Source organism: Phodopus roborovskii, unplaced genomic scaffold, assembly GCF_943737965.1.
Source record: "Phodopus roborovskii unplaced genomic scaffold, PHOROB, whole genome shotgun sequence".
Taxonomy (NCBI): domain Eukaryota; kingdom Metazoa; phylum Chordata; class Mammalia; order Rodentia; family Cricetidae; genus Phodopus; species Phodopus roborovskii.
The window spans coordinates 14979263-15267620 of NW_026125052.1; the positions used below are offsets into that span (position 1 = coordinate 14979263).

Here is a 288358-nt window from a genome sequence, read left to right on the forward strand (position 1 = left end):
AAGGGGGTGAGCTTAAAGACACACAGGCCTGATCTGAAGTCACACTTACTGCTTCGGATTAGCGTCTGTCACGCTTATGAACACAACTCGGCTTAATTCTCAAACCCTCGGCTTCACCCAAAGCTTCCACGCTTCAGTAGAGCTGGTGATTCATATGTTCCCCTTTCAGACTTTCCCCAAATCGCTTTATGTCCTTGGACTTCTAAAACTAACTTGCCCATGGATGTTTAAAGAGCACCGTGGGATTCAGGCTTCTTCCATTCAAGTTATGGTCCGGGGCATGTCAGGAACCAATAGAGGGTCTTCCCTGATGAGGCACCAGCCTCTCCTGCATAAAACATTCTATAGAAAACATGGAGGTTTCTTAACTACCGAGTACAGTGGTACAGGGAGACTTTCTAGTTTCCAAACTAGATTCAATGTGGTCCAAATGTGACTCTCTAGGCATTCCCTCTAAGGGACACAGACTAGAATGTTCCCCACAATCAGCTATGATGAGCAACCAAAGAGACTGAATGAAAAGTCTGAACAAATAGGAAAATATAAGAGTGGTTAATCAGAAGATGTGAACTACACACACTATTTGAATTGAATTAATTTAATGCAAACAATCTTTCAGCTGTTGGCTAGGTGGTTAAAAGGGCTTAAAGAAACCCCCAAGACGTCATAAATTTAGTACATGCAGGACACGTTCATTTTAAAGGAAAGAAGGAAAAAATGTACAAATTTAGAGAGGGTGTTACCCCAAAAAGTGAAACACCTTTTTAAAGGTGCATGGCTGGCTCGCTGGTGTGATGGACTGAGAAGAACAATGGAGTTGGTTCTCTGAGGATGGAGAAAAGTACAAACTGAAGTTAGGTGTTGCCAGGGCAAGGGTCATTGCCTGCTGAAGTGCAACAGCCATCCCAAGGTGATAATCCTGAAGCCCACTGGCATGGGAGTAAGCCCCAAGTGGTAAAGAGGAAGGGACAGGGCCCTCCTCCACAGACCGTGCAGTTTTCCTCTCTTGCCCCCTAGTGGTCAAATCTAACAGAGACGCTGGCAGAACCATAATGGGGTATGCTGGGCACCAAAACTCTAAGCAGTTCTGACTTAGCTTCCTGAGGACTGAGAGGACAGGCCTGGCTCAGTTGCTTATTTCGTTGTCTCTTCTTGAGGTGGCTTTCATTGTTGTTTGTTTTTCGCTGTTTTGTTTTTACATACATCTGTCAGTGCACACCCACATCTGTGTGGATGCATGTGGAGACCAGAGGCCAATGTCAAGCATTCACCTTCATCTTATTTTCGAGACAGCCCCTCAGTGAACATGGAGTTCAGCCAGACTGACTGGCCAGGAAGCCCTAGGGACCCTTCTGTGTTGGCCTCCCAACGGACATGCCACCCTCAGCTGTTTATGGCAGTGCTGAGGACCAAACTCAGGACCTCATTCTTGTGCAGCAAGGGTGTCCCCCAGGGAACCATCTGCTCAAGCCTCTCTTGAGCATTAAGGTTGCTCCCCCCTTTCACAAGCATGTGAGTGTGAGTGAAATATTTACTCATCTGTAAAACCATGAAGATGTTAAGTAAAGTTACATCCATGGGAAGTTAGTTTAGCCTGTAGCACCACAAAGGGAGCATAGAGGAGAAAAGCGCATGAGGAGGGCAATATTCCAAGCGTATTCTAAACAGTGATTCCTTCAGGGTATCACATCCCAAATGATGCCATAGCAGTCTTCAAGAGGCCGTACTTTCTTCAGCCCTTCACTCTGTAGTTGGTGATGGGATGTAGGTGGTATTTATAACTCTTTTCTCCCAACACTCTCTTCATTTCTTTCTCAGGCTCTCAGCAGGTCGGGGTTCTTCACTCAGGTTCTTAAAGAGTCTGCATCCACAGTGGCCTTACCTTTTTTTTTTTTTTTTGCTGTTAATTTTCCATTGTTATTATTTTTTAATAACTTTGCTTCCTCATCTAGCCCTTTCTCCTCACAATTGAGTGTCAGCAACCCAGACATCATCTTGAGAGTCAGGATCAAGGACAAAAGACAACAGAGTGACCCACTTTCTGTCCCTCTGAGTTCAGTGACAGGAAGAGGCCAAAATAGTGAGATGGACTTAAGTCATTGTTTCGCCCCCTGGCAAAAGTGTTTTGAGTCTGCATTTAACAGTTATGGAGTTATCCTTATTCCTGTTGTTTCAGAAGACATGACCTCACCTGACTCAAGTTACAGGTTCAGACATGTTATAGACCTGTAAGGAATTATCCTTTAGTGTTATCACAAAATGGTGCAACAACAGTCTTCAGGAGGCCATTGAACTTCTTTGTTAGGCTAGCTGGTTTAGGGTAAGAATTTACAGGTGGAGACTAATTTGTCTCATAGGTGTGGTCCTGTCACAATAATTCATTTGTATTTATTATGAAACTTTCATTTTGGCGTGAGATGAATTATTTGATCAGAACCAATGTTGTGCGGGATGACACCATAGAAGAGAAACCATTCTTTAAGCCTGGGCATGGTGAGGCAGGCTATACACACCCATATTTTCTTCCTCCAGGAGCTCTGATCCTATAATGAGGGATCGAATGCAGTAACTTTACCATGAATTATGTAGCTGGTCGGCCCATGCCCAGAGGATGGTGTCAAGCCAGGAGCTTATTGTTAAGGGTGCTTTTGACAGCTTAGGGATTCAGTAATAGAAGGCTCTAGTTTAGCACTGGAGCAGGGAAACCTGCGTTGTAGAGCCTGGTATTCTATCACTACCTGACAACGGGCTCTGTTGTATATGGCGCATCAAACAAACACCGGTACAGCTGAGGGAAAAGGCACATGATGTGTAGAGAACATTCCATCTGTTCACCTGATTATTGAGAGACTTCCCTGCTATGATCATAAACACTTCGGAGTTGGGCCTGGTGGTGCAGGCTTATGATCCCAGTGGGTAGTGGATAGTGGATAGTGGAATCTTAGTCTTCATTGGAAACACAGCGGTCTACTGTTTCCTCAGTTTGTGGATGTGTAACTGAAATAGTCATGTTTGACAGCTGTCAGAATTCCCACCTTTGTACATCAACCTGAAGAATAACAAATGACAATATGCAGAAGGCCTAAGTAGGAGCTGATAGATGCTCCCTTGGGTAGTAGGATAATGAAGCCAGAATTATTCTACTTCCACAGGGGAATCTTGAAAATGAATAACGCCATACCTGGGACTTGGAACTAGCCAGGAGACTGGTACTCTCCCCACTTAGCTCACCTGTTTTCTTCCAAGAAAGCAGACCAATCTTGGAGTATAACAGAATAAGTCAGGTGGTGACCACAATTGGCTCTGACATTCAAAATGTAGTGTATTTAATGGGCAAATTAACAATGCCTAACTTAAAATACTGTTTAAAATACCCCCCCCCCAGGGCCTAGTCCCTACTCCAAATGACTTGACAGATTTAAATGACCCCTCCAGGAAGACAGCACCCTATATGTGGAGTCGGGGGGGATGGGATGGGATGGGAGGGTGGTCGGGGGGCATGGGAGGGAAGGGGGGAGTGACGGAGAGGGAATGGGATCAATGTGTAAAATAAATAAATAAATAAATAAATAAATAAATAAATAAATAAATAAAAATATCCCTTCCCCTCTCATGGACCCCAGACTGATGGGAAACCAGCATAGGACTGACTCAGACCCCCTGAATGTGGGTGTCAATTAGGAGGATTGGGCAGTCTATGGGGCCTCTGGTAGTGGATCACTATTTATCCCTAGTACACAAATGGACTTTGGGAGCCCACTACACATAGAGGGATACTTTCTGAGCCTAGACACATGGGGGAGGGCCTAGGCCCTGCTCCAAATGATACGACAGATTTTGAAGTTCATTCATGAAAGGCCTCAACCTCCCCGGGGAGCAGAAAGGGGGTGGGATAGAGGGTTGGAATGGGGCAGGGGAGGAGTGGAGGGAGAGGGAACCGGGGCTGACATGTAAAACAAGATTGTTTCTAATTTAAATAAAATAATTTAAAATAGCCCTCCCCCATCAGGATATAGTTTGCTTTGACCTAATGTGATCAGCATTAACTTTCTTATTTTTGCCTCGAGACTTTGTCAGCTCTCCTTGCTCTGTCATAATGCACACAGGAGAGGATGCGATCATAATAACTTCCCACACATTATTTCAGTCTGTTAGCTGGATGACATCATGCTAATTACTTCTGAAAAACAGGAAGTAGAAAGCGAAAGAGGCAAATTCTACAAAAACAAGAAAACCATCACTTCAGTGATGTTTCTTAGAGTCCAGTTGTCCACAACATGCTGGCATCTAGATCTTCTCTAACTCTGAATTAAAATAGTTATTCCTTGAACGAACTCTAACTTGAAAAATGAGCAACTCTTCATGGACTTCAGGATGTTATTAAGTCTACGACTTCTATAGTTGAGTGTGATAGTCCACCCATTCAATGATAACTTAAAATGCTGTTGGTGATTGGGAGGACAAGAACAACGGCAGGCATCCATTGTAACAGAGGCTGTTACTTCATTTGACCCCGGCAAACCAGCAGACCCTGTGATGTTGGGAATGTACTGGAGAACATGGTCACCGTATGTAGCCTCTGGCATGCAGCTTCAGAAGGGTTAAGAGCAGGCCCTTGTGGGTTAGTGACAACACATGCCTTCTTCAGAAAATATCTACCTACTGTTAAACTTGTGGTATGCTTTTGAGCAAAACCTTCTCAAAGGCAACAAACAGCTGTACTCGTAATGGAATAGGTGTTATCTTGCCACCCAGCTGTAAGGTCGGGGGTTCCCTGTGTTAAAATGGAGAAGTGGACATGAGGTTTGAGAACATACAAATGACACAAGTTAAATGTAAGTTAAATGAGCAATGGCTCAGACTTTTGATAGCACATTGTTTCCTCTCCTTCAGTCCATATTTAGCCTCATGGATAATTCGTCATGCATAATTCTGTTGAGAAGGAATCATGGTTTATGGGTATTCCCAGGTAACATACTGGTGCCACTGAACACAGATTCCCCTAGCCCCTGAAAGGACAAGCTACACTTTTCACAATTAACAGGTCATCGGGGAGCCCCTAAAGCAGAACATTTTCTCCATCCGAGAGCAGAGAGAAGGTTAGAGAGATGCTGCCGAGACACTGGAGAGGTTCAAAGTACAAAATGGGGCTAGGCCGGCCATTCTCTGGGAAAATGTGAGGAGGAAATGAATCCATACAACAAGCAGAGAGCTATGAAGATGACTCAGGCTCTAGAGGAGACTCATTGACTGACTTCACTTACGCAATAAAATTCCATGTTCAATTTAGAACCATGTCAGCTCTATGGCTACAGGAAATGAATGATGTTTTGTTTTGGAGCTTCTGTTTTCCATCTTTTATGGATATCTGAGAATGACTTGGCTTGGGTATTGTGATCTCAAGTTTGTCACTTTCCTTCTGAGAGCACTGAAGAGCAGTGCCAGAAGACCGTCTCTTCCTCATCCATTATAGTCTCCATCACTGTCCAAGAGTCAAGACCAGCAGCCAAATAGCCCACAAGCCATTAGATCAAAGTAATAATGGTAGGACAGCTCTATCCCACTTCCTATTGACAAGTTTAGCACCAAGTTCAAGTTTAGGAGATTCGTATAAACAGCCACCAAGTCTCATTGTGGAAGGAATTTTTGTTTTGGGATTGTTGGTACCAACTTTTGTATTAGTGAGGATCTAGTAAAGAGGGGGAAAGTACCAGCAACCCCCCCACACAGAGAATTTAATATAAGCCATTATTAACTAGTTATAGAAGCTATTATCTTAGTAATTAAAAAGGGGGACAGAAGAATAGGTCACATAGAAGTAGCAGCTATGGGAAAGGAAGGGTCAGAGAGTAATAAATACATAAATTATGAGGAAGGGTCCTGGGGAGCTGACTCATTGTATGTGTTCTTGTTGTTTTCTAGTGTCCTGAACTTGGAAGATGGCCCACAGGACTCAGAACTCTAAGGGCGGCTGCTGGGTGGCTTGAACAAATCTGTCACGGAAGCAGTGATGTAGTTTGCATAGCAACATAGGCCTCCCCAAGCTGAGTTTGGGGGGAAAGGAGCAGAGTTACAAGGTCATAGTAGGCATCTGGTCTGTGGTCCTGAAACGGCGGCCACACCCCTTTGGGTGTGGCTTCAGGTGGAAGCAGAAAGAGAGGAGCTTGAGGTTGTGGCTTTCCTTTGCACACACCTGGTTGGTCAAGGGATCTGGAAGGAAGAGCATGGAAACACCTCGGGGTGTTGAGGGAGCTTTCTTTGTATTTTTCTGTGTAATTGTTCCCCAATAAACACCCATTTATCATTTATCTTGGATCTAGTGATATAATTACATCCTTGTCTTCAATAACCTATGCTTTAGCTTCTAGCAACCTCTTCAGAAGTTCATTTTTTAATCTTAGGAATTTTGTTTTATTCTATCTGCTATTACTTATTATTTATTATTATTATTACTATTATCATTATTGGTATGGTGTGTGTGGGCATGCATGCTGTTTGATGCACATGTGTAAGTCAGAGTCAGCCTTGGGGACTTCGTTCTCTACTTCCCCCTTCACACGGGTTCTGGAGACTGAACTCAGCTTGTTGGGTGAAAAGTGCTTCGGCAGCTGAGCCATCTTGCTGGCCCAGTCTTTGGAACTTTGGTATGCTGTCCATCTAAATTCTTTAGTTGCCTGTTTATAGATTTTGGAGTCAGATAGAAGTGGATTCAGATTTCAGCGTCTTTCTTATGAGCTGTGTGCATCAGAAAGCAAGGCGTTTTACTTAAAAAAAAAAAAAAAACTTATTTACCTACGTGTAACTACGTGTAAGCCAGGGTACACAAATCTATTTTGTAGGATTGATACAAGGGTTACACAAAATAAACCTAGTGTAAGTATCAGTGCTAAGTGTTAGCATGTAGGACAGCACACAGTACTAAATAGGCCTGGGTTGGCTTCCATCTTTCCCCTTCTTGTGTATCTTCCTGAGGGTTCTTTCTCTATTCTGCCTCTTGTTTCCTATTCTTTCTCACTGTTTTCTTCTGTTTTTCTCCTCTCTCTGGTTCTTTTCTTCATTTTGTAATACTTACCCCATCATTTAATACTCATTTTTTCCCCTCTTCCTTGGTAATTCATCAGCCCTCCAATGCCAAAAAATCCCGCATTAAAGAAACATTCCCACTTCTGCTTTGGAATTTGAACGTGTGTCTTTTTGCCATTACTTGACTATTTAGGATCAGTAGATGTTGTGTGTGGGAAGCTTCCATTCTTGAGAGTTGATTGCAGCCTACTGTATCTTGTAACTGGAATGATCTAGGCTCCTTGCTTTGGCTATCCAACAAGCATTGGCTTGACTGAGTCACACTAGCTCTCCTCACCGGTGGGCTTGCTACTGGCATTGATGCAGACTCTGCCTCTTTCACAGGACTTTGTTCCAAGCATCAGGTGCGTGTTTCAAATGAGAAGGGTTAGCTGCGGCGATGAGGAAGTGAGTATAGCACCTCACATACTTCATTTATCTGGGGAGGAATATTGAGAAACCTAATCTACTGCTTTGTAGGCTTCATAAGATAGTCCTAACTTATTTTCTTTATATCCTGAGATTGCCTTCCAGTGTTAGACTGCAGACAACTGCACAGCACAGTATGTAAGGCACTTGGGTTAACTATTAATTGTTTCCGTGTCTTTGGCAGAATGACCTATACTTGAACTATTTAGCATGTAGCCTTTTTAGACTGGTTTATTTCACTTATTTTGTTATAAGTCAAATAGTACTTAATTGCATAGATGACCCAGAGTGTGTTTATTCTGTTCACCTACTGAAAGATAAATCAGCATCAGTGCAGGTTTTCAATGCAGATGAGTTTTCATCTCATTTGAGTATATATACAGGAGCACAATTTATGGATTCTATGATAACAGTATGCTTAGTTTTGTAATAAGGTACAAGATGACCAAAGGGCTGTAGCATTCTTCATCCTCACCAAGTGAGCTGTACATCCTTTCAGTATTTGGTTGTGTTGTTGCTTTGGATTTAATTGTTCTAATAGGTATGTGGGTTCTTCTTTCTAACCCCTTTCTTTTCATGCAGAAGGACCTTCGCAACTCCCCATAAGGATTCTCTCCTTTATAAAGCCTCTCCTGCTGTTGACACCATCATACAGACCTTACTGGTCCCATGGTGAAGCACTCCCTTACATTTTCCCAACTGGTTGTTTATTCTATATATTCGTTTCAGTAAACAAACCCAAGACATTGTTTCTAATGTGGAGATTATCCAAAGACTCTTGGTCATTTCTGAAAGCTCTGAGGTATTGTTTTCTTCCAGTCCCTTTGTTCTGTCAGCCTCTGGGTGACTTTTCCCTTTTTCTAAATTGAGCCACACAGGAAGCCCAGCCACTTTAGTGCTTTTTACAGAGAGTCTCAAAGTTTATGTGAATTTCTAAACTTAATGGGAGGGATCACATAGCAAGATTGATGAGCTCCCAATAACATAATGTTCCCTCTTCCTTTTTCTCTATTCCGTTTCTAGACAAAAATTTTCTTTAAGTTTTATGTGTTATTATTTTATATCATTTTGGTAGGATTTTGTTACTTCATGGCCTGTAGGGAAATACCTTATTGTACACAGGCCTCTGAAAACATATTGATCACAAACACATCCACCTGCTAAAGGTACGTCTGTGAACTGGGAAGAGATTTTATCTCATCACATTGTAGCTATTTGACCATATGCTTTTGTTGACTCTTCTTCTTTCTAGTATCTAGCATCCCTTCCAATTTCCTGCCTTAAAGTGATCATTAATGCATTTTAATGGAGTGAATAATACATGATGTACCAATGACTTCAGTCTCTCAGAAGAAACAAAAGAATTCATTTAAGTGCATTTTCTAAAATTATAAGCAGGTGAGACACTAGATAAACAAGTAGAAACACAAACCACAGTTTCTTTGCCCAGGACATAACCTTTATTACGAAACATCACAAGACACAATACTACAGATATAATGGAAATAGCCAACAGGCAAGCTCATTATGATCCGAAATATAAGGAAGGTATTCAATGGTCAAATGAGGTCAACATGAAGAACTTCCATTTTCTCTGATGACATCCGAAGAATGTGTCTCAGCTGTAGTCTGGTGCCTTTGATGTTGGAAAGCTTTAAGTAAACAGAAGCTAAAACATGATCACCAAGCAGGGCTGATAGAGTTATTGTCTTTTTTTTTTTTTTTTTTAAAGAAAAGATTCCCCAAGAGTTTGACTTTTTTCACTCCATCAAGAATTTCAGAGGCAGTATATCCAGAACAATTTGGTGATCAGCATACAGGTTTTTTTTTTTCTTTCATTTATGGATCAGCTGTAGAGGTCAAGATTTTGATTATAGCACAGACTCAGACAGGGCCATAATGCACCTGAACTCTGTAGCCTCATATTAGACAATGAAGTCAAGGTTTAAGAACTTGTTACTGGTCCAGGGTTGGCCAAGAAGGTGCACAATTCAAGAACATTGTGGTCTGGGCAATTGAAAATCTGTAACCTGGCTCTTAACAGGTAGGCTCGCAGCAGTAGCAGCAGCAGGCTGGGCGGCAGCAGGACTGTCCACAGTAGGATGGGCGGCAGCAGGAGGCCTGGGCATGGTGCAACTGGCAGCAGGTTGGGGGTGTGGAGCTCACCACGCAGCAGGGGGGCAGGCAGGTGCCCTCCACGCGGCAGTCTGGGCGGCACCATCTAACTCGGTAGCTCACGGCTCCGCAGCCACCCTCCTGGCCACAGCCAATGCCACCCCCGATGCCATAGCCATAGACACCCCCGATGCCAAAGCCATAGCCACCCTCACAGCAGCTGGGCTGGCCGCAGCTGGAGCCACAGGTGCCACCAGTGGAGCATGTGGGAAAGCCACAGAAGCTAGTAGCGCAGCAGGCCATGGTGCTAGAAGTTGGTTGGGTGTTGAGTAGCTGGGATGATTTTCTGAGTTTGGGAGCTGACCAGAACATGGGGCCCTTTATATAGTCAAGCAAGCCACTGTTTATAAAATTCTTAACATACTTTTCTTGTTTTTGTTTAAATTTGTTCCTTAGTGGTCCTCTGATTGGCTTCCATTGAAATACATGTGATGTGATATGGCAATGACTTTGTTTTATAAGGTCGCTGTGACTCGCTCTTGGCCATAAGAGTGTTTGTGGTTTCCATGTTCAAAGAGCCTTCTCACTTTAGGTTAAGGCAACACCCTTATTCTGAATAGTTGTCATTCCACTTGGCTGTCTATGCAAACCTCTAAGACAGTAGAAAATTTGCCCCTTTCAAGTATTATTTTTCCCTCCTGGATACATAGACTCAATTCCAATGTGTTTAGAATATTGGGGTATTTGATCACGTGTTATAGAAGAATCTACCACATCGACACCATCCAGCACCATATTTATAGTTCTTTTCATTTTAGCTGATTGGAAATATGTAAATGTTATTTGTATTTCAGGCCAGAGGGTTGTTGGTACTTTTTTGACTGAGCAACTTGGTTTTTCAGAAAGTATGTAGCCTGATTTTGGTAGAGTCTTATTAAATGTTTATTGAATCTGATTCAGTGGGAATTAACTGAGGGGGTGGAGTATAAGGTATGATTCATGGACGCCTGAACCACTCAAGAATGAGTAAATAGCACTTTCAAGTTTTAGCACCGCCTACAGAGGAGACTTATTTGCTGTGAAGACACTAGGGATGTCAAGTTATTTTTGTCTTAATTTAGTGGTTTAACAAAAGCTTGGGGAAAATGTCTAGGAGTTACGACACCTTGAAAAAATGCACAGCCATTCAATTTTCTGGAGTGTACCATCCTGTTTGTGATCCACCCTTGCTACCAATTTAATGAGAGAGGTAAGAGCTGGGTACTTGTAAATAACCTGGAAGGAATTTTCTCATTTCTTCTTAGATTTATATATTTTATGTATTGTAATCAACTGCTTACACAGAATTAGATGGTAGAATCTATCTCTTTGTGTTCTAGGATTGTGCTAATTTTTTCAAGAAAGACATTTTTCGATTGGCTTGTAAACTATAAATTGTGGCATCTCTGTTTGAGAATTCTAATGCGTTTGTATGACATGATGCTGGAACTCAACAGTGATACCCCAAAGTTATCTGCTCTATTCTCATCTAGTACACTGGTGCCCCTCGCATACTCGGTAAGTGCAGGTGAATATTGAGAGTTGGACCTTACACAGCTGGGGATCAGAGGGAAGGAGATAGGATAAGGCATAGGAATTAAACCCAAGTTCTCTTGGAAGAAGTAGTAGTAGATATTTTCCAATCTATTTAGTAGACAATTCCAGTTTCTTTATTTTGTGCACAGAAGAAGAAAAACATCTACTGTACTAAAAGTGACAAGGTCAGAGCTGATAGAAAAGTCCATCCAGGGTAACTCTATTTGTCTGGATCTAATTTAATAAAACAGCCAAGTATTGAAATAATCACGAGGATTACTTAATGCACAGAATATTTTATTAGCAGATGATTCAAAAATAAGTTAATTTTCAGACAACAATTTTGTTTTAGATTATGTGTCTATGCCTGAAGAATGCAATTGTCTATAGGTGGGCAGCTTAAAATTAGAAGATGGACAGAAATCTATCCACTAGTGCACAAAACACTTTATTTGAGAACAACAGGGACTATTCAAATAGAAAGCATGACTGAAGATGTGTGGGGACCAAAAACTAGGGAAGTAGTCCACATGTCACTGGAATGAAGTACCACCCCATCCCTGTGTGCTGCTTAAGCAGAGCAGAGTCCTTTGAACATGCTGGCTTGCCCCGGCCAGCGGGGTCAGTCGACAGGGACCCTGAGGGAAGGAGTGAGAATGAAGAGACAAGAGACTCGAGAGATGGAGACAAGACAGTATTCTGATCAAGTCTCGTTTAATGAATATAACCACAGGGTTTAAGTAGTGGAGAAATGAGGAAATGGGCCAAAGGGAAGATGTGAGGGAGGCAGAATGTCCTTCCAAGCAGGATGCAGGTGTTCTGCTATAGATAAGTTGCTATAGGATAAGCATGCAGCTGGGACTCTTTCGGGGTCAGGCTGCATCATATGTTTAGCAAGAGAACAATCATAGGAGAATGGAAAAATACCAGTATATTAGTATCTAAGAGAGTAGTAGGAAAGATGGTTGTTAAGATGCTAACTTTGCTCTGGGGTTCCCCACACTGGTTGAGGCATGTTTTCAGTGCATCAGCTTCAGCGCATCTGTAGGGGTCCTGATGAATAGTTATACTATTGATGAGCAGGTTAGCGACATGAAGATACTTAGCATCCACCCACAGAGCATTGCCTTAAAGATCCATGCAATTCTGCACTGCTATCCACTCCATTCTTCACTACTCAGTAACTGGGTTCTTAGCAGGTGGGCTCAGAGCAGCTGGGCTGGCAGCAGGTGGGCTCAGAGCAGCTGGGCTGGCAGCAGCTGGGCTCAGAGCAGCTGGGCTGGCAGCAGCTGGGCTCAGAGCAGCTGGGCTGGCAGCAGTAGCAGCAGCAGGCTGGGCGGCAGCAGGACTGTCCACAGTAGGATGGGCGGCAGCAGGAGGCCTGGGCATGGTGCAGCTGGCAGCAGGTTGGGGGTGTACAGCTCACCACGCAGCAGGGGGGCAGGCAGGTGCCCTCCACGCGGCAATCTGGGCGGCACCATCTAACGCGGCAGCTCACGCCTCCGCTGCCACCCTGCTGGCCACAGCCAGTGCCACAGCAGCTGGTCTGACAGCATGTGGGCTGGCAGCAGCTGGACTGGGAGCAGCTGGGCTGGCAGCAGCTGGACTGGGAGCAGCTGGGCTGACAGCAGCTGGGCTGGCAGCAGCTGGGCTGGGAGCAGCTGGGCTGGCAGCAGCTGGACTGGGAGCAGCTGGGCTGGCAGCAGCTAGAGCCACAGGTGCCACCAGTGGAGCATGTGGGAAAGCCACAGAAGCTGGTAGCGCAGCAGGCCATGTCAGGAGTCAAGTTGGTTGGTTTGTGAAAGGAAGTTTCTGAGTTTGGACTGTGCCTCCCTCACCTGGCCTTTTATATATTCCCTAGATCTGCATATCTAACAGTTAGCATCTCCCCTTGATGCTAGCTGCAAAGTCAGTCTTTGATTGGTCAGTGGTTGAGTAATTGAGAAAATTATAAACAATATTTCCATCATTTACTGTTGTCAGTGATCAATTAAATGTCACAGAGCTTCCTCTTTCCCTTCTGGTCTAAGGGAAGGAGTATTGCCAAGCACAGCAGACCTCTGTGAAAGTCACATGACAGACTGTGGGCCAAACACTTGAGTTGGCTTGCTTTTTCTCAGCTGACCTTTGATAACCTTAGGCACAGTTCATCTAAACTGAACATTTGTTTCCTAAACAGTCACTCAATAACAATCATGATTTCATAAACAGTTTCCTCAGACTCTTTAAGACTAATATTGGTGTCATCAAGACTCGAGCTGTTTAATTGATCCACATCCAAACAAAGTCTGCCTTCCTGGGGCCAGTCTGTGCAGGATAGAAGATCCTTAGAGATCTGTGCCTCTTCCTTTTGGTCACCAATGTACACATTACAAACTGAAGCCTTTGATGACTTAGCCTTTACATTGTTTTCTGTATTTGTCATAATGCACATATGTTGCATGCACATTATATATGATATATATTATTGCATGTTATCAATGGATACTATTTAACAAGGTAATCACCAATGCACACATTACAAACTGAAGATTTTGATGACTTCGCCTTTAAATTGTTTTCTTTGTCATAATATATATATATGTATATATATCTACATAGATATATCATGCATATCATGTATTATATATATATATATATAGTATGCTATCAATTGATGCTATTTAACAAGGTAATCACCAATGCACACATTGCAAACTGAAGCTTTTAATGACTTGACTTTTGCATTGCTTTGTCTTTGTTACATTAAATATAATTTAATGTAAACTAATATATATAGCATTTAACAAGACAAGCAATAATGGAATCATATAAAGAAAAATTGATGTCCCACCTCCCCAGTGTGCATACACATGCACACACAAACACGCATGTACATAACTTTTCCTAAACTTGTGTACCAGATGATCAATATTAGCAGTTTGGTGTTAATTCTTTGACATCTTCATTCCTGTTCTAGAACAAGTGTGTGTGTGTGTGTGTGTGTGTGTGTGTGTGTGTGTACACTTCAATTTCAATAAAGTTTGGGTTTTATACATGTTTAAATTCAAATTTTAATCACAACAAATATTCAATGCATGAAATTTATGGTAACATTTTAAATATTTCTGTCAATCATCTTAACCTTTGGGTCTTATTACCCCTACTGAAAATCTTTTGACTATGTATAAGGATTTAATTCTGGGTATTCTATTCTGTATGCCTGTTTTTGAGTTAATGCCACACTATTTTGATTATTTTAGTTTTTAAAATAAAATTTGAAATTGGGAAGTTCATAAAACTAATCTTGTTCTTTTAAAAATGTGTGTGTATGTATGTTGGTATGTATACGGGGGTGCAGGTGCATGTGGATCCCCTTGGAGATGGAGATGGAGTTGTGAGCCACTCAATGTGCGTCCTGGGAAAAACTACACAAGCAGAATTGAGATTTGGGTAGGGATTGCATTAAATCTGTATATCTATTGGTACTATCATTACTTTCACAGTATAAGTTTATAATCCATGAACATGGGATGTCTTTCCATTTATTTGCATCTTTTAAAAATTGTCTCAGCAATCTTTTGTTATTTTTGGTGTCCAAATATTTTCCCACAGTCAAATTGATCCCTTCAGAGGCCCACTCCCCCAAGGCCACTGTAAATGTAATTTTCTGTAACACTTCCTTTTCATATTGCTTATTGTTAGTGTATAGAAATATTTTTTTTGTGTATATATGTGTGTGTTTCTGTGTGTGTTAAGTTTTTATTGGGAACTTTGCTAAGTTCCTTGATTGGCCTTAACATTCTTTTGTGTGTGAATCTTTAGGTGTATGTGTGTGCAAGATCCTGCTATCTTCAAACAGAGATAGTTTTACTTTTTCTTTTTCCAGTTTGGTTGACATTTTTTTTTTATCTTTGTCCGATTTCTCTAGCTAGTACTTCTAGTAGTATGATAAACATCATAGAAAAAAATTGACATTCTTGTCTTATTTCCAAGCTAATGGGAAAAATCATAAGACTTTGGCTACTGAATATGAGGTTAATTGTATTCTTTAAATCGGTGGCTTTTATTATATTGAAGTAGTTTCATTATTTTCCTAGCTTATTGAATTTTTTAAGATAAAAATTACATTTCTCTATGTGTTTGTGTATGCATAGGTGTGTGTGTGTGTGCATGTGCGTGTGTGTTTGTGTATGTGTGCATGTGTGTGTGTACATGTTTGTGTGTGTGTGTAGGTTCAAAGATGGCATGCAGGGATCTGTTCTCTTCTTCCATCATGTGAGTTCTGGGGATAGAATGCAGGCTGTCTGGCTTGGAAGCAAGAGCTTTTGTTCACTGAGCCATCTCCTTGCCCTATCGAGTGCTTTTTTTTAATGTTCAAAGGGTTTTGAAATTTATCAAAACATTTTTTTGGGAGGCATACTTGAGATAACAATTTATGTTTTCCCTTTCACCCATTAAATAACGATTACACTGATTTTTTTATATGCTGAACAATTCCTGTATAGTAAGATAAATTCTCACTTAGTAATTCTTTTTAATCATTTCATTGTCTCATTGAACTGTTGGATAATATTTGACTGATTACTGTCATATGAATACTTTTCAGGAATATTTTTCTGTGGTTTTCTTGCCTTTGTTATCAAAGGGATGGGGGCCTTATAGATTGAATTTGTGAATATTTTTTTCCAGTTTTCTATATTTTTTCACCAAATTTCTAGAACAATGAATATTTTTTTAGAGATATTTCTTGGGAATTGCCATTAATTTTTCTTTATATATATTTGGTAGAATTTATCTGTGAACATATCTGATACTTGTACTTTCTTTGTTGGGGAATTTTTGATTATGGATTTTGTGTACTTTTTTGGTTATCATTATGGTCAGTTTAAGTTCTTTATGACTGAGTATTGATAGGTTGTATACTTGTGCGATGTTTGCCATGGATATGTTTGTATCTGGATAGTATTTATCTACATTATTCAATTTCTTTGAATGTGTGGAGGCCAGAGTTTGATACTAGATGTTTTCCTCAGTTGCTCTACACTTTGTGCTTTTAAGACAGGTTGAGTAAAGCTGGAGCTTGCCATACTCATGAGACTCAAATTCAGGTCCTTGAGCTTAAGTGGCAAGCGTTTCACCAACCAAACCCAGTTTCTTAGTAGATCCTATAGATAAAGCTCATTTTAAGAGCTATATATAGTGTTTCAGAATATGAGAATAAGCAGAGTTTATTTACTTATTCTTATGAAATATAGATGGTTTCTCTTTTGGAAACTCTCCTGGAACTCCCTCTGTAGACCAGACTGGCCTCAAACCCACAGAGATTTGCCTGCCTCGGCCTCCTGAGTGCTTGTATTAAAGGCATGTGCCACCACTGTCAGACTAATTTTAGTTTTTAAAATGAAAACACATTACACCATTTCCCTCTTCTGCCTCTACTCCCTAGCCCTTCCGTATGTCACCCATCAGTCTTCACTCCCTCTCAAGTTAGTGTCTTCTTGTTCTTTGTTATTGCTACATATAGATGGACGTAAACCTTTAGATAGAATCTTCTGCATCTGTTTAGTGCTTCTTGCATGGGCATGATTTCAGAGCATTTGGTGTTGGATAAACAATCACAAGTCTCATCTTTGAAGAAGACTAATTCTCCAATTCTCAGCATTCCTTAGTCGTCCATAGTTTTCTGTCTAGGGGCAGAGTCCATGAGAGTTCCTCTCTTCCTGTTAGCTTGTTGATTGGTCTTGTCCTTGTTCTGGTCTGGTTTTGACAGCCACACTATTGAGGCATCATGGTTGAGTTCCCTATCATTACAGTCTCACAGCAGATTTCCTGGTTCTTTGGCTCTTACTGCCTTTCCACATCCTCATCCATTATGTCCCCAGAGCCTGAGATGCAGAAGTTGTGGGGCAGATGTATCTATTGGGATGGGGCACAACACGATCAACTGTTTTGTTTTTGTTTTTATAATTTATATTTTTATTTTACATTTTGATCCCAGTTCCCTCTTCCTCCCTTCCTCCCTTTTCCCTCCCTCCCTTCCTCCTTTCCCTTTTCCTTCTCTCCCACCCTCTCATCTCTCATGCCCCCAGACCACCCTTCCCTCCCTCCACTCCACATGTAGGGTAAACATGTGGGTAGAAAAGAAAAGAGATCAGCTGTTTTCTGTATCCTGAGTAGTTACAGTTTTCTGTAATGGTCTCTATCTGTTTTAGAGAAGCTTCTTTGATGAGGGTGAGCACTACACTTACCTGTGGGTAGAGGATACATATTTAGAATGCAGTTAGGAATTATGCTGATTTAATAAAGCGGCTGTAGTAGGTCCTCCTCGAAGATTCATGGCTTCACTAGGGATAAACAAACAAACAATAAACGAATGACTAATAGCATATATTTGGCTGGGGCTGTGGTTCACCTGGGAAGGTGCTTGCCTAGTGTGGATGAAACCCTGGGCCCGGTACCCAGGACTATATGAGACAGATGTAGCTCCATACATCTGTAATCTTGGCACTTAGGAGTGGAAAGTCAGAAGTTCAAGGTTACATATTCATACATGGTTACATGGAAAATTTGAAGCTAGCCAGGGGTGTGTGAGTGAGACACTGTTTCCAAACAAACAAAACCCCAAATGCAAAAAGAGTATGTGATAATGATGAAAGGTTGAATTTACGCTGTACCTTAGTTACTTGTGATCATATTTCGTTTTCTTCAGTAAGGGCTGAGCTGTTTAAGTGGTGAACCTGAGAGTAGTTGGTGGTTAGAATTAAGAGGGCAGAAGGACAGAATGTGCCGCCATTTCTCCCCTGTCCTTGCAAGGCACCTCTGGATTGCAATAGGTTGCTAGACAGTCTGTCAGGAAAGTGAGCTGTTGGCTTTTGTTTTGCCCTTCTAATTTTCTGGCCGTTGTTACTCTTTGAATGTATGAACTATAATTTAAATTGAAGTAAATTCTCATTTGATTCTCCACACTTATTTAGAGGGAGAAAGAGAAAGGGGTGTGTATGTGTGTGTCTGTGTGTGTGTGTGTGTGTGTGTCTGTCTGTCTCTCTGTCTGTCTGTGTGCCACAGGGTTTATGTGGCAGTGAGAGGGCAACTCGAGGAACTAAGTTCTTCTCCTTCCAGCAGTGAAGATTCCAAGAACAGAATTCAGGTGGTCAGTGTTGGTCATAGCACCTTTACAAACTGAGCCATGTTGATGTTGATGATCTAATGACTTTATTTCAGTCTATCTATCTATCTATCTATCTATCTATCTATCTATCTATCTATCAGTCTATCTATTATCTATCTACCTACCTTCCTACCTACCTACCTATCATCTTCTATGCCCTCCAATTCCAAACCCAAGTTCCCCTTATGTTCCTTTGAAAAGTTGCCTGGATTTATGAAGCATTTCCTGATACTTACACTTAATATATAAAAATATATTTCCATGTATATTACATAGAAGCACATTTGTATATAATGAGCACATATATTTCTATTAAGCACACATCTAAAACCAAAGAACATCTGTTAATTATAACTATTGAGTAAAATCTTAGTTTTCTCACTTTCTATTTAGGAACTGGAAAAAAAACAGTTTTAAAATCTTCATCTGCTTGTGAGTGTTTTCTTGGAAGAGGTTGTCCATCCTTGCCCATCTCTTTCTGTCCTACAAGACTGTAAGTAAACGGACAGGAGAAATTTGTTAGCATGTGTTGCCAGTGTTTTAAGATCACCCGAAACAACTTCCTTCTAGTGGATGGGAAAGGAAGTCACATTTAGGTTCTGTGACCCTAGCTTCTATGCCATCTAGTTGTAACAAGCATGGGTGATATTGAGAGACTCTGAGTGTCCTACTTAGTGATAGCTGTCCACCTGACAAGGTCTACAGTAACCTAAAAGGGGTTCTCAACAAAATGAGTATCTTTTTCAGGTCAGTCTGTGATAGACTGTCTTGATGATCAGTTGACTGAGGATGGCTAAGCCCACTGTGGGCAGTCCCATCCCTAGGCAGTGGTCCTGGTCTTATAGGAGAGCCTGCCTATAATGAAAGCCACTAAGGAGCATTCCTCCATGATTCCTGACTCGAGGTTCATATCCTGCCTTCCCTCAGTGATAAACTGTGACCTGGAAGTGTGAGCCAAACGGTCCCATTCCTTTCCATGTTGCTTTTGATCAGGGTGTTTAATAACAGCAACAAACCGAAACAAGAACATGGAAATGCCACAGCTTTCTATGAGGTTTAACCACCGCTCAAACCCAATCCATTTCCTAACAAAGTATAAGAAGAGCAATATAGATTATAAAAGAAACGGGATAGCTCAGTGGATAAAGGCCCTTGCCTCAGTCCTCAGAGCCGTACAGTGGAATGAGAGACTGCCTCTGATCTCTACTTCCATGCCATAGCACGTGCATGCTTCGCTTCCTGTGCAAAACAAAGAAAGGCAATAGAATCAAACTCAAGGATTTTTATGTGGCTCTCTATGAAGTATCTGTTATTTGCACACTAAATAAAAAAGAGACCACTTTTGATATGCCAACAGATATAATTTATTACCTTTACACATTATTTTTTTCCCATAAGAGCAATTTACAGAACAGTGAAAGAAGAACAGAAAACATCTTAGCACATGAGATTCTTCCAGGGCCTTGGCAGCATGAGGGCAATCCTAAGAAAAAAATGATTTTCTCATTTTGGGATCAAATTTGGATATTATTATTTTTTTTACAAGGGATATCAAAGCCTTTCCAGTTTTAGATAAAAAGAAAATGTTCTGCGTGGTAAACTATTTGGTGACTTCTCTCTGACACACACAAAAAGACACAAGCCAAATCCAAGTTGGAGAATGTATTAGTGGCCCAGGCCTTGAAAGTTGAACCCTTGGGAATCAGCATCCTGGGTCTTAACAGCTGGGCTGGCAGCAGCTGGGCTCAGAGCAGCTGGGCTGGCAGCAGTAGCAGCAGCAGGCTGGGCGGCAGCAGGACTGTCCACAGTAGGATGGGCGGCAGCAGGAGGCCTGGGCATGGTGCAGCTGGCAGCAGGTTGGGGGTGTGGAGCTCACCACACAGCAGGGGGGAAGGCAGGTGCCCTCCACGCGGCAGTCTGGGCGGCACCATCTAACTCGGCAGCTCATGCCTCCACTGCCACCCTGCTGGCCACAGCCAGTGCCACAGCAGCTGGACTGACAATAGCTGGGTTGGCAGCAGCTGGACTGGGAGCAGCTGGGCTGGCAGCAGCTGGGCTGGCAGCAGCTGGACTGGGAGCAGCTGGGCTGGCAGCAGCTGGACTGGGAGCAGCTGGGCTGGCAGCAGCTGGGCTGGCAGCAGCTGGACTGGGAGCAGCTGGGCTGGCAGCAGCTGGGCTGGCAGCAGCTGGGCTGGCAGCAGCTGGGCTGGGAGCAGCTGGGTTGGCAGCAGCTGGAGCCACAGGTGCCACCAGTGGAGCATGTGGGAAAGCCACAGAAGCTGGTAGCGCAGCAGGCCATGTTAGATGTTGCTCAGTGCTGAAGATTTCTTAGCTTGAAGAAGTTTTTTTGAGTTTGAGTAGTGACTACCACTCCAGTCCTTTTATAATCCTTGGCTGGGTTATGTTTCCTTAATTCCCAAAGCCTCTTCCCTGTTTATGTTTACGTCATTTTCCTCTAAATGATAATTGTTTGTTTCTGAGTAACTTGTTCAGTTTTCTGAAAGCCTGTAAAAAGTTCATTTTATTTGGTGTTCAATTAGGGTTCTTAACTACTGTGAAGTAGTCACTAGCGTTCACTGGAAACATAAGCATGGATCACCCATATTTGCTATAATTTCCCTATTGCCAAAGGATAATTGGCTAATGCTGCTCCTGCTTAAGAAGGCTCAAAGTTATTCATTGTTGACCCTGGTAATTGGGTCTTTAATCTCACGTGGGTGTTTAATTCCTTTGTTTCCTTTGACTGGGAAACAAAGGTGGGTTCAGGTGAACAGAAAAGATACCTCTTTTTGCACCCAGAAAATGTGAATGGATGGTTCCTAGTAATGTTTTTTGAGCACTCATCGTGTTCCTAGACAACTGATCATACCTGATATCAATCCTAAGAGTGGCTTCTACTGCTGCTCTCATAATACTTGGAGGAAACTGAGGCATTAACTGTTCAGACTGGCGTTTTGTGGGACTCCTAATAGTGGGAACGAGGGTGTTTCTGGCTCTTTTGCTTGCCCTTGGCATCCTTTCCTCCTACTAGGTTGCTTTGATTAGCCCTAATATGAACGTCTGTGCCTTGTCTTACTGTGCCTTGTTTTGCCATCTTTGGTTGGTATCCCTGGGAGACTTGCTCTTTTCTGAAGGGAAAACAAAGGAGGAGTGGATATGGGGTAGATAGGAGGTGGGGTGGGCTCGGAGGAGTGGAGGGAGGGGAAATGGAGGTCAGGATGTATTATCTGAGAGGAGATTAAAATAAATTGAGGAAGAGAGGGAGGGAGGGAAGGAGGAAGGAAGGTTGGCTCTTTAAGGCTACAAAAATCCAAGTGGTGAATCTGAAGTCTGAAATTCCACCATCTGACTGAGTATAAAACTTAGTTTTGTTTTCCGTGTGTGTGTGTGTGTGTGTGTGTGTGTGTGTGTGTGTGTGTGTGTGTGTATGAGTGTGTTGGTGACATGGAGCTCCTGTGGACGTCAGAAGGTAGCCCAGGTGTGGGTGCTCACCTCCCTCTCTTGTCTCCAGGTCCCATTTCTCTCCACAGATGGTCTGAGATTACAGATCCCCTTGGCTTTATGTAGATCCAGGGAGTCAAGCTGAAGCCCTCACACTTGTGCAACAAGCCCTTTACCCACTGGGCCATCTCCCGGCTTCTTTGGTTAGCTAGTTTTTCATCTGAGATGCTTGCAATGTGCAGGTGCCACGATAGCATTCTCAGGGCTGTTGAATTCATGTTGGAATTCAAATTCAGCAGGATTCTTGGTGCTAAAGATAGTGGCCCTGGGCATTTGAGGTATATCAGTACAGTGCTGATAAAAGGCCCTGGAGATAATGGCATTGAGCGTGGCATTATTGTTTCTACCTTTTCTACCTTGGCACTGTTTTCAACAGCTCCCTCAGTACAAGATTTAAGTCAACTTTCATGATTATGGACTCAGGTAATTGCTAACAAGGAAACGCAATGCTCAAGAGCCAGCAAGCTGGCTCAGCAGATAAAAGAGCATGCCTCCGAGCCGGATGACCCGAGTGTGACCCTGGGACCCATGAATTGGGAAGAAGAAGCAACTCCTCCTTCCTGACCTCTGTACATGTGGACTCACACAATAAATCTATCAAGCAATTAAAAATATGTCATCCAAAATTTGAAAATTCTGCCTCTCTGCCATAAAGTGAAGTTGAATCTGAACATTCCCTTATCAACCTCAAATCAAGAACATGGGATATAAGCAGACTTCTCCCAACACTTGAGTCTGTTTCTTCTGTATTGATTTCCATGGAAATCAAAACAGATAAAAACATAAATGATGTTTCTCTTTGTAGATTTTCTATCCCCTTTGAATACCAGGGACTTGTGTCTGTGTCTAAGTGGGAATGCAGGTATCTGGACATAGATGTTATAAAAATGATACCGCTGATTCTCTGAAGTTTCTACTACTTCATTTTGGAGGGCCTATACCAACCTTATATGTCAAGAACAAGGGACTTTTAGGCTGTCATTTTGAACACTTGATCCTCTATTTAAGAACCTGCCTGCCCTCTTCTGAATGGTGATGGAGGAAGAGTGGATGAGGAGGCAGGTAGATGAGGGCAGACAGGAGGGACAGGAGGAGAGGAGGGAGCAAAACTGCACCCAGTATGTAAAATAAATGAAAAGATGTTATTTAAATAAAAAAGAGTGATGCTAATGTTTGAATGGTTTCTGTGTTCTTGGGGGTTCTCCAACATGTTCATCTTCATTTCACGGATGCTCTATGGCAGTCTGTTCTAATTCTCTCTTATATTTCTGAAGGATAAAGTGTGGGTGGTTGATGGCCAGCCAAATGAATGAACCATTCCTACTTATGACATCCATGTTTCTATGCTTTGTGTTCTATCCCAAGGGTCCCAACCAGGGAACAAGTAAACCTCAAGAACTTCCTCTCATCCCCAACTTTCTAGTCTTAACTAAGTAATACAGTCTTTCTTGAGTTTTCTAAATACAAAACCATATCCTTTTGAAGTTTTGAGGTGCCTCAGCTCTTAACCATTTTATGCAGTTGGAGACAAGAAACCTGTATGTTAGGATTTGGGATGTTGACCATGTTGTAAGCCCATTGAGCACAGATGTGCAGGTTGTGCCTGGATGTGTCGCTGTGTTCACACAGAAGAAAGAGCATATCCTTCTTCATACCAATGTACTGTAGGTCTGATAAGCTGTGTTCCCTGAGTATATGTTGACTTCAAGGTGGTGTTTTGCTAATTGTTATGAAGTTGTACTTTCTCCTTAACTTTATATAAATTGAGGTAAAACTCATAAAGAACCATTTTAAAGTGTATAATAAAGTGACATTTAGTGCATTTTGTATAGGTGTGTGTTGTGTGGTACATGTACACAGGAGAGTGTGGGTGCACACTCCTAGGCATGTGCATATGGGGAAGGCCAGAGGAGGGTATGAGGAATCTTCTTCTATTGATCTCAATAATAATAATAATAATAATAATAATAATAATAATAATAATAATATGTTGCACATGCCATTGGGTACATGTAACAGTAAGAGATAAACTTTGCTGAGTCTATTTTTTTCTTTCATCTTTACATGGGTTCTGGGAATATAACTCAGATGGCCAGATTTTCATGACACTGAGCTGACTTGTTGGTTCCTCCATTTTATTATCTGAGACAAGATCTCAGCAAATCTAGAGTGTTCCATGTCAACTAGGTTAGATGGCCAGAGTGCTCCTGGGATCCACCTGTCTCAACCAGCATGCATGGCCACGCCTGGCTTTTCATGTGGGCCCCAGGGATTTGAACTCAGATCCTCTTCCTTTCACAGCAGACACTCTTACTCACTGTGACATTTTTTCAGCCTCACTGTACATTTCAGGCCTATGATGTCGAATCTTTTTAATCACCTCAGAAGGATGCCCTATCACCTTGAAACAATCATTTGCTAAATGCTACTAATTGGAGTCTACCACGTTGATTCTGTGTCCTAAGATTTTATCCCATGGAATGAAATCTCCATTCTGCATCTTTTGTTTCATACTTGCTTCACCTCAGAAACACCTCTCGGAGAAGAGAATAAGGCTGGTGATGAGATGTGGTCAACACTCTGTTCTGCACTCTGCTTCACAGCACTTGAACAAAAATACGGGTTGGTAGACTGACACTTTCTTTCATCGTTTTCCAGAGTACATTTCGAAGATCACTGGTTACAAGACACTAAGAAGTGAGACAACAGCAAAAATCCTGGCTTTATCAGTTTTGATATGATGGATAGAGATGGTCTTACTGTAGAACACCACAGCCTCTTTAATGTTCTAAGGCAACTTATAACATCTTCTAAACAACAGTTGTCCTGGTTTGATTTGCTGCTACTATGATAAAGAGCACTTTGATCAAAGGCAACTAAAGGAAGGGAAGTGTTTATTTCCTTTTATACTTCAAGTCACAGCCTATCACTGGGGGATGTCAGGGCAGGAATTGCTGAAGAGATCATAGAGAAACAGACCAAGTTGCTTACTGGCTTGCTCTTTAGCATATACTCAGCTAGCTCTATTTTCTTTTGGTTCAGGGTTGTTATTTCTTATTTAATTCTTTCTAGCTTTTGAAAATTTCATATATGAGTTTTGGATGTATTAGCATTCAAAGATGTAGTAACATCATTTCTACCCCTCTTCCTTTATCCTCCACTCCCTCTCAAAGTCATACCTCTCCTTTTAAAATTAATGTTCTCTTACTGAGTTGATTTTCTTTAGTGCTGCTGATATGTGCTTGTGTTTAGGGCCGAACTCTTGGGATTAGATGACATATCAGGGAGCTGTCCCCAAAGACAAGCTTTTTTTTTTCTTCTCACTCTCAGGAGCCATTGATTGCCTGTAGCTTTTCATCTAGGAGTATTGATAATTTATCCCTATTGAGAATTAATATTCAGAAAATACAAAGAACTCCCAAAACTAAGAACCAAGAAAACTAATAACCCAATTAAAAAATGGACTGTAGATCTGAACAGAGTTCTCAAAAGTAGAATTTAATTTGGCTAAGAAATATCTTTAAAAGTATTCAGCATCTGTAGTAAATAGGGAAATGCAAATTAAAACTACTTTGATATTTCATCTCACCCCATTCAGAATGGCTAAGATCAAGAAAATAACTGACAAGTGCTGGTAATGATGAAGGGAATCACACACACACACACACACACACACACACACACACACACTAAATATATATATATATATATATATAGTGTGTGTGTGTGTGATCGCAACCTGGTACAGCTTGCTCTCTTACACAACCCAGGACCACATGCCTAGGAATGGTAGTGCCCAGAGTGGGCTGAATTCCCCTATATCAATTAGCAATCAGGAGAATTCCTTACAGGCACACTCATGGGCCAATCTGATCAAGGCATTTCTTCACTTGAGGTTCCCTCTTCCTAGGTGACCCCAGAGTGTGTGAGGCGGACAGTAAACTAACCATGACAATAAAGCACATGGTATTATTGGATCCTTGAGTCCTTTTCCTCTTCAAATATCTGAGGACATTGTCAGCGTGTCACCTGTTTATTAGGTGATCTACACATCTCTCCACGGAAGGGACACAAGTCAGTTTTCAGATGAGAAATTGTTGCTCAGGCGAGTGAAATGACTTACTCAAGGAGTCATGGGTTGTGGCTTACAAGCTGCAAGCAGAAACATCGGATGCTATTATTCTGCTGTTTTGAGTTTATGGTCTTTCATTTTGCGTTACATCTTAGTAACTCTTTGATGTTTGAAAGAATCATATGTGGACTCACATATGAGTGACTGCATGGGTTTGGCAATGCCTGAGATACCTAAGTGACACAAACTTCCTATTTGGAAAACTGACCTTTGGGAACGTTGAAACCACTTTGTGCAGGCAAGGGTCCCAATTGCTGTTGTGTTTTTAAATGATGTATTTCACTTGTGGAAACAGTGAGCCATTTAGTAGGAAACAAAGAAATGGGATTATGAAAAGAACAAGCATAGTTAAAGAAAAGAAAATCTGTAGTGCCATGTTGAGACTTTAACACGTTCCAGTACCCACTGTTATTAATAAATTCCAAAGGAAAGAAAGTATTGACAATAATGTTTTACCATTGAAGAGATCAAATGCTTTTTTATTAAATGCAAATCCCAATAAGCTACTGAAATATTTCTAGTAATACTTATAGTAATATATTATAGGGCGCTCTCCACATTGCAGGGCTTGTGTTGGAGTTCAAGGCACTTTCTCTCCAAATGAGTTAACCTCCTGGGAAATTATGTAGCTGTGACAGTAGCTGATTTATCAATACTGAAATTTAGAGTATCTCTAGGGTTCTAGCTGGTTCATTTTGAAGTGCCATCCTCTTAAGATTCTTCTTAGAAGGTTTTCAACAGCTGGGCTCAGAGCAGCTGGGCTGACAGCAGTAGCAGCAGCAGGCTGGGCGGCAGCAGGACTGTCCACAGTAGGATGGGCGGCAGCAGGAGGCCTGGGCATGGTGCAACTGGCAGCAGGTTGGGGGTGTGGAGCTCACCACACAGCAGGGGGGCAGGCAGGTGCCCTCCACGCGGCAATCTGGGCGGCACCATCTAACGCGGCAGCTCACACCTCCACTGCCAACTTCCTGGCCACAGCCAGTGCCACAGCTGGACTGACAACAGCTGGACTGGCAGCAGCTGGGCTGGCAACAGCTGGGCTGGCAACAGCTGGGCTGGCAGCAGCTGGACTGGGAGCAGCTGGGCTGGAAGCAGCTGGATTGGGAGCAGCTGGGCTGGCAACAGCTGGAGCCACAGGTGCCACCGGTGGAGCATGTGGGAAAGCCACAGAAGCTGGTAGCGCAGCAGGCCATGGTGTCAGAGGTTGGTTTGAGAGTTGTGTAGTTGAGATGAGTTTCTGAATTCTGATGGCTTCTTCCACCTGGAGCCTTTTATATACCTTGGACAGGCGCTCTTCCACAGGTAGCATTTTTATCTTGTTACTCTTAAAACCAGATTTTCTGGGGCCTCTGGGTTACTTTAAACATAGCTTTAAATGGGTGTTTCCTTGTTGCTCAGCTGATGCTCATCATATATGTTCATCAGAGGTTGACATGTTAAATGCTTTGTATCCAAACAGTGATGGTTTCTACTTGAGTCTTGGCCTCAGTTTTGTGTTTGTGGTCACAGCACCTGACAAGGTGACTCTCATCTGTAATTATAATTCTGGGGACATACTCATCAAATCTCAAATATTCAAAAAGGAATCCTTGACCCTGGGTTGTCCTTCAAGAAGACTACCTTTGTGGTTCTGTTTTTATTTTATTGATTAGATTGCAGTTTCTACATCATTGCATAGAAAGTTACACATACAAAGATGTTACACATTAAGAGAAATTCACAGACCTCTCCATATATTTTTCGTATGATTTCGGTGAGCCCTTCTAAACTTAAGACATTAATATTCGAGGGCACGTTTGTCACTCAGGACAGTATATGGCACAAAACCTGTGGCACTCCAATTTAATTTAAAGAAGAGGCTAAAATTTGTAATCAGTAAGCAGGGAAAAGCACCTATAAAACAGTCAAATGAAATTTATGCTTCTTTGGGATAGATAAAAAATAATGCTATGTGAACCATTTGGACAGTTTTATTTCAATTCATGTCATTTTATGTTACTACACCATGTGCCCTGCAAAAAGGCATTGAATCAAAGAGGACAACAGCTTAATTTACAAAGAGGAGCCAAGGAGACAAAAGGAATCAGGAAACACTATTTTTCTGGTTCCTAATATTTGTAAGGGAGATTGAAAGTAGATTATCAGTATGTGTTAGTAGGCACAAAAGCAAAAATTTAGATGTCTTAGCACACAAAAAGTTGAAACCATTTTTGGTAGTTGACAGAAAAGTGATGTGGTTTTTCCACTAAATCTTTAGGGTTACATGAGGGGACACAAAAAAAAAAGTATAGTGACTGATGGGAGATGTCATTCTGTATATATGCTTCTCATACTGGTTAATGAATAAAGCACTGTTGGCCAATAGGAAAGGAAGATAGAAGGGACTAGGAGACAAGGAGGAAAGAGGAAGTAGTAAGGAGGGTCAACATGGAGAGACTGGGGAGATCAGACGCCGGCCCCACTGCCCGGTAAGGAGACCATGTGAAAATACATAGAAATGGGTTAATACTTAAGACAGAGCTAGCCGATAAGAAACTAGTACCTGGACAACAGCATTATATCAAATACAGAGTCTCAGTGTATTAACTGGGGCTGGCGCGGTGGCGGGACAAGACCAGCAGCAGCGGGCAGAAAAACCTTACTCCTTAAAAGTGACAAAAAGTCATTTTTACTTCTTGTGGTAGGCTTATTGATCCTATGCATATTAATACAAGCACAAAGTTATCTTTCATGAGGTGAGGATATTATTTTGGACAGCAGTAAGATTTTGTTGGAATATTATGTGTGCCAGTTTCACTAAAGTTGTATGCTCTCTGGTACCCATGGCGATAGGCATGAAGTTGAAAATGGGTACATGTAATCATTGAGTAATGGAAAGATAAACTAATAACTCATCTTTTTGACCACTTAATATTTTAGGTGTAGAAATCAATACTCAATATAAGTACCACAAACTTGTTTAATTCTACTATTCCCAGAACACTGAAGGGTTATAAAGAAAGAGTCTGATTATCTGCCTCATATTTTCTTCTGGTGCACAAAGCTGAGAGGTATCAATAGGATTAATTAATTAATTAATAGAGTGAGTTAAGTAACAGAGCCATTCATTCATGAAGTGCCAGGCCAGGACATTGGTTGTGTGGTAGGAATGACTTTTCCCTTTCCTTAGCATCAGTTGTTGAAAGAACATCATGGTCTGGAAACAGATAAATTCATAGAAGTTAAGTGAGCATTTGCACTCACGGAGAGAAGAGCTGGACATGTTATTCCCATCTCCCTTCCCTAGACAAGTTCTTTATATTTCACTACATGCTGTTGTCCAGGTTCAGTGAGGATCAGTAAAACTTTTTGTGTACTGCCTTTGTTTTAAATACTTTTTAGCAGTTCAAGAATATAAACATGTGGTGTTGGGTGGAATATACCACAAAATAATAATCTGAAAAGCAAAGCAAAGAAGCATAAGTGTCTTACAATCCATTTAAGCATTTTTAGACTATGAAAGTTTAGCCCAGATTTGAAATAAATCACATTTACTTTCTAGTTGTTTCTTGTCTCCCACTTTAAATTTAATGTACCTTCTGGTTTTCTGTGTTTGTCATTCTCTCTCTCTGTCTCTCTCTCTGTCTCTCTCTCTCTCTGTCTCTCTCTCTCTCTCTCTCTCTCTCTCTCTCTCTCTCTCTCATGGTGACCCAGGGCTTGCTGATTAGCTTACCACCATGTCTGACTTCTCCCTTGGGTGTGAACATTGAACTCCTTTTTCTCAGTCTTGCATGGTGAGCACGTTTACTAACTGAGCTATCTCCTATTTGTCCTCATTATAAAAACTCCTATAGACCATCCCAACACCAACTTCTTTTTAAAAGTTACTTTTTATTTATATTAGAAACAATCTTATTTTTCATATCAATCCCAGTTCCTCCCTCCCATCCCCCCCAGTTTTCCCCCATCCCAGTCTGCACCCACTCCCCAGGGAGAGTGAGGCCTTCCATGGGGGATCATCAAAGTCTGTCACATCATTTGGGAAGGGCCTAGGCCCTCCCTTCTTGTATGTAGGCTGAGAGAGTACCTCTCCCTGGGGGAATGGGTTCCCAAAGCACTAGGGATAAATACTGGTCCCACCACAAGAGGTCCCATAGACTGGCCTCCTAACTGACACCCATGTTCAGGGGGCCTGGTTCAGTCCTATTTTGGTTTCCTAGCTGTCTGTCTGGAGTCCATGAGCTCCCACTTGCTCAGGTCAGCTGTTTTTGTGGGTTTCCCCAGCATGGTCTTGACTCCTTTGCTCATCACTCCTCCCTCTCTATAATTGGATTCCAGGAGTTCAGCTCGGTGCTTAGCTGTGAATCTCTCAGCTACTGAATGAAGGCTCTATGATGATATTTAAGGTAGTCATCAGTCTCATTATAGGGGAAGGGCATTTAAGGTAGCCTCGTCACTATTGCTTAGATTTTTAGTTGGGGGTCATTCTTGTGGATTTCTGGACATTTTCTTAGTGTCAGATTTCTCTTTAAATCTATAATCGCTCCCTCTGTTAAGGTATCTCTTTTCTTGCTTTCCTCTAGTCTTCCCCCGACTCAGTTTTCCTGCTCCCTCATGGTTTCTTCTCCCCTCTTCTTCCCCTCTCTTCTTTCTCCTCCCTCCCTCCTCCTTTGTGCTTCCAATTTGTTCAGGAATTCTTATCCCTTTGCTCTTCTCTGGGGGACCATGTATGTTCTCTTTTAGGGTCCTCTTTGTTTCTTAGCTTCTCTGGACACCAACACCAACTTCTGTCATGCCATGTATGGATCCAAGGCTTTAAATAGTTCCTTAACACTTACTTACTTACCATTAGCCGATTGGCAAAGCACATTAATTCTCTAAATAGTCCTCCTACTGTTGCTCCCCATAGATCCAGTGGTCTAGCCAAATGTTTAGATGACCCTTGACTTCCCGCCATACTTTTGTCTATACTGTTTCCATTGATGAAAAAGCTGCTCTCTTAATCTGGGCAACAATATCTTAACTCATATAAGATACTAGCATTTTTCAAACCTTCTTATTCTTCCCAAACAACAGTAATGTCTTTGTAGTTACTAGATGATATGCACATTTTTTATTTTCCATGTTCTATTCAATTTTGTCAATGTAGATACGACTCAACTCCCCAGAAGCTTTTAGTAAAAGACTAAATTTAAGCTATTTAAGCTGGAGAGATGACTTGGGGGTTAGGAGCACTGGCTGCTCTTCCAGAAGACCTGGTTTCAGTCCATACTGACAGGGCTGCTAATCCCTGTAACTCCAGTTCCTGGGAATCCCATACACTCTTCTGAAAGCACCAGGCACACACATGGTGAACAGACATACATACAGGCAAAACAAACAAACACACGAAATAAAAATTGTAAAAAAATGAAAAAGGACATATTTTAACTTTTTATTTATGATTATTGAACATGTATATACCTACCTACACATACGTAAATGCAACACCATGTGCTGCTCATGTGTATATATTTTAGAAATGAAAACTTGGTATTGGATAACCAATAGAGGGCACGTCTGTGGGGAAGAGTGACTCTCTTTTAGTGGTAGCCACTAATTGTATACAACTTTTCACTTAAGGGTGGGAACTTGTGAGATTGTTGAGGGGAAAAGTTTTTAAAACCTCAGTTAAATGTTTCTCACAGTTCATTCAGTCTGTGGCTTGCAGGTGGTAAGCAGTAAGAATTTCCCGGTTATCTAATTAAAAAAAAAAAAAAAAGAGCATGAGGAAAACAGATTCCCCCCCCCCCTCTGGTTGGTCGGCCATGCTCCAGTGGATGCCCCTATGCCTATGCAAACTACTGCAACACCAATTGGACTGCGTGGGTTAACAAAGAAAGGTCATGAAGTTGTGAGAGGGTCGTGGTTGGGGAGACAGGAGGATGGTCTGGAAGGAGGTGAAGGGGAGTGTGAGAGATAGACGTGATCAATGTAAGTTGTACATGTGGAGTAAAATCTCAAAGAATAAAATAATTTAAAAGGCACACGTAAGAGCAAAGCAATGTTTTGTGAGGCCAAAAAAGAGGAATTTATTAAAAAACAAAATCATGTTCAAAGACCTTAGACCCAAGAAGGAAAGGAGTTCAAAGATGCTTCAAAGAGTTGCACAAGTCTAAATGGAAGGCTCCAGGCCTCCATTCACAAGCTGGTTGGTTGATTTAGGGCATCGGTGGTTCAGGGCAGGAGGAGAGAGAGAGAGAGAGAGAGAGAGAGAGAGAGAGAGAGAGAGAGAGAGAGAGAGAGAGAGAAATAGGAACACGACTAGTTTTCAAAGGTGGCTGCTTGCCACAGGAGCTCAGCAGCAGGTGTTGCAGGGGGAGGTCCTGCAGGTGGTGCGGCAGGGAGCAGGCTGGCAGCAGGGGGGCCTGCAGCAGGGAGCCTGCACAGAGATGGGCTGGCAGCAGGTGGAGGCCCAGCAGCAGGGTCTGCAGACCACAGCTGTGCAGGAGGTGGGGCAGCAGGTGATGGGGCGACAGCAGCCCTGCTGCAGGCTGCAGGGGTCACAGCAGATGGGGCGGCGGCAGGGCTCACAGATGGGCCTAGTGCAGTGTGGCACACAGGTCACAGGGCGGCACACTGTGGTCTGGCAGGACACTGGGCGGCAGCAGCAGGGGTCTCTGCAGCAGCAGGGCTGGCAGCAGCCTCCACAGCTCTGGGAGGAGAAGGATCCACAGCAGGAGCCGGTCATGGTGTTGTCTGGGCTGGAGTGGGGCTGAGGAGTAGAGAGCAGTTGTGTGTTCTCGGGTGTGATGTCCCCTCTGGGCCGGGTCCCTTTATATATCTGGCTGGGAGCTGATGACCTCTCTTGTTTATCTCTTGACTCATTAAGTCAACTTCTGTTTGACTAATGGTTGAGTCATGATCCCATTAAATGATTCTTATTACATCTCTAAATATGAACACCTTACACTCAGTGTTCATTGTGAAAACTTGAAAATCACAGCCATGAGACGACGGAGTGGTATTTGACAGAAAATTTTCATGTTTATGGAGTAGAGTGTGATGTTGTGGTACGCTCACCCAGCAAGCATTGATCAGTTCAGGAGGCAAGTCGCTATCATCCTCTCAGACATTTGCCATTCCAAAAACATTCCTAAGTCTGTCTTCTAGTTTTGATTATACAATATTGTTAACTAGTGTCACCCATTGTGTGATGGGATACCAGGACTTTCTTATTGGACTGCAACTTTACCTGTGAACTAATCGCCTCAGGTTTCTCCTATCATCTCTTGGGCTCAGGCTCATTTCAATCAATAGCATTAAGATAATCATGGAGCAAATGGCCATGGAAGAACTCAGTTTTTAACATAATCAAGTATAGTGAGGTACACAGACCATCGACTGGATTCTAAGACAGACATACCTGTCTGTAAATCAGTCACTATGTAGTGAGATAGTCCTTCTGTGGCACTGACCACGCCCATTGTGGGTGGAGCCATGGGCGGAAGTGACCTGTGGAAGGAGGTCGGAGGGGGCCAGGAAAGGCCCTCTCTTTCTGGCGTGACTTGGACAGGAGAGGATCGGGTTGAATTTCCTGGTGTTCATCTGTCTAGGTTGTAAGTTATTTCTCCCTGAATAAACATCTATTCGGCCTATTTGTTTATCCTGATCCTTATTTACCGCAATAGTCACTAGGCATATTGTTTTAAGAGATTCATTAGGAATGCATTTACTTACCATTAGGTATAAGATACTATAAATCCTTTTGCTAGAGCAGGAGCTCACACACAGGAAAATCAAATGGTATTTTTAGATGTGTTTGATTTCATTTTCTATGCATGAGTGTTTTGTCTATATCGTATATATGTATCATATACATACCTCATCCACTCAGGTCATAAGAGGTCATTGGGTGACCTGGAACTGGAGTTACAGATAGCTGTGAGTCACCACATGGGTGCTGGGAATCGAACCTGGATCTTCTACTCATAGTAAGTGCTCTTAAATGTTGAGCTACCTTTGAAGTCCTCCAAAGTTTATTTTTGTAAATATTATTATTGCATTAATATGTTGTAAACATATTAAAAGAAAGCACCTGAGGTCACTGTGCATCTTTCTTTTCTCCAGTTCAAGATGTGTTCAACTCTGATGTTTCTGGGAACTAATTTTTATCTCTAAACTCAGATTTTGTTTGTTTGAGTTAGGGACTCATTATGTAGCCTAGGCTGGCCTTGAACTCATGATCCTCCTGCCCCAGCTGCCCAAGTGTTGGGATTACAAATGTATACCAACATGCCTAACTGGAAATGTGGCTTTTGCATGTTTGTGTTGGTGTATGTATGAGCCAAATGTCTATGTTCATGCGTTCCTTTTGTGTTTCAACTTACTTTTTGAGACACAATCTCTTACCTGAACTTGAAGATCACTAATTCAGCCAGATTGTCTGGCCAACAAACTCTAGGCTTCCACCTGTCTCTACTTGCCCACAAGGCTGGGGCTACAGGTGCACAGCTTTTACATCCGTCCTGGAGGTCCAAACTCAGACATTAATACTTGTGTGGCAGGCATTTTACTCACGGAATGATCTTCTCTGATCAGATGGCGAGAGGAGGTTCCTCTCCCCTTTTCTTGATATCCTATGGCTATTATCAAGTGAAATGACAGAGGTTTCCTTACTCTACACTGTAAAGGTATTGTCTAATACATCTTCTAGGGAAGGCACACAGGAAGGTTGCCCACATTTGTAATACCATAGTTCTGCTCAAAACACACTGGGTGTATTCACTCCCCCACCACCTCCACACACAAGTGTGCCCCAGGCTCCAGAATCTAAAGCCGCTTCAGGGGTAATGAAAACCTATTTTTACTACTGTAGTACTCACAAAGCCCTGGATTTGATCTCCAGGACCATGTATACTGGCCATAATAGTACACAGCTATATCCCAGTACAAGGGGAGTGGAGACAAGAGGATCTGGAGTACAAAGTAATCTTCGGCTAGGTAGCAAGTTCAAAGTCAGCATGGGCTACATGAGACACTACCTCAATAGGAAAATGTAAGTGGATTAACTGAATATTCTACCACAACTAGGGAGACAGAGAAAGGAGACATGTAGTCGTGTCTCATGGATGATGATGCTTCATGTGCTTCAGGTTGTCTTTTGTTTATAGACATGCTATGGCTTCTCCTCCTTTTTCTTCTTCTCCTCTTCCTTCATCTCCATCTCCTTTTTAAAACCAAATAAACAGCTGTATATTTGGAGTACATCAATAATCAGATTTCATATTGCTGTGGAATCCCATGGTTAATTTGTTTTTTCCTTTTGCAATGAACTCCCTCCCAACGACACTGAATAAGATGAATTTCTCTGCTAAGTATACTCCTCATCAGTTGTCCCATAGGGATTATTTTCTGACTCTTGTATAAAGATCCACAAGGATAGAGTCTGAGAATAGCTCAGTAAACTCTTCAGGTGTTTGTTTACTGTAGTATACTTATCCTGACTCCTTAGCCCTTCCTCATCTTCAGGCAGAGGACGTATGGTTCTTGTTCCCATTATCCATGACACAGGGCTTTGAAGGCTCAACTGATTTCTCTGGCATTGGCAGCAAGGCAGATGCTGTTTTCTGAATCCACTTATCCTGTAACATTCAACACTCATGTGAGCCTCTGCCACCCACTGGCTTTGTGTCCTTGGGTCATATAATTGTGCATATCTGGATTGTCATGGGAATTAAATGAGCTCATACTTGTCCAGGAACTAAAAGCAGAGTCAGACACTCAAGTGTGTTCTTTTTGTTAGATGAATGAATGTATTTTAGCTGGTTTTGCTGGTTTGTAATCCCATTACTCAGGATGCTAAAGTAAGAGCATTTCTAGTTTGAGGCGAGTCTAAAGTGTGTAGTGAGACCCTATCTAAAACAATGCATTTTAAAAGGTTATTTTATTGGGAAGGGAGATGGCTCAATGGGTAAAGTGCTTTGTTTTGTAAACATAAGAACCTCAGTTAAATTCTCAGAATTCATGTTGTTTTTTTCTTTTGTTTTGTTTTTTGTATTTTTTAAGGTGTGGTGGCATATGATCATTATCCTATGTCGGGGGAGGAAGAGACAGGCAGATCCCTGGGCTACTTGGCCAGGTAGCCTACCTTAACCAGTAGTGGCTGGCACTTAAGAAGTGACACCAAAGGTTGATCTCTGGCCTGCAAGTGCATGGGCACACATGTACATGTGCACGCACATGTTCATGCCCCACATGAACATGCATACACACGCACAGCTCATATTACTTTGGTGTGTAATAGACTTTAAAATTTGAACTTAGAAGAACAAAGTCAGGCCAGTTCTCTGCTCAGCTGCCACAGGATGCACATGAAGCACGATGAATATTCTGGGATGGGGTCCTAGGACAAAGCCTTTAAAAAATGTTTATAAAGAATTTAGAAAGCTTCCTACTGGTGATGGGCAATAATTCTTTCTTCTTTGTGTAGAGCATTATAAGATCCCATTTAACACTACTGTTCAACATCAGCTTCGTGAAAACATTTTGTGTTGGAAATAATTTCCTGTGTTCTCAAATTCCGATTGCTCATGCAAATGGCTAAGAACAATTGTATATATAGCATGAATCGCTAACAACTTAAAATATTTAATTTGGAACATATTGATGCAGATTGTTTATACAATTGAGCTGATGATCTTCAACTGTTAAAAGACAAATTCAATGTTTTATAATTTGGTTACATTTTTAAAATATTAGAGAATCCCACCATATCTAGTGTTTCACCTGCCTGTCAAACAAGAGGCTTCTTTAGCAGTACAAAACTGTTTAGGTTCAATTAGACTTTGACTGAAAGGTATGTTTTGAAATCAGAATGTATTGGGAAAAGGGACTTAAGTCTTTTCTCCAGAATAGTAATAGTTTCTCAAAAACTTAATATTTTTAGTTTGTTTTTTGGTTAGCACACACAGAAGTGGGTCTCATTGTGACATATTCATATATATCATTATATTTTGTTATATACTTATTTGCTTTACTACCTTCCCTTTCCCATTTAAATAGTTCCTGCTAGATTTCACTACATATAGATTCTATTCTCTATCTCCTTTACCCCAATAATAAATTTTATATACTGTATTTTATTAATAGTAAAAACATGTGCTTACTTAAAAATTATATAATTAAGAAAACCTAAAGGAAAAACTGAGTGTTATTATCGACCATGAGTAGATTTTTGTATAATAGTATAACTTAGGCATAAACAAGTATAGATTATTTTCAGAATTTTTTCTCACAAAATGCATTTGTAGTAGGTTTATTATCTTCATCCATTTAAATAATTTCTGTCACCACTCTCTCTGACTCTCTGTCTCCATCTCTCTGTCTGTCTCTGTTTGTCTGTCTGTCTGTCTGTCTGTCTGTCTCTCTCTCTCTCTCTCTCTCACACACACACACACACACACTCACACAGTTTTGTCTCTCTGAGCAGAGGTGGAAGAATGACAGCATCTCAGGGTCTCATATAGCCCAGGCAGACCTCAAACTCTGTGGCTAGCCTTGGGTTTAAATCCCCAATCCTCCTGCTTTCATTTCCATAGTGCCAGAACTACAGTATGTACTACCATGCCTGGTTTCTCTTTCTCTCCCTCCCTTTCTTCCTCATGCCCCATAGAATTTCACTATATAGCCCAGGCTATCCTCAAAGCTGTGGTGATCTTCCTGACTTAACCTCCCAAGTTCTGGGACTATAAGCCTGAACCTCCCTGCTCAGCTGATTTTGTTAATTCTTTATGCACTAGTAGTATGTAGTTTGACGGTTTAATTATTTACATGTCATACCCCTATGCATTATATATACTCTTTCAAGAAGGGCTCTTGTTTCTTCCTTTGTATGCCCTTCAGTGTGGTGAACTCAGTGCCTTTTTGTAGTAGCTGTACAGTAAAGACATGCCAAATTAACAGGGTTTGATTTGCATGGGAAAAAAAAGATCAATAACATGCAATTTCTGAGCACAATGGTAAGCAGACTTGGCAGGCAGCTACAGACTTAATATCCATAAGAGCTGGTGCTGCTAACATTATAAATGTCACATAGACATGCATAGGAGATTGCTTAGTGAAAGCATCAGTGACAAAAACAAAACAGAACAACAACAACAACAAAACTTAGTGACTTTGGCAGGAAGAACAGTCTTCTACCATACTGAGGATAGTGTTGACTTCAAGGTTGAAGTTCGGGGAATGTCGAGTCTCTGGGGTGGGTAATTTATTGACATCTCTAATTGCAATTACATTTTATACCTATAAATACTCAACTTATTTCACATCCATTTGCCATATTTTTGTCTTTAAAGCAGAGAATGGATGTTTTTTTCCAGATGTAGCCTAGTCTTTCTCCTACCTCTGCTTTGCAAACTTTCATGCTATCTCAATAGATGTCCACTCAAGAGACAAGAGACAAGACATCAGCCTGGGCATGCAGATGTCGCCTGGACACAGCTTCCTAACAGACTGATCACTGCAAGGAGGGTCTTAGTTGACTGGTAAGAGTAGAATTCGGGTGACTAACTGCCACCATTCTCATCAGCCGACTTGCCCCAGATGCCACTTACAATGGTTCCAAGAGAACAACTCAGACTTTAGTTGTTTTTCAGAACAATTTAAGATTATCCTGTATCTTGTACTGAAAAAAAATAGTCTCTGGTAACTGAGGCAATAGACCAAAGGAAATGATCACAACGCCCATAATTTCTATGCTGAGAATGTTGAGTTTATTAGAAAACAGACAGAATGATGTAAGGATTAGATCACAGTCCTAAGAGGATGCAGTGTTCTTCATCAGAAGAGGGTCCCCAAAGGTATCTTTCATGTATGAGTTGAATTAATTAGAAGAACATATTGTCAAGAAAAAACAACTTTTTTTAATGTCCTGAGTGGCAGCAGCACGAACCTGGCCATCTCCCAGGGACCCTTAGTGTTAAGGTTAATTGGCTCAGCAGCAGGTGTTGCAGGGGGAGGTCCTGCAGGTGGTGCGGCAGGGAGCAGGCTGGCAGCAGGGGGGCCTGCAGCAGGGAGCCTGCACAGAGATGGGCTGGCAGCAGGTGGAGGCCCAGCAGCAGGGTCTGCAGACCACAGCTGTGCAGGAGGTGGGGCAGCAGGTGATGGGGCGACAGCAGCCCTGCTGCAGGCTGCAGGGGTCACAGCAGATGGGGCGGCGGCAGGGCTCACAGATGGGCCTAGTGCAGTGTGGCACACAGGTCACAGGGCGGCACACTGTGGTCTGGCAGGACACTGGGCGGCAGCAGCAGGGGTCTCTGCAGCAGCAGGGCTGGCAGCAGCCTCCACAGCTCTGGGAGGAGAAGGATCCACAGCAGGAGCCGGTCATGGTGTTATCTGGGCTGGAGTGGGGCTGAGGAGTAGAGAGCAGTTGTGTGTTCTCGGGTGTGATGTCCCCTCTGGGTTTGGCTCCCTTTATATACCTGGCCAGTGCTGATGATCCTCAGGGCAGACAGCCATTTCCTTGTTTTGGTTTATTCCTTCGGAAATGGCATTTGTGGGCTAGTAAGTTTTCTTGATGTGTTTTAGGTGCTCAGGCCCTTGTAAGAGATTATTTGTGTTCCTTCTTTAATGGCAACTCATTATATTTTGCTATTTATGGTTGAAATATGAACTTAATAGCCCGAACTTCAAAGTCACTAATTATCTTCATAGTTTGTTGATGCTTTTGCCAGGTGGTGTTTTGAAGGTAGCAAAGAGCTGCCATGCCCTTGGGGTTATGTGCTAACAGTGGGAGTGAATTCAGCAAATCCTTATGCAGTTCCTTCTCCACTGTTCATGACAAAGCAAGGCAAGAATGCTGTAAGAGAACCTCAAAAAGCAGCAATAAGAAAGGAATTTCCCATCTCCTTTGGGAGTTCCAGGAACACATCTTAGAAGGTCTGCATCTCCAGGGGCTTTTGCCTTAGCTACGCATTCCCTGATTTTCAGTGTCTTAACTTTCATATGTCAAAGGGAATTGTATTGTTTTCTATCTTTACTAACACTGAATTGCAACTGTTTTGAAAATCATCCTTAATTAAATAAATGTACTAATTTATTCTTTATAATTCCTACAAGGTAGGGGTTACTATATCCTTCAATATAAGTAAGTGATTTGATTAATGTTGTGTCTTAGGAGGTGCTGCAGCCAATGCTCAGACCCCAGATAAGCGTCACAATATTGTCTATAAGTCCAATGAGCTGCAGAGTGAATGATGAGGACCGCATGACCAGATCTTACAGAATATTTGTTTCTAGGAGTTTTAATGGTGAATTTACTTTTACAACTGTTATATGTGACATTTTCGGGGTCATCTGCACGCATTTTGTCTCTTACCAAATATCCCCAGGAACTGGAAGAATTGAGTCACATATAATTTAGGAATTCTGAAAATCCCCAAATATGTCTCCAAACAAACTGAGCATAATTACATAGTCATTAGACACAATGAACAAAGTCACCTGAAAGGTGAGGAAGTCAAAGAACCTGAGCCCATCCAGGAAGGGTTCCCTCTCCTAGTGTAACAACACTAGGTAGTGGACCTCAGTCCCATCTTGTCTATATCTAGTGTCACCAATACCTCCCTGTGTGTTAGGCTTCACGAAGTTCATTCCCAGAAACACAATCAACCGTGATTCTTCAATGGCTTGAAGCTATCTATCTGGCCTTGTAGAGAAAAACAGCATCACTATTTTATAGCTCTTGAGTCTGCCGTTTCTCTACAATGATGTCTATTTTACATCTGTGGTTGAAGGCTCTGGTTCACTCCTCTTCCTTGGTCATGTGGCTTCCATAGTTCTTTATAAGGGTTACCCAGCACTATAGCAGTCACTATAACTGACCAGGGTGTAGGGTTACCATGGAGACAAACAAGCACCAATAACAATAACATGTTTTGAAGAAACCAAGACGTTATTTACCTGAGAGAATTCAGTAAGATTAAAAAAAAATGTTTCTGGAACACACTTACCTTTAACCCCAGCACTCGGGAGGCAGAGACAGATCTCTGTGAGTTCCAAGCCAGCCTGGTCTACAGAGTGAGTTCCAGGACAGCCAACCCTACACTGAGAAACCCTATCTCAAAACAAACAAACAAACAAAAAAAAAAAAAAAAAAGAAAGGAAAGGAAAGAAAAGGAAAGGAAAAGAAAAGAAAAGAAAGGAGGAAGAAAGAAAAGGAAAGAAAAATGGGATTTGTAATCCCAAGGTCTGATGGCAGACAATCTAATAATGAGAAAACTCCATTGTACTCATACTACAGGTGGACCTCTATCAAACAGTCCCTGGAATTTCCTAGATACAGAACATCCTGTACACATGACTTCCTGTGGAGAGAGACGTCATGAAGCATCTCAGTGTTATATGAGTGCATATATCAAAACTGAGGGGAGCGAGGCTGGGAAGATGATGTCTTCTTTCCTCCCCCATTTAGAGTTTATTATTTTCAATATCATTCTGTTCTATGTGCCAAATGTTGGATCAGAACCCAATCTTAAGCAAAACAAGTCCAGTCCCTCTCCTCACTAAGCTCCCGTGTTTGCCCTCTCTCATCAATCAGTACATATAGCTAAGTGTACAGGCAGCACATTCAAAAGACCCATTTAGGTTCAATTCTGGGGACTCAAGTTTATAGCACTATTTTTAGCCCTTGTTTTGTAATTTGTCTGTCCTTTCTTCATAATGACTTCTGTGGTAGAAGGCTTTATTCAAGGAAACAAAAGCAATAAATAAAGCAAGGCAAAGCAAAACAAACAAATATTACTTAGTCTTCCTAACTGTCCTAACAAGTATCTAGGGGTAATAAAGCCATGGCACAAGGGTTAATGTAATACATCACATCAACCACAGTGACACTGTTTTAAGGACACCATATGTCAGATTCTAAACAAGGCTGTATTTGGCCTTTTCATCATCAGCCACATTGGAAACCTTACTGCCATGGTGGTACTGCTTTCGGGGAATGAGAGAGTGGCTGATCCAGTGAATACAAAGGAATTCAGTGGTGAGAGTGTTCCTGGATACTCTTAGCTAACCCGATCATTGCATAGTTTTCTATGTTGGGAAGTAAGGGGGATACAACCTGGGTTTTCTTCTTTTTCTCCTGTGTATGGATCACTCATGAGTCATAATCACAATCTAAGATCTGCCTCAAATTTTCTGTCCCATCATCACAAAAGTCTGTGTCTTTAAACATGAGAGCCCATCAGCAAAATTGTCTGAGCTATTTGAATTCTTTTGACAATTATAGATGCTGCACCTCAAATGCTCTGAGGGGGGTGGTTCAAAATATATCCCTTAGAAACATTTTCCCTTGACTCTTCTCTTTCTGAACACTATAAGTTATTCTGTAAATGAGGTTGTGACTATCAAGAAAGAACACAGAAAGCATATGTGCTTCATCAGAAATAAAATTTTATTTTTTATCATGCTAAACCACAGGCTAAAATTATCATGACTAAAATATACTCCATCTGAATCCTGAAATAGAAAAGTTGCAGCGACTCAATGGGATCAAGCTTCATTAAAGAACTTCATCTTCGTTTACACATGTTTTTGAACCCAAGAATTCCGCTGATGAGAGCTAGGATGTGTCTAGAGGTATGCAGATGACCAGCTGCATATATGTGGGAAGTTGGATAGGCCTTTGCAGTTGAGTGAATTGTGGAAGAACAGGTGGGTTGCAAAGATGGCACCTCTCATCTGCTCCAGCAGGAGTAGGAAGAGTTCTGTTCATTGACAAAGTCATACATTAGATGGCTCAGCAGCAGGTGTTGCAGGGGGAGGTCCTGCAGGTGGTGCGGCAGGGAGCAGGCTGGCAGCAGGGGGGCCTGCAGCAGGGAGCCTGCACAGAGATGGGCTGGCAGCAGGTGGAGGCCCAGCAGCAGGGTCTGCAGACCACAGCTGTGCAGGAGGTGGGGCAGCAGGTGATGGGGCGACAGCAGCCCTGCTGCAGGCTGCAGGGGTCACAGCAGATGGGGCGGCGGCAGGGCTCACAGATGGGCCTAGTGCAGTGTGGCACACAGGTCACAGGGCGGCACACTGTGGTCTGGCAGGACACTGGGCGGCAGCAGCAGGGGTCTCTGCAGCAGCAGGGCTGGCAGCAGCCTCCACAGCTCTGGGAGGAGAAGGATCCACAGCAGGAGCCGGTCATGGTGTTGTCTGGGCTGGAGTGGGGCTGAGGAGTAGAGAGCAGTTGTGTGTTCTCAGGTGTGATGTCCCCTCTGGGTTTGGCTCCCTTTATATACCTGGCCAGTGCTGAGACATAAAGCTACTTCCTGGACTCATGGTTACCCAATGAAAAGAGAACCCTGGATTCAGTTGCCAGGCAACAATTCCAGTATCTGCAAGGATGCTTTTCTTTCCACCCTTCTACTATTTCCCTTGGAATGAATACCTGATAGTTTGTATCATCAGAACTATTGCTTACCTGTCATTTAATCCTTCTGGGCTAGGCCATGTGACAAACTGAAAGTCTGAAGGGCACACTACTGATGTCACTTTCCCCTTGTTCATAGTCTTTGAGAAGGTATGAGGCTATGATGCACATGAGTCATAAGCCTGGCTTCTGATTGACATTCAGACAAAGTAACAATTCCTGAAGAGCCAACCTGGTTCATAAAAGTAGATTGGTGTCTATTTTATTGTGGAAAGTATGGCCTAAGGCGTCCAAAAAAAAAAAAAAAAAGCTAATTGCCTTGCTTTTGGAGAGATAATTACCAGAGCATCAGAGTGGCTTTAAAGAAAGGAACCTGAATTGTTCTGTAATTCACACCATATCATGAGACACTGTGTGAACCGGGCAATTAGGGGGATGGAGAGAGAAAACTGAGCCCTGACATTTTTTAAATCACATTTTATAGACACACTTTGTAAGCAATTAAAGATAAAGATCTTCTCAAAGGTCAATCAGATTAAGCCAAGTGATTAATTCATTTCTGTCTTTTGAATCTCTTTTATGATTGCTATATTTCTGCTTTCTAAGTATAAGATAAACACTGCATGTTAAATTCTTTAAAATCCTTTGTAGGGCTGGTGAGATGGCTGTCTGGGCAAATACTCCTGCCACCAAGCCTGGCAGCTGGAGTTCAATACCCCAAAACCCACATGATGGGAAGAGAAAACAGATGCCCACAAGTTATCCTCTGACCTCCACCCTTACACCAGAACACACCTCTTCCCACAGACATGAGTGTGTACTTGCACATACACACAAAAATTAAACAGAATCCAGTGAAATGTGTGTGAAGGAATCAATCATCTTTCTGTGGTCAATACTGTAGTTTGTTGGCTGAGAATTTAGATTGCTTATAAAATATGAGATGGGATTATTACAAAATAGATAGAGAACCAGTGAGTAGATAAAGGACTTTGTGCTTCCCCACAATAACTAGGGGGCATAGAAATAAAGGAAGGGTAAGGGAGAAGGTGAATAATGGCACTGGACAAGGATTGCTGAGGATTTTGGGGTCAAATTTTTGTCTGAGTGTGTGTGGTTGCTAGTTTTGATTGTCATCTAGTGACACTATAGAGTCAACTGGGAAGGGAGGCTCAATGAGGGGTTGTTTAGATTAGGTCAGCCTGTGGCTATGCCTACAGGCTGTTTTTTTTTTTCTATTGGGTTGACTGAGATGGGAAGACAGACCTGGGATGTGAGTAGCACCATTTCATGGACTGAACCCTGGAGTGAATGAGAAGAACAGAGCTGAGCCCCACCCTGCTTGTGCTAACTCATTACTGCTCTTGACTATGGATGTAGTATGACCAGTGGCTTCAACTTTCTGTCACCTTGACTTCCCCACAATGATGAACTATCACCTGGAATTGTGCACCAAAATAAACCCTTCTTTCCTCAAATTGCCATAGTCAGAAATGTTGTAACAGCAAGAAGTAACTAATAAAATATCCCAATTTCAGGTAAGGGATATAAAGTGACCATTATGCCATTTCCTGTGGCAGAGGGGTCTTACATCTGTTTGACAGCCCATGCCAAAGACTGTTCTTTTGTAATCAGTCCTGTTTAGCTTATCTAGATGCCATTTCCTGCAGTGTTACCAGAATGCCAACACCAATAAGATCCTTTGATGCCCTCCCCTGTCTCTTTGCTGTTCTGCTGGGTGGGTGCTCTTGCTGACACACATTCAGAGGCAGGCTTGTTGAAAGGGGCTGTTCCCAACTTTATGACATGATCTTTTAAAGCCACATTGTTCCAATTCCAAGCATTCTGCAAGAGCATAATCACCAATGGGAACATGTGCATTTTAAACATAATGATAATTAATTGTGAGATTTTTGTGATTGGATTGGAAAAGAATGTAGTAACAGTGACTGTTGGTCCCGTAGGCCATGTCCTAATCTTGATAGTTTTATGATAAACTAGTTTGGTGGTTTCTAGATATCAGGAGATGTCTAAAATTCTGAAAAAAATATGTTTTGCATAGGGACTCCTTTCTTAGTAGCAATCTTAAAGTTACACTCCAATCATAGAGGTCATAAATAAGGATGAGGTGGGCTGAGGGAAAAGGGAAGCCTTATCTCAGGGCAGATGACATCTCCATAGTTCCAGTTTCCTCATCTGTGAAATGAAGTCTTCAGTATCTGGAGCTCTTCATGGACCACTTTATTATAACACCCATGCAAACAGAGAAAGAGATGCATATAATTAACCAAAAAGAGAAAAATAGTCAAATTGAAAAATACGGAAAAGCAATGGTCAGGGCTTTGATGGAAATTTTGGATTTATTTCAGTAACTAAAGAATATATATATATATATATATATATATATATATATATATATATATATCAGTCTATCATATATTTATCTAATATCTCTTAAGTTTAAATATTCATCTGCCTAAAGTCAGGAAGATTAAGCTACTATCTTGGTATCTCTTTCTGCTTTTAGATCTAAGTTCCCTTGAATGGGTAAGTATAAAAGACTTTCAGATACACATATTACTCTACTGTGGTTTTTTTCCCTCTGTTTATTCAACTCTTCTCAGAAGTTCTAGAGTCTAGAGCTCATGTCTATTGGTTTTAAAACTAAGACTCAGATCAATAGCAGATTTGTTGCCCTGAACTTGCTATCTCCAGGGATCAGATTGGTGACTATCCCAATTGTTATCAGGGAGCCTTTATACAGTAACTGATGGAAAGAGATGTAGAGAAGACCCACAGCCAAACATTAGGTGAACTCAGGGAACCCTGCTGAAGAGAGGGAGGAAAGATTGTAGGAGCCAGAGGGGTCAAGGACATCACAAGAAAACCCACAGAAACAACTCAGAGTCGAAACAGGGAGCCTGCATGGGACTGACCTAGGTCCTCTACATATATGTGACAGTTGTGTAGCTAGACCTATTTGTGGGACTCCTAACAGTGGGATCAGGAGCTGTCCCTAACCCTTTTGCTGTGTCTTGGGAATCTATTCTTCATATTGGATTGCCTTGCCCTGAGTTAATACAAGGGAAGGTGTTTAGTCTTACCACAACTTGATATGTCATGCTTTGATTATACCCATGGGAGACCTGCCCCTTAAGCAGGAGGATTGGATGGGGAGGGGCCAGATGGGATGTGGGGGGGGAATGGGAGAAAAGGTGGAAGGAGAAATTGTGGTCAGTATGTAAAATAAATATAAATTAAAGATTATAATACATTTTAAAGATTCCTTTTCATTCTAAGTTCATATTAATCTGATACCAAGGTATATTGAGACTAATTAGAAAATGCATTTCTGCCAGTGGGTGTAAAGTATTTCAGAAAAAAAAATATTGAAACAAGTGAGTAAGATCTTCCCCTGAATTCTCTCTGACCCTCAGTGATTTGCTTTGAACCAGTAAGCATGTTTTTGTTTTGTTTGTTTGTTGTTGTTTTAAGACACAATATAACTAGTACAAATAGTGACACTGGGCACTGAATGTGTGGTCTGTAGAAGTCATTCACCTTTTCCAGAGATCTTTGTTGAGAATTACTAAATGTCCCATTCTACAGTGTCATCCCTAGGTAGGTGAGCCTGGACGCGGGAAGTAGCTGTGGAAGCCAGAAGGAGCCAGCCGGTAAGTAGTGCTCCTCCTTGTGCTCCCCTGCTTCAGCTCATGCCTGGAGCATCTGCCCTGGCCCCTCTTGACGGTGACTGTAACCTGTAAAATGAAGCAACTCTTGTCCGAGTTGCTTTTGGCCATAGTGTTTATCACACAGCAGCATGAAGCAAACAAAAAGTTAGAGGAGTTAAGAGGAAATCAAGCACCAGCCATTGTACCAAACACCGAGCTCTGTCTGTGCAACCAAGGCCTATCGGCCATCTCAAAGGCAGACACTAGATCATCTCAGTGCAGTGCTTTATGGGCAGTGAGGTAACTCAGGATGCTTCAGAAATACCACGGTGTACCTACTGCCGCCTGGTTTCATGCCAGTGGATGTGCACATGAGCATGTGCGTTTTTGGTGGTTTGAGGTTTAAGACACATCGGCTGAAGAGACTGAGATGATTCTTAGAAATGGAGCAGAGGTAAGTACACAAAAGGAGAGGAAAGAATGTTTGAGAGAAATGACAGAGCTTTGGTTTCCTTGTGCAGAGTCTAGATTCCTGCTCATCTGTATACTCTAATAGCATATACCAATGAATGAATCAGGAGTGTGGCAATTGAAATGCCAGAAAAATCATTTTATTGAAACAGTGAGCAACACATGGCAAGGACATTAGTGGGGATTTGAATTGCTTGGATCATAAGGGCTTGAGATGGGCTTGTCCAGTCCATCCTGGGTACCTCTGAAGGGGATTTATCATCCATGGAAATGCCTGCCGATACAGATGTCTGCCAACTTGGCATAGGACAGGAATGACAATGTCCTTATTTCGCATTGTATTCAGGTTGCAGAATGTTAAATTGTTGTCACCTTTGGGGAAAAGTACTTTCTGTCAATGTGATTAAAAGCCCAAATAGGTGTGTAGGTGATGGGACATCCTTGGTGAGGATGCCAGGAGCTCAGCAGCAGGTGTTGCAGGGGGAGGTCCTGCAGGTGGTGCGGCAGGGAGCAGGCTGGCAGCAGGGGGGCCTGCAGCAGGGAGCCTGCACAGAGATGGGCTGGCAGCAGGTGGAGGCCCAGCAGCAGGGTCTGCAGACCACAGCTGTGCAGGAGGTGGGGCAGCAGGTGATGGGGCGACAGCAGCCCTGCTGCAGGCTGCAGGGGTCACAGCAGATGGGGCGGCGGCAGGGCTCGCAGATGGGCCTAGTGCAGTGTGGCACACAGGTCACAGGGCGGCACACTGTGGTCTGGCAGGACACTGGGCGGCAGCAGCAGGGGTCTCTGCAGCAGCAGGGCTGGCAGCAGCCTCCACAGCTCTGGGAGGAGAAGGATCCACAGCAGGAGCCGGTCATGGTGTTGTCTGGGCTGGAGTGGGGCTGAGGAGTAGAGAGCAGTTGTGTGTTCTCGGGTGTGATGTCCCCTCTGGGCCGGGTCCCTTTATATACCTGGCCAGTGCTGATGACTGCCAGGCACAAGATCATTCTTGTAAATCCTCTGGCCAATTAAGAGAAGAGTTAGTGTTGACTAATGGTATTTCTCCCCCTCCATACATATCATGCATATATATCACAAATATTTCTTCATTTCTTTTGTGGTTTATTCTTACTAAATCTAAACTCTGGATTCAATTATGAGATTGGAATGTTTCTAAGTCATCAAGGAGGAAAGAATTTGTGTCTAATCCAGATATGGTCTAACCACTCTCTCCTGGCTCTGACATCATTTTGTCTTCAAAGACTCTCCAGGTTGCCATCCAAGCAGTGACTTGCTCTCTAATACACACATGACAGCAGTGGATTAATAGTGCCACTGTAAACATACCAATCCTTGCCTGCTTCCCAGAGAACTCCTAGCATATACCTCTGTCAGGCATGTGGTTTTACATGTGAAGATGAAGGCCCACAATGGCATTTTCAGCCTGTCTCACTGGTTTGATCACTCTCTCTTGCTGAGGATCAGGGCTTTCCTGTCCTGGCTGTTGTTTTCTTCTTGACCTGGAATGCCCTGCTTGTCCTTAGAACCTGAACTCAACTTCCATCTTGATCATAAATAAAGATTCCTTGTGATTTTTATCTTTGGGATTTATTTAGGATTAGTCATTGCATCAGTAGAATCCAGGAAAGGACCGTGGAGCATCTATAGGTCAGTCCCTTCCCTCATTTACAGTTGTAGGGTTTACTGAGGTCACACAGTGAAGTTGTAGTGTGAGGTCTGAGCCCCGAGTCCCCTTACTCTTTACTGATGAAATAGTCTCTGCCCTGAGATCTTTACTGTTCTGTAAACTGAGATTTTATCAAAGTAAGTAGGAATTTTCCTTTTATGTATATGTAGGATTGCTAAGTGATCTCATCAGTGGAGTGGGGAAACTTTTGACCACAGAAATAGCTAACTTCTGGGCCACAGAAATAGCTAACTTCTGGGCAAGGACCAAGACCAGAAGGTTCTCTCTGAAGGTCATCAAAACACAACCCCATTATTGATACCCTTGTTTTCCAAGGTGTCATTATTCATCATGATTTAATAGTCTGGAGGCTTTTAATCACTGTACGAGTTTCATATTCCTTGGCTGTAGAGCTGTCCTTATTGAGTTACTTTTATTAACCAACTAATTGCTGATCTCAGTTATGTCCAAATTGTAGTATACTCCCTCTGGGTAGTGTGTTCGGCGTTAAAGTGGTGGACATGACTTCACTGTCTTACCCACATAAAGCCACACAGATGTTATGACAGGTTCTTGGCCCTGCAGGTCCCACCACCCTTGAACCCCAAAATGAACACACAGAGACTTATATTAACAGCTGTTTAGTGGCTAGAGCTTTTTATTGGCCAGCTCTGTCTTAATTATTAATCCATTTCTATCAATCTATGTATTGCCACAAGGCTGTGGCTTACCTGATAATGCCTGGCATGTTGTTAACTCCTTTGGCAGCATGGTGACTCTTTCTGGCCTACTTTTCCCAGAATTCCCCTCTTCTCCTAGTCCCACCTATGTCCTTGCCTCTATTTGCCACAGCGTTTTATTCATCAACCTATAAGAGAAACCTGTATACAGAAGGACAACCCCCATCACACAGATCATATAGGTGGCAATGAAACTGGTGGTTCCCAAGTCTGTGGCTTGGACAGTCCTTAGAGAAATCTCTTTGAGAGTAAATGAACCACCACTAACCCACAGCAGCAGATGGAGTCTGCTTTGGAGGGAGTCATTTGTCTGGTTTCACTAGATGTCAGTCAAATGGATATTCTGGGGTTTCTGTCCTTGTCAGCGTGCCAGCTGTGCTTAAAACCTTTAACTTCCAGACTTATTTCAGTTTCTCTTACAAAATTTCAAATCATTATTCATGGATCAAGGAAGCAGAGAAGATATCGTATTTTTTTTTTTTTTGTTTACTCATGATTATCTCAGTGTCAGATTCTAACTGACAAGAAGTTTCCACCTCCCATGAGCAGCTGGTCTTGGTGTTCAAATCCCTGGGCAATCTGGAGCTCTCATTTCTCCCATCTTATTTCTCTTAAATACAAAAAGCATTTGATACCTGTGATCTCTCCCCTACAAACAGCTGTGGCCACAATTTTCTGATCATAACTCATATAAGTGAGGAGCCCACATGAAGGGTTGCTGTGACTTACTCAAATAAGCAAGACAGCAAGGAAAGGACTCAAAGGGCTGGTGCCAGCTTACCACAAATTTAGTCTGCCTGAGTGCCAGTTGGCCAGAGGGGTCTCATCTTCTGTGGTTTAATGATTTTCTGTGACCAACAGCATGGTGGAAATGATGTTTGTCAAGTACCTAGCTGACAAATGGTTTGTATGTCTGTCCCTCAAAGGCCCATGTGTGAAAAAGACTGCTACCTTTAAAAGGCCCATAAGGTAGTCCCTAGCTAAGATGATATTAAAGGGTAATTGGGCCATGAGAAGGGTAACTGCATCACAGGCTGTATTAGTTATGGTTTCTGTTGCTGTGAAGAGTCACCATAACCACAGCAGCTCTTAGAAAGAAAAATATTTAATTGGGGCTGGCTTACAGTTTAGAGGTTTAGCCCATTATCATCATGGTAGGAGGCATGGCAACATGCAGGCAGACATGGTACTGGAGAAGAAACTGGGAGTTCTACATCTGGATCAGCAGGCATCAGGAAAAGAATGACACTGGGCCTGGCTTGAGCTTCTAAAACCTCAAAGCCCAACTCCAGTGACACACTTCCCCCAACAAGACCACACTTCCTTATAGTGCCACTCCTCTGAGCCTATGGAGACCGCCATTTTCAAACAACCACACTGGACTAACTCATTGGTGAGCTTCAGGCTTAAAGAGCTATTAGAACAGGGCCTGGTTGGATAGCTGTGTACCACCACACATGGCTATGACCAAGTTTTTAAACTCCTCAAAAAGAGGAAATGAACTTGGGAATTCCAGCCTTCAGGGTGTGTGTCTGTTAGAATATACTAAGAGTGAAGATGCTTGAGTTGCAAAGACCCTAGGGACCACATTCTAAATAAAACATTGCTGACTATCCAGGTGAGTCATGTGACCATAATAATACAACAAAATGTGACTCTCTTCATAGCAGAACTCAATGAGTAGTGCAACTTACTTTGTGGTTTATTCTGAAATGTTGCTTTGTTAAATGGAAAACATTGAGGATATTATTTTTACATTAATTAATCAGTTACTTAGTTGAGACATGGCCTTGCTGTGTAGTGATGGCTGACCTAATACTCATTATGTAGCCCAGTTGCCTTAAACTTATTATGAGTCTTCTGCCTCAGCTTCTTTGCATACTGGAATTACAGTCATTCACCACCACACTGCATTACTAAACTCTTAAAAGAAGATTTTTTTTTTTGTATTTCATTGGCATGTACTTTTTTCCCCTCAAAAATTCCATTTTACATTCTTCTACAAAATAGAGCTGATGGCTTAAAAGATATAATGTACCAAGGGTATAAGTATTTTAATTAAGAACAATGATGTAAATTAAAAATTTCCTAAATTTGAATACTAAGAACCACACATATAGACTTTTTTTTTATTGCTGTGAAGAGACCCTATGACCACAGCAACTCTTTTAAATGGAAAAAATTACTTTAATTGGGGTAGCTTGCAGAGGCCAAAGATGGGCAGAGCTGGAGTTGCAGGTGATTAACATGGATGCTGGGAACTAATCTCAGGTACTCTGCAATAGCAGAAATTGCTCTTAAGCAGCCAGACCTAAGTCCCCAATTATTTAGTACAATGGTATGGAAGACACAAAGGACAGGACCAATGAATTCTTACATGTAGAAAGTTTATTAGAAAGAAGAGAAACAATAGGACATAAGAAGTTCATTTTAGAAAAAAAAAATTACAGAATATACCTAAGCCCTCAGTGCTATGGTTGGAGAGTCAATGTTAAGACTGGGGTTGTAGAATAACTGGGAATAACAATTTAGAGCCACAAAGTTAATCAATTTGGAGAACTGGGATTAATTTTTTTGGCCCATGAAGTTCAAATTAATTTCTACATTGTACTAACATTAGAAAGAAATGGTAGCAAAAGGAGAGAATGTAAAGTGAGCCAGGATATTCTGCCTCATCCTGGGGAGGATGGAGGGGCCACGGGAATTGTGCAGACCATCCTGCTAAATGATGTTAAACAGATTCCTTGTGTGCTAAGGGTTCACATGGAAGAATGACATATATCTGCAAGGGGGAAATGAGCCTAGAGCAGGGATCTCAGCAGCAAGGGGTGGCACAGCACATGGGGCGGGGGCAGGTGGAGATGACGCAGGTGGGGCGGTAGCAGGTGCTGTGGCAGCAGACCTGACCACAGACTGGACGCAGGCAGCAGCAGGGGCGGCAGCAGGGGCGGCAGCAAGGACTGCAGCAGCTGGAACCACCACAGGAGGGTTGACAGCAGCTGGAGATGCAGCAGCTGGGGCGGCAGCAGGGGCGGTAGCACACAGACTGGCAGCAGCTGGGTCTGCAACAGCTGGGTCTGCAGCAGCTGGGCCTGCAGCAGCTGGACACACAGCAGCTGGGGCGGCAACAGCTGGGGCGGCAGCAGCTGGGCTGGCAGCAGCCTTGGCCACAGCCCTCCTCAGAGCAGATGGAGCCACAACAGGAGTTGACCATGGTGTGAGAGGTGGAGGTTCTGGGTGGGTTTACAAGAGAGTGAAGGTATTGGGTTTGAAAGTCTCCCCCACACACCTATTTATACCCCATTGAATACCTTATATGACCACGTCATTATTTCCTTGTTAGTATTTTCCTTCTTGGGAAACTTAATCATTTAATTGCATAATTGTAATGTTTCTGGTTAAATACTCCAAAAGAAAGAAAACAAGGCATTTTATTTTCCGGTTGGCTCCCATATTTGCAACTGGAACACTCATTGCATTTTTTCCATAATGGATCGCTTTTTTCCTTTTTTGCAAGTAACTTGTCATGTGACTCTTTGGCATTTTGTTTTCTAAATGTGAAAATCCCTCCTGTGTGTCCACTGTTTCTTGCAAATTCTGGACATTTTTTCCCCCACAAATTCTAGTATGTCTTTCACTGTCAGGGAATGTTCTATCCGGGTGAGATTAAGGGAAGGAATTAGAAAGAAAGACCATTTAGAGGGAGGCTGTCCCATCTCCCATGGGGGTGAGGGTGATCTTGTGTGTCTGCTGGAGGATTGGGGAGATGGTCAGACCTGAGAAAGTTCTGAATTGTCAGGTCTCATTCCAACCTCTTAACCTGAAGGACTTGTAGTTGTTCAACCACTTAGAAATCATAGAAACTCATTTTCTTTTTCTTCTTTTCCTGTATGTCTTCCTGGAAAATGATTATGCCTAAGGAAATTTTATTCATCTTTTAATTGGGAACCTGCACAGTATATTTTTCACTCACAGAGGCATCCAAAATATATACAGAGTAGGGTACTATACTTCATTAGTATTTTACTACATTTATTTATTACTTAGGGTGTTTGTGTGTATGGGTATACTCACCATGTAGGTCCCAGGGATGGAACTCCAGCCACTGAGCGTGGCAGCACCTGCTGAGTCACCTTGATGGTCTGAATTTTTTTATTAAATATGTAAACAACATTTTGAGTTTCTAACTTTGTCAATATATATGCAAGAGTTTTGTCTGGGATATTCTAGGCATACAGCAGGTATATCCTCATGCCTTTCTGTAAGTGGCTGGATAAGACACAGACAGAGGGAAACACTTGGCACAAAATAAAGAATTCCAGTGAGTTTAATGAAACATCTAAAATCAAAGTGTGCAGTATGCGAAGGTGGTCCATGTGTCCTCGGCAGAAATATAGTCTGTAAAATGTCGCTGTGTATCAAGCATTGTGTGAATTGTGTTGTGTTTCTTTTGTTTTTAATGCAGTTCTATGAGGTTCTGTGCCCTCTTCTTTTAATGGAAGAGCTTAAGGAAGCAGAGAGAGGCTAAAACTAAAATGTGTGTCCAAGAGGAAACACAGTGAGCTGAACGTGCCTCTGAGTAGCAAAGGAAGTGTGAAGACTCAAGCTTGCAAGCCTTTGCCGGTCTTGTTTCATCTTCTTGGAATGCTTCTGGTCAGCTCTGCAAACCCTTCTTCATCCGTCAAGGCTCACCAGAGATGTTTCCTCCTGCACGGTGTCTGTCCTCATAAAGGACCCTCTTCAGATGTCATGAAGACCCTGCACTGTGCTTCTAACTCAGCACATTCTACTTTATGATAGATTATGATAGAGGTTTGCTGGGTGGATGGAAGTGTAGACACGCAGATATATATATATATATATATATATATATATATATATATATATATACACACACACACACACACACACACACACACACACACACACACATATATATATATACATGGAAACAATCCCAAAGTGGATCACAATCCTCTTTAAGAAAACTGTATTTATCTAATCCATTTTTTGGTCAAATGTTCATATTGTTTATGAGGCAGCATTTGTGGTGACATGCCACCAAAAAAAAAAAAAAAAAAGAAAGAAAAAAAGAAAAAGGCTAGTAGGAAGTATCAGAAAATTTGATTTGCACAGGGAGATATGTTTTTAGATTTCTATTACTACCGTGCTTAACTCACATGTTTATAGGCATTGGTTGAGGGTAGGACAAAGGCACTACCAAACAGTAACACTGGTTGTTTTTTGCCCTTAGACTTCCCAGTTTTAGTCTTACTGCTAAGAAAACTATTAGCCATAAGTACTTCTGAGCATCCCCTGACTTTGCTTGAGTTTTACATCCTATGGAATCCTAGACGAAGACTCCACCCCAGAAGATACAAGAGAGGAATTGGGGAAAATGAACAGAAGATGAGAAAAAAGTCTAAAACATTTGTGTTAATGATGGGGTCATATCATAGGCTACAGGGTGCAGATCTTGGGAAGTGTCTAAGCCTAGATGCATTCGGCTGCCAAGATAGTCTCCTCAGAATATCTTAGAGGACCAACTGGGTATTAGTATTAACCACGAAGTTAGTATAATATGAATTTGTGAAAGCAGATTGATATCTTACTTCATAGAATATACTCATCATTCTTACTATAAATATTAAAAAAATGCAAATAAACATGCCTACCCACACACTCAGTCTGGATGGGAGTAAGTACCAACATTTCCTGAAGTATATAAAATAATATTTACATAAATGACAACATAAGTAATGTACAACAAAAGCTAGGTGTATGAGTAAATGCTGTCTATTCACTGTGTATATGAATGTGTTTAATAAGTTTGTAATGCATGCCAATGGCTCTTGAATGAGATTAGCAATGACTCATGGTCACAGCATTACTTTTGGTCACAGACTTTTTTTTTTGTGTGTGTGTGTTGTTTTAAATTTTAAAGACTGTGTGTGTGAGAGAGAGAGAAGGGTAGGGTTCCTATATAAACTTTATAATTTTCATCATGGATTATGTACAATGTGTTTCTGTCATTCATTTACTTATATTCTTATTTCTACCAGGCACCAAAAGATTGAACATTCATTTTAATGAATGGTTCCAGATCTCAAGCCATCTGTTATGAGTGGGTTTTGGATACAGGTGGAAATCTTCAGAAAGCTCATGCTGAGACAGAAAGCAGCATGCTGGAGCTTCACAGAGACATGCTGTGAGGATCAACCATCATGGAAGGGAAGGGTCAAGTAGGATTGGATGCTGGGAAAAAAAAAGAAAAACAAGCTGGAAGGCCACCTCATGGGCAGGCTTAGTTGGTCTTCTGGGGAGTTCAGAAAATGGAAAGGCATTCTTTACAGTCTCTAAATGGAGGAGAAGAATGTGGTTCTCTATCATGCCACCCTGGAAAAGGAGGGCAGCCTTGGAGAAAACTTACTACCCCCAGCCTTCACTTACATCCTGTCTGCCTCAGAAGTGGTTCCCTATACAGGGGTAAGAAAGCCCATTGACTCATGAAGCCCTCATGAAGCACACATGTGGAGATAAGATTCACCACACCTGGCTGGAGCAGAAGATATAAAGACTAAGCCATCCACTGGCTGTTTGTAGTCTCCCAAAGAGACTAAAAAGCAGTGTGAATTGTGTTTAGTCTTCCCTGATCTCTCCTGTTTATATTTAGAGCTGCTCTGTCATTGTAATTCCTTTAGAAAACTAGGCAGTGATTAATGCCATTTCAGTTCTGTTGGAAGTTTGACTAACCTGTGTGGTTTGCTTTTAAGTGTACTGAAAATACAATCCACATTTAGGCAGTCATGTTGGTGAGATTTGTGGGTGCAGCTTCTGATGCTTCCAGGAGACACACTGTCACAGTAAACTTCCTGATCCCCTGGCTCTTACAATATTTCCATCCTTTCTTCCACAACATTCCCTGAGCCTTAGGTGAGCGAGTGTTTAATAGATGCATCTATTGGGACTAGACACCACAACTCTGTATATTGATGGGTTACTGTTTTCTGTAGTGGGCTCAACAAGTCAGATCTTGGAATAAACACATACAGTTACTACTGATGAAAAAGAGGAGTGGATTTGAAGGAGAGTGGGTGGGGTATATGGAAGGATTTGGAGGGGGAAATATTGTAACTCAAATACAAACTCAAAGATTAACTAAATGAAGACAAAAAATACATTTACCCAGGAAGCCTTTGTAAAGGTTTCTTTCTCTCTTCTTTTGTAATTTTTAAATATTCACTCTCTCCCTCCCTCTCTCTCTTCCCTCCCTCCCCTGTCCCTACCCCCGTGTGTGTGTGTGTGTGTGTGTGTGTGCGTGCGCGCGTGCGTGCGTGCGTGCATGCATGCACACACATGCGTGCAGTTGCCATAGCATACATGTAGTCAGAGAACAACATGTGGGAATCAGTTCTCTCCTCCCACAATGTGAGGTTTGGAACTCTGATAGTCAGACTTGTTAATTAAGTGCCTTTATCTGCTGAAACATTCCTCTTGCCCCATTTTTTATTTACACATTTACTTTAAAAAAGAAAGAAAGAAAATAACAATCACATTCACTTTTCAGTACCCAGGTGGTGGATGTTTATTTTTATTAGAAATAGCAAAGTATGAACATTTTTGCAAAGACTCCAAAAGATACTTTATTGGCATTTAATGGCAGAAGGGTTAAAATTTGTGGTCCTACAAGTGCCAGGAATAATTTAAATTCCTCTGGCATGATAAACAGATAAAAAGACAAGGTGAGGCACGTGGGGGAGACCTGTTAAGTTCCTGGGAGATTTTTGATAAATTCATTCTATGAGGAAGAACTTGGAACAGAAGTCAGAATGTGCACACGGAACAACTGACTTCTGGGATTCCGGAAACCAAGTCCCTGGAACACTACATGTTTTCCAGAAGGGAAGACATCCCCTGTAGAGAACGAGGAGATGAATGGTGCATTCAAAGCCAAGATTCAGCAGCAAGGGGTGGCACAGCACATGGGGCGGGGGCAGGTGGAGATGACGCAGGTGGGGCGGTAGCAGGTGCTGTGGCAACAGACCTGACCACAGACTGGACGCAGGCAGCAGCAGGGGCGGCAGCAGGGGCGGCAGCAGGGGCGGCAGCAAGGACTGCAGCAGCTGGAACCACCACAGGAGGGTTGACAGCAGCTGGAGATGCAGCAGCTGGGGCGGCAGCACACAGACTGGCAGCAGCTGGGTCTGCAACAGCTGGGTCTGCAGCAGCTGGACACACAGCAGCTGGGGCGGCAGCAGGGGCGGCAGCAAACAGACTGGCAGCAGCTGGGTCTGCAGCAGCTGGACACGCAGCAGCTGGGTCTGCAGCAGCTGGGCTGGCAGCAGCCTTGGCCACAGCCCTCCTCAGAGCAGATGGAGCCACAACAGGAGTTGACCATGGTGTGAGAGGTGGAGGTTCTGGTCGGGTTTACAAGGTGGTTAGAGTTCCTAATCTGGTCTCTCCCCTTGCTGTCTCTTGCTTTTATACCTGGGTGAGGGCTTCAAACCATGTGACTCTTGTTTGTATTACAGAAGAGCAGTTAGTTTTAGTCAATTAGTTGTGTTTATATATAGAAAGGTGCTGCTTCCCTTTCCTGCTGCATTCCGTACTATTTAATTTGGCAATGCTAAGAGAATCAGCTTTCCTTTTCTTCCTTTGATATATCCCCCAAATTGAACACAGTCCATGACTTTTTCTCCTCGGGTTAAGTGTTAATTCTTTATGTGTGGCCTTATCCTGAGGTAATATGTTCAGAACAGACATTGTGGTGCCTACATCTCTGGGAGCAATATGTTAGAAGCAGGCTTTATGGCATACTGGTGAGAAGATAGGATGGACTATTGGTATTTTGGGGGTGTGGAGGAGGTAGCTTGCAATTAGCAAAGAATATTGTATTTTCCACCTGGTCAGTCAGATGTGAGCAAACTTAGTGAAGGTTCTATCAATTTCATTTTATTTAATCTCTCCAAGGTGAAAAAATTTTGTAATGATGATTACTCTTGAATAGCAAAATCGTGTTGGCATGACGAGTCCTTAAAAATTGTTAAATTACTAGTGTTAGGTTTTTCAGAGTAGCATGTCTTATGGGCATGTTTTGGTCAACCTTTTTAAGTCAACAAACCCAATGAGTATGTGCAATACAGTCATCTTAATATATTGTCTATATGCATGAAATTCCCAAAGAATAGATAAATTTTTTAAAAGGTATGTCTTTTTCATATTCTGAGTTATTCTTCTCCTTGACAATGTATATTGGAGAAGTTTTGCTTGAGATAAGATAGAAATAAAGGCAGCCAGGCGTTGATGGCACATGCCTTTAATCCTAGCACTTGGGAGGCAGAGGCAGGTGAATCTCTGTGAGTTCGAGGCCAGCCTGGTCTACATAGCTAGTTCCAGGACAGGCTCCATAACAAAAACAAAAACAAAAACAAACAAACAAACAAACAAAAAAGACATAAAGTTTCACTTGCATCTTAAAAATGATTAAGGGGACAGGATATATCCATGGTAAAGAGCTTGTCAGTTATTTACAAAGTTGTTGGACTAGTCAATAAAATAACAATTAGGTATTTAAATCTCCCCATTCCCAATGAAGATGTGATAATCTTGCTAGTTAAAATTAGTTGAATACCTACTGTGTGCTAGGAATGTTTGGTGTCCTCTGTAATTGTTATCTTATTAACATTTTTCAAGGACTCTGTGAAGTGGGTGAAATTCTTGTTAATTCCTTACACATGAAGGGACTGGGGTCCCAAAAGGATTAAAAGGACACAGCCAGTCTCTCATAGGGTATGAAGAATGATAATCTGGTGTCATTTCTTATACCTAGAATATTCTATTTGCCTAGAATGTTGTTTTCTTCCTTGTCAAGTTAGCAAACTCTTACTCATCCTTCAATACCCAACATAGCTCACTTCTGACCTCTTGATATCTACTACACTCAACTGAACATTTCTTTCACTATTGCTTCAATTCTAGGGTATCACATCATATCAGAACTTTTTTCTTTTCTTTTTGCTTTTCCAGTGTATAGCCTAAAAGGTTTTAGTCTAAAGAAAATGTCTCACTTGCATTTATTAGCATGGTACCCAGTCATAAGTGAGAGATCAGTTGAGTGAATATACTATGTATTAAAAACAAATGCACTTACCAATGACAGAAATAATCTATTTGGGTGGAGAAGAAAGGAAGAAACATTCAGATGATGAACACAGGCCTATGTTTGGGCTTTTGGTGGGCTCAAGACAGTGCTCAGTGAGTAGGATGGAGAGAATTTAAGGATTTTCATGAATTTATATTGAATGTCGTGTCATCGTTCATGGGGAGAAAAGTGCGAGCAACACCCAGGCCTTAAGTATTTGGAGATGTGAGAATGGCAGGAAGCAGGAAGAACCCTGAGGTGGTGGTTGCATGAAAGGGGTAAAATGTTGAATGTCTAGGGTTGTAAGAATGAATATAGAAAGGAGGAAGAACATTGGTTTGATAGACATCTCAATGAAGTTAACTGGAGTTAGTTACAAAGGCAGAGATACAAGGAGCCTCATCATGCGAGAAGTTTCATATGCTTCTGTTTCATGCATGTGAACAGACACACTTTTGCAGTCAAATCTTTCCTGATAGTGTTGGCATGAAAAAAAATACACACTAGTGATCAGGATACATGTTATACATCTATAAAATTGTGAAAGAACAAACACAGCAAAAAAATTAAAAAATACTGCACGATAAGCCATCACAAACAGAATAAAAATAGAAATAGAGAAAGAGAGAGAGAGAGAGAGAAAGAGAGAGAGAGAGAAAGAGAGAGAGAGAGAGAGAATGTAAAGAGCTTCCAAGATAAATGAGAAGGAATCCATGCTTGGTATTATAGTATCAGTTGAAAACTGTCTAGAAATGTATCTATAGACAAGTGGTACTCTCAGCCTTAAACAGAGAAACTTTTCTTTGTAGCCAATAGTAATGAAGGCAGAGATGTACAGCTGCTCCAAATGCCAAGAATACATGCTAGCTGAATGCACAGCTCTAAAAAAGACTCTCACACCATATCCTGTAAGGCTCAGGGGACATCGTCAAAATGTGGACTAGAAGATTGTAAGGAGAATGTAAGATTGGAAAGGTGAGAGAGAACGGTTGTGGACCGCCATTCTCTAAGCAAGGAACAACAGCCTGCTAGTAAGGACTCACAGCATTGTTCTTACCCCCTCCAATCCTGCACAAGACTGGCCTTTTGAGCAATCAGTCATGGACGATGGCAGGACTCTAATCATTCTCGCTGAACTATTGTCTACTGATAGATTCTAGGCGAGTCGTAGTCATTGCCTTTATTTCCTTACTGCTGAGTAGACGAGTCTCCAGTGAGCACCAAACTCATTAGCACACAGATAGGCCCGGTTTAACTCAGTGTGCCAAAAAGACATAAATGAGGGAGAGGGTGGGGTTGAGAATAATCAGAATGTATGAAATTGTCAGAGACCAGATTTAATTAATAAAAATGCAAAAATATTAAAAATTAACTAATTAAAGCATGACACAACTTCAGACACTGAACGTTTGTGATAAGTGGTTTATAATTGTGCTTGACTCCCATTTTCCAGGACGGCTTGAAATGTCCTTAAAAGGCACAGAACAGATAAACAGATTTAGTATTTGATAAGGCACAGAACAGATAAACAGAGAAGCTAGTTATTCATCTAACTGTCGAAAGGAGCACATTTATAGTTATTTTCTGATATTATTAGACAAGAGCTACATTTTTGTGGGCTTTTTGTTCCATTTTCTTTTGTTGTTTTTGGCCTTATTGTTTGTTTTGACTCTCATATTTGTTTTCCTCTTTTTACACAAAGTTTACTGGGAAGGGAGCAGAGGAGGAGAACAAGGGGGAGGGAAAACATCGGTGAAATATTTTGTATGAGAAAAATTTAAAAAAGATGAGACAAGAAATAACATAATAATGATAATAATAATAACCCTGTTGATATTTGAGATGGATGTGATAGCTCTTATTAAATGGAATTGATTATTTAAGGGTTAAAAAATAGATTAGAAAAAAGATCAGCTGCTAAAGGGGGAAAAAGATGTTTCAGACAAAGATGCATGACAGGGAGAAGAAAAGTGAAAACTTTGAGGCCTTGAAAATACTTGCAGATAGGGGAATAAGTCATATGCCTGATGGGAGATGCCATTCCGTAAATATGTTTCTCTTATTAGTTAATGAATAAAGAACTGTTGGCCAATAGGAAGTAAGATAGGTGGGACTAGGAGACAAGGAGCAATGCCCCAGGTGATCCAACATTCAGAACAGCTGGGACAAGGCAGCATTAAAGACTACTACAGCCAGGACTTCTACATCTTAGGATTCCCCAAGACAGTCCCCCCTACCAACAGGAAGCAGTTTGGAAAGAATGATGCCCAAATTCCCAAATATTGTTTATAAATGTTTATTTTCCATTTAAATGGGATTGGTTATAAATGACCACAACCAATCCTTTTAAAGGTAAAAAGGGAATTATGTTATAGATATAAATACTTTGTTTTGGATTATTTTCATTTATTGGTACAATTAAAGGCTAATTTTGTTTTTAAGGATTTACTTGTCTGTTGTTTTGGTGTTGTTTTGCTTCTCTAGACAGGGTTTCTCTGTGGCTTTGGAAACTGTCCTGGAAGTCACTCTGTAGACCACGCTGGCCTTGAACTCACAGAGATCTGCCTGCCTCTGCCTTCCAAGTGCTGGCACTAAAGTTGTGTGCTACCAATGCCTGGGTTAAAGGTCAATTTTGTGATATGTACATTTCTTCTCTTGTTTAAGTATTGTGTTTATATAGCTCACTTTAAAATGTAATGTATAATTTAGTACAGACTATAGATAGTTACCTATAATAGTCAAAACTTATAGTTAAGTTAGTTAGGTTTTCTAGATATACAGAGTTATATTTCAAATGGGTAAGCATTCTTCAAAACTTTCAAAGACCTACAGAATATGGCATTTAGGGATTTTATGGTTTAGGGTTTTTCTTAACAGTGAGACATAACTGCTCCTGGCAACACCACCTGTGTCAGAAAGGAAGATAGACTTTGAAGAAACACATTATGGATTTGTTTTCAGTATGGCAAGACTAGCCATTTGGACAAGATACTGCCCAAATGGACTGTTTGACTTAATGCTGTATAAATTGGACATGTAGGAACCACAGAAAAGTGACTGCTAAAACAAGATGGACAGTGCTATAGGGTTCCTGCTTCATGGAAGAGTCTGCCAGACAGTCTGCAGGACACAGAAAAATGTGACTGACAAACTGCCAATACAGGTGGACAGTTTAAAGTTTCCTGCTTTGCTGAGGAGTCTGCCAGACACACTATGGCCTATAGGCTAAAGATGGAACATTACAGAAAAACTTTGGATGACTGACCAGACAAGTTGTCTCTGTCATTTCTAGAGTTTATATGTTATCCTTCTGTGGTCTTTGAAGGAGTTGAAGACAGATAGTTATGGTTATAGTTTTCCTTAGTTAGGATTAAAGATAAATTACATATAAGACTTTAGACTCACAAAGAATAGGATAGATGATAGAATATTTTTTTTTAAATCTTGCTAAATGTTAATGGATTGAACATTGTTAACTATGGCTCTTATTTGATAACTGTTTTGTTATATATTTTACTATGTTAAAGTTAAAACCCTTCTTTTTATTTTAGACAGAAAAAAGGAGATGATGGGAGATGTCATTCTGTAAATGTTTCTATTATTGGTTAATGAATAAAGCCCTACTGGTCAATAGGGAAAGCAAGATAGGTGGGACTAGGAGAGAAGGAGGATGAGGGGAGAGGTAGGAGAAGATTGAAAATGTAGGACCAAGAGAGCAGAACTCCGGACCTTCTCTCCAGTAAGATAAGACCACATGGAAATACTTAGATGATAGAAATGGGTTAATATTTAAGACAGAGCTAGCCAATAAGAACCACTTATAACAGGCCAACAGCTTTATATCTAATATAATGTCTCTGTGTGTTATTTGGGCCTGATATAGCTGTGGCACCAGGCCGGAGGGAAAACTATTCGTAACATATGCCCTTTCATGCATAATAAAACATAAAATAATTAGAGATATCACTTATACATTATTAGGTTGTCAAAAGCTCAAAATTTGGCAATCTGAAAATAAATGTGCACATGATTTTCTTGTGAAGATTTGCCAATAAATAGCAGCATTATTCTTGTTCATAGCTATTCCAAATCTATAAAGTATCCTCAGGTAAACCCAGAAAAAAATATGAAGATATTTCTACAAGATTGTTTATATCAGTTCTGTTCACAAGGAGGACTAGAGTAACAAAACAGAACTAGACATGGACTGGGCATCCTTCTATGGGATACAGAAATAAATGACAGCGACTTTTTCTGTGAAGCCCTGAAAGTGAACAGGGTGCCTCTCTGTGTGCTTCTATAAAACACATATTGTTAAGCAGTGGCAAAGCAAGTGTAGAAAACATGTATCACATTCAATAGTAAGTCTAAACAGCCATGTTGCCAGTATAAAAGTACATATGGGCTAGAGAGCTGACTCAGAAGGCAAGAGTACTTGTTGCTCATCCAGAGGAAGAGGACCAAGTTTGATCCCAAGCACCCACATGGGCTTACAACTATTGATAACTACAGTTCCAATGGATCTGATGATGTTCTCCATTCATACCAGGGACACATGTGATACATGGACACACATGCAGACAAAACACTTACACACATAATATACAAATCTTAAACTGTGTTACACACACACAACTTTGCTTAAATGTAAAATTTGTAAATAGAGGAAGAGGAAGTGAGGACATAAGAATAAAAGATCTCCACTCATAGTTGAGATAGAGTAGTGAGAAGCAGATAGAGTAGTGGGGTAGGCTTAATTCTTGTCTGGGACAATTGAAAAGCCAAACTGAAAGGGCACACAGGTTTGCAGAGATACTGACTGTCAGGTAGGTTAAGAGACTGGGCTACTGGTGAGTAGCAAAGAGCAGAGGTTGAGAGGAGGGGGAAAGGATCTTGTGTTATGCTTCAAGGCTAGGCATCACATTATCTTTAAACCAAAAGATGACCTGTCCTCCAACAACAACAAAAAGATCTATTTCTGCTCCAGAGGGCTCAGGGACATTTGGGACCTAAGATCTCAGTGTCTTCTTTCTTAGGTAGGGAAACTGTCTTGGTGTGGAAGAACAGTCTGAGAGAAGAAATAGCCTGGAGCTTGGTTGTTTTATATCATAGATTTATCTACAGCTTCATCTTTCCTCTATTTGCTTGCATGCTAACATAAAACCTTCATCTTTCACATTTATCCTCTGATTTCTAAGTTTGCACTTTAAGCTCTAATTGCATTAAAAAAAATCAGTTGCCCTTAGCTACAGACACTGACTCTACTACCCTGGTAGTTACTGTGAGATATTTGAATATCAACAGATGTTGACCCAGAGAACATGATTTACAGTGATATTTCTGATTTATATCCATAAGTTTTATATCCATAAGGGAGACTATTGATGAAAAAAGGCAAATGTAGTTTAAATTTTGTTTCCACCAAAAAAAAAAAAAAAAACAAAAAAAAACAAAAAAAAAAAAACCTTTTCATTCATGCTACAGGTATGGCCAAAACACAAATTCTTCAGGATTAAGAAACACCAAATAACCCTAATAAAAAATGGGGGTACAGAACTGAATAGAGAACTTTCAATAGAGGAAATCAAAAAGGCTGAAAGACACTTAAGAAAGTGCTCAACATCCTTAGCTATCAGGGAAATGCAAATCAAAACAACTCTGAGATACCATCTTACCCCTGCCAGAATGGCTAAAATTAGAAACACCAATGACAACTTATGCTGGAGAGGATGTGAAGAAAGGGGAACACTTCTTCACTCTTCACTTTGGAGATCAGTATGGTGGTTCCTTAGGAAAATGTGAATCACACAGTACCCGGCAATCCCCCTCTTAGGCATATACCCAAATGATCCACGTCCATGCAACAAAGACATGTGTTCAACTATGTTCATAGCAGCATTATTTGTAATAGCAAGAACCTGGAAGCAACCTAGATGCCCCTAAACTGAAGAATGAATAAAAAAGATGTGGCACATTTACACAATGGAATACTACTCTGCGGGGGTGGGGGGGTCAATGGAATCTTGAAATTCGCAGGCAAGTGGATGGAACTTGAAAAACCATCCTGAATGAGGTAACTCAGTCACAAAAAGAGGAACATGGTATGTACTCACTCATATATGGATTTTAGACATAAAGCAAAGGATCACCAGTCTATAATTCACACTGCCAGAGAAACTAGGATACAAAGAGGATTCTAAGAGATTAATATAAGATGCCTCACAGAAGGGGAAAGGGACAAGATCTCCTGAGCATATGGGGAGTGGAGGTGAATGAGTGGAAAGGGACCTAGGAGAAAGAGAAAGGGAGGAGAGAAAAGCACATGGGACTAGGAAAACTGAGTCAGGGGAGGAATAGATGAAAGAGAGAGAGAGAGAGAGAGAGAGAGAGAGAGAGAGAGAGAGAGAGAGAGAGACCATAAAAGAGGGAGCCATTATAGGTTTTAAGAAAAAACTGAACCAGACCTACAAGACTGACTCCAACTAACAAGTTGAGCAACAGTGGAAAGGCTACCATAAATGCCCTTCCCTGATAATGAGATCGACGACTAACTTATCCACCGTTATGGAGCCTTCATCTAGTAGCTGATGGAAACGGTCACAGACACCCACAATTAAACACAGAGCTGAACTGGAATCCAGATGCAGAGAGAGAGGACAAAACCAGGCTACAGAAACACATAGAGACAGCTGACCTGAACAAGGAGGAGCTAACGGGCACCCAGACTGATAGCTGGGAATCCAGCATGGGACTGACTCAGACCCCCTGAACATGGGTCTCAGCTAGAAGGCCTGGGCAGTCTAAGGGACCTCGGAGAGTGGAACCAGGATGTATTCCTCATGCACAAAAGGACCTTGCGGGCACATCCCCCATGGAGGGATATTTCCTTAACCTAGAGAAAGGAGGGATACTCCCTTTCACCTAGAGACAGGAGAGAAAGCCTAGTCCCTACTCCAAATGACTTGACAGATTTAGATGACCCCTCCTGGAAGGCATTACCCTACATGTGGAATGGGGTGTGGATGGGAGGGGAGGGTGGTTGGGGGGCATGAGAGGGTGGGAGAGAGGGAAAGAGGTAAGGAGGAAAAGAGGGAGGGAGGAAAAGAGGGAGAGAGAACTGGGATCGATATGTAAAATAAAAATAAAAAATAAAAGAAGAAAAATAAAACAAACAAAAAAAAGCACATAAAAAAAAAGAAATCTTAGGGACTTACAAAATCACACTGGATTTTCTATATGGGAAAGTGGTCATTTATTTTGACACAGTGACACAACACAGGAAAACTGGAGAAGTAGAGTATCTTTATTAACAATTAACACAGATGCTATAAAGATCAACATGATAGAAATTTTGAAATCAACCTGCGGACCTTTGAACTTTGTGACCTGAACCTAGAAGTTAAGAGGGTTTTATGAAGGGTTGGTCAGGTCAGTTCCACAGCTGGTGAGGTATGAGCAAGTCCACACATAGATAGGAAGGCGAGGTCCGCATGAGGGATTTGGATTGAAGCTAGAATAGCTGTTGTTGGGTCCAATAAAATACAGAGACATGATTCAACAAAACCAACATTAAACTCATTCTATGGGGACAGAGGTGAAATAGATGCTGGATCCAGCCAAGGAGGCTCAGCAGCAAGGGGTGGCACAGCACATGGGGCGGGGGCAGGTGGAGATGACGCAGGTGGGGCGGTAGCAGGTGCTGTGGCAGCAGACCTGACCACAGACTGGACGCAGGCAGCAGCAGGGGCGGCAGCAGGGCCGGCAGCAGGGGCGGCAGCAAGGACTGCAGCAGCTGGGGCGGCAGCAGGTGGGCTGGCAGCAAACAGACTGGCAGCACTGAGGTCTGCAGCAGCTGGGTCTGCAGCAGCTGGGTCTGCAGCAGCTGGGCCTGCAGCAGCTGGACACACAGCAGCTGGGGCGGCAGCAGGTGGGCTGGCAGCACACAGACTGGCAGCAGCTGGGTCTGCAACAGCTGGACACGCAGCAGCTGGGGCGGCAACAGCTGGGGCGGCAGCAGCTGGGCTGGCAGCAGCCTTGGCCACAGCCCTCCTCAGAGCAGACGGAGCCACAACAGGAGTTGACCATGGTGTGAGAGGTGGAGGTTTGCGGTGGGTTTCTGAGGAAGAGTTTTGAGGATCTGAAGGTTTCCTGGTTGGCGTTCCCTTTTATACTCTGCTCAGCAACTGGTGTCACCATGAGCAAAAGCTCTTTTCCGTGTTTTTCTTACCAGGACACTAATTAGTGTTATTAAGGCATAATTAAGTTTGCAAGGTCAAATAATCCAGCGTGTAGGAAAGGCATCCTTTTTCTTTTCCTACGTTGTTATGATTCACTGAACTGAGGCATGTGAAACGGCATTTGTGCTTCTGTTTCTGCCCATGTACCTTCTGAACTGGGGTTAGCACATGACACACATGTCACTCTAGGCTGGCCTGGTAATATTTTGAGAATGGCTCACAAAATGTCTCTTTTTATGGATACACATAGGCAATTGCCTGGTAGAGTGCTGGTAAAGAGGGAGATGGGGGGAAAGATTCGTCAGGGAAGTTATCTGTCCACTGTTGGCGATAGCTGTGTTCATAGCTCAGGGAAGTTATCTGTCCACTGTTGGCGATAGCTGTGTTCATAGCTCAGGGAAGTTATCTGTCCACTGTTGGCGATAGCTGTGTTCATAGCTCATTGAAAAGATTGCACCTGAATGGGTAGCTTTATATGAGTGTTTTTCAATGGCCAAGACTGGTTTGACAAGTCAAACTTATCCCCTTAGGAATCCTCTCTAGGCGTTGTATATGAAAGGTGAATGAGTTTGATCCATAGCCTGATAAGTCAGTGTATGCAGTAGATTCTGCTTTCAATAAAAAGAAAGTCCCATGCGACACTCTTTCAATAATTATGGGTTTGAGACACTGTGCTTGGATAATGAGGACATAGTAGACTTTGCTCTTTGTCCTGTAAGCTCTGAAAGGAGGTTCTGAGGCAAATGGAAAGTTCTGAAGACCAGGATCCAAACAAAGAATTAAACATCTCATGTACTTTTCGGTGAGAACTGAGATCACAGAGATTGTCACTGTTAGTGAGTGCCAGCCACACTCCAGAACTCCTATTCCTGCTTTGTGATTATCATAGTGAGGTTACTTTTCAAAGAACCCACAAGACATGAGGTCACTATAGCTCATACAGAAATGAGTTAAAGTTGTTAGAGACTTTAGTAGTCCCCAGGGTAGAAATGTAAACTTCCACATCTCTTAATGTTTTGTTCCATGTCCTTAGAATATACCTTCTTCAGCTTCTTTCCAGAAAGTTCTTTTACTTCAAGTCAATTGGCAGCCCCACCCATCTTCCTCCTGAGTGTTTTCTTTGGCATTATTTTATTAGTTTATGGAAATTTCATCTGCTCCTTTTGATTACCTTTATACTGGGGAGAGCCCTGCTCAAGGTCAAATGACTTATCTGAATGTGTTCAATTGCCTCATCCTAGACTATAAGCTCCCAAAGTGAGTATTTGCAGCTAAGTATGTATTACCACATCATCACCATGCTTAGTGTGATGGACAATCTTCATGATCAACTTGATGGGCTTTAGTATCTCCATAGAAACTCAAATCTGGAAGTATCAAAGAGAGTGTTTCCAGAAAACTTAACCAAATCAAGGAAGAGCCACCCTGAATATTGATGACACACCCCCTGGGCTGTGGTCCCATACAGAAAAAAAAAAAAAAAAAAAAAAAAAAAAGAGAAAGAGCAGAGTACTAACATTCATTTATCTCTGCTTCCTGACTTCAGATTCAGTGTGACCAGCTACTTCACACCCTCACCTAGGTCTTTCCTATCACAATGGACCATACCCATTGTGTGTAAGCAAAGCAAACTCCTCTTCCTCGAGCTGAATTTTGATCATGGGAAAAAAAAGAGAATATACTTGGAATTAACTATATAGCCCACACTTGTTTCTCATAGTGCTAAAATAACTTTAAATTTTTAATTGTTTTATAATTATGCAAATTATTTTTAGGTTCCAAAATAATTTTTACAAAATGAGGCACATCCAAAGAAGTCTTGCTTTTGTCTTTCTTCTCTGCACATGCTCGCTCTCCTGTAGGGTAGAACTTACCTTTGGTTGACACGTGCTATGTGTATATATTTGGGAGGTACAGTGCAATTTCTTGACTCCTGTGCATATGATTAACCCAGACTAATTAGCGTATCAGCCAACTTAAATGTTTGTCATGTTTTAAATTGAAGGTTGTTCTCACATTATTATCTTAATACAAGTTCATATTTACTGCCAGCTTTTTGATAACTGTTCTTATACTACACACACTTCGTTACAGTTTGCTTTGGTTCGCTGAGTGCACCACAGCAATGGCATGTTACTTTTTATTCTGTAGTAGTGGCCTCAGATAGTTCTCATTGCATTTCAGCTATGTAATACTCAGTTTTGTGGATGTAACATAGCTCATCTGGATAATGTTCTACTGAGAAACATTTGGGTTATTCCAAGCTTTGTATAAAAAATGATACTCTGCATTGAAAGCAAGTTTTACTTTGCTTTGATTTGGAGATCGCTGCCAAGTATAAGCTCTACCTTACAGAGTAATTATTTCAAATTCAGCCAGGACAAACGTTTTACTTTTTGTTTTGTTTTTATCTCATTTTATGTTCTGTATATGGGTGTTTTGCCAGCACTAATGTCTATGTACCATGTGTGTACCTGGTACCCATGGAGGCCCGAAGGAAGTGTTGGATTCCTTGTAATTGGAATTACAGTCAGTTGTAAAGCCACCATGTTGGTGCTGGTAATCAAACACAGGTCCTCTGGAAGATCAGCCAATGCTTTTAACCACTGAGCCATTGCTTCATCCCTTGGGAAATGGGATGCACATCAGATGCTTTATTTAAAAAACTCCACTATGGTGTAGACTCCTAAGTGCAGAGCCTTGTGCATGTTGATTGCCCTGTTGCCTCAGCACTTATAACCGGGGCTGTGTTGGAGCATTCAATGATGCTCTTTGAGTGAATGTATGAAGAGCCTGGAATCTCAGAGGGTCTGGCAGCAGACTTGCTTTTCAGCAGGCCTATATTCCAATAGGACATGGAAACAATCGCCAGGAGCTCTGGGGGTCTTTTCTGATGTAGACATGCCACCTGCAGTTGGCCACAGTTTACAGTCGAACACATTTAGCTTGTTAATTTTCCCTGCTGGATCTATCCTCTCCTCTCAGATATGATTCTGTCCTCCATATGTGAGCTGTAGGTGAAGTCCTACAGTACTTCAAATACATTTCAATCTGATATTGGAGCATGTCTGCTATATTATTTTCCAATTAATATATGAGGCTAACATATAAACAACCAAGTTTCATCTTGGCATAGGTGTCAATGTGCTTTGTGCTCATACTGAAGCCCTGCTCTCTGTGGAGGCAGAAGGACTACAGGTTTGCAGCATCCGTATCCCAAAGATGCAAGCTATTTGGTGTGAAGTGTGAAGTGTGAAGCACTCATTGTGTCGTTCATGCTCTGACATTTTGAAGTCCTGCAAGTTCTGGACTGTTTCACAGCTTTTCCCTTTCCCTAACATTGATTATAGTGCAGACAGTAAGACACCTGGAGAAAAGTCAGTGACTAATGGAAGCTGAAAAGCAAAAAGATTTTCTTGTGTGTTCTGTAGGTGAAATACACTTGCTCTGTGTGTGTGTGTGTGTGTGTGTGTGTGTGTGTGTGTGTGTGTGTGGTGTGATGTGTGTGTATGCATATTCTGCAGGTGAAATACGGGCGCCTGTTTGTGCCTGTTTGTGTTTGTGTGTGTGTGTTTGGGTAGGCCAGAGGTCAACCTCTGATGTCTGTCTATCTTAGTTTTTGAAGCAGAGTCTCTCCCTGGGACCTAAGGTTCACCAATTAGGCTAACCTGTCTAGCCCAGCAGCCCAGGGACTAACTTGCTATGCCCCCCCACCCCGTACTGAATTTATGATCATGTGTTACAACCTTTGGCCTTTTACACAGATTCTGGTGATTGAACTCAGGTCTTCATGCTTGTGCAGCAAGGGCATTACTGACAGAACCATCTTCCAACCCCCAAACACACTTGTTTAGGAAGAGTAGACACCATCTTAAAAGAGTAACAGTCACACTGAAGTTTTATTATGGAGAAATGGGAACTTTCCTTTGGTACAGAAATATATTAGATCATTCCAATTCAGAGTCCCGTAGAGAGGGCATGAGGAGAAGTGTTTTTCCAGTTGTTTGATGGCTGAGTAAAACTTATTTCCAGGTTAAATCCAGATTCCAGACATCATCCATGGTCTGGCTTCTCATTGGACTAATGAGTTGATTTCACAGCATCAACCCACTCTGTGTGTTTCAAGTTAAAACACAGTCACAAGATCTGAATCTATAGAGGCAGAAATGGATCTGTGGCAAGGGTCTCAGCAGCAAGGGGTGGCACAGCACATGGGGCGGGGGCAGGTGGAGATGACGCAGGTGGGGCGGTAGCAGGTGCTGTGGCAGCAGACCTGACCACAGACTGGACGCAGGCAGCAGCAGGGGCGGCAGCAGGGGTGGCAGCAGGGGCGGCAGCAAGGACTGCAGCAGCTGGAACCACCACAGGAGGGTTGACAGCAGCTGGAGATGCAGCAGCTGGGGCGGCAGCAGGGGTGGCAGCACACAGACTGGCAGCACTGAGGTCTGCTGCAGCTGGGTCTGCAGCAGCTGGACACACAGCAGCTGGGGCGGCAGCAGGTGGGCTGGCAGCACACAGACTGGCAGCAGCTGGGTCTGCAACAGCTGGACACGCAGCAGCTGGGGCGGCAACAGCTGGGGCGGCAGCAGGTAGTCTGGCAGCAGCTGGGCTGGCAGCAGCCCTCCTCAGAGCAGATGGAGCCACAACAGGAGTTGACCATGATGTCAGAGGTGGAGGTTCTAGTTAGTAAGTAAGCAGTGTAAGCAGGGTAAGCAGTGTAGAGAATCTGAAAATCCCTGTGCTGCATGTCCCTTTTTATATTCTGCTACTGGTGTTGTTACCACAACTTGGAATGTTTCCAAGTTGTTTTTCTTTTTCCTAAAGAAATTGGCATTATTAAGTCAGATCATTGGCTTGCCTTTTTAAATACTTTAAGATGAGGAAAAATTAGAGTTCCTTTTCCTTGTTCATTAAGATTACCTTATCTAGTTTTTGCTACAGAATTGCCCTCCCCATTTGCTTGTTTGTCCACCCTGCTTATGCTTGCTTGGTCACTGCTTATGCTTATGGTTTGTGTATCACTCATGATGCCAATGTGTCTCATGGTGCTCACAACTCTTTTGATGTTGAAGGGAAGTATGATGATAGCAAGGAAATGCAGGGGGTGGGGTAGGTTATCATTGTGAGATAGTTCCCTGTGAGCTATGAGGAAGAACATTTGTCTGTGAGTCATGGATGCTCATTAGATGGTGGGCTGTCAAGACTACCTCCAAGTATGCAGTAGAAATGTTACTTCCTTTACTGAGTTTCAAGTTGTCACCCATGACTCACTGTTTTAAATATGAAAAGGTCTTTGGTGCCACCTTGAAGGCACTCTCACTGGCCCAGTATGGGGTAACTTGAACACCAAAACAAATAATGACAGCACTGGATTTCAACACATCAAGTGAAAAAAGAATAATCTGTCTATACTAAGACTAAGCAGAGAAATAGAAGAAGGCAAGAATCTCTCCACAACAGTGGAATGGTTTTGAGTTAAATGGGAAAGTTGTAAGGGAGTTACAGAGATTCAATATCCATGATAATAATACTTGGTTAGGGAAATCTCAACAAATTCTAAACTGATTGGATAAAAGTTTGACTGGGAATGTGATATTTGTATATTTTTCAGTTTCAAAATGGAAAAAATACTAAGTTTCTGTGAGAGAACTCAACCTGGGAATCAGCATTGGTTTTAGGGCTGTAAAGATGGTTCAACGCTTGCTCTGCCAGCATGAGGACCTGAGTTCAATCCCCAGACGGTATTCCAAGCATAGTGACATGTACTTGTTACTCCAGCACTGGGGAGGCAGAGATAGGTGGAACCCTGGGTTTGCTGGGTAGCAGGCCAGTGAAAGATCTTGTCTCAAAATCAAAGTGATAGACAGTGCCTGAGGCATGATAGCCAAGGTGATATTGTGGTCTCCACAAACATTAGCACATATTTGCATCTGCACACACATGAATGCAGACACCTGTGTGCATGGACACACGCTTGTGTGAACACACATGTGATAAATGCAGTCACACTTTGAAAAGACATCTCATTTATTATTCCTGTAGCTATAAGGAAACATACCATAAACAAAATCTGAGGTATTCTGCACACAATGACTGGACCATCCTCTTTAGCTCTGTCAAAATCTTCTAATGTGGTGACAGGCCAAGGAAATGCTTTGGATTTAAGAAAATAAAAGCCATGCAATTTCTAAGTGTAATGTATAGCTATGAATACAAATTCTACTATAGGACAGTATTGACAACATTTGGATATGGAATGCACATTAGACAATAGGTAATAGTATTGTATAGCACATAATTTAATTTTATATCTGTATATATATGTATATATCTGTATAAAAATGTCCCTAGTTTTAGGATACACACATGCACATGTACACCTGCACACTCACACACACACACACACACACACACACACACACATCCATGCATTACAGGTCCAACAGTTCATTCATTGGTCTTTGTTCCTTCCTTCATTCCTTCCCTCCCTCTTTTCATCCTTCCATCCACCTACCTACCTGCATCCTTATGTGTCTATATAGATAGAAATCAAGTGTGATAAAATTATAAATCTCAATGAAAGCAGCATAGAGTGAGGAAGTCTTAGCATTATCATTGCAATTGTTCAGTAAGCCTGATTCTTTTCAAAAATAAAAGTTTGTAAGTATGAAAGGAACTGAGACTAAAATTTCTATTGAATAGTTACTGGGTCAAAACAGAAATAAAGGAATTAAAGACTCCCTAGAATTCAATGAAAATGACTGCACAGCATACCCAAACTTATGAGACATAATGAAAGCGGCACTAAGAGGAACAAACATAGCACTTAGTGTCTACGTGAAGAAATTTGAGAGATCTCATACTAGTGACTTAAAAGCAAACCTAACCTGAAAGCTCTAGAACAAAAAGAAGCAAGCACACCCAAGAGGAGTAGACAGCAGGAAATAATCAAACTGAGAGCTGAAATCAATAAGATCAAAACAAACAAACAAAATGAATATAAAGAATCCATGAAACAGAACTGATTCATTGAGAAAATAACAAACCCTTATCTAAACTAACTAAAAGAAAGGGAGAAAGAATATCCAAATTAACAAAATCAGAAACAAAAGGGGGGCATAACAACATACACCCAAGAAATACAAAGAATCACTAGATTATGCTTTAAAAACCTGTACTCCACACAATTGGAAAGTATAAAAGAAATGGATAATTTTCTCAATAGATACCACTTATCAAAGTTAAATCAAATAAGATAAACAAATAATCTATAACCCTTAAGGAAATAGAAGCAGTTACTAGTATGCTATTTGGGGCTGACATGGAGTGGGACCAGGCTGGAGGGAAAGTGTTTGTAACAAATGGCGCCTACAACATGGGTACAAAAACTTCCACTTAAAAGTTAACAAAAGCTTTAAAAGGGATTTTAGAAACAACAAAACAGAGACAAGTAGGTCTTAGTAGCAGCATTTTTCTCGGTTAGGCTCTGTTTTGCTAGAGATAAGCAGAGACTCGCATGGCTCCTTTAAGGGGGTTTCCTGATTCAGCATAAGCAGCAAACCCTGTTAACAAATGAATGGTGGGTATGACAGCTGGCAGTGATGACATCTCCAAGCTGGCAGTATGCTGCTTGATGGCAGCATAGACCAGTGTGTTGAGCATAGTTCTTAGTGCTGGCAGTAAACGTACCCCACCATCTTGGATAGACTGCAGCTAAAACAGCTGTAGCTTTCATTTTAGCAATGTTGTCATTTAGCAGATAAAAGACTCATGAGCAGAAATAGATAAAGATTTACAGTAAAGATAGATTCAGATAAAGAAAAACTTCTAAAGGTTTACAGTGTGTTTTAAAATATACGTGCTCTTGGGAGAGAAAAAGAAACAAGAAAATAGAGAATAGTTGGGTGTGGTGGCACACACCTTTATTTCCAGCAATCGGGAAGCAGAGGTAAGCAGATCTCTGTGATTTCAAGGACAGCCTGATTGATGTACAGAGTGAATTCCAGGGCATCCAAAGTTACCCAGAGAAACCCTTTTTCAAACAATGAAAAAATAGAAGTAAAAGAAATAGAGTAATAAAAAAGCTACCTAAAAATGAAAAATACACAGAGAGTCTGGATACTGTATGCTATTGTGTTTGGAAAGAACGATGCCCAAATTCCCAAATGTTGTTTATAAATGTTTGTTTTCATTTAAACGGGGTTGGTTATAAATGGTTTCTGATCACAACCAATCTCTTTCTAAAGGTAAAAAGGGGATTACAGCATAGAAATGAATACTTTGTTTTGGAATGGATTTTTATTTATTGATACAATTTAAGGTCAATTTTGTGATATGTATATTTCTCCTCTTGTTTAGGATTTGTATTTATATTTAAAATGTAATGTATAATTTAGTACAGATTATAGTTACCTATAATAGTCAAAACATAGTTAAGTTAGTTAGGTTTTCTAGACATAGAGAGATATATTTGAGATGGATAGGCATTCTTCAAACCTTTCAAAAACATACAGTATATGGCATTTAAAATGGTTTAGGGTTTTTCTTAACAGTGAGGCACAACTGCTTTTGGCAACACCACCTGTGTCAGAAAGGAAGGCGACATAAAAGAAAGTCCTTATGGAGTTTACTTCTCATATGGCAAGACTAGCCATTTGGGTAAGATACTGCTCTTGTCTGGACTGTTTGACTTTATGCTGTATAAACTGGACATGCAGGACCCACAGGAAAGTGACTGCCAAAACAAGATGGACATTGCTGTAGGGTTCCTGCTTTGTGAAAGAGTCTGCCAGACAGTCTGCAGGACACAGAGAAAAATGACTGACAAACTGCCAACACAAGTGGGCAGTTTGAAATTTCCTGCTTTGCTGAGAAATCTTCCAGACACACTATGGCCTATAGGCTGAAGATGGAACATTACAGAAGAACTTCGAGTGACTGACCAGGCAGAGAGTTGTCTCTGTCATTTCTAGAGTTTCTATACTATCCTTCTGTGGTCTTTGAGGGAGTTGAAGACAGATAGTTATGGTTATAATTTTCCTTAGTTAGGTTTAAAGATAAGTTAAATATAAGACTTTAGACTCACAAAGATAGGATAGATGATGGAATATTTTCTTTAAATCTTACTAAATGTTAATGGACTGAATATTGTTAACTATAGTTCATATTGGTAACTATTTTGATATATATTTTACTATGTTAAAGTTAAAATCCTTTATTTTAGACAGAAAAGAGGAGATGATGGGAGATGTCATTCTGTAAATATGTTACTCTTACTGGTTAATGAATAAGACACTGTTGGCAAATAAGAAGAAGGCAAGATAGGTGGAATTAGGAGACAAGGACGATTCTGGGAGATACAGTGGAGGAGAGACAAGATGTAGGGACTTGAGAGAAGAGGTCTGGACCCTCTTTCCAGTAAGATAAAATCATGTGGTAACAACTCAATTAATAGAAATGGGTTAATATTTAAAACAGAGCTAGCCAATAAGAAACATTAGTAACACACCAACAGCTTTATATCTAATACAGCATCTCTGTGTGTTATTTAGGGCTGACATGGCAGTGAGACCAGGCTGGAGGGAAACTGCTTGTAAGAGTCATTAAAAGTCTTCCCCTACTTCCAAAAAAGCCCAGGCCTAAAAAGACAGTTTTAGCACATAATTCTGCCAGACTTTCCAAGAAGTGGTAATACCAATACTCCTCAAATTATTTCACAAAATAGAAACAGAAGGAACATTGCCAAATTATTCTTATGAGGTCACAGTCCCAAACTACACAAAGGTTCAACCAAGATAGAGAATTACAGACTAATTTCCCTTATGAAGATAGATACAAAAATACTCAAAAAAATTGCAAACTGAATCCAAGAACCATCCACTGTGATCATCCCAGAGATGCAGGATGGTTCAACATATGAAACCTAGTCAATATAATCCACCATATAAACAAACTGAGAGGAAAAAACAAAACAAAACAAAATACATGATCATTTCATTAGATGCTGAAAAAAAACTCAAAAACAAAATTCCAACACCCCTTCATGATAAATGTCTTGAAGAAATTGTGATACAAGGTAAAACCTAAACATAATGAAGGTGATATACAGCAAGCCTATAGCCAACATTAAAATAAATGGAGAGAAACTCAAAGCAATTCTACTAAAATCAGGAACAAAATAAGGTTGTCCACTTTCTCTGTACTTAAAGTTCTTGCCAGATCAATGAGACACTGAAGGAGATCATGGGTTTATAAATTGTAAAATAAGAAGTCAAAGCAACATATTTGCAATTGATACAATAGCATACATAAGCAACCCCCAAAAATTCTATCAGGGAACTCCTGCAGCTGATAAGCACCTTCAGCAATATAGCTAGATACAATGTTAACTCAGAAAAGAAAAAAAAATCCCTAGCCATCCTATATTCAAGTGACAAACAGACTGAGAAAGAAATCAGGGAAGCAGCACCCTTCACAATAGCCACAAAAATATAAAATATCTTGGGGTAACCCTAACCATGCAAGTGAAAGACATGTATAACAAAAACTTCAAGTCTTTGCAGAAAGATATTGAAGAGGATATCAGAGGATAGATCTCCCATGCTCATGAATCTGTAGGATGAACAGAATAAAAATGGCCATCCCACCAAAAGCAATCTACAGTTTTAATGCAATCACCATCAAAATTCTAACACAATTATTTACAGAACTTGAAATGACAATACTCAGTTTCATGTAGGAAGAAAAAGAAAAGAAAAGAAAAGCAAAAACTCAGCACAGCCATACTTCGGCATTTTAAAAAAGGATTTCTCTCCATGTGTTCTTAACACCACTCATTTTGATGTCCATGCAGTTAATTAAAGTGATGACAGACTGGTATATTGGTGGCAGAACTGGGGGGGGGGGAGAGTAATGAAACAAACATCTTGTTGGGTGTGCACTTTGGGGACAGAAACCTAGCTCCAAGGAATTCACAAAGATAACCCCAGCTAAGATTTCTAGCATCTATTGTAAGCAGATTGGTGATTACCCTAATTGTCCTCAGAGATAGTCTATCCAGTAACTGATGGAAACAGAGGCAGAGATCCACAGCCAAGCATTGGGCTAAGCTTCAGAAGTCTTAGAGGAGGGGTTGGTGGTGTGAGCCAGGAGGGTCGTGATGATGGGACCCACAGAGACAGCTGATCTGAGCTCATAGGAGCTCAAGGTCTCTGGACCAACAGTTAGGGAACCTCCATGAGACTGAACTAGGCCCTCTGCATGTGTATGACAGTTGTGTAGCTTGGTCTCCTAGTAATAAGATTAGGACCTGTCCCTGGGACTCAGCCAGCTTTTGGGACCCTGTTTCCCATGCTGGATTACCTTTCCCAGTCTTGACACAAGGGGAGGAGTTTGGTCCTGCCTCGACTTGATGTGCCTTGTTTTGCTCAAACTCATTGAAGGCCTTCCTCTTTCTGATTGAAGAAGGAGGAGGAGCGGAAGGGGAAGGGGTATTTGGGAAGAGGTGGGACTTGAAGAAGAGGAGAGAGGGGAAAATGTAGTTGGTATATAAAATAAATGAAGAAAAATGTTATTTAAATAAAATTAAATTTTAAAATTAAAACAGAAAGCCAAAAAAAAGTGTTTTAATGAAATACTATGAAAAGCTGAATGTGATTTAAATACTTGGTACAGAATTTCTTAAAATATTCTTTCACTTTTTGACTTCCCTTCTTATTTTCTCCTTTATATATAATTTAAGTTTTCATGTTTAGTGAGGGTGTCGGTTCCCCTGGTGCTGGAGTTACAGACAGGTGTGAACTGCCCTGTGGAATTAAACCAAGGTGCTCTGGGAGAGCAGACAGAGCTCATCTCCCCAGCACCACTTAGTTTATTGTTTGCTTTCTGGCATTTTCATTCCTGTATGTGGTGGGGTTTAGTCTTTGTCATTTCTTGTCACCTAGCCTCAACCCTCCTGACCAGTCCCCCTTCCTTCTTTGTGTGCCTTTCCCTGTGGGTGTGACCTACTGAGTTTAAGCAGGCCTGGCTGTGTGAGGGCTGGTAGGAGGTTATTTTGTATCACACCGGCAACTTATCAGCAGCAAGACTTCTGAAGACAGTAGGCATCTCTCAGCCCTCATCAACACAGCATCTTTTTGTAGTAGACATGGCCAGATAATGCAGACTCACAACCATCAAAGTAGAGGGTAAGGGACTGGGGAGAACTCAGGCCTGGTAAAATGCATACACACATGCACACACACACACACCCCACACGTGCACACACACACATACATACACACACACACACAGGCGCATGTACACTCACACACTTATACACTCTGCTCAGGAAAGATCATGAAAAGTAGAGTGGAAAGTGTGTAAAAGTCAGAGTCTTCTGGACATGGGAGGTTGATGCACTCAAGAGCTCCCTGCAAACAACTGACTGCAGTTACTTCCTTTTTTTTTTTTTTTTTTTTTTTTTCCTTTCTGGTTTTGACTCATCGTGTTGAGCATTTTCTGAAGTCATGAGAGCAGGGTCAGGAAAGTTTGGTGTAGCTAGGCTTTGAGTATGATTTTCATTAACTGGAGACAATCATTATAAAGCAACAGAGAAAGAATAATTGGATTTCTATTCCAATGAAATGCATTTTATTTAGAGTAGCAGCAATAAGGTACAGAAATGTCACAGCTAAAGGGAGAGCAAGGTGGCACTGTGAGACTTTCAGCTGTAAAGGTATAACCTGACTCTACAGGAGCTGGAGGCACTTCCATTTGGATGGAGAAGACCTGTACTCTAATTAATTTATTTTTGAAATATCACATTTTGTATTAATTGAGAATTTCATATACACGTACAATGTATTTTGATCGCATTAATACCTCCACTCCTCCCCCATAACTCCTTCAGGATCTACTCCCACCTCCCTCCTTATTAATTTCTTAACCTCCAATTTCATATTTTGGCCCGAGACGAGGTTGAAGTCAACAGAGACGGCTTTCTGGAGTCTGGGATATGGGCACACAGTTGACAGGAATGGCCTCTCTCAGGATAGCTAAGAGGTACACGAGGTCTATTTTTATAACAAAGGGGGTGGGAAAAATGGCTGCGTTCAGAAAAGGAAGGTCTCAGCAGCAAGGGGTGGCACAGCACATGGGGCGGGGGCAGGTGGAGATGACGCAGGTGGGGCGGTAGCAGGTGCTGTGGCAGCAGACCTGACCACAGACTGGACGCAGGCAGCAGCAGGGGCGGCAGCAGGGGCGGCAGCAACTAGGCTGGCAGCAGGAAGGCCTGCAGCAGCTGGGGCGGCAGCAGGTGGGCTGGCAGCACACAGACTGGCAGCAGCTGGGTCTGCAGCAGCTGGACACACAGCAGCTGGGTCTGCAGCAGCTGGACACACAGCAGCTGGGTCTGCAGCAGCTGGGGCGGCAGCAGGTGGGCTGGCAGCACACAGACTGGCAGCAGCTGGGTCTGCAGCAGCTGGACACGCAGCAGCTGGGTCTGCAGCAGCTGGGGCGGCAGCAGGTGGGCTGGCAGCACACAGACTGGCAGCAGCTGGGTCTGCAGCAGCTGGACACGCAGCAGCTGGGTCTGCAGCAGCTGGGCTGGCAGCAGCCTTGGCCACAGCCCTCCTCAGAGCAGATGGAGCCACAACAGGAGTTGACCATGGTGTGAGAGGTGGCGGTTCTGGTCTGGTTTACAAGTGAGTGAATTTCACGTTTTGTAGTGTCCTTTCTGCAGGTCCCCTTTTATACTGGGCTAAATTGCTTCTGTAATTATGAGAATATTATTTCCTTGTTTTTGTTTACATGATACAAATGCAAATTAATAGACGGCAGCTTTCTAGTAAAAACTAACAACATTCAGGAAATAATTACTCCCCTTTTCTCATGTTTCCTGCTGTTTCCCCTTGAATCACCTCTTGTATTTTCCCCTCAGCTGCCATATTACATGACTTCAGTGCCTGCTTGTCATATGACACAGCAGAGTCATTGGCTGTGCTTCAGTTCTCAGCACTACCTGATTTCAGAGGGGCTCCTCATGGAGCTGGAATTCATGGTAGATAAATGCTGGCTTCTGTCATGTGTACCACTGCAACGAAAACAGGAAATAAGGTCTCCTCTTTCAAATATGAGAGTTCAGGATGCCCATGATCCATGTGTACATTCTAGGTGCCCACTGAGCTAGTGGAATTCCTAGGACATTCCAAGATATGGTCAGTCTCAGCACCCTGATTGATGCATGGTGGGAAGGCTAGGCATGACTCAGTATTTTAATGTCCCTGAAAAGCCATCTGGGACTGAGATCCATCTTTATAGTTACTTCTAGGCTGAGCTAGAATGACATAACCAACAGTTTTAAATTCATTTTTTTTCAGTAATATTAAGATATCCCACTATTACACTTTATTGACATTTTACCAAAATATTTTCATATATTCTAGAAGTTTTCGTAATCCTTTTAGTTTTTAGAGACAGCAAGATGATTCTAAGACCTGTTTTCAATTTCCCATATGCTTACACAGAAATTGCACTCGTTAAGTTTACACCATATACCAGTATTCCAGAGAAATGCTGCCTTCAACCGTGGCAAGAGGAATTCCTCAACAGTGGGTGGCAGCTAACACAGTGACCTATAGTCTCAAACAGGACTTCTACATTGCCACATCCCGAAAGAGCAAGCGGATGGAATGTACGAGCTGGGAGAAGGGATGGGGCACTGTAAACCATTGTCTTCTGCATGTGGCATAGTCCTTATACCCATGAACTCACAGTGTGTATGGTCACCTGCACAAGACTCATACAGTCGGCATGGATGGGAAATGGTCTCACACCTCCCCAAGGAGCCACTCAGTTAAAGGCTGGTGGAGGAGGCGGTCATTTAGTGGCATAACCATTGGTAAGTTTTCTGTGCTCCAGTAAATAATCCCCACATTCATGCTTATGAACACAATCTCAACTAAGCTCAGCGGATCACAAAAACAGATAAAGAATGGGGGGGGGAGCTAAGGAAGCAAGATAACTAAGTTCAGTGGGAGTAGGTAGGTATAATAAAGGATGACAGAAGAAAACATGATCAAAATATGTCATGCACATGTATGAAAGTATCAAAGAATACATTAAAAATTAATGGTGCTCCAAACCAAGCTTCATATAATTATGTGAATCTCTTTTAGGGCTACCAGAATTTAGGTCTAAAAAGTTACTTAAGGGAGGGGGGCAGTAGATTGCTTACCTGGTGACAATCCCTCTCAGACATGTCCAAAGGCCAACCTGACCTAAATTATCCCTCATGAAAACTGTCTTCCTTGATGGTTCTAGAGTGCATAAAGTTGACAGTTAAAACTAATCATAACAGCCATCTTCAAAAATAGTAACTTCTTTTATGTATTTTGGATTTGATTTTCTTTTTTTTATTTAATTTATTATTTTACATGTCGATCCCAGTTCCCTCTCCCTCCCTTCCTCCCTCTCTCCTCTTTTACCCTCTCTGCCGCCTCACAGGCACCCTGACCACCCTCCCCTCCCATACCCGCACCCCAATTCCACATGTAGGGTAATGCCATCCAGGTGGGGTCATGTAGATCTGTCAGGTCATTTGAAGTAGGGACTAGGACTTCTCTCCTGTCTCTAGGTTAAGGCAGTTATCCCTCCATGGGGGATGTGCTCGCAAGGTCCTTTTGTGTACCAGGGATACATCCTGGTTCCATTGTCCGAGGTCCCTTAGACTGCTCAGTCCTTCTGGCTGAGACCCATATTCAGGGGGCCTGAGTCAGTCCCATAGTGGATTCCCAGCTATCAGTCTGGTGGCCTTTTAGCTCCTCCTTGTTCAGGTCACCTGTCTCTATGTGTTTCTGCAGCCTGGTCTTGTCCTCTCTCTCTGCATCTGGATTCCAGTTCGACTCAGTGATTAGGTATGAGTGTTTGCTTCTGTTTCCAACAGGTATTAGATGAGGGCTCCATGAATAAGTTAGTTGTTGATCTCACTATCCGGGAAGGGCATTTAAGGTAGCCTTTCCACGGTTGCTCAGATTGTTAGTTGGTGGCAGTCTTGTAGGTCTTTATATCTTTCTTTAGGTTCAGTTTTCTCTTCAAACCAATATTGGCTCCTTCTTTTATGTTCTCTCTCTCTCTCTCTCTCTCTCTCTCTCTCTCTCTCTCTCTTGTCTTCTATAGAGGAAATCAAAAAGGCTGAAAGACACTTAAGAAAGTGCTCAATAGTCTTAGCTATCAGGGAAATGCAAATCAAAACAACTCTGAGATACATCTTACTCCTGCCAGAATGGCTAAAATTAGAAACACCAATGGCAACTTATGCTGGAGAGGATGTGGAGAAAGGGGGACACTCCTCCACTGCTGGTGGGAGTGCAAACTCGTACAGCCATTTTGGAGATCAGCATGGTGGTTCCTCAGAAAAATGGGAATTAGTTTACCACAGGACCCGGCAATCCCCCTCTTAGGGGGGAATCATACCCAAATGATTCACATCCAAGCAACAAAGACATGTGTTCAACTATGTTCATAGCAGCATTATTTGTAATAGCAAGAACCTGGAAGCAACCTAGATGCCCCTCAATTGAAGAATGGATAAAGAAGATGTGGCACATCTACACAATGGAATACTACTCAGCAAAAAAAACAAACAAATAAATAAATAAATAAATAAATAAATAATAATAATGGAATCTTGAAATTCGCAGGCAAGTGGATGGCACTTGAAGAAACCATCCTGAATGAGGTAACCCAGTCACAAAAAGAGGAACATGGTATGTACTCACTCATATATGGATTTTAGACCTAGAGCAAAGGCTCACCAGCCTATAATTCACACCACCAGAGGAATTAGGATACAAGGTGTATTATAAGAGATTCATATGAAGTCCCTCACAGAAGGGGGAAGGGACAAGTCCCCCAGAGCATAGGGAAGTGGGGGGGGGCAGTGAATGGAGAGAGAAATAGGAGAAAGAGAGGGGGAGGAGAGGAAAACACGTGGATTTGATTTTCAATCCACTAATGATTTTCCTGTACCTGAGAATGTGATCAACTCCTGGCTAGACTCTACTGACACAGCAGTTTCTCTAGTCTTAAGATTCGTGGGTTAAGAGGTACACATTATTTCAAAGAGTTTTATGTTTAGAGAGGAAGGAAAGAAATAAGGAGGATACAAGGAAAGATGCTCAAAATTTATGCAGCCAAGAATAGAACACACTGGAACACGAAACATAGTCCAGTGAAATACAGATAACTTCATAATTTTGAATGCCCTGTAATCCTTAGACACAGACCAATGCTTCACTTAAATTATACAGGAGAATCAATGAGTGATATATATTTTCCTGATATTCATCAAAGAGAATGCCCTGCTAAGATACCATTTTTAGCCTAAGGTAGCTTTTCAATAACAAAAAAGTATAGATATGGAGAATCTATATGAAATGTGAGACCCTGTGATAAGTATATGACACAGATTAGGTCTTTAAATCTTGGAAAGTCATAATGTATAATGTGTTGCCCATAGTTTTCAGAGTCATTCTGAGATCTGAAAATGTCAATAGCCTTCTCTGTGTCACACTGCAAATACCCTGGACTGTCCTGACTCAAACCAGGTGACAAGAATAAAGTGCTCCTGCTCCTAAGCATGCTCTTCTACATACATTGATGGTGAAAAAGTGGTCCTGGTATGGAGTAACAGATAAACACATGTGCAAACACACACACACACACACACACACACACACACACGATGAAATATTTACCCATTAGGAGATTTTAGTAAGATGGGAAATAGCTTTTAGTTGAGATCTCGTGGAAACAGTGCTTTATGGTGTCATCATAGTTATCCAGTCCTCAGACTGTAGATATGTGCTGTCTAAAAATTACATACACTCAGCTTGGGTTAAAATATCATTTGTATTTACTCTTGCTGTTTTCAGTAGGAACTGAATTCAGCTCCGTTTCATCAAAGAGGACTTAGTAGCTTAGATTCCATTTTTCCAGTCACTAGATTGTTATGATACATTTTATGTGACTAGTGAAAACACCCATGGTGTTACAAATATTCCAAACAGAAATCAGCAGCAAGAAGAATATACACAGTGGTGGCTGATGCAGATGATGTGGGTTAAGTGATGGTGTGTGCTACAACAAGAGTTGGCCATGCATACGTGCACATAGCAGTAGGCACATCTCTTGGAGCCTCAGCTGCTGGAACTACCACAAGTGGAGATGCAGTAGCTGGGTCCGCAGCAGCTTACCTAGCAGCAGCCTTGGCTATAGCCCTGCAATGAGCAGGCAGAGCCACAAGAGTAATTGACCACATTCTCAGAGGCTACAATCCAAGAAGATGAGGTTCTGGAGTTTAGATGACTCCTGTACCACAGCCTCGTACTCATTCCTTGGAAATGCTTTCCTTATTTTTATTTCCTACCTAGACGAGTAATTATAAGTTTGAATAGCATTTACCCACTTAGTGGCTTAATTTATGAGAAACAAAATTTTCTTGTCCAGGTGTGATAAATAAGTTCTACTGATCTGGTCTCCTCCTGACTCACATTTGGTTCTGATTGCTTCTGGAGTGTGCCGTTTTCATCTCCCTCTCAGAGGACTGTCATGTGAGTCTCTGTGTTTGAGATTACAGCCCTTTTCCTCTCTGTCTGTATCCTCTACCATAATGATAATTGTTTTGTTATGTATGTTTTTCACTAATAAATGTGAATGATGCCCATTTTGTGGTATTTTGTGGGGAAAAAGGCAAAGGTCTTGATAGCTTAGGTCAGTTTTGAGTAATGAGGATACTAACGTATACGTGTGTAATGTTAATGACATCTGCGGCACTGGAAAATGGATTTTGCCAGATGTTGAAGATTTGGTATCATTTTCCATATCCTTAAGTACTAGCAAATAACATATCTGTGTAGTTAGTGTTATGAAAATGTCCTGCTCTCTCTCTCTCTCTCTCTCTCTCTCTCTCTCTCTCAAATATTGTTTTTTGATGTTTTGTTTTTATTTCAAAAATATTTTCATACAACCTATTTTGAGCATATTCTTCCCCTCCCCCCAAATCTTCCATGATACTTCCCACCTCCCTAAATACCAAACTTTATTCTCTCTCTCCCTCCCTACATCCCCCCCCCCCGCACGCTCTGATGTGTGCGAAGAATCCAAGAAGTAGGCCTTGTCCACATCCTAATGTGAAGCACAGGGCTTCTGCTCTCTGGGTGAACGGAAGTGCAGTGAGTAGGAGAAATATACTGTAAACACACCTCTTCTCTGACACTGTGGAGGCCTACCAGAGCAACAGAGCAACAGAGGCCTAATACCAAGCAACAGAGCAAAGATTGAACCACCTTATCTTCAGGAGAGGTGTTCATACTCTACAGCCTGCTGGAGATCAGAAAGGTGGGCTTCACTGATAACAGATTTTTTTAGGAATCTAACTTGGCTTCCATGACTGTCTAACAGATTGTGTTCAAGAGGATTTCCTTATTAGACTTCTTTTGGCAAAAATCCCTGGGTCTAGTTGTCCTTTTCAGTGAATCCCACATAGTTCACATACCATGAGGCGGCACCTCTTTAAACATATTATCCTCTAGAGTTTTACTGCCATGGACACTGCTCTCTAGGGCTCAGATACAGTAAGGGGGCAGAACAGACAAATATATAAGGATTAATAGATAAAATAATGGTGCAAAAGTTGTGAAGAGAGAAAATTTTAAGGAGATTTGCAATTAAGTGGGAAGCAATCCAAAGGTCACACCATTCATGGTGACAACCCATGAAAATGTGCAGAAGGCCAGCAACACTGAGATTAGAAGACAGGGCTCTGAGATGGGTATTTCATGAGTGAAATGACCAGGATGGGAAGGAAGCTAGCAGAGCACATGTGAGCAGGAAACTACTGGATGGGCTGGCTTCCATTCCCACTGAGAATGCTGACTGGTTCTGTGAATGCAAATGGAAGCATGTGGTTTCTAACTTCCCTCCTCCTCCTTAATCTACTATGGGATTTTCCTTATGTTGAGAGGAGCTAACAAAAAGCTGACAGCTGAGAACAATTAAGGAGAAATAAGGAGATACGATGCATTTGCATTCAGATGTCTAAAATTCAGATTTATTTTATATATCGAAATATGTCTATTATAGAAATAGGGCAGAAAATAAATAAACTCCCACCAGAGTGGGAGTAATATGAAATTAGAGAGAAAATCCAAAATTTGTTTATATTTGGGAGACAGGGGAGAAAGAGGGGGGAAAAGGGAGAGGAAGGGGAGGAGGGAGAGAGAGGGGGGCTCGTTAGGGAAGAAAGAGTGGGTTCATTTTGAGGCCTAAATCAAGGTAAAAGAGATGAGCCCCTGAGGCTCAGCTCACAGGAGGGCTACATCAGGAATGCTGGGTGATGAAGAGCTGGAGGCTGTGTGTGAGAGGGCTCAGCAGCAGGAACCACTAGAGCATGCTGGGCGGCAGCAGGTGGTCTGGCAACAGATGGGGCGGCAGCAGCTGGAGATGCAGCACTGGGGTCTGCAGCAGCTGGACACACAGCAGCTGGGGCGGCAGCAAGAAGGCCTGCAGCAGCTAGAAATGCAGCAGCTGGGGCGGCAGCAGCTGGAACTGCTACAGCAGGGGCGGCAGCAGCTGGAGATGCAGCACTGGGGTCTACAGCAGCTGGGGCAGCAGCAGGAAGGCCTGCAGCAGCTAGAAATGCAGCAGCTGGGGCGGCAGCAGCTGGATCCACAGCAGCTGGAACTGCTACAGCAGGGGCGGCAGCAGCTGGAGATGCAGCATTGGGGTCTACAGCAGCTGGACACACAGCAGCTGGGGCGGCAGCAGGAAGGCCTGCAGCAGCTAGAAATGCAGCAGCTGGGGCGGCAGCAGCTGGGTCTGCAGCAGCTGGACACACAGCAGCTGGGGCGGCAGCAGGTAGTCTGGCAGCAGCTGGGCTGGCAGCAGCCTTGGCCACAGCCCTCCTCAGAGCAGACAGAGCCACAACAGGAGTTGACCATGGTGTGAGAGGTGGAGGTTCTGGGCGGGTTTACAAGGAGGTGGGTTGGAAGGTTTGGAAGTGGGAGTCTCCCTGCCCGCATCCCCTTTTATACCCTGCAGAGGGGCTGTTGTCCTCACATGCAGCATTCTTTCCTTGTTACTGTTTGTGTTAATAAATAGGTGTTATCAAATTAGGCAAGTTTCTTTTCCTGGTTACATTTTCAAGGTGAATGGAAAACATGATTCCTTTCCTGGGTTATTAGGACTTATTATCAGTTCTTGCTGAACCATCTCCTAAGTGGCTTTGTTTGTTTGTTTGTTTTAATTTCTTCCAAGAGAGCTGTCACCTGACAGTCTATGATGTTTCAGTGTCATTTCTGCGGGTGCCTCTTCCCTTCCTGTAAGTAGTCACATTCTTACTTTTTTTGTAATTGCTTCTAGTGGCCCTGGAAGACACAGGTGCTTTGGGCTGATGGCTCATGCATAATAGGCCAGATGGCTTGAAAACAAGAATGTATTGGGCCTGGGTTCTGCCCACATTGGCTCTTGTTAATGGGGATGTTGTTGTAGAACTTAGCTGCTAAGGGCGATAGCAGTAGTAAATTTGTAGAGAATCACAGTCAAGATGGCATGCCTTAACTGGAAGAATGAATGTAGATATAACGCTTTTTGAACAAGTTAGGAATGGCAACAGAGGCAGGGTGGTGTGTAACTAAGAGGAACCAATGGATATCAATAGAAACACTTACGTTTCTCAAAACTGTGGATATGCACAAAATTGGCATGACCGTGACTTCAGAGGCCAGGTCTCTGTATCTATAGTAGGGTATATGCATGTGCGTATGTATATTTAAAAGATATTAATAGTATTGGGTAGCCAATCGGTGTGTTCTGCCCTGGGAAAGGCCACTTCCCTCACTATCAACATTCCTTTGTTTCCCATAGTTCTTTGTGTAGTGTTGAGTCCTCATGAGTTTCCCCTTGTCCACTTAAACATGTCTATTATCATCATCTTTGTTTAGTTCACGTTTAGGCAGTTGTGTTTAGTAAGACCTGAAAACATATAAACAAGTAACATTATGAAGACTGAGAAGGTTGTTCTTATGTATCTGTGTGTATACATACACACATACAACATACATGTAGCAACAATAATGGAAAAGAGGCCATGAATTTGAAAAAGAGAAAGGGGTGATATAGGAGAGGGTTTGGAGGGAGAAAGGCAAAAAGTTATTCTGCAGTAATAATAGAATCTCAAAACATAAAAGAAATAATTTTTAAACTGAAAGGAGGATCTTAAAGGTAAATGAGCAAGGGGGTGAGATGAGTTGAAAAATGCCTGTCCTTCCTCCAGCATCCATCCCTGACATGGTACTTAGACCTGTGACACATCAACTATAAAAAGGGTGGCTCCCCCAGTTAGAAGACCTCATCTGGTGTGTACAGTAATAACTACTTCGCTCCTTATGATACGTGTCTCTAGGGAAATAATGCATGTGTGTTTGAAGGCTTGATGTGGAATATCCTTTTGTATATATGTTTCTCTTATTGGTTGATGAATAAAACACTGATTGGCCAGTAGAAGTATAGGCAGGACTACCAGACAAGAAGTCTGGGGAGAAGAGGGAGAGAGAAGTGGCCAGGGAGATGGCATGCTGCCAAAGGAGTAACAGGTAGGCCATGGTCTCGTGGCAATACATAGTTTAAAGGAAATGGGTTAATAAGTAAGAGACAGCTAGCTAGTAAGAAGCCTAAGCCATTGGCAAAACAGTTTATAATTAATATAAGTCTCTTTGGGCCTGAATGGTGGCAAGACCAGGCAGAACAGAAATGCAATCTACAGGGGCTGGGTAGATAGTATACCAGAGTACACCCAGATAACTTGGTATGAGAATGTCAACACAGTCCCCATTAGAATCTTTCAGTGGCCATCAGAAAACAAATGTGTCTTCCCCAGGTCATTCTCATAGTCTGTTCACTGTTTCAACCAAAGTACCTGAAGGTCACTTAGTTAGTTCATATGTGTGAACCAGCAACTTCTTTCCTTGAGCCATGGAGTAAAAAACTACCCAATAGAAAAGTCATACAAAACTCTTGAGATAACCTAACCCTCCTCAATATACTGCAGCTGAGGTAGAAAACAAACAATCAGATACTAGAGCTACCTTCAAAGGCATGCCAATGGAGGGACTGCTAATCTGTCCTATGTCCCTGTGTGTTAAGTTCCACATAAAGGAGATTGCTGGAAACAGACAACAGTGGATGACCACATGGCCTAGCAACAGCAGCAGTTGCTGTGATGCTTTGAACAAATTCTTGGGGACCAGATGGAGCAGTAGAAAGTGAGCTGGCAAATCAACTCTTTACAATACCCAAGCAAGGAGAAGCAGAGACACATCCACTTTAGTCATAAAAATTTACTGCCCTGAGTTAGGGCTGTGTTAATTCTCCTCTCCATCACAAGACATTTTAATGAGATGAGAACCCCTGGACACCAACAGAACTACATGTTGTCTCATGATATTAATGGCATCATTTTAGTCAGATCTAATGAACAAGAAGCTTAATAGTCTTGATGTGTCAGTAAAACATAGGAGGAGACATGCTCAAGGAGATGCAGGGAAATCTGGCAAAGACCTTAGAACATTCTGGCCTGGTGCACTGTTCAAGAGTCCAGCCTAAAGAAACCAGGGCATTCTCTGTTAAGTACATTCTGTGTAAGCAAGAGACTAATGTGGATCCCCAGGCAGGTGCAATCTCTTGAGAACTTTAACAGACTGGTTGTTTCTCAGTGAGTCTGCGCTCTCAGCTTGGAATGACTTAACATGCTCATACCAAAGTATTGGAATTGGCACATGGAATCCCAAATAACCACACCTAGGACAGCAATGGGTGGGGAGCACCAAAAACAGGGACACAGACATGGGGTCCACTATTTGGTTCTATTCCATGGTGTACAACCAAGAAACAAATGAAACAATAGCGAGATGCCACCACCTCTTGGAGTCAGCTTGGAAAATGCCACCTGTGAGGATGAATCTCTACCTTCAGGATGCAGTATATTTATTTCAAAGCAATAAGCATTGAGTGCATCTTCCTCTCCAATAAGTAAAATAAATTAACAATGTACAGAATTCAAATACAGGAAATGAGTGCATCAAAGTGTAAGTGAAATTACTTGGTTACACTCTCAGGGATCATTTGGAAGATGTGTCCTTTTTTACATCATTCAGGCTCTGTGGATATTGAAGTTGCTTCTCAAATGTGAGAAGACCCTAATAGACATTCATGGTCCCTTGGAATGAAAGTTGACAATGCTACCTTCCTTCTAGACTTCAAAGGCCAGTGAACAATCCTGGGGGTTGAAAGTTGGAACAGCAGTGTAAAGCAGAAGTGGCAGGAACACATTCAGCATTAGGTGACCCACTGTAGCATTCTCTGAGTTCTTAGGTACAGAGATATGTTAACTATATATAGACATAGTACAGCAAGGACAGAGAAACAAAGATGTTGGAATTTCCAGAGTTGAGTTTCTCTTCCTATTACTTTAATAAAACAACAGAACACTTATTCTGGGATAGTCACAATGGGAATTGAAGGTAGGAAGACCTTGAAGCAGCTGGCTAAATCATATATACAGTGAGGAAGCAGAAAGTAATAAAAGGTAGTGTCCAGCTTGCTTTCTCCACTTTCTACCATCCAGAATCCCATGCAAGCAATAGTCCTGGCCAGAGGAAACATGTTGACAATTAAGTTTTAAAATTAGGTGAGTTTCTTTTCCAGATTAAATATTCAAGACAGGTGGAAAATATGAATGTCCTACTAAGATCCATGGTGAGGGCTTGGTGAACAATGTCCTAAACAGTTCTCCTATTTAAATTTCTTTCCAGAATTCTCAACAGATACACTAGTTCAAAAATCTCAGTGTTATTTTTGTGGCACCTCTGTCCTACTTTCAGGTAGTTGAGAACTGATCTTCCAAAACACCCAACTCATGTTTGATTGCTCTTTATTCCTTGTAACTCTATATTCATGGAATAGGACCCTCTGACTTGAACTCACAAGGGACCAATACTCATGTGCATATACCTTGCCAATGACACACTCATGAATGGCAATTGCATGGTATATTGAAACCTCAAGGCCTGCCTCAAGAGATGAAACTCTCCCAATAAGGAGAAACATCATAATCTTTACCAAACAATTCCACAATGTAGAATGCAAGTTTTCACATATAGGAGGTAAAGAAGGCCTCTTGCATTCACACCACAAGAGGTGATAATTCAGAAAGTAATGACTACATTCTTCATTTTGAGAGATGAACTATAATATTTGAAAGATGAAGGTAATAACGCAGGAAGGAGAATGCAGAGACATGCAATTAGTAGGGTATGTGTATACCTATTTCAGGCATAAAAAATAACCTTTGCTTCTGAAATTGTGGCAAGAAACAAATATTTGTTAGGATAAAATGTTAGTTTACAGATCTGGAGTTCAATATTCCGGTATATGGGTTATGGGGGGGGCTTTTCCTTTCAAGCCCACAGCTCTGAGATCTTCCCTTTAGAGAGGGGCTGAAAAGTTTCAGATTTGAGGGCAGTGGATCATGAGTTTCTTAGTTAGGGTTGCTATTGCTGTGAAGAAACACCATGACCATGGAAATTCTTATTTAAAACAAAACAACATTGAATTTCAGTAGACCACTTACAGTTTCAGAGGTTCAGTCCGTTATCATCATGATGAAGACCATGGTGGTCTGCAGGCTGACATGGTGCTGAAACTATAGCTGAGAGTCCTCCTACCTCTTGTACTCAATGGGAAGTCAACTAACAGAAACACTGTAGCAAAAGAAACCTTAAAACCCACCCCTACAATGACACACTTCCTCCAACAAGGCCATGCCTGCTAATAGTGCCATTCCCTTTGAGGGCCATTTTCTTTCAAACCACCACAAGGAGGCAAAGTGACATGACACAAGACTTGTGTTTGGGAATGCCTAAATCATTCAGATTTATTTAAGACAAGAAAAGAGATACCATATAGGAGGGAGCCATTATAGGTTTGAAGAGAAAACTGGCAGTAAGGAAATGTCTGGAGACCCACAAGGATGACCCCAACTAACAACCTAAGCAATAGTGGAGAGGCTACCTTAAATGTCCTTCCCTGATAATGAGATTGATAACTACCTTATATGCCATCCTAGAGCCTTCATGCAGTAGCTGATGGAAACAGAAACAGACACCCACAGCTAAACACTGAGCCGAACTCCTGGAATCCAGTTGCAGAGAGGGAGGAGTGATGAGCAAAGGGGTCAAGACCAGGCTGGAGAAACCCACAGAAACAGCTGGCATGAACAAGAGGGAGCTCATGGACCCCAGACTGATAGTTGGGAAACCAGCATAGAACTGACCCAGACCACCTGAATGTGGGTCTCAGTTAGAAGTCCTGGGCAGTCTATGGGACCTCTGACAGTGGAACCAGGTTGTATCCCTGATGCACGAAAGGACTTTGGGAACACATTCCCCATTGGAGGGATGCTCCCTTAGCATAGATACACAAGGGAGGATCTAGGCCCTACCCCAAATGATTTGACAGATTTTGATAATTCCTCCTGGAAGGCCTCATTCTCCCTGGGGAGTGGGTGGGGAATGGGACAGGGGAGATTGAGGGGTGGCATGGAAGGATGGAAGGGAGAGGGAACTGCGATCAATATGTAAAATAAAAAACTATATATATATATATATATATATATATATATATATATATATATACCACAATATGTCCAACTTTAAAATCATAGTAAGAACAAATTGTGTCATGTGGATAATGGGAGAACTCTCAAAGTACTGAGAGTACTTTGAGCAGTAAGGGGTGAGGACATGGACCAAGTGTGGGGTAGCATATTTGTTTGAAAAATCAGCAGCCATTGGGATAGACCCACCTCAGTGGACTTTGAGGATTGGTAGAATAGCTCTATGATTTAGGAGAAAGAGTAGGTAAGATTTCCCAAGGGCATGAAGCATGAGGGCATGTTGGCAAGGAACAGATATCTCCACTGCAGTTGTGGTTCCAACAGGTAGTCTAGCAGCAGCTAGACTGGCAGAAGTTGGACCCACAACAGCAGGGTTGGCAGCAGCAGGGGCAGCAGCATGGCTGGCAGCAGCATGGGCTATAACAGCATCATTTTAGAAGACAGAGGATCTGTCTGGGTTTGCAAAAAGGTGGGTAGGACAGATTAGAAGCCTCCTTCCCCAGGACTGCTTTTATACCCTGCTGAGGGACCCACTGTCCTCACCTACAAAGCCTACAAACCTACAAACCTTTCTACAAACATTTCTGAATCCAGAAAATTTGCTAGTAAACTAATGGGAAAATGATGTAAGATTCCCTACCTGAGTCAATATCCAAGGTGAAGGCAAATCATGCCTTCCTACTTGCAGTGTGTTAGGAATCAATGGCAACTGATGGCCAAGAGCACTATGGGAAGTGTTTTCCGGTGTCATTTGTTTCAAAGGGAATGTTAGTCATCTGATGTTCCTATGCTCACATCCTCTGCTTCAGAGTTGGTTTTATGGCATATCTTTCCTCCTGTTGGAGGGTCAAATCTCACACATAATGGGTCAGGTGGCTACAGAGAGCATGAGTGTGAAAGGACATTGGCATAAGTTCACAGAGGTCTTCAGGTCCTGGCCCTGTCCTGGATGGATCCCACTGATGCAAATGCTATGCAATGTAGCTCTTCCAGGGTAATGCTAATGATAAGACTGAAGAGAAATCAAATCCTTGTGAGACCTGGAAATTATGGGAATGCTTCCCAAGCAAAGCAGGAGGATCATGACAGGCTAGGGCACATGACTCCCAATTTTTTTTCCCACCTATGTGAATGACATAATGTCTGGCTTATACCAGATATTCAGTATGCTATGTAAAGTGTGGAAAAGGAAATTTAAAATAAAGCCTTTAATGTCATTGGTCAATGGATGGCAGAGGCCTATGTAGAATCTGTTCCATTCCTCCTGCAGAACTATAAATTGACTGGCTCCTCTCAGGGATGTCCCACATTGCCTCCAGTTCCTTTAGGTAAATTCCAATTCATTGGAACTCTAAGCTTCAGACACCTAAAGAATGTTGTACAAAGGAATGATCATGACAGCGTGGTTTCCATCGTTTCTGTCAAAAGAGAATCTCTAAGGTCCCTGGTGAGATGTACTGGATGAGGAAGAGAGGGCACATAAATTTGATAAGAGTATATGGGGACTCCCCTAGCTCTGTTATGTTAAGGAGTTCAGCCTAGAAAAACCAGGCAATCTCTGGACTGTAGTTTCTACAAAAGTGAAAAAAAAAAAAAAAACCTCGAACTCCAAGGACTCATCCTTTATCTAGAGCACTGGCCAGACTCTTGCTTTTCCAGAAGATGACATCGTGTCTGTGGAGAGTAAAATACAAAGCAGAACAAATGTGAGTGATCAGTGAGTGGCCCAAGCTAGAAACAACTGGAGAAGAATGTGTGGATTCAAGTGGAAGGACAGAGAAAAGTGGGTGTTCCTTCTAGAATTCCCAAAGCTAGAGTTCCACTTCTTAAAAGCTTCATCTCTCCTCCCTAAATTTTCCTCTACAGAAGGAAGAAAAGCAAGTACTCCATCTACAACTCTCACAACTTGAGTACCATATCCCAGTAGCTTCATGTCTCCTCCATAAATTTCCCTCTATGGTCAACAAATAGGACTGAAGGGTCATCCCGTGTTTAGCCCTCAGGTTATCCTTTCCTATTGAGAGAAAGACACAGAGATATTTGGGAACTCGAGTACTTTTCTACTCGAGACCTGACTTCATTACCAAGAACCAAATGGAACAATGGGTACATTGCCACTCAGAATTTCAGAGACCTGGGAGGCATGTACCTAATGGCAGTGGAAATGGATACCAGCAGGGCAGCTGTGCACAGCTCTGGAGCAGGAGCTCAGACCACACATCTGCAGAAAGCCATGTGAGAGACTGGGGGAAACACAAACCCTCAAAGCTGACCCCACAGCACATATAAATCACATGAGCAGGCCTTCACTCCTAATAATTTCCACACAGTCACCATGGGAAAGCTAGGCTTTGCATACACAGAAAACTGTTCGTTCAAAACAAGATGAGTGCTAATATTGAAGGGTGATATGGAAAGTCTATTCATGAGGAGGACAAGACGTTGCTGTCACCTGAAATCAGGGAAACTTGACAAGAAGGAGAAATGAAGATCCATGACACTGGCCGTTAGGTGTTTCTACAATGATCACATTTATTCTAGGAGGGGAAGCTCTCCAGTTGTCAAGACCACATGGCAAATGTTATACAGATTCATAGTTACAAGACGAGTTTTCCAGCTACAGAGAAACATTCGAGGATGTGTCCATTACAGAGATGTGAAGGAAGATGCAGGACAGCCTGTTTGAAGGACAAAAGCAGCACCAGTTGTGAGGGACAGACTGTTTGGAATGGCCTTTCTGCATTAGGGACAGTTGATCTACATGAGAAGATGCTTTAGGATAGAAGTGGGTGAGGATGCTCAAGAGCATGAAGTATGACACGAGTGCATGCTGGCCAGGAACAGGTGTTTGTATGGCAGCTGATCCTGCAGTAGGTGGTCTAGCAGCAGTTGGAGCCACAACAGAAGGGTTGGCAGCAACAGGGGCGGCAGCAGGTGGTCCTGCAGCAGGTGGTCTGGCAGCAGCATGTCGGGCAGCAGCATGGCTGGCAGCAGCATGGGCCACAACAGCACTGCATTGTGTCAGAGGCTGGAGTGTCTGTCTGGATTTGCAAGAAGGAGGGATGGAAGGTTTGAAAGCCTCTCTGCCCAGGTCTGCTTTTATACCCTGCTGAGGGGTCGTTGTCCTCATGTGAGGCAGCATTCCTGCCTCCTAAAGGTTTGCTACTAAACAAGTTGTCATATGCTCAAGATTCTCTATCTGAGTCAATGTTCCAGATGAAGGCAAATCATACCTTTACACGTGTGATGTGGTAGGCATCAATGGCTTATGATGGAGGCTGAGCGTAATGGGAATTTTCTTGGGTATCACTGGCCTTTGAAGGAACAGTCACCTGATGATATCTGGGCTTACACACTGTTTTGCAGGGTTAGGTTTGTGGCATATCTGGCCTCCCTTTTGAATGTCTGGTCTCCTTAGTCTGATGACTCACACATAATGGATCAGGTGGCTATAGAGAGCATGAGTGTCAAAGGACATTGGCGTGAGGGCACAAAGGCCTTCAAGTCCTGGCCCTGACCTGAATGGATGCTGTAGATGCAAATGCTGTGCAACGTAGCACTGCTGGGATAATGATAAAGACAAGAGTGTAGAGAAACAAAATCCATATGAGACACTGTCTTCAAGGGAACACATCCCAAGAAAAGCCATAGGATCCTGACAGGCTAGGGCACAAGACACCTGACCTTAATTTCTCCAACTTTGCGAATGACCTACTGTCTGGCCTTAGACTAGATTTTCATGCAGTTGTGTGAGCTGTGAAAAAGGAAATCACTAATAGAGCCTTTACTGTCCTTGATCATTGGGCGCTCATGGCATACATAGAGTGTGTCCCTTCTGCAGAAATAAAATCTGGCCATCTCCTCTTGGGGTTCACTAACATCACCTCCAGTTCATTGGGACAGAAACATTCTGACAGCTAAAGACCCTTGCACAAAGGAATGACTCTGAGCTCATGGTTTACATCATTTCTGTCAAAATAGAATCTTCAGAGACCTCTGTTGATGCACTGGATGAGGAAGAGAGGGCACAGAAGCATTAGAAGAGAATAAGAGGACTGAATTAGCTCTGCTATATCAACAAGTCAATCCTAGGGAAACCAGGACAATCTCTGGACCACAGTTTCTGAAAACAGTGAACAAATAGTGCAACTCCAAGCATTCATCCTTTCTCTAGAACACTGGCTAGATTCTTGGTTTTCCAGGAGATGACACTGTCTGTGGAGGGATCTGTGTATTGATTTCTGGAGTCTGCTGATCCTCATCACTAGACAGGATCTCTGCAGCTTGGGATCATATTTTAGGAAAGAGCTCAGCATAGACAAGAAACAAGGCATGGGGAATTGACCAGCGAATCTGAGATAACACCTCAATTCCCTTATTCAAAAAACAGCAGATTCAATAGCATGTTGCCATCTGGTTTTCAAGCCCTTGCCAAAAAACATCCAGAAATAGCCATCACTTGGTGCTAGATTGTCATCTGCTTCCATTAAAATTGATGCTCGTATAACAGAGCACCCAAGTCCTTCTCACAGAATGCGTACTTGCCATGCCAATATACCTCAAAATCTCCCTCAAACTATTAGATCCTCACAACTGGACTCTATGGCATCCAGTACTCAGTTTGGTCAGGTACACACTTTGTCTATTTTAAGAAAGGAAATATGGGATGCTATGGGTGGGATCAAGTTTAGGCATCAGAACACCATTTAATCCACCAAGCATTGTTTTGACCTGTTCTCCCATCATAATGAAACAATAAGAAAGGAAAATAAGGTATCCAAACTATGAGTGTGACTTATGAGCCATTGCCCCCACCCTCTGAAGGATCCACTCACTAGATATATATTCCCCAGTGTCAGTGCTGGTTTGGAGACTTGGCCTTGTTTTTCTGGTTTTCAGCATCTTTCCCCACACTGGATGTTTTTCTGGCAATCCCCTTGCTAGGTTTTATAAGCTCAAAGGGACAGTGATTTTAACATGTGCAGAAATACACAGATACTAGCTTGGTGAATGATTATGGGATGGTGACATATCCTTTCCTATCAAGTTACTATTCATGGAACCTTTATTTCTTATTTAAAATTCCTAATTGGAAAAATAAGATCCTGAAACTATATTGTGGATGTATTTGAATACCTAAATATATAGCCTGTGATCTTCTACAATGTGGGTAGAATGAAAACACAAAGTTGCCTACTTAATATGGGACATACCAAACATTAACAATCACATTTTTCACTGACACCCTGCCAAGATGCGGAATATGGCATCAGAAGTACCCACAGGAATGAGGGGTCAAATTAAGTCTATTGTGGTGGGTAAAGGACCTTTGGAACACCGAAGTGGGGAAAGGAAGACTTGAGAGCAAGAAGGTTCTCCACTGGAGAGTGGAACCCCAAGCAGGACAAACCCAGGGTGGGGGGAGCAGTCACTGTCCCAGGCCATTCTCAACTTGGGGAAGAGTGTGGGGGACACCAATGCACTCAAGTGCAAAGGAAGAAAAGAGGGTGCTCCTTCTCCAACTCTCACAGCCTGAGTTCCATGTCCTACCTAATAGCTTCATCTCTCCTCCCTAAATTTCCCTCTATGGTCAGCGAATAGCACTGCAGGGGTTATTGTGTGCTTGGTCCTCAGGTCATCCTTTCCTACTGGGAGAGAGATACAGAAGGGAAAACTGGGGACTCAGGACTTTTCTATTTGTGATCTGATTTTTCATTACTAAAGCACCTAATAGGACAATGGGTATATTGTCACTCAGGATTTAGAAGACTGGAAGGCATGTACCTCATGGTGGAGGAAATGGATGCAGGCAGCAGAGAACAACTCTGGAGCAGGACTCAGACCACACATTGGGAGTCATAACAATGAGGCAGAGAGCCGTGTGAGAGAGCCTTGGGAGGGGCCTATGAAACTGCAAAGATTACCACCATATAATGGTAATGGGAGAGCTTGGCTTCTCATATCCTCTGTTTAGGAGGCATGCTCAATTCATAACAGGTAGAGTGGTAATATGAAAGACTGATATGGTCAATTTTTGCATGGGAGAGACAAGGTGGTACTGTTTTCCAAAATGAGGGCCACTTGAAAAAAGGGCAAATGAAGATACATAACAATTGTCATTGGGTGTTTGTACAACAGTCACATTTATTCAAAGAGGGGAAGGTCTCAAAGTTGTCAAGATCATGTGGCAAAGGTCATACAGGTTACAAGATGAGTTTACTTCCTGCTGATAAACATTCATGGACGTGTCTATTACAGAGATGTGAAGGAAGATTTGGTGCAGCATGTTTGTTGAACAAACAATAGCACCTGATCTAAGGGACAGACTTTGTAATGGCCTTTCTTGGTGTGGGACAGTAGATCTGCTTGCGGAGCATTTGATGCTTCAGGAGAGAAGTGGGTGAGGATGCTCAAGAACATGAAGCATGACAGGAGACATGAGAGCATGCTGCCCGGGAACAGGTGTTCCTAAGGCAGCTTTTCCTGCAGCAGATGGTCTAGCAGCAGTTGGAGCCACAACAGCAGGGTTGGCAGCAGCAGGGGCGGCAACAGGTTGTCCTGCAGCAGGTGGTCTGGCAACAGCATGGCTGGCAGCAACATGGCTGGCAGCAGCATGGGCCACAACAGCACTGCATTGTGTCAGAGGCTGGAGTATCTGTCTGAATTTGCAAGAAGGTGGGATGGAAGGTTTGGAAGCCTCTCTGTGCAGGTCTACTTTTATACCCTGCTGAGGGGCCACTGTCCTCATGTGAGGCAGCATTCCTACCTCGTGATGGTTTGCTACTAAACAAGTCATCCAATTGGGGGAGATTCTCTGTCTGAGTCAATATTCAATGTGAAGGCAAATCACACCTTCATACATGTGATGTGTTGGACATTAATGGCTAATAATGGAGGGTGAGCATAATGGGAAGTCTTTTGGGTATCACTGGCATCTGTGGAAGCAGTCACCGGATGCTTTCTGATTTAACACCACATTATGCAGAGTTAGTTTTGTGGCATCTCTTTCCTCCCTGTGTGTGTCAAATCTCATTGGTCTGATGGCTTACACATAATGGGTCAGATGGATATATAGAGCATGAGTGTGAAAGTACATTGGCATGAGAACACAAAGGCCTTCGTGTTCTCACCCTGTCATGGATGGAAGCCATTGATGCAAATGCTGTGCTATGTAGCTCTGCTTGGATTATGCTAATGACAAGCTGTAGAGAAAGCGACTCCACATAAGACCTGGCAATTATGAGAACACTCTCCAAGCAAAGCCAAAGGATCTAGACAAGCTAGGGTGTGAACCTCCTGACCTTAATTTCTCCATCTATGTGAATTACCTACATTCAGGACAGAGACGAGATTTTCATTCTGTGTGAAGTGCAAAAAATGAAATCAAAATACAGCCTTTAATGCCCTTAGCCAATTGGTCATAGAGGCATACATAGAGTGTGTCCATCCTACAGAATTATAATGTGTCCTTCTCGTATTGGGGCTGTCCCACATCACCTGCAGTGACTTGAGAGCACACCACTGAAGACTGAACCCCCAAGAAGGATGAGCGAGAGTAGAGGGAGAAGTGTGCAAGCCCAACTCACCGACATTGTGGGGGACACACATACATTCAAGTGGAAGGGAAGGAATCCTCTCTCAGCTTGTGAACCATGTCCTGCTAGCTTCACCTCCTTTCCATGAACTTCCCTCTATAGTCAACAAAGGACACTGAACAGATTATTGTGTGCTTTGTCCTCAGGTCATTTCACTTACTGGAAGAAAGATACAGAAAGTTCATCTGGGAACTCGAGTACTTCTCTATTCATGATCTCATCCTTCATTACCATAGCACCTCACATGAGGTGAGAATGGGCTTATTGGCATTCAGAGTTTCAGGGGACTGGAAGGCATGAACTTCATGGCAGGGGAAGTGGATGCAGGGAGCTGCGCACAGCTCAGCTTTGCAAGCTCAGACCATACAACTGAAGCCACCACAATGAGACAGAGATGTGTAAGGGAGACCAGGGAAGGGCCTGTGAAACCTCCAACTTATCCCCACATAAACTCCTTGAGCGAGCTTCTTCATCCTAATCCTTCCCAGACAATACCACCAGATGAGATCTAGGCTTACCATATTCTTCTGTATAGGGAGCACTGTTTATTTAAACAACAGGAATGGTAATATTGAGTAGACTGCTATGGTTGTTCTGTACATGGTAGAGAGAAGATGTAGGTATTTCTCAAAATCAAGGCCACTAGACACAAAGAAGCATGACATTTAAACTTTTGTGTTTGCACAATGGTCCAATTTATTTAAGGATGGGAGGATCTCCACAGGTCAAAACCATGACAAGAGTCATACAGTTTCACAGTTTCGAGATGAGAGTTTCCCCACTACAGAGAAACATTCAAGACTGAAGCAAAGTGGGGGGGGGGGCAGCACATTTGTTGGACAAAAGCAGCATCAGTTGTGAGGGACAGACTCTTTGCAATGCCCTTTCTGGGTGTGGGGACTGTTGATCTTCATGAGGAGCATTTGATGCTTTAGGAGAGAAACGTGGGTGAAAATGCCCAAGAGCATGAGCACAACATGAGGGCATGATGGCCAGGAACAGGTGTCCCTATGGTAACAGGTGGTCTAGCAGCAGTTGGAGTCACAACAGCAGGGTTGGCAGCAGCAAGGGCGGCAGCAGGTTGTCCTGCAGCAGGTGGTCTGGCAGCAGCATGGCTGGCAGCAACATGGGCTACAACAGCACTGCATCCTGACACAGACTAGAGTGTCTGTAAGTGTTTGCAAGTGGGTAGGTTGGATGGTTTGGAGACGTCCCTGCCCAGGTCTGCTTTTATACCCTGCTGAGGAGCCACTGTCTTCATGTGCAGCAGCAGCATTCCTGCCTCCTGATGGTTTGGTAGTGATCTAATGGTCAAATCAGTCAACATTCTCTGCCTGAGTCAATATTCAAAGTGATGGCAAAACTCACCCTCATCTCATTCTTGTCATGTGCTGAACATACATGGTAACTGATGGTTGCTGGGCATCACGGGATGTGCTTCTAATGAAGCAAGCCCTTGACATTCCATCGGTTTCCAACCTGTATTTGAGAGTTGGTTTTGTGGCGTATACTACCTAGCTTTGGAATGTCAGGTCTCATTATTCTCACAGAAATGTGTCAAGTGGGTACAGAGTGCCTGAGTATGAAAGGTGATAGATATGAGAACACAGAGTCATTCAGATCCTGGCCTTGTCCTGAATGGACGCTGTTGATGCAAATGCTGTGCAATGTAGTTCTCCTGGGATAATGGTAATTACAAGATTTTGGAGAAGCAAAACTCATGTGAGACATGACAATTATAGGAACCCATCCCAAGCACTCTAAGGATTGTGACAGGCTTGGGGACATGACTACCACTCTTCATTTCTCCTTCAATGTGAATGACGTACTTTTTGGCTTTTGACAAGATGGCCATTCTGTTGTGTGAAATGGAATCACAGAAATTACAGACAGAGCCCTTAATATCCATGATGAATGGTGGTGGAGGCATATATAGAGTGTGCCCTTCTAGCAAACAATGCATTGTCTGTGTCCTATTAAGGACACACTACAACATATGCAGTGATTCTTTATAAACTGTGGTTCATCAGGACTCTACCCTTCGTAAACATGAAGAACACTGAACTGTGAACATTGAAAAATGATCATGAGCACTTGAATTCCATCAGTTGTGTTAAAATAAAAACTCTAGAGACCCTTAAGAACATACACGTAGTGAGGAAGAGATGGCACATCAATCTGGTGAGAAATTATGGAAACTGACCTACCTCTGGTATGTCAAAGACTCCATTAAAATGATACCAGAGCATCCTCTGAACTTTCTTTTTTGCAGTGAACAAATACTCAAAATCAAAGGGATTATGTTTTTTTCTAGACCACTCTACAATCCCTTTCTTTTCTAGAAGATGACAGTGTGTATGTGAAAGGATATGTTGCTGAGCTCTGGGGCCTGTCAGTCAGTGTCACTAAACACAATCTCCTACGAATGGGATCAAGGTGCTGGAAAGACCTCAGCATTGACAAGACACTAGGCATGTGGTTTTACCATGGAATCTGGGAAACTACCTCATAATCTTCTTTGGAAACACAGGGATTCATCAGTGTGTTAAATCAACTTTTGGAGACCATGTCCATGGGATGTTTGGATAGACATCTTTTGGTGTTGGACAGTCAGCAGAATCCATTCAGTATGATGCTGAATTCCCTGATCACCCCAAGCATACTGAAAGAATGCATGCCGATTACCTAATTCCCTGGCTCTCCCAAAACCTCTCTTCTCCTCCCATCCGGTATTTCGAGGAGTCAGTACTCACTTGAGTACAAACTACTACACAATTATATCCATTACTGGAAAGGAGATGTGAGACCCTATGAGTAGGGTGAATTCAACATACCAGGAGATGATTTGTCCACTAAGCATTGATTTGATCCCATGTACCTTAATAGTAATCTAATAACATTGAAAAATATTAAGTTGTCCAACGATGAGGGAGAATAATCAGACATTGGTAGAACCCTCCATTAAATTGACTCACCTCAGGTATTCTCCACATTATCAATGCTGGTTCTCAGAATAGGGCTTCCTGTTCTCTTTGTCGGGAGACCATGATATTATTCCCAATCTTCCCATCTGAATGGATGCTTTTCTGGTATTAGGTGCACAAAGACACAGGGATAATAACCAGCATAAATACCAAGAGATTTCCATGATGCAAGATTGTATAACAGTCTAATCTGTCACATTAATATTCTGAACACCTTTATTTTGCAGTAAGATACCAAGCTCATGAAACTAAGCATTGATTTGACTCCCTGTACCTTAATAGCAATAAAATAACATTGAAAAAAGTAAGTTGCCCCACGATGAGGGAGGATAATCAGACATTGGTAGAACCCTCCCTTAAATCGACTCACTACAAGGATTCTCCTCAATATCAATGCTGGTTCTCAGACATGGGCCTCCTGTTCTTTATGTGAGAAGACCGTGATATTATTCAGAATCTTCCCATCTGAATGTATGTGTTTCTGGCATTAGAACCTCAAAAAGACAGGAATAATAACCTGCATAAATACACAAAGAATTATTTGGTGCATGATTATTTGATTGTGAAACAGTCGAATCTGTCACATTGATATTCCGGACACCTTTGTTTTTCAATAAAGTATCAAGCTCATGAAACAGAGATGAGGAAATAATGTAGTACACATATGGGAAGACACATAGTGAGATGTGTTCTAGCATGTGGGGGGGGTGAAAATTCAAAGGAGGCAACACAAGCTGTGACCCTCCAAATTGAGTAGTCACCTGTTGAGAGGCTCCCATATTGAGACGAGGAGCATGACAGAAATGGGCTTGTGAGTCCTTAGAGTACACACAAGATGGATGGTTAATGTTGAGCCTATTGTGGTGGGGAAAGGACCACAGAAAGAATGAAGCCATGTTAAGAATGACTTGAAAGTCAGAATGTAAACCAATGGAGATGGGACTACCAAGCCAGATGAGCCAGGATGGAGGGAACAGTGAGTAGTCCCAACTAGAGACAGTGTGGCAGACAGGAATGCATTCACTGCCAGTGAATGTCTCTGAATAGATGGAATTCTGTTTTTCATCCTGAAGTCAACCTTCTCTTCTAGGACAAAGATGCTGAAGTACAACTTGATGACCTCAATACTGATCTGTTGCTGTCATGAGAAGACACCAAAACCAAAGCAATTTGCAGAGGAAAGGGTTTTCTGAGAGATTACAGTTTTAAGGTTTGAAATTTGCAGCCATCATAGTGGGCTGTGGAAGCAGTCAGGCAAGAATGCATACAGAACAGAGAATGAGGGCTCTGATCTGAAAAAATCACCATGGGGCAAGGAAAGCTAACAGGAAAATGTGTAGTTTGCTTATCTCTCAAAAATGTCTCAAGTGATACATCCCCTCCAACAAGTTCTCACCACCTTATACTCCCATGAAATCATCACCATCTTGAGCCCAATGTTCACATATAAGACTCTATGGTAGGCTTGATTATTTATATCCCCAGACATGACATGACAATAAAGGCTGCTATACTCTACTAATTCTAGAGATATGGGCTAAACTATTTCAGAGATGAAAGCCACTGATCAAGAAGGAGAATAGAGGAGACATGAACTTTGAGTAGGGTATGACTAAAACATTTAAATTTATTAAAAGAAAGGCACTATCCCAAGATTACAAAACCAAGCCCATCTTGTAGAGAGTGACAGAGTTTCCAAATTTCAGAGAAACATTCTGGGGGTGTACATCTTGTAGATCATCAACTAGGTACAGGACAGCATATTTCTACAAACCAGTATCAGTTTGAAGAGACCATTTGGAACAGCCTATCTGGCATGGCAGAGTTGATCTACAAGAGGAGTATTTGATACTTTAGAAGAGGAGAGGGGGAGAGAATGCTCAAAAACATGGGGCCTTAGAGCATATTGGTGAGGAACTGATGTCCTTCTAGCAGTCGTTCCTGCCGAAGGTGGTCTAGCAGCAATTGGATCCACAACAGCAGGGTTGGCAGCAGCAGGGGCGGCAGCAGATGGTCCTGCAACAGGTGGTCTGGCAGCAGCATGGCTGGCAGCAGCATGGGTTACAACAACACTGCATCCTGACAGAGGCTGGATGGTCTGTGTTTGCAATAATGTTGGTTGGAGTGTTGTTTGGAGCCCTCCCTGCACAGGTCTGCTTTTATACCCTGCTGAGTGGCCACTGTCCTCACGTGTAGCAGCATTCCTGCCTCCTAATAGTTCGCTAGTAAACTAATGGTCAAGTTTTTCTGTCTGAGTCTATATTCAAAAGGATGGCCAAACACACCTTCCTATTTGTCATGTGTTGGGCATCAGGACAACTGATGGTTGCTGACCTCAATGGGAAGTGCTTTCAGGTAACATTGGCTTCTGAGAGAACAATCACCTGACATTCTCTCAGTTTGCACTCTGTGTTTGAGGGTTGGTTTTGTGGCATATCTTACCTAATTGTGGAATATCATGTCTCATTATTCTCACACATAATATGTCAGGTAGGTACAGAGAGTCTAAAATGTAAGGACATTGGCATGAGAACACAGAGGCCTTCAGGTCCTGGCCCTGTCCTGGATGGATGCTGCTGATGCTAATGCTATGTAATGTAGCTCTGCTGGGATAATGCTAAGATCATTGAGAAACCAAATCCACATGAGACCTGGCAATCACAGGAATGCATCCCAAGCAAAACCAAAGGACTGCAGTTAGCATCTTTCTCCTAATAGACATTTTTCTGGTAGTCCACTTGCTATACATTGGATGTTCAATGGGACAGCATCTATAACTCATGCATAAATATACAATGGATTCTTTAGTATATGGCTATGTGATTGTCAAAAGGCCTTTCCTGTCCTAGTAATAGTCAAGAAAACACTATTTTGTATTAAAAAGCTACAAATTAGTGAAAACATGATGCTTAAACAATGGTGTGCATTCATTTGAGACAAAGACATGCATAATGTTCTTCAACCACATAGGTGGAGAGCAAAAACAAAATTGATACCTTAACATGGGACATACCAAATTTTAACAATTATGTCTTGAACAGCTGACATACTGAAGTGAGGAGCATGTTATAATGGGTCTTTGCAACTGTAAAGTATACAAAGGACTGAAGGTTGATGTTACGTCTATTGTGGTGAGGAAAGGACTTTGGAAAGTGTTGAAGTGAGGTACAGAATGATTTGAGGGCAAGAATGTACTCCACTGGAGAATGGAACATGAAGCAGGACAAACTCTGGATGAGCGGTGAGTGTTCCAAGAAACTCACAGCTTGTGGAAGAGTGTGTGGGACACAATGCATGCACGAGGAAGAGGGGTGAAGCAGGTACTACTTCTCCAATACAGTATCAGTGCCATGTCTTAATAGCTTCATTTCCCCTACCTAAATTTCCCTCTTTGTCAGAAAATAGTAATGAGGGTTACTTCTGAGCTTGGTCCTCATGGCATCCTTACCTACTGGGAAAAATATACAGAAGGAGTATGTGGGGACTCAATTGCTGCTCTGCTCATGATCTAAGGATTCACTACCAGGCAATCAAATGGAACAATGGGTATATTGGCACACAGAGTATCCAAGGACTCAGATATATGGGCCTTGGAGTGGTAGAAATGGATGCAGGCAACTGAGAACAACTATGGACCAAGAGTTCAGACCACACATCTGGACAAACCACAAAGAGGCAGAGGACCATATGACAAGGTCCATGGACCTGTGAAACCTCCAAGCTTACCCCCAACAAATACCAATGGAGAAAGTCCCCACCTCATAATCCTCAGGTAATTTCAGAATTGGTGACCTAGGCTTCCCATATACTTCCTTTCAGGGAGCACTATTCATTCAAGACAACAGGATGGCAATGTTGAATAATCTGCTATGCTCTGTCCCTTTGTGGTGGAGACAAGATGTTTCTGCCTCCTAAAGTCAGTTTCACTTGACATAAAGGAAAAATGAACACACTTGTAATTGGGGGTTTCTACACTGGTCACATTTATTCAAGTCAGGGATGATTTGTAGTTGTCAAGACAATGGCAAACATCAACAGGTTTACAGCAACAAGATGAGTTTTCCTAGTGCAGAGAAACACTCTGGGACATGTCCTTTAAGAGATGTGAAAAAAAGGAATGAGACAGAATATTTGTTGAACATAAGCAGTATCAGTTGTAAGGGACAGACTCTTTGCAATGGCCTTTCTTGATGAGGGGGACAGTTGATCTACATGAGGAGCATTTGATGCTTTAGGAAAGAAGAGTGGGTGTGGATGCTCAAGAGCATGAAGTACGGCAGGAGGGCATCCTGACCAGGAACAGGTGTCTCTATGGCAGCTGTTCCTGCAGCAAGTGGTCTAGCAGCAGTTGGATCCACAACAGCAGGGTTGATAGCAGCAGGGGTGGCAGCAGGTGGTCCTACAGCAAGTGGTCTAGCAGCAGCGTGGCTGGCAGCAACATGGGCCACAACAGCACTGCATCATGCCAGAGTTTAGATAGGCTATCTAGGTTTGCAAGAAGGTGGGTTGTAATCAAATAATGCAGAGCAATCAATTGCATCAGGAATCTAGTGTCTTCTCTACCTCTCAAATATGAATTATCCAGTGAGGATATAACTGACATTCCTTGTGAGCTAAATTATCTACAAAAAAATAAGGAACCAACTCTTAATGTCCAAGGAAGACTCATCCTCACATGGATTAACCATATACCTGTTTCTCTGTAACTTGATGTTGGATCTCATAGAGGATCTGTCTCCTGACATTTAAAATATGTTAATCAATGTACTTATTTATATGGAACATCTTGAGTATTTGATCCAGGTTCTTAACACATTGAATAGAAGCAATTTTTTAAAAGAACTCATTGACAATGAAAATGTGTGCAGGGAAATTCTAGACTAATGATTTGATTCACCTCCTCATATTCTGGAATTCTGGAATTCAGTAACATGTATGTTGCAGTGTCATGGCATCAATTCCAGTAGCTCTAGATGAGCAAAATCATGGAAAGGACTGGTTTTGAAAATGGAGACATCTTTAAACTAAATAAAACTTGGAGGTCTTCCAGAGCACCCAGGTCATTCTCACAGAACCGATATCTGGTGCCTCAAAATTGTCTTCAACTCTCCCTCAAGCAGTTTGGAGCTCACATTTGGGATCTACATGAATATTGTTCAACTGTGTACATACATACATACACCAATTTTTAATGAAAGAATAAATGGTAACCTTTATGGAGTAATCACTCCTTCTGGTTCATCACATACATTTTCTACCAGTAGGCATTGATGTGCTTTCCTCAAACACAATAATAGTGCAACCCAAGGTATCCAAAATGAATGAAGTTACTAAGCTATCCAATTCTTGATCCATTCAGGAAGATGTGTGCTCCTTTGTATGTATTTTGGTTCTATGGATATGACGGCAGATGTCTAGGAATGATGAGATTTCCTGGCAAATTAGACTGTGAGCTTTAAATCACAAGAGGGCAAGGTGCTGAAAATCTATGGATAAATACAAACAGGCTTCATAAGTGTGTGCTTAGGTGATGTTTAATAATTTGTTCTGTAATATTAGTATTAAAAGATAGTATGAGTTTAAAGCAATATCTGCCAATTGATGGAGATAAGTAGTTGAAGCATATTTCTCCAAAAATAGAAAATGTATTATGGATAGGAATAATTTATTATGGTGAGGGTCAGTAAAATTAATGTTGGAAATGCACCATTGTTTCTTCTATATATTGTGAAAATTAGTTGAAGATTCCATTGCTGAGATGAAGAGAAGTGCATCATGGAATGTGAGCTCTCAGGAGTAGATAGTTGAGAGTTGGCAGAAAGTACATCATATGGGAAATTATCCTCAGTAGGGTTGAATGGAACCAAAGAAGTGATTGATGGGACAGACTTCCTCAGATAGCACCACACAAATCAAGGCAACCCTCAGATAATCACACTATTAAGAACCCATGGAACAGTGAGAGGAGGTTCCTCAATAATGGAAAAGGAAATAAGAGCAGGTGATCAAACTTTACATTGCACTTCTTGAGCTCCAAAGAATATCAGTTGTCCTCCCTACACTTTTCTTCACTGCCAGTGAATGTCTCTGAATAGATGGAATTCTGTTTTTCATCCTGAAGTCAACCTCCTCTTCTAGGATAAAGATTCTGAAGCACAACTTGGTGACCAGAATACTGATCTGTTGCTGTCATGAGAAGACACCAAAGCAATTTGCAGAGGAAAGGGTTTTCTGAGAGATTACAGTTGCAAGATTTGAAATTTACAGCCATCTTAGTGGGCTGTGGAAGCAGTCAGGCAAAAATGCATACATTCTCATGAGAATGAGAGTTCAGATCTGAAGAAATCACCATGGGACAGGAAAAGCTAACAGGAAAATGTGTAGTTTGCTTATCTCTCAAAAATGTCCCAAGTGATACATCCCCTCCAACAAGTTCTCACCACTTTACTCCCATGAAATTATCATCATCATTATCATCATCTTGAGCCCAATGTTCACATATAAGACTCTATGGTAGGCTTAATTATTTATATCCCCAGACATAACATGACAATAAAGGCTGCTATACTCTACTAATTCTAGAGATATGGGCTAAACTATTTTAGAGATGAAAGCCTCTGATCAAGAAGGAGAATAGAGGAGACATGAACTTTGAGTAGGGTATGACTAAAACATTCAAATTTATTAAAAGAAAGGCACTGTATCAAGTTTACAAAAAATGTGCAAAAATCTAAGCCAGTCTTGCAGAAGATGACAGAGTTTTCAAATTGCAGAGAAACATTCTGGGGTGTGTACATTTTGTAGATAATCACCTACATATAAGACTTTGTTTTTCCTGGCCAAGCCAGTATCAGTTTGAGCAGACCATTTGGAATGGCCTGTCTGTGTGTGGGGCATAGTAATCTATAAGAGGAGTATTTGATACTTTAGAAGAGAAGAGTGGGAGTGAATGCTCAAAAACATGGAGCATAAGGGCATATTGAGCAATTGATATCCTTCTGGCAGCTGTTCCTGCCCAAGGTGGTCTAGCAGCAGTTGGAGCCACAACAGCAGGGTTGGCAGCAGCAGGGGTGGCAGCAGGTGGTCCTGCAACAGGTGGTCTGGCAACAGCATGGCTGGCAGCAGCATGGCTGGCAGCAGCATGGGTTACAACAGCACTGCATCCTGACAGAGGCTGGATGGTCTGTAAGTGTTTGCAAGAAGGTAGGTTAGAGTGTTGTTTGGAGCAGTCCCTGCATAGGTCTGCTTTTATACCCTGCTGAGGGGCCACTGTCCTCACGTGTAGCAGCAGCACTCCTGTTCCCTGATGCTTTGCTAGTAAACTAATTGACAAATCAGTCAAGATTCTCTGCCTGAGTCTGTATTCAAAGGGATGGCAAAGCTCACCTTCATATTTGTCATGTGTTGGGCATCACTGGCAAATGATGGTTACTGAATATAATGGGAAGTAATTTCAGGTAACATTGGCTTCTGAGAGAACAATCACCTGGCATTCTCTCAGTTTACATCCTGTGCTTGAGAGCTGGTTTTGTGGTATATCTTACTTTGCTTTGGAATGTCTGGTTTCATTTACTCATACATAATGTATCAGGTGGATGCAGAGACTGTGAGTTTGAGAGAACTCTTGCATGAGAACACAGAGGCCTTCAGGTCCTGGCCCTGTCCTGGATGGACACTCTTGATGCAAATGCTGTGCAATGTAGCTCTTCTGGGATAATCTAATGACAAGACTGTAGTGAGAGGGTATCCATGAGAATCCTGGTCATGTAAAGTGAAAGAATCATGACAGTCTAGGGCACATGACTCCCAATCTTCATTTCTCTACTTATGTGAATGACTTACAGTCTGCCCTTAGACTATAATTTCAGTCTGTTGTATGAAATGTGGAAAATGAAATTTCAAATACTTTATGTTCCTTTGACCAATGGATGGTAGAGGTGTATATACAGTGTTTCCTTCTATGTGTCTTATCGTATTCAGTATGTCCCACATCATTTCTGGTGTCTTAGGTGAGCTATAGTTCATTAGGACTCTACCTTTCCCAACAGTAAAGAATGTTGAACTAAGGAATGACCCTGAACACTTGTGGTCCATCAATTCTGGCAAAAAAAATTCTAGAGACCTCTAGAAGTTGATTTTTCTCAGCAAGAGAGGGCATGTAAATCTGGTAAGAGATCTTGGGGACTGCTCTAGACTGGTATGTTAAAGAGTAGAACCTAAAGAGTAGAACCTAGGGAAGCCAGAGCTTTCTGGACTGCAGTATCTGCAAACAGTGAACAAACACTGGAACTCCGAGGACTCATCCTTTCTCTAAACACTGGCCAGACTATTGCTTTTCCAGGAGATGACACTGTGTCTGTGGAAGGATCTGTGCTGGGCTCTGGATTATGCTGGTCAGCAACACTACACAGGATCTCTCCAGCAGGAGATTACATTGTGCAAGTCCTCATTCTAGACAAGATGCAAGGTGTGGAAAATAAAGTAAACAATGGTATCTGATGTGCCACCTCTCACCCTACATTCCTAAAAATCCCAGATCCCTCTACTTCCTGACCTCCCATTACCCACACCATCTCCCTACCCCATGTCCACTATCCACTCCTCATTGATGGCAAGGTCTCCCATGAGGATCATCAAAATCTATCATATCATTTTGGGCAGCACTGAGTTCCTACCCCACCCTCCCCCCGTATCTAGCTTGAGAGAGTATCCCTCCATAGGAAATTTGCTCTAAAAAGCCCTTTTAGATAAGTACTGGTTCCATTACCAGTGGCCCCATAAACAGCCCAAGCACCCTAACTGACGTCCATGTTCAGGGGCCCTGTTTTGGTCTTATGCCAGTTTCCCAGCTGTCAGTCTAGGTCCTTGAACTCCTACTTGCTCAAGTCAGTTGTTTCTGTGGGTTTCCCCAAAATGGTCTTGACAATTTGCTCATCATTCCCCCCTCTCTACAGATTCCAGGAGTCCGGCTCAGTGCTTAGCTGTGAATCTCTACTTCTGCTTCCATCAGCTACTGGATGAAGACTCTATGATGACCTTTACAATAGCCGTCAATCTCATTATAGGGGAAGAGCATTTAAGGTAATCTCTCCACTATTACTTAAATTCTTAGTCAGGGGCCATCCTTTTGGATTCCTGGGATCCTTGTGGATTTCCTTATTTCCAGCTTTCTCAAATATCCCACAATGACTCCTCTATAAAGGTATTTCTTTCTCCTTGTTCTCCTTCTCTGTTCTTCCCCCCAAGAAAACCTTCCTGATCCCTCATGTTCTCCTCACTACTCCCCTTCTCCCCTCCTTTTTCTCCCTCTCTCCCTACGCTCCCAATTTACTCAGGAGATCTTGTCCCTGTCCCCTTCTCAGCAGGTAGTGGGTGTCCATGTATGTCTCTCTTCCTACTTGTTTCCTACCTTTGCTGGGGTTGTGAATTTTAGGCATGTTTTCCTTTGCTCTATATGTAATATCCACATATGAGTGAGTACATACCATTTTTGTCTTTCTGTATCTGGGATATTTCACTAAGATGTCTCCTAATTCCTTCTATTTGCCTGTTAATTTAAAGGTGACATTTTTTTGTTGTTGTTTTATTTTTACCACTGAGTAGTATCCCATTGTGTAAATGTCCCACTCTTGGGTTGAAGGGAATCCATGTCCTTTCAGGTTCTGGCTATTACAAATAATACACCTATGAACATAGACGAAGAGATGTCTTTGTGGGTATGATTGCACATCCTTTGGGAATATGCATAAGAGTGAAATTGGTAGATCCTGTAGTAGATCAATTCCCATTTACCCAAGAAACTGCCTTTCTGATTTCTAAAGTATAAGGGTTTTCAAAATGAGGGTAACTTGACAAAAGGAGCAAGGAAGATCCATGACACTTGTACTTGGGTGTTTGTACAATGCTCACATTTATTCAAGGAGGGGAAGATCTCCAGAAGTCAAGACCATGGCAACAGTCACACAGATTCACAGTTACAAAATAAGAGTTTTCTCAGTGCAGAAGAAGATATTGGGATGTGCTTTTCTCAAAGATGAAAGGCAAAATGTGGGGCAACATATTTGTTGTACAAAATCAACGTCAGTAGTAAGGAGCAGACTCTTTGCAATGGCCTTTCTTGATGAGGGGGCAGTTGATCTATATGAGGAGCATTTGATGCTTTAGGAGGGAAGAGTGGGTGAGGATGCTCAAGAGCATGAGGCACAACTCGAGGGGAGGTTGACCAGGCACAGGTGTCCAAAGGAAGCTGTTCCTGCAGCAGGTGGTCTAGCAGCAGTTGGAGCCACAACAGCAGGGATGGCAGCAGCAGGTGGTCCTGCAGCAGGTGGTCTGGCAACAACATGGCTGGCAGCAGCATGGCTGGCAGCAGCATGGGCTACAACAGCACTGCATCCTGACAGAGGCTGGATGGTCTGTGTTTGCAAGAAGGTAGGTTGGACTGTTTGGAGCCTTTCCTGCCCAGGTCTGCTTTTATACCCTGATGAGGGAGATGTTGTATAATAACTTGCTAGTAAACAAATCATCAAATGAAGCAGGATGCCTGGCCTGAATCTGTATTCAAAGTAGAGGCAAATCAGACCTTCATTCCTGGCATGTGCTATGCATCACCGCAACTGATGGCCTCAAACTCAGCAGGAATTACTTTGTGGGAATTATTGTCTTCTGATAGAGCAGTCACCCGACCTCCTGGCTCACAGCTTATGTTTGAGAGCTGGATTTATTGTATCTTACCTCCCTTTGGAGTGTCAGCTCTCATTAGTCTGATGGCTCACACAAGATTGATCAGGTGAATACAGAGTCCTTGAGTGTGAAAGGACAGGTCCTGGTCCTGTCCTGGATGGATGGTCTTGATGCAAATGCTGTGCCATGTAGCTCTGCTACAATACTGCTAATGGCAAGACTGCAGAGAAACCAAATCCATGTGAGATCTGGCAGTTACAGGAAGGAATGCCAAGAAAACCCAGAGGATCATGACAGGCTAGGGCCTCATGACTACTGACTTTAATTTATGCACCTAACTGAATGACATTCATTCTGACATGTGACCACAATTTCAGTCTGTTTTGTGATCTATGGAGAATGAATTCTCAAATAAAGTCTTAAGTATCTCTGATCAATGAGCAATAGAGGTATATTTCAAGTTTGTTTCTCCTGCAGAAGCACAAAGTTGCTGATTCCTCTCAGTGCTGAACTTTGTTTGCTTAAAATTTATAACATTTTTAAATTGCATGACAATTTCCAGACACCTAAACTCCTCTAGAGTTCATCAATATTGTGAACAGGATTTTGGTTAGTTCTGGAAAAAATGTAGATCTGAAGATGTTATAATTTCCTTGTAATCAGAGAATGCAGAGCAATCTCATCAGGAATCTAGTGTCTTCTCTACCTCTCAAATATGAATTATCCAGTGTGCAGATAATTAACATTCCGTGTGCAGTAAATTATCTACAAAATATGGAACCAACCCTTGATGTCCCAGGAGGAATCATTCTCACATGAATTAACAAGATACCTGCTTCTCTGTGACTTGATATTGGGTCTCATAAAGAATCTGTCTCCTGACAAGTGAAATATGTTAATCAAGGTATTTATACACAAAATCTTCAGTATGTGATCCAGGTTCTTTACATATTGAACACAAGCAAATTTTTTGAAAAGGACTCATTGACAGTGAAGATGTGGCAGGGAAGTTCTAGATTACGGAGTTGATACACCTCCTCATATTCTGGAATTCAGTAACAGGTATGCTGCAGTGTGATGGCATCAACTCCTGTAGCTCTAGAAATCTTGGAAATCTAGAAATCTTGGAGAGGACTTGTTTTGGAGATGGAGATATCTTTGAACCAAATAAAACTCGGAAGTCTTCCAGAGCACCCATGTCATTCTCACAGAACTGATATCTGATGCTCAAAATTGTCTTTAACTTTCCCTCAAGCTGATTGGACTGTTATAGGCAGATTTCCTTCCAGGCTGGTCTCACTGATGTGTCAACCCCAAATAACACACAGAGGCACTGTATTAGTTATAAAGCTGTTGGCCTGTTACTAGCATTTTTTATTAGCTAGTTCTGTTTTTAATACCAACCCATTTCTATTAATATAAGTGTTGTTCTTTTGTTACAGTTATAAGAATAAAAGCTGGAGAAGGGGTGGTGGTGGTGAGTAGTCCTGAGTGAGAGTCCCAAGTAAGTGGAGTCCCAAGTTAAGGGACCATGTGGGAGAGCACAGCAGAATCCATAGCAGGTGAGGGTGACTGAGGCGGGAGGAAATAGCATGCCAGGCAGACAGAGCTTGAATGAGGAGTTTATTTAGAAAAGGGAGTGAGGGAGATGGAAAGAGACGTAGAGACACCAGGAACATAAGAGGAGAGAGGGGCAGAGAGAAGAAGTGGGGTAGCTGATGGCCAACCAAAAGTGAGAGAGAGAGAGAGAGAGAGAGAGCAAAAGAGAGCATAAGTGGGCAGGGGTCTGATTTTTAAAGGGGTCCTTTACACCTGCCTACAGACTAGTACTCATGGAACCCTCGGTTGACCAGAGTACTGCCTGAGTGCATTGTACCAGGTGACAGGGGCCGGCTAGTGTAATGCCTGAATCCTTACACTGTTTTTCCACTTGGTCTTGGCTTACCAGAGAGAGGATCTGGACTGTGCTCTCTCAAATCCCTACATCTTGAATCTCTCCTACTTCTCCTGAAAATCACCTTGTCTCCTAGTCCAGACTATCTTGTTTTCCTATTGGTCAACCAGGCTTTATTCATTAACCAATAAGAGAAACATATTTACAGAATGACATCTTCCATCATCTCCTCTTTTCTGTCTAAAATAAAAACAAGGGTTTTAACTTTAACATAGTATATAACAAGACAGTTATTAAGTAAGAACTATAGTTAACAATATTTAGTCTCTTAACATTTAGCAAGATATACAGAAAATATTTTATCATATATCTTATCTTTGTGGGTCTAAAGTCTTATATATAACTTATCTTTAATCCTTACTAAGGAAAACTATAACCATAACTATCTGTCTTCAACTCCTTCAAAGACCACAGAAGGATAATATATAAACTCTAGAAATGACAGAGACAGCTCACCTGGCCAGTCACCTGAAGTTTTTTTGTAATGTTTTATCTTTTGCCTATAGGCTATAGTGTGTCTGGCAGACTCCTCATCAAATTAGGAAACTTTAAACTGTCCACCGGTGTTGGCAGTTTGTCAGTCACTTTTCTCTGTGTCCTGTAGACTGTTTGGCAGACTCTTCCATGAAGCAGAAACCCTGTAGCAATGTCCATCTTGTATCAACAGTCACTTTTTTGTGGGTCCTGTATGTCCAGTTCATACAGCATAATGTCAAACAGTCCAGACAATAGCAGTATCTTGCCAAAATGGCTAGTCTTGCCCTATTGGAATTAAACTCCATAACACTTTTCTTCAATGTCCATCTTCCTTTCTGATGCAAGCGGTGTTGCCAGAAGCAGTAGTGCCTCATTATTAAGAAAAACCCTAAACCATTTTAAATGGCCTATTATGTAGGTCTTTGAAAGGTTTGAAGAATGCCTATCCATCTCAATTACATCTCTGTATATCTTGAAAACCTAAATAACTTAACTCTAAGTTTTGACTATCATAGGTAATTATCTATAATCCGTAATAAATTATACATTATATTTTAATGAGCTATATTAAAACAATACCTAAACAAGAGGAGAAATATACATATCACAAAATTGACCTTAAATTGTATCAATAAGTGAAAATTCATTTCAAAACAAATTATTTATCTCTATTCCATAATCCCCTTTTTACCTTTGAAGAGATTGTTTGTGGTCATTAACTATTTATAACCAACCCCATATAAATGAAAACAAACATTTATAAACAATATTTGGGAATTTGAGCATCATTCTTTCCATACTGCTTCCTGTTGGTAGGGGACGCTGTCTTGGGGATCTTAAGAAGATGTAGAAACCCTGGCTGTAGTGGTCTTTAAGGCTGACTTGTCCCAGCTGTTTGAGTGTTGTATCACCTGGGACACTGCTTTAGGGGGTCTTGCTTGATCAAGCCATATTAGTGTGGAAGGATTCCACAGCTTTTCATTTTCTGTGGAAAGGAAAATGGAAATCCTTTTTCCCAGTAACCTTACTTAAATTTTGAAGTCAAAGTATTTTTAAAATATATAAATTGGATTGATTTTGCAGCATTGATAATCAAGTGTATTGTGGCAATTTTCCTTCCTTAGCAATTGAGCAATTCAAAGACAACACAATAGCATATAGTATCCATACTCTCTGTTTATTTTTTATTTTTTAAGTGGCTTTTTTATTACTCCATTTCTTCTACTTCTCCTTTTTATTAATTGAGACAGGGTTTCTCTATGTAATTCTGGCTGCCTTGACATTTACTCTGTACACCAGGTTCACTTTGAAGTCACAGAGATCTGCTTGCCTCTATCTCCCAAGCGCTGGAATTAAAGATGTGTGCCAATACGCCCAGCTACTCTTAACTATTTTTTTAAAACCACTTTATCATGTTTCTTTTACTCTCCCAAGCCTATGTATATTTTAAAACATACTGTAAACCATTAGAAGTTTTTCTTAATCTGAATCTGTCTTTACTGTAAATCTTTATCTTTTTCTGGCCACGAGTCTTTTATCTGCTAAACAATATTGGTCAAATGAAAGCCACAGCTGTATTAGTCATGGTCGATCAAAGATGGTCTGAAGGGCAGGGGGTGGGGGTGGGATGGGGGGAAAGGGGGGAATATATTTACTGCCAGAATTGAGAGCTGTGCTCACTGCCTTCGTCTATGTTACCTTTCATCAGCACACTGCCAGCTTGGAAATGTGGTCACTGCCATTGCCAGCTCTTGCACACCCCATTAATTTGTTAGCAGGGCTTTTTAAAAGCTTTGCAATTTTTTTGCCGCTAAGCTGAGTTAGGAAACCTCCCTTAAAGGAGCCATGTAAATATCTGCTTGTCTCTAGCAAAACAGAACCCAACCCAGAAAAATGCTGCTAACAAAAGGCCTTGTTTGTCTCTGTTGGTTGCTTTCTAAAACTCCTTTATAAACTTATGTCAAGTTTTAAGTGGAATTTCTTAGTACCCACATTACAGGCGCCATTTTGTTACAGATAGTTATCCCACCAGCCTGGTCTCACTGCCACATCAGCCCCAAATAACACACAGAGGCACTGTATTAGTTGTAAAGCGGTTGGCCTGTTACTAGTGTTTCTAATTGGCTAGCTTAGTCTTAAATATTAACCTGTATCTATTAATCTAAGTGTTTCCAAGTGGACTTGGCTTACCAAAAAGAGGATCTGGACTGATGCTCTTGCAAATCCCTACATCTAGAATCATTTACTACCTCTCCCCTTATCCTTCTTTCACTTGTCCCTGCCTATCTTGCTTTCCTATTGGCCAACAAGGCTTTCTTCAGTAATGAATATAAGAGACATATATAGAGAATGACATCTCCCATCATTGGACCTCACATTTGGGATCTATAAGAATATCATTCAACTGTATACATACATACATATATCATTTTTAATGAAAGAAGAAATGGTAAACTTTGTGGAGTAATCACTCTTTCTGGTTCATCACATGTACTTTATACCAGTAGGTATTGATGTGCTTTCCTCTCCAATAACTCAAACACAATAAGAGTGTAACCCAAGGTATCCAAAGATGAGTGAAGTTACTGAGCTATCCAGTTCTTGACCCATTCATGAAAATTTGTTCTCCTTTGTATGTGTTCAGGTTCCGTGGATATGAGGATTTATCTCAGACTTAAGATATAACTTCATTTTGTCAAGGAATGACATATTACCTGGCAACAAACACTGTGAGCTTTAAATTATGTGAGGGCAAGGTGCTGAAAATCTATGGATAAATACAAACAGGCTTCATAGGTGTGTGTTTAGGTGATGTTGAAAGATTTGTTCTGTAATAGTAATATTAAAAGATACTGAGTTTAAAGCAATATCTGCCAATTGATGGAAACATTTTGCTGAAGCATATTCCTCCAAAAATAGAAAGCAGAAGGATGGATAGGAATGATTTATTATGGTAGGGGGTCAGTAAAATTAATGTTGGAAATGCACCATTGTATCTTCCACATTTTGTGAAAATTGGTTGAAGATTACAAAGCATGGGTGAAGGGCAGAGAATCGTGGATTGTGAACTCTCAGGAGGAGATAGTTGAGAGTTGGCAGAAAGTACATCATGGGGGAAATGATTCTCAGAATGGCTGAAGGGAACCAAAGAAGTGATTGATGGGACAGATTTCCTCAGATAGCACCACACACATCAAGGCAACCCCTGGGGAGGTCACACTATTAAGAACCCATCGCACAGTGAGAGGAGGCTACATTGATGGAAAAGGAAATAAGAACAGGTGATCAAACTTCACATCCCACTTCTTGAGCTCCAAAGAGTGTCAGCTGTCCTCCCTACAGTTTGCTCCACTGCCAGTGAATGCCTCTGAATGGATGGAGTTCTGAAGTCAACCTTCTCTTCTAGGACAAAGATGCTGAAGCACAACTTGATGACCTCAATACTGATCTATTGCTGTGATGAGAAGACACCAAAACCAAAGCAATTTGTAGAGGTTAAGTTTTTATGAAGGCTTATAGTTTCAAGGGTTTGAAGTTTACAGCCATCTTAGTGGGCTGTGAATGTAGTCAGGCAGGAATGCATATAAAACAGAGAATGAGAGCTCAGGTCTGATGACATCATCATGCGACAGATAGAACTAACAGGAAAATGTGTAGTTTCCTTACCTCTCAAAACTTTCCCAAGTGATACTTCTCTTCCAACAAGTTCCCACCACCTAATACTCCCTAGAAAGCATCATCATCTTGAGCCCAATATTCATATATAAGACTCTATGGTAGCCTTGATTATAACATCTCCAGACATGACACTAAAGGCTGCTATACTCTATTAATTCTAGAGATATGAGCTAAACTATATTAGAGTTGAAGGCCACTAGTCAAGGAGAATTGAGGAGACATTAAGCTTTGAGTAGAGTACAACTAAAACATTCAAATTTATTAAAAGAAAGGCACTATCCAAAGACTACAAAAACAAAACAAACAACTAAAACAGGCAGGCCAGTCTTGCAGAGGATGACAGAGTTTTCAAATTGCAGAGAAACATTCTGGAGGGTGTACATTTTGCAGGTTGTCACCCAGGTACAGAACAGCATTTTTCTTGGGCAAACCAGTATCAGTTTGAAGAGACCATTTAGAATGGCCTGTCTGGGTGTGGGGCACAGTTGATCTACATGAGGAGTATTTGATATTTTAGGAGAGAAGAATAGGAGAGAATGCTCAAGAACATGGAGTGTAAGGGCATATTAGTGTGGAACAGCTGTCCTTCTGGCAGCTGTTCCTGAAGAAGGTGGTCTAGCAGCAGTTGGATCCACAACAGCAGGGTTGGCAGCAGCAGGGGCGGCAGCAGGTGGTCCTGCAGCAGGTGGTCTGGCAGCAGCATGGCTGGCAGCAGCATGGCTGGCAGCAGCATGGGTTACAACAACACTGCATCCTGACAGAGGCTGGATGGTCTGTAAGTGTTTACAAGAAGGTAGGTTAGAGTGTTGTTTGGAGCCCTCCCTGCACAGGTCTGCTTTTATACCCTGCTGAGGGGCCACTGTCCTCACGTGTAGCAGCACTCCTGCCTCCTCATATTTTGCCAGTAAACTAATGGTGAAATCTGTCACGATTCTCTGAGTCAACATTCAAAGTGATCATGTAGTGCACCTTCATACTTATCATGTGTTAGGCATCAAGGGCAACTGATGGGCATAATGGAAAATTATTTCAGGTAACATTGGCTTCTGAACCAGCAATTACCTGACATTCTCTCAGTTTACACCCTGTGTTTTGAGAGTTGCTTTTGTGACATATCTTAGCTAGCTTTGGGATGTCAGGTCTCATTATTCTCACACACAATGGCTCAGGTGGATGCAGACAGCATGAGCATGAAAGGACATTGGCATGAGAACACAGAGGCCTCCAGGTGATGGCCCTGACCTAGATGAATGCTGTTGATGCAAATGTTGTGCAGTGTAGATCTGCTGAGATAAGGATAATGATGAGACTGTAGAGAGACCTAATACATGTGAGAATTGACAATTATGGAAAGAAATCCCAAGCACAGCCAGTGGATTGTGACAGACTAGGGCTCTTGACTACTGACCTTCATTTATCCATTTATGGAAATGACCTACAGTCTGCTCTTCAACCATATTTTCAGTCTGTTGTATGAAGTGTGGAAAAAGAAATGGCAAATAGAGTCTTTAAGGTTCCTTATCAATGGGTGATGGAGGCATTCATAGAGTGTTTCTCTAGCAGAATTATAAACTCTCAATATTCTATTCAGGATGGCCTACATCACTTCTGGTGTCTCTAGGTGAATTGCAGTTCATTATGACTCTAACTTTCCCAACCCCAAAGAATGCTGAACTAAGAAATGACATTGAGCATATAATTTCCATCAATTCTGTCTAAAGAGAAACACTAGAGACCCCTGGGAAATGATTTTCCTGAAGAATAGAAGGCATGTAAGTCTGATAGGAGATTCTCGGGGAGTCCCTAGCTCTCGTAATTCAAACAGTGGAGCCTAGGGAAACTAGGGAATTCTGTGTGGACTGCAGTATTGGCAAAATTTTCTCTCTCTAGAGCACTGGCCAGACTCTTGATTTTTCAGGAGATAACACTGTGTCTTTGAAGGATCTGTACTGTTCTCTGGAGTTTACTGGTCAGCATCACTAGACAGAATCTCTTGAGACAACATGGGTTCATACTATGGGAAGGCCTCATCCTTGACAAGATTCAAAGTATGGAAAATAAAGTAAACCATGATATCTGATGTAACACATCATATCCTACATACCAAATGATGATGACTCATTTTATAGCTAGATAAGTTATGGAGCCCTAGTGATGGGATAGTTGGAAATTACATATTTTGGTGCTGGAGATTCAGCTGAATCAAATTGAATTGATGCTAGATTTTCATCACACTCAAGTTGTCCACACAGAACCCTTGCCTGGTATTCCAAACTAGCACTATCTCTTCCTAAAGTTCTATAGACCCTAATACCTGAACGAACTCTGTGGGAATCAGCACACTATTGCATGCATGCACATCTACATATCCATTTTAAGGAGGGCAATATGACAGCATACTTGGCAGGATCAATTGAAGGCATCATCAGATGATTTAATCTACTAGGCATTGATTAAAACCCTTCTCCTCTAATAACAATACACCAAGAGTGGAAAGGACACTAAGGTATCCAAAGGTGAGGGAGAAGAAGGTGCCATTGCCCCAATCCTCCCCATGATCCACTCTGTACGGGAATCCTCTTCAGTGACAATGCTGGTTCTCAGACATGGCCTTCCTGCTCTCCCTTTGCAGTCACTGCTATTATTCAGAATCTTGACTCCACAATGAATGTTTTCCTGTCATCCTCTTGCTAGGTATTGTATAGTCGGAGGGACAGTAATGATAACATGTGCATAAGTAAACAAAGACTTCCTAGGTGTATGATTATAGACTGTGAAAAGGCCTATTCTGCCATTCACAACACCTTTACTTTTCATTAAAAGGACCACATTCATGAAAAAAAAAGATGCTGCAGTGATGTTGTACACACATTTGAGAAGACAGGCATAGTCAGTGGACTGCTATCATGTTGGGGGAGTGTAAAATTCAAAATTGGCAACATAACCTGGGATGTACCAAAGTTTAACAATCACCTGTTGAACAGCCAGCCATGGCTTTTGCATCCTTGGGAGTACACACGGGACTGCAGGTTGATGTTAAATCTATTGTGGTGGGGAAAGAAAAGGCTGAAGCAAGGTAAAGAAGGGTTGAGAGCAAGAAGATACTCCAACGAGAGTAGAACACCAAGGAGGATAAGCCCAGGATGGGAAGAGCAGTAAGCAAGCATAGAAATTCTCAACTTGGGGATAATGGGGTCATGGGACACCTATGGATTCAAGTGTAAGGGATTAAAAGTGGGTGCTCCTTCTCCAACTCTCACTCCTTGTCTTCCATGTCCTAGTGGCTTCACCCCTCCTCCCCAAATTTCCCTCTGTGGTCTGAGAATAGCATTGAGGGGTGGTTCTCTGCTTGCTCTCAGGTCATTCTTTCCTATTGCAAGAAATATACAGAAGGAATATCTGGGGACTCAAACACTTTCCCACATGTGATCTGACACTTCATTACCAGAGCACCACATGTGAGAATGGGTGCACTGCCACTCAGAATTTCAGAGGCCTGTAAGACATGTACCTCATGAAAGTAGAAACTGACACATGCAGCTGGGCACAGATCTGGAGTAAGAGCTCAGACTACAGATCTGAGCCACCACAATGAGGCAGAGAAGCATGTGAAAGCATCCAGGGAGGGGCTTGTGAAACTTCAAGGTTTATCCCACAGAAACACCACTGGAGCAAGCCCCCACCTCCTAATCCTTCTCAGACAATTCCACCATGGGAGATGTACACTTCTCCTATACCTCTGTTTAGGAAACACTGTTGATTGAAAACGACAGGAGTGGTAATGTTGAATAGCTTGCTATGGTTGGTCTATATGTGGAGGAGGGAAGATGTATATGTTTTTCAAAATCAGGGTGACTTGAAATAAAAAGCAATGAAAATTCATGACACTTGTAGTTGGGTGCATGTACTATGGTCACATTTATTCAATGAGGGGAAGATATCCAGTTGGCAATACCATGGGAAAGTCATAGAGTTTCATAGTTACAAGATGAGATTATCCTGAGTGCAGAGAAATATCCAAGAACATGTTCCTTTCAGAGATGTGAAAGAAGGTGCAGCCAATCTGTTGCACAAAAGCAGCACCAGTTGTAAGTGACAAACTCTCTGCAATGGCCTTTCTGGGTGTGGGAATAGTTGATCTACACGGGGAGCATTTGATGCTTTAGGAAAGAAGACTAGGTGAGGATGCTCAAGAGCATGAAGCAGGACTCGAGGGCATGCTGGCCAGGAACAGGTGTCCCTGTGGCAGCTGTTCCTTCAGCTCCTGATCTAGCAGCAGTTGGAGCCACAAGAGCAGGATTGGCCACAGCAGGGGTAGCAGTAGGTGGTCCTGCAGCAGGTGGTCTGGCAGCAACATGGGCCACAACAACACTGCATCATGTCAGAGGATGGAGGGACTGTCTGTATTTGCAAGATGGTGGATTGGATGATTTGGAGGCTTCCTTGCTCAGGTTGACTTTTATACTGTGCAGAGGGGTCACTGTCCTGTGATTTGGTAGTAAACAAATCATCAAATGAGGCAAGATTCTCTGCCTGAGTCAATATTTAAGGTAAAGGCAAATCACACCTTCATTCCTGTGATGTGTTAGGCATCATGGCCTCTGAGCCCAGTGGGAAGTTTTTTGTGTATCACTGGATTTTGGGATAGCAGTCAGTCTCACCTGGGGTTCTCCAGCTTCATACCCTATGTTTCAGAGTTGCTTTTGTGGCACATCTCACCTCCCTTTGGAATGTGAGTGTCAGGTCTCATTAGTCTGATGGCTCACACATAATGGGTCATTGGGTACAGAGAGTATGTTTGTGAAAGGACATTGGAATGAGAACAGAGTTCTTCAGGTCCTGGATGGATGCCTTCGACGCAAATGTTGTGCCATGTAGCTCTGCTGGGATAATGCTAATGACAAGACTGTAGAGAATCCGAATCATTTGATTTCTCTCAATTATGAGAACATAACCCTAGCAAAGCCTGAAGATCATGATAGGTTAGGACCCATGACAACTGACCTTAAATTCCCCACCTATATGAATGATCTACAGTGTGTCCTTAGACCTGTTTTCTAGTCTGTTCTGTGATGGGTGAAAAATGAAATTCCAATGAAGTTTTAAATTTCACTGATTAATGATTGGTGATGGTCTATCTTGAGTGTGTCCCTACTGTAGAAGCACAACATTGCTGATTCATCTCAATGCTGACCTACATCTTCTTTAATTCACAAAATATTTGATTGTCATGGCAATTTCCAAATGCCTAATGTGCTCTATACAAAATATGGAGAATATGTGATTTTGGTTAGATCTGAGAAAAAAATGTCCAGAAATGTTATAATCTCAAATATGCCAAAGGAGGAAAGGTAATCTCATCAGGAATCCAGGGCCTCTCCAATATTAAGATTTCAATCTAGAAAGTGATGGATCTTTCTTGTGCTCTACATTATCTATAAAAAATGAAAAAACATTTGAAGTCTCATGAGGAATCCTTTCTCAAATGGATTAAACAGATACCTGCTTTTCTGTGACTTTATACCTGGTCTCAGAAAGGATTTATGTCCCTACTTTTAAGTATTTTAATCAGCATAATTATGCAGCATATCTTGAATATTTGATCCAGGTTCTTTACACCTTGATTAGTTACAATTTTTTAATGCGCCTCATTGACAGTGAAGATGTGTACAGGGAAATTCTAGCCTGAGGATTTGCTATGACACCTCATATGCTGTAATTCAGTATCAGGTTAGTCCCAGTGTGATGGTGTCAACTCTTGGAGCCCTTGGTGAGGGGAATTTTAGAAAGGCTTATTTTGGGGCTAGAGAGATATTAAACCCGATACAATTTTGGGGGTCTTGCAGGTCCTCCAAGCCATTCTCACAGAACCTATATCTGGGCTCAAAATTGTCTTTAACCTTCCCACAAGCAGTTTTGACCTCACATTTGGGCTCTACAGGAATCAGTGCTCAACTGTGTACATACATAGATATAACCATTTTTAATGACAGAAGATATGGAGTAATCACTCTGGTTCAGAAATACACTTTATACCAGTAGGCACTGGTGTGCTTTCCTTTCAAATAACTCAGATACATTATACTGCAACCTAAGGCATCCAAAGATGAGTGAAGTTGCTGAGCTAACCTCGCCTTGATCCATTCAGGAAGATGTGTGCTCCTTTGTATGCATTCAGGTTCTGTGGAAATGACAGTTTGTTCCAGACCTAAGACATACTTCTTTTTCTCCAGGAATGAAAGATTTTCTGGCACTTATTACACTCTAAGCTTTATATTATGAGAGGGCAAACTATTGAAAATATGTGGATAAATACAAAACAGTCTTCATAGGTATGTGGTTTAGTGATGTTGAAAGAATCATTCTGTAATATCAACATTAAAAGATACCATGATTTCAAAGCAGTATCTGAAAATTGCTGAAGACATGTTGCTAAAGCAAATTCTTCACTAAATGGAAATTGTAAGGAATTGTAAGGAAATTGATAGGAATAATTTGTCATGGTGGGGAAAGTAAAATTAAATTTGGCAATGTACCACTGTTACTTCCAGTTTTTGTGAAAATTCCCTGACTTTTCCAATTCTGAGGTAAAGGCCAGGTCATCATGGATTGTGAGCTCTCAGGATTAGATAGTTGAAAGTTGGCAGAAAGTACATTATGTGGGAAATGATTCTCAGAAGGGTTGAAGGGAACTAAAGAAGTGATTGATGACAAAAAGGTACTGAATTCCTTAGATAGTACCACACAAAATCAATCAATGCAACCCTGGGGATATCAAGTCATTAAGAACCCATGGGACAATGGGAAGAGGATCCTACATTCATGGAAAAGCAATAAGAGCAGGTGATCACCTTCCCTTCCAAATTCTTGAGCTTCTAAGACTGTCAGTAGTCCTCCCTAAAATTTCCTCTACTGTCAGTGAAAGTCACTGAAAGGTTGATTTTATTAAGGTGTTCCTGAAGTTAACCTTCTTTTCTAGGACAAAGATGCTGAAGAACCACTCAATGACTTAAATATTGATCTACTGGTGTGATAAGATCACAAGGCAATTTATAGAGGAAAGGGTTTTCAGAGGGCTTTACAGTTTCAGGGGTTGAAGTGTACAACCATCTTAGTGGGCAGTGGATGCAGGAAGGCAGGTATGCATTTGGAGCAGGACATGAGAGCTCACATCTGAAGATGTCACCACTGGACAGAAAGAGCTTACATGGAAAGATGTAGGTTTCTTAACTCTCAAAACTGCCCCAAGTGATAAACCCCCCTCCAACAAGGTCCTGCTACCTAATCCCTTAAGACAACATCATTGTCCTGGGCCCAACGTTCACATATAAGATTCTGTGGAAACCCTGATTATTAACAACACTATACATGACATGACATAACAAAAAAATGGCTGCTATACTGTACCATTTTTAAATATATGAGCTAAACAATTTTAGAGATGAAGGTCATTAGTCAAGAAGGAGAAATAAGGAGACACAAAGTTTTGAGTTGTATATGACTAAAACATTCAAATTTATTTAAGGAAAAGGATTATCCTAAGATTACAAAACATGGCAAAAAACAAAACAAAACAAACAACCAAGTCTTGCAGAGCATGAGAGAGTTTTCAATTTTCAGAGAAATATTTAAGGGTGTATACATTTCAAAGATGGGAGCTTATGTATAATACAGCATAGTTCATGAACAGAACCAGTATCAGTTTGAACAGACTCTTTGCAATGGCATTTCTGGATGTGGGAACAGTTGATCTACATGAAAATTTTTGATGCTTTAGGAGAGAAGAGTAAATGAGGATGCTCAAGAGCATGAAGCACGACATGAAGGTATGCTGGCCAAGAACATGTGTCCCTAAGGCAGCTGTTCCTGCAGCAGGTGCTCTAGCAGAAGTTGGATCCACAACACCTGGGGTGGCAGCAAGTAGTCTTGCAGCACATGGTCTGGCAGCAACATGTCTAGCAGCAACATGACTGGCAGCAGCATGGCTGGCAGCAGCATGGGCTACAACAACACTGCATCTTGTCAGAGACTGAAGGTTCTGTCTTGGTTTGCAAGAAGGTGGGTTGGATGGTTTGGAGGCCTCCTTGCCCAGGTCTGCTTTTATACCCTGCTGAGGGGTTGCTGTCCTCATGTACAATAGCATTTCTACCTCCTGATGATTTGCTCCTAAACAAGTAATCAAATGGAGCAAGATTCTTTGTCTGATACATAGTCAAGGTGAAGGAAATACAAGCCTTCCTGGTTCGTCATGTTTGATGACTTAATGGGTACCCTTTCTGAGCCCTAAGAAAGTGATTTATGTTGTCATTGACTTCTGAGAGAGCAGTTACATGAAGTTCTCAGGGTTGGATTTTGCCTTCCTTCAGTAGTGTCAGGTTTCATGATTTCTAACTTCCTGTGTTAGGATTCAATGGGCCTCCAGTTGAGCCCAAGGTGAAGCATGTCCTTAGAAAGAATCTGACACTTGACATTCTGTGTGCTCACACCCTATGTTTCATACTTGTTTTTGTAGCATGGCTTGCTTATCTTTGGTAGAGTTAATTTTCATTAGCATGCTTGTTCTTCAAGACCTGATGCTTTCCTGATTTGCTGTTCTCAGTCCATATAGTATTCAACATAGCTCCTCTTCATAATGATAATGATGAGACTAGAGTATAGAATACATACAAGACCTTTTAATTATGGAACTCTTCCCAAAGCAGAAAGATTACCACAGACTACAGTGGATGACCACAGAGCCTATGTGTGATTTCTTGTGACAGGTACCCAATCTAGACCAACACAAATTCCAAGTCTGTAGTTTGAGAAATAGAGAGGAGTCGCTAACAAAGCTTTTGTCCCATGAAGAAGTTGTAGAGGCAGATCTCTGCATGTGGAACCTACATTAGTACAAGTGGACTTTAATTGTGACTCAGTCACATTCCCAGTTCACTCGGTTACATACACAGTTCAATGGGATGCCAAATTTCAGCTCTCTAAAAAGAAGTCTATGGGATGGAGAGATGGCTCAGCCATTCAAGGCTAGGCTCACAACCAAAAATATAAGAGAAGTCTATTGAGTTATTCTAAGAATGTTATTTCAGCTGGCTATGATAGACAAGAAGCTCTGGAATCTGATATGCCATTCATTGGCTGTACAGGGTGACAGGTAAATTTCATAAAGAATCTAGGGACCACTTGATCTCTGCTACATTGAAGAGTACAGTCTAGACAAACCAGTACTGTGTACTACAGTATTTGAAGCAAGAGGTGAACACTGAGTCCTATAGATCATATCCATTAATGAAGAACACTAATCAGGTACTTGTTTTTCCATGAGTTGATATTAGGTCTGGGAAAAGATCTTGGCTTTGAAGCCTGTTAATCAACATCATTGGACATGGGCTCTAGAGTATTTGATCTGAGTTCTTGGAATCTTTAGTAGACACAACTGGTATGGAAAGACTTCATTTACAGATAATATATATGGCAGAGGAATTCTGTTAATGGGTTCTGACATACTACCTCACACTCTGCAGTCCAAACCCAGATACTAGCTGCAATATTGAGTTATCATTTCTTGAAGCCTGTGTTGATGGGAATTAGCAATGGACTTATTTTGGGGATGGAGAAATGGCTGAGCCCTTCAAATATTTTCCCACTCTTCTGGAGGAACAGAGTATGCTCACAGGACCTTTGTGTCTCAAAGTGCTTATAATGCCCAATGAAACAGATGCTTCTTCAACTTTTATACTAATCAGGCATCTGTATTTAGATGTGTTCATGCCTACTCATATACCCATTTTGTATAGAAAAAAAATGTGCAAGGCAGAAAAATCACTGGTTGTTGGTTCAGCACACACTAAACCAATACCCATCGGTGCGGTTCTCTCCCTGAAGTAGAATACACTAATACCTAAAACTAAGGCATTCAAAGATGAATGAAATTTCTGAGCTGCCTTCTTCTTGATCCATTAGGGAAGATATGTGCTCTTTCATGTAAATCCAGGGTCTGTGGATTTGGAGGTCTTGAATACAGGTGCGAGCAGACTCTGTAGATATTGTTAATGTGCTGGTAATGGCAGTGATTTTTTTTAATAACTTGATGGTTTTGATGACAAGAGGGACAAATGCTTTAAATAAATGGATAACCCTGGATAGTGGTGGCACATCCTTTAATCCCAGCATTCAGAAGGCGGAGGCAGGTGGATCTCCATGAGTTCCAGGCCAGCCTGGTCTACAACGTGTGTTCCAGGACACCAAGGCTGTTCCACAGAGAAACCCTGCCTCAAAACAACAAAATAATTAAATAAATTATAAGTACAAAAATGGTTTCCATAGCTGTATGATAGTGTAATGGTGAAAAGGACTCTTTTATAATATTGATATCAAATGATACAACTACTTCAAAGTTAAAACTACAAAACATTGAAAACAAGCTGAAGCAACATTGTATACCAGTAGAAAATACAATTATGGATAATGATATTTCACTACTTTAGTGGACAGTGAATTCAAAATTGGCAATGGACCATGGCAACACCAATATGTTATGGGAAGTGTGTTGACTGACATGAATCCTGAGATGTGGTACATGGAGTCATGGATTCTGAACCGTCAGAGGAAATACAGTTTTGAGGTTTGACACAAAAAATAATCTTGTGACAAATTATACTTCAAAGAGTGGAAGGGAACTCAAGAAGTGATTAATGGCAAGGAAAGATGCCCTTAGTTCAACACAGACTAGGGCAACCGAGGTCAGCTATGATCCAAGCCACTCACTCACAACTTTTCATACATGGGGAGGATTCATTTACATTCAAAGGGAAAGGAAGGACAGCATGTACTCACAGTCTCTCTCTCTCTTTCTCTCTCTCTCTTTCTCTTTCTCTCTCTCTTTCTTTCTCTCTCCCCTTGGGCTCTATTTTGCAATAGTGTCAACTTTCCTACATAAAGTTTCCTCTACTGTCAGAAAATGTTATGAAGGAATAGTTTTATGTGCATGATCCTGAAGTCAATTTTTACTAGGAAAAAAATGTTGCAGTAGAATCATCTGATGTTTCATATGTGGTTTTTGTTTTGTTGTTGCTGCTGTGATAGATACCATCAGCAAGGCAATCTATAGAAGACAGAGTGAATGTATTTGCAGCTTTCATTCTCAGTAAACTAGACTGCATGAACATGTTGTGAGCACATGGCAGGGGGGAGTTGGGCATTGCTTTGGAGCAGCAGCTGAGATCTCACACAGGACCATAAATCAGAAAATGCTAACTGAGAATGGCATTTGGATTTTTTAACCTCCAAGCCTGTCCCCCAGTGACACTTCCTCCTATAAGACCACACCTCCTAATCCTTCCCAAAAATTCCAACTGGAGACCAAGTTTTCACATATATGGCTCTACGGAGGTTTTTCTCATTCAATCAACCAGAACTGAATTTCAGAAATTAGCTATTGTAATCTACTCATTTTCAGAGGTGTACTAAATATTTTTATAGATGTGGGCAGTGAAGGCAAAATGATGAGACATAAAGCTTTTTTATCATGTATCCCTACAATATTCAGTTTTATTTGAGATACATGAAAATCTTCACTTTTGAAAAACATCTCAAAGTACAAGTGTTACATGGTCATAAGTTGAGAGTTTACAGATTGCAGAGCAAGACTAAAGATTATGTGCATTTTAGTTCTGATGTCTAGTCAAAGAAAGAAGATAAGTTGAAGCACTGCTGTGCATCATGGGTAGAAGACCAGATAACACAATACTGAAGTCCTGATGCTTTTAGTTATTGTTATTTTTTACATGGGGAAGCAGCAAGGCATATGGTCCAGTATGAAGTTAGAAACCAATAGAGCAGAAGTCTCCAGATATAAGCTTAGCATATGTATTAGATTCTTTTCCTGATGCTGTAATAAAATAATCAGACTGAATCTCTCTTATGGAGCAAATGATTTATTCAAATGTAGTCCTTCAATTCAGAGATGTTAAGGTAACAGGAACTTGAGGTGGACATTTCTATGATATTCACAGTCCAGAAGCACAGAATGGGTGTGAGCTATCAGCTACTTTATCTTATACGATCCAGGATACTTATGATCTTTCCAACACTTAAACTGGATCTCCCTGAGTCACTTAACCCAAGGCATGCTCAAAGGCTAAGTCATTCCTCATTAGATATCCCTATAAGTTCATTGCCTAGGCCACTAGAGCAATCAAGTTGACAGTTACCATTAAACATCACAGTGGCTCTTCAAGGCAAATAATCCCAAACAGCATATGTCTGGCCACTAGCACATCCATGATATTTTCTCTAGCAATGTTGATGATCCACACAGAGTAACCAGAATAAAGAGAAGCAGGTGGTTGGGATGGATTCTATGACACCGAACCCCAGGACTTTAAAGCCTAAAATTTCCTCATTCTTAAGCTTGTGTGAGTCTACAGTGCAGGGAGCTCAAACAGTACATGCTGCCCTCTAAATCAGATCATTGACATCAGCTATAGATGCCACTTCTTCTAGACATTGTCTGTCCTTTTTGCATCTGTTCCTCCTTCCCTGAGGAACTGCCAGTAATGACAGCTGGAAGCTCTGCAAAGATCCAAACCCTTAGGTTATAACAGAGGAGGAGATGTGGTCTCACACATGCTCTGCATCGTCCTCACATGTCAAATGAAATGGAGTCCCCTGAGAATGCTTCTTAGCTCACATGTTTCTACTCTATCATCTTTTCTTCAGTAAATTGCAACTTTCATCCTTTTAAGCCATTTGTACAAGAATTCTTATCTCAGGTTGTTCTTTAAACAATTACAACTTACTCTTATGCAACTTCCCTGTAAATGGATGTCAGGGTCGTATTCTCTCACTCCCAGAACTCGTTTTAACCTATAGCATTAATTGGTAAAACCTCAGCCTATCCCACACAACTTCAGGCCAGGCATCTCTAAAAACAGTGTCCAAATGCATATTAAGCCTTTGTTATAGCATTTCCCCATACTCTAGATATACTGACACTAGAACTTGATGATAAAACCCTAATTTTGGTGTCACCACCATAAACGTTGACAATAGGGTATGGATAATTCAAGTTCCTTGTTATCAGGAAGCTTCCTCCCTGCAACACATAGTGTTGCAATGTGTAATGCAGGCAGCTGTGGAGAAACAGCCATCAGGAGTCACCCTACAAATGTTAATAATGACCAAGGTGGCAAGATTTATTCACATGTATAATAGTTGCATGATTTCCATGGATATAATCAACTGCTTCTGATTGGATTACACCTAATCTGCATATGCCTTATACTACAAGTATGGTCAAGAATTCATGGGTAGGCATCTCACAAGGAAGAATATAGCACTATTATTCTACTAAATATACATGGTGTCAAACTGCCATCTAAATTGTTATCTCCCTGATCACAGATTAGGGCAGCTCCCAGCTCTCATCAGAGAAGAGTCTTTGTGAAGTTAACAGTAATCAGCACAGAAACTTAGAAGTGGTCAACATACAGAGAATACATCAGTATGGACTCTTTACCTACACTCCTCAAAGATAAGGGGCTATCATGAATGGGAGAGGATCATGGAAACTGTCGATCAAGCTAGTCAAAATTCTTGCAAGGTGTGGAAAATGTTTCCACAAACCCCCAACTCCCACCTGAAGAGCCTTGGACAGTTGAGGTCTTCTGGGCTACAGAGAGTCAGTTTTCTTTAAAAATGTGGCTCCTAGGAAGTCAACCATACTTCAGTGGGTGGTTCATACCTGGGGTATATAGGCAGCATGATGGAGTCAATAGTTATTTTAAAACAACAAAAAAGACATACAGTTGTGGGGAGGGCAGGTAAGGAGGTAAAAATTGATCTAGGAGGAGTTGGGGGAAGAGTGGCAGGATTAGATGACCAAAACATGCTATATGAAATTGTCTAAGATTTAAGAGAAGTATTTTAAACAGCAAAAGAATTAAAATGGTGTAGAGTCTACTTATATATTTAAAGCTTATATAATATATATAAGTGCATGTACATATATAACCAAGCATAATATTATAAATAGTGTAAAATGTTGCTTTTTGGTTGTTGTTCAACATTGCTTTGGCCAGTTGAAACATTTTACAAAAGTGTTTCTATAACTTTAATTCTACCCATGTATAATCACTTGTAAATCTTTCCAACTTCTAATGTCTTTTTCATTATGTTTCTTCAGGGTTTCACACTTTTATTGTGAAGTTTTTCCAAACATTGGTTGATGTGTTAGGTTTTTTTTTGGGGGGGGTACTATGAATGACAATTTTTTTTCTCATCATATCTATTGTTGTATGTATCTCTATCTCTGTACCCAGCCTCAAATTATGCTTTTGGAATGCAACACTATTATTTGAGTGGGAAATTACTCCAGCTAAAGGTGCTATTCTAGGTGTGCTATCAAATTATCCTACTAAACCAAAGAGTCTAATTTTTACTTTAGGAGCAGAAGCTAAATTAACTCCTATAAACCTTTTCTGTATAATGATGCAATCTGTTGACAGATTTTTTTTCTTATGCCATAGCTCTATGTAAATTTTCTTTCTTTCAATTTTCAGTTTATTTGTTTATTTTTTATTTTACATGTTGATTCCAGTTCCCTCTCCCCCCCTCCCTCCCTCCCTATGTAAATTTTCTAAGAATTAATAGGCACTAGACACTCATAAATCTGTAGGCAGGAACTTAATTTTTAAATTAATTTTAATTTTTTTGAATAGGTTTTTTTAAAAGCTTTATATCTATTGTTTTGCTAACATTTTCCCTTATAATTAAGGGCAGTCTGAGAACATTTTACAAAAGTGCAAGCTCTGACAAGAGAACCTACACGAAATCTTTCAGATGTTAAAAAGTTACCTACAGGACAAGCAGAATAGACTTCAGATAAGCTTAACCTAAAGACATTTCCATGTATACCTCTTAGTGACTTAAAGGTTTATTGACACTAACTCCTTAGCATCTAGCATGTATGCCCCTCCCATTGTGGAACCAACTGGGACAAATCTGACCCTTAGCAACAAGTGACAGTAAAGGGCTAACCTCCAGATGACTTTAGAGGACACTGTTCAGAGATTCAGAGACGGAGTAGAGGGTGGCAGAGCTAAAGGAAAGGGCACATGTTTATTCAAGGGGAAGGGGAAAAGAGCATTACTCACCCATCCTCGAACTGTTTGAGTGTTCAGAGTAGAATATTTAAATACTCGCCTATTTAAGCCTCCTCTTTGCCAGAGAAAATCACCAAGAGTGAGTTTCCTGTGCATGCTCTATGAAACCATCTTTCTGTATTGGGAGGAGAATGCAGAGGGAGCAGAGTGGACATACTAGAAATCTCCAGCTCTAGTTCCTTTGCTATTTAGAGATGAGCAAACTACAAGTTTGGAGGTGAGAAACAACCATTTGAGAAAGAGAAACAAGGAAACATGTTTTTATATTTGTAAAACTGCAAATATTTTATTTATTTAACATGTAAGAAAGTCTCCATTTTAAGACTATGGCACACAACAAGGATTTCTATCAGATTAAGGTGAGGGTTAACAGAACCCAGAGAAAACACAAACTTGTTTACATGCTGTAAAGGGATACTCAGGAGGCAGCAACAGTGAAAGGATGTTTGGAGCCAAAGTCATTATCTGATGGAACAGAGGCTTTACAATGGGCTCCTCAGGATCAGCTCACAGGAGGGCTACATCAGGAATGCTGGGCCTTGAAGAGCTGGAGGCTGTGGATGAGAGGACTCAGCAGCAGGAACCACTAGAGCATGCTGGGCGGCAGCAGGTGGTCTGGCAACAGATGGGGCGGCAGCAGCTGGAGATGCAACACTGGGGTCTGCAGCAGCTGGACACACAGCAGCTGGGGCGGCAGCAAGAAGGCCTGCAGCAGCTAGAAATGCAGCAGCTAGGGCGGCAGCAAGAAGGTCTGCAGCAGCTAGAAATGCAGCAGGTGGGGCGGCAGCAGCTGGATCCACAGCAGCTGGAACTGCTACAGCAGGGCCTGCAGCAGCTGGACACACAGCAGCTGGGGCGGCAGCAAGAAGGCCTGCAGCAGCTGGAAATGCAGCAGGTAGGGCGGCAGCAGGAAGGCCTGCAGCAGCTGGGGCGGCAGCAACTGGATCCACAGCAGCTGGAACTGCTACCGCAGGGGCGGCAGCAGCTGGAGATGCAGCAGCTGGGGCGGCAGCAGGTGGGGCGGCAACAGGAAGGCCTGCAGCAGCTGGAAATGCAGCAGGTAGGGCGGCAGCAGGAAGGCCTGCAGCAGCTGGGGCGGCAGCAACTGGATCCACAGCAGCTGGAACTGCTACAGCAGGGGCGGCAGCAGCTGGAGATGCAGCAGCTGGGGCGGCAGCAGCTGGGGCGGCAACAGGAAGGCCTGCAGCAGCTGGAAATGCAGCAGGTGGGGCGGCAGCAGGGAGGCCTGCAGCAACTGGAGATGCAGCAAGAGGGCCTGCAACAGCTGGACACACAGCAGCTGGGGCGGCAGCAGCTAGAAATGCAGCAGCTGGGGCGGCAGCAGGTGGGCTGGCAGCACACAGACTGGCAGCAGCTGGGTCTACAGCAGCTGGACACGCAGCAGCTGGGGCGGCAGCAGCTGGGCTGGCAGCAGCCTTGGCCACAGCCCTCCTCAGAGCAGACAGAGCCACAACAGGAGTTGACCATGGTGTGAGAGGTGGAGGTTCTGGGCGGGTTTACAAGGAGGTGGGTTGGAAGGTTTGGAAGTGGGAGTCTCCCTGCCCGCATCCCCTTTTATACCCTGCTGAGGGGCTGTTGTCCTCACATGCAGCATTCTTTCCTTGTTACTGTTTGTGTTAATAAATATGTGTTATCAAATTAAATAAGTTTCTTCTCCTGGTTAATTTATCAAGGTAGATGGAAAACACAACTTCTTTTCCTGATGTTGGGATTCATCATCAGTCCTTGAACCATTTCCTAAGTGTGTGTGTGTCCTTCTTGCCTCAACTTCCTCCAAACAATTGTCACATGGCATTGTGTCTAGTCATTGTAAGGTTCAGCATCATGGTGGGTGGCTCTACTGTCTTCCTTTAGATAATCATGATTTTTAGAGACCCATAATTGTTTCTGGTGAGCCAGAAGGATAAAGGTTTATTATCCCAATGGCTCATCCACAATGGGTCAGGTGGGAACTGACAATTTGAATATCAGACCATTGGCATGATCAAAAAAAAGGTGTTTCTCAACTGACTCATACATTTTCTAGACAAATTTCATAGTGGAAAACTGGATGGGGAAATGAGGAAATGTTGATGTTTATCACCTCACTTCACCTTTTTTTTTTCCCCAGAAACAACCATTTAATAATCATTTATAGTGCCTCTCTCTACAATGGGTTACGGACCTCAAATGGTTCACAAAGCTCAGGTTTCTCGGCTCTGGTTTGCAGGATTATTCCCCTTCCTTGCCAACCTAAATTTCTGACTTAACAGAACATATGCAGTCATATCCTGTCTTTCCTCAAGATTTCCTTTTCAACTCCATTTAATAATCAAGTGGTATTGTCACTTATTCTAATTTAAACCCAAATATCCTGCTTTCAGCTGGGTTTCTGAGTAGAAGATTCTCCTGTTTCGTATTTTAAATGGATTAGATCCCTGTCTTAATGTTCATTTTACATGTATTTATGTATATACACATGTGTGTTTTATGATTATATATCATTTATACTTACATATATGATACACCTATGCATATATAACATGTAAATATATGATGTGTGTATGCATATATCACACAAGTACATAAAAGAAGATTGATCTGTACCTATTTTGGTACACATAAATACCTAAAGGGCACAAAGCATCCATTTAATAATCTAGCTAATTAATGTTTCATATATGAGGAATGCTTCAGTTCCTCTGCTATCCTTTGTCAGCTGAGAAACGACAGGAGATAACTGTGTGATCGTATCATTAAATTTCTTAATTAGGACCATTTAGTGGCCAAGACTTTTGCAGTATTTTTATGAAATTAATTTGTTCAGCAAACACTTAGTCTACAGGCTTTTTCCCCATAGGCTCATGTTTGAAAAGATTGAAAATATGGAAGATTTAAATAACTATATGCCATGAGAGACAGTTTCCCCTGGATTGCTGCAGTAACAAGGACACCTCTGCTTCCACATGAATGGGCCTAGGAATATTTCTTGATTACTAGAAGAGTTGTGGAGCCCAGTCTCAAATGATACATCTACAACGTAAAAGGTTGTTACTGGCAGAGCTTCAGGGAGTTTGCTGTGAGACTGTGTCTCCTAGGAATGTCAGCAGCTCCATGTATAAAGTGTCACCAACATGGATGCCTAAACATGGACTGAACAAGGCTGATACCAATAGACACACTAATGTGGATGGGGAAAGCTCATGAGGCCTCAATCCTACTCAAAGAACTACAGGCAAATAAGGAGCACTCAGAGTGGGAGAGAATCTTCCCCAGGGAAGAACATATTGGTTATCCATACCAAGTGCTCATCTCTGAAAAACATACATAAGAGTAACATTGCACAGACTGAGCAGGTTGCATTTCTGCATTTAGGAATTTATATATACACCACACACACACACACACACACACACACACACACACACATGCACACACACGTGCACACACACACACACACATAAATAGGAAAATGTTGTAACTGTATTATAATGTCAATAAAACTAATTTTTTTAAAAAAGAAACTCCAGGAATCCAGTTGTAGAGAGGGAGGGGTCAAGGCAATCCTGGAGAAACCCTCAAAAACAGCTGACCTGAACAAATGGAAGCTCACGGACCCCAGCCAGACTGTCGGGGAACCAACATAGGACTGAACCAGGCTGCCTGAATGTGGGTGTCAGTTAGGAGGCCTGAGCAGTCTACAGGGCCTCTGGTGGTGGAAACAGTATTTATCCCTACTGCATGAATGGACTTTGGGAGCCCATTCCCCCATGGAGGGTTACTCTCTTAGCCTAGATACACAGGGGGAGGGCCTAGGCCCTGCCCAAATGATGTGATAGACTTGGATGATCACCCATGGAAAGCCTCACTCTCCCTGGGGAGTGGATAGGTGTTGGTGGGAGCATGAGAGGATGAGAGGATGAGAGGGGATTGATATGTAAAATAATAAAAATTATAAAGAAAAAAAAAGAAAGGCCTTTTGGTATAAGACTCACTGAGCAGCACCGCATGGGGTACTGGGCTCAAAGCCACAGCATAAAATAAATAAAATTACCCCCTTTCCCATCTTAAATAGTCAGAGTACATTCTCTAAGCCAGTGGCTATCGTGACTGGCTTCACAGGAGAACAACCCACGAAGCATTACAAACTGTCAACTCCTGGTCCATGCTCTGGATAGTCTTCTTCTAACTGGTCTGAGCATCAGCAATTTGTAGAAGTCCACAGATGATCTCAGTGAGCCATGAGACTTAAGTCCCTCACTTGGTGCCCACATTACCTGCATTTGTGTCTCTTGTAATATTCAGCAGTAAGTTAAACACTATAGAATGAAATAATGCTAAGTCTATCTATTATCATAGGGCAGTCTTATACCAGTCACAACACAGACCCATATTAACCAGAACAGACCAGCATGGAATAGTGTCCAATGACTGGATTCATTTAAAAAGAAGAAATCACCAAACAGACAATACATTACTATACATTTTTTGCTAAAAATTTACCTTCTATGATACAAAATGGATAATTAACATTGGACTAGATATGCAGACTATGTGACAGCTCTCTGCCTATTCCTTTTCTGTTTCACACAGATCAGTTTCCTAAACTCTGAGTTTGACATGTGGGGTCACATAACTGAATATGGGGTTCATTGGGTAAACAAACCACTCCCAAGTGCAGGTCCTGTGCCTAGAAGTAGATGGCCAGCACAAAACAAAGTCAATACATTTTTGGAGGTTCCTTGCCTCATAATGCTTCATCTGGGTGATAGTTTCATTTCTTTCTTTCTTTCTGTTCTTCTGTATTTTGCATATATAATATGGTTTACAGAGATGTGTTTCCATGGGATTTTTGTGTGTTCAAATGTGTGTGTCTCCATCTACATATGTTTCTTGTGCTTTTTCTATGGCTGTTTTTCTCTTGTTTGTATGTTTGCGCCATTCTAGTCCAGTTTGTTTGCTTTTTATTTTACCTATATTGTTTTTAAATGCCTGTTTGTACTCTAATAGGAGTTAGAAAGAAAGGGTGTGGATTTTGATGGGTGGGGAGTTGGGGAAGGAGAAACTGTTATCAGAATATATTGTATGGAAAAAAATTAACTGTTTTCAGTTAAAACAAAGTTCCTGCTTCAGGCTCTTGGCTTTAGGCTCTTAGCACAACCCCCCCTTGAAAGTCTGAGTGCTACCCAATTAATATGACTTTATTATAGTTTGTTAGCTGAAGTTGTAAATGTTTACATACAACATCCTGTAGCCCAAGCCATTAACTTACTTACATTGAATCAGTGTTTGTTGTCTCCTGAAAGCTTAGAAACGAACTTCCTTGATACAGATATATAGTATCTGTGGTATTTCTCCCAACACTCGATATAGATAAGAAAGTATTGATAGTAGACTAGATTAAAAAAAGCAAAAAAAAAAAAAAAAAAAAAAAAGCGAAAATATGTTTTCCACTCAAGACCAATTTGTCTATTCCTGATATTTCTTTCTTTCTTCCTTTCTTTCTTTCATTCTCTCTCTCTCTCCCTTCCTGCCTTCCTCTCTTTCTTTCTTCCATCATTTCTTTCTTTAAAATTTGAGGGTTGTTTTCACAAACTTCCAAGGAACATTTCATTGAATTTTAAGGAAATGCATAGAATTTTAGGTGGGATTTGGTTCTTTATCTGGAGGGGGAAATACTGGGATTTTGTTAATGGAATTGATTTACTGGTTTCTGTCTGGTTGAACTAGTTGTTGGAGGATCACACACAGCCTCTAAGTACCGTATAGAGGTGTGGTAACAGTAACAGGACAGTACAAGCACAAGAATAGATGAGTGTGCAGATCTATGGAACATGACAGCAGATCCAGAAATAAATCCACACACTACAACCTTTCAAGTTTTAATAAAGTTGCTATGAATGCATTTTGGGGAAGGACACCTTTCGCATCTTGTGTTAGGAAAGCAGAATACTCACATAGAGAACAAAAATGCTTCCCTTGCTCATCTCCTAGTCAAATGCTCATTCAAAATGGATAAAATGCTTTAACTCAAAATTTGAAAAGTTGAAACCACAAAAGGAAAAATATAAGAAGAACATTTAAGATGATAGTAAGAACTGACAAACTGAATCTCATTAGAAAGAAACAACAGGCTGGACAGTGGTGGCACACGCCTTTAATCCCACCACTCAGAGACAGATGAATGAATCTCTGTGAGTTTGAGACAAGCCCCTGGTCTACAGAGTGAGTTCCAGGATGAGCTCCAGAGCTATGGAGAAACCCTGTCTCAAAAAACAAAGCAACCCCAAAACACAAAAAACAAAACAATGGAATGGAGAGAAAGGCTGAAAAAAAAAATCTTTACCAGCTATTCATTGCCCATAAAATTAATACACAGAATATATTTAAACACTAAAAATATTAAAAAGAAATGAAAAATAATATAATCAATAAATAAGCAACGTGTTCAGAAGATCTACAGTACAGTGAACCAACATTCGAGGCTTGATGCTGACACCATGAAACTCTGCATTATATTAGCCTTTTGCAGGAGGTGGTACTGGGTTAGAAGCAGGATTGCTTGTCCTCTGTGACCTGCCTTTATACAGAGATTTCAGACAAAGTTGTTTAACAGGAAAGTGACCCGAGGAAGCATTGAAGTAAACTCAGGGAATGATGTATGTCAGCACAAATCATGTGATCAGAACATCTCCAGAAGCAGCAGGGCTCCCAACCACTGAAGCTCCAGGGAATGCTATGTGATGAGCATTTGCTTGACTGAGTGAGCAAGAGCTTGTGCTACCCAACCCCTCTCACTGCCTGTACTCTGTGCCTAGGGGTTTTAACTCTCCCAGCTACTGCTACTTCTTCAGCCAGAGAAAATTCTCAGCACAGAGGTCCATATTGCTCCACAAGGTATCTTTCTGTATTGGAGGATGAGGAATGCCACGGGGAGGGAGCTGGCATGAGCTGCCTTTGAACATAGAAATCTTTGTACTTCAGAATTGATAGATGTGGAAAAGAACCCCAGAGGAGAAATGAGTAGACATGATACACATTGTATGCTTGCAAAATCCAGATTTATTTAAGATGTGAGAGAGTCTCTATTTTTAAAAATGTGGCAAAGAACAATTTTTTTCCATGTGTATAAGGTCAAACTTTACAGATTTCAGAAAAAAAAAAAAACATAAATTTGTGGTCGCTTTAGAGAAAGATAATAAACAGGCAGGAGTACGAACATTACATTGGAGACCAAAGTCATTATCTGATGGAACAGAGGCTTTACAATGGGCTCCTCAGGATCAGCTCACAGGAGGGCTACATCAGGAATGCTGGGCCTTGAAGAGCTGGAGGCTGTGGATGAGAGGACTCAGCAGCAGGAACCACTAGAGCATGCTGGGCGGCAGCAGGTGGTCTGGCAACAGATGGGGCGGCAGCAGCTGGAGATGCAACACTGGGGTCTGCAGCAGCTGGACACACAGCAGCTGGGGCGGCAGCAAGAAGGCCTGCAGCAGCTAGAAATGCAGCAGCTGGGGCGGCAGCAGCTGGAGATGCAGCACTGGGGTCTACAGCAGCTGGGGCGGCAGCAGGAAGGCCTGCAGCAGCTAGAAATGCAGCAGCTAGGGCGGCAGCAAGAAGGTCTGCAGCAGCTAGAAATGCAGCAGGTGGGGCGGCAGCAGCTGGATCCACAGCAGCTGGAACTGCTACAGCAGGAAGGCCTGCAGCAGCTGGGGCGGCAGCAACTGGATCCACAGCAGCTGGAACTGCTACAGCAGGGGCGGCAGCAGCTGGAGATGCAGCAGCTGGGGCGGCAGCAGCTGGGGCGGCAACAGGAAGGCCTGCAGCAGCTGGAAATGCAGCAGGTGGGGCGGCAGCAGGGAGGCCTGCAGCAACTGGAGATGCAGCAAGAGGGCCTGCAACAGCTGGACACACAGCAGCTGGGGCGGCAGCAGCTAGAAATGCAGCAGCTGGGGCGGCAGCAGGTGGGCTGGCAGCACACAGACTGGCAGCAGCTGGGTCTACAGCAGCTGGACACGCAGCAGCTGGGGCGGCAGCAGCTGGGCTGGCAGCAGCCTTGGCCACAGCCCTCCTCAGAGCAGACAGAGCCACAACAGGAGTTGACCATGGTGTGAGAGGTGGAGGTTCTGGGCGGGTTTACAAGGAGGTGGGTTGGAAGGTTTGGAAGTGGGAGTCTCCCTGCCCGCATCCCCTTTTATACCCTGCTGAGGGGCTGTTGTCCTCACATGCAGCATTCTTTCCTTGTTATTGTTTGTGTTAATAAACAGGCGATTATCAAATTAGACACGTTTCTTCTCCTAGCTAAATTATCAAGGTAGATGGAAAAATACAGCTTCTTTTCCTGGTGTTAAGATTCATCATCAGCTCTTGCTGAACCATTTCCCAAGTATCTTTTCTGCTTTAGTTTCTTCCAAACAATTGTCACATGACATTGTGTTTCTAGGCACTGTATGGTTTAGTCTCATAGTGGATGGCTCTGTTGCCCACCCTTAGATAATCATAGGTATTACAGACCCATATTTGTTTCTGGTGACCCAGGAGGATAAAACATTTTTATGCCAATGGCTCATCCATAATAGGTCATGTTGGCCCAGAATGTTTAACCACAAAATAAATCCTAATGGTATGAAAATAGGAAGCCTAGTAAGCCATATCTCCTGCCCCATGTGGATCATGGTTTACTTCCTAGATTGTTTTTCAACGAGAAGCACAGAACAATCTTAGGTAGAAAGTTGAATGATTTTTTTTCATAAATAAAACTCTAACAGTTTATTACCTGTTAGGGGGAACGGGCTTCAGCTCAGATCTACCTCAAAATCTAGGTGTCTTTATTCTACCGTGTGGGCTTCTTTTCCCGTCTGTCTCTAGTAGCCCGCACTTCTTGCTTTAATAGGAATCTCTGACCCAGGCTCTTGATTTTCTCAGTTGTCCTTCAGGACTTCAGTTAGATGAACAACTTTCTGCCTGTTGTTCTCCTTGGCCCCAGACTTTCTCTGTCTGTAGATGCCTCACCTGTGTCTCTACAAGGTTAAGTGAATTAGGCTTCACCCTTAAAGTCCTCCTTTGAAAGAACATAAAAAGAATGAGTACTTTTTAAATGCAGATATCTACATGAAAGGATATCAGCTTATATTTATTTATAGTGGGGACATATTAGTGGCTTAAAGGGTGCAAAAATCCCTCCCAAGTGGCCAGGTGATTAAGGTTTCTTGAAAATGAGGGATGCTACCAGTTTATTATTCATGGTCTGCTGGTGTAGAAAGAAATATGCAGAGACTTGCTGAAGCTGTGTGATGACATCATTAAATGTCTTAATTAGGAGCATTTAATGACCAACCACATTGCAAGACTTTTATCATACTTACTTGCTTAGCAAACATTTGAGTTACTTGTATTTTCATTGGCTTGTAGTTATGAATTAGATAATATGTAGCTTAAACAATGATATACGTCAGAGGCTTGTTGTGGCTGATTCACTGTTAGAAGAGGGACCAAGTTGGAAATAAAGGTATTGGATTAAGACTGTGGTTACCAGTAAGAAAATTTCTACTTCTATTTAAGAAGATTACGAATGCCCTTTCTGGTGGAACCTGCATAAGACCGAACTAGACTCCCTTAATGTAGGTGACAATGGTGTGACTGGGACAATAAATGAGGCCACTAGCAGTGGGTCCATGATCTAACACTGATGCACAAACTGACTTAGTGGAGACCATTCTATATGGAGAGATACCTTGCCCAGCCTAGTCACTAGTAACGGGCTAACAGCTTTATAACTAATAGAGTCTCTGGGTGTTATTTGGGGCTGACGCGGCTCTGGGACCAGGCTAGTGGGAAACTGCACGTAATAAAATGGCACCTGCAATGTGGGTACTAAGAACTTCCACTTAAAACTTGACAAAATCTTAAAACTGGTTTTAAGAAACACAAGAACAAAAACACTTCTTCATAACAACATTTTTCTTGGGTGGGCTCCATTTTACTAGAGACAAACACACTTGCTCGGCTCCTTTAAGGGAGTCTTCTTGACTTGATATAAGCAGCAAAAACCCTCGGGTCTCTTTTAAGAGGCCCTGCTACCAAACAATAATTTTGTGTACGAGCAGCTGGCAATGGTAGTGACCACATCTCCAAGCTGGCAGCATGCTGCTTGATGGCAGCATAGACAAAGGCAGTGAGCACAGCTTCAATGCTGGCTGTGAATGAACCCCCACCATCTTGGATAGATGGCAGCTAAAATAGCAGCAGCTTTAATTTTAACAATGTTGTTCTTTAACAAATAAAAGACTCCTGACTAGAAAAAGATAAAGATTTACAATAAATACAGATTCAGATAAAGAAAAATCTTCAAAGCTTTACAAAGCCTATGTATATGTTTAAAAATATACATAGGCTTGGGAGAGAAAAAGAAACAGGGTAAACTGGTTTTAAAAAGAAGAAGAAGAAAGGAAGGAAGGAAGAGAGTAACTGGGTATGGTGGCACACACCTTTAATCCCAGCATTCAGGAGGCAGAGGCAAGCAAAGCTCTGTGATTCCAAAGTGAACCTGATGTACAGAGTGCATTTCAGGACAGACAAAAGTTCACAGAGAAATCCTGTCTCAGAAAATGAAAAAACAGAAATAAAAAAATAAAGTAATGAAAAAGACATCTAAAGATGAAAAACACACAAAGAGTCTAGATATGTATGCTATTGTGTTGTCTTTGAATTGCTCAATTGCTAAGGAAGGAACAACAGCTAAAACACACTTGATTATCAATGCTGCTAAATTAATCCAACTTAAATATTTTAAAAATGATTTGACTTCAAAATTTAAGTCTAAGGACAGGTTACTGGGGTGAAGAATTTCTACTTTTGTTTCTACAGAAAATGAAAAGCTGTGGATTCCTTCCAGACTAACATAGTTTGATCAATCAAGAATCCCTGAAGCAGTGTCACAGATGATAGAACATTCAAAACAGCTTGGAAAAGGCAGGCTTGCAGATCACTACAGCCAGGATTTCTGGATCTTCTTAGGATCACAAATACAGCACCCCTTAACAACAAGAAACAGTTTGGAAAGAACATCGCCCAAATTCCCAAATATTATCTAGAAATGTTTGTTTTCATTTATATGGGGTTGGTTATAAATGGTTAATGATCACAACCAATCTCTTTTTAAAGGTAAAAAGGAGATAATGGTATAAAAATGAATACTTTGTTTTGGAATGGATTTTAATTTATTGATACAAATTTAATATGTAAATTTCTCCTCTTGTTTAGGTATTTTGTTTATATAGATCTGTTAAAATGTAATGCATAATTAAATAAAGATTGTATATAATCACCTATAATAGCCAAAACTTATGTTAGTTAGGATTTTTAGGTATACAGAGATATATTTGAGATGGATAGATAATCTTCAAAACTTTCAAAGACCTTCAGAAAACGGCATTTAAAATGGTTTAAGGTTTTTCATGACTGTGAGACACAACTACTCCTGGAAAAATCAATTACATCTGAGAGGAAGATGGGCATTGAAGAAACTTGTTATGGAGTATGCTTTTGATATAACAAGACTAGCCATTTGGGCAAGAAACTGCTAACGAGTGGATGCAAATCTTGCCTAGACTGTTTGACTGTTGATCTATAAACTAGACATGCAGGACCCACAGGAAAGTGACTGCTGAACTCACAAAACAAGATGGACAGTCCTGAAGTGTTCCTGTTTCGTGGAGGAGTCTGCCAGACATTCTACAGGACACAGAGAAAAATGACTGACAAACTGCCAATACAGGTGGACAGTTTAAAATTCCCCAGACACACTATGACCTATGGGCTGAAGATGGAGGCCCCCACATTACAGAAGAACTTCAGGTGACTGTCTGGGTAGCAAATGTCTCTGTCAATTCTAGAGTTTATATTATCCTTCTGTGGTCTTTGATGGAGTTGAAGACAGGCAATTATGTTTATAGTTATAGTTTTCCTTAGGATTAAAGATAAGTTAATGTAAGACTTTAGTCTCACAAAGATAGATGATAGAATATTTTCTTTAATTCCTAATAATGTTAATGGGTTAAATATTGTTAACTATAGTTCTTATTTGATAAATGTTTTGTCATATGTAATTTTACTATGTTAAAGTTAAAGCCCTTCTCTTTATTTTAAACAGAAAAGAGGAGATGATGGGAGATGTCATTCTGTAAACATGTTTCTCTTATTGGTTAATGAATAAAGCGCTGTTAGCAAATAGAAAAACCAGATAGGCGGGACTAGGAGACAAGGAGAATTCTGGGAGATGTAGTAGGAGAAGTAAAGATATAGGATGTGGGAGAAGTAAGATGTCTGGACCCTCTCTCCTATAAGATAAGACCACGTAGAAACGCTTAGATTGGTAGGAATGGGTTAATGTTTAAGACAGAGCAGGCCAATAAGACAGAAACGTTAATAACTGGCTAACAGCTTTATAACTAAAAAAGTAAATAAATAAAAACTGAAATTTGATCCCTACCTGTCTTCCTAAAAAAATAAAAAAGCAAGTCCCTAAACACAAGTACATAAAAACAACATTGACTGGGTTCAATTGGCACTGTCTGTCTGTCTGTCTGTCTGTCTGTGTATCTCTCTCTCTCTCTCTCCTCTGTGTGTGTGTGTGTGTGTGTGTGTGTGTAAAACAGTGATAATTACAGAGGAGTTTCTGAACTTGAGAAGGAGTTGGTGGCATACGAGGATTTGGGAGAAACGGGAGGGGTAGAAACGGTGCAAATACAGTACACATACATGAAATTCTCAAAAAATGATTAAATAAAAGTTTATTCACATGAGTCAAAGACCTTAATGTGTCTAAAACTAGCTGGGAAAACTTCAAACTCTGTGTCTCCATGTCTGATGTCAAAGCACTCTTCAGAACACCTATTCCATTCAGCTTTCTTGTCTGCAACACACTTCTTTCTCTTGGACGGGTTCCACTCCCTGTTAACAGCTTTCCTGGGCAGGTATCCTGTAACTCTGGCATCTCTTGACTCCCACAGTTTGTCAAATCATATTCAGCATCACTGTCTTCCATGTCCCTACTGGTACAGCTCATTAAGCTGCACTTAAATCATCCTACTGCTTTCCTAACTCAAGCTCCCAAAGTCCATAATACTCCAAGCAAAATCATGGTTAGGCCCATCACAGCAACACCCCACTCACTGGTACCCACTTCTGTCATAGGGTTTTTATTGCAGTGATGAGACACCATGACCACAGCAATTCTTATAAAGTTGGAGTGTCTTGCTTAGAGTTTCAGAAGTTCTGTTCACTATCATCATGGGAGCATGCAAACAGACATGATACTGGATACATATTGACTTGCAGGCAACAGGAAGTCAACTGAGACATTGGGGGGAGCAATTTCTGAGCATAGGGAACCTCAAAGCCTACCCTCATAATGGCACACTTCCTCCAAAAGGCCATATCCAAAACCCACTCCAACAAAGCCATACCTCCTAATAGTGCCACTCCCTATATTACGGAGGGCCAATTACATTCAATCTGTCACATTATAAATTGTTGTTTTGCTTGCATGTATGCCTTCATGAGGGCATTGAATCCCCTAGAGTTACAGACAGTTGTAAGTTTCCATGTAAGTACTGAGATCAAATCCAGGTCTTCTGGAAGAACAACCAGTGCTCTTAAACATTGAGCCATCTCTCTAGCTCCAAGACCTAAAAATTTAAACACCAAAACATCCAGTCAATAAATGGGTAAATGACAAAAACAGATGCTTCCAAAGAGAACATTATAAATGACCACTAAATGCATGGACAATGGCTGAATATTTTTAACCATCAGGGGACTATAAATCATACTGCCTTGTTAAAGGCAGTTTCCCACCAGCCTGGTCCCAGAGCCACGTCAGTCCCAAAATAACAAACAGAGATATTGTATTAGTTATAAAGCTGTTGGCCTGTTACTATCATTTCTTATTGGCTAGCTCTGTCTTAAATATTAACCCATTTCTATCAATCTAAGTATTTCCACATGGTCTTGGCTTACCAGGAATGCTGAACCTGCATCCCCTTTGCCTGCTACATCTCTGCAGAGAAGAGAGAGATTTCCTGTTTGTCCCTACTTATATTCTGATTTTGCCCAGCTATGTCACTTGCTGCCTGTCTGTATAGACCTCCAGACCTCTACGGTTAGCTAGTGGCAATATCTGCCATGCTACATCACTTCCTGCCTGGCCAATCAGTGTTTTATTCATCAACCAATAGGACAAACATATATACAGAAGTACATTCCCCATCACACCCTAGAAAAAATATCTACCATTGTGAAAACAAAAAGAAATAGTACTGTGGATGCAAAAGAGTGGGCATCATATACACTGCAAGTGCAAAGTGGTACAACTGGAAATCAGTTCATCCCTGGATGTGTAGAGAAAGGCATTTAAAGCAATATACACTATAGATGTCAACACACCCCTGTTTATGGAGTTACTATTTACAATAGTCAAGTCCTAAAATCAGCTCTGTGTATCTACAGATGAATTGGTGATGAAAATGTGGCATATCTTCACCCACCAGGAAGAATGAAATCCAGTTATTTGCAGGAGAGAACATAGGAGACTGAAGAGGACTAGTATATCACAATTGCTCAAATACTGGACTAAAGATATAGCTATGTGTTCATGAAGTAGATCAGTACAGTAAACAGTAATCCTGAGATTAGGCTCTGACACTGCACGGTCATTCATGTTGCCTCTATGTGGGTGCCAGGTGACACATGAATAGGGATATGGGATTCTTGAGTTGCTTCACTGGGCTGTCTCAGATATGGTAGAGAGGAGTGGTGGACATGAAGTAGTTACTTGGGCAGTTGTCTCAGGAAGCATTTGAACTTGAAAGATCATACCAAGCAAAGAAGAAGCCAATGGACACCAAATGATCAGAGCATCACAGGAGACAACTATGTCTCGTGACACCCAGGGCCTCAGTAACACCACAATGACACACTTCCTCTTCAAAGGAAGTGGAGGAGAACATGCAATCACACTGTATTTCCTTGCTTGAGCTCTGGGCTCAGACCACTCTTCAATTAGAAGCAATCATGGCGATGTGTGTGCTTGCCAAATGAGCTCTTCTTCCTATACAGAAAGATGAATACGTGGGAATTACAGCAGGCACGCCTGAAATCATCTGCTGTGATCATAGCATTGTTAGAGATGAGCTAAAATATTGGCAAACGAGGATGACAATTCAAGAAGGAAAGAGGAGACATATGTACACTGGTGTGCTTGCAAAACTAAGATTTATTTAATGCAGAGGAGGAAGCTATTTTTTGGACATGGAGAAGAGGAAAAACATAAGGATAAGTTTACAGATTTCATAGAAAAATTAAACTTTTGTTCATTTGACAGAAACACAGGTACAGTATCTGGAAAGTAAAAAACCATAGTATGTGAAAACACAGGCTTTACAATGAGCCTCTGGGGATTCAGCTCACACATGGGCTACAACTATAATGCTGGATAATGAAGACTAGGAGACTGGATGAGAGGACTCAGCAGCAGGAACCACTAGAGCATGCTGGGCGGCAGCAGGTAGTCTGACAACAGATGGGGCGGCAGCAGCTGGAGATGCAGCACTGGGGTCTGCAGCAGCTGGGGCGGCAGCAGGAAGGCCTGCAGCAGCTAGAAATGCAGCAAGAGGGCCTGCAGCAGCTGGACACACAGCAGCTGGGGCGGCAGCAGGAAGGCCTGCAGCAGCTGGAAATGCAGCAGGTGGGGCGGCAGCAGCTGGATCCACAGCAGCTGGAACTGCTACAGCAGGGGCGGCAGCAGCTGGAGATGCAGCACTGGGGTCTGCAGCAGCTGGACACACAGCAGCTGGGGCGGCAGCAGGAAGGCCTGCAGCAGCTGGAAATGCAGCAGGTGGGGCGGCAGCAGCTGGATCCACAGCAGCTGGAACTGCTACAGCAGGGGCGGCAGCAGCTGGAGATGCAGCAGCTGGGGCGGCAGCATTGGGGTCTGCAGCAGCTAGACACACAGCAGCTGGGGCGGCAGCAGGAAGGCCTGCAACAGCTAGAAATGCAGCAAGAGGGCCTGCAGCAGCTGGACATGCAGCAGCTGGGTCGGCAGCAGCTGGGCTGGCAGCAGCCTTGGCCACAGCCCTCCTCAGAGCAGACAGAGCCACAACAGGAGTTGACCATGGTGTGAGAGGTAGAGGTTCTGGGCGGGTTTACAAGGAGGTGGGTTGGAAGGTTTGGAAGTGGGAGTCTCCCTGCCCGCATCCCCTTTTATACCCTGCTGAGGGGCTGTTGTCCTCACATGCAGCATTCTTTCCTTGTTATTGCTTGTGTTAATAAATAGGTGATTATCTAATTAGGCAAGTTTCTTTTCCTGGGTCAATTATCAAGGCAAATAAAAAACAGTTTCCTTTCCTGGTGTGTTAGGGTTCATTGTCAGTTCTCCATGAACCACCTGTGAAGTGTCTTATGGATTTTAATTGCTTCTAGAAGAATTTTCACAAGACACTGGGTATCTTGTTACTCTGTCCTTCAGTCTCATGTATATCATGAAACTGTCTACTCAGTAATTATTATTCTTATAGATCTTTTCTAATGACCAAGGAGGACAAAGCTGCACTCTTTTGATGGCCCATCACAATGGCTCATATGGGACAAGGTTAGACCCCAGACACCTCTCCATATAGACTGTGATCCAGTTTCTAGATCTTTTAAACCTGGAAATGGAATAATCTCCAGGAGGTAAGCTGGATGGTAAAATGTTGAGTTATTCTCTCTCTCTCTCTCTCTCTCTCTCTCTCTCTCTCTCTCTCTCTCTCTCTCTCTCTCTCTCTCTGCCTAAAACAAAACTAATTTTAATATCACTTCTGAGAGTTTTGGCTGCAGAGCTGTATAAGATGCAAGGGTCCTTACATTCGTTCCCCTTGATCTTATTCCTTTGCCCTCTTGTCTCTGGCTTTAACAGGATCCTGCCAGCAACATTGTTTCTGTTTCAAGACATCCAAACTTCTACTGCACAGCAAGCATGTCATTGCTTCTTACTTTATCTTAGCGGTTCTCAACCTATGAGTCGTGACGCCTTTGGAGGTCACCTTTCACAGGGTCACCTAAGACTATTAGAAAACACATATATTTACACTACAACTCATAACAATAGCAAGATTACAGTTATGAAGTAGCAACGAAAGTAATTTTGTGGTTGGTGGTCACCACAACATGAAGAACTGTATTAAAGGGTCCTCATTAGGAAGGTTGAGAGCCATTAGTCTAGCCTCTACACAACTTTGCTGTGTCTGTTGAGACTCTGGACCCTGTAGACACCTCTGCTCCATGATTTGAGTGGTGGACTGGTCTGCTCCATTCAGGTTTTCCTTTAATAATAATATAACAAGAAATTGATAGGAAGCAGGTATTTAGATTGGAGGATTTCAGCTTGCATCTGTCTATACTGTGATCAGGGTAAAGACTTCGGGGGTGCACAATCCCCATCCCATTGGCTAGGTGGTTAGTTTCTGATAAGGAAGTATACTGCCTCCTGTTGTTCTCTTTGGCTGAAGAAGGTGATATCATCCTTAGAATAATTTAAAGACACCCCCCCCATCAAGACTTTCATCTCCTTGGCTTGCTAAGCTAACTTTTCTTTTTTGTGCTTTTACTTTAGGCTTTTCTCTGTAGTGCTGAAGAATGTGAAAGTCTGAAACATGTATGTGTCCATTGCAGTAGTCAAATGCTTGCTAGATTTGCTACATTATAGAAACAGCATAAAAAGATAATGACATAATTGATTATTAGAAGGGAGGTTTCTCTGCAGATTTAGGGACATAAAGGAAGCTCTCTGGAGCTAGAGCTATAGCCCAGTTGTAGAACACCTTCCAGCATGTGCAAGAGCCTGTGGTCAAGCCCAACACTGAAAACTGTGTATGAGAGTTAAGTCAAGTCCTCTTTCCTACAGCTAGAACAGAGAACATACCCCTGTAAAACAATCAGCTAGTAGGAGGCATGATTGAAGTATTTTGAAAATTTCAAAATTTTCTTTTGCTTACACTTCCCCAAAATAATTGTTCACTTAATAGGTCTGCAGTAGATCTTGTGTGTCAAAGGTTTATAAAATTCCACGGTTTATCCTGGGAAGCAACAAAGCTTGAAATCCCTCTCCTTAAAACTTCCATGGTGTATGGCTATTTGCATTCAGAAGAGAGCTTGTAAAATCAGTTGCTTTCACTCTGTGCCATCTAAATCACAGAGCAAATTTCCCTGAATTGGAAACATTGAGCTGTAAGTACTGTAAACTATGAGATCCACAGCACAGAGAATGGGACTGAAGTCCAATGAGAAGTCACTACAGATGGCACACTGGGTTATTAAAGAGGAAACCCCACACTGAGACGCATCAGTCTACATATCCCTCCCTAAATGTTTCTGGTAGTCTGGAATGGGAGATGGGTACCAGTGCAATACAAACAAACAACAGACAATTGATGACACTTCAATGCACCAGAGCCATGTGACCTACCTAGGCTGTACTTGCACTGTATAGGTGGGGTTTAATGTCTCTTAAGAAATTTCTCCCTCTTTAAACTGTTCTTTTCATCTTTTTAAAATATCAAAATGAAAGGAGTCAGTTAAACACCATCGGTGCAGCTAGAATGGAGTGAAGACAACTATTTGCAAAAGGCATCCAGGAGCTAGGCAATATCATTCAGAAACCTGGCACAGGCTTGCGATTGTGTCTTGTCAAGTATCATGTTAGTATATACAAATTCCTTGTGTATCTTGTCTGTAGCTAAAATGGGTAATGAGGCGAGTAACAGTGTCCAACTTACAACCTCATGATTTATACAGAGAACACAATAAGTGTGTTAAGCGAAAAGTCACATATTTCCTATACAATTAACTTCCTTATAATTAAAAATGAAACTCCATTAAGCACTAATGAATATGTATTGCATGAATGATGTATAAGTGAATGAACATATATTAAATGAATGAATGTATTAACTACATAAACGAATATATATTAAACAGTATTATCAGTCTTGAGAGTGATCTATGTATTAGAAATAATGGAAATGTTGCTCCAACCATTGATTGACTCCTCTTTGCTCTTAAAATATGTTCATTGTTTAATCTAGTCTTGCTGTTTAAATCTAGCTATGCATCTCAGTTCACCTGTTTGAAAATAATCTTTGTTATTAGGAAAACATGCAGATACTAGAAATATATGTGTACATTTATATCACAATGGCTCCTCAGATAGTGTAGCCTACGGCCAAGTCAAAGACACATTTTATCTCCAAGAATGGCTGTATCTATCTCTACCCACACAAACCCAAAGAATCACACCTCAGGATTGTAGGTGGTCTTCATTTTGCTTTTCTTGACAACATTAACCCTCCAATAGGTATCTGTAAACAGTGTGGTCTAGTTTTATAGAAATTTTGTGAATGCTACATAGATTATCGCTATTTGTACTCTTTTTATTTTTTTTTTCTTTTGCTTAGTATTATATTCTGCTTGAGGACAGGGTTCCCCTACTGTTACCCTAATTCTCTCTGCCCCTCAGTTCTTTCTGCTTGATATTTCACGGAGTGTGTGTGAATCCTTTTTGTGTGAGCCATTTACTTCTAACCAGCAGCACATAGCAACATTCAAGGGTGAAGTAACAAAAGACTGTAGCTTTCCTCTTGGTGACCAATCCTCCTTTGGCACTGGCTTTGATGAACCCAGGTATCACGGTAAATAAGGATCAGGATAAACAAATAGGCCGAATAGATGTTTATTCAGGGAGAAATAACTTACAACCTAGACAGATGAACACCAGGAAATTCAACCCGATCCTCTCCTGTCCGAGTCACGCCAGAAAGAGAGTCTTTCCTGGCTCCCTTCCGACCTCCTTCCACAGGTCACTCCGCTCATGGCTCCACCCCCCAATGGGCGTGGTCAGTGCCACAGAACTATCTCACTACACCCAGGTGTTGTGTGAGAGTTCTGAGGTTCCCACCCCAATGCTACCAAGGATGCAAATGTTCTCAGCAACCGTGGAAATGAACTTGGAAGTGGGCTTGTCCAGGCTGTCCCTAACATGAGATCCCAGTGCCAGCTGACTTGACACATGAGGACACAGACAATGAAGCCTGTCTGTATCTGATTCCTGATCCACAGGAACAGACAATAAATGCGTGCTGTTCTAGCTGTGTGTTCCAGGGAATGCTATTCTAGACTCATTTGGTCTCTTATTACCCATAAAGGGGCAAGAAAGAATCAAAAGATGAGAAGAAGTAGCTACACCAGGGTATTCTTAGTCATGAGGTTTGAAAACTCAGTTGAATGACTGCTCCCTGTGTGATCCAGTAAACTCTCAGTTTACCAAGGCATTAAGAGACAATTGGGGGCAATTTCTGCAAGAAAAATAAGGAGACACATGACATTTTATTTATGTACCTTCAATTTTTCAATTTATTTAAGAAGTAGGAAACTTGATTTTTCAAAAATATAGCAAAGAACAAATTATTACAAGCTTTTACAGAGTTCAAAGACAGTTCAAATGTGTGTTCATTTTAGACAGAAACAGGCAGGAGTGGGACAATATATTTGGTGTCCCAATCAATCTCGATTGCATCAGAGGCTTTGCAATGGGCATCTTGGAACTCGACACACAGATGGACTCCATCAGGAGTCACGTGTGGTGAAGAAGAGGAGGCTGTGTGTGAGAGGGCTCAGCAGCAGGAACCACTAGAGCATGCTGGGCAGCAGCAGGTGGTCTGGCAACAACTGGGGCGGCAGCAGCTAGAAATGCAGCAGGTGGGGCGGCAGCAGCTGGATCCACAACAGCTGGAACTGCCACAGCAGGGGCGGCAGCTGCTGGAGATGCAGCAAGAGGGTCTGCAGCAGCTGGACACACAGCAGCTAGGGCGGCAACAGGAAGGCCTGCAGCAGCTGGAGATGCAGCAGCTGGGGCGGCAGCAGCTAGATCCACAACAGCTGGAACTGCTACAGCAGGGGCGGCAACAGGAAGGCCTGCAGCAGCTAGAAATGCAGCAACTGGGACGGCAGCAGCTGGGTCTGCAACAGCTGGACACACAGCAGCTGGGGCGGCAGCAGCTAGAAATGCAGCAGCTGGGGCGGCAGCAGGTGGGCTGGCAGCACACAGACTGGCAGCAGCTGGGTCTGCAACAGCTGGACACACAGCAGCTGGGGCGGCAGCAGCTGGGGCCGCAGCAGGTGGGCTGGCAGCACACAGACTGGCAGCAGCTGGGTCTGCAACAGCTGGACACACAGCAGCTGGGGCGGCAGCAGCTGGGGCGGCAGCAGGTAGTCTGGCAGCAGCTGGGCTGGCAGCAGCCTTGGCCACAGCCCTCCTCAGAGCAGACAGAGCCACAACAGGAGTTGACCATGGTATGAGAGGTGGAGGTTCTGGATGGGTTTACAAGGAGGTGGGTTGGAAGTTTTGGAAGTGGGAGTCTCCCTGCCCACATCCCCTTTTATACCCTGCTGAGGGGCTGTTGTCCTCACATGCAGCATTCTTTCCTTGTTATTGTTTGTATTAACAAATAGGTGATTATCAAATTAGGCAAGTTTCTTTTCCTGGATAATTTATCAAGGTGGATGAAAAACACGATTTCCTTTTCCTGGTGTGTTCATCGTCCACTGCTGCTGAGCCACCATCTAAAGGTCTTTCCTGATTTAGTTTCTTCGAAGAGAGCTGTCACCTGGCATTTTGCATCTTGGTTCTTTTCACTTTGTTCTCATTTTGTATGGCCCATTATATTCTTAAGTCAGGGTTGTGGTGATTTCTATGAAAACATCTCTTATAGTCTAAGAGACTGAGACTTTTGCTGGATGTATTCATACTCATACACAGACTACATACATACAGATAATATTTAAATAAAAGATATACAGAGACAAGTAAAAGCATCAATGAAAGGGGTTCTGTTAATTATGGAGGCTTCCATATAAATTTAAGGAGATTAAGAAAGACATTTCTCCATGCCCCCCCCAAAAAAATCACAGATTTTAAAGAGCTATTTCTTTTTATGGCTTCTTGTGGGAGGATTACTCAGTTTTCTTTATGATCTATTTTTATTTGAGGGAGATTGTGGGTCTACATGTGTGTGCATGTATGCATATGTATTTAAGTATCTGTAGAACCCAGTATAGGATATCAGAGCTGGAGTTAAAGGCAAGTGTGTGTCCTCTGACATGGCTGATCCTTGAACCAAACTCTAGTCCTCTACAAGCATAGCAAGTTCTCGTAACCACTAAAGATGAGGCACATTCTTTTCATAAACAATAGGTAGATAATACCAGTCTCTGAACCAGTGGTGAGGCCACCCTGAAGAGTGTTGCAAACTAGCCAATTCTTGGTTTCTTATTTAATTGGTGTAGAGTGGAGCATGAGGCTCAGAAGATTTTCAACATCTCAGATTCTCCCAATGGCCACTGAAGTTTGAAACCCACCTCTTTTAATTATCCATATTACATGTATTTGTGTTGATTTCAATTAAGAAAATAGGTTGCAAAATAATGAAATTTCAGTTAATGCCAGGTGAATAGTAGAGAAGTCACCCAGAATTGCAGACAATGAAGTTTAAGCTTTGATAAATATTCTTTACTGTGATTAGCTACTCTATTAGCAACACCAACAGACCCACATGGGTAAGAATAACTGCTCTAGCTTGGAGTACAATGAAAAATTACTGTAGACAGAACACTAAGCGATTGCCAAGGAAATTCAGAAGTGGGAACTTCATGAATCCATGTCCTGGGTAAGTTCTAGCCACAGTCTATTTAAGTAGAATTGATATTTATCATCTTTACCAAAGTTTATAAATACCTCTCTTATCACATTGAGTAGAAAGTGGTGAATATTTTTTTCTGTTATTTAATTTTCTTTCCTTTTGTCTTTTTATGATAGCATAATGATGGAAATGTGAATGGACACAACTCACATTGGCGAATGTTATCCAGAAGCAAATTTCAATTGAAAACTTAAGTAACCTGATGCTTGGTGATAATAGGTAATTTAAATGAATGGAAAGCAGACCAGACTTTACTTATCAGGTATGTAAACCCACAGTCCATTATCTTTTATAAATACCTGCTATATATTCTATGTGTTGCTAAAGTATACTGTCAAAAGGTTGGTTTCATTCTAGACTTTTTTTTTTATGGTAGTATCTTTATCTAAATAGAGATAATAACTATTTTTAACAGAAAGAAAATGAACTTTATTATTGATTTATCTATGTTATTTTATAGTAAAAAATCAAGCTTCACTTACATATTTTAGAATATATATTAAATAATATTGTTGGGCCTGTTATGAAATGATACATATATTCAGAACGATTTGTGAAATAATAACAATTTCACTTTATTTTTTTAATCTTTCCATGTTACTTATCTATACCTGGTTGTATTTGATTGTAGGCAGCACAAAGGTCCTTATGTTCACAGATAAAGGGAATCTGGAATGTTCAACATAGTGTTGTTCCTTCAAAGGAAGGGACATGTAGCCTGTTATCCAACAAACTCATTTTGTTTCTGAGTGGCCCAAAGATGCTCTCTTTACTAAGACGATTGGGGTGGGGTAATTAAGGGGTCATCAGCATTGTGGAGAAATTCAGAGTAGAGACAATTCACTAAACCTTCATCTTTACAGAAAGTAAATGCTGCAGAATGTGGCTCCATGGGAGTAATGGGAATGATAAATTCACAAAAGAATCTAGGTAGAACCATTTAGCTCTGAAAATTAATATGGGTATAATTATGGGTTGGGTAACCAGTTAGGAATGGCAACTGGGACAGGAGTAGAGTACAACTCCCAGCAATATGTGGATTTTGAAGGAGAACCTGGTATTCCTAAGTATAAGACATGAGCACCAAAATTTGGAATATCTGTTACTGTAGACTCTACAGATGTATGTGTATCAGTATATATGTGTATGCACATATATTTATTTTATTAGCACATATTAATGGAAGAAAACAATGGATTTCATCATGACGTTCCATATAGGTATATAATGTATTTTGATTGTCTCTCAATCTCTACCATCATCCTTACACCCTTTCCTAAAGTCCCTCTTCAACTTTCATGTATACAGTTTTTCCACATATGGAGGGAAATGTGGTGATTGTCTTTGTGAGGCCAACTGTCTTGTGGAAAGTTTTAAAAAAAAAAAGATTTCTTGTTTTTAACTATAAGTACTTGTGGTTAGAAACATTAATATTTACTGCCTTTGCATTAGCCCACAGGTTCTGATAGGCTGTGTTTTCATTTGTATTTAACTTTAGGAATTTCATAGCTTCCTCAGTGATTTATCCAATGACTGATCACTCAAAAATATATCATATAATCTCTCTATGTAAGTGATGTTTTTGTAATGTCTTTCACTGCTGATTTCATTCCACTTTGATGTGATAACATACAAGAATGTGTTTTAATTTTTATGTTTGCTAATAATTGATTTATGGTCTTAAATATGATTTGGAAAAAGTTTCACGGGGTCCTGAGAACTTGTAGGATGTATAATGTATAATTCTTAGGTTCCTGTTCAGTCTGTTAGGTCAGCACTAAAGCTTTGTGGTAAATTTTGAAGAGGAGTCTAGAAAACCAACAGATTGAAGAAGTGGCATTGAAATCTTCCACTATTATGTCTGGACCAATTCATCCATTTGTATCAGTAGTGTTTGTTTTTATGGGTACACAATTTTCAGTGCATACATTAGATCTTGTACGGTGTTCTCCAACATGTAATTCTGCATCCTGAAAGAACTTAAGAATCAGGAAAGTGTTTAGATAAGTTATACCAATGGAAATCCATGATTTCTCCTTCAATTTCCATCTGAATGCACTTCTCAGACTCATGACCCATCAACTAAAAGGAGGACAGTTCTCTGAGAGTATACTTGTGCCCCAGATGACCATGTACCCAATTCACAAACATAAGCTACAACACATTCTTTCCCTGAGCTATAGAATGAAAACTGTTAGAATACAGAAAGTAGTATGAAGTCCCTGAAATGGCCTAACACTCATGCCCATCTCCCATGTGAGCTAGTCAATAAAAATTATAGATTAAAATCTCTTTAAAGACATTCATGGAAGGCAGTTGTTGAGGGACATTTGATTGTGCTATGATACTCTGAAACTGTTAATAAAGTTAACCTTGATTAGTGGGTAGAGCCAGTGACTAGTTAACCAGAATTAGCCATAGAGAAGCCAGGAATTTGGATAAAAAAGACAAGAAAGAAGGAAAGGGCAAACCTAGAGTTAGGCACATCCCTTTGGTTTTAGGGTGAGTGACACAATTCTGTGTCTCTGGCCAAAAAGCAAAGTCAGCCGGTTGCTTCTTGGCTTCTCTGATTTAGCAGGGTTTTCACCCTCATATCTGACTTCTGTGTCTTTGTTGGTAAATAGAATGATAATTTAAACCTACATATGGTGGTCATGCAAGATCTGGTTAGCAGGACCAGAAGGCCCTCAAGGCTGTGGCCTGAGTGGCCTATGGGGTGCTTACTGGGGGGCCATGGAGCTGCAGATAATAATTAAAATATTAACGAGTTCATGTGCATCTGCTAAGTGGACAGAAAACATCATTTGTTGCCCAATGCGAGGCACCAAATGTAGCAAGCTTTCTCATCAGACTTTCTTTGGAGCACCAACCCCCAAATAATGACATGGAAACTTATTATTAATTATGAAAATTTGGGCTTAGTTTAGGCTTATTTCAAACTAGCTCTTATAACCTGTTTCTATTAATCTACATCTTTCCATGTAGCTCATTACCTCTCCTCCATATTATATACCCAACTTCCTCAGTGTCTTGCTGATGTCTCCCATGCTCCTAGATTCATTCCAAGTTCCCCTTTCTCCCCAGAAGTCCCGCCTAGCTATTGGCCATTCAGCTCTTTAGTAAACCTATCATAGTGACACATCTTCACACAATGTAAACAACCATCCCACCATAGTCAATCAAATCAGATTTCAATAGCATTCACTAGGACAATCCCCATAAAGCAAATATATCATAACAAATGGCAGTAGAAGACCTAAGACCAATTGATAGATACAATTGTATCTATGGTGAGGTATCTAAAATGTTGGCAGAAGTGAGCTAACAGTATCTTGTATGGAACGCAAATGGAGCCCTAATGATATAAAGTTAAGAAGAAGATACAGTTCTGAGTCATATAAATTCACTGTTTTAACTTCAGGTTGTCTTAAATCTCCTGCTCTTTGTCACATTATGGTCTGAAAGGATATAGTGCTTCTGAATCCCTGTTATTGAATCAAAGCAACTGACTGCTTCACCATGGTGAAGTAGGGACCCTGATGAACAGTATATTTAGCACTGATGTCCCACTGTGCAGTCCTGGCAATTACAGTTTGAGTGCTAAATGTAAATGGCAAAGAATAACAGCTGTATTTAAATAAGAACATAATAGCCACTGGCTCAAAAGTCTCAGGATGTGATCAAAGTGGCTCTTCAAAGAAGGCATCTGATGTGCCTACTATAACTTCCTCTAGTTGTTCTGATTAATGAGCTGGAGTAAATAGAGGAAGGGACATGAAAGGACAAAAAAGATGCTCTACACAGGTGCCCTTTATCCTATGATTCCCCATCCTTAAGCTATTGTAAGCCCACAATGCAGGTGGCTCACACTGCTCATTTGCAGTGTGCTGTGTTTTGGGAATAATTTTTTTTTTCATACACATATGCTACTTTCTCTACACATACCTGCCCTACCTGCATCTCTCCTATGTCGAGTTGTCACAGATGGTGATAACTGAGTATCAGTGCAAACGTCCAGGCACTTTGCCTCTAAGAAAGAAAGACTGTATGTAGTCCTGCTCAAATTGTAGAACCTTCCTGTCAAATGATGTCATTTATGAAAAACACACTTTGCTTCTACTACTGTAAACTCCCTGGAAGTTTCTTGTAGGTTCCTATGGGGAGCCTTTCCTTGTTATTGTTCCTGCAAAAGTTCCTGTGTAAAGTTCTACTCTTACCAAACCCAACAGAGCACAGATGTCTTATGACAGCCCCTTAAACAGAGCCTGTTTCAACATGCTGCCTGCTGATAGCCCCTTAAATACATGTAGGAGCACAGAGGCTTGAACTCTTCTGCCTAAAGCCTGATCTTTGTAAGAGACTGTCCAGGAGGGATCCAGCTACTGGCTCTAAACATATTTATGCTTTCCAATGACAATTTCTGGGGGGAAAGAGCTAGCATGTGTGGCACCATGTCCTGTGGCCTTTTCATTCTTAGAGATAGACTTCAGAAAAGATGATAGTGTGGCAACAGGAAGGGAAAAAAAGACAAAATGCTTTTATAGTTATATGGCTGCAAAATCCACATTTATTTAAGTTGTAGGAATGACTCCATTTTAGGAATAGGGCAGAGAACAGTGTATCCATAAGGGGGTAACATAATAAAATAATAGTTTCAAGGAATCTAAAGGGAATTCAAAGTTCTGTTCATATAGAAAATAGAGAAAACTATAGTGAGATATAGGGTATATTTGTAGCCAAAAACAGAATATTAATCAACTGGAGTGAAGGGCTTGTGCCTGGCCTTGCAGGACTCAGCTCACAGGTAGTCTACATCAGGAATGTTAGTTGGTAAAGAAGGGGAGACTGTGGGTGAGAACTCTCAGCAACAAGAACCACTAGAGCATGCTGGGCGACAGCAGGTGGGCTGGCAGCAGCTGGGTCTGCAACAGCTAGACACACAACAGCTGGGCCTGCAACAGCTGGACACACAGCAGGTAGGCTGGCAGCAAGAAGGCCTGCAGCAGCTAGAAATGCAGCAGGTGGGGCGGCAGCAGCTGGATCCACAACAGCTGGAACTGCTACAGCAGGGGCGGCAGTAGCTGGAAATGCAGCAAGAGGGTCTGCAGCAGCTGGAAACACAGCAGCTGGGGCTGCAGCAGCTTGGGCGGCAGCAGGAAGGCCTGCAGCAGCTGGAGATGCAGCAAGAGGGTCTGCAGCAGCTGGACACACAGCAGCTGGGGCTGCAGCAGCTGGGGCGGCAGCAGGAAGGCCTGCAGCAGCTGGAGATGCAGCAAGAGGGTCTGCAACAGCTGGACACACAGCAGCTGGGGCGGCAGCAGCTGGGGCGGCAGCAGGTAGTCTGGCAGCAGCTGGTCTGGCAGCAGCCTTGGCCACAGCCCTCCTCAGAGCAGATAGAGCCACAACAGGAGTTGACCATGGTGTGAGAGGTGGAGGTTCTGAGCGGGTTTACAAGGAGGTGGGTTGAAAGATTTGGAAGTGGAAGTCTCCCTGTCCACATCCTCTTTTATACCCTGCTGAGGGGCTGTTGTCCTCACATGCAGCATTCTTCCCTTGTTATTGTTTTTGTTAATAAAGAGATGATTATAAAATTGAGCAATACTGCTTTCCTGGTTATATTTTCAGGTTGGGTAGGAAACACGATTTCTTTTCCTGTTGTTTTAGAATTCATCTGTCATCGTTTCCTGAATTACCTTTCTGACTTAACATCAAAGGGCACTGTCACATGGCATTTTGTTCCTTGATATTACACACTTCATTCTCAGTTCACAAGGCATATCCATTCTGGTGTGACGTATAATTGCTTCTGGTCATCCAGGGGAGTAAATTCGTGGTATACTCTTATTGCCCATTTTCTGACTATTGCACTATTTTCTGACACAATAGTAAGACATGAAATTTTGATGTTTACTTTTTGCCAAACACAAACACTCCAAACTTACACTTAGGGCATCTCAAGGGAAGTTGGCTGCCAAGTTCAGCTACAGCATGAGAGCCAGGTCTGTGCTGCGGAGCTGATTTTCATTGTTGACTTACTGTCTTTCTGGATTCAGTGGGAGACATTGACCCATTTCCCTTTTAAAGATACTCTTGCCTACCCATACATGATAGTTCACTGTGTGCTGGCCTGTTGCTCTCACTTGGATCCTGCCATGTAGTGTTGTTGGGCTTTTAAAGCCCAATGCTTTCCTGCTTCACCTAGGTCTTGGATCATTGGTTATTCAAGCAGGAGATGATAGGGTATAGATTTCTAACTCATGACTTCTGACTGTGTTTTCACTGTGAAAACATAGTGCATGCTTAAAAGCTGAAAAAGCATATGCCTAATACAACTTTTAACTGATGATTCTTTGGAAAACAAGGACTGTTGCTACTCCTTGTCCCTCCATCACTGGAGTCAAAGGGACCTGAGGAAGGAGATCCTGACTTTGTGTCATGATCTTCCAGGTTCAAGCTGCATTCCACTTTTGGGCACTCTGGGCAATGCCTGGGTTAGGCTTTTCTCTCTGAGAACACTCATGTACATCTCCAGTCTGTTGTCAGTCTCCCCATAAAACCTGTTCTTCTGAGTATCTGGGGATTGTAAAGTTAGGAAAGAAGAACTTTGCTAAATGGCAGAATCGTGTTTCCAAATGCTTTAACTATGCTTACAAGAGAGAAAACACTAACAAGGGGAAATTTCAGAGGCAATGTCAAATCAAAAAACAAAAAGACAAAACAAAACAAACAAAAACCCTAACTAACCAGTTACTAACCATGAAGATAAACAAGATTGGGAGGAGTGAATGTATCTAAATTTCTTGGAAGGAATTTTTTAAAATAACCTACAATCCCTAACATTGTGCCAAACCTTACCAGCTTTTAATCTGACCAGGCATATTTTGATCATGTTAGCATGCTACTCTTGGACTTGAGTGGAACAGTGGGTTGAAACCAGTGCATACCTGCAAATACCACTGCTTATGAAAGACATCTATGAGTTTGAAGTTAGCCTAAGCTCTGTGAATTTGTGATCAACCTGGGCTACATAGAAAGAATCCCATCTCAGAAAAGAAGAAAAAAAATGGTTGAGACCTACTGATGTAGAAATAACCACTGAACATTTCTAAGAAATTGATGTGGTTTATAATATCAAATTCTCAGGTTCTTCACACTATAGTGAGTTCAGTGTTAGTTCACACTGCCAACCATTTGCAGACATAAAGCTCCTGTGCTCTAATACTCACGCATTCTTGGAAGTGTGGCATTTGTGAAGGAGAGGAAATAATTCCCCTCTCCTCCAAGCAGTCAGAACCTACCTGCAAAGTGAGTTTGACTCTACAAACCAGAACAATGGAAATAAATTTGTTATATGGAGAGTAAAGTTAATGTGATAATCATGAACATTGAGCCAAAAGTGGGAAACTTTAAAAACTAAGCCCAAAGAAGGGAAACTGGAGTAAATTGATGGCACATAGCTGAAGCACCTTGTGTGAGGGACTAGGTACTGATAGAGGGGAAGTGAACATCTCTGACATGTGACTCACCCTGTGAGGTTGGCTTGTAGAATGAGTTGCCCTGAGGTAGTCAGTGGAGGGACCTAAGTATGTGTTATTACTGACAAAGATTCAAGAACCAGGCATGTCCTGGCTGTGAAGAATGTAAACACAACTTAGGAATGTCTTGAATGTTTTCTTTTGTCATAGGGAGAGAGGGAGCAAAGAACCCTCCAGTTGTTATGGGCCAAAGACCCTGGTAACCCCATTATATTACCCAAGGGTCAGTCTAATATCCCCAGAATCTCTTGTGCTTTAGGGGAAGATTGGCCCTCAAGCAGCCCTGATCATTAGTGTCTATACATGACTCAGTGGATAACAGCACTATTTATAACATTTCTGTTTGGTCCCCTGTCCCAAATATCAGTTTCCTGATTGAAATTCTTATTCCTGTTGCCAACCAGCAACTCATCTGCTGCCTTAACTTCTTATTATGTCCAGATGACACTGCCTCTCTTCTTGGCTGTCTCTTGTGACCATTTCACACCTGGACACTGTGCCAGGGCATCCCGGAGCTCCGTGACATTTGACTGTTCCTTCTTTTTATGTCCCAAGAGTAGCTCAATCTCAAATAGTAAGTAGGCCCCTCCCACTACCAAGGCTGATGACACTCAAATGTATGGGGAGGGTCAAGATAGATTCAGTCTGTAGTGGTGGCCTGGCATGCAGGAGGAGTCACTGTCACATTAGATCCCCACATTGGATTTAAACTTGTGAGACCCATGGGCTTATCCTAGGACTAGGATTACCAGGCAATCTTCCCCAAAGATGAGGGACAGATCTGGTTTGCTTTCTGTTGCTAAGACTCCATGACAGGAAGCATTTCAGAAGGAAATAGTTTATTTTAGCTTACTTATAGTCTACCATCAAAGGCAGAATCTCAAAGCAAAATCTCAAGAAGAAGCCACAAAGGAAAATTACTTACTGGCCTGCTTCCATGTCACATTGAGCTGCCTTTCTTATTTCTCCCAAGACAAAGTGGGGGTGGCTCAGCCCCACAATGGCTTCCCATGTCAATCAACAATTGAGGACATGCCACAGACAGACCCACAGTCCAATCTAAGGGAGGCAATTCATAAGCTGAAGTTCTCTGTCCCAAGGTGTGTCAATTTGACAACCAAGATTAGCTATCACACTGGCTAATCATGTGGTTGAGACTGTGTTTCCTCTCCTTCCAGGATCTGGGTGTAGTTTTCACACTTTTCTCTGAGTAACATTTCTGTTTCTTCAGCCAAATGCCAGATTCAGAAAGACAGAGATCACGTGTTTTCTATCATGTGCAGAAGCTAGCATGTGGGCTGCATGTAGCAGAGTGATGGAGTGCTTCCTTGGCATATTCAGAGTTTAGAATATAGATCTATATGGATGTGCAGATCAAGATTCACTGGACTGGGCTCAATATAGGTTAGTATAATTTTATTCGTGGAGAAGGCACTTACACAAGAAACAGATGACCACTCTAAGGATCAACACAGGCTGCTGTCTGTGACCTGACCAGAACCAAGAGTTTGTGGATAGGTCAGGACCCCAGACCTAATCCTCCTCTCCATCACATCCACACCTGTGACCACACCCAGACAGGTGTAGTCAGGGCTACAGGTACACGGGGGTGGGGTGCATAGATCTCACTACAGATCTATGTGTCCTTTACCTACATGTTTGTATCTATCTACACACACACACACACACACACACACACACACACACGACATGAACATAATAGGAAGACTATTTGGGGTCAGAAAGATGACTATGACAAGAGTGGGTGGGATAGGAAATGGTTATGCAAGGTTAATGTGGCTAAAGTATAATAAATGTACATTGATGATATTTTTAAAAGAAAGAACAAAACTCCTCAGTGTTCTACATTTGTTCTATGTTTTTCTGCAAATTACATAATTTCATTTTTATGGTTGAATAATATCATATATATATATATATATATATATATATATCCATATTCATTCACCTGTTGATTGTTGATCAACCTAGGCAGATTCCAGTATGTTGACCAATGAGAATAGGGCTACAATAATTATGCATACGCACATATCTTTTTTGCATACTAACTCAGTTCCCTTCAGATAACTACTAGAGTAATATAACAGGAAGGTGTGGTTTTCTATTTTTAGCTCTTGGTAAGTCCTCTGTATTTATTTCCATAATGGCTCCATTAATTTACCTTCTCAGCTATAGCAAATGGCCCTGCCATCCCTGCCCCTGCCTGCCCATATCCTCACCAGCCCTTGTTGTTTGCATTCTTCATGGCAGCCATTCTACAAAGATGACCCCAAGACTCTTAGCAATTGTGGATATGTAGCCTGAACTGGCCATCTCCTGTGATCAGATTGTGACTACCCCAATTGTCATCAGAGAGCATTCATCTAGTCAACTGTTGGAAACAGATTCAGGGACACATAGTCAAACATTAGACCAAACTCCAAGAATCTTGTTGAAGAGAAGGAAGTAGGATTGTACAAGGCAGAGAAATCAAAGACATTACAAGAAAACCCACAGAAATAACTAACCTGGCTCATAGGAACTCACAGAGTCTGAACCAACAACCAGAGAGCCTTCAAAGGACCAGCCTAGGCCCTCTACATATATGTGACAGTTGTATAGCTTGATCTACTTGTGGGACTCCCAACAATGGGAACAGGGACTGTCCCTAATGTTTTAGCTGTCTCTTGGGAACCTAGTTCTCATACTGTGCTGGGTTGCCTTGCCCAGTCTTAATATAGGGGGGAGGTGCTTAGTCTTACTGCAAGTTGATATGTCATTCTTTGTTGATATCCATGGGAAGCCTGTCCCTTTCTGAACAGAAACAGAGGAGGAGTGGATTGGGGGTGGGTGCCAGAGGGCAGGTAGGGGAGGAGAGAGGAAGGGAGTAGGAAAGGAGGGAGGAAGGGAGGAAAGGAGGAAGGGGGAAGGAGGGTCTCACAAAATCATATATCCAACCTCTTCCCTGCAAGGAGTTAGTCTACCAGTTGAATTCCTCAATATTTATGGCTCTCACAGAGATACTGGCTCCTAAGTCATCTAGTTCTGGTAAAGGCTGGGGTTGGTATTTATCGAAACAGCTTTAAACATGCAAGTAAACACTTGCTGCTGCAATTCACCAACACTCCACCCTCAACTCAGCTTCCCCATGGAGGGGTTTGATTGTATTCTCTCAGAGTTGATGCCCCAGAGTCAAGCCTTTAACTAGCTTCCATGTGGGAACCAGCAGAACATGTAATTATTTGTACTTAGGTGTTTGGTCCCTACCCCCATGAAATCAAGTCTCCAGCCTCTCCCTGAAAGGGGTTTGACCACACATGAAGCACTCTGACTTTTATAGCTCCCATCAAAGGGACTAGCTCCTATATAGAGGAGTCCTCGGGGACCATAGGGATCAAAGAGGCAATTTCAAGGAAGCTCGGGAGCAGTGTCTGTTTCTCTAGTTCAGTGCACACCTAGCAGATGGAAATACCCAGCTCCCATTGCTCACTGGAATGGTCTTGGCTTTTCATTAGCTATGAAGTCCCAAATTCCCTAGCTGTTCTCCATTCATCAGGATTTTAATTAACCTTGGGCCTGATGAAGCTGATAATTACCACAACTTTGAAAGCCTAAAGAGCAGGTGGATAGACATTTCCCACAACCCCTCCCCCTTGATCAGGCTTTCTCCACCAACCTTTCTCTAGGAGACCACCACTTCACTGTCTTCTTCTGGAGTTAAACTGTCTCCAATGAAGTAAAACTGAGACCCTGTACTATATGTCTTCCTGTGTCTGGCTCACTTCACTCCCATAGTTACCCAGTTTGGTTCATGTTGTCACAAATGCCAGATTTCCTACTCCTTCTCTTTGAAAACACGATCATGATTTCTTGGTTACTAATTCATTTCAGAGGAATATGAGCATTTAGCCTTCATTCAGTTCTCTTACTTTTATAAGTCATGTGTCTGTAAACTGTACATTTTTTTTACTTGGGTTACTTTATTTCTATGCATCAACACTAACAGATTACTCTTCACTCACTCCTCTTGCTCAATGATATTACTAACTGGTCCAACTGACATAGGTCTTCCTATCAAATCCAAATCCCGGATTGCACAGTGAACCATCCAAAAGATAAGAACTGGGGCTCAGGTAACATATGCACTTGCCACAGCTCAAGATTGCTGGTCAGTCCACAATCAAAAACCACTGAGAAATGTGTTACTAGTTTTTAGAAATCTGACTTAGGAGAAAAAAAAACTAATGATTTGGCAATTTTTGTTACTACAGTATTTTATTGACATGTGAAAATTTTATTTTCTTTATTTAGATCACAGAAATGCAAACTTTTCTCCCAAATAAAAAAAATAAATGCTAAAAAATAAAGATTACAAGTATTGATGATACCAATAAAGCATGTATGGGGACATGGTCTATCATAAAGAATCCCATAAAAAGGCAAGTTATGTACAGTAACAGAATGAGTAGCTTGATCCAGTGAACCAGTGTGACACATCAGGTCATCTGACTAAATGTCCTGGCCATAGGCATGATAGTTCTATGTAGCATTAGCTAAAACAATTGTTTGTAAGTCATTACTTGATAGCATGATCAATGCCATGAATAGATACAGTAATATGTAACAGATCAGAACAAGACCAAGTGTGTAGACAAAAGAGATTAGGAAGTCTTGTACTCTGGTAACATTTTGGTTGGCCTGAGGGCAATGGTCAGGAATGAAATTCAGCAAGATGATCCAAGGTAGAGAGGGTTACAGCAGGTGGTCTGGCAACAGATAGGACAGCTGCAACTAGGTTTATAGCATCTGGGATGACAACAGCTGGACATACAGCAGCTGGAATGACAGCAGTTGAGGCAGCAGTGGCTGGACACACAAAATCTGAGTTTGTAGCCAGTAGACACAAAGCATCTGTGGTGGTAACAACTGGTCACATAATAGCTAGGCCTCCAGCAGCTGGACACACAGCAGGTAGGCTGGTAGGAAATGGCAGGGGGCCAGCAGCAGGTGGGCCTGCAGCAAGTAGTCTGACAGTAGCTGGGCTGGCAGCAGCCTTGGCCACAGACCTGTTCAGAGCAGACAGAGCCACAACAGGAGTAGAACATGATGCCCGTGGAGGTTGGAAGTTTGGTGTGGGTATCCAAGAGAGTGAGTTTTCTGTGTTTGGAAGTCTCTTTTACACCTTTGTCTCCTGTCAAGAGACATCTTTATTATTATGGATGTTGTTAACAGGTAAGTTATGGAATCAGGGAATTACATGTATTTTCTTTCAAATTTGATGCTTCCAAACCAACTTCTGTCCCTTCCTTGTGTGCATGATATCATTTTAAATCTGCAGCTTTCTCTTCCAGGTGTCAGTTTGGAACCAACGATTTGGACTGGCTGTCATTTATATTCCTCCCTTACCCATGGCTCTGTCTAGCTAGGCATGTACTGTAAGATCCATGCTACAAAACACATGGCAAATGGGAAGGCAACAGCAGAAATGAATGGAAGTGAAATAATTCCTGTTGCAGAATGATGGAATGGGTTTTCAAAAAGAAAGAACATTATTCTAGGAGTGTGCTGGGAGTTAGGGAGCTGGGAAAGAGAAGTCAGCATAATATATATATGTTGGCTTGTTGGATGGTGTGGGATCACTCTATGGATGAAAGGTGCATGAATCAAAGTTTGTCTATCTGAAATAACCAACTGACTCCAAACATTGAGTAGGACAACATTGGCAGCCTGTATTTAAAAAAAGTCCAAGTTATTCTGGGAGATGCTTAGAAAAAGTAATGGCCTTCTCTTCCAATCGCATGCCTATTCAAGCCCACCATTAAGAATATGTTCTAAATCCAAATATGTCTGATGTCCCCGCTTCTCAATAAGATGAAATAGGAGTTAGTCTGACAGTCAGCTTTGCCCATCACAGACAAATGCTGACAATCATGCGTTTGGTTACAAGTTCTGATAATTAAGCATCTCAGAAGCAGAAACCCAACAACCTTCCTAGCCTCAACTCCCTACTGCCCTGGCCACAAAACATATGGCTCCCCATTCTTAATGGTTTTCACTGGATCTGCCTTTCAGCTCTAAATGCTGGTATCACTAACTCTACCTTTTGATTCTCCTCCTTTGCTATCACTGCCAGAAGGATAAGTTTCCCCCATTTGAGAACACCTAAAGTGTTTTACTGGTCCTTCCCTTAAGATAACTTTAGTCTATTGACTCTTCGTTTTGATCAAGTATCTGTTTTCTGGTAGAAGTGGCTTCAGGCAGACCAATTAAAGCCAGAGACATGACTTTGGGAGGCATTTTGTTTGTTCCCCTGGATCAAGCCCACCTGAGTTTTACCAGATTTTGCAGGATCTAGAGCAAGAAAAGAGATACCTCAATAGAGAGAGCCATAATAGGTTTAAAAAGAAATCTCACTAGAGAAATGTCCAGGGATCCACAAATATGACACCAACTAAGAATCTAAACAATAGTGGGGAGGCTACCTTAAATGCCCTTCCTCTATAATGAGATTGATGACTATCTTAAATGCCATCCTAGAGCCTTCACCCAATAGCTGATGGAAACAGAAGCAGACATCCACAGCTAAACACTGAGCTGAACTCCTGGAATCCAGTTGTAGAGAGGGAGGAGTGATGAGCAAAGGGGTCAAGACAATGCTGGGGAAACCCACAGAAACAGCTGGCTTGAACAAGTGGTAGCACATGGACATTAGTCTGACAACTGATTTACCAGCATAGGTCTGAACCAGGCCCCTGAACGTGGGTGTCAGTTGGGTGATCAGGGCAGTCTATGGGACTATGGTAGTCTATGGTAGTGGAACTAGTATTTATCCCTACTGCACAGACTTCGGCAGCCCATTCCCTATGGAGGGATACTCTCTCAGCCTAGATACATGGGGGAGGGTGTAGGCCCTGCCCCTAATGTTGTGACAGCCTTTGATGATCTCCCATTGGAGACCTCACTCTTCCTGGGGAGTGGATGGGGGGGATGGGAGAACGAGAAGGAGAGGAAACTGGGATTGGTATGTGAAATAAGATTGTTTTTAATTTAACGCTGGGTATTGGTGGAGCACACCTTTAATCCCAGCACTCGGGAAGCAGAGGCAGGCAGATCTCTGTGAGTTCAGGGCCAGCCTGGTCTCTAGAGAGAGTTCCAGGATAGACTCCAAAGTAATACAGAGAAACCCTATCTCGAAACAAAAAAGAAAAAGAGAGAAAGAAAGAGAGAGAGAGAGAGAGAGAGAGAGAGAGAGAGAAGAAGAAGGAAGGAAGGAGGAAGGGAGAAAGAAAGGAAGAAAGAAAGAAAGGAAGAAAGAAAGAAAGAAAGAAAGAAAGAAAGAAAGAGAGAAAGAAAGAAAGAAATCCAGATTATTCTTACAGCCTGGTCTCATTGCCGCGTCAGCCCCAAATAACACACAGAGACACTGTATTTAATATAAAGCTGTTGGCTAGTGTTTCTATTTGGCTAGCTCTGTCTTAAATATTAACCCATTTCTATTAATCTAAGTATTTTCACATGGTCTATCTTACCTGAGAGAGTGTCCAGACCTCTGCTCTCTCAAGTCTCTACATTGTGAATCTCCTACTACATATCCCAGAATCCTCCTTGTCTCTTAGTCCCTACTATCTTGCTTTCCTATTTGCCAACAGTGTTTTATTCATTAAGCAGTAAGAGAAACATGTTTACAGAATGACATCTCCCATCAGATTATTTTTCATTTAAATTTAAAAATTACTAAAAAAAAAAAAAAAAAAGACTATCCCAAAAGCACATACTCAGCACAACTTTCAAACACAACCTAAGTTCTTCTTTCTTACAACTTTGTTTTTTTATTATATTTTATTTATTTTTGTGTGCATGTTTGTGTAGGGGGTGCACACACATGTCACTGCCTGTGTATGCAGGTCAGAGGACCATCCTCCCTTCCACTGTGCATCCCAGGTTTGGCAGCAAGCACCTTTACCCCTTGAGCCAATTTGTTGGTCCATTCATGCAGCTTTTTCCTTCCCTGATATTTACACTCTTTCCTCAAGCCCTCCTGGAGGAATCACTGGTCTCTATACACTCCACCTCTGACTAAGAGCTTCCTCATCTACTCATGATTTATTTTATCACAGTGTCAGTGATGTAAAGGCAATCGGGGCATGAGCAGCATCGTCCATTTCCTGGCGTATCTTCTCTCACAGCCACTGATCTCTTGCCCCATTTTACTCCCTTTATTATAACAATGTAAGCAACCCCTGGCTGCCTCCTCCTGCCCCAGCCTCCTCCTCCCCCTCTCCTCATCCCCTCCTGCTTTTTCTCTTTCTCTTTTCATCCTGAGTTTGTTACTTGCATGCTTCCCTAGCATTTACTAGCTTTTTACTTTATTTATATAAAAAATAAAAACAAAAACAAAAAAACAAAAACAAAAAATCCTTCTGCATTGTCCTTCTCTGAAACAGAAGTTTCTTCCAACACATCCTATCTATTTTGGTCCTTCCTTTTATTCCTAAGCCTTTATTTCGAAGACTAGACTGTGAGTTTATTGTTGGAAACTACTGGTCTTCGTGTGTCTAATCTTTAAGAGTTCAATGGTCCCATGAGACTTGTGGATTGAAAAGGAAAAAATATTGTTAATTAAATAAGGTTTGTTATTTTTGAAATATAGTCCTTTTTACAATATGGATAGTAGGCTATATGTGCAAAATCAGTTTTCTTTTCTGCTTTTGAGCTGATATAAAATTATATACATTTCTGAGATGCTATATGATTTTTATCTGTGCATGCATGACACACTGTTTAAGTCTGAGTTAATGCATTTACATCCTCAAATATATATAATTTCTTACTAAAAATATTCAATATCCTTTTTTCAGCTGTTTTAAAATATGGATTATCATCTGTAGCAATTTCTCTCTGCAATTGAACACTATAGCTATTTCACACTTACAGTTTTATTTTTCTATTTATTTCATGTATGTGGCTTTTTGCTTGCATGTTTGTCGGTGTAGCATGTGAATGTCTAGTGCCTGTGGAGGCCACAGAAGAGTCCTGGACCTTCTATTGTGAGCTGCCATGTGGGTTCTGGAGCTCAAACCCAGGTCCTCTGGAAGGGTAGCCAGAGCTTTTTCTCACTGAGTCATCTCTCCAGTACTAGAACAACCCTTTTATCTGTTTGCCTTACAACATGCCAACCAGGTATTCCTTCTCGTGTCCCTCTATTCTCCCCAGAATCGCAGAGCAACCTTTCTACTGTCAATTTCTATGAAATCATATTTTTATTTTCCACATTTGAGTGATGTTGCGTGTATTTCCTTTCTGTATCTGGCTGGTTCCACATCGTAACATCTTCTAATTCTAACAATGTTGTCACAAATTACATGACTCCACCTGTTCTATGAGTAAATAGCATTCCATTGTGTACAAGGCATTTTATTTGCCACTCATCAGTTGATGGACACAGGCTAATTCTGTTTCCCAGCCAATATGAATAAGGCTGCCATAAATATGCATATGTCTAACATATTAGCAAAACTAGTTTTCTTCCTGGTCATAGTAACCCAAATATCTTTTTACCTTGGAAGGAATAATCCTAGAAAAATAAACTGTTAATTCTCTTAAAATAAATGAAAAAATACATATATTTTTATTGCAAGGAAATATTTATTGAAGAATAATTAACATGGAATGGTGAAGTCTAAGAAAGATAGAGAGTTAAGGGATATGTCTCGCTGTACCATGCATCTGAGACGTGCATGAAGAGAGGAGATCCTTGGGAAATATGGGTGGTACTTAATGTAGGACTCTCCTCTGCCAGTTTCTTACTGTTGTCAGGACATTCAAGGTAGGAATCCTTTAATATATGGATGAGAAGTTCAGCTCCCTGTGATTATGGCTGCCTCAAGATTGGTAGTCAGACAGGAAATTCAACAAGAGGGGCGACAGCAAGTTGTACCACAACAAGTAGTCTGGCAGCAGACTGGGCGGCAGCAGCTGGACACTCCACAGCTGGGGCGGCAGGTGGTCTGGCAGCACACTGGGCGGCAGCAGCTGGACACTCCACAGCTGGGGCGGCAGGTGGTCTGGCAGCACACTGGACGGCAGCAGCTGGACACTCCACAGCTGGGGCGGCAGGTGGTCTGGCAGCACACTGGGCGGCAGCAGCTGGACACTCCACAGCTGGGGCGGCAGGTGGTCTGGCAGCAGACTGGGCGGCAGCAGCTGGACACTCCACAGCTGGGGCGGCAGGTGGTCTGGCAGCACACTGGACGGCAGCAGCTGGACACTCCACAGCTGGGGCGGCAGGTGGTCTGGCAGCAGACTGGGCGGCAGCAGCTGGACACTCCACAGCTGGGGCGGCAGGTGGTCTGGCAGCACACTGGGCGGCAGCAGGTAGTCTGGCAACAGGTGGTCTGGCAGCAGCTGGGCTGGCAGCAGCTCTCCTGGCAGGGACTTTGATCACAGCCCTGCTCAGAGCAGACAGAGCCACAATAGGAGTTGACCATGGTGTGAGAGGTGGAGGTTCTGAGTGGGTTTTGAAGAGAGTGAGTTTCTCAACTTTGTGAGTGTCCTTATTCCCTGCCCTCTTTTATACCCTGATGCTGTTACCAGGTTAAGGGTCATTTCCTTGTTATTGTTTCTCTTAGTATATAAACAGTTACTAAATTAGTTAATTGTGGAAGACTCTATATAAAAATTAGATGGAATGCATTCTGCTCTTTCTCAGGGTCAAAGGTTATCATTCAGTCTTTCCTCCTGAGTCATCTCTTCTGTTTCCTTAAGTGTATCATCAAATTTCAAAAATTCCTATTCTGACTCAGCCAATGGATAATCATGAAATGACATAGCATACAAAAATCAAACATTTCATATGTCATCATGAAGCCTCATACCAGTCCCATAGTGGGTCTGTGTCTCTTTTTTCCTAGAGACTCTTGAAAAGTAAACTGTGAACATACTAGAAGAAAGTCTGAATATTGACATTTGGATTAAGACTATGTGAGGGTAAAATGAATTTGTAACATGGGCATGAGACTATCCTATGTTTATCTTTCTCAAGAAGAGAATTTGGAATGTCAGCAAATGCAGGAAGGAACAGAGGAATGCCTAAGATGTTCCTCAGTTTCTAGAGAATGGTTAGAGTAAATGATGTTCACATATCTCAGATGTTTTTATGAAGACAAATAACATTGTTGTGCTTTATATAACATTGAAGATGCTGGGCTGTGAAGCAGGCATCTCTGCTAAACTGTAAACTCATAACTCTGTATTATTGGATTGGATTGTTTGCATTATTGTATTGTATTAATTTTATCGTTACCTTCTGTTACTACAAAGGAGCTGTAATAATAAAAAATGAGACTTTTTGTGCACATTGCATCTGAGTCCTTGGCTGCCTTGAGTCTCTAGTTTCTCCATTCAGTTCTTAGGGCATTTCTTGGTAGGGTTGTCTAATTTCACTGTATCAGGGTAAAAGAAGAATTCCACATTATTCCTACTGTTGAGATCTTCATTGTAGTGTGACATCATGTATAAATAGTCTAAATATATATGAAGACTATGGCAGTGCAATTGGTTAAGCACAAGACAGAATAAATGGTAGGAGAATAGGTATTGCATTTAAGTTGATAGTGAGTCTACTCAAATTTTCTATATCTTTATTCTTCACCTTGAAATGATCATTTCTAAATTCCTTTTCAAAAGCTGAGGCTAGGTTGTCATTTTATCATTTTCTCATGATAGTTATTTTGAACATAGACCAAATGCTTATAAAAACAGGAGAGCTGGCCTTTTGGAGATGTGAAAATGTATTGCAAGGAAGTCACTATAAAGATCAAAGCAGCTACATCTGTGCTGACTTGATCTAATTGAATCAAAGGCATGGACACTTATTTAGTTGGAGAGAACGCCTCTCTATGAAAAGGAAGAAAAATGATATGGTGAATTATCTCTTCCAATTTTTGTATAATAATTCATCTGCCATCTAATTTTCTTGCAGTTTGTCTTGGCTTTGTACAGGCATGTGTACAGACATGAAAAATTTTAAGACTTACTATTTCAATCTACCTACTAAGATATGGATGCTAATTGTTTTCTTTGTCTATGTGACAGCAACCCAAATTTTTCTCCAAATAAATCAATGTCAGATATGCTTAATGACCACAAATATTTATGATATTAAGAGAGTATGTATTTACTGGGACACAGTCACTCTATCACACATGATCCTTTGAAAAGTCCAAGGCATGCCAAGGATGGTAATATGACAACAAACTTGGTCAATAAAGTCACAGGAAGCCTCTGGTCATCTGTCAGAATGTGACAGTAATAGACAGGGAATTTACTACTTATATGTTTTAAAGTTTAAATAGTTGCTTATGAAAATTAATTCTTAGTCCAGGTGGCACATTCCTATGTTAGCACTTAGGAAGTAGAAGTGAGGAAGATCAGGAGTTCAAGGCCAGCCTCAGTTAAATAGAGAATTTAAGGCTAACCTAGGGTACATGAGACACTGTCTCCATGAACAAAAACAAAATAAAAGATCTTCTTAATGACTTGACCAGTTGAGTGACAGATGTAGTGATGGCTCAATACAAGCACAGGTGTACTGGAAAAAACATAAGGTGGGCACATTGACAACATAATAGTTACCCATGACTGATGCACAGCAACAATTGGGTGACAACTGGATAACAGCAAGCAGTCTAACAACAGATGTTCTGACACAGAATTCCTAGCAGAGGCTTTGGCACACACAGTCCTAGTCAAAGTAGGTGAAGCTACAAGAGATGACCATGGTGTCCTGGGTAGAGGTTCTATGTGACTCTCCAGGGATGTGAGGTTGTTCAGTATGGAGATTTGCATCCTGCTGCTAAGCTAGCATTGTTATGTTTGTAATTGTCTTCTGACTATGACCTTTCCAGACATTCTGGTTTTGACATGCTGTCTGTGCAATTATATTTGCTTTTTAAAGGGATATTTGCATGATTTTCATTGAATCAGCTTCTCACTAGACATTATGTGGCCCTTTTAAATTGCAGTGTCCTTTCATCTAGGACCTCTTTGTTTTTGGTGTGTCTCATTGCTATAGTGAACATAGGATGTGTTGCTCCTCTTCCTCCAGCCATTTAACTCACTGTTCCTGAATGAGACAGAGAACCATAATCTCTCCAGTTTGGATGATATTTAAAATAGGTACAAATATGGAAACATCATACACAAAAGTCAGACCTCAGTATATAATAGCAAAATGGCTGGTACAAAAAAATCAGTAAGATGCAGTTATAAATTATGAAGAAACTAAGAAATAACGCTGGTAGAGGGTGTATTGTTTCAAAGTTAGCATTCAAAATAAAAACATTCATTTTATTTATTCTCCATACTGATTTTCTATGCATCTGCCCTTTTACAAAATACAGTTAGTGAAACTTCCAAGCTAATAAACCTGAATTTCTCCTATATTCTATGCTGGGAAACAGTACATGAAATACCTGATAGAGAAGATTGCAGGTGATGAGAAACTGGTCTCCCCTCAGAAGCCTCACCTGCATGCATGCCGCCATTACCCACACCAGCTGCTGCCCTGCATGCCAACCCACTACCACAGAGCCCCTACTAAGGGACCACTCACAGGACATCAGCCTGTATAGCTGCAGCACATCCTGTGGTCAAGCTCCCAGCCTCCACCATAGAAGCTCCTGCAGCTCTTGCTGGCTGGGAAGCCATCTCTAACCTTCCTGATGACTGCTCTCTTCAACTACTGTGAACCATCATGCTCCCACAGCAAACCTACTCTCTAAGCTTTGCTGAGGACAGCGTGCTACATTGAACCATGCTTTCATTTTCTTTCTACAGTATCTGAAAGACTACTGAGAGGGGCTCTCAGCTTCACCAAGGTTTTATTCCTCACTGTGCATTGATCAGCCTAACACATGATCTGAGCCCTGAGCCCTAAAAAAGTGGTGATCAGTTTTTGTCTCAATGGAACTTTACAAATGGGCTTCACTTGACTGTCTAGAATAATCAATTTCAAAGTCTTTTTAGTATATAGGTGGTATGCTCTGCCAAGTTCCTAAACTCTTTTCAAATCATTTAATTGTTTTTCTGCCTCGACTTTCCTATTAAAATCCGTAATATTTTGTACTCTTGTGGTAATTTTGCTTCTTTATTCATAGCAGTTCATTCACAAAGACTTTAATTTTTAAAATTTGTTCATTTGAATTTTTATTTGTATGTATGTGTGAACATTGTTTTGACTGTCTCCCCAGCTCCACCCTTCCTCTACTCTTTTACCCCTCTCCTCTCTCTCTACCCTTTTCCCCTTCCCATTAGTCCTCTTTGTTTCCCTGCACTATTTCAGGTCATGATTTTTAACTGCAAAAAGTGTAGGAACTATAAGTTAGAGAAACCACATATTTTTCTTTCTGAAACTGCCTTAAATTGCTTGATATAATTACAGTCAAATCTATTTTTTTTTTTTTTGGTAAATACTATAGCTTCGTATTCTATTACAGCTGAATTCCATTGTGTACATAGTCCAATTTTCCTTACCCATTTCTCTGCTGGTGGGCAGCTATGGCTGGTGTCATAACTCAGCTACTGTGAACAGTCCTGCATGAACCCTGATGTGCAAGTGTCTCTGTGCCATATGGACTCAGTGTCCTGAAAGTAAATACTTGTCTCGAATGCTAGATCTCATTAGTTGGATTTTGTGTTAATCAGTTTATTGCAGTCTTGGGATGTCATTGCAAGTTAAGCTGATGAAAACCTGTCATTTTCATTTTAATGATGGAAGAAAAAATTTCTGTGCATCTAAAAACTGACAGAGAAGATCCAGTGCCCCTAACCTTTTACTCCAGGTAAATAACACTTAAAAAAAAAGAAGTATTTTCTATAAACAGACATATAACACTTTTCAAAGGAGCAGAGAACAGATATGTGTTTTGTTTGCTCTCCTGAAGAGTTTAACTAGACTAAGTGACTGAATGTGAAACTAACCGAGTGGATTCACCAGTGGGTGTACAAATAATGGATACCGTGCCTCCTCATCTCTCAGCATCCGTTGGTTGTCAGTAGATCCGCAGTAGATGATAGGGCTCATGAGTCCCTTCCCCTTTCACAGCTGATTTTCAGGAAGGTCAACTCTGTGCAGCCAATGGCAATATGCACAACTGCTCATGGTTGCCATAGCTGTGTCACTGAGTAATGTGGCATCTCCTCTTTCTAAACAAGAGAAGCATCTCTGCATTTCAGCCCCTATTAAAATCCATTAGTATGAGCAAGACAAAACAATATTCAAAAGACATTGTTCATCTTCTTTGCCTCTGTCGAAGCACACCAACAACGTCTTGCTTCAACAACTTCAAATGATCACCCTTGCAGCTTATTGCATATGGTGAGCTAGCTGGGGTGGTGCAGGAGAGCTCACCCTGGTGCTGAAGATGAGGGACAGCTGGTGGTGGACTGACCAATTCTACAACGGCTCAGGCCCAGACCAGGGTATGAGTTGGCCCACCCTAACATCCACCCCATCTATGAACTGTTGGAGCACATGAAGGGGCTGGGGCTGCAGAATCTCTATGACAAAGGACAACAGGATATTTCTGTGAGATACATTTGTTAGTAACCAGGCATCTGCACTGGCCTTCCCTTAGGGTTCTGACAAGGTACGCCCTCAGCTGCATTCCCTGTGCACATTTGCTATGTTCCCTTATAAAAGGTGGGTCTTACCCACCTCCTGTCTCTCTCTCTTCTACTACTCTTGTCCCCAGGGACCCATCTCTGCCCTCCTCTTTTCTGTCCTCCCTGCTCCCCTCTCTGCCCCAGTGGGGGCCCAGTATTGATAGTGTAGCAGAAACCAGAGGTCTTGGACCAGCTCAATTATCCATTGCAATTAACATTTGCAAGTAAAGATGTGTGGACCAAAGAACATACTGTGTGATTTGGCGTGTCACACTACAGCTTTCTTGAGATTTTTCTTTTCTTTTAAATTTTATTTTGTTTTATCTTGATGGGGGAGGTCACAAGGGCCAAGGTCAGATGTGAAGGGATAGGATGATGAGTGGGGTTGGGATACATGATGTGAAATCTGCAAAGAAACAATAAAAAAGATACTAGAGATAATCAGCTCTGAGGAATCCTCAAGGACTCCAGAACAGATTGGGACTGCTGAAACACCCAGCCTCATGGACTGAACAACTACTGGATTCTGAGAGGCAGCTATTGTGGGACAACATCAAGAGGGAACATATTTGACTTCCAAGAGGAGAAACTGTGCTATGAAGACCACTCACCTTTTCTGCATGGAGGCTTTACATGGATATTTGGTGGCATTGTTGAGGCACTACTGGGTCCCAATGCAATCCTGTGCAAGAATATCATTTATAGTATGCAAAAAATGAGGTAAGGCTTAATTCTGGGAGCCACAAACACAAATTGCTATTCATTGTATTGTATTTTATAAAGAAAAAAGGTGTGCAGCTATTTTCTTCTGTTGGAAAAACTGAACATTTAAAACATCATAGTAAATAATCAATATTAAAATGTGTCTGTTATGTAATAATCTTTTTGTACACTATGAATATGTGTTACTCTAATAGGTTAAAGGTGAAGGACCAATAGCTAGGAAGGGTTTTAGGGACAGAGAGGACTCTGGGAAGAAGGGAGATGCAACCTGACTGGCGGGGCAAAAAAAAAAAAAAATCATCCTACATTTGTCCACACTAAAAGATTAGTGTTAAAGCTGATGTAGTGAATGGCAGTTGGTTTCTCATTCAAGGAAAAGAGTCTTAATCATTTACTTAACAATTAGGGAAGTAAACATATAGATTACTAAAGGAACATTAAAAACACTTAGGGAGCAACTTCTCCCTTGAAGTACATCATAGGATGAGGAAATTAGCATAAACAATGACACACACAAGTTCTCCTCATTGGCTCAAATTTTTGGGCATCATACATAAAAGGCAAATTAGCACAGAAAAAAGTAGATTTTTGGGAAACTCACCTGTGAGTAGAACTCGTCCCTCCACATCCAACACCATGACCAGCTCCTGCTGCTCCCCTTGCTGCCAGCCTACCTGCTGCAGGACCACCTGCTGCAGGACCACCTGCTGGAGACCAAGCTGTGTGAGCAGCTGCTGCCAGCCCTGCTGCCAGCCCAGCTGCTGTGGCTCCAGCTGCTGCCAGCCCAGCTGCCAAACCACCTGTTGTAGGACCTGCTTCCAGCCAAGCTGTGTGAGCAGCTGCTGCCGCACACCCTGCTGCCAGCCCTGCTGCTGTGTGTCCAGCTGCTGCCAGCCCTGCTGCCAGCCCAGCTGCTGCCAGCCCAGCTGCTGTGAGTCCAGCTGCTGCCAGCCCAGGTGCTGTATCTCTAGCTGCTGCCAGCCCTGCTGCCAACCCTGCTGCAAGCCCTGTTGCAAGCCCTGCTGTGAGCCCTTCTGCCTCAACCTGTGCTGCCAGCCAGCTTGCTCTGGACCTGTGACCTGCACCAGAACTTGCTACCAGCCCACATGTGTCTGTGTGCCTGGATGCCTGCCCCAAGGCTGTGGGTTCAGCTGCTGTGAGCCCTGCAGTTGTTAATCAACTTACCACAGACTCAATATCTACATAAAATAGACTCCTACTATCAAGCCTTCCTGATAACCACAGTAAACTAACTCCCTGCTCTTTCTCTGAAAAGAAGTCTTACCCTGTGTAACCACCAGCATCTCATTAGCAGATTTGTGTGTTTTCTCAGTAAACACAACCTTATTCACAGTGTTCCTCCTCATTGCTCTGGGTCTTCGTCAAAGCCATCTGTTACTCACATGGATTCACAGTCTCAACCATGGAAATTTTGCTTATTTTGTTTTCAACTTACAGAAGGTTTATAAAATAAAAAGAAAGAATGAATGAAAGCATTTTGACTTTTCCCAGTGTTACTCATCATTTCATTTCCATGTTTTATAATTACTATGACTCATCTTGTAACTCATTCATAAAAACTGCATTGTCTCCCTGGTAGGAAGGCCATTATCTATGGTTTACTAATAAAGTCTTCACTCAACGATCTCCTGAGTTATATTTTGTCTTGTTTCTGATTTCTGTATTTTCTTTGTCATATTGGGTCATCTCATCTGAGCCACGTCAGAGTCTCAGACTTGGGCAGAGACAGCATGTGGCATGTGAGTGAGCTGTGTACAAAACATCCCTTCAGAGACTTGCACTTACCCATTGCAGCTCTGTTGTGATAATGGGAACAACTTAATGAAATTGAGACACCAGAACTAAGCACTGGGAAGCTGTGCATCTCATAATGCATTATGTCATTTACCAAGCACCTTGGTAACCAGTAACCACTGAGAAAAAGAGCTGGTTTTAAGATCCTAGAAAGCCATGTAAACCTTGTATTACCTTGCCTTTAAAAAAAAAAGCCATTGGTGATAACTTTTAAATACTTTTCAACCACAGAATACTTGCTACTGTTGTAGGATTTTGAAATCTTTTTTTACAGTCTGTGTGTCTGGTGTGTGTGTGAGAGAGGGTGTTCAGAGGACAAGTATGAGAGTCATTTCTCTCCTTCCACAGTGTGGGTCCTGGGGATCAAACTCAGGCTTGGAGGCACGTTGACCTGAGGGCCATCTCAGGATTTGGATGTGAAAAGACCATCTAGCAATTGTTAGTCTTCTAGAAATGGCATAGTTTATGCCTTTACTCTTCTGATTACCTGTACAAATAGCCACATTGGAGGGGGAATTGATTTGTGATAACACTGGTAAGAAGGCAGTAAAAAATGTAATATTCTACATGGAAATGTGCAGTAATTATGGGTCCCAGAGACTTTCCCGTAAGTTGAGATAGAAAGTACTTGGAGTAGGTATCTAGCACACATAATCTACAAAATATAACCCAGGTGTACTGAGGACTTAAAACCCTTGAAACTCTTATAAGAAATACAGATAAACATCTCTTGATGTTTATCTCTTGATGCCTTGAGAAAGGCATGTTTTTAGCTGCAGGAAAAATAGCTGAATTTGGCTTCTAACATGTAGAGCTTGCAATCATCAGAGGCAGAAACAGAAAAAAAAAAGAAGAAGAAGAAGTTACAAACTTGGTGGCATGTATGACCAAAATTATAAAGAAATTGTCGATCTGAACAGAATGCAGAAAAGTGCAAATGAAGACTAAAATGAGGCCTCTTCATATACCAATATTAATGGATTAAGATGATCTTGTTTCACACTTGGAAAAAATAGAATTTTAAAACTATGGAGTCAATAATTGGCGAAAGCAGAACAAACATCTCTGTTGCCTCTCAAGCCTGTGCTCTATATTACTACAATATAATCTTGGATGTGATGCTGGTGATTCCTGCAGGATTGAGAGGAGCCAAGGAAACCTTGAGTGAGTGCATAGTGGGTGAAATCCTGGGTGGACATGCATTGTTGACATGGGCACAGTGACTTCAAGCACCCAACGCCTCAGACCCACAGGAAACAGACAAAGTCCTCCCTGCCAACCTGCCCAGGGTACAGGCTCCCTCTGAGCTGTACCTAATAAACACAAGGAGGCACTGAGGTGTTGTGTATTTGGTACCCTCCATCAGAGCAAGCACAGGCCATTGAATTGCATCTTCACTGTATGTGTGTCTATTCTTTCTTTGTCCCCTCACACCCCAGCCAGTTCAAGTACCAAGCCACCCAGAACATGGCACAGAATGTTTTGGTTCCTTGTTCTTTGGCCCTATTGAGCATCTTGGGGTAGTTCTGAACATATAATATTCAATATATGTAGTCAGCCCTCCATCAGTGGCTTGCCAATCAATACAGTCAATCCACCCCAGACTAAAATATATTTTAAAAAAATAAATTCAAATAAACTGAATATATTATTCTATAAACAACACAGTGGAACAATTAAGTAGATCCCATTTACATGCTATAAGATACTGGGACTGCTGAGGTCAACTCAGTAGTAGAGAACTAGCCTCACACATGTGAGACCCTTGTTTGATGCCTAGCAATGCAAAAACAAGCAAGCATCCATTTGATCCAATTATTATAAGTAACACAGAGATAACTAATATAATGTTTGTAGAAGAGTGTACATGTATTAAGTGTAAATATGCTGGTAGAACAAAAAATTTGAGCATATGAAGATTTTTGCATCATCAAGGCATCCTAATGGATATTAAGAGACTACCATGCTTTGGAATGAATGAATGAATGAATGATTATTTCATGGGTTATATAAGAAGTATCAACCTTCTACCATCTAAAATGCAATATGTTTGAGCCAAAGATCATGAGATGAATCTATGTTTAAAATAGAGAGCAGCACAATGACAGCACCATTGACATGCCAACTTGGATTGGAGAAATCTCACAAGGCCCCACTCCCTAAATACCATGCATGAACAAATAGCAGGTCCTGAGAGAGAATCATTCTTCACCAAAGACAAGCCCCCTAATAGGTTGTCCAATCCCAGTGGCCTTCCCTACACACATAAATACAAGCAACACTCGATGGATTAAGTATGTCATATTTATATATTTGCATATGTATCATATATCATGTATGATGTATATGTATATATCAAAGAGGCTATAATTTTGAGAGTGAGGGGGCATGAGAGGGATTGGAGAGAGGAGACATGAGAGAGACTAAAGGAATTAAAGGGAAGGGGTGAGCAATACAATTACATTTTTATTAAAATGTAAAAGTAGTAAATTGACATTGCATGCAAATTTTTAAAAATTAAGACGGAGGAGCTGTTAACAAAGGATAGCTTTGCCCAAGGTCATGCTTTTGAATTCTCCTCTCTCGCTATAGTTACTATTCTAATTTCTTATCTTCTCAAATAGAGAAAGTTAAACTGTAGGGGAGCAAATGTTATTACAGTGACACAATCAACAATAAATCTATAAAAAAAAATCTAAAAAATCCTTATCAGTTAATTCAAGACCTGCCAGGACAGTAAAGAATTTTGAGGAAATATCTGAGAAAGAACGAATATGAAAGGAGTTTGGTTGGTTTATGCAGCCTCTTTCCTCTCCAGGTGCTGTGATTTGAAAGAAAATGGCCCCAAAAGGGGGTAGCACAATTAGGAGGTGTGGCCTTATTGGAGTAGGTGTGGTCTTGTTGGAAGAAGTGTGTCACTGTGGAGGCGGGCTTTGAGGTCTCATATATGTGCAAGCCACACCCAGTGTTTTAATTCGTTTTCTGTTGCCTTTGGATCGAGATGTAAGGACTGTCTGTTGCATGCCGCCTCGCTTCCTGCATGACAGTAATGGACTGGACCTCCGTACTGTAAGCAAGACTTTCCAATTAAACATCTTCCTTTATAAGAGTTGTCATGGTCATTGTGTCAAAGGACAAACTTTGACCCAAATGTGGATTCAGTTTGTCACTGTGAACATATCATTATCATAGCAATAGAAAACCTAACTAAGACACTGGGATCTGATTGGCCTGAATTAGTACAGTAAGAGAAAGAGAGATTTCCATGAGGTCACTTGATTTGCAGCAATGCTGACACAGAAGATGAGTAGGGAAAGGCTGTTTTGCTTCAAGGTCTCAGAGTAATTTAGCATACAAACGACCACTATCCTTGACTATATACAAGCGACTTCCAAGTTTATCATGTCAATCATTGAACTTAAAACAATTCTCCATCAATAACCACCAATTCGTGTTTATCAAGGAACTACTCACACCAGTTGAGTCATGAATCAGCCTCGGTGGCAACAAGAAATGAATGGAAGAAGAAAGTGTCTGCATGAATGCATGTATACCTGTATACCTGTATATGTGTATGCCTGCATATATGGAAATTATTTAGCCATAAGGAAGAATAAAGAATTTTGCTTGCAAAATAAGCCTTGCTCAGAAACATGGATACTGAATCTTTTCTTACATATGTGCAATCTGAATTTTTTTAAAAGAAAGAGAAGGGGAGGAGAGGAAAGCATGTGGGACTAGGAAGATTGAGTCAGAGTCAGGGGAGGAATAGAAGTGGGGAGAGAGAGAGAGACCATGAAAGAGGGAGCCATTATAGGTTTGAAGAGAAAACTGAACCTAGAGAAATGTCCAGAAACCTACAAGGCTGACCCCAATTAACAATTTGAGCAACAGTGGAAAGGCTACCATAAATGACCTTCCCTGATAATGAGATCGAATACTAATTTATCCACCATCATAGAGCCTTCATCTAGTACCTGATGGAAACAGACGCAGACACCCACAACTAAACACTGAGACCAGCTGGAATCCAGATGCAGAGAGGGAGGAAAAGATCAGGCTACAGAAACACAGAGACAGCTGACCTGAACAAGGAGGAGCTAACGGGCCCCCAGACTGATAGCTGGGAATCCAGCATTGGACAGACTCAGACCCCCTGAACATGAGTCACAGCTAGAAGGCCTGAACAGTCTAAGGGACCTCAGACAGTGGAACCAGGATATATCCCTGGTGCCCAAAAGGACTTTGGGAGCACATCCCCCATGGAAGGATACTCCCTTAACCTACAGACAGGAGAGAAGGCCTAGTCCCTACCCCAAATGACTTGATAGATTTAGATGACCCCTCCTGGAAGGCATCACCCTATATGTGAAGTGGGGGTGGGTGGGAGGGGAGGGTGATTGGGGGGCATGCGAGGGTGGGAGAGAGGAAAAGAGGGAGGGAGAAAAGGAGGGAGAGGGAACTGATGGATATGTAAAATAAAAATAAAAAAAGACATGGGAGTGGAAAGGGGCTACTTGGAAAGTGAAGGAGATGAGCAAGAGAGGAGAAATGAGAGAAGAAAGGATAATGAGAATGGCAAATGAGATCAAAGTACACAGTGCACATATATTAAAACGTCTAATGAAATCCAGTATTCTGTACAATTCATACAGGTTAATTGGTGTTTAAATCAAACGACACTGCAATAGCACTTCTTACATGTAATGTAGGATAGTATCAGCATGATTTTAGGACATCATCCTTATCCATAAGAAACAGAAAGCACTATAAACACTACATCTTGGGAAAATAATTGGGTGTACATCATTAAGAGAGGGACAAGGCATGCCATAGTCTAGAAACAATATTGGTAAAGCAAATAATAAAAAAGAGAAAATTTTACAGAAACAATTGAAACATGTTCTGCACTTCACAAAAGGGAAATGCAAATGTCCAGTGTGCATATGAAAAGTCAACTCATTGGTACTCGGGAAAATTCAAATTAAATCTCTAATGATGTAGAGCTAAACAGACACATGGCCAAAATGGAAAAAAAAATAGAATGAAGACACCAGGTAGAGATGAGGCAGAAAAGCAATTAGACCAATGACTTGTGCACACTACTATAACTTTTAAAGATATTATAAAATATTTTTTCTTTATTCTTGGGAATTTCATGCATGAATACAATGAAGCATTATCATATTCATTCCCTTATTTCCCTGCTCCAACTTTTTCCAACTCCTCCCAACTTAAATGCCTTCCAACTTCAGGTCCTTTTATTTATTAATCTAAACATTTTTATTTCTTTTATTTTGATAACACGCTAAGTCCAACTAGAGCTCACCATATGTTCATGTCTGCAGAGCCAGTCACTAGAGGATGGGAATTCTACCAGTGGCTATACATTCAAAATAAAATGACCCCGTATACACCCAACAAGCTATCAATTGCCAAACGATCCTCAGGAAGAGATGAGATGCAGGAAGTCCCTCCCAATCTGTGACGGAATTTTGGCTGTTTGTGGTGTGAAGGTAGTCACAGCTGTCATAAGTATGTTGTGGGATATTTTGATTGTACTATGACATTCCTGAGACTGTTGATAAAGTTTACCTTGAGTTGGAGGGCAGAGCTAGCTTCTAGCTTACCAGAATTAGCCATCGGGTTTTTGGAGGACCCAGGACATACACAGAGATAAGGGAAGTAGTAGGGAGATGTTTAGAAAGATTTGCAGGCCCTTTTGAATTAAGGAAGGAGAGAGAGAAGAGGTCACTGGTTGCTTCTCTGCTGCTTCTCTGATCAATTGGGTTTTTATCCCAATATCTGACTCCTAAGCTTTTATTAACACTAGAATAATTAAGGTAAACATATTACCCAGAGCCCAACATGGGACATCAAATGTAGCAAGGTTTCTTGTGGGACTATCTATGGATCACCAGCCCCAAATAACAACATGGGAACTTCTTAGAATTATAGAAGCTTGGCTTTTAGCTTAGTCTTGTCCCCAACTAGCTCTTATAACTCCAATTAACCTACTTGATTGATCTTCATCCCTGCCATGTGGCTTTTAACCTCCCAGAGAGAGGAGGTCACTGTTTGATTTCCACCACTTCTCTGGTCAATCATATTTTACCCTGATATCTGACTCCTGAGTTTTATTTAATAATAGAACAATATGAGTAATCGCTTCATGAGTTCATGAGTGTTTATAGCCATATCAAGTCCAGAAGTTTACATTTTATAACCTTCCTTTCCCATGTTCCACCTCCTCTTCTGTTACATTCCTTAAGTTTTGGTGATGGGCTTGAGATGTTAAAAATAAGCTTTCAAAGTCAACCTTGTAACTTTCAAAAGAACATTTGAAAAAACCTACTAAGGTTGACCAAGTGCATAATTTATACTCCAGAAACTTCATTCCAAAAGTTTATGAGAAAATTATTCACTAGAAGATATGGGCAAATATGTCCATGAGAACAGGATTCACAATAGTTTAAATGATGGAAATACATCTGTCAGCAATGAAGCACATTAATACAATTTGGTCGCATCCTACAATGATATCAACAAAACTGTGCAATTGACCACTATAGGCAGTGGAGTCTATAAATCTCAGAAGCAAATTTGAGCAAAAGAAAACAAATAATACATGCTAAATGACTTCACTTTTAATAAAGGTCAAAACCTGACAAACTATTATTTACATACTAGTTGCCTTAGGGAGAGGTCCAGAGATAATACTATAGTGACAACTACCAGGAATGCCACTATTTCCTGACACAAATGCTGGACACACTACATTTATCATAATCAGTCAAGCTACATATAAAAGCACATGTATTTTCTGATACTATCTTATGTTTTAAATTCTCTTAAATAAAGGTATATAGTTTGATCTCATAGAATTTAATTTCCTCATTTTATAAAGAAAGTGTGCTGATTTGAGGATCTGACTTGAGTTTATTGGTCCAGTTGCTAAAGAGGACGAAGGTCTAAATGGATTGATATTTTCTAGGCCCTTATGTCATCTTACTGCATCTATCTATCCACATTTGGGTTTACTTGTGTGTGAAAATGACTGTGGCAACCACCCTCTGCCCATGTATACTTTATAAAGCCGGTGAAACACAGAAATGGCCTGCTGCCTGTTGTAATCTGGTGTAAACAGGCTTTCCCAAGGAACAGGCTTTGACCCAGCTGTGGATTCAGTTTATCACTGTGAACATATCATTATCATAGACTTTCCCCAGTCTGCATACAGCCAAAGGTACAGGTGCAGGAAAACATTGACCTGTGGTCACATGACTAGAGCAGGAATGACACTGATGAGTTTCTACAAACACTCTCCACAATTAGTTATTTAAATAGAAGTGTCAAAGATTTATAATATATCGAACAACTTCCTCCTCAGAGAATTTCCCCATGAGCCATTGGAAACAAACAAGGAAAAGTCCTGCTATGTCCAGGGTATAAAAGCCCCAGGACTGAAACAGTTGTCATAATCTCAGGAACCCCTGTGAACAGAACCTCTCCCTCCACATCCAACACCATGACCAGCTCCTGCTGCTCCCCTTGCTGCCAGCCTACCTGCTGCAGGACCACCTGCTGCAGGACCACCTGCTGGAGACCAAGCTGTGTGAGCAGCTGCTGCCAGCCCTGCTGCCAGCCCAGCTGCTGTGGCTCCAGCTGCTGCCAGCCCAGCTGCCAAACCACCTGCTGTAGGACCTGCTTCCAGCCAAGCTGTGTGAGCAGCTGCTGCCGCACACCCTGCTGCCAGCCCTGCTGCTGTGTGTCCAGCTGCTGCCAGCCCTGCTGCCAGCCCAGCTGCTGCCAGCCCAGCTGCTGCCAACCCAGCTGCTGCCAGCCCAGCTGCTGTCAGCCCAGCTGCTGTCAGCCCAGCTGCTGCCAGCCCAGGTGCTGTATCTCTAGCTGCTGCCAGCCCTGCTGCCAACCCAGCTGCAAGCCCTGTTGCAAGCCCTGCTGTGAGCCCTTCTGCCTCAACCTGTGCTGCCAGCCAGCTTGCTCTGGACCTGTGACCTGCACCAGAACTTGCTACCAGCCCACATGTGTCTGTGTGCCTGGCTGCCTGTCCCAAGGCTGTGGGTCCAGCTGCTGTGAGCCCTGCAGTTGTTGATCAACTTACCACAGACCCACTAACAACAGACCTTCAGGATAACCAATTTACTACCATTCTCTGCTAATAATATGCACTTAAAAGTAATATGCATCCCACAAAACTCCCAGTCATTTTCTTATTAACAGACTGTGACTTGATCACTGCTTACCATCAAATCCACTCTGAAATCCTTTTTAATTCCTCTGCTTCTAAACATCAACTGATCTAGACCTGGGTTTGTGATCTCAGCCTTGACAAAGAGATAATTAATTGCCTTTTTAGCTTAAGAAATTAAAAACAATAAAAGCCATTTGCTATTGTCTATTTAGAACCTTGCAATGATAAATATCTATGATTCTATTCCAATGTGCATATATGATTTCATGAATCATCTTGTAACTCTTTCATGACTTTATTTGATTTTTCTAATAAATTATTGACTATATTATTCTATGTTTTGTTTGCTTTTTATTGTTTTGGTCTTTGATTTATGTTGTACTGTCTAAGTTGCATCACAGATCCAAAGTCGGTGTGCTGGTAGAATGTCACTGTGTGTCACTGTGACACAATACATGGAAGAACCACTTGGTGAAAGACAGATCTGTTTTTGCTCATGCTTCCAGTACAGAATTTTTTTTTTTTGCCTGTTGTGCTTGGACAGAACAACAAGGTGTCAAGAGCCCACTGAAGAGGTGTTTATACCATATAGACAGGAAGGCACAGTGAGGAGCTACAAAGAACCTCATATAACCCTCAAAGGCAAAGGCCCAGGGATCTACTTCCTCTAACTAGGTTCCACTTCCTAAGGTTTACTGGACATATAAACAGTACCATCATCTGAAGGCCAAGCATTCAGTGCATGAGCCCAGGGTGGGCATTTCGTATTCAAACACTAACACTTGAGCAAACCTAACAGGAGTTAAGTGACCTGTGTTATGGGCTGGCAGTAGGGGTAAACAGAGTCAAATCAAGGGCCCAGGGTTGTTCTTAGGGTAAGGTAGTTACAGGTATAGTTTTAGTTAAAGGAATCACACTGTAAGCTGAACACTGGGAAGACGTATACTTTGCTTTCTTCTCAGGCAACATCGTTAGTCCTCTCATTTTCAGTCCACTTCATTAACAAAGCTCTTCCCACTTCATTACTCATGTTTTGGTCACTACTGCCCACACCTTAATACTAGAAGTGTTTTTTAAAGAACCCTACTAAATGATGTCCACTCCAGGCAGACAAATGGTGAATGCCTTCAAATATGTTTGATGATCTGAATGGAGTGTTCCTGATGTGAGTAGTTGCCCTAGTAAAAGTTTATTGATGTCGTAGACATGTCCTTGTTTTTCTGGTCCATATTCTTACCTGCTATGTGTATCACTGAGAAATAGACAGAATTCCATGTGCACACACACTTGAAGATGTAATTGTTTCCAGGTTAAAGCTGCATTAAGGAAACACAGGGGTGACAAGTCCCAGGATTCAGGAAAACAAATTACTGATGCTACCAGCCTTTGATCATCCATGGTTTTGAACCACATAAGGGATCAAAATACATACCTGAACTATGAGATGGAAAGAACAATCAACTGAGAACAACAAAAACTTTGATTCTTAAGGTCAGGGAGACTGTGAGGGGAGGAGGCAAAAGGAGGAGGTGCTTCTAGGAGCAATGGTGGTTACGAGTCTGGAACTGAAAACAGCAGACATTTTGAAAGAAATAAAAAATGATGGAGAACTTGATGCTTGAATGGCTGATACCGCTTCAAGAGAAATGGGAATAATGAAAAGAAATAATTAAGTAAATACCTTAGAGGGCAGAGACACCATATATGTACCATCTTCTCAGACAAATGCCAGAGATTCCCTGTAGACACTTCCTAAAAATACATAGATCTTTAGACAGAGAGAGAGAGAGACAGAGACAGTGAGAAAGACAGACACACAGAAAAAGACAGACACAGATACACACAGAGACAGACAGAGAGACTAATCCAGAAGATTATTTTTATTGTATTTTTGTTTATGGAAACAGAAGATGAAGGTCAGGGGATAAGCACTGAGTGGTCTTTGATGCAAGCATCCTGCAGTAGATCTTACCAGTAAAAGCAGTAAACTTGACTCCACGAGTAATAGATCAGCCCAAACATTTTCTAGACAAACAACATCTACTGCCATTTGATATGCTCCTTCATCCAAATCCCAAACTTTACTCTGTTGTCCATTCCTCTTCAATTAGTATTGTAAACTATGGAAGCATTAGGTGTAATGACTTCTGGAATTCTGCCTTTAACATACAATGTAGAAATTGAATTCCTAGGTTTAGCTTATGTTTTCCAAAGAGAAAATAGCAAACTCTAGGATAGTATAGACAGTATAATTTCACAAACTATAGAATCTAAGCAATAGTGAAGAAGCAACCTTAAATGTCCTTCCTCTATAATGAGATTGAAGATTACTTTAAATGCCATCATAGCACCTTTACCCAGTAGCTGATGAAAGCAGAAGCAGAGATCCTCGGCTAAAACTGAGCTGAACTCCTGGGATCCAGTTATAGAGAGGGAAGAGTGATGAGCAAAAGGGTCAAAACCAGGCCGGAGAAACCCACAGAAGCAGTTGACCTGAGCAAGTACGAACTCATAAACCGCAGTCTGACAGCTGGGGAACCAGCATAGGACCAAACCAGGCCTCCTGTCCATGTGTGTCAGTTGGGAGGCCGGTGCAATCTATGGGGGCTCTAGCAGTAGCCAGAGGAACCAGTATTTATCCCTAGGGCACGAATCGTCTTAGGGAGCTGATTTCCAATGGAGGGATACTCTCTCAGCCTAGATACATGGGGGAGGGCGTAGGCCCTGACCCAAAAGATGTGACAGACTTTGATGATCCCCCATGGGAAGCCTCACCCTCCCTGAGGAGTGGATAGGGGGTAGGATAGGGGTTTGGTTGTGGAGGACATGGAAGGATGGGAGGGAGAGGGAACTGGGATTGGTATGTAAAATAAGATAGTTTTTAATTTAAATAAAAAAATTAAAGGCATTAGAAAGGTCTTTATGGAAGTCATTAGAATTCAGGCATAGTAGGCTTGGAAATTTGTTTTCAATTTTGCTACCCTTGCAGGGAATCACCACCAATTTAGTGGCTTAAACAACTTAAATTTATTATCTTCTAGTTCTGGAAGTCAGAAGTCAGTCTCCATGAGTTTGAATCCAATGTTGGATTTTTTATTTGTTTGTTTGGTTGGTTGTAGTTTTTCTGTAAGCAATAGCTGGCATTTCCCAACTTTGAGGGCTACCCACCCTCCTTGCATCATGACCCTGTATCCTCTGTTTCTATCTCTCCTTATCAAGAGCCTGTATTTACACTGAATACCTACAAACAATCCAGAACAAGCTCTCCCTCTTCAGATTCTTAATCATGCCCTTAAAAGTCCCTTTGCCATGGAGGGTGATACAGTCATAGATTAGGATTCAGCCATCTCTTAGGGACCATATTCTTCTCACAAAAAGAAACTTGATGTGTTCAGAAGTAACTTACGGTAGGGAGAAATAAAGAGTAAAATGCTATAATGTGCCTATTTCTACTAAAATACTCCCAAACAAATGAAGAATATTTTGAAGTTGCAGAAGTTAGATTAAGATTTGCAAGGCTATGTATAGAGGTTAGAGATTCACCATCCTTGTTTACTTGTTGAGCACCCTCTCATGACTCAGAACTAACAGATGGAATGTTTTTGACAACTCTTAGAAACATGCTGACCTCCTAGTAAGTCTGTCTAAATCACAAAGTCAGAACACGAAAAGCCCCCTGACTCGGGGACCACAGAAACCTGAGTGGGTCTAGAACTGGGTGTTGAATTTGAGGAACTGTGTCATTGGTGTAGTGATTGTGATTACATCATTAATTTCATTTATAGACCAAGTATTTTTATGTTATAAAATTATGTTGTTTAATTCTTCATTTCTTATAGAAAAGATCATTAAACAAAACCAAATTAAATATTTGCTATAAATAATAGAGTAGATTGAAAACAAGACACAATGTAGGAAAAAACTACTGACTTGGAATACCAAATGAAAGGTTTTATAGTGGAAATTAAAACACTTGAGAAAATTAATGATGTTGAAGGCACTAGATGCCAGAACTCAAAGGATATCATAAACTTGGCATTTTGAGAGAAGAAAAAGCTTTAGATGCAACTGCCTATCAATTTAAATTAAGAACTAGATAAAAAATTTTAAATGAAGGAAATCAATAAAATTCAAAGTCTGTGTGTATTCAAATGTTTTTAAGGAAATATACTTCAGATGACACTGCTCTGAGAAAGAACATATTTGATAAATATTGTGATTGAATGAAAAGTGACATACATTTCAAAGAATGATCAATACATAAAGTTTAAACTATGAACGTGGAACCCCAATGCACCTTAGTTACAAAACTACAATATGAGTTGATTAAAGGCTTAAAATCAACCCACAAAAGAAAATTAAACCCAATATTTCAAAATGTCTCATGGGTTAAAAAACACTGGATGCTCTTCCAGAGGACAAAAATACCCATATAAAACTCCACAGCCATCTGTAACTCTATTCCCAGGGGATCCAATGCCTTCTTCTGTCCTCCACAGGCACTGTACATGCTTGTTGCATAGGCATGCATGCAGAAAAAACACCCATACACACAAAATAAAAATAAATAAAATCTAAAAAATGTTTTTCTTTTTTCCATCTTTACTTTTTCTTTTATTGACAACAAATTTTTTCCAATGTAATACTTTTATTGATTATTTGGGTATTTCATAGAATACCCCCTGATTACACTGGATTCTCATCTCCCCCCCCAGGCCCACTCTCCCACAATTTTGCCCTCCCCCAACAAAGAAGAAAAAAATACACCCAATCCAATTTGTGTTGCCCACCCATATACTCATTGTCAAGCTCCCAGTAGCCAGGCCAACAGTGCCATTGGAGAAACATATTTACAGAATGGGAGATGCCATTCTGTAAATATGTTTCTCTTACTGGTTAATGAATAAAGCACTGTTGGCCAATAGGAAAGCAAGATAGGTGGGATTAGGAGACTAGGAGGAGAGAGGAAGAAGTAGGGAAGAGTCAACATGTAGAGACTTGAGAGAACAGAGATCGGGCTCTCTCTCTGGTAAGATGAGACCACATGGAAATACTTAGATTAATAGAAATGGGTTAATATTTTAGACAGAGCTAGCCAATAAGATATGCTAGTAACAGGCTAACAGCTTTATATCTAATACAGAGTCTCTGTGTGTTATTTGGGGCTGGCGTGGTGGTGGGACCAGACCAGCAGAGAAAAACAACTCTTAACACATCCCCACTCCCACCCCCACCAGAAGCCACGAGCTGTGAAGTGCACTTCAGAATCTATCACAGTTTTGAAGGACTCTCTTCAATGGCTCCATGTCTGGACTGTCTCTTTTATTTTGGGAGTTGTGGGTTGTCACACAAGTCACTGTCTCTCATTCTCAAGAATGAGTCTACAGTCATTGATACCACTGCAAAACAAGATTTTTTCCCATAACAACCAGTGGCAGCATGGCTCATGGACTTCCACATGATTCCAGAGGCAGCATGGATCACAGACATCTACATAGCCTCTGCTGGCAGCATGGAATATGGACCTCAACATGTAAACATGTATTTTTAAAATTCAAGCTTATAGAAAAAATTAAGGCTACATATATTCTAGATCTTGAAATGGGGAAAGATCAAAGTTCACCTTTAGTGAAGTAATTACTTATGTCCAAGAGATAGGATTGCCATATGTGATTATGTCAATATGACCAACATGCTTACTGTAGCACCAACCATAACAGCAAAACCATGGGTTCAGCTTATGAGCCCCATCAACAGATGAATGGAGAGAGAAAATGCAATATATAAACAAAATGGTGAGTGTTTGGAGTATTATGCAACCCTAAAAGAGAATTAAATTTCCTCTGCAGGAAAATGGCTAGACCTGGATTTTAGAATGTTAAGTGAAATAAGCAAAAAGTCTAATCTTTAGTGTCTTCTCACATGTGGAGAACTAGATTACTTAATGCAAGAAAGAAGGAGGCAAGAGATCATTGAGACAATGATCTTAACACAATATAGTGTTAAGAAGTGAATACGATCAGGTACTTCATATGGAAATGTGGTCATTTAAACTATTTTAGCATACATGGGTAAATTAAAAATTCTAAATGAATGGCAAGAAAATGGCATGTTTGGGTTGAGTATGAGATAATATCTACATAGTCTTAGGAGTCAACAAGAAATAGAAAAGTCTATAAATGCCATGGAAAAGATTGATTGACCAGACACCACTACAATTGGAAGAGGAAATGACATGACAAGCAATAGCGTAGAAAAGATCATTGACAAAATGAACAAAGGCTAATATCTAGGATAGTTAAAGAATTTCAATGAAGAATTTTTAAAAGACAATTACCAGAAACAAACAAAACATGCTAATGCCTTACAAATGAGAAATGCAAAGGTCTAAAAAACTTATGTAAATCCAACTCAATAGTATTATGGAATTCAAATGAAAATTATGAGATATGCTAATTATACAGATAACAAAAATGCTTCAAACCCAACAGTAAGTACAACAGGTATTAGAACAGAAAGAACTGAGTGGTCCGCTGGGATGGGTATATGATTGATAATCTGATTCAATCCCTGGAACCCACATAGTGGAAAGAGAAAACAGACCCAGGCAAGTTGTTATGGGACCTCTCCACATGTGTGAATGACATGCACATGTGCATGGGGACACACACACAAATAAATATAATTTTAAAAATTAAGTCATAAACAACAAGAATGGTAAGTTATATGTAAGCACCTACTAATGTTGACCATATGCAAAACTTGTAATCCAGAAACTTCACTATAAGAATATGTGGGGATACATTCACAGGAATACTCATTCAAGTGAACCAAGGTCTAGACAAAAATATTCACGACAATATGAGTCACAAAAACCCTAATCATAAAAGTTGTACATCAGATAACACAAGAATTAATAAGCTAAAATATCACACAGTAAGGGCTAGAGGGAGGGTTGGGCAGCAAAGAGCACTAGCTGCTCTTCCAGAGGACATGAGTTTAATTCCATGAGCCCACATAGTGCCTGACAGCTATAACTTCAGGCCCAGGGGCTGGTGTGTGGTTTCTGAGGGCATTGCACACCTGGTGCACATACACAGATGCAGGAAGATACTGATACACAATACAAGTAAATAAATCATTAAAACTGTAGCACACATAATCAAGTATATGAAAGAGGGGCAAACAACCGCCATATTCACGAAAGAAGTTAACTCTAACATAATTTGGGGCAACAAAAATAAAAAATATATGAAATGACATTTCAATTTGACTAAAATGTCATATTTGGAAAAGCTATGTATTATAAGTCAGCAGACAATTTGTCTTACAGGGGAAGGAAAGATCATTTTGAGGGGAAAAAAAATCATGAAAACAGCTACAACAGTTACACACACTATTTCCTGACATGAACGATAGCTTTGTCATATTTTGGTTGAACTATACATTCAAAAGCAAACACTTCTCTGGAAGCATGCCATGATTCAATTTCCTTTTTAAAAGTTATTTGTGAGGTTATATTGTTTTCTTATTTAGTGAAGACTATATCCAGGTTGGGATGCCCAGATAAGGGTACCAATTATTCTGCTAAGTAGGGTTGGGATCTAAATTGATTGACATTTTGTACATCCCCATGTTCATCTGTCACTATCCTTGTGTTTGGTTTACATTCTCATGCTCAAAAGACCCATGCCCCTTTCATAAAGCTAGTATGACAGTGACCATGCTTACTGCAAATAAACATGTCTGCTATAGCCTGGAATAAGCAGGCAGTTTTGATGAATAGGCTTAGACCCAGGCAAGTACTGAATTTGTCACTGTGACCATATTAGCATCATAGTCCCTCTCTCAAACACTTCCCAGACTGAACCAGCACAATATATGAAACAAAGAAAAAGAATTTTCAGCTCCTCCTGTGCCCACAGAGCCATCACATGACCAGGGAATAACCAGAAAAGAAATGGTGGTAATGATTCCAAACATACCCTCAATGAACTACATACAATTAATTGCTTGCAGCATAATTTCCATAAGTTTTGTAATACTTAAAGAGCAACTTCCTCCTGTGAGAATTTCCTCATGAACAGCTGAAAACAAACAAGGAAAAGTCCTGCTTATTGGTCCCTTCATGGCATGTCCAGGGTATAAAAGCCCCAGGACTGAAACAGTTGTCATAATCTCAGGAACCCCTGTGAACAGAACCTCTCCCTCCACATCCAACACCATGACCAGCTCCTGTTGCTCCCCTTGCTGCCAGCCTACCTGCTGCAGGACCACCTGCTGCAGGACCACCTGCTGGAGACCAAGCTGTGTGAGCAGCTGCTGCCAGCCCTGCTGCCAGCCCAGCTGCTGTGGCTCCAGCTGCTGCCAGCCCAGCTGCCAAACCACCTGCTGTAGGACCTGCTTCCAGCCAAGCTGTGTGAGCAGCTGCTGCCGCACACCCTGCTGCCAGCCCTGCTGCTGTGTGTCCAGCTGCTGCCAGCCCTGCTGCCAGCCCAGCTGCTGCCAGCCCAGCTGCTGCCAGCCCAGGTGCTGTATCTCTAGCTGCTGCCAGCCCTGCTGCCAACCCAGCTGCAAGCCCTGTTGCAAGCCCTGCTGTGAGCCCTTCTGCCTCAACCTGTGCTGCCAGCCAGCTTGCTCTGGACCTGTGACCTGCACCAGAACTTGCTACCAGCCCACATGTGTCTGTGTGCCTGGCTGCCTGTCCCAAGGCTGTGGGTCCAGCTGCTGTGAGCCCTGTGGTTGTTGATGAAGACACTACTGGAATGGAATAATCAATTCTTAGACCTAGAGTTTAACTTCATGCCTAACTCTCTGCCTTTGTTCTGCCTATAGCACACACACCATCATCAAATTAGCAGTCTTCCTGCTAACAGACCTGTACCATCTCACCCATTTTGATGTTATCTTCATTTCTCTATCTGTCTTCTTCACCTGTTATGATCTGGATTCATAATCTCAGCATGGGCAGAAACCATTCCTTTAATAAGTTAAAAAATAACAATTCACAACTATCTTGTTACATCTTTGCAATGACAAATACCCATCATTACACTTCAGTGTGTTCACAGTTTTTATGACTCATCTTGTGACTCATCATGTCAACTTTGTATTGTCTTCCCAACTCATGAAATGCCACCCATTGCTATTCTAATAAAGTCTTCTTTATTCTACCTTTCATATTATGTTTGATTCCCTTTCTATTTGTTTTTCACATTCTGTTTTCTGATCTAAGTCATGTCATTCATTGTATTAGATTCAGTGTATTAGATTCTTCACTGTGAATACAATAAGGAAAAGAACAACCTAATTAATGAAAGATTTCTTCTAATTCAAGGCTTTGGGGAAGGGGAGGGTTCAGTATATGGTTACTTGGCCTCATACAGTGCATGAGTGTGTAGAAACACTATACAAGTGCTGAAAACAAGTGACTATTGGTGCTTGTCCCTAAATGGAGCATCTCCTACTCCATTGCAAAGGGTCAGACAGCATCATGGTAGAAGAATGTGGAAGAGTGTCCTAAAACACTGTCTTCTGCACATGACATGGCTACTGCTATCATGAACTTATAGCAGCTGATCTTACCTGCAATGTTTTAAGTTCCCCAGTGTTTAACAGGTAGCTAGGGATGGGTAGATGGTGTTCCAGGATTTCTGATTCTGGAGCTAACATAGTCACAGGTAGAACTCAGTTTAAGTATCTGTAAACACTGGGGCTTGAGCACTGTAGATCTATTCATTTCAAGTTCTTTTCTGGCAATGGAAATATAAATTCCCTTCATTTTCAGATCAGATTTGTTCACAGAGCTCTTTTCGATTCATTTCAACTCAATTCAATTCACCACCAGCCACTTAAGTCAGGAAATGTTTTTAAGGACCCTACTAAAATGATGCGAACACTATTGTCTCAACTGGTTAGCCCCTTTAAACCTGTTTGGTGATTCATGTGTGTCTGCTACTGTCATGGTTCTTTGATGTGAGTAGTTGCACTAGAAAGTATTTGTTCATGTCATGGAAGTGTCATTGTTTATATTCTCAACACTTCTTGTCACTGATCACAAATAGTCATAAGGGAATAAATCATGCCCCATGAAACAGACTAAATCTCCACTATACTCAGACATGAGAGACAATTTGTTTCTAGATGAAAACATTATTAAGGAAATAAAGGAGTGACAAATCCCAGGACTCAAAGTAACAAGTATTTACGCTACTAGTCTTTGATTCTTTATTATCTCCAGGACACCTAATGAATCAAAATAACTTCCTGAGTTTGGAGAGGGAAAAATAAATCAGTGGAGGGAAATAAAAGCCTAAGTTCTGTATCACCAGAAGAAAAAGAGAAAGGAGAAGAGGGAAGAAAGACATTAGAAGTCATGGTATATATGAACATGGACCTGACAGAGAAAACCCCAGGCATCCATGAACAATGGGGAATTTTGTAATGTAGTGGTTGACACTGTTATGGGAAAAAGCAATTAATGAAAAGAAACTAACACGAATGATCAGGTTTACTTCCCTGGGAACAATATAACATACCTTCACAACACCTAATGGGTTCACAGCACAGGATATATGTGATCTTCTCAGATATATAACTAGAAAGTTTCCAAGTCTATGTGCAACAGACCTACAGAGAGAGAGAGAGACATCTTAGGCCAGAAGTTTATTGGAATTTTGTTTTTGTTTAGGGATACAGATGAATAAACTCCTTGGATGGAATTATGTTTCTTATACATAGATTCAGCAATATCTCATATCATAGAAATGGAGATAATGGGCCTCCAGACTGATAGCGGGGAATCCAGCATGGGACTGACTCAGACCCCCTGAACATGGGTCTCAGCTAGAAGGCCTGGGCAGTCTAAGGGACCTCGGACAATGGAACCAGGATGTATTCCTGGTGCACAAAAAAACTTTGGGGGCACATTCCCCATGGAGGGATAACTGCCTTAACCTAGAGACAGGAGAGAAGTCCTAGTCCCTACTCCAAATGACTTGACAGATTTAAATGACCCCTCCTGGAGGGCATCACCCTACATGTGGAGTGGGGGGATGGGAGAGGAGGGTAGTGGGGAGGCATGAGAAGGAGGGAGAGGGGGAAAGAGGGAGGGAGGGAGGGAAGGAAGAAAGGAGAGGGACTGGGATTGATATGTAAAATAAAAGTAAAAAATATAATCATGGGTATAAAATCAATAACAAAAGAACATGAAGAAGGAGGAGGAGAAGAAGGAGAAATGGAGGGCTCGAAGCCCAGAGGATCAAGGTTTTGGCTGAACTCTTTGAAAAAAAAATAACTCCCTTTATTGCATGTGCTGTGTTCTTTAATCTTGTGTGTTCTTTGAAATACACCTTCAGTCAGTTTGTAGAAAATTACATGAGCATCAAATGCTCTTTGAGATTCTCCTTTTGACACACCTAGAGACTGTACTCTTAGACTGTAATCACATTCCTCCAAAGAGAAAGTATTTTCAGATTCTAAGCCCCAACTCTGAAATAAAACATCTTAACTTCAAGAATTAAATGGGAGACATTAGAAAAGCCATATAGAAAAGTCAAGTCCAGGTACTGTGGGACTGGAAATATGTACTTGCTTCCTATTACTCTTGGAATGAATCACCACCAGCTTTATGGCTGAAACAGTACAGCAGTGTTATCTTCTCTTTGTGAGGTTTGAAACCAAATTAGATGTCATGAGTTCCAATACAGGAGTTGAGTTATTATGGTTGTATACCTACCCCAAGCAATAGAGAAAATCTACCTCCTAGCATTTTTGAACTTGTAGAACTGACCATATCCCTTGGTTCATGACTCTGTGCTATCCTGTGTTTTCCATCTTTCTCTGTCTTTGTGGGAGCTCTTTTTATGCTGGGCATAAGAGAGGTCTCTCCCTCTTGAGATTCCTAACTAGAAAACATGGTCAAAGCACATGGCAGACTTGCAAGAAAGTGTCTATATGAAACCCAGCATTATCTACAACAAATGTATGGCAATAACAATGGGGAAAGGTTAAAAGAGGGACAGGGCAGGCCAAAGTATAGAAGAGGAGACTGGTAAGCCATGGAATCAACAAAGGCATCAATAGAGAAATAAGAAAAATAGCAAACAATTCCAAAATAAGGCAGAATTAGTATCAAATAAAAAAGAAATTTGTCCAATGAATGTCTGGGGGAGGAGAGATCCGCTCATTAGTCTTCAAGGAAAATCAAATTAAGTCTTTAAGGAGAAAAAACTAAATAGCTACTCTGTTAGTCAGTGGTCCATCCCTGTGACAAAATGAGATAAACAACTTAGAAGGAAATGTCTATTTTAGCTCGTGGTTTCTGCAGTTTAAGTTCACAATTGTTTTGCCTTGTTGTTTTAGGCTTATGGTTGAAGCACTATATCATGGCGGAAACTTGGGAGAAATGAAAACTGGTTGCCACATGGTTATCAAGAAACAGAGACACAGAGATGAAAAAGACAAGCCCAAATATATATTTCAAACACATGCTTTCAATGACATCTTTCCTCCTACTTAACAGTACCACTGGTTGAGGAGCAAGCCTTCAACACATAAGCTCTGAGTGGACATTTATGATACACAATAAAAAAAAAATGGCTTACACTCCACACTGAAAACACCAAGTGTAGATAATACAATGTGAAGAATCAATTGTATGTTGTATACATCACTGCAACCTTAGGTGTGTAGTGTGTGTGTGTGTGTGTGTGTGTGGTATGTGTAGTGTGTGTGTGGTGTGTGTGTGTGTGATGTATGGTGTGTGTGTTTGTGTGTGTGGTGTGTAGTGTGTAGTGTGTATGTATGTGTGTGTGTTTGTGTGTGTGGTGTGTAGTGTGTAGTGTGTATGTATGTGTGTGTGTGTAGTGTGTGTGTATGTGTGTGTGTGGTGTATGGTGTGTGTGTTTGTGTGTGTGGTGTGTGTAGTGTGTGTGTGTGGTGTGTAGTGTATGTAGTGCGTGTGTAGTGTGTGTGTGTGGTGTATGGTATATGTGTGTGTGTGGTATGTAGTGTGTGTGTAGTGTGTGTATGTGTAGTGTGTGTGTATACACACATGTGTGCAGATATTGATGCATATGTGTACACATGGACAACCTCAGAATTCCTCAGGGAGCCACTCACCTCATTTTTGAGCTGGTCTCACATTGACCTGGAACTTGTTATCAAGCCCTGGATATCTGCTTGTGCCCTCCTCTACGGTCCTGAGATTACAAGCCCATGTCACTTTGCTCAGCATTCTTTACAAAGGTTCTGGGGATCCAACTTGGGTTCTCATGCTTGCATGACAAGCACTTTACAAATGACCTATCTGCCCAACACAGGCAGCCATTTTTTCTTTCAAAACACCTGGCACTGTGTACTAGGTTTTTTTTCCCTCTCTTTCTACAATTTGGAAACCAGAATTTCCCATCAAAGAATATATCTGCAAAAATCCACAAACTTGTAGACTAAGAAATAGACAAATCATCTTAAGAGCATAGATTCTCAAAAGTCTTACTGATTTAAATGATTTTAAAAACATGTGGAGCAGATGGGAGGTGGTGGAGGTGGAGGGAGGAGGAGGAGAGATGGGAGGGGAAACTGGGGTTGGAATGTAAAAAATAAATTAAGAAAAAAGAAAAAGAGCCCATCAAAGACACAAGGATTTTAAAAAATTAAGGTCTTGCCATGCAATGGGCATTAATAGATTGTAGCCTTATCATACAATTATATGAAATGATTGAGTAAATGAAAAAGAAATGACTACTAAATCCAACATTGTCATTAAATCTCACAAATATAATTTTGAGCAAAAGAAAATGAACCACATGAGTAATATAATTTCATTTTTGATAAAATTCAAAAGTTGACACACTGTGATAGCAAAACCATGCACTGACTGCCTCATATTTCTACTAAACACACACACACACACACACACACACACACACACACACACACACACACACACACACAGGCTCATGATATGAAGAATGGACACACTGATTCTTGTATCATATCTGGTTCAGCTACGGTGTATGCCCATCTCTGAAAGTATACTTTGATTCAATTTATTTTAAAATGCAGGTGTCAGGTTATCGAGTTTAATGTCCTCATTTCCTTACGCATCAGCCAGTGTATTCTGACCCTCCCCCCCTCATATCTTCCTTCTGACTCTGTACCCTGGCTTCGGTGCTCATGGGTGCAGTTGAAAACAGACTACAAGCTACCTCCTCACCATGGATTCTTTGATAAGACTGATTGAGCATGTGCAACGATGTGCAACATTTGCTGCAAAGATGTTTGCCTGATGTAGTATATACAAGCAAACATCTCTGGGAAACAGGCAGAATTCGGGCATAGCTTCATTTATCACTGTGAAAGTAGCTCTCCCTACAAACACACTTCATTCCACATACAGCCAAGGAAACAGGAGAACAAACTGAGGAAGGGCATCTTTCAGCCCCTCCTGTGGCTGCAGCAACTATCACCTGGTCAGAGCAGAAACAATGCTGATGATGACTTCTAGAAATTTCCTTCCTTGAATTACCCACAATTAACTGCTTACATCATCATTTCAAAAGATTTTTAAAACTCAAGGAGTACTTCCCCCTGTGAGAATTTCCTCATGAACAGCTGAAAACAAACAAGGAATAGTCCTGCTTATTGGTCCCTTCATGGCATGTCCAGGGTATAAAAGCCCCAGGACTGAAACAGTTGTCATAATCTCAGGAACCCCTGTGAACAGAACCTCTCCCTCCACATCCAACACCATGACCAGCTCCTGTTGCTCCCCTTGCTGCCAGCCTACCTGCTGCAGGACCACCTGCTGCAGGACCACCTGCTGGAGACCAAGCTGTGTGAGCAGCTGCTGCCAGCCCTGCTGCCAGCCCAGCTGCTGTGGCTCCAGCTGCTGCCAGCCCAGCTGCCAAACCACCTGCTGTAGGACCTGCTTCCAGCCAAGCTGTGTGAGCAGCTGCTGCCGCACACCCTGCTGCCAGCCCTGCTGCTGTGTGTCCAGCTGCTGCCAGCCCAGCTGCTGCCAACCCAGCTGCTGCCAGCCCAGCTGCTGTCAGCCCAGCTGCTGCCAGCCCAGCTGCTGCGAGTCCAGCTGCTGCCAGCCCAGGTGCTGTATCTCTAGCTGCTGCCAGCCCTGCTGCCAACCCTGCTGCAAGCCCTGTTGCAAGCCCTGCTGTGAGCCCTTCTGCCTCAACCTGTGCTGCCAGCCAGCTTGCTCTGGACCTGTGACCTGCACCAGAACTTGCTACCAGCCCACATGTGTCTGTGTACCTGGCTGCCTGTCCCAAGGCTGTGGGTCCAGCTGCTCCCAGCCTTGCTGCTGATGACTCTATATTCAGTCACATGGTAGCTTGCCATCATCTAGTCAAAATTCTCCAACGGAATTACTCTGTGCATTTTGCCATCATTAGCTATCAATGGGTTATCTTCCTCTGCATGATTGTGGGTGTGTGCTTGATGAGAGAGAGCTCACTCTTCTCATTGGTCTCTTTAAATCTTCTCTTGACCTCAGGCTATGTTGCTCACATTCTCTACAAGCAATGTGAGCAAAGCAAACCTTCATTTGTCTTTCTTAACCCTCCTCGGTGATGAATGATTTCATTTCCCAGGGTATTCCTGTTCTCTTCACCATTGGGCTCACTTTAAAATGTCTCCTGGTTTGTATGTGTTCTAAATAAATCTGCATTTGCTTTCTGAAAATGTCTGGATGCTATTTTGTCTTTTCCTGGATCTCTATGTGCTCCAATAGTATTTCCTTGGCAACAGCTTATATTCTGAATGCCTTTCACCTCCATCATCAGTGCATGGTCCACCAATAGCCTCATAACATGTTCAGAACCAACAAACGTTCCTTATTCCTTATCCATTGTCATCTGCGACAACACTTGGGTCTTGTCTTAGCTCATGGCACTTTCACTTCCATCTCCCTCCAAACATAAATAACTAGGGATTGTGAAGGAGTGCCTGGCTCTGGCCTCTCCTGCACGGCAAACCTTCACACGGTAATGCACAGGGCACATTTCAGAGCACAGGAAAGTGAATGACAGCAGTGCAGTCACGGGAGCTATGCTGGATAACCAACGAAGAGGATGGCTAAGAAAAATGTGGTTTCCAAACATCCTGGATATTTTTAGCCATAGAGAAGAATGAAATTATGTTTTCCCCCTGGAGAAAGTTGATGCAACTGGAGACAAATGTGTCCATTGATGCAACTGGAGACAAATGTGTCCAGTGAATTAAGAGAGGGACAGAAAGACAAATATCCTATTTTAGTTTTGGCTCCTAGATTTTATAGACTCACATAAAGTCATTAATGTACATATTGCATGAAAGTAGAAATGAAGCTCTGCCATTTACCTAAACCAATAGAATTTCTAGCTGTAGAACCATGGACCCAGACGTGGTGTTCACTAGCAGCTTAGGCCTGGATGTAACCATGGCCCCAGTGGCAACACAGGCCACTGGGATCAGTATGACCACAGCAGCAGCATGAAGACCCCACCTTTTTTTTTTTTTTTTTTTTTTTTTGGTTTTTGAAGACAGAATTTTTCTGTATTGCTTTGGAGCCTGTCCTGGAACTAGCTCTACAGACCAAGCTGGCCTTGAACTTACAGAGATCCTCCTGCATCTGCCTCCTGAGTGACCTCACTTCTTAAAGGTCCTACTTAATGGTCCACAGCCAGGGATCAAGCTGTCAGCACAAAAACCTTGGAGAAACATACCATCCCTGAGCCACAGCAGGGTAGGTTGCACAAATCTGTAATATCTATTCTAACAATTGCTGCTGCCCACATTCTACACTCATCAATAATACTGTTAGTGTGTGGTTTGAGCAGGAAAGTGCTTTCGAAAAAACAATACAAAGTGCCACACTGAATCACAGACACTATGAATTATAATTGTGAAATATTAAGTTGTTTCTGCCGTATCAAGGCTATACAAATACATCCATTATGTCTATTATAGTCAAGGCCGATCATTAAATGTCCTTCCAAAACCCTAAGAATTAAAACAACGGCATACATATTGTCATAAAAGATAAAATATCTAGAATAAATCTAATGAAGCTATGTGAGACCTCTAGATACAACATTATGGGAATTTCACTAAGGAATTTCTCAAAGATTTACTTTAATTTTCAGTGTGTAGGTATGTGTGTAAGCATGTGAGTGAGCGGCATGTGTGCTAATGCCTGAAGAGGCCAGAAGAGAACACTGGATCCCCTGGTGCTGCAGTCCTAGGCAATTATGAGCCATCCGACACCGGTGGTGGGGCCTGAACTCAGGTCCTCTGCAAGAGTAACACGTGTTCTTAACTGTTGTGCCTCCTCTCCAGCCACGAACGAAGCAAATTTATGAGCAATTCTGCTCTTAGGTATTTTACTTTAAAAAAAATCCATCTATTAACCAAAAGATGATTTCACAACCTTATATAACAGAATTTTTTTTACTATTTTGATAATCGCAAATTGCTGATCATACCACATGAAGAACAATAGAGGACAGAAATTATGCCCTATCCATTTACTGAGAGACTATAAACCAATGGTAATGAATGAAATACCTGGATGAACTGATGGTGATAGCATACATAAAAGTAGCAAAATGAATGTTGAACTTGTGGGAGCTTTGAGTAATCTGAATACCGTGGATGACCTGGAGTCTGCTATCTCAGAGAAGAGTACAGAGACGGTAGAAAACTCAATCAGAATCTTCATAGGGAATAAGACTAAGCACAGGTTCCCCTAATTAACTATGAACACATGTGAAAGTACTATTTAGAAATCAACATGTATAGTTGTTTTCTAATTCTGTAGTCGTCGTATTAAGAATATCCCACTTTTAGCAGAAATTTATAATGGGACAAAAATAAGAACATTCACAAATGCATAGAAAGTGAAAATCTTGCTCCTGGAACCCCATTTTACTTACAATATTGTGAATAAAGATTCATGGTATCACTGACATAGAATCCGGTCACCTCAAATAAATAAATAAATAAATAAATAAATAATCTGCTTTCCTCGATATTTTTCAAACTAAAATAGACCTGGGGAATTAATTGTCAAAATTGTTGTGCAAAATTAAGATTACAAGTCACAAGTACAAATAAAACATGATTATTCTAAGACTCACAGTACAATGTTATAGCACACTTCCAGCTAGATTACCTTCATTTATTTTTAAACCCATAGCTTAAAATAGTCTACAACAGTATATGAAGCACAAACATCAATATTTAAGTGAAAAACAACCTTCACATTTTATCAATTTCTGTTCTCAACTCATTGGAAATTCATGCTGAATATGGTAAACCTCTGAAAATCGGGCAAAGGGTTTCAAATATGAGACTTTCTATTTGCATAATACATATGCTTTGACTTAGAGATCTGACTTGGAGAAAAGTGTAGTCTGCTATTTTTTACTGTTAAAAGTGAATGGTAACTATTACTATCAAATTCCCTAGCTATGGTTTGTTGGGATGTGTGTTTGAATATTGTCTCGGCGCTTGCACATGCCTAGCATTTTGACTTCATAAAATGGGAAAGCAGTTCTTTGTTCTTATTTGTGGGTACTCTCCCATGCATTGCAAAGAATAAACAAAATATAAAGCTAAAAAATGTAGCAAAATATATACTACTTTGCTCACATAAATTTTAAAGATAACTGGAAGCAACCTATAATTTATTATATTAATAAATAGATGTGAGGAGATTCTACTCTTAGAAGACAGTGTTAAGTTCGATTTCTCAATGTCGTTATATTGACTTGGGCATGTTCATCTTGTGAAGAAGTTATAAACTAATAATTTCAACACCTTTTAATGAACATTGTGTTGCAACAGCTTGACACAAGGCCAAGTCATCTGCAAAGAGGGAGCCTCAGTTAAGAAAATGCCAGGTGTAACAAACACAATCACAGACACTATATTCATAACTGATTTCCCATTGTGACATAGGACATGGATTGGTACGTATATGTGGATGTGTGCATATGTGTATGTGTTGTGTATGTTTCTGTTGTAAAGAAATATGAAGATCATATGTAAATAGTTTGTTATTCGTGGTTGAATTTCATTTATTCCATCTTATTATTATCTATAATGGTAGAGTCTACTATCATCCCCCAAATGAAAAATGGTCTGTTCTGTTTGAACTCAAACATGAATGTGGGATTTTAAGCCCACATCTATGATTTGTGTTTGTTTTAGCACACAATTTGTATTCAAAATCTTCAATTTTCAATTTGAGTTGTATGATAGTGGAATTGAGCAACTTTTCTATGTTAGATAATCACCTACTTTTTCTTTTTAGTGTTTGTTTGTTCATAAAATTTACTTGGACATATTCCACAGATTACATGGCATTTTTCTTAGTGGCTACCATGAGTTTTTGATTTGGCTGTCAGGATTAATCTTACATACAAACATAGTTTTCAAGAAACAACACAATTTCTTAATAATAATCTTATTCAAATTGTAAATATGTTTGGTTTGTCATTGCTGGAAATTAAGTTTGAAACAATCCATGGCTCTCAGCTGCTGCTATGCCTCATTTTCTCCCCAGAAAAAATAAACAAGTTTTTATTGAACACTAAAGGAAAAGAAAGAAAGAAAGAAAGGAAGAAAGAAAGGAAGGAAGGAAGGAAGGAAGAAAGAAAGAAAGAAAGAAAGAAAGAAAGAAAGAAAGAAAGAAAATGTCTCCATTAAGATTTATTCACTTTTCCATCTAAATAAATCTGGTGGGTCTAGAGTACTCATGGTTGCTTAAAATATCTGCCTGTGTCCAGTTGTCTAGTATATTAGTCATAGATATAGACAGTTTTATAGCTAAGGTGATTCATTGATGATGTACCTAATACCATTTGGCTGTGAAGTCCTGAGGTTAACCCCTTACAGGGCAAAACAAGGCAAACAGTGGCAAAATTAATCAAGCTTTTCTTTCATATTTAGATATTCTCTACATATGTGTTTTCTTCATTACAGTTTTAGCTTAGTCTTTTTTGATAAAATCTTAGGAATATTTTTAAAATAAACTCTATTTTCTTCATTCCAAAAAAATAAAATGCCTCCATAAGATTGGGCTGTCCACAGCTTATATGACATTTTCTTGATGAATGATTGATGAGGAAGGGTTCAGCCTATTGTGAGTGGTGCGATCCCTGGCCACCCTGGAAGCAGGATGAGCAAGTCTTGAGGAATAAGCCAGTAAGCAGCACCCTTCATGGCCTCTGCATCAGCTCTATCCTCCAGGTTCCTGCCCTGCTTGAGCTCCTGCCCTCACTGCACCAGATACTGAACTAGTAGTATATGGAGCTGTGAGTGAAATAAGCCCTTTCCTTCCCAAGTTGCTTTTGGTCATGGTGATTCATCACAGTAATAGTAACTTAACTAAGACAAATGCTATATCTCACAAAAGTTTTAAATATGTTAGCGCTTACCTATAACCCAGACATCATCTCTAAAGTAGTCCTTTGTTCGCTCGGAAGGACAAGCAAAGGAAAAGAGACGTCAGTCCCCAAGATCACTGACTCCCTCACTTTATAGGGTTAGGACAAGAGCCTCCAGCACATTTGGTATTCCTAGAATGTACCTTAGTTATTTCTGGCCCCACATATGTAGATTTTTCCTCATTCTGGAAAGTGATTTAGACATGGGAAAGACTACTGGTCACCAAGGATGCAACACTGATAGATGGTTTTCAGTCTGAGTGCCGGCCTTCTGCTTGACCTGGTACTGTTCTGCCTGGGAATGCATTTTCCCAACCATCGTCCCAGTGCCTACAACATACATGGGACACACAGGTGTGGAGGATGGTACAAACACATGTGCATACACTACTCCTGAGTGGGACTTCCAGGGATAAAGAGACATGGAACCAGGCATTGCATTGCTCACTGGGAGGACAGACGACATACTCAGGTTGTTCCCCCACATACTCCCTAATCTAAGCACAAAGGAACAAAGCTGTAGAGGAATAACCCTGATCTTTCCAAGCAGTACGAAGGTATCACATGACCAAGTGATGGTGTGACTCCCTCTTTTAAGTGAAACGGTTGTTATGAGTTAATCTCGACCCACAAAAATGCACTTACTTTTGAAAACCCCATTAACAGTTCATAAGCAACTTCCTCTTTGTCAATCTTTAATCTGAATGTAAAAAGAATAAAAATAAGAACAAGGAAAATGCTCACTGATTGGCGTGTACTTTGGAAGCCCAGAGTATAAAAGGCCAAATGAGAAGAAGTCATCACATTCTGGAAAACTGTAAACAAAGTCCACCTCTGACACTATGACCCACTCCTGTTGCTCTCCTTGTTGCCAGACCACCTGTTGCAGGACCACCTGCTGCCAGCCCTGCTGCTGTGTGCCCCTCTGCTGCCAGCCCTGCTGCTGATGACCAGCCTCGCAAATTAACACCTACACATTGTGCTTATTAATGCCCAACGTGTCATATTAGCACAAGTCCACTTTTTGTCTTTTCTGAAAACAATAAGACTATCCGCAGAAATCTGCAAGTGTATCTCCTTTTTGAAAAGCATGGTCCCTCACTCTCACTCTCCTCTTGCTAGGGATGGTGGCCACTGTGCCAGCTTCATATAGCTGGTAGAGGACTAGCCCCCACTTACATCCCGAGTCAAGATAGCAACACCTGCTTATAAGAGCTTTGGAAAACACTTTCATTAAAATGTCATTTGTTACCGCAATCCTCCTTTACAAACAAGAAATCAAATGCATCATTTTTCAGTCACGGAGGACAGAAATCCAATGGGATAAAGTGACAGCACTGGCAGAGGTGACCCATTCTGAAATCCCCAGTGGATGAGGACTTCTTCACCTGTTCCAGCATCTCAACATCCCTTCCCCACCAGGATTATGGCCTGTGCTTCTGTCTTCAAATCCTGCATCTCTCTGGGTCTTCCTCCATACCCCCTTCCTCTTTCTCTGGGCAGTCATCAAAAGTTCCCACAATCAATCATCATCATCACTATCATGTCTTCTCCTGCACTGGACTCTTGGTTCTTGTGTGCTATGTTCTCCTTCATATTCACTTTGGATTTGTCTCCCTGGAAGTCCAAATAAATTATCAATAAATTCTGAATCATTATCCATTCCATACTGTCTCTCATCACTATACTCTTCTAAGTTACTTGCTATGATGTTTTCATGTTGGTAAATTTTCAAGTGTAAAACAACGTGTTGCATCACATTCTGTAGGTATATTGCCCAGTAGATCTCTGGAAGTTTGTCACCTGGCATATCTGAAAGCTAATCACCAACTCTCATTTGGTCCTACCCCAGCCCCCGGGAGCCACCTCCTATTCTCTTCTTCTGACTTGGACTTTTACAAATATCATCTGAATAGACTCATATTGCCTTGCTCCTCTGTCGTATTTCCTCCTTCCACATATCTGCTGGTGGACATTACAGTAGCTCCCACTTCTGGCCTACTGTTAATATGGTTTTCATGAATATGCCAATGCCAAAACATTTTCAACATCATGATTTCAATTATTTCAGGCAGATATCCTGCTGTGTGACAGAAGGACCACACAGCAGTATTGTTTTGTTTATTGGTGTTTGGTTTTGTTTTGTTTTTTGTTTTTGTTTTTGTTTTTTTGAGAAATGCTCATCATTTTTTTCTTCTACACCATTTCTCACATTCCACTCCCAGCCTCCACACACCATCATCAACATCTTTGTCCCTTGCTTGTATGACAATAAGTAGGCATATTATTTTGATTACTCAATGATAAAATGGTGTTCAAAAGTTGAGTGAAATGCCATGCAGTGTGACCAAAGTGTGTGTGATGTATAATAAAATAGAAGGCTAAGGAAAGATGCCCCTCCCCTGGCCAGAGCTCCTCAGTGACAACAGTGGCAGGCATGGCTCACTCAACTCAAACTTCTGTGTTTTCCACACCCACTTGTCTTTTGGGAAACACAGAACCTCAGCCAAGCTGGAGTCTACTCTGTGAAGCTTGACATTTTTCCTTCGCTTGACATTATCTTTGCACTACCTGGTTCTTCTCTTACTTGGGTTACTATGAAGTTGTACTTTCAAGGGAAAGCAGTGTTCCTTACTTTTCTTATTCAGGGCACCACTTAGACCCCGTGGGGGATATTTCTGATTTATGAGAGTTGAATTTTGATACATGGTAAACACACTTTCCACTCATTTTACTTATTTCAGGGTAGACATACCTTGCCAGTGTTGTGTGACTTTTTCTTGTGGGGCATGAAGAAACATCTATTCAATTACCACAGGACACTGACGAAACACCAGAAAAATTATTCCACCCAAGTCCACCTTAGTGCACTTGGTAGTTTATTGGTGTTACTAGCAGGAGCATGGACCACTCAGAGGCAGCTACGTCATCAAAGAGACCACCCCATCATGGGCCATATTCATGAAAGCCACATCCTGGAAGCTACCTGAAGAACCCTCAGGCAGCTTTGAGGTTGGAGAGTCATCTCTTTCCAGAATTGTCACTGTTTCTAGAACCTTGGAGAAGGTCCTTGTGACTCTTGTAACTTTTGGAACCTACACAGCTCTAGTAAGTTTTGTTCATTCCCGGACTAGGCAGTGTCACTCTAGGAGGGGATGTTTGAATTCTGAGGAGATAGCCACAGACTTTGAGGCCCTGGCAGCTCCTGGGAAACCTGGTGTATTACATGGAACCAGGTAAAACAGGTTTCAGACCTAAAGGATGCTGGGCTGACCTGCTAATCACCCCCAGACTCATTATCATCTCATTGCAATACACTAGCCTAGTAAAATTTCTGTCTGATGGTGTCATCTTGGTTCAGCCTCCACCCAAACAGATTCAGAACAGTCCACAGGAGCCTTAAAGGAGAGGAAGTGCTACCCTTGAAGGGACCTGTCTCCCTTGTGAAAATTTCAAAGAAAATATCCATGATTGTTTTCTAAATCCCTCCCTCTACTGACCCTTAAAAGAGCCCTCATCCTATATCTGGCTGTTTCATTGGCCAGTTCTCCTTCTTCTAGCCAAGAATAAACCTTCTTCATGGTTGAACATATCTCACTTTTGTTGTTGTGTCTGTCAAGATGCCTTGGAGAAAAAAGGACCCAGTTTGATTTATATCCCTTTTGTTCTATTCTTGAGAGACTTAACATCTTAGAGCCAATTATGACATGACCCACTGTACTGGCTGAAATGCTCAGTTTCCTTTAATGATGAGTTGATATTATTGGTGGAGAATGGGTTTAATTTCCCTTCTTTATACTACTAATAATGGCTGGAATGTGTTCACTTTGTGGTAGTCTCGCAAGTTGGAGATTAAGGGTTTATATTCATTTAAAATTCATGGATGATCTAAAAGCCCATGAAGGTTGTTCGTCCTCAGAGATAAATTATATATATTATATATGATCTCAGATAATCACATTCTTCGAATAAGAAGAAAAGAAATTTATAAGGCAATGGGAGAAGGGGGAAGAGAAAGAAAAAAAACAGAGAGACCGACAGTATAGAAGAAAGAAGGGGGCCAACTGCAGAATGCACATTTTCTCGGGAGTTCATGGAATCGTCTTTAACATGGTCCTGTCCCAGGAAATGCAGCAAGTGTGAACAATTATAAAGCATTAAATACTTTCTTACATCTCTATGCATGGCTTTGGAATGAAAGTACAAGGACAGCAAGAGAATCAATATGAATACATGAAGATTAAACAACTTGTACAACATGCACAGTGTGTGTGTGTGTGTGTGTGTGTGTGTGTGTGTGTGTGTGTATGAAGCCTAGAGTGTGAGTGCATGTGCTCACCAGCTGCAGGGAGCATCTAGATGGCAGAAGACAACCCCAGTTGTCAGTCGTCACCTCTGGCCTTGTTTGAGACACCATCTTGTGACTGCTCCATATATTGAGTTAGTTGACTCTTAAGATGCTCCAATCAACACTTTCTATCTTATTGCAGGAGCTCTGCCTCCGTGTTAGCTTTACATTGGCTCTGGGGTAGGGGGGTGTCTGAACTGAAATCCTCACCCACTAACCATCTCCCCAAGCTCAATGATGCATTTATTTTTAAATCATCACTAGGTAACTGAAGAAATCAGGTAGAAAATATAACATTTCTAAATGAAAAGGAAAACATGATAAAACAGAAGGTGGATGTATATTTAAAAGGAAATCTGTAACTGTGGTCACTTATGTTAATAAAGCAAACTGCTTTCCAATAAATAACCTTATTGTAGTTGCAAGGAATTAGAAAAACAGGAATAAACTGAGCCTGGCACTGGTAAAGAAAAGCAATGAGGGGGAAGCTAAAATTATTGAGAATCACACTAAATGAACACTGTACTAAATGAGGGAAAATAATAAGCTTTTTCTCTAAGATCAGTAAAAAGGCAAGGAAGTCCACTTTCAGTATTCTCACGAAAAATGACGCTTGACCTCACCTAGGCAGAACAGTAGAATAGGCGCTGATGCCATGGGGTCAGGACAGCAGCCCCCAAGGTTATGACAGTGGAAGGCTGGCCCCACCACTTTCCAGCAACCACAGGTTGGGGAGCTAGCCACCACCCTTGCCTGGACAAAGGGAAGAGCTGGCCCTGGTGGTACAGATACAGGATGTCTGGCAGGATGACCAACTCAGCTATCACCCAGGCCCAGATCTGAGGGTTTAGTTGGACCACCCCAACATCTATTCCATGGAAGCATTGCTGGAGCATTTGAAGGGGCCAGACCTATAGAACAAAAGCTGCAGGATCTCCATGACACAGGGCATCAACAGGATATCAGAGAGGAATCCGGGTGAGAATGCAGTATTGACAGTGTAGCCACAGCCAGAGGACTCATAAAGGACCAATGACTCATTGCAATGGACATTTGCAAGTAAAGCTGTTGGGGCAAAAGGGTATAGTGTGTGACACACCATGACACTGCAGCGTCCATAGCACGATGATATGGTTTTTTTTATTTTATTTAAATTTTTTATGTTTTGTTTTCTTTGGGGTGGAGGTTGCATGGGCACAGGGCAGATATGGAAGGATGGGAAAATGACTGAAACTCAGATACATGATGTTAAATTCACAAAGAATCAATAAAAGTTTTTTTAAAAAATATTGTACTTAGAATCCTTGGCAAGGCAATAAGGCAAACATAAGGAATGAAAACAATAAAAGTACAAAAGGAAATATTCTAATTTCTACCTGATATCATCCTATACTTAGACCCTAAACATTGCATCAAAACTCATAAACTGGAGGTTAATGAGTTCAGGGATCCAGTACCTTGGCCACATTTAGCTCCTGTACACACACAAATTGACTACAAACCCATATAGGCACACACATATAGACATTAATATACAAAAATTAATTTTTGAAGCTAATGAAGAATTACAGCAAACTGGAAAGATACAGGTGAACAATCAGTGGCATGACTGGGTGCTTGACACACAGAAGGCTGAGTTCAAGGCCAGCCTTGACTCTTGTCCGAAGGGCTGGAACGAACTTGAAGATGCTAGCATCTCCCCAGAATTCTTATTTCTGCTGTTTCAAATAAATACCTTGAAGTGTGGATGGTATTCCTCCTTTTGATTGCTTAAGGAATCTCCGTAAGCATTTCCATACCTACTGCACTGTTTCATACTCCTACCAAATTACAATGTATTCACCTCCTGTTGATGCCTTTATTCATAATTCACTGATATTAGGAGTAAAGTATCAATGTTGGAATCATTCTAAAATAGAATATTATATCAGTGGTCAATAGAATCTCACAAATCAGAGTCAACGATGTGATGCTACTGATGTTCTGGAAAACCAAAGCAAAGTTGTCGCTCCTCTGTCTTATGCTCAGGTAGGTGTCATCAGCAAGTATAGGTGTGTCTCATCATCTCCAAACATCCGTACATCCGTAGTGGACTACCCAAATACAATTTGAGTGATGCGTATTTATTTTTCAAAGTCCTCAGTTAAAGTGTTGTACACTCTACTAACCTTGAAATCATCCATCCTTTCCTTTCATGTTGTCCTTGCACAATTAGGCTTTATTCCTATCTACAATGTTGTTGAGTTCAATTTTCCAAAGGTGATCTTATCTATTGGTTTTCAATCTTCTAGCACCTCAGCTCACAGCCCCAATGGTGGGCTTTCCAATATAGAATAGAAAAGTAATGCTACATGTAGCATAGAGAAACAACCTTGTTGACAGAGTTCTGTTTCAAACATATCACCTGCCTAGGCAGACATAGACAGCCTGAGACCAGGCAAGCCAGGTTGCAGTTCTATGCTGACCACCAGATTTATTACCATCTCATTTAAATACATTCCCCTAGTACACTTATCCCTCGACAGTGTCATCTTATCCCAGACTGTAATCATCTTTTATCAGGTGGAAGGCATAGAAAGCCCACTGGAGAGAGTGGCATGACCCTCTCTCAGAAAACAGTTCAAGGAAAGCATTCCCTGGATTTTTAAATCCTTGAGCTTCATAGTGCCCTCATCCTTAGAGTGGGGTGGTGACTGCTCATCACTTACCTCTACCAAATAATATCAATGTTTCTTCACACAGAGACAATAGGGGAGAAGCCATACAGACAGAAGCCTGGACTAATGGAGATTCAGGTTAGAAGTCAATCACTTAGTTCATCATTGTGGGTGCCATAACATCATGTTCACCACTCAACCACTCAGTAACCTTTACTGAGGCCCACATAGATTTGATCAGCTTTGGAGAAGAGCAACCACTCCAACCCGACCCTTGTAGGCAACAGACACTTGACCATATGGACAGACGGCAATCTGAGCAGTAATGATGCCAACTGGTTATCCAATAGAGGAAACATATACATATATACATATATATAAATTTAATAAGTTAAAATAAAACAATGGTAATGCAATCACTAAATGGTCAAATTATTTGGAGGCTTTTTTAAAAAAAATAAAAAGTGCAAATAACTGAAAGAATACAAGAAAAAAATGTTCAACATGATTAGCAATCAGGAAATCCAAACCAAAACTTGCTTGAAATTCTACCTCACTCCCTTCAAAGGATGGCCATAAAGAAAAGCAGCAACAATAAGTGCTGGTGAGGATCTAGAGAGAAAGGGAACTTTTATGCAATGCTTACAGGAATGTAAATAAGCACAGTCTGCATTGCCTGCATGGAAATCGGCTTATAGGATCTTAAAATAAAAACTGAAATTGGAACTACCACAGGACTACTCTCCATAGTACATACAAAAAAGAACCAGCCTGCATCAGTGAATGAATGCATATACAAAATATGTGCAATATAAGGAAGAATAAGTGATGTCATTTGCCAGGAAACAGAAGAAACGTGGAGATCACCTTAGAGTATAAGGTTGGGTGGGCACACAAAAGAAGCAATAGGACTACTTAGGAAGAGAAAGTGAATCAGGAGGAGGTAGGTTACAGGGGGCATAAGAGAGGGGAGTGGTGACTGAATTTGATCAAACTCTATTATGTGCATGCACAAAAATGGTGTGATCAAATACACTGTTTTGTAAAATCAATGCATGATAATACAAAGAAATTGTATTCTAAAAGTCATAAAAATCAAAACTGAAAGTTTTAAATTAAAACACATAGAGTGCATCCAGAAGGGGGGTAGAGCACAACTTTTAAGCCAGATATAGGTAGGCAGATGCAGATAAATCTCTGTGAGTTCACGGCCTGCCTGATCTCCATATTAAGATCCAGAACAGCCAGGATTACACAGAGATACATGTTTCTAAAAACCAGAAACATATATATATATATATATATATATATATATATATATATATATATATATATATGGGACGTCATGGGGAAGAAGTCATTAGACTCATACAAAGGAGGTTAATCAGGTGACTTTGGTGCACAACTGGTGGGCATCAAGGACAGCGATCTCAGACTTACGATGTTCTCCTGTCACTGTGTCCTCATCTTTCTCTGACTGGTCTTCTCCTTCCTATTCTCTCAGTCACTCAGGGCTGATGGCCCACATCTCCCTCAGAGCAGACAGTCAGGACTGAAGATCAGCCACAACTCCACTGATGCCTCCTTATTCTTAATGGGATATTTCCTTTTATTCCCACCAGTGCTGCTTCTACTCTGCTATGAAATACATTGTTCCAGACACCGTTATATCAAACCACCTTGGATATGCCTCACATACACAGGTGCAGGAATACAGAGATTGACATCTGGGACAGCTTGGAATTAGACTTTCTGAACAAAAAAAAGACAAGAAACTAGGTGTTGAGTCCATCATTATGAATACAGCACACTCATCCCCATAGATATTCATAACTATATGTACAGATAACACGACAAAGGTCTAAGAATAAAGTAATCTTGACTTTCACATAGAGACAAGTACCACCAAAGGAACACATGATAATCAGACTTACAACAAAGCTGGAGGGATGAACCCTGGAGTTCTTGGAAAGGGTTCAAGTCACCTATCCCCAAATAAGAAACAAATGCTTCCAAATGATTCAGAGCATTGGGTGGGAATTTCCTTCTTCAACAACACAAATTATATATGCAAATGGTAAACAATGAGGTAAAGTCTTTCTGATTTGCCCCTCCTGTGAGGCCCATGGTATAAAAGGCCCTGACTCGAAGATCCTTCTACAGTGCCGAAAACTCACCTGTGAACAGAGTATCACCTGATACCATGACCCTCTCCTGCTGCCCACCTTGCTGTCAGCCTGGCTGCTGCAAGACCACCTACTGCTGGACCTCATGCTGCCCACCCTGCTGCTGTGAATCCAGCTGCCCAGGGTCCACCTGCTGCCAGCCCTGCCACATAAAGATCTGCTGTCAACCAACTTGCTGTGAAGTCAGCTGCTGCAAGACTACCTCTTGCAAATCAAATTGTGTGACCATTGGCTGCAGCACACCCTGCTGCCAGCCCTGCTGCTGTGTGCCCACCTGCTGCCAGCCATGCTTCTTCCAACTCTGCTGCCAACCAACTCGCTGTGACACCAGCAGCTGCAAGACCACCTCTCTCAAGCCAACCTGTGTGACCATCAGCTGCAGCAATCCCTGCTGCCAGTCCTGCTGCTGCTGACCCCAGGGGACATCTTCACAACCTTGCTCTGGGGACAGGTGACATGACCTAGCTGCACAAAGCCATACCTTACCCTTGGCTGAACACCTTAGTGCTCTCACCAGGAAACCTGAAGACTGTAAATTCTTACGTAAGTGTGGGAAATGCTTTGAGGAAGATGAAGTCCTTCACTCTTCTCATCTCCAGAGATTATGAATCTTGTGCTGCCTCATGGGAGGCCAATATGAAGGTCTGGTATCAGTTTAAGATCTGAGCCAAGATCTCCATTTCTCTCACCAAACAACATAAGAAAACACTTTCCCCAAATGAAATTTGATTTAACAAGTTATCTTCTCAACTATTTTTTCTTCTCAGTTATCCCCATACTTTTGTGTACTATTTTCTTCTTTCTGCTCACTTATGATTTCTGTCACTGGAAGCAAGCCATTTCAATAAACTCTGTGCTATCATCATTCCATCTTGTCTGATATTTTATTTTGATAAATGACTTAATGAAACATCTACATAATCAATAGATTTTTAAATACTACACATGGTGGCCTTTATCAGTGACACTAAGTATTGTTTATATCTGCAATAATTGAACTTTAAAACCCAGTGATCACCATCTTCCTAGTTCCTCCAACCTCAGCTCCCATGAACCAATGGTCTGTTCTTTCCATTTCTTGCTGACTTTACACTACATTTGGGTGAAATCACATATACCAATGACCTTTGCATCATATTTTCAGCCACATCTTCTCAATTCAATGTGATTGGTTGGCATCAACATGGGAGTTTCACTATCACTTTAGGAATCTGATGACAACATTGTCATTTGCTAGAAAACACATGCATATGAGATTATTATATCGATGGAAATAAAGCAAACTCAAAAATAAAAATTATCAACAAACCGTGTGCTGTCTTTTGTAAACCCAAGATTTTACACAGAAACATCAGATCCTATTGATTGTCTTTGAGAAAGTGAGTGAATCCTAGGGGAGGAGCTTTACATGAACAAATTTCATCAATGTACATAATTATATGATATACTCCAAGGGAATTTATAGATTCCCACAGAACAATCAATAAACAAGAACAATTAAAATAAAATATATATAAAAACAAGATTCTTATTTTAATTAACTAGAACAAAAACCTGAGATACTACTTCTGAGTAATAAAAGTACCTTCATTTAGTTTTGGAGAGTCTGTAATGTTATGCATACCTGCTCTTCTTCTTCACATTCCCCCTGCTGAGTAAGAGTCCTAGTCTCTGAGGCTAGAGAGTTGGTACCATGGTTAAGAGTCCACATTGCTCTTGAGGGGTACCTGGGTTCAGTTTCCCAGCATCCACAAAGCAGCTCACAACCACCTGTAATTCTAGTTCTGAGGCCTCTGATATCATTTTATGATATCCCTGGGTGTCTGGTATACATATATACATGAAGGCAAAACACTCATATACACAAAATATATTCAATAAATCACTAAAATTTTTTTAAAGTTTGAAGAACCCCTATTTCTCCACACACTTGTCAACACCTTTTGATATCTTCTTTTTTGATACTAGATAGACAACATTATTACATCCTCAAATAATATGCCAGTGTTTGCAATATCTCATGCCAACAGAGCAAAATGAAGGACACAAGAAAGGAATCATGTCCCTCTGTTGTGTTGCACTGGGCAAGGCACAGGCTAAAGTGTATCTCCCCGGACTCTAAACTTCCATCTTGCAGTTATCTTTAGAGAAATGCCATTCCTTCCCATCAGCTGCACAATTTCCTGCTCTCCTAATCTGTGAGTTACTCCTTTTCACAAGTTGACTTGACACAAAAAGTCTCTGTAACTACTTGTGCTATTTCTTCCTTAAAAAGTACAAACAATAAAAAACACCCCAGCATCTATATAGCCCTGGCTCTCTCTATAAGCCATGCTGGCTTGAACCCCAAGAGAAATCACAGAAATGAATGAAATGGTGAAGCATAGCTAGCACTTGTGCTGCTTTTAAGGTGAAGCCTTAAAGCGAATCTGAACTTTTGATTTCTGTTGTAGGCCCCTGGATGTGCAATTTTAATAAAGAGAGTGATTTAAAGTTTTCCTACCATTGAATGCTCTCTCAAAGTCTGAAATGTCTTTTTCTGGAACCCAGTATTCAGGTTTCATACATAACACTTCTCTAGCCAACCATGAAGACATCCAGAACCTTGACTAATATAATACAGGGTAGAGTAGGAAGCAGAGTAAATAGGGTTTTGTCTCTAAAAGACACTATGCTGACCCATAGTCCACACCAAGATTCATTAGCATCCCTTTAAACACCTCCCTAGAGAATTCCTGCCAGACAGCATCAGCACCAGCCAGGCAACTTTCAACCTAGAATACAGCCAGATCATAGGAGAGGTAAACGGATAGGAAATCCACCAGTGCTGGTTTCCCACCCTGAAAAGTTCAAGGAAGATGTTCTTACTCATTATCTACAATACCCTTCTGTCTCCCCTGACCCACAGGAGGTCCTCTCATCCATCCTTTATATAAAAATTTGCTTGACCTGTCACTTCCCCTCCTGTATTCTGGCCAATGTTGAGGTCCATGGCTCAGTGGTATCTTAGGCTTTTTCCATGATTCCCAGATGGATACGAAGACCCAATTTGGTGTCAGTGAGTAGAAACTCTTTTATTTCATCCCTCTGCTTTAAAGCCAGTTATGAGTGTATCTGTCATGCAATTCAAATATTTATACATGTATATATTCATGAACTTTTGCCTATAGGTACTATGTGCACTGTGTGAGTATTGAGCCCACATTGGCCAAAAGAGTTTCATGTGATTCAACGGAAGTGGAGATACAGACAGTTGTGAGCCACTATGTGGCCACTGTGAACTGAATCTGAGCTCCTTGTAAGAGCATCCAGTGCTCTTAACAACTGACCATATCCCCAGCTCCAAAAATACATCAATAGCCAACAGTTCAGAAAAATAAAGCACTGGGCTTCATGAGCCACTACCCCATCCATCATACATTATTGTAAACATAAAACTTCTAAATGAACATGCAAACATGATATGACACAATGTGGATGTAGATTTAATAAGGATATTTGTAACTCTGGCTACTTACAGTAATAACGCAAACTGCATGGCCTGCATGGAAATTAGCTTGACTGATCTTAAAATAAAAACTAAAATTAGAATTATCACATGACTACCCTCCACAACACATACAACAAAAAAACAAGCCTGCATCAGTGAATGGATGCATAAATAAAATAAGTATAATATAAGGAAGAATAAATGATGTCATTTGCCAGGAAACAGAAGAAACGTGGAGATCACCTTAGATCTTAGTAAGGTGGGGTGGGCACACAAAAGAAGCAATAGGACTACTTAGGAAGAGAAAGTGAATCAGGAGGAGGCTACAGGGGGCAAAAGAGAGGGGAGTGGTGACTGAATTTGATCACACTCTATTATGTGCATGCACAAAAATGGTGTGATCAAATATACTGTTTTGTAAAATCAACGCATGATAATACAAATGAATCATTTACTAAAAGTCATAAAAATCAAACCTGGAAGCTTCAAACTAAAACACATATAGTGTATCCAATAGGGGTGGAGCACAACTTAAAACCCAGCATGAGGTAGGCAGATGCAGGTAGATCTGGTCTACATACTGAGTCTCAGGACAGCCAGGACTACAATGAGAAACTGGTTTAAAAACCTGGTGCACAAAAGGACCTTGCAGACACACACACACACCCCCCCATGGAGGGATACTCCTCCCTTAACCTAGAGACAGGAGAGAAGTCTTAATCCCTACTTCAAATGACTTGACGGATTTAGATGACCCCTCCTGGATGGCATCACCATACATGTGGAGTGGGGGGGTACATGTGAGGGGGGAAAGAGGGAAAAAGGAAGAGAGGCAGAAAAAGAGGGAGGGAGGGAGGGAGGGAGAGGGAACTGGAATTTATATGTAAAATAAAAATAAACAGAAACAAACAAAAATAACCCACCAAAAAATAATAATAAATAAATAATATATCCAAAAATAAACCTAGTAAAGGAAGGGCTAGCCTCCTGCAAAACAATGTACAACCTTTTCATGATAAGCAAGTTTCCTGCTAAGCACATGTGTACATGCAGCCATAGTGTCAAAAACAGAAAAAAAATTGTACACATTATTTTGAATACTCCATAAGAGTGAACAACCTGTTTTCTTTGAAAAATTCCAATCAATGAGCTATGTCAAGTTCCTTTAATAGAAGATTCCACAGAAATGACAATGAACTAACTGGGGGAAACAATGGTGGGGAGTGTGACAATCTTCCTATAATCAAAAACAAAGACTAGTTTGACTTGCAAAGATGACAAAAAAAATGATGCCAAGTGTGAACTATGGATCCTTGGAGACCAGGAGAAACAGCTTTGGAGGATGAGTGACATGAAGTGGTTTGTACATATCAGGGTTCATTTCCATTTGCTCAATAATGGGATGACTGTATTCACCTTTTAATCTCTCAAATGGGAAATAAATAACCTAAACTATTTTATACTAATAGTACACTAGACTACAGTAGACAGAGGGAAGGAGGGAGAGGGGAAGGGTCTGAGAGAGAGACAGAGACAGAGAGACAAAGAGAGAGAGACAGAGAGATGCACATCTTATTCCTCAAAGATAAGTTAGGTAATGAATTAGGTTCTTCTCAGATAATCATGATTCTTTCACTGAATGGGAAGAAGGAAGAACAGTGGAGAATAGGAAGGAGAAGACCAGGCAGAGAAAGATGAGGACACAGTGACAGGAGAACATCGTAAGTCTGAGATCACTGTTCTTGATGCCCACCAGTTGTGCACCAAAGTCACCTGATTAACCTCCTTTGTCTAGTTCTTATGACTTCTTCCCCATGACGCCCCAGGATAAGACAGTCACTCAGGGCTGATGGCCCACATCTCCCTCACAACAAACAGTCAGGACTAAAGATCAGCCACAACTCCACTGATGCCTCCTTATTCTTAATAGGATATTTCCTTTTATTCCCACCAGTTCTGCTTCTACTCTGCTATGAAATACATTGTTCCAGACACGGATATATCAAACCACCTTGGATACACCTCACATACACAGGTGCAGGAATTGGAATTAGACTTTTTGAAAAACAGTCAAGAAACTAGGTATTGAGTCCATCAATATGAATACAGCACACTCAGGCCCAGAGATATTTATAGCTCTGTGTACAGATATCACAACAAAGTCCTAAGAACAAAGTAATCTTGACTTTCACATAGAGACAAGTACCACCAAAGGAACACATGATAATCAGACTTACAACAAAGCTGGAGGGATGAACCCTGGAGTTCTTGGAAAGGGTTCAAGTCAGCTATCCCCAAATAAGAAACAAATGCTTCCAAATGATTCAGGGCAGGTGACAATTTTCTTCTTAATGAAAACAAATTAAATATGCAAATGGTAAACAATGAGGTAAAGTCTTTCTGATTTGCCCCTCCTGTGAGGCCCATGGTATAAAAGGCCCTGACTCGAAGATCCTTCTACAGTGCTGAAAACTCACCTGTGAACAGAGAATCACCTGATACCATGACCCTCTCCTGCTGCCCACCTTGCTGTCAGCCTGGCTGCTGCAAGACCACCTACTACTGGACCTCATGCTGCCCACCCTGCTGCTGTGAATCCAGCTGCCCAGGGTCCACCTGCTGCCAGCCCTGCGGACAGCCCTGCCACATAAAGATCTGCTGTCAACCAACTTGCTGTGAAGTCAGCTGCTGCAAGACTACCTCTTGCAAATCAAATTGTGTGACCATTGGCTGCAGCACACCCTGCTGCCAGCCCTGCTGCTGTGTGCCCACCTGCTGCCAGCCATGCTTCTTCCAACTCTGCTGCCAACCAACTCGCTGTGACACCAGCAGCTGCAAGACCACCTCTCTCAAGCCAACCTGTGTGACTATCAGCTGCAGCAATCCCTGCTGCCAGTCCTGCTGCTGCTGACGCCAGGGGACATCTTCACAACCTTGCTCTGGGGACAGGTGACATGACCTAGCTGCACAAAGCCATACCTTACCCTTGGCTGAACACCTTTGTGCTCCCACCAGGAAACCTGAAGACTGTAAATTCTTACGTAAGTGTGGGAAATGCTTTGAGGAAGATGAAGTCCTTCACTCTTCTCATCTCCAGAGATTATGAATCTTGTGCTGCCTCATGGGAGGCCAATATGAAGGTCTGGTATCAGTTTAAGATCTGAGCCAAGATCTCCATTTCTCTCACCAAACAACATAAGAAAACACTTTCCCCAAATGAAATTTGATTTAACAAGTTATCTTCTCAACTATTTTTTTCTTCTGAGTTATTCCCATACTTTTGTGTACTATTTTCTTCTTTCTGCTCACTTATGATTTCTGTCACTGGAAGCAAGCCATTTCAATAAACTCTGTGCTATCATCATTCCATCTTGTCTGATATTTTATTTTGATAAATAACTTAATGAAACATCTACATAATCAATAGATTTTTAAATGCTACAAATGGTGGCCTTTATCAGTGACACTAAGTATTGTTTATATCTGCAATAATTGAACTTTAAAACCCAGTGATCACCATCTTCCTAGTTCCTCCAACCTCAGCTCCCATGAACCAATGGTCTGTTCTCTCCATTTCTTACTGACTTTACACTACATTTGGGTGAAATCACATATACCAATGACCTTTGCATATATTTTCAGCCACATCTGCTCAATTGTTATTGGGATTGGCATCAACACGGGAGTTTGAATTTCACTTTAGGATTCTGATGACAACAGTGTCATTTGCTAGAAAACACATGCATATGAGATTATCATAGTGATGGAAATAAAGCAAACTCAAAAAGGCAAATTATCGACCGTGTGCTCTCATTTCTAAACCCAAGATTTTACAAAGAAAAGTCAAACACTATTGATTGTCTTTGAGAAAGAGAGTGACTACTCAAGGGAGGGGCTTTAGAAGAGTAAATATAATCACAGTATATAAGTATATGATATACTTGTAGGGACTTTATAGACTCCATCACTACAAACAATCAACAAGAACAATTAAACAAAAATATAAATTAAGACAAGATTCTTGTTTTAATTATCTTGAACAAATATCCTGAGATATGATTTCTGAGTCAAAAAGTACATTCAGTTATTTTTGGAGAGTCTGTAATGTTCTGCATGCCTGCTAGTCTTCTTCATATTCCCCTGCTGGGAAAGAGTTCCAATCTCTGAAGCTAGAGAGTTGGTACCATAGTTAAGAGTCCACATTGCTCTTCAGGATCACAAGTGTTCTGATCTCAGCATACACAGAGCAGCTCACAACCAACTGCAATTCCAGTTCTGAGGCATATGAAGTCCTCTCTGACATACCTGGGCGTGTGGTATACATACACACATGCAGGCAAAACACTCATATACATAAAATATATACAATAAATCGCTTCAAATCATTTAAAGTTTGAAGAACCCCTATTTCTCCACTCATTTGTCAACATCTTTTGATAACTTTTTCTGATACTAGATAGACATTCTAGTACTGCAATTATTACATCTTCAAATAATATATCAATGTTTGGCAATATCTCATGCCATCAGAGAAAAATGAAGGAGACACAGGAGGAACCATGTCCCTCTGTTGTGCTGCACTGGGCAAGGCACTGGCTAAAGTGTATCTCCACAGACTCCAAACTTACATCTTGCAGTTATCTTTAAAGAAATGGCATTCCTTCACATCAGCTGCACAATTGCCTGCTCTCCTAATCTGTGAGTTATTCCTTTCCACAAGTTGTCTCGGCACAAAATGGCTCTGTAACTACTTGTGCTATTTTGTCCTTAAAAGGAAATGAACAACAAAAAAAAACACCCCAGAATCTATATAGCCCTGGCTCTTGCTATAAACCATGCTGGCCTTGAACTCACATAGAAATCAAAGAGATTAATGAAGTGATGAAGGATAGCTGGAACTTGGGCTGCTTTTAAGGTGAACCCTTAAAGGGAACCTGAACTTTTCACTTCTGTCTTAGGCCCCTAGATGTGCAATTTTCATGAAGAGACTTGTGACTTAGTGTAAAGTTTTGCTACCATTGAATACTCTCTCAAACTCTGAAATGTCTTTTTTTTTTTTTTTTTTTTTTTTTCCTGGAACCCGGGATTGAGGTTTCATACATGACATTTCTCTAGCCAGCCATGAAGACATCCAGAACCTTGGCTATTAGAAAACATGATATAGTAGGAAGACAAGTAAAAAGGGTTTTGGCTCTTTAAGACATTATGCTGACCTAAAGTCCACACCAAGATTCATTAGCATCCCTTTAAACACCTCCCTAGAGAATTACTGCCAGAGAGCATCATCACCAGCCAGGCAGCTTTCAAGGCAGACTACAGCCAGATCATTGGAGAGTTAATGGGTTAGGTAATCCATCCATGTTGGTTTCCCACCCTGGAGAGTTCAAGGAAGATGTTCTTACTCATTATCTAAAATTCCCCTGTGTCTGCCTGAACCACAGGAGGTCCTCTCATCCACTGTTTATATAAAAACTTGCTTAGCTGGTCATTTCCCCATCCCATACTCTGACCAACCCTGAGGTCCATGACTCAGTGGTATCTTACCCTTTTTCCATGAATCCCAGAGGGATGAGAAGACCCAATTTGGTGTCAGTGAGTAGAAACCCTTTAATTCCATCCCTGTATTTCAAAGCCAGTTATAAGTGTATCTATCATGCAAGTCAAAGATTTATGAATGTATAAATGTATGAATATTTTCTTACAGGTACTATGTGTCCCGTATGAGTATAGTGCCCACACAGGCCAAAAGAGTTTCATCTGATTCCATGACAGTGAAGATACAGAATGTTGTGAGCCACTATGTGACCGCAGAGAACTTAATCTGGGCTCCTTGTAAGAGCATCCAGTGCTCGTAACAACTGATCATCTCCCCAGCCTCAAATGAATATTACTCACCAACTCAGAGCTTCATCTCTAATGTCTTAGTGAGACTGAATGTCTATGTCTTCCCAAACATTAGGGAATTAACTTCTATGTATGGTTCGAGATTTCATAAAAACCTGGTAGCATCAGCCTCTTGGCTGGATTTAGGTAATGAACACAATTCTACACCTTCTCTTAAGGGAGTGTAGATGGGACATTGTTCTCTCTCTCTCTCTCTCTCTCTCTCTCTCTCTCTCTCTCTCTCTCTCTCTCTTTACCTTAAAAGCTTTGTAAGTGAAAACAGACAAAAGCAGAATGTTATAGCATGTAAATGCTCAAAGGAACATTAACACATGCAAAGCATTAGTGTGCTGCTGTGAATCTTAGACGTAGATATTTAACAGAACAGCTGTGTTGCCATTTTTTCCTTTTGAACAATATTATTACTTATCATTAATATCATTTAATTGATTAATCTTGTTCTCTGACAGATTCCAACATGTATAAAATGCACACCAATAACTCTCACCCCTATATTCACTTATTTCTCTGAAAGCCATGCCCACCAGTCATGTTCATACAAAACTTTTTTCCATATTCACTCTTATTTCTTTTGGGGTATGGCTCAAAGAGTTTAACAAGGGTTTTATGTGTGACCATGGATTTGGAGCTATCCACTGGAGACTGGTTAGCTCAGCAGTGGGCACATAACAGGACAATGACATTTCCTCTCCCAGATTTATCGATATGAATACATCATAAATAAAGCATTGGTCCTCATGAGCACCTCCCCCATCCATCATAGATTATTCTAAATAGAAAACTTCTAAATTAAAATTCATACATGTTATAACAGAATATTGATGTAGATTTAACAAGGAATTTTGTAAACTGCGGTCAATTACATTAATAAAGCAAACTGCTTTCCAATAAATAACCTTATTGTAGTTGCAAAGTAGTAGAAAAACAAGGATAATCTAAACCCAGCACTGGTAAAGCAAAGGAATGCGGGGGAAGCTAAAATTATTGAGAAAAAGGCTAAAAGAACACTGTACTCAATGAGGGAAAATAATAAGCTTTTTCTCTAAGATCAGTAACAGGGCAAGGATGTCCACTTTCAGTAGTCTCACGAAAAATGGTGCTTGGTATCACCTAGTACGCATGGCAGAAATGGCCCTGATGCCATGGGGTCAGGATAGCAGCCCCCAAGGTTATGACAGTGGAAGACTGGCCCCACCACTTTCCAGCAACCACAGGTTGGGGAGCTAGCCACCACCCTTGCCTAGACAAAGGGAAGAGCTGGCCCTGGTGGTGCAGATACAGGAAGTCTGGCAGGATGACCAACTCAGCTATCACCCAGGCCCAGATCTGAGGGTTTAGTTGGACCACCCCAACATCTATTCCATGGAAGCATTGCTGGAGCATTTGAAGGGGCCAGACCTATAGAACAAAAGCTGCAGGATCTCCATGACACAGGGCATCAACAGGATATCAGAGAGGAATCCGGGTGAGAATACAGTATTGACAGTGTAGCCACAGCCAGAGGACTCATAAAGGACCAATGACTCATTGCAATGGACATTTGCAAGTAAAGCTGTTGGGGCAAAAGGGTATAGTGTGTGACACACCATGACACTGCAGCATCCATAGCACGATGATATGGTTTTTTATTTTATTTTATTTAAATTTTTATGTTTTGTTTTCTTTGGGGTGGAGGTTGCATGGGCACAGGGCAGATATGGAAGGATGGGAAAATGACTGAAACTCAGATACATGATGTTAAATTCACAAAGAATCAATAAAAGATTTTTTAAAAAATATTGTACTTAGAATCCTTGGCAAGACAATAAGGCAAACATAAGGAATGAAAACAATAAAAGTACAAAAGGAAATATTCTAATTTCTACCTGATATCATCCTATACTTAGTCCCTAATCATTCCATCAAAACTCATAAACTGGAGGTCAATGAGTTCGGGGATCCAGTACCTTGGCTACATTTAGCTCCTGTACACACACAAATTGACTACAAACCCATATAGGCACACACATATAGACATTAATATACAAAAATTAATTTTTGAAGCTAATGAAGAATTACAGCAAACTGGAAAGATACAGGTGAACAATCAGTGGCATGACTGGGTGCTTGACACACAGAAGGCTGAGTTCAAGGCCAGCCTTGACTCTTGTCCGAAGGGCTGGAACGAACTTGAAGATGCTAGCATCTCCCCAGAATTCTTATTTCTGCTGTTTCAAATAAATACCTTGAAGTGTGGATGGTATTCCTCCTTTTGATTGCTTAAGGAATCTCCATAAGCATTTCCATACCTACAGAACTGTTTCATACTCCTACCAAATTACAATGTATTCACCTCCTGTTGATACCTTTATTCATAATTCACTGATATTAGGAGTAAAGTATCAATGTTGGAATCATTCTAAAATAGAATATTATATCAGTGGTCAATAGAATCTCACAAATCAGAGTCAACGATGTGATGCTACTGATGTTCTGGAAAACCAAAGCAAAGTTGTCGCTCCTCTGTCTTATGCTCAGGTAGGTGTCATCAGCAAGTATAGGTGTGTCTCATCATCTCCAAACATCCGTACATCCGTAGTGGACTACCCAAATACAATTTGAGTGATGCGTATTTATTTTTCAAAGTCCTCAGTTAAAGTGTTGTACACTCTACTAACCTTGAAATCATCCATCCTTTCCTTTCATGTTGTCCTTGCACAATTAGGCTTTATTCCTATCTACATTGTTGTTGAGTTCAATTTTCCAGAGGTGATCTTATCTATTGGTTTTCAATCTTCTAGCACCTCAGCTCACAGCCCCAATGGTGGGCTTTCCAATATAGAATAGAAAAGTAATGCTACATGTAGCATAGAGAAACAACCTTGTTGACAGAGTTCTGTTTCAAACATATCACCTGCCTAGGCAGACATAGACAGCCTGAGACCAGGCAAGCCAGGTTGCAGTTCTATGCTGACCACCAGATTTATTACCATCTCATTTAAATACATTCCCCTAGTACACTTATCCCTCAACAGTGTCATCTTATCCCAGACTGTAATCATCTTTTATCAGGTGGAAGGCATAGAAAGCCCACTGGAGAGAGTGGCATGACCCTCTCTCAGAAAACAGTTCAAGGAAAGCATTCCCTGGATTTTTAAATCCTTGAGCTTCATAGAGCCCTCATCCTTAGAGTGGGGTGGTGACTGCTCATCACTTACCTCTGCCAAATAATATCAATGTTTCTTCACACAGAGACAATAGGGGAGAAGCCATACAGATAGAAGCCTGGACTAATGGAGATTCAGGCTAGAAGTCAATCACTTAGTTCATCATTGTGGGTGCCATAACATCATGTTCACCACTCAACCACTCAGTAACCTTTACTGAGGCCCACATAGATTTGATCAGCTTTGGAGAAGAGCAACCACTCCAACCCGACCCTTGTAGGCAACAGACACTTGACCATATGGACAGACGGCAATCTGAGCAGTAATGATGCCAACTGGTTATCCAATAGAGGAAACATATACATATATACATATATATAAATTTAATAAGTTAAAATAAAACAATGGTAATGCAATCACTAAATGGTCAAATTATTTGGAGGCTTTTTTAAAAAAATAAAAAGTGCAAATAACTGAAAGAATACAAGAAAAAAATGTTCAACATGATTAGCAATCAGGAAATCCAAATCAAAACTTGCTTGAAATTCTACCTCACTCCCTTCAAAGGATGGCCATAAAGAAAAGCAGCAACAATAAGTGCTGGTGAGGATCTAGAGGGAAAGGGAACTTTTATGCAATGCTTACAGGAATGTAAATAAGCACAGTCTGCATTGCCTGCATGGAAATCGGCTTATAGGATCTTAAAATAAAAACTAAAATTGGAACTACCACAGGACTACTCTCCATAGTACATACAAAAAAGAACCAGCCTGCATCAGTGAATGAATGCATATATAAAATATGTGCAATATAAGGAAGAATAAGTGATGTCATTTGCCAGGAAACAGAAGAAACGTGGAGATCACCTTAGAGTATAAGGTGGGGTGGGCACACAAAAGAAGCAATAGGACTACTTAGGAAGAGAAAGTGAATCAGGAGGAGGTAGGTTACAGGGGGCATAAGAGAGGGGAGTGGTGACTGAATTTGATCAAACTCTATTATGTGCATGCACAAAAATGGTGTGATCAAATACACTGTTTTGTAAAATCAATGCATGATAATACAAAGAAATTGTATTCTAAAAGTCATAAAAATCAAAACTGAAAGTTTTAAATTAAAACACATAGAGTGCATCCAGAAGGGGGTAGAGCACAACTTTTAAGCCAGATATAGGTAGGCAGATGCAGATAAATCTCTGTGAGTTCACGGCCTGCCTGATCTCCATATTAAGATCCAGAACAGCCAGGATTACACAGAGATACATGTTTCTAAACACCAGAAACCTACATATATATATATATATATATATATATATATATATATGGGGCGTCATGGGGAAGAAGTCATTAGACTCATACAAAGGAGGTTAATCAGGTGACTTTGGTGCACAACTGGTGGGCATCAAGGACAGCGATCTCAGACTTACGATGTTCTCCTGTCACTGTGTCCTCATCTTTCTCTGACTGGTCTTCTCCTTCCTATTCTCTCAGTCACTCAGGGCTGATGGCCCACATCTCCCTCAGAGCAAACAGTCAGGACTGAAGATCAGCCACAACTCCACTGATGCCTCCTTATTCTTAATAGGATATTTCCTTTTATTCCCACCAGTTCTGCTTCTACTCTGCTATGAAATACATTGTTCCAGACACCGTTATATCAAACCACCTTGGATATGCCTCAAATACACAGGTGCAGGAATACAGAGATTGACATCTGGGACAGCTTGGAATTAGACTTTCTGAACAAAAAAAGACAAGAAACTAGGTGTTGAGTCCATCATTATGAATACAGCACACTCATCCCCATAGATATTCATAACTATATGTACAGATAACACGACAAAGGTCTAAGAATAAAGTAATCTTGACTTTCACATAGAGACAAGTACCACCAAAGGAACACATGATAATCAGACTTACAACAAAGCTGGAGGGATGAACCCTGGAGTTCTTGGAAAGGGTTCAAGTCACCTATCCCCAAATAAGAAACAAATGCTTCCAAATGATTCAGAGCATTGGGTGGGAATTTCCTTCTTCAACAACACAAATTATATATGCAAATGGTAAACAATGAGGTAAAGTCTTTCTGATTTGCCCCTCCTGTGAGGCCCATGGTATAAAAGGCCCTGACTCGAAGATCCTTCTACAGTGCCGAAAACTCACCTGTGAACAGAGTATCACCTGATACCATGACCCTCTCCTGCTGCCCACCTTGCTGTCAGCCTGGCTGCTGCAAGACCACCTACTGCTGGACCTCATGCTGCCCACCCTGCTGCTGTGAATCCAGCTGCCCAGGGTCCACCTGCTGCCAGCCCTGCCACATAAAGATCTGCTGTCAACCAACTTGCTGTGAAGTCAGCTGCTGCAAGACTACCTCTTGCAAATCAAATTGTGTGACCATTGGCTGCAGCACACCCTGCTGCCAGCCCTGCTGCTGTGTGCCCACCTGCTGCCAGCCATGCTTCTTCCAACTCTGCTGCCAACCAACTCGCTGTGACACCAGCAGCTGCAAGACCACCTCTCTCAAGCCAACCTGTGTGACCATCAGCTGCAGCAATCCCTGCTGCCAGTCCTGCTGCTGCTGACGCCAGGGGACATCTTCACAACCTTGCTCTGGGGACAGGTGACATGACCTAGCTGCACAAAGCCATACCTTACCCTTGGCTGAACACCTTAGTGCTCTCACCAGGAAACCTGAAGACTGTAAATTCTTACGTAAGTGTGGGAAATGCTTTGAGGAAGATGAAGTCCTTCACTCTTCTCATCTCCAGAGATTATGAATCTTGTGCTGCCTCATGGGAGGCCAATATGAAGGTCTGGTATCAGTTTAAGATCTGAGCCAAGATCTCCATTTCTCTCACCAAACAACATAAGAAAACACTTTCCCCAAATGAAATTTGATTTAACAAGTTATCTTCTCAACTATTTTTTCTTCTGAGTTATCCCCATACTTTTGTGTACTATTTTCTTCTTTCTGCTCACTTATGATTTCTGTCACTGGAAGCAAGCCATTTCAATAAACTCTGTGCTATCATCATTCCATCTTGTCTGATATTTTATTTTGATAAATGACTTAATGAAACATCTACATAATCAATAGATTTTTAAATACTACACATGGTGGCCTTTATCAGTGACACTAAGTATTGTTTATATCTGCAATAATTGAACTTTAAAACCCAGTGATCACCATCTTCCTAGTTCCTCCAACCTCAGCTCCCATGAACCAATGGTCTGTTCTTTCCATTTCTTGCTAACTTTACACTACATTTGGGTGAAATCACATATACCAATGACCTTTGCATCATATTTTCAGCCACATCTTCTCAATTCAATGTGATTGGTTGGCATCAACATGGGAGTTTCACTATCACTTTAGGAATCTGATGACAACATTGTCATTTGCTAGAAAACACATGCATATGAGATTATTATATCGATGGAAATAAAGCAAACTCAAAAATAAAAATTATCAACAAACCGTGTGCTGTCTTTTGTAAACCCAAGATTTTACACAGAAACATCAGATCCTATTGATTGTCTTTGAGAAAGTGAGTGAATCCTAGGGGAGGAGCTTTACATGAACAAATTTCATCAATGTACATAATTATATGATATACTCCAAGGGAATTTATAGATTCCCACAGAACAATCAATAAACAAGAACAATTAAAATAAAATATATATAAAAACAAGATTCTTATTTTAATTAACTAGAACAAAAACCTGAGATACTACTTCTGAGTAATAAAAGTACCTTCATTTAGTTTTGGAGAGTCTGTAATGTTATGCATACCTGCTCTTCTTCTTCACATTCCCCCTGCTGAGTAAGAGTCCTAGTCTCTGAGGCTAGAGAGTTGGTACCATGGTTAAGAGTCCACATTGCTCTTGAGGGGTACCTGGGTTCAGTTTCCCAGCATCCACAAAGCAGCTCACAACCACCTGTAATTCTAGTTCTGAGGCCTCTGATATCATTTTATGATATCCCTGGGTGTCTGGTATACATATATACATGCAGGCAAAACACTCATATACACAAAATATATTCAATAAATCACTAAAATTTTTTTAAAGTTTGAAGAACCCCTATTTCTCCACACACTTGTCAACACCTTTTGATATCTTCTTTTTTGATACTAGATAGACAACATTATTACATCCTCAAATAATATGCCAGTGTTTGCAATATCTCATGCCAACAGAGCAAAATGAAGGACACAAGAAAGGAATCATGTCCCTCTGTTGTGTTGCACTGGGCAAGGCACAGGCTAAAGTGTATCTCCCCGGACTCTAAACTTCCATCTTGCAGTTATCTTTAGAGAAATGCCATTCCTTCCCATCAGCTGCACAATTTCCTGCTCTCCTAATCTGTGAGTTACTCCTTTTCACAAGTTGACTTGACACAAAAAGTCTCTGTAACTACTTGTGCTATTTCTTCCTTAAAAAGTACAAACAATAAAAAACACCCCAGCATCTATATAGCCCTGGCTCTCTCTATAAGCCATGCTGGCTTGAACCCCAAGAGAAATCACAGAAATGAATGAAGTGGTGAAGCATAGCTAGCACTTGTGCTGCTTTTAAGGTGAAGCCTTAAAGCGAATCTGAACTTTTGATTTCTGTTGTAGGCCCCTGGATGTGCAATTTTAATAAAGAGAGTGATTTAAAGTTTTCCTACCATTGAATGCTCTCTCAAAGTCTGAAATGTCTTTTTCTGGAACCCAGTATTCAGGTTTCATACATAACACTTCTCTAGCCAACCATGAAGACATCCAGAACCTTGACTAATATAATACAGGGTAGAGTAGGAAGCAGAGTAAATAGGGTTTTGTCTCTAAAAGACACTATGCTGACCCATAGTCCACACCAAGATTCATTAGCATCCCTTTAAACACCTCCCTAGAGAATTCCTGCCAGACAGCATCAGCACCAGCCAGGCAACTTTCAACCTAGAATACAGCCAGATCATAGGAGAGGTAAACAGATAGGAAATCCACCAGTGCTGGTTTCCCACCCTGAAAAGTTCAAGGAAGATGTTCTTACTCATTATCTACAATACCCCTCTGTCTCCCCTGACCCACAGGAGGTCCTCTCATCCATCCTTTATATAAAAATTTGCTTGACCTGTCACTTCCCCTCCTGTATTCTGGCCAATGTTGAGGTCCATGGCTCAGTGGTATCTTAGGCTTTTTCCATGATTCCCAGATGGATACGAAGACCCAATTTGGTGTCAGTGAGTAGAAACTCTTTTATTTCATCCCTCTGCTTTAAAGCCAGTTATGAGTGTATCTGTCATGCAATTCAAATATTTATACATGTATATATTCATGAATTTTTGCCTATAGGTACTATGTGCACTGTGTGAGTATTGAGCCCACATTGGCCAAAAGAGTTTCATGTGATTCAACGGAAGTGGAGATACAGACAGTTGTGAGCCACTATGTGGCCACTGTGAACTGAATCTGGGCTCCTTGTAAGAGCATCCAGTGCTCTTAACAACTGACCATATCCCCAGCTCCAAAAATACATCAATAGCCAACAGTTCAGAAAAATAAAGCACTGGGCTTCATGAGCCACTACCCCATCCATCATACATTATTGTATACATAAAACTTCTAAATGAACATGCAAACATGATATGACACAATGTGATTGTAGATTTAATAAGGATATTTGTAACTCTGGACACTTATATTAATAAAGCAAACTGCATGGCCTGCATGGAAATTAGCTTGACTGATCTTAAAATAAAACCTAAAATTAGAATTATCACATGAGTACTCTCCACAACACATACAACAAAAAACAAGCCTGCATCAGTGAATGGATGCATAAATAAAATAAGTATAATTATTTATGCCAGGAAACAGAAGAAACGTGGAGATCACCTTAGATTTTAGTAAGGTGGGGTGGGCACACAAAAGAAGCAATAGGACTACTTAGGAAGAGAAAGTGAATCAGGAGGAGGCTACAGGGGACATAAGAGAGGGGAATGGTGACTGAATTTGATCACACTCTATTATGTGCATGCACAAAAATGTTGTGATCAAATACACTGTTTTGTAAAATCAACACATGATAATACAAATGAATCATTTACTAAAAGTCATAAAAATCAAACCTGGAAGCTTCAAACTAAAACACATATAGTGTATCCAATAGGGGTGGAGCACAACTTAAAACCCAGCATGAGGTAGGCATTTGCAGGTAGATCTGGTCTACATACTGAGTCCCAGGACAGCAAGGACTACAATGAGAAACTGGTTTAAAAACCTGGTGCACAAAAGGACCTTGCAGACACACACACACACCCCCCCATGGAGGGATACTCCTCCCTTAACCTAGAGACAGGAGAGAAGTCTTAATCCCTACTTCAAATGACTTGACGGATTTAGATGACCCCTCCTGGATGGCATCACCATACATGTGGAGTGGGGGGGTACATGTGAGGGGGGAAAGAGGGAAAAAGGAAGAGAGGCAGAAAAAGAGAGAGGGAGGGAGAGGGAACTGGAATTTATATGTAAAATAAAAATAAAAAAACAGAAACAAACAAAAATAACCCACCAAAAAATAATAATAAATAAATAATATATCCAAAAATAAACCTAGTAAAGGAAGGGCTAGCCTCCTGCAAAACAATGTACAACCTTTTCATGATAAGCAAGTCTCCTGCTAAGCACATGTGTACATGCAGCCATAGTGTCAAAAACAGAAAAAAAATTGTACACATTATTTTGAATACTCCATAATAGTGAACAACCTGTTTTCTTTGAAAAATTCCAATCAATGAGCTATGTCAAGTTCCTTTAATAGAAGATTCCACAGAAATGACAATGAACTAACTGGGGGTAACAATGGTGGGGAGTGTGACCAATCTTCCTATGATCAAAAACAAAGACTAGTTTGACTTGCAAAGATGACAAAAAAAATGATGCCAAGTGTGAACTATGGATCCTCAGAGACCGGGAGAAACAGCTTTGGAGGATGAGGGACATGAAGTGGTTTGTACATATCAGGGTTCATTTCCATTTGCTTAATAATGGGATGACTGTGTTCATCTTTTAATCTCTCAAATGGGAAATAAATATCCTAAACTTTTTTATACTAATAGTACACTAGACTACACTAGACAGAGGGAAGGAGGGAGAGGGGAAGGGTCTGAGACAGAGACAGAGACAGAGAGACAGAGAGAGATAGAGAGATGCACATCTTATTCCTCAAAGATAAGTTAGGTAATGAATTAGGTTCTTCTCAGATAATCATGATTCTTTCACTGAATGGGAAGAAGGAAGAACAGTGGAGAATAGGAAGGAGAAGACCAGGCAGAGAAAGATGAGGACACAGTGACAGGAGAACATCGTAAGTCTGAGATCACTGTCCTTGATGCCCACCAGTTGTGCACCAAAGTCACCTGATTAACCTCCTTTGTCTAGTTCTAAAAACTTCTTCCCCATGATGCCCCAGAATAAGACAGTCACTCAGGGCTGATGGCCCACATCTCCCTCAGAGCAAACAGTCAGGACTGAAGATCAGCCACAACTCCACTGATGCCTCCTTATTCTTAATGGGATATTTCCTTTTATTCCCTTCTACTCTGCTATGAAATACATTGTTCCAGACACCGTTATATCAAACCACCTTGGATACACCTCACATACACAGGTGCAGGAATTGGAATTAGACTTTTTGAAAAACAGTCAAGAAACTAGGTATTGAGTCCATCAATATGAATACAGCACACTCAGGCCCAGAGATATTTATAGCTCTGTGTACAGATATCACCACAAAGTCCTAAGAACAAAGTAAAATTGACTTTCACATAGAGACAAGTACCACCAAAGGAACACATGATAATCAGACTTACAACAAAGCTGGAGGGATGAACCCTGGAGTTCTTGGAAAGGGTTCAAGTCACCTATCCCCAAATAAGAAACAAATGCTTCCAAATGATTCAGAGCATTGGGTGGGAATTTCCTTCTTCAACAACACAAATTATATATGCAAATGGTAAACAATGAGGTAAAGTCTTTCTGATTTGCCCCTCCTGTGAGGCCCATGGTATAAAAGGCCCTGACTCGAAGATCCTTCTACAGTGCTGAAAACTCACCTGTGAACAGAGTATCACCTGATACCATGACCCTCTCCTGCTGCCCACCTTGCTGTCAGCCTGGCTGCTGCAAGACCACCTACTGCTGGACCTCATGCTGCCCACCCTGCTGCTGTGAATCCAGCTGCCCAGGGTCCACCTGCTGCCAGCCCTGCGGACAGCCCTGCCACATAAAGATCTGCTGTCAACCAACTTGCTATGAAGTCAGCTGCTGCAAGACTACCTCTTGCAAATCAAATTGTGTGACCATTGGCTGCAGCACACCCTGCTGCCAGCCCTGCTGCTGTGTGCCCACCTGCTGCCAGCCATGCTTCTTCCAACTCTGCTGCCAACCAACTCGCTGTGACACCAGCAGCTGCAAGACCACCTCTCTCAAGCCAACCTGTGTGACCATCAGCTGCAGCAATCCCTGCTGCCAGTCCTGCTGCTGCTGACCCCAGGGGACATCTTCACAACCTTGCTCTGGGGACTGGTGACATGACCTAGCTGCACAAAGCCATACCTTACCCTTGGCTGAACACCTTAGTGCTCTCACCAGGAAACCTGAAGACTGTAAATTCTTACGTAAGTGTGGGAAATGCTTTGAAGAAGATGAAGTCCCCCACTCTTCTCATCTCCAGAGATTATGAATCTTGTGCTGCCTCATGGGAGGCCAATATGAAGGTCTGGTATCAGTTTAAGATCTGAGCCAAGGCCTTTATATCTCTCACCAAACAACATAAGAAAACACTTCCTCCAAAATGAAACTCGATTTAGCCAATTATCTTCTCAACATCATGTCCTTCTGAGTTACCCCTAGATTTTTGTGTACTATTTTCTTCTTTCTACTCACTTATGAGTTGAGTCCCTGGAAGCAAGCAATTTTAATAAACTCTGTGCTATCATCATTCCATATTGTCTGATATTTTATTTTGATAAATCACTTAATTAAAAATCTACATAATCACTAGATTTTTAAATTCTACACCTGGTGCCCTTTATCCACAACACTAAGCATGGTATTGAACAGTAGATCCATTGAAGATTCTTATCTGGAATAACTGAACTTCAATACCCAGTGATCACCAGCTTCCTAGTTCCCTCAACCTCAGCTTCCAAAAACCAATGGACTGTTCTCTCTTTTCTTACTTATTTTTACACTGCATTTGGTTGAAATCACATATACCAATGATCCTTTCATATTTTCAGCCACATCTCAATTATTAATGGGATTGAAATCATCATAGGCGTTTAAATTTTCTTTAGTGATTTGATGACAACAGTGTCATTTGCTAGAAAACAGCTGCATATGAGATTATCATAGTGATGGAAATAAAGCAAACTCAAAAAGATGAATCATCAACCATGTGATCTCATTTGTAAACCCAAGATTTTACACAGAAACGTCAAACACAATTGATTTTCTTTGAGAAAGAGAGTGACTACTCAAGGGAGGGGCTTTGGAAGAGCAAATATCAAAGTACATAAGTATATGATATACTCCAAGGGACTTTATAGGTTCCCTCACTACAAACAATAAACAAGAACAATTAAATAATAATATAAATTAAGACAAGATTCTTGTTTTAATTAACTTGAACAATTATTCTTAGATATGGCTTCTGAGCACAAAGTGCCTTCATTTATTTTTGGAGAGTCTGTAATGTTCTGCATGCCTGCTAGTCTTCTTCATATTCCTCCTCCTGGGTTTGAGTCCCAGTCTCTGAGGCTAGAGAGTTGGTACCATGGTTAAGAGTCAACATTGCTCTTGGAGAGCACCTGGGTTCTGTTCTTAGCATACACAGAGGCGCAAACAACCACTTGTAATTCCAGTTCTGAGGCATATGATGCCCTCTTCTGACATACCTGTGCAAATGGTATACAGTCACACATGCAGGCAAAACACTCATATACACAAAATATATTCAATAAATCGCTTCAAATGTTTTAAAGTTTGAAGAATCCCTATTTCTCCACACACTTGTCAACACCTTTTGATATCTTCTTTTTCTGATACTAGATAGACATTCTAGTACTGCAATTGTTACATCCTCAAATAATATATCAATGTTTGGCAATATCTCATGCCATCAGAGAAAAATGAAGGAGACACAGGAGGAACCATGTCCCTCTGTTGTGCTGCACTGGGCAAGGCACTGGCTAAAGTGTATCTCCACAGACTCCAAACTTACATCTTGCAGTTATCTTTAAAGAAATGGCATTCCTTCGCATCAGCTGCACAATTGCCTGCTCTCCTAATCTGTCCTTTCCACAAGTTGTCTCAGCACAAAATGGCTCTGGAACTACTAGTGCTATTTCATCCTTAAAAAGAAATGAAGATCAAAAAACACCCCAAAATCGATATAGCCCTGGGTGTCCTGGAGGTTCTCTCTATAAACCATGCTGGCCTTGAACTCACAAGAGAAATCACAGAAATTAATGAAGTGGTGATGCTTAGATAGATACTTGTGCTGCTTTTAAGGTGAATCCTTAAAGGGAATCTGAACATTTGATTTCTGTTGTAGGCCCCTGGATGTGCAATTTTCATGAAGAGAATTGTGACTTAGCGTAAAGTTTTGCTACCATTTAAAACTCTCTCAAACTCTGAAATGTCTTTCTCTGAAAACCAGAATTCAGGTTTCATACATGACATTCCTCTCGTCAGCCATGAAGACATCCAGAACCTTGACTAATATAATACAGGGTAGAGTAGGAAGCCGAGTAAATAGGGTTTTGTCTCTAAAATACACTATGCTGACCCATAGTCCACACCAAGATTCATTAGCATCCCTTTAAACACCTCCCTAGAGAATTCCTGCCAGACAGCATCAGCACCAGCCAGGCAGCTTTCTAGGCAGACTACAGCCAGATCATAGGAGAGTTAAAGGGCTAGGAAATCCACTAGTTCTGGTTTCCCACCCTGAAGAGTTCAAGGAAGGTGTTCTCACTCATTATCTAAAACTCCCCTCTGTTCCCCTGACCCACAGGATGTTCTCTCATTTTTTGTTATACAAAAACTTGCTTGGCCTGTCATTTCTCCTTCCTGTACTCTGGCCAACCCTGAGGTCCATGGCTCAGTGGTATCTTAGCCCTTTTCCATGATTCCCAGAGAGATAAGAAGACTCAGTTTGGTGTCAGTGAGTAGAAATTCTTTTATTTCATCCCTCTGCTTTAAAGCCAGTTATGAGTTTATCTGTCATGCAAGTGAAATATTTATGAATGTATAAATGTATGAATTTTGCCTATAGGTACTATGTGTCCCATATGAGTATAGTGCCCTCATAGGCCAAAAGGGTTTCATCTGATTCCATGGAAGTGGAGATACAGACAGTTGTGAGTCACTATGTGGCTGCTGAGAACTGAATCTGGGCTCCTTGCAAGAGCATCCAGTGCTCTTTCATTTTTTTTTTTTTTCTTATTTTATATATCAATCTTAGTGCCCTCTCCCTCCCATGCCCCCTGACCATCCTCCCATCCAATACCTCACACACATTCCACAAGAAGCATGATACCATCCAGGAGGGATCAACAAAATCTGTCAAGTCATTTGGTATAGAGACTAGGCCCTCCCTCCTGCCTCTAGGATAAGGGCGTATCTCTCCATGGGGAATGTGCTCTCAAAGTCCTATTGTGCTCCAGGGATACATCCTGGTTCTACTGTCAGAGGTCTCTTAGATGGCCCAGGCCTTCAGAGGGTCTAGTCAACAACAACAACAACAACAACACACACACACACACACACACACACACACACACACAACCCGAAATTCTTACAAACGAACTTCACCAAGGATGTGAAAGATCAGTGCAATGAAAATTTAAAATTCTGAAAAACTAAATTAAAGACGATGTCAGATTGATGCAGAAACCTTCCGTGTTTTTGGTTGGCAAATAAATATTTAAAATGACCGTAATGTTTACAAATATTTATAGGATGAACACTACTCCCATAAAAATTCCAGTAACATTCTTCACAAAATCCCCCATCCCAAAAAGTAATAAACTTTATGTAGGAAACAAAAGACTACTACACATATCCAAAGCAATTCTACACAAGAAAAACACCACTAGGGTTCTCAAAATGCATGGCCTCAAAGTATACTACAGAGCAAAAGTGATATAAATCATTTGTGTGGGAACAAAGGTTGACAGGTAGAACAGTGGAGCAGGATAGAGGACTGAGGAACCAATGCACAGATATACAGCCACCAAACACCATCTTCCCAAGTGCATTTCACACATCTGGGTTACAGGGTAGAGCTGGTACCAGCACAGATGCCTGTTTTTGTAGATGAATAGACAAGGAGCTAGGCATTCCACTAATTGATGTGAGCATAGCACCATCTCATCCCTCTCCAAACAAAGGAGGAAAGCTACAGAAGCAAAACTCTCCCAACCCTCTCTTCCCTGAGGAACAAACACGTTTCCGCATGATTCCAGAGCTTGATGAAGCTGATGGTGTGACTCCTTCCTTTATCTAAAAGAGTTCCTATGAGTTATTCCCAAATAAGAAACAAATTAAATCCTTTTAAAGAGATTGCTATTAAGGAAAGCTTCTTCCATGATAAACAAACTTTGAATATGGAAAATAATGTAAAGAACAAGGAAAACTGTGATTGGCTCAAAGCTAGGTGAGCTGATGTATAAAAGACCCAACTAAAATGAAGGCATGGTATTCTAGAAAACTCATCTGTAAACAGAATGCTACCCTCTACATTTGGAACCATGACCAGCTTCCACTGCTCCCCTTGCTGTTAGCCTAGCTGCTGCAGGACCACCTGCTGGAGACCAACCTGTGTTACCAGCTGCTGCCAGCCCAGTTGTGGGTCCTGTGCCTGTGGCCAGATTAACACCATCTCTGCAGCTTCTATCAGCCCGCTGCCAACCAGTTTGCTATGAAACCACATGTTACAAAACCACCTGCTGCAAACCACCAGGTGAGACCAGCTGCTGCCAATTGTGCTGCCTCCTCAGCTGCTGCATCACATTCGGCCTGCCCTGCTGTCAATCAGCTTGCTATGAAACCACTTGCTATAAGACCTCCTGTTTTAAAGCAATTCATGTGACCAGCTTCCACTGCTGCCAGCCCAGCTACTGTGTGTCCGGCTGCCGCCAGCCCTGCCGCTGCTGATCAATTCCTCAACAGACAAATATCCGCACAACTAATATTAAATTCACTCCTTGTGGATTTAGTGACTTGGCCCCTGACCTCAGTGCAATGCTCTGCAGGACCAGTTGAAGATGGTATGTTTCATTGGCAAGTCACAATTTTGAGACCTAATGACAGCCCATATCAAGGTGGTGTCAATTCATTTTCCTTCAAGCCACCTACAGTTGCATTTACAAGAATTTATCATGCAAATATTAACAGAAATGGCAGCATTTGTCTTAATAGTCTAAGATGGCAGTGGTGCCTGCTTTAACCATTTCTGTAATTCTTCTATCCATTTGTGTACTGCTATGCGATCCAAACCCAGATGACACCCTAGGCCTGAGGTTGCACAGATCTATAAAACGGATAGAGGTAAGTACAACAGAATACCTTGGGAGTGGGCTCAGAAGTATGCCATGTAATGTTACCTATAATCAGAAGAGTCAACTTTAAAATACGGTTCCTTTTCTGATTTTCTTATCCAGCTGCTCCCTGTCAAATCCTACCTTCTTAAATTGTACTTTTTTTTTTACCTCCCTCCATTCATTCACATGTTCATCTGAGAAGATTTAAGATCTTCCAACTTTGGACAAAAACTTCATTTAGAAATTGTAAAGCAGTTACAAGAGAACAATTGCCCAAGATTCAGAACTAAAAAAAAAAAAAAAAAAACGAAGCATGTGTAAGATGTGGCCAGTGTCTTCACTCTGACTTGGTTATGAGACTAAACCAATCCTCAGTGTTCTAACATGCCGCCGAGGAAACCATCTGAGGGGAAGGGTGATGGATGTTCAGCTGTCACATCAAAGGGAGCAGCATTGTTCTAGCAGCAGCCATTGTTGTTTAGGCCTCCACTGTTGGAGATTTGAGGTTACAGAATATACTTTATGCTCATGAATGATGTGACTGGAGAATTGACACCAAGTTATAGCATCATATCAGAAAACGGGATGTATGGATATCCCTTTTATAAAGGAATAGCCTGTTCTTGTTCTACAAAGAATGGAAATTAAAAGTAAAATATCTTTGTATTCTAAAATAGGGTCTCAAAACATTTTGTAATTTTCATTTAAATTGTTAAGAGGCTTGAAGCTATTGCTTCAATACAGTTTAATATAGCACTGAATAAATGGTAGGGTTGGCAATGGATGAGTGACTGAATAATAGCTCTACTAGTAATTGACTTATTTTTTTCTTCAAAAAGTTGCATAAATCAATCAAAAAAGAAGAGTCATCAACTACACAGAGGGTGATGAAGCTATAATAAAAAATATAAAATTAAAAAAATAAATTCACTCCTTGTGCTAAAAGCCATTCAGCTAACCACCAAAATTCTGTTAAACAAAAGATTCTTGTTTAAACATTAATTTCCTTTAGTGAATGCAGAGTTCTTCCTTTCACTCTCTTCCTGGTATTGCAGATCTCATGCCATCTCATGTAGAAGTCTCTCTTCCACTTAAATTCTATGTCAAGGTCTTCAGCGCTTCCTCTAAAGAGCTTAGGAGAGCGTGCTCATTAAAGATGCCATACTGTCATGCATCTTCATAATCATGTTTCATTCTACCAGCACACTTCACATTCTTGCACTGCTTTCTTCTTCCTGATGACTTTGAGCTGTCTCCTAAAATATATGCAGCCTTCACAAATTCTTAATGTATGTTTCTGCCACTTGATATGAGATCTACATGTGCAATCAATTTTTAAATGTGCAATATATTGTCACTGTAGCACACAATGCTGCAAAGCAGGTTTCTTAGAGTTACTTGTCTTGCATACCTGAAATGGAAGACTCACTGAGTATCAATTGACTGTTACAAACCCCTTCTATAAAGCCAGTATCACTCTACTACCCAAACAAGGAAACACAACAAAAAAAAAAAAAAAAAGAAAAGAAAAGAAAAGAAAGCAACAGAACACTATCCCTAATGAACATAGACTCAAAAATACTCAATAAAACACTTGAAGCAGAGTACTGACATACATCAAAAGAGATTATCCACCATGACCAAGTTGGCTTTATCTGTGAGACTCAGGGATGATTCAACACATACACAAGTCACTAAGTGAAATAAACCACATACATGGACTTAGAAACACAAATCACGGAATCATCTCAATAGACATCAGAAAAGCGTTTGGCAAAATCAAACACACCTTCATGAAAAAAGTCTTAGAGAAAGTAGGACCAGAGAGAACACACCTTCACATAAAAACTAGTACAAGCATTATGGAAATTGGTATGGAGTTTTTCTAAAAATTAAAGTAAGAACTTCCATGTAAAGTATGTCAAGTTCTTCTTGTTAAAACTAATCTAAATTCTCTTGATATTTCCCCTCCCTAGAGCACCTCAGTGCACGGTCCTTATGCTGATATTTCTATTTGTTACCAAGCCAACATCCCTCAAACCCTGAGAAAGAATCCTTTCTGTTAACTAGAATTCTGTTTCATACACCATACCTTCTTATGCAGCCAACAGCCAGAATCTTGGTTGTTCTGGGGAAAACAGGATGTAGGCACGCACCAGGTAAAACAGGTTTCATGGGAGATGACACTGGGCTGACCTGCTATTCACCCCCAGACTCATTACCATCTCATCGTCATATACTACCCTAGTAAAATCCCTGCCCAACCATGTAATCTTGCTCCATCCTGTTTCCAACTCAGACACAAACCAACTCTTGAAGATTAAAGGACAGGACTCTCCCATCTCCAAGACAGACTCTACCCTCTTCACAAAAACTTGGTGAATAATGTTCCCACTCATCTTCAATGTCTTCCCCTTTATCCCATTAGCTTCAAATCCATTGTTCAAGTGATAGCCTGATCTGCCAGTTATTTCTCCAAAATCTTTGGCTCAATAGGATCTAGAATCTGATGTTGGGTCCATAATACTTAAAGGAGGAAGGACCCAGTTTGGGATCACAAACCGGCAATGTTCTTATTTGGTCCTTTCTTTTATAACATTTTACAATGAGCCAGGACACTGTTTATCACACAAATCTAAGTACATTTTTTTTTTTAGTAACTCAGAGGTTCCTCCAAAAGTTTTAAAAGCTAAATATACATCTCAGAGTAATAAATTTTAAATAAATAAAAGTAACAAAATAGTACTTTTTCTTCCAATAGTACATTTTCTTCTGTATTTTTTGATCAGATAATACTCTGGCCACACCTAGTACATTCTTTGTTCATTTAATGAGCGCACACGTTCCCCAGAAAGTTTAGCTGGCACATGCACTGACAACAAACACTTCTTCTAATAATTATGTGAGAACTAAAGACATCGCTTCACTTTTATTCTCTGGGATAGTTCAATATTACAAAAGTGGCTACTATTTTTGGTTGTGAGTAGCCTTTAATGGCTGAGAGCCATCTCTCTAGCCCAAAAGTGGCTGTTATTAATTCTAATTAATATTAGAATTGGCTGAGACGTTATTTTCATTGTTCCAAGTACAGAAGATAAATCAGTAGCGTGGGCACATGTTGCTGTCTGGAATTCCCCCACAGAGTATGTACAGAGAGGAACCCATGGGGTTTCCAGGGCACTGAGGAAACTCCACTGCTCCCACACCAGCTCCGAATCACAGAAGTATTTTCTACAGGCATGAGAAGTAAGCAAATAAAAAATGGGGAGGGGCTGGAGAGATGGGTCAGTGGTTAAAAGCAGTGTCTGTTCTTCTTGATGTCCGGGGTTTGATTTCCAGCCTCCACATGGCAGCTCACAACCATCTGTAACTCCAGTTCTAAGATATCCAACACCTTCTTCCAGCCTCTCAGGCACCAGGCACACAAACAATGCACAGACATTCATGCACACAAAGCACCCATACACATAAAAAGAAAATATTTTTTTAAAGAAAACAGATGTAAGGAGACAAAGCAAAGCCAAATTGTGTTCAGAGGAGATATGGAATAAATTCGGAACTGATTCAATTAGATGAGCTAGAGAAGAAATATGATTAAAAAAACAAGAAGCCTGGAAATTTATATTTAGGAATGTGTATGTATAGTAAGTATATGTCCCAAATGAGGTATCCATGAGTCAAATTGGTGTAACATACACAAATCATAACCAAGCCAAATTGGTTTTAGTAAGGCAGTATCAGTCTAACATGTGAGCATGCCTCATTGTTTAACCATATTTACTAAAAAAGACGCAATCATCAAATATCTCCAATTTTAAACTAAAATCATGTTACAAAACATCAATACATTTGGAATTGAGTTGGATTTTCTTTTCCTTTTTGTGGGGATCAAAGATGCTGTCTTTCCTCCAATGTCTATTTTTGGCATCTTTGTCAAAACTCATGTATCAATAGAGCATGACTTTGAAGAAGAGTAGGTGGGGGTATATTGGAAGATTGGGGTGTAGGAAAAGGAAGGGGGAGTTTTGTGACTGAAATACAGTCTGAAAATCAACAAAAATATACTCATGAGCTCAATGAGCTATTTTTTTAAAGTCATGTGTCAGAAACTTTAGGATCTTGGGCTTATCTCTGGGTCCTTATTTCTATACCACTAATCAATGTATCTCTTTTTATGCATACCAGAGTATTTTTATTACTATAATGTGTAGTATGACATGAAATCATGAATGATGATATTTACAAGAGTGTTTTTATTGTCTAAGATTGTTTGGACTATTCAGGGTCTTTTGTGCTTCAATGTGAATCTTAAGATTATTTTTTCAATTTGTGTGAAGAGATGTGGTAAAATTTTCATGGGGATTTGCATTGGATCTACTGATTGCTTTTGGTATTGTGGCCATTTTCATAATATTAATCCTACCAATCCATGATCATGGAAGTGCTTTCCATCTCTTAGCATATTTAATTTCTTTCTTTGGTGTTTTATAGTTTCATTTCAAGTTTCTTTTTTATTAGCTTTGGAGGATTGGGAAAGATCATTGTGAAATAATGCTTTTTGGACATAATGAGACCATTGCCCTCTTGAACCCACAGTACCTGTGACTGTCTACCCAAGACCTACATGAAGTCAAACCAGTCATAATTCTAGCAGATGTGAGGAGAGATAAAAAAGCCCTGTCCTCAGCCGAGGAGCTTTGATATTTGAAGGCTGTTGGGATAAGGAATTTAAAGGTTCTTTTGAGATTTTTAAGGGAAATGTCCCACACGCCAGTGGATAGTCCTACACCAGTGGTTCTCAGCCTATGGGTTGTGACCCTTTGAGGTTGCATAATAGATATCCTGCATACCAGATACTTACATTATGATTTATAACAGCAGCAAAATTATAGTTATGAAGTATCAATGCAATAATTTTATGATTGAGGGTCATCACAACAAGAGAAACTGTATTAAAAGGCCACAGCATTAGGAAGGTTGAGAACCATTGCTCTACACCCATGTGAGTTTGGACAGTACTGATTGGACAATCACTGGGCCAAAAATAAGAAATGAAGTTGGGAGACAGACACAGGGAAGGCACCTGGAAGAGGTTGGAAAGGGAATGAATGGTAGATAAAATATATTATATACATATATGAATTTTAAAAGGTTGAGGTTTCTGTTTTGTTTTGTTTTGCTGTTTTTTAAGACAGGGTTTCTATGTAAAGCTTTGGCTGTCCCAGAACTATCTCTGTAGACCAGGTTGGCCTCAAACTTACAGAGATCTGCCTGCCTCTGCCTCCCAAGTGCTGGAATTAAAAGAATGTGCCAACACTGCTCAGCTAAGCTGAGTTTTGTTAAGACAACATATTTCCCAGAGAAAGTATAAAAAAAAAAAAATGAGGAGGAAAGCATTGCTGTTATCATTGTAAATCAACACCACACACCACACATTTCACTCAAAGGGGTTAACAACTCACAAGGCAATCAAACAAATAGATAGGAAGCATGCCTCAAATCTGCCTTCTTAGGGGTATGATTCAGGAATATTGATGTGGTAGAGAAACAGAGTAAATGGTTGCCCAGGCACAATGGTTGGGTACAAAGTGAACCAATCCGCAGTTTGTACATGTACAATCAAACACCATGTCTTGTCTGGGACACGGGTGAAGAAATAGCCTATCAGTGTGATCTTCCACCCTCCACCATCAAAGAAGTCACCCACAGGAAATATCCACAGTCTCAATTGAAGTATCAATGATTTCAACCCCAATGAGTTAGATAAATCTTTCCTCTCGATTCCTGTAAAACATCTCAGGAAACTGCTATCATCAAAACCTGCTATCATCACATATCATGGATGTTGTCTGTAGCAAAAAATGGTGAGCATCTAACAACATGGCTTAGTACAACCTCCAATGTTGATGACCTCCAAAATTAAAGTCAACTAGAGAAGAGTTATTGAACGCAAAAGAGGTCAAACAGACCCACGAAGCTGCAAGTCAACACAGACATCAGTCCCTTTTCTGGAAGTTGGGAGGATGTGACTGATAGACCTTAGAGTTAATTTCTATTTCTCACTCTAGCCACAGCAGGATGGTTGGTTTCATGGTGTTCTTTTGGGTTGAAAATTTATTATTATGATCATTTAAGGTGATTAACAGACTTAAGTAAAACTAGTACTGTCTCAGTTAAGTCAGGTTCAACAGCAACACATCTTAATTCCTCCCTTGAATAAAAAGAAAAGAGAATGGTAAGACAGAGAATAAAACGCAGACAGACAAGGAGAACACTGGCCCTACCTCTCCACAGGTAGGACTGCATTTGTTTAGACCCTGGTGGTTTCAGATCAGCAACAATTAAAGTCCTGTGTGTTCATCCTAGTGTGATCTCAGACCTGGGAAATTATCATCTTTACTTCCCCTTAAGTAAAACTGGTCTTAATGCCTAAGCAATCTCTCCAGACCCTATCACAGTTTTCTTCCATTCATTTCCTAATGGAAACTTTGGTTGCTCCCATATCTTGACTGTGGCTATTATTGGTGCCATGAGAAATTCAGTATTCTGATTTCTAGAGTTATACATTTTAGATATCAATGCCCTGTCTGATGTGTGGTTGGCAAAGGTTTTTGCCTAGCCAGAAGGAGCAGATAGACTAAAGCAGCAGGATACACTGGAAGGAGGCGGTATAAGCAGATACAGTGATAGCTTATTGTCATGAATGTAATAGCATTGTATCATTGTGCTGGACACCTTCCCTGAATGTCTTTTGTTTTTCTAGACAGGATCTCATATAGCCCAAGCTAGTCTCAAACTCCCTATGTATCTGAGGATGACCTTGAACTTCTGGTCCTCCATCCCCAGCTCCCAAGTGATGAGATTATGAGCATGTGCCACCATGCCTGGTTAATGCAGTATTAGAGATTGAAATCTGGGCTTCATACACCCTAAGCAAGCATCCTTCCACCTGAACTACTTTACCAGTCCCTTACCCCAAATTGTCTTTAACACTCAGGTAGAAGCATTGATACAGAAAAAAAAAATGCCTGGACTAGCCTGTGGAGTTGGGCCTCTGTGAGTAAACAATGAACTGGCCATTCAGTTAATCTCTGAGCACCACCAAGCCTCTCTCTTGAGTCTTTTCCTAATCTAAGTAGAGTCATAGGAAGAAAACTTGGAAGGGAAAACTACCCTGAGTTTCCCAGTGTTCCAGGTACGATTTACATGATCAAAGCGAGAGGCTGCTTATGCCATGTTCTGCTTCCTTCTGCCTGCAAAGGGTTCTTGTGAGGTGCTCTCAATTAACGTCCTTATTTTGAAAAACTTCATAATATTGAGAAAGCAATGTCTTCTTTGATACCATCAAACTGAATAAGAAATAGCACAGAAACAAGGAAAGACCTGCTGAATGGTCCAAACTATAAAGCCGTGATACATAAAAGGCCTACACAGAAAGAAGCCATTGTATTATAGAAAACTGACCGGTGAACAGGAGCCCAACCCTCCACATCTAACACCATCGCCCACTCCTGCTGTCTCTCTTGCTGCCAGGCTACCTGCTAGAGGCCAAGTTGTGTGGCCAGGTTCTGCCACCCCAAGCCCAGCTGCTGTGAGTATATCTGCTGTCAACCATGCTTCTCTCCCAGATGCTGCACACCCAGTTACCAGGGCAGCGGCTGCCGACCTCCTGCTGCAGGACCACCTGCTGAGAACCAACCTGCAGGATCCTCTGCTGCAGCACACCCTGCCGCTAGCCCTGCTGTGGTTGGTCTAGCTGCTGCTGCTGCTGCTGCTGCAGCCGCCGCTGCCCCCACTGCTGCTTCTGATCAACATCTCAAAGAACTAACATCTGTTGCTGGTAACTGACTTGCTATGCCTACACAAATCCTTTTCAGTAACCACCAGGAGATCACAGACAGTGTTCACTGTCTACTCCGTTCTAAGAGCCCTGGGCCACTCTGAGACAATGCAGACATCTCACTCTTCTCTCCACAGTGCTTGTGGATACACATTTCATAACCAGGTGTCCTTCACACTGCTATATTCTAAAACTGAGATCTTTACTTCCCCTTAAGTAAAACTGGTCTTAATGCCTAAGCAATCTCTCCAGACCCCATCACAGTTTTCTTCCATTCATTTCCTAATGGAAACTTTGGTTGCTCCCATATCTTGACTGTGGCTATTATTGGTGCCATGAGAAATTCAGTATTCTGATTTCTAGAGTTATACATGCTAGATATCAATGCCCTGTCTGATGTGCGGTTGGCAAAGGTTTTTGCCCTTCTGTGGACTCTCTTTACTCTTCTGATTGACTCCTTTGCTGTGAAGCTTTTATATTCCCTGTAATCCCATTTGTTAATTCTTGGGATTAGTTCTTTGCTATTAGAGTCTTTTCCAGAAACATCAACAAATGTTGGTGAGGACATGGGGACGGAGGAGCAAAGAAATGAAAAGTTGCTCTAATACATTGGGATTCATCAATGGTTTTCACTGCATGACTATAAAGGTTGAATATCACACGAATTTGTATATGAACGGTTCTTATAGTCATCAACATGTTTTTAAGATAGAATAATTTAGCAAATGAGGAAGATAAAAGGTCCACTATTCCAGTGGGAAAAATTACAGAAAAATAACATGTTTAATTGTTGAATATCAGAAAATTCCCCTCATATGTGGAGAATAAAAGTATATCCTGCACATCATAAGTAGACTAAGGCAAGAATACTTTATAATTAAATAAATTACTGTTAAATAGATAAAGCATCATTTATAGCTATGACTATATAAATTGCCACTAAATAGGTTGAGATATTATTAAGAGAGGAAGGAGAGAGAGAGAGAGAGAGAGAGAGAGAGAGAGAGAGAGAGAGAATTGTAGTCCTACACAACTATAATACCAGCCCAGCCCTTGAGAGGCTGAGGCCAAAGGATCAAGTGTTCGTGTTCTAGTCGAGTCTGAGCTGTATAATAAAACAAAGAAAGAAACAGAGGGATGAAAAGTGAGAGAAGAAGGGAAGGGAAGAGAAAGGAGGAGAGGGCAGGAGAGAAGAGAGGAGAGGAGGGAGGGGAGGAAGCAGTCCCTAACCTGACACATCTGACTCAGGGAACAGTCAGGAACTAGAGAAGCTACTCACCTCAACTAGCCCACAGCTTTCCTCGCTGGTCACGGAAAGACTCACATCCTACTCAGTACTATGCAGCAGACATGATGCCTGTCCACTCGGGAGGCTTCCTGCACCACCACCTCCCCCCCCCCCCGCCACCGCTTCTCTGTGAGGAACACATAGTGTCTGAGAGCCTCGGAGTGCCTGTGATAGGCCTGAGATGTGGCGGGGAAAACTGCTACAGAGACAGGTGCCTAATAATCTTGAACCAACTTTGTGCCTGAACACCCTTGACACCAGGTGTGGAGCCTGTCTTTCACTGGGACGGCAGTGTGATGGCTCTCATCCCAAAAGATGACCACTACCCTGACCTTTCAGATAACTGCATGAGGACCACAGTTCAAATGATGCTGATAATGTAACCATGTTCCTCTTATCCGAAAATTAAAAAATGTTCCTGTGAAAAGATTAAGCTTTTTCAAAAGTTTCATGACATTTGAGAAACGACCTCTTTCTTGTAAATGCCAAAAAATGAATATGGAAATTAATGAAAGCAACAACAAAGAAAAGCCCTGCGGATTGGTCCAGACTTTGGGGACTTGGAGTATAAAAGGTCCAGATTTAAAAAAAAAAAAAAAAAAAAAAAAAAAAAAAGCCACACCCTGAAAAAAACCTGTGGAAAACACCCCACTATCCACATCATGACCCATTGCTACTGCTCCCTTTCAGCCTGACTGAGTGGCACCACACCCTCCTGCCAGCCCTGCGACTGTCTCACCTACAGTCAGACCATTCACTGTTGCCTCCCCCCACTGCCCGACTTCCTTCCTGTGTGTTCAGATGCTGACAGCCTTCCTGTTTCTGATCCTCCCACCATACAATCATGTGACAAAGCTAAGTTCCTAACAGTTAACCTGGCTCTTCCTTGGTTTCTGCTACAAACTCCATTACTGAACTTTGGTAGCACTTAGCATGTTGTTGCCATCTTGTGAGTTTGCTCAGTAAGATTCAGCCACCCTTGCCCTAATTTCCTCTGCCTTTTTTGTTTTGTTTTGTTTTTTACAGTTGACCTCTAGGAAAGGTACCTTTTCCAGGTCTTCATAACTTACCATCACTGCCTCAACCTTGGAAAACGATCACATTCCCTCTGTGTAACAGAAAACACAAACACTTAAGAGAATTTTCTCATGTTTCTTCCAAGGATGCATTTCCCTTAAACTGTGACCACAGCTTTTCTAATGTATTCATTCTTCTGTCTTGCTGTCTTCTTTTCCTGGTTGCTTTGCACTATCTCCCTAGCTCTGCAGAAACCTCCCTTGGTGCCTCCCAGTAAAGCCTTGATGTGATGACGTCTTGCTTGTACAAATAAAGCATATCTGAAGATCAGCGGATGGAGCTTACCACTAGCTACCCATAGAGGTACAGACAGACAGGAAGTGAGGTGTCTGGGTAGAGACAGGAAGTGCAATGACTGGGCAGAGACAGGACGTGAGACAGCTGGGCAGAGACAGGAAGTGACATGGCTGGGCAGAGACACGGAGTGAGATGGCTGGGCAGAGAGAGGATATAAGCAGGAAGAAATAGGAACTCGCTCTCTTTTCTGCTGGGAAGCTAATGAGGTAAAGGTGGCTTTGGCTTGCTCCTTCTTCCCTCTGATCTCTTGGCATTTTCCTCTATATCTGACTCTGGGGTTTTATTATTTAGACCAATTAGAACTCCATTTAGAACTTGATGTCATCCAGCCTATTCTGTGGTATCATTTTTGGTCTGGCATTTACTTTCCAGGACTTCCAGGACTTACATTTACATTTTCTTTCTTACATATCATCTTATTAAGCTTGAAAATGATCCTGGCATGGGGAAGAGAGAGCCTGACTCTTGAAAATCTATACCTTGTCACAGGCACAAGCAGACAGACAGACAGACAGACAGACAGACACACACACACACACCACATATTTTTAAAGGTCCTGCATATATATATATTGTGTTATCCCTTCCAATATTCATAATTATCCCACAAAATGGGCAGAAAATAGATGATTACTTCCATGTCATAGTTGGGAAGAGTAACTTATGTGGCCACAGACACTTATCTAGCCACATTCAGATGACTGATTTGGAATACCTTTACTATTTAGGTTTTAATGTGAGTAGAAATAATTCTTGCCGATATTAAAGAAGTAAAAAAAGAAATAATTCTTGCCCACTGTTACAAGGAGAGCAATTAGGGTTGTACATCAGCAAGGATAATTATGTCTTAAACACATAAAATGTATTTTAGGAAGTAATATAACTGTGTGATGGCTAATTTTGGTTGTCAGCTTAACACACCTGGGAAGAAAGAACCTCAGTTGAGGAATTTCCTTCCCTGGATAGGAGTGTGGTTATGTCTATGGGGCATTTTCTAGATTGTTAATTTAAGTTTTAGAAAGCCCAATTCCCCATGGGCCATGCCGTCCCTGGACAGGTGGGCCTTATTGCTAGAAGAAAGGTGGCTGAACGGGAACCTGGGAGTGAGCCAAGAAACCATTCCTTCATGGTTTCTGCTTCAAACTCCTGCCTTAAGTTCCTGCTTTTACTTCCCTTGATATCAGACAATAACCTGCAGAATAAACTAAACCATTTCCCACCCAAGTTGCAATAGGAAGCAAACTAGAACAGACTGTCAAAAAATAGATTGGGAGACAGACTGTAGGGCCAATAAAGCACATTTTCTGATTTGTTGTTCTGCAAATCCTAGGTCAGCTTAGCTTCCTGGACAGAGCATCCTGAGGATAAACCTGTGTTACCCAGTGTCTGGATGTTGTGAGGCAAAACTGAAGCTGAGAAAATGAGAACCAGATTGTTATCAGAATGTAGAAGTTTTTGAAAAAAAGAAACAATTCTAGACGTCTTATGGATATAGCAAATAAGAATGTGGCCCCCAAAAGATACAGCCAGATCCTCTGAATAATTCATAATAAGAATATATCCATATATGTCCTGTGTAAGCAACTGACCCTGGCTCTGGATGAGAAAGAACAGTTTATGGCCAGAGTTGACTTGTGATTAGATCTCAGATGGCATAATAGGACAGGGATTCTGGGAGGGGCTGCCAGTTTCTCTTGTTTGCTAGAATTTTACTCTCATGGACCACAATGAGGAGAAGATGAGTAGGGAAACTACCAATTACTGAGCATCTACAGGTATAAGCCTAGATATTTCCTCCTCCTCTCTAACTCATAATGCAACATGATTTCATCATGTGTCCGTTTTGTACACATGGAAACAGAGATGATGCAAGATGAATTAGCTTGTTCAAGATTTCACACCTAGGCCAAACTGTCAGCAATATGCTCATTGGGAGCCCTACACAGCTCACTCATACAGTTCTAGAGAAGGACCATGGATTGATGAAGCTGTGACTATGAAATCACCAATAATTACAAATTACCCAATTCATTCATACATTTTTTTTTTTACTTTCTTTTTTAAATTATGACTTCAACATGGAGAATGAAAACAAAGATTTCTGTCTGGATGTTAAAATGATTTTTTTATTTCAACAAGATTTGGGTAGTTGCTGTACAAGTACTATGCCAGTGACATGAACAATAACACCAGATGTCCACTATCATTGTATAGGAGAATATAAACAGGAAAAGAAACATACATACCAGGGGTGAGAACCATGAACTTATATCACATAACTGTGCCTTGGTTACTCCTCTGTGGCTGTAATAAAACACCCCAATTAGAGAAACTTAAAGGAGGGGGAACTTATTCTAGTTCACAGTTCCAGGAGGAAATGGTTCATCGTGGCAGAGAAGACAGAACAGTAAGCATGGAAGGCACAGTGTAGGAGCAGGAGGCTGGCTGGTCACACTTGATCCATTCTTACAAAGGAGTGAGTGAACAGGAAGCCAGGCTGGAATATAACGCCTCAAAGCCGGCCCCCTTCCCCACCACTTCCTCCACCCACTGGGGTGTAGCACCACCCACTGGGGACTGAGTAGTCAAACAACCATATGAACCCTTTGGGGAACAGTTCACATTTAAAGCACCCATGTCCGAAGACAGTATGTGGCAGGATTATGCCTTGTCAACCAAACACATGAATCAATGTGTGGTTGGGACAACAGGTCTGACACTGAAAAAGCATGTGCGAAATCAGTGAAAGCTGTTTAGACTTGTATTTTAGACTATGTAATTTATCATAAAGTAGAAGGAGAATGTGCGTGTCTCTGGTTTCAATGTCCACGGTCCAGCCTTTCCCTCCTTCCACAGTGTGAAGCATGGAGGTGAACCTAGGAAGAGAGATGCGCACGTGAGCTCTTTGTGTGGGCATACTATACAGGTTTCCTGGCAAGAGTCGAAACAATTCATGGTGCCCTAAAGCCAATGCATAGCCAGGCATGATGGCACATGTCCGAATCCCAGCATTCAGGAGGCAGCAGCAGAAGGACCACTCAAGGCCAGCCCCACCTACACAGCAAGCTCCCAGCAGTGCCAGACCCACAAGCTGAGACCCTATCTCAAAAACCCAAAACTAAATAAATGTGCACATATGCTAGGGGAGGATGAAAATAATAGATATTTCCTGGAGATCTCAGTATACCTAAAATATAATGCAAAGCTCTTAGGCCTCCAGGAAAATCACTCTGAACTTTATTTTAAGTGATATATCCTACTAAGCAATGTTAGTGGTGGTAAACTCGCCACTAGAGGACCTCTAAAATTTTGTTCTAGCAAGGCAGAGAAAAATGTGCTTGACCAAAACTCTATCCTACAGCAAAAGAAGATAAGCTCTGTGTTTAGAGAAAAATCTGACTCCCTAGAAAAGGGTCCTGGGGAGAGGATGGTGATGAGAAAGGCAGGGTTGTACTCAAAAGTGCCATTCTATTTACCCAGATATGTTTGCTGCTAGTGGGGAACATTAGAGGACTCGGACTGGGAATAAACAAATAGGCAGGGAAACTCTGCAAAGGACCTTGCCAGGGTAACACACACCAGACCATCTGCATCCATGTGTTTTCATCCAGGAGACATTCAAACACTGGATCTGGCCACTGCTTGTCAGGAAGGCTCATGAGGATTCTTCCCATGCCTGGGATTCCTTAAGCTCCCTAAACATTCCATCCTGGCCTATCATTACTAGATTGATGCATTGCTAACCAGATCTTCCTCTGAAGTCCATATCATTCAACAGTGCTTTAAAGAGAACACACCTAGAGTGTTCACTTTTTAAAATGCTACCTTCATAGGGCATTTGGTGTGGAATTCATGGTTCTGATCAACTTAGAAGGATCCAGCCTTCAGTCTTACAAACTCACAGACAAAGTTTTGTTTATGCACCAAGGATAAAGCCAATGCCTGGAGCAGAAGCCCATAAAGCAAGGGCATCTGTTTATTAATTTACGGTAGCATTAGCTTACAGAAACTTCTTACCCATCACATAGCCAAGGAATCAGCACAAGAAGTCAAAATAACAAAATGTTGGGGGCCATTTGGTATGTGCATTGCACAATGTCTCCCCAGTGAAGCATGGGAACTCAGTCCCAGGACTAAAGCCCACTGAGCACATCTTCATTGGGCAGTCTGTTGGCTGGGCACTGGCAGATGCTTACACCAGCACTTGTCTGAACACTTGAGTTCCCATGCTTCATCAATACCTTCATTTATGTTTTACATTTTTTATATACTCAGTCAAGGTCTCTGCCAATTGTTCATGCTTCCAAGCTGTCTTTTCTTAAAGTGACTTTACATAATTTAGTTTTGATCTTTTATAAGGTAAATTCCAAGTGTGGCTCCCAACTTGCGGTGAGTCTTTGCTAACACCACTGTGCACAAATACCCAGAGTGGATTTTATTTTTCGGTAGAACTTGTACTATCTCTTCATGGTATTTCTAAGTGGATTTCAAATTTGGATTTTATTTCTCTTATCTTCTAAGGTCTTTAAACATTGGAATTCTGAGTGAGGTAGAACTACCGTTATTATGATAATGTGGAATTGTCTTCACAGTGTTTCTTGAGCTTGTGTGTGTGTGTATGTGCATATGTGAATATGTGTGTATGTGTATATGTGTTAGTATACATGTGTGTATATGTGTGTATGAGTGCATATGTGTGTGTGCCTCCATTCATCAAATTATAACCTAAGATCACCTGTTTCTTACCATTTAAATAAAACATGAAAGATCATCTCTAGTTTAGCTTCTCTTTAATACTTCTTTGTTTCTTGAGAATTCCATACACAGAAGCACTAAATTAAGTAGAATGAAATAGGCTTATTCTATATGTCTGACAGTGATGTAAACACAGGCAAATCGTGTAGGGGATATTTGGCTTGAACTTGGATTCTTTTTTTCCTGCACTCTTTAAATCTCTTGAGCATTTTGGTACTGAGCTATTACTCTTCAGTACCTGAGATTTCCATTCTCTCATCTGAACTGCTCCTAGTGGTCCTTTGCCCTTTGGCTTTTGTCGGGCCTGTGCATAAAATCTGTAATTTTCAGTCACCCCACCTTTCCTCCTCGGCAACTACAGTGTCAATAGCGTATGGAAAGATTTAAAAATTGACTCAAAATGTGTCCACTTCCAGGACAGTGGGCCGTAGATAAGAGGCCTTACCCAACCTCAAAATGGACACAGCGAAGTCTTCCCCTCCCCAGAACTCCTTTGAGAAACCTTAATTTACAACACTAGAATGAAGCTACCTACCAGATGTTTCCTCCATGTGGGAATCATAAACTGGAAGGCCTGAGTTGTATAAGTAACTTGATAGGTAGGGCATGCATTCTTGCCTGTCTTTATTATCACTGTGTTCATGGCAGTTGTAACCTGACTTGGCCAGAAAGCTTACAGACCCCTTCTAAACAAAAGCATTCCTCTTCCGAGATGACAGAAGATAGGAATCAAGCTCTTTATCTTAAGCCAGATTCTTGCTCACAACAAAGACTCAGATAAAAAGGGACAAGTTTCAATGATTTTGGACCATTGAGGCTGATTCTCAGCAGAATTAACCCAGTTTTTGCTAAGCACCCCAGCTTAAGTGTCTAGTAGTAATAAATATAACAGGACATAAGTATACTACATGTGTGAATCAAACAATCCATGAAGATCCAAAGCAAATCCCCCATGAGGCAGTCTTCCCACACATAAATAGCTGAGGAAATAAGGAAATAAGATTTCAATTAAGATCTGTTGGTAAATGATTAGTATGACCTATGAAGCCTACCCAACGTTACCTGTGTATTTAAAAAATAACATGTGGCCAGGCATGTAATTGCACCTGAGAGGCAGAGGCTGGGGGAATATCAAGTTCCAAGCCAGCCTGAGCTACACAGTGAGTTTCAGGCCAGCCTGGGCAATACCATGACACCTTGTCTGAAAAGCACAAATGTGTATGTTTACATATATGTTACATGGGCTGAAAACATGCTCACATCTCAAGAACAGGTTACCTTTACAACAGAAGAAAAAGCAGGGAACTTGAAATGTTTCCTCCTGAACTGGACTGATATGGGAAAATGGGAAAATAGGAAAGGACTTTGGGGATACATCCCCCATGGAGGGATACTCCCTTAACCTAGAGACAGGAGAGACGGCCTAGTCCCTACTCCAAATGACTTGACAGATTTAGATAACCCCTCCTGGAAGACATCACCCTACATGTGGAGTGGGGGGATGGGAGAGGAGGGTGGTGGGGGGCATGAGAGGGTGGGAGACAGGGAAAGAGGGAGGGAGGGAAGGGAGGAAGGGAGAGGGAACTGGGATCAATATGTAAAGTAAAAATAAATAAAAAATATTAACAAACAAAGGGAGTCTGGCACTGTTGGTTCACTGCAACAGTGGAAACTGAGATAGGAGTGAGCTCCCCTGAAAGAAATGAGCACAAGGGATATCTGTGTTGTGCTGGGAACACGCATACTCAGCTTCCGTCTTTTCAGATGGTAGGGAAAGGCTGTGTCCCAAAGACAAAGCCACCCACAGACACTGAGGTCTGAGTCCATGTCCCTGCACACTCTGCATGCTATGCACAGAGCAGTTAGAGTCTAGAGGTGTCACACATCGGTCTTGGAGAAATCTTAGAAAACTAGAGACGCTCAGTGTGTTGAGACAGACAAACACCATGCCAGATGTTCAAGTTCCCACAGGTTGTATACCTCTAAGTTTGATCTTCTCTCAGGAAAAAAATCCTAGAATGGTTTGTTCAATGGACCTTTTGTGAATGGCTAGAAAGGAGAAGATATATCTAAGCAATTAGACCCAGTCATTTTTAAATCATTCAACTGTTTGTTTTTGCTAGATTATGTTGATAAGTGAAACTAAGTGGAAATGATTCTGGATTCTGCAGGACAGTTGAAAGACCTCTCCTAATACCTTAGGGAAACAATGGGGAGGTATGGATGAAATCCAATGACAATTTGCCCAAACCTGTCTCATTGCTTTTAGCATCATATTTCATCCAATACTAATGAGAATTTAACCCTAATTTAAGCAGAGATCCTCATTAGAAAATGTGTTCAAGAGGTAGTTATACAGATAACCTGCCACAGATCTACAGGACTGCGTAGGTTAGGATTTCAGAGCATTGGGAGTTTGCTGGGGGGAAGATATGGACTCACATGTTAGATTCATACTCTTCCTTGACTTGGATCCCAAGCTAGAGGTGCCTGGCTAAGCCACACCTATATTTCTGGCCCACAAAGATACCAAGATACTACATGTTTGTTGTTTTGAACCACTGCATTCTGAAATAATTTATTGTTTAAGCATTGATTATTAACACAATTAAACAGATCCCATGTGCATGTGCGTGTGTGTGTTTATGTGTGTACAGGTGCATGTGTACATGTGTGTGCTTATAAAGACTAGATGTCAACTTCAAGAATCATTTCTCAGGAGCCATTCACCTTGTTTTTTGAGACAGAGTCTCATACTGGGACATATATCGTAGCAGCCAGCTCACCCCACAGATTCCCCTGTATCTGCCATCCTGGTACTAGGATTTTAAGTGCCAATCCATATGCCTACCTAGCCCTTTATGTGAGCCTTGAGGATCGAGCTCAGGCTTGCATGCTCTCACAGCAAGTACTTTACTAGTGGCCTAACTACCCAGCCCCCAAATGCATGGCTCTTGGAAACAATTTGAGATAAAAAATAAATAAATAAATGACACAATTTTACATTGCATATATAAATCTTGAAGTTTGCAAACCCTGCACTAGATGTTATTTGCATACCTCATGGATAGTGCAGACTACTACCAGGTTTAAATGAATAACACTGGCAAGAAAGATACACAATGAGACCATGGAAGAGGTTGTATCTGAGGATAGAAATAAACTAGAAGGAGAAGACACAAAGGGGACTTCAGTGCCGTGGACAATGTTTTCTTTCAATTACATTGCTTTAAAGATCCAAAGCAGATGAAAAAAAAGGAAGAAGAAGGGAGGGAGGAAGAGGGGAAGGGAGGAAGGGAGGAAGAAAAAAAGGAAGGAAGGAAGGAGGAAATATGTCTGTTGTTGGTTAGATGTTGACATGTTTCTCTTGTCTTTTTAAAATTGTGCCTCTATTAAGGCCCATGTGTAAATAAGGATTTAGTCATGAGCATGTTCAGGCTGGGCAGAATGCTGATCATAGCAGGAGGTCCAGATATTTTATGGGCAAGTTCTAGCAAACCTACAAGGAGCAAATAAATGCCACATTGTCTGAACTGAAGCCAAGCATAATAAACAAAAAAGAAAAGAAAAGAAAAACACAAATCTTCCAAACCCATCTTTAATACCCAATGTGCTTAGAGCCTACAGTTAGCGTGCTGGCAGAGGACCAGCAATAAGTTGAGGAATCCATAACTGAGCATAAAAAGAATAAGACAGTCAGAGCTGGTAGCCCAGTTGCTAGTTTAATAACTAATTCTAGGTTCGTGGAAGATTGGGGCAGAAAGGTGCCAAGTTTAAGACCTGCCACAGATACAGAATAAGTTTAAGGCAACCCTTGAAATCAAAAACTTTTAAACAGTAAAAAGAGAGCTACTGGTATAGTTCAGGGGTTGAGCATTTGCCTAACATGTGGGAAAAACTGTAGATTCAATTAACTGCAAAAGTTAATTAATGTATTTACCAAAGTAAACTTGATAGATCAAAAATATTGCAAAATAAAATTCGAAAACTCAGACATGCTGATTTCTGGGTAATGAAAGAATAAAAGTATTTGAGGAGTTAGACCCCACAGCCCAAACACCAAACATAAGGAACATCTTAGGACATTCCAAACAGTAAAGGATAAGAGGCATCCTACATCCCAGGTGATGGGAGATGTCATTCTGTAAATATGTTTCTCATACTGGTTAATGAATAAAGCACTGTTGGCCAATAGGAAAGCAAGAGAGGAGGGACAAGGAGACTAGGAGGGTTCGAAGAAGTAAGGAGTCAAGATGGAGAGTCTGGAGAGAGAAGGATGCCAGCCGGCTCTCCGGTAAGACCACATGGAAATACATAGATTAACGGTTAATAATTAAGACAGAGCTAGCCGATAAGAAACAAGTAACTGACCAACAGCATTACATCAAATACAGAGTCTCTGTGGGTTATTTGGGGCTGGCGCATCGGCGGGAGGAAAAACCTTACTCTTTACATCCCAGGTCCTGTCTCTTCTCCTGCAAGGCTTCAGTCTCATCTCTGCCTGTTCCAAACTTTCATTTGAGACTCCAGCTGCAACTAATTGATCATTGTGATTGTCACCTCAACCAACAGCAGAATTGAAAACTGACTCATGAAGTTGAGAGTCTAGAAATAAGTGCGGATATCTAAGGTCAGCTGATTTTAGACAGGCTTTCTGAGGTCACCCAATAGAGAGAGAATAATCTTATCTACAAATAAGGATAGAATAACTAGACAGCCATACCCCCCCCCCAAGAAAAAACCCTCCACATTTTTCTATTCTAAATTTGTTTTTTAATCCCTTCTTGTCTCAATAAAAACCTATATGGAATCAACACCACAACTGTGCTTGTGTGTTGTCATTCTGTTGGAAGTAGAAGGATCTGAGCCCCTGCATGGTAGACTGTGAGATTCAGGGGTTTTGTTTGGGCTTTTTTGTTTTCTCTTTTCTCTGTATATTGGCTCAGAGATTCTTCAGTATCTCTATGTGAACAAGAACAGTTAGCATTTGACAACACATGTCTGCTTTCTCTTGTGTAATTTTTTAACTTAAAAAAATACATAGGTTATAGGGTCCTGGGGAGATTACTCAGTGGGTAGGAGTTCTTGCTATGCACATACGAAGACCAGAGTACCCACATAGAGTCAGAAGTAATAGGGCATTTGGCCTATTAACCCAGCACCATGTAAGGCAGATAAAAAAGAGAGAGAGAGAGAGAGACTTACCTTGGGCTTGCTAGTTACAAACCTAGCTCAGGGTTCAGTGAGGACCCCATCTGAAGACAGACAGAGCAGGACCCCTGACATTCTCTTTTGGTTTCCACATACATATGCACGGGCATGCTCATACCCACACACATATGCACGGGCATGCTCATACACATGCACTTATGTACATGGACCACACTCATATACACACACCAAAACAAAGCAAAGAAGGCCAGCAAAGGACAGATTTGAGATGTTGAGCAGATTATGTGTGTCTAATCGTGAAGTTTAACAGGCATCCTTGCAGTTTAAGGTGACCCTTTTAAAATAAAATTCTCAAGCCAGCAAGATGGCTCCACAGATAAAGACACTGGGATGATGACCTCAGTTTGATCCCCAGTGCCCACATGATAGATGAAGATAACTGACTCCCCACAAGTTGTCCTCTAACCTCCAAGCAAACATCATGGCACATGTCCACACACATACACATATTCAAAAGAATAAATACATGAAACTTCTTTAATTAGATGTCTTTCCAAATGGAAGAGTACAATAGCACACGCCTTTAATCCCAGCACTTGGGAAGCAGAGGCAGGTGGAGCTCTGGCTTAGAGGCCAGCTGTCTACAGAGCAAGGACCAGGACAGACAGGGCTACACAGAGAAACCCTGAGTCTTGGTTAGGGTTTCTATTGCTGTGAAGAGACACCATGGCCACGGAAACTCTTATAAAGGAAAACATTTAATGGGAGTAACTTGCTAACAGCTCAGAGGTTTAGTCCATTGCAGTCCTGCAAGAAATCAAGGCAGCGGGAAGGCAGACATGGTACTGGAGAAGGAGCTGAAAGTTCTACATCTTGCAGGCAACCTGAAGTGATCTGTCTCACTGGACGCGCCTTGAGCATATTTGAGACCTCAAATCCCACTTCCACAGAGACACACTTCTTCCAACAAGGCTACACCGGTAAAAATGCCACTCTCTTTGGGGGCCATTGCTTTTTCAAACCACTACACCCTGTCTTGGGGAGAAAAAAAAAAAACCAAGCACATCTAGTATTAAGCCAATTAGCCCTAAGATGTCCTCCATGACCAAGATCTCAGGCTTATTTATTGACTTACTTAGATGCGGGTGGGTTTGATCTGGTTTGGTTTGGTTTGATGTGGGGGTGTCTGTAGCCCAAGGTGGTCTAAGAATTCATTGTGCATCTGAAGATGACCTTGAATTACCGTTTCTCCTCTCAGGTGTTGGGACTGGACGTGCCCACCACCATGCCTGCTTTATGTGGTATTCTGGATCTAATCCAGGCCTTATGTGTGCCAGGTAATTGCCTTGCGAACTCAGCTGCATCCCTGGCCACTTCAGTTATTTTTGTGACAGGGTCTCTTTATGAACCCTGGGCAGCCTGGAGCTCATTATCCCCTCCAGAGTGCTGGGTTTAAAGGCATGCAACTCCCCACTCATTCCCTAGGTTTATCCTGAATTATCTCTGCCGTAGGTTTTTTAAGTCCCGTCATTATGGGGAAACTGAGGCCACTCAGTTCCAGAGAGTTCTTGGTGGTGAAAAGGTTAGAAACCAGATAATGGCTTGTCCTTCCTCCCAGCTCGAGCATCTGTAGTTCCAGACTTCCGCTACCCATGCAGATCAGTGTAGACCCACTACCACAGGGCTCAGGGTCAGTGTATTCAAAGGTGACCTAAATGAAATTCTTGTAGGAGTGGAAAGGAAGGAAAGCAATCCACAAGTCTTACTCATTATACTTAACCACTCACATTTTTATTAGCAGTAAGCAGCAAAAGTATCTCCAGAAAGACCAGGGGGAAAAAAAGGAGAACTGGAGAGAAGGCTTTGCTGATATGAAATGAACTGACATCAGGGAATGCACACTGTAGAGCAGACCACGCCCACTGACACATCATCCTAGAGTAAGAGGATCTCCTCAGAGCTGGGGAATTCTCTCCTCTGCTTTTGAGCACTTGGCTCTGAGCTCCAGAAAAGCCAGAGAGTAGGCAGCATCCGTGCTGGAGGCAGGCACCCACCAGATGGCTCCACACTTGGGAACTGTAGCACATCCTCAGATGAGCTGCGAAGTGTTCCATTGTGAAGATGGGCCTCAGGAAAGCTGGACTCACAACTAGGTTGTTAGCAAGCAGGCACGCAGATGCCCGCTTGGCAGACATTTGGAGAACTTGGTGGACAGCAACCAGGGCCACTGCTGGAAGGTTTGCCTAAACCGGTCACACAGCAAGGGGGCGGGCCTGAAGGAGATTGGCAGCCGCTCTGATTGAAAGTGGGTCGACCAGAAATCATAACACATGAAGCTGATTTACTGCTGTTCTTTACACAACAAGGGGACTGGCAGGTAGCCACAGGCTGGCAAATGAAGGAGAATGAAGGTGCTAGTTGAGAGTGAACTGGCTGGCAAGAGGAGGGCGCACAACAAGTTTGACTGCAAGAACTGAACATACAAGATAATGTCTGGCAGGAGATGGGCATGCAGGGAGCTGACTGGCAGGGCTTGAGAATATAGCAGATAGGTTGATAACAAACTGACTTGCAGAGCTGACCTTCACCTTTGATGGGTTGATGTGACCCTCCTTGGCAGCAGGTTGGTTGGCATGAACCGGCCTCACAGCTAGCTGGTAGGCACTGGTTCTCAGCACAGGCAGTTGCTTCAGAGCCAGATGGCTGGCCAGATCCATCCTCACAGTGGGCTGATGTGTCACATGCTTCCCGGCATGACGCTGAGGTGCAGGCAGGTCCCTGGTCGGAGCTCTGGTGGCAGGGGCTGTTGTCACAGCACTTTCCAGCAGATTCCAAACTGCAGGGCTGGCATGAGGCAGCTGGATGAAGAGTCCCACCAGTGTCAGGTGCACAGCAGGCTCTATGTGAACCTATAGGTTGGCAAACAAAACCCACACAGGAAGTTTCTAGAAAGCAGGTTGATGGACAAGAAACAGGTTCAGAGGTAACTGGGGCACTGTTGGGTGGTATGCAGTTTTCTTGATGTGTAACCAGTTGCCACGTCCTACTCTGGCAGGAACTAGGCAAACGGATAGCATTTCTAATGCTGCCACCCTTGGAGCATGTGGAGACGGTGGGCACAGATAGGACAGCCTTGGGATTTCCGGGGCAAGGGCTGTCTGACATGGTGCTGCTGCTAGCCTGGTTGAGAAGCTGCAAGCTCAGTGTGACTTTGAAAAAGCATCTTATGACAACGGGGCTTTATAGTCCTTCCCTGGGGTGTTGGCACTACCAGCAGCATCTTTCCTTGTTATTGTTCTTATTCATGTCCATATAAACATCAGGTTAGTGCTTCTAGAGCTAGGGAAGATGCCCCCACTTAAGAATAGAAAACATGTCTGTTGAGCTGGAAGTTTGGATGCACAGATGCCACTGTGGAATGAGGTGTCTCTTTTACGGGTTGTTCTTCAGCCTCACCACAGCAGGCTTTTGCTCACTACCCTCTCATCAGGAGGCCTCCTCCAAGCTAAAGCTGCTCTTCCTCCAGGATGCAGTCCTGGGCCGTTGGGATCCGATGAGGCACTGACGGAAGTGGGAGAGAGGTGTGAGAGCAAAGATGGAGAACAGAAAATGAGTCGGTGGGCCTTAAGGATGTTTAAATGTGCCCCCTCCCTTTAGAATCTTAACTTTCAAACTGCTGCCAAGAATTAGCAGCTGTAAGGACTTCCGTTTACCACATGTGATCAAGCCCTTGGTGGTATTTTCGTTTATCCTTGAAATTGCCTTAGCTAGTAAGAATACTTGGCATCACTATTTTAAAAGTGGCAAAACAAACTCAGAGTTTAAATTATGATTAAAACAAAATTAAAATCCAGAGTGACCGTTCCCAAAAATCTCTGCTCATTTGGATCTCCTTGGACCAAAGAATGGCATTCACTCAACAGGGCTGGCCCAGGAGCAGCATATTCAGGCCTTGTGATGGGAGTCATCTCCAGACTGCTGTATGATACCGGCTGACTCTAACGAGCTGAATGTTTGTCTCTATTTAGTAATACACCAAAGATAACCTTTTCATTTGGAAATTTAAAATATAGACATTTAGTTAAGCATGGCAGATCACCCCTATAATTCTGATACATGAGAAGCTGAAGCAGAGAAGGATTGCTGTAAGTTTAAGCCCAGTGTAGGTTGCATAGTGAGTTCCATGTCAGCCTGAGCCAGGGTATGAGATGCTTCTCTAAACCTCCTGGGGAAGAAGAACAAACCTTCAAATATTTGATGAAGGAGTATTAACTCATAAAATGGAGGCCAGCAGCTAATGAATTCCACAAATATCAAACATCAGCAACCAGAAATACCACGTCATCTCCGCAAAGCCTCTTAAAGCTCAAGCAATCTCTTCTGAGAAGAACTTGTGATGCTCTCTGAGGACCTGTCTCTTTTTCCTCTCTGCTCAACTGGATGCTGCACCACTGACTGATTCCGGCATCCCACGGAAGTGCACGTCCTGGCCTGGTTCCTGCTGGAGGTGTGTGATGGAATGGAAAGATGATGGTGTGGGATGGCAGGCAGAGCTAGTCTTGACTTCTGGCTTTGCAGCTCATTCTGTGGAACAGGTTCACTGATTACCCACATCTTCAAAGTACCGAAACATCATAAACTGCCTTGACATTTTTTTAGGTTAACTCAGCTGCCTCAGAATGGTTTAAAGAGCTGAAGATGCTGGAGATGGCTTGGCAAAGGAGCGGCTGTGGAATCCTGTCTTATTGCCCCCCTCTTCACCTGCTGTTTTAAAAGAAGAGGAACTCCTCATGACAGTCATGTCTGAGAGACATTCACCCTTGTCCTTGAAGAGCCCCTCTCTACCACTATCTTTCTTGTGGTGGCATGCGTGGCCCCTGGAACCTTCCTTTTTATGACGCTCACTTTACAGATATCATGCACCCCTATAATTCTCATACTTGGGAAGCTGAGGAATATGTTTTCTTCTGGAATATGCTTACCCTAAAGTTCTTCATTCTCCCAAGAGAAATACGTTTAGTCTCACCAAATAAGTCAACCAAACTAGGAAACATAAAAATATAGGTGTCTTGTCTGTGAACCTGAAATGGTGGCCACACCCCTTTGGGTGTGGCTTCAGGTGGACAGAAGTGGAAGGAGGGGAAGCTTGAGGCAGCTTCTGTTTGTGCGCCCTTCTAGTGGATCAGTTGATCCGATAGGAAGGGCAGAGAAATGCTCCCACTGTTCTTTGTATTTTTCTGTGTAAGTGTTCCCCAATAAATACCCATTTATCATGGGTCTAGTGAAGTTATTGCATCCTCGCCCTCATAAAAATATTTTTAAAAATAACATTAATTTCTATTTGAAAGGTGAAATTCTGAACAGAGACACACTAGTTGTATAGATAAAGCTCCATTTTTCATCTGTTTTTTTCCCTTTAAGTGATTGTGCTTTTGTTTCCTTTCCAAAACAAAAACAAAAAACAGTTAAGAGCAACTTTTATTTCGATCAGCTTACTGTGATTGAAGACATCTACAACGTCATTAAAGACATTACGTGACTACATCAAGAAATACAAAGATGGGACTGGAGATAGGACTTGGTATTTAAGAGTGCTTGCCACACAATCCTGAGGAACAGAGTTCAGATGCCACGTAAAAGCCAGCCATAGCTGTGTGTGCCCCTGACCTCAGTGTTGTTAGAGTTTGAGACAGAAGGATCACTGGCATTTGTTGATTACCAGTCCAGCTTCGGTAGGAGTCCCTTTGTCAAGGAAATAAGTCAGAGAGTGATGGAATGGGACAAGTGAAGTCCTTCTCTGGCTGTAGAGCACACTCACACCTGCACACACACACATGCACACATGCATGTATACCATATACAATCTCAATGTTCTCTCTCTCACACACACACAAACACTCATATACACACATGCATGTGTACCATATACAATCTCAATGTTCTCTCTCTCACACACACACAAACACTCATATACACACATGCATGTGTACCATATACAATCTCAATATTCTCTCTCTCTCTCTCTCACACACACACACACCTCATATAGTGATCAATTGTAGTTTTTAAAAAAAGACTTTGCAACAAGCTAAGTTTAAATAATTTGTTACTTATTGGCTGTAACTATCCTGAATATACGTCTCTCTCTCTCTCTCTCTCTCTCTCTCTCTCTCTCTCTCTCTCTCTCTGTGTGTGTGTGTGTGTGTGTGTGTGTGTGTGTGTGTGTGTTATAATATATGTCTTTGTGTCTGGGTGTTTATATATGTATGTATACCCATATATGTGTGGATTGTCTTTATACTTTAGAAACATATATGATCTTCTAGGAATTAATTAAATCAATCAACATCATTATTAGTGATCCCCAGTGTTATTGCATGTAGCTCTTTTCCATTTATTTTCACTGCAACATAATACTTCTATGTGTTGCTTAACCCACATTTTATGTCTTCATGAACACTTGGCTAGTTTGGCCTTCAGGTGTTTCATCTTACACATAGAGAAAATAGGGCATGGAGAAATCTCAAATCTCACCTTGAAAAACAATGGTGATCTACATGAAACACTAAGTCTAATGCCTAGCACAGAGGTTGGATACACTTGGTACCTGCTCTTCTGACTTTGGAAGCAGAGAGATTAAATCCTAATGTCCTGTTATGACAGTAACTCTACCACCCATGTGCAGGTAAGTTTTGCAATTAACTTTCCCCCTCTGCCATCATCTAATCTACTGATTCTCCATTAGCTGATTCCATGACTCCCTGGGGATATCTGACAACAGCTGGATGGTAAGGGACCAGGAATTACACTTAGTGATATCTAACACTCCTTAGCAAATGACTGTTCCATCCACATGCCAACAGTGGCAATGCTAAGAAGCCCTGGTCTGTCCTCTTCCTATGCCTATGATGGTTCCAGGTAGACCTGGAAGATGGGAGACCACCTTCCATTCTGTGTGCAAAGGATGTTGCTACCTTGAATGAACTGTGTGCCTGAAGGTGTAGAAGATGACATTTAGATAACAAGTGTCTGTGGGTGCATAAAGTCTTCAAAAAACAAACAAACAAACAAACAAACAAACAAACCTGTTGCCCAACCCTTCTTCCTGCATGGGAGACACTCATTTGTTGTTTTCATCCCTCTTTGACCCCCAGAGACATCTGTTTCTTCCAGTTTCTCTGCATCCATCCTATTCAGGTCTCCATGCCAAGGCAAGAGAGAATTTTCAAAACCCATTTTTCTTCATGTTCCTGCTCTACATCCAAGGCCTTTGTGGTGATATATTGTTTATGATTTAATAAAGTCACTGGATATCAAAATACAAAGTTGGCCACAACCATAGGTGATACACACCTTCAATTCCATAAACCACACTGGTTATCTATAGAAGTTTGGTAGTGGTGACACACACCTTTAATCCCAGGACTTGGGAGACAAAGGCAGATCCATCTCTATGAGTTCAAGGACACCCAGGGTTGGAGTGAATCAGTCCAAAAGAGAAACAGCTCACACAAAGGCGATCTCAGCACTTGGGGTCCTACACCTTTAATCCCAGCTCTAGAGAGGTATATAAGGAAGAGGCAAAATCAGTTTCAAAGATTTATTCTCCAGCCACACTGAGGACCGGACAACCCTTTCAACCGGGGATAGAGGAAAGAGCTAACGGCCAGCTGCTTTGCTTCTCTGACCTTCGCCTTGAAGCTTGAACCCTACCTAATATCTGTCTCCATGTTTTTATTTGTGCTACAGCCTTTGGTGCCTTCACACAAACCCTTCACCAACCCAAGCTTCTGTCTAGCACACAAGGCTCTCTGTGGGAAGATCATTGTCTGCTACCCAGTCCCAGGGCTCCCTCTAAGGACAGCTCTGCCAAAGCATCGCCTAATGAACAGTTTACTCTCATCCTCGTTCCTTTGTAAGTACTATTCTTACAGAATAACAATATCCCTGTCACTTGCCTAGCAGCTATTCTATAATGGCCACTGGATGGAAGGAAGTAAGAGAGTCTGGAAAGAGGAAGAATAGAAGGAAATAAGAACAAGAAGGAAGAAAGGAAAGGTGAAAAAAAAGAGATGAAGGAAGGGAAAAGGGGAAAAAAGGGAGGAAGGAAGAAAGGGAAGGAAGAGAAAGAGGGAAAGAGGGAAGACTAGAAGGGAATGTAGTGAGATATCTACCCCGCCTGCATCCCTTGCACTGACCACACCCATTGGGGTGTGGGGACAGGTGCTGGTGTGACCTGGAGGGACTAGGTCTGCGGTCCCAGACCCCAGCTTGCTCTCTATCTTCCTGGCCGGAGACAGAGACCATCCGGAGGCATCCTTGGGACAGGAACCTGCTGGTGGTCATCTGTTTCTGGTGTAAGTGATTTCTCCACAAATAAACATGTACCAGCCTATTCATTTTTCCAGATTCTTATTTATCCACTATATATGGTGTCAGAAGTGGGATCTAGATTTTCACAGAATGTGGGGAGTTATGTTTCTGCTACCTCTAATTGTATTGCTGTAGACAATTTTTGTAGAAATACACTAAAGCGTTCTCTGGGTTCCTGCCTCGCCTTGGTATAGGATTCTATCCTCTCCCATGGTCCAGGAACCTTATCCTAAGCATTCAAAGCTGATGTACTGCATAGAGACATGTAGTGAGATATTTATTTTGTCTCCTTCTGTAGCACGCCCCTTGGGGGGGTGGAGCTATGGGCGGAAGTGACCTGTGGAAGGAGGTCTGAGGAAGAGCCGGGGAAAGCTCTTGCTGGCAGGACTCAGACAGGAAAGCATCCGGTGGAACTTGCTGGTGTTCATCTGTCTAGGTTGTAAGTTATTTCTCCCTGAATAAACATCTAATTGGCCTATTTGTTTATCCTGATCCTTATTTAACCGCAATAGAGACAAGATGTGTCCATCATATGCAGCTTGACTTTCTGGATCAGCATAAAGACCTTCACCAAGAATTTTATCTTGGGGAGCTTTATAACCTTTCTTTAAGCCCTGAAGTTCAAAAGCTTTTGCTTCTTCTTTCCATAAAGCCCTCCATTCTAATTGAGTTGAATTTTCAAGAACAGCTGATATTAATTGATCTCAATCCTTAGGGGTTACTAATTGCTTCACATATGGTGAGTTCATGCCATAAGAGACTACTGCTTCCTTTATACCTTTTAAATTTTTCATACTTATTGGTTCTCACTGATATGAAATGAACCCTTTCAGGTGCTTTTCCATTGCTGGTTTTTCAGGAAGAGATACAGGGAAAGCCATTGGGGATGACTTAATGACCTTAGGCAACTTTTCCCTGACCCTGAAAGGTGGAGGAAATTTTAAATCACTTTCATACCCTGTACCTCTTCTTCTGGTGTATCAGATTGAAGGTCTTCTAAGGCCTGCAATCTATTCACCATTGAGTCTCTGAGTGTTTGAACTTCTTGAATCATATAACTTTCCAGACACTTCATTGAATCAGTCATTCTTGTTTTCTCCAACTACAAATGATTCTATGCTTTTAATATTCTCATCCTTGGATATTATCTGAATGGCATGTAAACTGCCTTCCAGAAACAATATTCTATCCGCTAGCTTGTCATTATTCTCAAACATGGAACAAATTTTATCTGCCAGTTTTTCCATCTAATGTTCCAGTTTTTTTAATCTTATTATTTGATTCATTAGACAAGGAATTAGCTGTTTCTGCTAGCATGTTAATGCATTGCATTGTTTCTGTTTTGGTCATTGAAGCAGTTTTCAGGTTGGTCATTTTTATGTTCCATGTTATATATTCTACCTGTCAGATCTCCATCGCCAAAACTAGTTGCCCTGATGTTGCTGTGAGACTTTAGGTGACTGTCCAGGTAGCCTGCTGTTTCTGTCTTCGCTGCACCATTTGGAAGCTGCCTGCCTGCACTTCCTGCCTACCCTAGTTTTGTTATCTTCCTTCTCAGGTCTTTGATGAGGTTGAAGATTAGACTGTCACAATCATTGTTCTCTCTTCCTAGATAGAAATATTAAATACTAGACTTAAGCTTTCCAGCATAGGACATCTCTATAAAAATCTCTGTTATGCCTTCACCCTAGGACTAGGTATGTAGGTCTTAAGTTTATATGTTCTTAATTTTCATTTCCTTAGAGCATACTTGATATTTACTGTCTTTGTATAGAGTTTGTACCAAGCCTAAATCTTTTCTTTAGACTGAAAAGGGAATTGTAGTGAGATATCCACCCTGCCCACACCTGTTGCACTGGCCATGCCCATTGGGACTTGGGAACATGTATGGGCTTGACCTTGGGGGACTAGATCTGGGGTCCTGGACCCCAGCTCACTCTCTAGCTTCCTGGTCAGAGACAAAGAGCATCTGGGGGAATCCTTGAGACAGGAGCCTGCTGGTAGTCATCTGTTTCTGGTGTAAGTGATTTCTCCACGAATAAATATCCATCAGCCTAGCCCTTTTCCCAGATTCTTATTTATCCACGATAAGGGAGAGAGCAATGGATGCTTTGAAGGGAGAGGGGAGACAGGGATAAATTAAGGAAGAGGGGGTGGGAAGAATGGAAGGGAGTTTGCAAGGGAGGGAGGGAGGATGAAGAAAGAAGGGAGGGAAGAATGAAAAGAATGGGGGAAGCTAGTAAACAATAGATGCTTTGAAAGGGAAGGAGGAAATAAAGAAAGAAGGATGGGATAAAGAAATAGCTGAAGGAAGGGAACAATAACAGCTTTAAAGGGAATGGGGAAGTAGAAAGGAAGGAGGGAATGGAGATATGAAGGAAAGGGAAGGAGGAAGGAAGGAAGGAAGGAAGGAAGGAAGGAAGGAAGAAGAAGAAAAGAAGGGAAGATAACATACATGAAAGGATTAATGAATGGAGGGAAGGAGGGAATAGATGGATTGTGAGATAAATAAACAAATGATGGGTGGGTGGATGGATGGATGGATGAGGGTTGACTTATGGAGGCATGGACGAATGAACAGAAGGAAGGAGGGAGACGTAGATAGAAGGCAGGAAGGATGGACAGAGGACGGCTGGGGAGAGCCTCCCTCCAAGATGAAGCATGACTCCAATGAGACTGTCATGTCAAAAGAAGAACAAGAATAGTGTATCACTTCATCTTAGCCACTTTTATTGCACAATTAAACATATCTTGCTGAAGATGCCCCCAAGGAACATAATACATGAGGACAGAAAGCATCTTGAGTAGGAAAGAGCCCAATGATGTGGCAAAGCAGCTCTCCTCCGTGCCATTATGCCAGAAAACAAGACCATTCCCTTGTCTGTACAGGAGGCCTTCACTGGAACCACTAGGAGGCTGGCACTTCTGATGAGTGGCATAAGCAGATGGTGGGTGACAGTGTAGAAAGGAAAGGATTCTAGCTAAGTCATAATGAGCTGTGCACAGGGCTTTCTCGATTTCTCTATGGCTTTTGGTCATTGCTTTGCAGGAACTGGTGAGCTGAAGCTAACTCAGTGGTCAGCAGGCTTGCTGGCCGTGGACTGGGGGGCTGCAGCCTCACGGGTGATAGGGCTGGCTGGTTTGATCTCAGAGGGCTGGCAGGGAGTCTCGTCTGAGACCTCTGTCTTGCAGGGTGTTGAGTCAGCACAGTCAGGTTGGCTGGAAGTCGACTTTTTGCAATCAGGCTTAGAGTTGTCAGAATCGGTGCAAGGCTGGCGGGAACAGACAGGGCGGTAGGAGTAAGAAGCCAGGCACGTGGGACGGCGCAGGATGGAATAGCAGGAGCGGTAGCAGGCAGGGCGGTAAGTGATGGAAGTCACATATGGCTGCCTGAAGGTGATGGGTCCAGAGCAGATGGGGCGGCAGATAGGGCGGCAGGAAAGTGGACTGCAAGGCTGCCTGCTGGAACTGGGTATGTAGAAGGTCCGAGGAGGACAAGCTGGTTGGCAGATGGCAGATGCAGAGGACCCTGGACGGCAGCAGAGTGGTTGGCAGGAGGTAGATGGGCAGGAGACAGGCTCGCAGCTGACAGAACGGCATCGTTTGACTATGTAGCAGGAAGGTTGGCATGGGCTGGGCACACACACCGATGGTAGGCAAGGACTGGGCTCAGAGCAGACAGGTTGGCAAATACTGGAGACACAACATGAGGAGTCTGGGCAGCTGCTAGAAACACATGGTGGCTCACAAGGACTCTGAACACAGCAGACAGGACGGAGACAAACAGGCTCACACAGCAGAGTCATACAGGCAGCTGGCTGACAAGCAGCAGACTCTGAGCAAGGTGGCTCACAGGGACTGGAGTCACAGCAGACTGGCTGGCAGCTGCTGGCAGCAGAGCAGACAGATGGGCAGCAGCTAGGTGTCGGGCACACTGGCTGGCAGCAAGCAGGCTCACAGACCACAGGCTCACAGACCATTGTTTGACAGGAAGCAGGCATGGTACAGACAGCTGAGCAACAGCTGGGTTCACAGATCACTGGCTGGCAGGGTGCAGGCAAGCAGAGGACTGGCTGGCAGGATGTTGTCTCACAACACACAGGCTGGCAGCTGCTCATGGAACAAGAAGGCTGGCACATGGTGGCTTCACAGCACACAGGTTGAGCACAGGTGCTCACGGAGCAGGAGGGCTCACAGATGGTGGCCTCACAGCACACAGGTTGACAGCAACTGCCCGCAGAGCATGAAGGCTCACAAACAGTGGCCTCACAGCACACAGGTTGAGCACAGCTGCTCACAGAACAAGAAGGTTCACAAATGGTGGCCTCACAGCATACCGGCTGGCAGCAACTGCTCACGGAACACGAAGGCTGACAGCATTGTGAGCCACAGCCAGATGATCCACAGCTGTCCTCACACGTCACCAGCTGCCACGTCTGGCTCCGGCAGGAGCTGGGTAGGCAGATGGGTCCTCCACAGCTCACCTCAGTAGAGCAGAGAGAGATGGCTGGCAGGGAGGGGCATTTCCTAGAACAGCAGCAGCCAGACATGGTAGAAGTACCTCTGCTTCTAGTGAGTGCTGGGAGGTAGCTGCCTGAGTGTGACATCTCTCTAAGGCCCAGTCCCTTTTATAGTCCCTCACGGTGCATGTTGTTCGGAGGCCCTCTGCATCTTTTCCTCATTGTTGTTTGGGCCCTGTTTCTGGAGGAACATCTTATTATGCCAACATTTGTTGACCTAGACGTTGTTTGTCTGCCCATAAAGAAGATGTTTATTTACTGGCTTGCTAAATATGGGATCCTAGAAGCTACAGGTATGAGCATCATTACCTCCACAACGGATGGTGTCTATATCCTAGCATCATGAAGAAGGAAAGAGGAAAGGAGCTTTAAATTCAGCCGCCTTCTTCCCTTCCTCTTCTACGCCTGGGTTAGGCTCATGTGTCTATGTAAGAATGATCACCCACCCTGTAGCAGGCAAACAGGCCAGGAGCAGACCTACTGCACTGTCATAATAAGGTCCACAGAGGCACACGGAGGGCTGGAGACACACAATGAGGAGCTTGGTCATGGGTAGGACAACCAAACTGAACTGTCAGTGGCTACGGCCCACAGCCTTGCTCTGGGGTTCAGATTCTTCTCCCCAGTTACAGATGAGACTGCAGGTTAGAGGAGAAAAGTGAAGTTACCTGTTGAAGGTTACTCCCCTCCTTCCCCACATAGGCTTTCAATAGGCTTTCAGCAATCTGGGCTTCTTTTTTTTTTTTTTTTTTTTTTTTTTTCCCTAAAACAGGGTTTCTTTGCATAGCCTTGGCTCTCCTAGAAATAACTCTGTAGACCAGGCTGGCCCCGAACTCACAGAGATCCACCTGCCTCTGCCTCTGCCTCCTGAGTGCTGGGCTCAAAGATGTGCACCATCACCACCCAGATCAAACTTCTTGTAGAAAAAAAAGTATTGCATTTATTTATTGTGCATGTATGTGTACATGTGTGTGCATGCATGTGCCAGGCATACCTGTGGAGGTAAGAAGACAGACAATTCAAGTCAGTCTTCTCCATCTACCATGTGGATCCTGGGAATTGAACTCAGGTCATCAGGCTTGGTGACCTTTACCTGTTGAACCATCTTACTGGCTCCAAATCTCAACTTTCTTAGCAGACATCATCAATTATATATATATGATTCAATCACTGATGCCATCTTCCATCCTCTTCTACTGGCTGTCCTACCCAAGAGCATTTGCTCTATCTGTCCCTGGAAAGCAGTTGACATAGTTTCTCTATTTCTCCACCTTTTCCTTCCATTTGTATCTCAAGCATCCCATGGTTCTGCAGAGTATCCTTGTCTCAGAGGCTGGCCCAGTGATTGTGCCGGTTCCCGGTATGTGGCGTGCACCAAGGGATGCTTTACTGAAGTCCCTACCTATTCCGTTTACACACAGGAAAGACCCCATTCTGCGAGATTTTAAAAGTTATTAGAAGAAAGATGCTGAGACCAGCAAGATGGCTTAGTGAGTAAAGGCGACTATTACCAACCTGAGTTTGATCATGGGGAAGGAGAGAACCAACTCTTGAAAATTGTCCTCTGACTCCCACACATACACCATGTCCCAGGCATACCCCCCACATATATGGGCAAAATAAAGAAGTATAAAAATGTTGCCTTTTAAACTTGTATCTGCATTTATTTTATGCTGAGTTTATTCCTGTGTCGTAAACTTTTGTTCCTTCAGTTTCTTCTGAGATCTTTTTCTTCTGTGCACCCTCCTCTTTGGGCTCTGGAACAATCTGTTCCTTCTCAGTAGGGATCTTCTCAATATGGCCAGGGGGAGCTCATGTACCCATTAATCGGGCCATGAGCTCTGTAAAGTCATGGGTGCATCTTCAGTGCTTTGTTCACCAGACATGATCAATGACTAGAGAATCTGCATCTAAACCCTTAAGTTCAGCATTACTCTCTGCATTCTTAATCATGTGCAGCAAAAATTCAACACTTTTTTTTTTTTTTTTTTTGGGCCACCAACCCCATGCTCAGCCCCACTGTTTGGGCTCTCCTGCCAACTCCACCACGGTGCTTCTTTAAAGTAACATCTCTCTGATACTTGGTAACATTTCAGATATGCGATATGCATACTTTTGATGGCCTGGGTAGTATGTATGTATTCTTAAAGTGGACACAAACATTTAAACTGCTTGATTTGTATGGTTTTGTAATGTTTCCTGCAATAAGAGAGTAGACAGCCATCTTCAGCTGTTACCTCAGGCTACTTACAGGAAGAGCAAATATTAATTTTTTTTAAAGGTTGACCCTTTCAGGCTTCATGAAGTGAACGGAAAAAAGTGGCTTTCCAGGCCAGTACCTAAGGCATTGTGAACAAGCCTCCTCTCTGCTACTATTTAAGATGAGGTGAGAAATGAACCACAGGTTTCCAAACACCAAAGCTAAGCCCTCTTATCCAGTGATCAATCAGTCTTGCCTGGGTTTTCATCGTCAGTGTAGTTCCCCTGGAAGGTTGAGCCATTGACCATCATTCACCCATCCCTTTGTGCATTACTGTGTGTAATTATTCGCTCAGTTTTTCTTTGGTTTATCCATCAGCTAGGACAACACTGGGGCCCATGAGAGAGATACAGAAAGAATTACCAGAAATTTCAGTCATGAAGTCCAGGTTAAAAGAGATTTATACATGCAGGAGCAGTTGTGACAGTGTGATGAGCTTTGGGGGTGCTGAGGAGATCTTCCTATGGGATTTAGGAAGACAGGAAAGCTTTCTCAAGGAATAAGATGGCCAATAGAATCCTCAGGGGATGATGAAAAGGCTCAGTCTATGGACAACAAAGACACAAGAGCAGGATACATTGAGAAAATAGTCTGACAGTTAATACAGTTTGAAACAGTCAAGATGAAGAGCACAGGGGACAGGAAGTGACAGTGATGGGGCCATAGTGGTTTCTCAGGGACCAAGCTATAGAAGGTATGGAGTAAGAAGTTAGATTTAATAATGGTACTTAGGGGTTTAAGCAAGGAAGTAAGAGGTTTGCTAGTTTAGAAACCTCTGCCTAGGGAGATGGGAGTAAGAAGACCAGCTTACAGACTGAGAGACCAAAGGAGACCAAAAGCCTCCTGCTGACAACCTGGACCTGGCAGCTCTTTGGGGTAGACCAGTAGGAGAGGTTTTAAGGCAACAGAATCTAGATGCATCCATCCATCTGGAAACTAGAAGTGATCACCATTCTTTGAGATGTGCCTTTAGAGTTGTGGGGAAGGGGTACCCTCCAACAGCCTTGTAGAGGGAGAGGTGCAGAGCTCATCAACTCCCTGCCATTCACAGGTCCTCTCCATCTGCTTTCCCTTCCTCAACTAACCCAGTGATGGAATCATAATTGGTGGTAACTCAAAAAAAAAAAAATACAAAAAACAAAATCCTTAGAGAGAACTGACAGGGAGGGACTGTCCTTTATACTGGGGTGTTATCTCCTCAGAGAATTCTCCCCTAATAATCAAAGTGGCAGCTTTTCTGTCCGTGCAGGCATTCTGATTTGACTCACCTTTAAACACTGCTCACCCTTCAGCATCATCCAGGTGCCATAAGGACAAGGACTTGGTCTATTCCTTGCTACATGCCTAGCATCCAGAGTCGAGGCTAATACATAAGCAGTGCACAATTACCATTTATTGAATGCACAAATGAGAACCTCTGTGTCTAGCTAAGAAGGGTAACCCTTGCTGGTAACTCGGAGAAATCACTACCTCTACTCATGCATCTGGGTGACATGGCCATGAGCAATGGAGTGGTCAGTTGCTCTGAATCACTCAGTATAGAGCCATTGGTCTCTTAGCAGGTTTGTCCCATTGTCTCATCCTTTGCAGGATGTCCCTTCTACAGCTGTGACTTTGTTCTGGGGATTGAAAAGTCTGTTTTTAAGAGGCCAATTATATATAAAAAGTCATAGAAATTAAAGAATCTGAAATGGGAATGGGGCAAAGTCAAATCTTACATCCTCTGAAAGCAAGGCATACCACTACCAATGCTTTTTTGTAGTAAAACCCAAAATTGAAAGCACAACTGGCTGTAGAAATATATCTCAAGTGGTTGAAATTCAAAAGACTGATAAGGGCAAGTTCCAGCAGGGGCATGCTGCACCTGGAACTCTCAGGCCTGGCTAATAGGAATACAAATTATACAACCATTTTTGCAACAATTTGGTATTTTCTTACATGTTTAAACATTCAATTGCCATTCCCTAAAAATGCAATTCCTGGGTATTTTTCAAGACAAATGAAAGCATATGTTTAAATAAAAACTTATACATGTAAGCCCCTGAAAACTTTATTTATAATGATCAAAAATGACAAAAGACCCACGTGCCTTTCAGTTAATGGATGAATTTCTAATATTGTCTTTACATACAATAAAATACTATTCAATTAAAAAGAAAAAGAAAAAACCTAGGGTTTGGGAAGATGGCTCAGTAGAATACTTGTTGAACAAGAACAAAGGCCTGAGTTTGATTCCTAGGACCTGTGGGTTTCTAAAAAATAAACCTGGCACTAGTAGAAGACTCTTGCAATCCCAGGGCTTAGAGGGTAGAGAGGTGTGGATCCCTGGAACTCACTGGCCACCCAGTCTACCAGCTTGAGGAGTTCTAGACCATTGAGAGACCCTGACTCGAAAGGGAAAGGGTGAACAGTGCCCGAGGAACATATCCAAGGCTGCCCTGTAATGTAGGTTTGTACACCTACATACATATTCGCTGTCATACACAGGAGAATGCCGCATGCATTTACACACACAAAGAGGAACAAACTGTCAATGCTGACTATTTGAATGAGGGTCAAAGCCATTGTACTAAATAAGAAGAATCCACAGCATATGATTTCTTTCCTAATGAAATGTTAGACATGGAAAAGTGCCACATAATATAAAGAGCAAATAGCTGCCAGGGTCTGGGGACAGTGAGCCACTGAAAGAAGGAGCCAGGGAATTTGGCGAGTGATGGAACCTTCTGTGAATTGAACAAGGCAAGAAGAATAGGTACAGTCG

At 41.6% G+C, this 288358-nt stretch overlaps 19 protein-coding genes across 22 annotated transcripts; 4 read left to right on the plus strand and 15 right to left on the minus strand.

The window, feature by feature from the left end:
• Nucleotides 1–9426: 9426 nt before the first annotated feature.
• LOC127215860 (keratin-associated protein 9-3) lies at nt 9427–9971 on the minus strand. Its single transcript, XM_051176347.1, has one exon. The coding sequence runs from the start codon at nt 9907–9909 to the stop codon at nt 9529–9531; it is 381 nt and encodes a 126-aa protein (XP_051032304.1). The 5' UTR covers nt 9910–9971; the 3' UTR covers nt 9427–9528.
• A 2104-nt stretch (nt 9972–12075) lies between these two features.
• Nucleotides 12076–12985, minus strand: LOC127215848 (keratin-associated protein 9-3-like). Its single transcript, XM_051176343.1, has one exon. It carries the CDS (start codon nt 12953–12955, stop codon nt 12374–12376), a length of 582 nt encoding a protein of 193 aa, XP_051032300.1. The 5' UTR covers nt 12956–12985; the 3' UTR covers nt 12076–12373.
• Nucleotides 12986–19952: 6967 nt separating this feature from the next.
• Nucleotides 19953–20687, minus strand: LOC127215838 (keratin-associated protein 9-3). The gene has a single exon (XM_051176333.1). It carries the CDS (start codon nt 20628–20630, stop codon nt 20049–20051), a length of 582 nt encoding a protein of 193 aa, XP_051032290.1. The 5' UTR covers nt 20631–20687; the 3' UTR covers nt 19953–20048.
• A 5944-nt stretch (nt 20688–26631) lies between these two features.
• LOC127220957 (keratin-associated protein 4-12) lies at nt 26632–32747 on the minus strand. The gene is made up of 2 exons (XM_051182842.1): nt 32283–32747; nt 26632–27225 (listed from the first exon to the last, which is right to left on the minus strand). The coding sequence occupies exons 1-2, from the start codon at nt 32671–32673 to the stop codon at nt 26699–26701; spliced, it is 918 nt and encodes a 305-aa protein (XP_051038799.1). The 5' UTR covers nt 32674–32747; the 3' UTR covers nt 26632–26698.
• A 5925-nt stretch (nt 32748–38672) lies between these two features.
• LOC127215922 (keratin-associated protein 2-1) lies at nt 38673–39332 on the minus strand. The gene has a single exon (XM_051176409.1). It carries the CDS (start codon nt 39307–39309, stop codon nt 38917–38919), a length of 393 nt encoding a protein of 130 aa, XP_051032366.1. The 5' UTR covers nt 39310–39332; the 3' UTR covers nt 38673–38916.
• A 3354-nt stretch (nt 39333–42686) lies between these two features.
• Nucleotides 42687–43161, minus strand: LOC127215926 (keratin-associated protein 2-1). The gene has a single exon (XM_051176422.1). The coding sequence runs from the start codon at nt 43111–43113 to the stop codon at nt 42721–42723; it is 393 nt and encodes a 130-aa protein (XP_051032379.1). The 5' UTR covers nt 43114–43161; the 3' UTR covers nt 42687–42720.
• A 4703-nt stretch (nt 43162–47864) lies between these two features.
• LOC127215898 (keratin-associated protein 2-1) lies at nt 47865–48478 on the minus strand. The gene has a single exon (XM_051176371.1). The coding sequence runs from the start codon at nt 48461–48463 to the stop codon at nt 47942–47944; it is 522 nt and encodes a 173-aa protein (XP_051032328.1). The 5' UTR covers nt 48464–48478; the 3' UTR covers nt 47865–47941.
• Nucleotides 48479–52644: 4166 nt separating this feature from the next.
• On the minus strand, nt 52645–58296 carry LOC127215936 (keratin-associated protein 4-7-like). The gene is made up of 2 exons (XM_051176434.1): nt 57957–58296; nt 52645–53045 (listed from the first exon to the last, which is right to left on the minus strand). Exons 1-2 carry the CDS (start codon nt 58279–58281, stop codon nt 52699–52701), a joined length of 672 nt encoding a protein of 223 aa, XP_051032391.1. The 5' UTR covers nt 58282–58296; the 3' UTR covers nt 52645–52698.
• Nucleotides 58297–67610: 9314 nt separating this feature from the next.
• Nucleotides 67611–68145, minus strand: LOC127215915 (keratin-associated protein 4-12-like). Its single transcript, XM_051176394.1, has one exon. The coding sequence runs from the start codon at nt 68107–68109 to the stop codon at nt 67651–67653; it is 459 nt and encodes a 152-aa protein (XP_051032351.1). The 5' UTR covers nt 68110–68145; the 3' UTR covers nt 67611–67650.
• On the plus strand, nt 67818–165713 carry LOC127220966 (spermidine/spermine N(1)-acetyltransferase-like protein 1). Its single transcript, XM_051182855.1, has 7 exons — nt 67818–67880; nt 89071–89156; nt 138318–138392; nt 138513–138557; nt 153123–153392; nt 158603–158797; nt 165444–165713. Exons 2-7 carry the CDS (start codon nt 89088–89090, stop codon nt 165711–165713), a joined length of 924 nt encoding a protein of 307 aa, XP_051038812.1. The 5' UTR covers nt 67818–67880; nt 89071–89087.
• LOC127215908 (keratin-associated protein 4-11-like) lies at nt 72360–72946 on the minus strand. The gene has a single exon (XM_051176381.1). It carries the CDS (start codon nt 72919–72921, stop codon nt 72448–72450), a length of 474 nt encoding a protein of 157 aa, XP_051032338.1. The 5' UTR covers nt 72922–72946; the 3' UTR covers nt 72360–72447.
• On the minus strand, nt 81301–81908 carry LOC127215887 (keratin-associated protein 4-12). Its single transcript, XM_051176360.1, has one exon. The coding sequence runs from the start codon at nt 81906–81908 to the stop codon at nt 81369–81371; it is 540 nt and encodes a 179-aa protein (XP_051032317.1). The 3' UTR covers nt 81301–81368.
• Nucleotides 144823–145649, minus strand: LOC127215946 (keratin-associated protein 4-3-like). The gene is made up of 2 exons (XM_051176445.1): nt 145286–145649; nt 144823–145192 (listed from the first exon to the last, which is right to left on the minus strand). The coding sequence occupies exons 1-2, from the start codon at nt 145602–145604 to the stop codon at nt 144849–144851; spliced, it is 663 nt and encodes a 220-aa protein (XP_051032402.1). The 5' UTR covers nt 145605–145649; the 3' UTR covers nt 144823–144848.
• Nucleotides 165714–177445: 11732 nt separating the features above from the next.
• LOC127215875 (keratin-associated protein 4-1) lies at nt 177446–178376 on the minus strand. The gene has a single exon (XM_051176351.1). It carries the CDS (start codon nt 178307–178309, stop codon nt 177731–177733), a length of 579 nt encoding a protein of 192 aa, XP_051032308.1. The 5' UTR covers nt 178310–178376; the 3' UTR covers nt 177446–177730.
• Nucleotides 178377–184805: 6429 nt separating this feature from the next.
• LOC127216269 (keratin-associated protein 9-1) lies at nt 184806–209558 on the plus strand. 4 transcript variants are annotated; one of them, XM_051176897.1, is made up of 2 exons: nt 184806–185164; nt 209297–209558. In XM_051176897.1, exons 1-2 carry the CDS (start codon nt 184845–184847, stop codon nt 209556–209558), a joined length of 582 nt encoding a protein of 193 aa, XP_051032854.1. In that variant the 5' UTR covers nt 184806–184844. The 4 variants fall into 4 exon arrangements, with proteins under 4 accessions (XP_051032854.1, XP_051032865.1, XP_051032844.1 ...); XM_051176908.1 differs by having other exon boundaries at nt 209327–209558; XM_051176887.1 differs by lacking the exon at nt 184806–185164 and adding an exon at nt 202445–202764 and having other exon boundaries at nt 209327–209558.
• On the plus strand, nt 193499–194428 carry LOC127216296 (keratin-associated protein 9-1). The gene has a single exon (XM_051176919.1). The coding sequence runs from the start codon at nt 193552–193554 to the stop codon at nt 194134–194136; it is 585 nt and encodes a 194-aa protein (XP_051032876.1). The 5' UTR covers nt 193499–193551; the 3' UTR covers nt 194137–194428.
• Nucleotides 209559–244542: 34984 nt separating the features above from the next.
• On the plus strand, nt 244543–244950 carry LOC127220976 (keratin-associated protein 4-7). Its single transcript, XM_051182867.1, has one exon. The coding sequence runs from the start codon at nt 244543–244545 to the stop codon at nt 244948–244950; it is 408 nt and encodes a 135-aa protein (XP_051038824.1).
• Nucleotides 244951–272432: 27482 nt separating this feature from the next.
• On the minus strand, nt 272433–273648 carry Krtap29-1 (keratin associated like protein 29-1). The gene has a single exon (XM_051176862.1). It carries the CDS (start codon nt 273604–273606, stop codon nt 272599–272601), a length of 1008 nt encoding a protein of 335 aa, XP_051032819.1. The 5' UTR covers nt 273607–273648; the 3' UTR covers nt 272433–272598.
• An 8031-nt stretch (nt 273649–281679) lies between these two features.
• LOC127216122 (keratin-associated protein 16-1) lies at nt 281680–283405 on the minus strand. The gene has a single exon (XM_051176674.1). It carries the CDS (start codon nt 283362–283364, stop codon nt 281886–281888), a length of 1479 nt encoding a protein of 492 aa, XP_051032631.1. The 5' UTR covers nt 283365–283405; the 3' UTR covers nt 281680–281885.
• Nucleotides 283406–288358: the final 4953 nt, after the last annotated feature.

Coding starts and splice junctions, on each gene's coding strand:
- LOC127220966 (XM_051182855.1), top strand. CDS start 89,088: ATGCAGCAGCTGGGGCGGCAGCAGCTGGGTCTGCAGCAGCTGGACACA. Junction 138,393..138,512: donor AGCAGCTGGAAATGCAGCAG/GTAGGGCGGCAG, acceptor GGGCGGCAGCAG/GTGGGGCGGCAACAGGAAGG. Junction 153,393..158,602: donor AGCAGCTGGAAATGCAGCAG/GTGGGGCGGCAG, acceptor GAAATGCAGCAG/CTGGGGCGGCAGCAGGTGGG.
- LOC127215838 (XM_051176333.1), bottom strand. CDS start 20,630: ATGGCCTGCTGCGCTACCAGCTTCTGTGGCTTTCCCACATGCTCCACT.
- LOC127215946 (XM_051176445.1), bottom strand. CDS start 145,604: ATGGTCAACTCCTGTTGTGGCTCTGTCTGCTCTGAGGAGGGCTGTGGC. Junction 145,193..145,285: donor CCGCCCCAGCTGCTGCCGCC/CCAGCTGCTGCA, acceptor GCTGCAGGCCTT/CCTGCTGTAGCAGTTCCAGC.
- LOC127216122 (XM_051176674.1), bottom strand. CDS start 283,364: ATGTCTGGCTGCTGCTGTTCTAGGAAATGCCCCTCCCTGCCAGCCATC.
- LOC127220976 (XM_051182867.1), top strand. CDS start 244,543: ATGACCCTCTCCTGCTGCCCACCTTGCTGTCAGCCTGGCTGCTGCAAG.
- LOC127215915 (XM_051176394.1), bottom strand. CDS start 68,109: ATGGTCAACTCCTGTTGTGGCTCCGTCTGCTCTGAGGAGGGCTGTGGC.
- LOC127215848 (XM_051176343.1), bottom strand. CDS start 12,955: ATGGCCTGCTGCGCTACCAGCTTCTGTGGCTTTCCCACATGCTCCACT.
- LOC127215908 (XM_051176381.1), bottom strand. CDS start 72,921: ATGGTCAACTCCTGTTGTGGCTCCATCTGCTCTGAGGAGGGCTGCTGC.
- LOC127215875 (XM_051176351.1), bottom strand. CDS start 178,309: ATGGTCAACTCCTATTGTGGCTCTGTCTGCTCTGAGCAGGGCTGTGAT.
- LOC127215926 (XM_051176422.1), bottom strand. CDS start 43,113: ATGACCGGCTCCTGCTGTGGATCCTTCTCCTCCCAGAGCTGTGGAGGC.
- LOC127215922 (XM_051176409.1), bottom strand. CDS start 39,309: ATGACCGGCTCCTGCTGTGGATCCTTCTCCTCCCAGAGCTGTGGAGGC.
- LOC127215887 (XM_051176360.1), bottom strand. CDS start 81,908: ATGGTCAACTCCTGTTGTGGCTCCATCTGCTCTGAGGAGGGCTGTGGC.
- LOC127216296 (XM_051176919.1), top strand. CDS start 193,552: ATGACCAGCTCCTGCTGCTCCCCTTGCTGCCAGCCTACCTGCTGCAGG.
- LOC127216269 (XM_051176897.1), top strand. CDS start 184,845: ATGACCAGCTCCTGCTGCTCCCCTTGCTGCCAGCCTACCTGCTGCAGG. Junction 185,165..209,296: donor TCCAGCTGCTGCCAGCCCAG/GTGCTGTATCTC, acceptor CTGTCAGCCCAG/CTGCTGCCAGCCCAGCTGCT.
- LOC127215860 (XM_051176347.1), bottom strand. CDS start 9,909: ATGGCCTGCTGCGCTACTAGCTTCTGTGGCTTTCCCACATGCTCCACT.
- LOC127215898 (XM_051176371.1), bottom strand. CDS start 48,463: ATGATCTTGTGCCTGGCAGTCATCAGCACTGGCCAGGTATATAAAGGG.
- LOC127220957 (XM_051182842.1), bottom strand. CDS start 32,673: ATGACCGGCTCCTGCTGTGGATCCTTCTCCTCCCAGAGCTGTGGAGGC. Junction 27,226..32,282: donor CCCCTGCAACACCTGCTGCT/GAGCTCCTGTGG, acceptor AAAAGGCTCCAG/GTGGAAGAAGCCATCAGAAT.
- LOC127215936 (XM_051176434.1), bottom strand. CDS start 58,281: ATGGTCAACTCCTGTTGTGGCTCCATCTGCTCTGAGGAGGGCTGTGGC. Junction 53,046..57,956: donor CCGCCCCTGCTGCCGCCCCT/GCTGCTGCCTGC, acceptor GCTGTGGCCAAG/GCTGCTGCCAGCCCAGCTGC.
- Krtap29-1 (XM_051176862.1), bottom strand. CDS start 273,606: ATGTCAGACAGCCCTTGCCCCGGAAATCCCAAGGCTGTCCTATCTGTG.